The 216,652-nt window shown below is 45.9% G+C and overlaps 59 protein-coding genes across 59 annotated transcripts; 29 read left to right on the forward strand and 30 right to left on the reverse strand.

Annotated features, from left to right (window-relative positions):
* Positions 1-20,294: 20,294 nt before the first annotated feature.
* On the reverse strand, positions 20,295-21,270 carry M406DRAFT_357325 (uncharacterized protein). Its single transcript, XM_040923649.1, has one exon. It carries the CDS (start codon positions 21,162-21,164, stop codon positions 20,433-20,435), a length of 732 nt encoding a protein of 243 aa, XP_040773044.1. The 5' UTR covers positions 21,165-21,270; the 3' UTR covers positions 20,295-20,432.
* Positions 21,271-22,024: 754 nt separating this feature from the next.
* M406DRAFT_263975 (uncharacterized protein) lies at positions 22,025-23,539 on the forward strand (the record flags this gene model as incomplete). Its single annotated transcript, XM_040917626.1, has 2 exons — positions 22,025-23,329; positions 23,387-23,539. 2 exons carry the CDS (start codon positions 22,025-22,027, stop codon positions 23,537-23,539), a joined length of 1,458 nt encoding a protein of 485 aa, XP_040773045.1.
* Positions 23,540-23,894: 355 nt separating this feature from the next.
* Positions 23,895-25,820, reverse strand: M406DRAFT_264767 (MFS general substrate transporter; the record flags this gene model as incomplete). Its single annotated transcript, XM_040917690.1, has 2 exons — positions 23,895-24,843; positions 24,898-25,820. The coding sequence occupies 2 exons, from the start codon at positions 25,818-25,820 to the stop codon at positions 23,895-23,897; spliced, it is 1,872 nt and encodes a 623-aa protein (XP_040773046.1).
* Positions 25,821-27,347: 1,527 nt separating this feature from the next.
* On the reverse strand, positions 27,348-31,964 carry M406DRAFT_96416 (uncharacterized protein; the record flags this gene model as incomplete). Its single annotated transcript, XM_040926326.1, has 3 exons — positions 27,348-29,553; positions 29,923-31,359; positions 31,450-31,964. 3 exons carry the CDS (start codon positions 31,962-31,964, stop codon positions 27,348-27,350), a joined length of 4,158 nt encoding a protein of 1,385 aa, XP_040773047.1.
* Positions 31,965-32,748: 784 nt separating this feature from the next.
* On the reverse strand, positions 32,749-33,473 carry M406DRAFT_53381 (uncharacterized protein; the record flags this gene model as incomplete). The annotated part of the gene is made up of 4 exons (XM_040924520.1): positions 32,749-32,852; positions 32,951-33,235; positions 33,298-33,322; positions 33,411-33,473. 4 exons carry the CDS (start codon positions 33,471-33,473, stop codon positions 32,749-32,751), a joined length of 477 nt encoding a protein of 158 aa, XP_040773048.1.
* A 1,465-nt stretch (positions 33,474-34,938) lies between these two features.
* Positions 34,939-38,826, forward strand: M406DRAFT_332474 (uncharacterized protein; the record flags this gene model as incomplete). The annotated part of the gene is made up of 3 exons (XM_040920745.1): positions 34,939-35,005; positions 35,102-35,477; positions 35,649-38,826. 3 exons carry the CDS (start codon positions 34,939-34,941, stop codon positions 38,824-38,826), a joined length of 3,621 nt encoding a protein of 1,206 aa, XP_040773049.1.
* A 391-nt stretch (positions 38,827-39,217) lies between these two features.
* On the reverse strand, positions 39,218-41,667 carry M406DRAFT_293714 (uncharacterized protein). Its single transcript, XM_040919094.1, has 3 exons — positions 41,353-41,667; positions 39,817-41,291; positions 39,218-39,720 (listed from the first exon to the last, which is right to left on the reverse strand). Exons 2-3 carry the CDS (start codon positions 41,001-41,003, stop codon positions 39,270-39,272), a joined length of 1,638 nt encoding a protein of 545 aa, XP_040773050.1. The 5' UTR covers positions 41,004-41,291; positions 41,353-41,667; the 3' UTR covers positions 39,218-39,269.
* Positions 41,668-42,118: 451 nt separating this feature from the next.
* Positions 42,119-44,249, forward strand: M406DRAFT_76232 (uncharacterized protein; the record flags this gene model as incomplete). Its single annotated transcript, XM_040925945.1, has 2 exons — positions 42,119-42,304; positions 42,468-44,249. 2 exons carry the CDS (start codon positions 42,119-42,121, stop codon positions 44,247-44,249), a joined length of 1,968 nt encoding a protein of 655 aa, XP_040773051.1.
* An 89-nt stretch (positions 44,250-44,338) lies between these two features.
* On the forward strand, positions 44,339-45,223 carry M406DRAFT_58746 (uncharacterized protein). The gene is given in 5 exon segments (XM_040924608.1): positions 44,339-44,421; positions 44,434-44,557; positions 44,678-44,761; positions 44,904-44,981; positions 45,047-45,223. The coding sequence occupies 3 exon segments, from the start codon at positions 44,705-44,707 to the stop codon at positions 45,191-45,193; spliced, it is 282 nt and encodes a 93-aa protein (XP_040773052.1). The 5' UTR covers positions 44,339-44,421; positions 44,434-44,557; positions 44,678-44,704; the 3' UTR covers positions 45,194-45,223.
* Positions 45,224-46,426: 1,203 nt separating this feature from the next.
* On the reverse strand, positions 46,427-47,735 carry M406DRAFT_109532 (uncharacterized protein; the record flags this gene model as incomplete). Its single annotated transcript, XM_040915360.1, has 3 exons — positions 46,427-46,583; positions 46,757-47,562; positions 47,638-47,735. 2 exons carry the CDS (start codon positions 47,733-47,735, stop codon positions 46,899-46,901), a joined length of 762 nt encoding a protein of 253 aa, XP_040773053.1. The 3' UTR covers positions 46,427-46,583; positions 46,757-46,898.
* Positions 47,736-48,404: 669 nt separating this feature from the next.
* On the forward strand, positions 48,405-48,861 carry M406DRAFT_244156 (uncharacterized protein; the record flags this gene model as incomplete). The annotated part of the gene is made up of 3 exons (XM_040916250.1): positions 48,405-48,455; positions 48,553-48,693; positions 48,787-48,861. Coding segments are annotated over 3 exons (267 nt in total), but the record flags the coding sequence as incomplete, so codon positions are not given.
* Positions 48,862-49,197: 336 nt separating this feature from the next.
* M406DRAFT_341383 (uncharacterized protein) lies at positions 49,198-49,694 on the reverse strand (the record flags this gene model as incomplete). The annotated part of the gene is made up of 2 exons (XM_040921656.1): positions 49,198-49,290; positions 49,398-49,694. The coding sequence occupies 2 exons, from the start codon at positions 49,692-49,694 to the stop codon at positions 49,198-49,200; spliced, it is 390 nt and encodes a 129-aa protein (XP_040773055.1).
* Positions 49,695-50,462: 768 nt separating this feature from the next.
* Positions 50,463-51,696, forward strand: M406DRAFT_76229 (uncharacterized protein; the record flags this gene model as incomplete). The annotated part of the gene is made up of 2 exons (XM_040925944.1): positions 50,463-50,659; positions 50,760-51,696. 2 exons carry the CDS (start codon positions 50,463-50,465, stop codon positions 51,694-51,696), a joined length of 1,134 nt encoding a protein of 377 aa, XP_040773056.1.
* Positions 51,697-52,415: 719 nt separating this feature from the next.
* On the forward strand, positions 52,416-53,066 carry M406DRAFT_233995 (uncharacterized protein; the record flags this gene model as incomplete). The annotated part of the gene is made up of 2 exons (XM_040915962.1): positions 52,416-52,485; positions 52,600-53,066. Coding segments are annotated over 2 exons (537 nt in total), but the record flags the coding sequence as incomplete, so codon positions are not given.
* Positions 53,067-53,828: 762 nt separating this feature from the next.
* Positions 53,829-55,422, forward strand: M406DRAFT_357327 (UPF0103-domain-containing protein). The gene is made up of 2 exons (XM_040923650.1): positions 53,829-54,050; positions 54,148-55,422. Exons 1-2 carry the CDS (start codon positions 53,890-53,892, stop codon positions 54,968-54,970), a joined length of 984 nt encoding a protein of 327 aa, XP_040773058.1. The 5' UTR covers positions 53,829-53,889; the 3' UTR covers positions 54,971-55,422.
* Positions 55,423-58,295: 2,873 nt separating this feature from the next.
* M406DRAFT_264161 (t-SNARE) lies at positions 58,296-59,114 on the forward strand (the record flags this gene model as incomplete). Its single annotated transcript, XM_040917642.1, has 1 exon — positions 58,296-59,114. One exon carries the CDS (start codon positions 58,296-58,298, stop codon positions 59,112-59,114), a length of 819 nt encoding a protein of 272 aa, XP_040773059.1.
* A 1,357-nt stretch (positions 59,115-60,471) lies between these two features.
* M406DRAFT_332482 (uncharacterized protein) lies at positions 60,472-61,629 on the reverse strand (the record flags this gene model as incomplete). Its single annotated transcript, XM_040920746.1, has 1 exon — positions 60,472-61,629. The coding sequence occupies one exon, from the start codon at positions 61,627-61,629 to the stop codon at positions 60,472-60,474; it is 1,158 nt and encodes a 385-aa protein (XP_040773060.1).
* A 1,227-nt stretch (positions 61,630-62,856) lies between these two features.
* Positions 62,857-63,177, reverse strand: M406DRAFT_244162 (uncharacterized protein; the record flags this gene model as incomplete). The annotated part of the gene is made up of 2 exons (XM_040916252.1): positions 62,857-62,951; positions 63,036-63,177. Coding segments are annotated over 2 exons (237 nt in total), but the record flags the coding sequence as incomplete, so codon positions are not given.
* Positions 63,178-64,128: 951 nt separating this feature from the next.
* On the forward strand, positions 64,129-66,452 carry M406DRAFT_352597 (uncharacterized protein). Its single transcript, XM_040922701.1, has 3 exons — positions 64,129-65,205; positions 65,324-65,790; positions 65,851-66,452. The coding sequence occupies exons 1-2, from the start codon at positions 64,178-64,180 to the stop codon at positions 65,382-65,384; spliced, it is 1,089 nt and encodes a 362-aa protein (XP_040773062.1). The 5' UTR covers positions 64,129-64,177; the 3' UTR covers positions 65,385-65,790; positions 65,851-66,452.
* On the reverse strand, positions 64,854-67,712 carry M406DRAFT_293731 (uncharacterized protein). The gene is made up of 5 exons (XM_040919096.1): positions 67,652-67,712; positions 67,044-67,568; positions 65,851-66,958; positions 65,324-65,790; positions 64,854-65,205 (listed from the first exon to the last, which is right to left on the reverse strand). Exons 1-3 carry the CDS (start codon positions 67,682-67,684, stop codon positions 66,041-66,043), a joined length of 1,476 nt encoding a protein of 491 aa, XP_040773063.1. The 5' UTR covers positions 67,685-67,712; the 3' UTR covers positions 64,854-65,205; positions 65,324-65,790; positions 65,851-66,040.
* A 1,307-nt stretch (positions 67,713-69,019) lies between these two features.
* M406DRAFT_323424 (uncharacterized protein) lies at positions 69,020-70,230 on the forward strand. The gene is made up of 3 exons (XM_040919767.1): positions 69,020-69,557; positions 69,636-69,691; positions 69,787-70,230. Exons 1-3 carry the CDS (start codon positions 69,431-69,433, stop codon positions 69,958-69,960), a joined length of 357 nt encoding a protein of 118 aa, XP_040773064.1. The 5' UTR covers positions 69,020-69,430; the 3' UTR covers positions 69,961-70,230.
* A 1,341-nt stretch (positions 70,231-71,571) lies between these two features.
* Positions 71,572-72,917, reverse strand: M406DRAFT_104920 (uncharacterized protein). The gene is made up of 2 exons (XM_040915118.1): positions 72,162-72,917; positions 71,572-72,091 (listed from the first exon to the last, which is right to left on the reverse strand). The coding sequence occupies exon 1, from the start codon at positions 72,844-72,846 to the stop codon at positions 72,535-72,537; it is 312 nt and encodes a 103-aa protein (XP_040773065.1). The 5' UTR covers positions 72,847-72,917; the 3' UTR covers positions 71,572-72,091; positions 72,162-72,534.
* A 285-nt stretch (positions 72,918-73,202) lies between these two features.
* M406DRAFT_352600 (uncharacterized protein) lies at positions 73,203-74,416 on the reverse strand (the record flags this gene model as incomplete). Its single annotated transcript, XM_040922702.1, has 2 exons — positions 73,203-73,536; positions 73,642-74,416. The coding sequence occupies 2 exons, from the start codon at positions 74,414-74,416 to the stop codon at positions 73,406-73,408; spliced, it is 906 nt and encodes a 301-aa protein (XP_040773066.1). The 3' UTR covers positions 73,203-73,405.
* A 646-nt stretch (positions 74,417-75,062) lies between these two features.
* Positions 75,063-76,665, forward strand: M406DRAFT_109525 (uncharacterized protein). The gene is made up of 5 exons (XM_040915359.1): positions 75,063-75,406; positions 75,492-75,549; positions 75,641-75,682; positions 75,773-75,846; positions 75,938-76,665. Exons 1-5 carry the CDS (start codon positions 75,223-75,225, stop codon positions 76,150-76,152), a joined length of 573 nt encoding a protein of 190 aa, XP_040773067.1. The 5' UTR covers positions 75,063-75,222; the 3' UTR covers positions 76,153-76,665.
* Positions 76,666-77,085: 420 nt separating this feature from the next.
* M406DRAFT_341392 (uncharacterized protein) lies at positions 77,086-79,280 on the reverse strand (the record flags this gene model as incomplete). Its single annotated transcript, XM_040921657.1, has 2 exons — positions 77,086-78,885; positions 78,990-79,280. 2 exons carry the CDS (start codon positions 79,278-79,280, stop codon positions 77,086-77,088), a joined length of 2,091 nt encoding a protein of 696 aa, XP_040773068.1.
* Positions 79,281-81,681: 2,401 nt separating this feature from the next.
* M406DRAFT_323427 (uncharacterized protein) lies at positions 81,682-82,829 on the reverse strand. The gene is made up of 2 exons (XM_040919768.1): positions 82,093-82,829; positions 81,682-82,025 (listed from the first exon to the last, which is right to left on the reverse strand). Exons 1-2 carry the CDS (start codon positions 82,794-82,796, stop codon positions 81,725-81,727), a joined length of 1,005 nt encoding a protein of 334 aa, XP_040773069.1. The 5' UTR covers positions 82,797-82,829; the 3' UTR covers positions 81,682-81,724.
* A 1,187-nt stretch (positions 82,830-84,016) lies between these two features.
* Positions 84,017-85,363, reverse strand: M406DRAFT_53331 (family 16 glycoside hydrolase; the record flags this gene model as incomplete). The annotated part of the gene is made up of 2 exons (XM_040924516.1): positions 84,017-84,983; positions 85,059-85,363. 2 exons carry the CDS (start codon positions 85,361-85,363, stop codon positions 84,017-84,019), a joined length of 1,272 nt encoding a protein of 423 aa, XP_040773070.1.
* Positions 85,364-89,592: 4,229 nt separating this feature from the next.
* M406DRAFT_352603 (uncharacterized protein) lies at positions 89,593-90,653 on the forward strand (the record flags this gene model as incomplete). Its single annotated transcript, XM_040922703.1, has 1 exon — positions 89,593-90,653. One exon carries the CDS (start codon positions 89,593-89,595, stop codon positions 90,571-90,573), a length of 981 nt encoding a protein of 326 aa, XP_040773071.1. The 3' UTR covers positions 90,574-90,653.
* Positions 90,654-91,189: 536 nt separating this feature from the next.
* M406DRAFT_332492 (HET-domain-containing protein) lies at positions 91,190-93,544 on the reverse strand (the record flags this gene model as incomplete). The annotated part of the gene is made up of 1 exon (XM_040920747.1): positions 91,190-93,544. One exon carries the CDS (start codon positions 93,542-93,544, stop codon positions 91,190-91,192), a length of 2,355 nt encoding a protein of 784 aa, XP_040773072.1.
* Positions 93,545-96,568: 3,024 nt separating this feature from the next.
* Positions 96,569-97,323, reverse strand: M406DRAFT_233351 (concanavalin A-like lectin/glucanase; the record flags this gene model as incomplete). Its single annotated transcript, XM_040915937.1, has 2 exons — positions 96,569-96,910; positions 97,003-97,323. Coding segments are annotated over 2 exons (663 nt in total), but the record flags the coding sequence as incomplete, so codon positions are not given.
* A 29-nt stretch (positions 97,324-97,352) lies between these two features.
* Positions 97,353-97,787, reverse strand: M406DRAFT_323430 (uncharacterized protein; the record flags this gene model as incomplete). The annotated part of the gene is given in 2 exon segments (XM_040919769.1): positions 97,353-97,373; positions 97,393-97,787. A coding segment is annotated over 1 exon segment (188 nt), but the record flags the coding sequence as incomplete, so codon positions are not given.
* Positions 97,788-99,414: 1,627 nt separating this feature from the next.
* M406DRAFT_53338 (uncharacterized protein) lies at positions 99,415-100,464 on the reverse strand (the record flags this gene model as incomplete). Its single annotated transcript, XM_040924518.1, has 1 exon — positions 99,415-100,464. One exon carries the CDS (start codon positions 100,462-100,464, stop codon positions 99,415-99,417), a length of 1,050 nt encoding a protein of 349 aa, XP_040773075.1.
* A 1,144-nt stretch (positions 100,465-101,608) lies between these two features.
* Positions 101,609-106,042, forward strand: M406DRAFT_76212 (uncharacterized protein; the record flags this gene model as incomplete). Its single annotated transcript, XM_040925943.1, has 2 exons — positions 101,609-101,777; positions 101,889-106,042. 2 exons carry the CDS (start codon positions 101,609-101,611, stop codon positions 106,040-106,042), a joined length of 4,323 nt encoding a protein of 1,440 aa, XP_040773076.1.
* A 733-nt stretch (positions 106,043-106,775) lies between these two features.
* M406DRAFT_263696 (FAD/NAD(P)-binding domain-containing protein) lies at positions 106,776-108,077 on the forward strand (the record flags this gene model as incomplete). Its single annotated transcript, XM_040917609.1, has 1 exon — positions 106,776-108,077. One exon carries the CDS (start codon positions 106,776-106,778, stop codon positions 108,075-108,077), a length of 1,302 nt encoding a protein of 433 aa, XP_040773077.1.
* A 36-nt stretch (positions 108,078-108,113) lies between these two features.
* Positions 108,114-110,903, reverse strand: M406DRAFT_357338 (MFS general substrate transporter). Its single transcript, XM_040923651.1, has 7 exons — positions 110,669-110,903; positions 110,284-110,565; positions 110,069-110,222; positions 109,828-110,009; positions 109,545-109,725; positions 109,123-109,474; positions 108,114-108,997 (listed from the first exon to the last, which is right to left on the reverse strand). Exons 1-7 carry the CDS (start codon positions 110,840-110,842, stop codon positions 108,511-108,513), a joined length of 1,812 nt encoding a protein of 603 aa, XP_040773078.1. The 5' UTR covers positions 110,843-110,903; the 3' UTR covers positions 108,114-108,510.
* Positions 110,904-113,541: 2,638 nt separating this feature from the next.
* On the reverse strand, positions 113,542-115,012 carry M406DRAFT_357339 (aldo/keto reductase). Its single transcript, XM_040923652.1, has 4 exons — positions 114,867-115,012; positions 114,439-114,734; positions 114,229-114,342; positions 113,542-114,138 (listed from the first exon to the last, which is right to left on the reverse strand). The coding sequence occupies exons 1-4, from the start codon at positions 114,973-114,975 to the stop codon at positions 113,617-113,619; spliced, it is 1,041 nt and encodes a 346-aa protein (XP_040773079.1). The 5' UTR covers positions 114,976-115,012; the 3' UTR covers positions 113,542-113,616.
* A 2,010-nt stretch (positions 115,013-117,022) lies between these two features.
* Positions 117,023-118,235, forward strand: M406DRAFT_229771 (chondroitin AC/alginate lyase; the record flags this gene model as incomplete). Its single annotated transcript, XM_040915819.1, has 2 exons — positions 117,023-117,882; positions 117,944-118,235. Coding segments are annotated over 2 exons (1,152 nt in total), but the record flags the coding sequence as incomplete, so codon positions are not given.
* A 9,654-nt stretch (positions 118,236-127,889) lies between these two features.
* Positions 127,890-129,224, forward strand: M406DRAFT_53336 (uncharacterized protein; the record flags this gene model as incomplete). The annotated part of the gene is made up of 4 exons (XM_040924517.1): positions 127,890-128,031; positions 128,088-128,202; positions 128,261-128,942; positions 129,018-129,224. Coding segments are annotated over 4 exons (1,146 nt in total), but the record flags the coding sequence as incomplete, so codon positions are not given.
* A 752-nt stretch (positions 129,225-129,976) lies between these two features.
* On the forward strand, positions 129,977-132,006 carry M406DRAFT_76206 (uncharacterized protein; the record flags this gene model as incomplete). The annotated part of the gene is made up of 3 exons (XM_040925942.1): positions 129,977-129,987; positions 130,055-130,115; positions 130,162-132,006. The coding sequence occupies 3 exons, from the start codon at positions 129,977-129,979 to the stop codon at positions 132,004-132,006; spliced, it is 1,917 nt and encodes a 638-aa protein (XP_040773082.1).
* A 4,900-nt stretch (positions 132,007-136,906) lies between these two features.
* On the reverse strand, positions 136,907-139,121 carry M406DRAFT_347373 (P-loop containing nucleoside triphosphate hydrolase protein; the record flags this gene model as incomplete). Its single annotated transcript, XM_040922283.1, has 5 exons — positions 136,907-137,074; positions 137,155-138,079; positions 138,146-138,733; positions 138,786-138,975; positions 139,081-139,121. 5 exons carry the CDS (start codon positions 139,119-139,121, stop codon positions 137,055-137,057), a joined length of 1,764 nt encoding a protein of 587 aa, XP_040773083.1. The 3' UTR covers positions 136,907-137,054.
* Positions 139,122-139,743: 622 nt separating this feature from the next.
* M406DRAFT_76204 (uncharacterized protein) lies at positions 139,744-145,459 on the forward strand (the record flags this gene model as incomplete). The annotated part of the gene is made up of 11 exons (XM_040925941.1): positions 139,744-141,377; positions 141,447-143,278; positions 143,338-143,499; positions 143,548-143,942; positions 144,020-144,065; positions 144,300-144,367; positions 144,411-144,418; positions 144,691-144,786; positions 144,821-145,024; positions 145,101-145,134; positions 145,265-145,459. 11 exons carry the CDS (start codon positions 139,744-139,746, stop codon positions 145,457-145,459), a joined length of 4,674 nt encoding a protein of 1,557 aa, XP_040773084.1.
* Positions 145,460-146,587: 1,128 nt separating this feature from the next.
* Positions 146,588-147,445, forward strand: M406DRAFT_264062 (alpha/beta-hydrolase; the record flags this gene model as incomplete). The annotated part of the gene is made up of 1 exon (XM_040917632.1): positions 146,588-147,445. The coding sequence occupies one exon, from the start codon at positions 146,588-146,590 to the stop codon at positions 147,443-147,445; it is 858 nt and encodes a 285-aa protein (XP_040773085.1).
* Positions 147,446-147,687: 242 nt separating this feature from the next.
* On the reverse strand, positions 147,688-148,961 carry M406DRAFT_332504 (uncharacterized protein; the record flags this gene model as incomplete). Its single annotated transcript, XM_040920748.1, has 5 exons — positions 147,688-147,699; positions 147,816-147,948; positions 148,043-148,123; positions 148,244-148,796; positions 148,928-148,961. 5 exons carry the CDS (start codon positions 148,959-148,961, stop codon positions 147,688-147,690), a joined length of 813 nt encoding a protein of 270 aa, XP_040773086.1.
* Positions 148,962-149,548: 587 nt separating this feature from the next.
* Positions 149,549-151,423, reverse strand: M406DRAFT_263248 (uncharacterized protein; the record flags this gene model as incomplete). Its single annotated transcript, XM_040917575.1, has 2 exons — positions 149,549-151,142; positions 151,212-151,423. 2 exons carry the CDS (start codon positions 151,421-151,423, stop codon positions 149,549-149,551), a joined length of 1,806 nt encoding a protein of 601 aa, XP_040773087.1.
* Positions 151,424-152,076: 653 nt separating this feature from the next.
* Positions 152,077-154,154, forward strand: M406DRAFT_264786 (general substrate transporter; the record flags this gene model as incomplete). The annotated part of the gene is made up of 11 exons (XM_040917693.1): positions 152,077-152,193; positions 152,255-152,357; positions 152,438-152,524; positions 152,586-152,712; positions 152,768-153,113; positions 153,139-153,205; positions 153,259-153,431; positions 153,493-153,563; positions 153,622-153,738; positions 153,803-153,959; positions 154,014-154,154. Coding segments are annotated over 11 exons (1,506 nt in total), but the record flags the coding sequence as incomplete, so codon positions are not given.
* Positions 154,155-154,803: 649 nt separating this feature from the next.
* Positions 154,804-155,675, reverse strand: M406DRAFT_232692 (uncharacterized protein; the record flags this gene model as incomplete). The annotated part of the gene is made up of 2 exons (XM_040915914.1): positions 154,804-155,409; positions 155,472-155,675. Coding segments are annotated over 2 exons (810 nt in total), but the record flags the coding sequence as incomplete, so codon positions are not given.
* A 414-nt stretch (positions 155,676-156,089) lies between these two features.
* On the forward strand, positions 156,090-157,309 carry M406DRAFT_264750 (NAD(P)-binding protein; the record flags this gene model as incomplete). Its single annotated transcript, XM_040917688.1, has 4 exons — positions 156,090-156,135; positions 156,196-156,678; positions 156,739-156,983; positions 157,040-157,309. 4 exons carry the CDS (start codon positions 156,090-156,092, stop codon positions 157,307-157,309), a joined length of 1,044 nt encoding a protein of 347 aa, XP_040773090.1.
* Positions 157,310-157,798: 489 nt separating this feature from the next.
* Positions 157,799-158,367, forward strand: M406DRAFT_332507 (uncharacterized protein; the record flags this gene model as incomplete). The annotated part of the gene is made up of 2 exons (XM_040920749.1): positions 157,799-157,868; positions 157,937-158,367. The coding sequence occupies 2 exons, from the start codon at positions 157,799-157,801 to the stop codon at positions 158,365-158,367; spliced, it is 501 nt and encodes a 166-aa protein (XP_040773091.1).
* A 1,824-nt stretch (positions 158,368-160,191) lies between these two features.
* M406DRAFT_65880 (uncharacterized protein) lies at positions 160,192-161,717 on the reverse strand (the record flags this gene model as incomplete). The annotated part of the gene is made up of 3 exons (XM_040924953.1): positions 160,192-160,479; positions 160,568-161,464; positions 161,526-161,717. The coding sequence occupies 3 exons, from the start codon at positions 161,715-161,717 to the stop codon at positions 160,192-160,194; spliced, it is 1,377 nt and encodes a 458-aa protein (XP_040773092.1).
* An 894-nt stretch (positions 161,718-162,611) lies between these two features.
* On the forward strand, positions 162,612-164,630 carry M406DRAFT_332509 (heme peroxidase; the record flags this gene model as incomplete). The annotated part of the gene is made up of 8 exons (XM_040920750.1): positions 162,612-162,639; positions 162,883-163,151; positions 163,229-163,296; positions 163,345-163,393; positions 163,466-163,574; positions 163,637-163,726; positions 163,827-164,169; positions 164,261-164,630. 8 exons carry the CDS (start codon positions 162,612-162,614, stop codon positions 164,628-164,630), a joined length of 1,326 nt encoding a protein of 441 aa, XP_040773093.1.
* Positions 164,631-166,971: 2,341 nt separating this feature from the next.
* Positions 166,972-167,899, forward strand: M406DRAFT_323436 (uncharacterized protein). The gene has a single exon (XM_040919770.1). It carries the CDS (start codon positions 167,044-167,046, stop codon positions 167,725-167,727), a length of 684 nt encoding a protein of 227 aa, XP_040773094.1. The 5' UTR covers positions 166,972-167,043; the 3' UTR covers positions 167,728-167,899.
* A 1,023-nt stretch (positions 167,900-168,922) lies between these two features.
* Positions 168,923-170,898, forward strand: M406DRAFT_76195 (uncharacterized protein; the record flags this gene model as incomplete). Its single annotated transcript, XM_040925940.1, has 6 exons — positions 168,923-169,253; positions 169,317-169,957; positions 170,119-170,239; positions 170,351-170,488; positions 170,557-170,855; positions 170,890-170,898. The coding sequence occupies 6 exons, from the start codon at positions 168,923-168,925 to the stop codon at positions 170,896-170,898; spliced, it is 1,539 nt and encodes a 512-aa protein (XP_040773095.1).
* An 854-nt stretch (positions 170,899-171,752) lies between these two features.
* M406DRAFT_341409 (pyridoxal-dependent decarboxylase conserved domain protein) lies at positions 171,753-175,359 on the forward strand (the record flags this gene model as incomplete). Its single annotated transcript, XM_040921658.1, has 10 exons — positions 171,753-172,080; positions 172,165-172,316; positions 172,378-172,464; positions 172,530-172,836; positions 172,910-173,324; positions 173,412-173,661; positions 173,750-174,019; positions 174,096-174,389; positions 174,485-175,062; positions 175,239-175,359. 10 exons carry the CDS (start codon positions 171,753-171,755, stop codon positions 175,357-175,359), a joined length of 2,802 nt encoding a protein of 933 aa, XP_040773096.1.
* An 879-nt stretch (positions 175,360-176,238) lies between these two features.
* Positions 176,239-177,423, reverse strand: M406DRAFT_76193 (uncharacterized protein; the record flags this gene model as incomplete). The annotated part of the gene is made up of 1 exon (XM_040925939.1): positions 176,239-177,423. The coding sequence occupies one exon, from the start codon at positions 177,421-177,423 to the stop codon at positions 176,239-176,241; it is 1,185 nt and encodes a 394-aa protein (XP_040773097.1).
* A 3,368-nt stretch (positions 177,424-180,791) lies between these two features.
* Positions 180,792-182,457, reverse strand: M406DRAFT_76192 (uncharacterized protein; the record flags this gene model as incomplete). Its single annotated transcript, XM_040925938.1, has 2 exons — positions 180,792-182,239; positions 182,334-182,457. 2 exons carry the CDS (start codon positions 182,455-182,457, stop codon positions 180,792-180,794), a joined length of 1,572 nt encoding a protein of 523 aa, XP_040773098.1.
* A 2,901-nt stretch (positions 182,458-185,358) lies between these two features.
* Positions 185,359-186,813, forward strand: M406DRAFT_341410 (FAD/NAD(P)-binding domain-containing protein; the record flags this gene model as incomplete). Its single annotated transcript, XM_040921659.1, has 4 exons — positions 185,359-185,477; positions 185,584-185,723; positions 185,757-186,298; positions 186,364-186,813. 4 exons carry the CDS (start codon positions 185,359-185,361, stop codon positions 186,811-186,813), a joined length of 1,251 nt encoding a protein of 416 aa, XP_040773099.1.
* Positions 186,814-187,631: 818 nt separating this feature from the next.
* Positions 187,632-188,310, reverse strand: M406DRAFT_323439 (uncharacterized protein). Its single transcript, XM_040919771.1, has one exon. The coding sequence runs from the start codon at positions 188,084-188,086 to the stop codon at positions 187,763-187,765; it is 324 nt and encodes a 107-aa protein (XP_040773100.1). The 5' UTR covers positions 188,087-188,310; the 3' UTR covers positions 187,632-187,762.
* A 5,770-nt stretch (positions 188,311-194,080) lies between these two features.
* M406DRAFT_53353 (uncharacterized protein) lies at positions 194,081-194,422 on the reverse strand (the record flags this gene model as incomplete). Its single annotated transcript, XM_040924519.1, has 1 exon — positions 194,081-194,422. The coding sequence occupies one exon, from the start codon at positions 194,420-194,422 to the stop codon at positions 194,081-194,083; it is 342 nt and encodes a 113-aa protein (XP_040773101.1).
* Positions 194,423-195,722: 1,300 nt separating this feature from the next.
* Positions 195,723-197,702, forward strand: M406DRAFT_53403 (uncharacterized protein; the record flags this gene model as incomplete). Its single annotated transcript, XM_040924521.1, has 2 exons — positions 195,723-196,739; positions 196,821-197,702. The coding sequence occupies 2 exons, from the start codon at positions 195,723-195,725 to the stop codon at positions 197,700-197,702; spliced, it is 1,899 nt and encodes a 632-aa protein (XP_040773102.1).
* Positions 197,703-216,652: the final 18,950 nt, after the last annotated feature.

Consider the following 216,652-nt stretch of genomic DNA (forward strand, 5'->3'; position numbering starts at 1 on the left):
TTCAAGAGTAAATAAGAATATTATTGAAATATGCAATAATAAACTAATCAAAATACTTATATAAAATATAATTAATCATTTTCTAAAATAAAGCTGAAATATTTATTAAATTAAAAAGTATAATTAAATATTTATAGTATTTATAATATATTCTAAAAGCAGTTTTTCATTCTTCTTCTTTCTTTATTCTAATTAGATTATAAGCTTTCTTAAGATCTAGAGCTATAAATTATTATACTTCTTGCAATTTATTTTATAGTTTCTTAATAAGTAGTAATAAATACTAGTTTTTAATTGTAATATTATTAAATTATTTATAATTAATATATAATCTAAGCTTGCTATTCTTTTTGAATATAAATAGAATAAGATATTCTGCTAATAATTATAATAATTATATATACTTCTTTTTAAGATTCTTATTAAGATATTTCTTAAATACTTTTAATTATACTTTATCTAGCTTATAAATAGAGAAAAACTTGAACTATTTTCCTTCTTATAATAAAATCTTATAATTATAAGAGCTATATTTTAATAATTCTGTATTCAATTCTTCTTGAAATAATTTCTTGAATTTATAATATTCTTATAATATATATTTTAATAATTCTGTATTCAATTCTTCTTGAAATAATTTCTTGAATTTATAATATTCTTATAATATATATTTTAATAATTCTGTATTCAATTCTTCTTGAAATAATTTCTTGAATTTATAATATTCTTATAATATATTTTGCAAGTATTGATTCTGATTTGTATTCTATTTCTATTATCTGAAGAAATAGTAGATATTATTAAGTATTCTTTCTTTCTTGTATTATATAGAAGATTATTGCTTTCTTTCTTTTGCTTAGTTACTATTTATTAGTTTAGATTAGAGCGATTTCTCTAAAGTATGATTTTCATTCTTTATTCTAATTTATAATATACTATTCTGATATAGATTAATTATTTTATATTAATACTTATATTCTTATTTCTGTAATTTATAAGAATTCTAGTATGATAATAATATTTTTTCTGCTAGATTTTTTTTCTTCTGTTAGCAGCTCTGCTAATCTAAAGATATATATAAATCTATTTAAAATTTCTTTTCTTAAATATTCTTTAATAACTAAATTCAATTCTATGCTATTAATTGCAATTATTCTATTAGATATAGCTTATTTCTAAGAAATCTAGCTAATAGTTTAATTGATTCGAGAATTATGCTGTTTAAGCTAAGAAATGCTTAGAATCAATTTGTATTCTGCTATATCTATAATATTAAAAATAATAGATATTATATAATCTTGAATTAAGATTAGTAGATAATTAGTTTTTATATTAATTATATCTTAATTATATGCAATAGTTTGTTTTTTTATAATAAGAGGATTATAAGTTTTTTTCTTCTAATGCTAATTGATATATGCTTTGTTAATAATTCTAAGAAATATAAAGTTTTCTTAAGCGCTACTATTCAATAGAATTCTATATTTATTTTTATAAATATAAGCATTGAGTTTTATATGCGCTTTATTTTTGCTATATACAGCATATAGAAATCTTTGAGCTCTAATTATTTATAGTTCTATTATAAATAATTCTTCTTTTTTAGAATCTGAGCTTATTATGCTGCTCTCTAAGCAAGCTTTCTAGCTTATTGCTGCTTATACTAATATCTCTTTCTAGCTTCTTACTTATTATACTAATTACAAATCTTATTACTTATATAAATAATATAATTAGTTATTTAATATTACTATTATTTCATTCTGCTATTAATATAGTTCTAAAAGCTATTTATTAATAGCTTAATATATACATTATTATGCTTTATTTTAAGAACTTTTCTAAATCTAATGCTAGATTTCTTAATAATTTAAATAATTTATTTCTACTCTTATACTAAGAATCATTCATTTTTAACTTTTTCGAAAAGTATAGCTTATAGCTATAGCTAATATATAAGATCTAATGTAATGAGCACTGCAGCAATCCGAAGACTCCTAAGTACACGAAGGGGTTTATGCTAACAAGAGCGGTATCGAAGTATCGAGTCTCTGAATACGGAACCGAATAAATTCTAAACAAGCAATACAAGTATTTACTGCCTTTGGAGCTACTCAGTATATGAGATTGAATACTTAGATTCACAACTGAAGAGCTATGTATGAGATCTATCTAATGGGAATGAATGTATTCTTATATATTCAGCTCTTTAGTTCTGTTAGTAGTGTTGGTTGTTGGATTACTGGGATTATCTGGATAATTCAACTGATTCGGATTATTATGGATTAGCTACTGATTTATTCTGATCTTATAATTCTAATTCTTGCTTATGTAAGCCTTAGTTCTTAAAATATTAAATTCTTTCCTATCTTTCAGATAGTTATTCCGAGTATTCTAGCTAGTGATTTGTATGTTGGATAGATTATAATATTATCTTTCTTCTATTAATTATTATTTCTAATAATCTTTTATAAGTATTCTAGCAAGTTATTTATATGTATGATTATGCTTTCCTAATTGAGATATTGAATAGAATTAATAAATTGTATTCTAATTGTTTAGTGAAAACTTAAGAGTATTATTATCTTGCTAAGCTTATTTCTGCTTTTAGTATTGAAATATCTGCTTGTGCTTATTATTGAGAGATGGGAGCTTTCTATTGTTTCGCTGAAAACTCTTCTTGTTGTAAGAAGTATGTTTCTCTGGATTAAAGCTGTAATACTAGTGTCAGGTGGAAAGGTTGCAAAGGCAATGTGGCGAGGTCTTTTCTCTCTTTCAGGGGTATACAACCAGAATAACATTGAGGCCTAAGGAGCTAAGTTCTGCTCAGCAGTGCTGACGTGGCTAGAAAGCCGCTTTATAGCCGCATATTGCTTAGTCATCCGTAATCCAGCTGGCTTAGCTAGCCCTGAGCCTTGCTGGCACAATCAGCCCTAACAACTAGTTATTTCTTAGCTTCTGCTAATTGGTTTTTCTGTTTCTTGATATTCTTTATAATTACTGATTTTCTTCTTTAGCAAAGCATTTGATTCATAAAAAATGCAAGATTCTAAGCGAGAAAGCTAAGATAGAATTAGCAAATGCTGCTGCTCTATAAGCCTTGCTGGCATTGCAAGCTTGTCTTGATCATATATAGAAACAGCAAAAGCTATTAGAGGAATAGGCTGCGGAAATGATTCGTTGTAGTTTCAATTTCTTGAAGAGGTTTGCTGATGAGAAGGATTGCAGTCTTTGTAAAGAAGAGATTCGCCTGATGTTTCAGGAATATCTTGAGATTATCAACTGGAGTTCCTTAGCTCTTGATTCTAGCATATCTGATTAGCCTTTTCTTCTGGAAAGCGAAACTGCAGTGCTTGATTCTCATTCTAGAGCGGAGAGATCTTAGATAGTGGTATCTGTTATCATTGTGATGCTAAAATGACTGCTAATAGTATAATAGTAGGATTAAGGCTAGTTTTTGTTTTCTAGTATTTTATTAATTTTTCTATAGCATTTCCAACATTCTTCTGCAGTTCTTATGAGTTCTTGCTTGCTGAGTAATCTTTTTATTTGATGAGATATTCGAGTATGTTATTATTTCCTCTGTGCTTGAGAATTCTTTCTACTTCGTATTCTGATTCATTATCTTTGATTTTCACTGTATTATCCGTTAGTATTTCTTTCGCTGCTAATTCTAGTAATAAGATGTGGAAAACTGAATATATTCTCATTTTATGCAGTAATGCTAACTCGTAGTTAATTAGGAAAACTTATTGCAAGATCTTGAATAATCCCAGTTTCTTATAATTGAATTTGTTGCTAAGTCTGATTGTTTTAATGTTTTTTCGAAGTAAGTAGATCTTATCTCCCTTCTGTAGGATTAGTTCTTTAATTCTTTTGGAGTTTGCATATTATACTATTTGTTTCTGAATGAATTGTAGTTCTAATTAGAATTTCTTCTGAATTTTCTTAATCTTCTTAATTCTTTTATCTGCAGCTTTTATATTCGCTTCTAGCAATGCTTTGTAGTAAGCTATTGGATTGTATTTGTAGAGTATAAAGAATAGTAATCTTTTTATTATGCTTGTATTTATATTATTATAAGCAAATTATGTAAGAAGCAATAGATTAATTCAGTTGTTCTATTCTTAGTTGATATAATATTAAAGATATTATTTAATAATTTAATTCATTCTTTTTATTTATTTATCTGTTTGTAAGTGAAATATTATGAATATTCTATAATGTATTCCAAGTTGTTTTATAAGCAAAGTTTAAAACTTTGAATTAAACTTTCTGTTTCTATTAGAGATTACTTCTTCTAATATGCTATAGTTAGCAATAATCGTTCTGAGAAATATATATGCAAGTTTCTTTACTATACTGCTTTCCTTATAAGGAAGAAAGTAAGCATATTTGCTTAGTTTGCAAACTATTACTAGAATACTATTATATTGCATCTTAATTAAGAGTTCTTATAAAAGAAATAGCTTGATAATAAAGTTTAAACTGATAGATTGCTAAATAGTTATAGATATTGGTAAGGAATGCAGTAGTTTGTAAAGCTTGTATTTTTCCGCTTTATTCTTCTTATAGCTATTATATTATTATAGAATGTTTCTAATTCTTTTTCTAAAGCTTAATAGATTTCAATATCTTTTAATATATTTATAAATTGCTTTAATTCTCTGATATTTATATGCAGATATATTATATATATTCTTAATATAGTTATTTTGTTTATCTGGAATTATTAATTCTAAATTCTTTTCTAAAAGTTTAATTCTAAAAGCAGCATTCAGTTCTTTATATGCATTAATAAGATTTTCTGATTTATCTTGAATAAAGATATTCTGTATATCTGAGGAATCTGCATTTCAATAGTTCAATTATCTGCTAAAAGCATCTGCTTGTTCGTTTTCTAAGCTTTTGTAGTATATAATTTGTCAGGGTAAAAAGGGCACACAAGTGAGGTGAAGGGGTGTGAGCTGCTCCCAAGCCGCTCTGTTGATGCTTCCATTCAAAGGGACTACTGAACCTATCTCCCTCCTCCTCTTTTTCGCTGCTGGACCTGTTGTTCCCCTTTCCCTTATGTACACAATTGGCCTGGACTAGATGGGATGACAATGGCCTGATGGCCACGCGGCATCGTACGAGAGCGCTGCTTCGGAGCGAAGCCCTCGCAGCAGCCCTGGACCGCCACCAGGGGTCGCAAGGGCCACCTATTTCCTTTGTGCGCATACAAGCCCTGACATAATTCTAAAGTTGAATTGTAAGAGAAATTCTGCTTATCTAACTTATTGCTTATTCAAGATCTTAATTGTTATAAATATAGTTAGATTCTTATAATTCGAATGAACTATAATTGAATACTATATGCTAATGAAGTAGTATTGCTATTTCTTAAAAGCTTTTATTATTGCTATGAGTTTCTGATTAGGAATTCTGTAGTTGATTTTTAAGCTATTCAACTTTTTTGAGAAGTTACTTATAATTCTTAGATGCTCTTGATTATCTTGTTAATTAAGCTGTTTTTCAAGTATATACTTTGATATATTAGTTTCAATTTTAAAGAGTTTGTAGGAGTTTGCTTTGTATAGAATTGATTCTGAAATAATGTATTTAATGATTTTGTTAAAAGCTTCTTATACTTTGAAGATTTACTTAAAGAGTTAATTCTTCTTAGTAAGATTTGTAAGAGAGTATATGATTCAGCTGTAGTTCTTAATGAACTGCTTATAAAAGTTAATATATTTGAGGAAAAATCTAATATTCTTAATATTTCTGAAAACTAGCTAATTTCTAACAGCTTTTATCTTATTTTTCTATAGCTTAATGCATTCTAGCTTAATTGTAAATCTGAGATAGTTAACTTTTTGTATATAGAAGTAATTCTTTGCGGATTCTATAAGTAGTTTCGCATCTTAAAGCGTTTTTAATATTGTTTCTATATGCTTTTTGTATTCTTTTAATATTTGAGAAAAAATAAGAATGTTATTAAAGTATATAATAATAAACTGATTCAGATATTTGTATAGAACATGATTGATTATTTCTTGGAATAAAGCTGAAGTATTCGTTAAGCTGAAGAGTATAATTAAATATTTGTAGTATTTGTAATGCGTTCTGAAAGCAGTTTTTCATTCTTTTCCTTTCTTTATTCTAATCAGATTGTAAGCTTCTTTTAGATTTAGAATTATAAATTACTATACTTCTTGCAATCTATTTTGTAATTCTTTGATAAGTAGTAATAAATATTGATTTTTGATTATAATATTATTGAGTTACTTATAATCAATATATAATTTAAGCTTGCTATTCTTCTTAGATATAAATAGGATAAGATATTCTGCTAGTAAGTAGAATAATTATATATATTTCTTTTTAAGATTCTTATTAAGATATTTCTTGAATGCTTCTAATTATATCTTGTTTAATCTGTAAATAGGGAAGAATTTGAGCTGTTTTCCTTCTTATAGCAGGATTTTGTAATTGTATGAGCTGTATTCGGATAATTCTGTATTCAATTCTTTCTGAAATAATTTCTTGAATTTGTAATATTCTTGTAGTATGCTTGCAAGTATTAGTTCTGATTCTTGTGCTGTTTCTGCTATCTGGAGAAATAGTAGGTATTGTTAAGCATGCTTCTTTTCGTTTGTTGTTTTTATAAGCCTTAAGCATTTATTTCGAGCTGAACTGACTGCTTGAAAGCTTGGTTTCGAGATTTTTCCTGTATGGATTTATAACTTACTTTCTAAAGCTTTTTCTTGTTGCTTCAGAGCAAACTAACTTGCTGAAAGCTTTGCTTTTGTTATTTTGTTAACTTGTTAATACTCTAGCACTATTTGAATTTGCTTATTACTAGATTCTTTTTCTTAAATTGCTAGCTCTGCTAGTTTGAAAATACATATAAAGTTGTATAAAGCTTCTTTTCCTGAGTATTCTTCAGATACTAGCTTCTATTCTGCATTATTAATTATAACTATTTCTCTGAATATAGCTTGTTTCTATGAAATCTAGCTAGTAGTTTAATTGATTCGAGAATTATGCTTTTTAAGCTATAGAAGTTCTATAATTAGCTTATAATATGCTATATTCATGATATTAAAAGAAGCTCTGATTATATATTCTTAAATCAAAATAAGTAGATGATTAGTTTTCTTATCAATTATTCCTTAGTTGTATGCAATAGATTGTTCTTCTATAATGCTGAGAGTATATGATTGCTTCTTTTATTTCTATTGTAGTTATGCTTGATTGATAATATATAAGAATATAAAGTTTCTCTGAGTGCTACTATTTAATAATATGCTATATTTATATTCTTGAATGTATATATCAAATTTAATATAAGCATAATCTGTTCTAAAAGCTTCATATAGAAACTATTCCATTCTAATCATCTGCAGTTTCTTTATAAGCAATCTTGTTCTTTTGAAGTTATTAAGAACTATTTGTTCTCCTTCTGAGCTTGCTTTGCTGCTTTCTGAGCAAGCTTTTTAGCTTGCTTTTGCTTATATTATTATTATTCCTAGTTTTTTTTTTGTTAATACTAATTGCAAATTTTATTATTAATATAAATTATACAGAGTATTACCTTATACTGCTACCATTCTATTTTCTTGTTTATATATTGCTTGAAGCAGTTATTTAATAGTTTAATGTATGCATTATAATATTACCTATTAAGAACTTTCCTGAAGCGGAGTTTTTGATTCTCAATAGTCTGAAGAATTTATTCTAGTTCTCTGATAGAGAATTATTCGTATTGTATTTTTTCCGAAAAGTACATTCTACAGCTATAATAGATGCAGGAGATCCATGCTAGTTTGTAGTATAAATTGTGAAATAAGCTGATCTGAGGATTCTCGTTTTCTTATATCTCAATATTTTGCAAGAGAATGCAGATAAAGAGCTTCTCTAGCCCTATTCTATAGATGAGATATTCAATCTATATTGTTTTCTTATTCTATTCAATGCTGAAGAGAAATCTTCCTTTAGGCTTGTTGGGTATATTGTTTATAGGAGATTTCAGTGAATTGCTGAATTGTTTGCTCTAGCTTAATCTCTCTGCTGCCTGGGAAGCATTTTCGGTATTAGCTAGATGTTTGTATTAATAACTGAGAGAGTATTATTCTTTATTCATATCTCTAGTTATAGTATCTGGTTGTTATAACCCATCCAACATGCAGATCACGAAAACAAATCACGAGTAACAAGAACCAGATATTAAGAATCCAACATTCTAATAAAGCATTGATTATATAATCCAGAATTAGAATTGTAAAGGAGAAAGAATCATTAAGCTCGCTAGCAATCCCAACAAGCTTCACACCTTGAATCGCTAAACTCGCTAGCAATCCTAACGAGCTATACTAAAGAGCTGAATATATAAAAACACATTTATTATTACTAGATGAATTCAATATATAGCTCTTCAGTTATTAATCTAAGTATTCAGTTTCATATACTGAGTAGCTTTAAAAGCAATAAATATTTGCATTGCTTACTAAGACTTGTATAGTTCCATATTTAAGAACTTAGCACTTTAATACTGCTCTTATTAGCATAAATCCCTTTATATATTTAGGAATCTTCGGATTGCTGCAGTACTTATTATATTTTAACAATTCTTATTCAAGAATAGTTCAGTATTATCCCTTTAAGCAATACAGAATACAATAGCTTCTTCAGAAATTTCTTTATCTTTGTATGCTTCTATTTAGAAAGAACTGATTAACTAGATATACTAGCTTACTCAGCATATTCAGAATCTGCATGAATAATAGCAGATTCAAAGCGCTATTATCGCTAACTAATAAGCTTAATTAGCTTAGCAAGCTTAGCAGACGCAGTTTATCTCTGCAATCATCAGTAGTACTGGAAAAGTATATAAGATAGATAAGCTTGCTATATATAATAGCAATCAAAAAATGCTGCATGAATTTCTTATCTACTGCAGAGCATACTTTTTGTATTATACAATTCAGTTTATTATAGAATTTAAAAAGATTATTCTTGCAGAAACTCGTTTCGAAAAGAATGCTCTTATTTAATACAAGCTTTCTCTATACAACTATTTAGAGCATTAGAATAATTCCAATATATATATCCAGAATACTAAGAATATATTTAATTTCTTTGAAAGCTTTGAGAAAGCTTTTAAGAAGATCTTTGATAATTCTAATAAAGAATATATTATAGCTTAGCAGCTTATGAATCTCAAGTAGATTAAATTAGCTTCTGCTTATATAATTAGATTTAAGCAGCTTTTAGCAAGATTTCTATAGAAAAACAAGAATCTTATGAAATACTATTATAAGGGATTCAAGAATGATATTAAGAATAAGATCTTTAAGCAGAATTAGTTAGAAAACTTTACAATATTCTTTAATCAAGCAATCTGTATCAATAATTGTTTATATAAGCAATAGATAAAGAAGTTTAAGAAGAAAGAAAGCTAGATTTAAAGATTTCCAGCTAATACAAGCAAGAAATTCCAATATAAGAATAGCAGATAACAGAGCAGCATAGCTTAGAATAGTATTATATATGCAGATTCCATAGAACTTAATGCTGCTAATAAACAGTATAGCAAGAAGAATAGCATTACTTGCTATAATTGCAATAAATAAGAATACATTGCATGCAATTACTATTAATTCCGAAAGAATAAATAGCAATTAATTCAGAAAGAATGCTAGATAAATATTGCTTAATAATAGAAATTCAATTAATTAAGCAAAAATATTCTTTCGGAGCAAATATCGAATTCTATTAATTATAGAAGTCTTAATTGAATATTCTGCTATAATAATAACTGCTTAATACATCTTTTGAGTAAGGAAGATTCAGAATAATTCTCTCAGAAATCTAGGCGCTATAGATAGATAGCAATAGCAGAGCGAGAGTATATATCCAGTATAATTACAAGCAGCAATAATTCAAACTGCTTCAATATTATTGAATGAAGCATTTAAATGCTGAAGAAAGAGCTTAATAACAGTACTCTTCGCTATTTCTCATTATCTGTATCAGATATCATAATCAGAGAAATAAACAAAGAATAATATTCTCTTAATTATTAGTATAAATATTTAAATAATACTAAAAACGCTTCTCAAGCAATAGAAAGATTAAGCTAGAACAAATAATCTAACGATTTATCAGAATCTTCTATGAATAATGAATCCAAGAAGCTTACAGAAAGATTCTCCTTCAGCATTGAATGGAATAAGAAAATAATATGAATTGAATATCTTATTTATAAAATAGAATTAGAAAAGCTCTTTATCTGCATTCTCTTGCAAAGCATTAAAGCATAAGAAGATAAGAACTCTTGAATTAGCTTACTTTACAATCTATACTATAAACTAGCTTAAATCTTCTATATTTATTATAGCTGTAGAATGCATTTCTCAGATAAGATATAATACAAATAGTTCTTTATTAGAAAACTGGAACAAATTCTTTAAGCTATTAAAGAACAAGAATTCCGCTTTAGAAAGATTCTTAACAGATAGCATTACAATGCATATATCGAACTACTAGATAACTGCTTTATACAATATATAAATAAGAAAATAAAATAATAGCAGTATAAAACAATACTCTGTACAATTTATATTAATAACAAGATTTGCAACTAGTATTAACAGAAGAAAGATTAGAAATAATAATAATATAAGCAAAAATAAGCTAAGAAGCTTGCTTAAGAAGTAGCAAAGCAAGCTTAAAAGAATAAATAGTTCTTGATAAATTCAAAAGAATAGAATTGCTTATAAAGAAATTGCAGATAATTAGATTGGAATAATCTTTATATAAAGCTTTTAGAATAAATTATGCTTATATTAAGTTTAATATATATATTCAAGAATACAAATACAGCGCATTATTGAATAGTAGCGCTTAAGGAAACTTTATATTCCTATATATTATTAATTAAGCATAACTATAATGAAGATGAAAGAAATGCTTATATATTCTCAGTACTATAAAAGAATAATCTGTTGTATATAATCAAGAAGTAATTGATAAGAAAACTGATTATCTACTTATCTTAATTCAAGAATGCATAACTAGAGCTTTCTTTGATATTATGAATATAGTACAGTATAAGCTAATTATAAAGCTTCTATAGCTTAAGAAGTATAATTCTTGAATCAATTGAACTACTAGCTAGATCTCATAAGAATAAGCTATATTCAGAGAAATAGTTACAATCAATAGCGCAGAATCAAAGCTAGTAATTGAAGAATACTTAGAAAAAGAAGCTTTATATAACTTTATATATATTTCCAAGTTAGCAGAGCTAGCAGTTTAAGAAGAAGAACTTAGTAATAAGCAAACTTAAATAGTATTAGAATGCTAACAAGTTAGCAAAACAATAGAAGCAAAACTCTCAGCAAATCAATCTGCTTTAGAGCAATAAGAATAAGCTTCAGAATATGAATTGTAAACTTATACAGGAAAAACCTCGAAACTAGGCTTTCAAGCGCTCAATCCAGCTCAGAGCAAACGCTTAAAGCCTTTGAAAACGCCATCAGAAAAGAAGCATGCTCAACAATACCTACTATTCCTTCAGATAGCAGAAACAGTACAGAAACCAGAACCAATACTTGCAAATATGCTACAGAAATACTACAAATTTAAGAAACTATTTCAGAGAGAATTGAATATAGAACTATCGGAATACAGCTTATATAATCACAAGATCCTGCTATAAGAAGAAAAACAGCTCAAATTCTTTCCTATTTATGAATTAAATAAGGCATAGCTAGAAGCACTTAGGAAGTATTTTGATAAGAATCTTAAGAAAGAATATATATAATTATTGCAATTATTAGCAGAATATTTTATTCTATTTATACTTAAGAAAAATAGCAAGCTTAGATTATATATTAATTATAAGCAATTTAATAATATTATAATCAAGAACTAATATTTATTGCTACTTATTAAGAAATTATAAAATAAGCTGTAAGAAGTATAATGATTTATAGTTTTAAATCTAAAAGGAGCTTATAATCTAATCAGAGTAAAAGAAGAAGAAGAATGGAAAACTGCTTTCAGAATACGCTACAGATACTACGAATATTTCAAGAAATAATCAATTATATTTTATACAAGCATCTGAATCAGTTTATTATTGCTTATTTCGATAATATTCTTATTTATTCTCGAATATTGAAAGAATACAAGAAATACATGGAAATAGTATTGCAAATGCTTCAGAATGCAAAGCTTCTTATAAAGCCTGTAAAGAGCTACTTTCACATATAAAAAGTTAATTATTTCAGATTCATGATTGAGCTGAAATGCATCAAGCTATAGAAGGATAAGATAGAAGCTATTAGAAACTAGCTAATTTCCAAGAATGTTAGAAATATTAAATCTTTTCTCGAATATATCAATTTCTACAGATAATTCATTAAGAACTATAGCTGAATTACATATTCTTTTACGAATCTTACCAAAAGAAATCAACTCTTCGAATAAATCTCTAGAGCATAAGAAGCTTTTGATAAGATTATCAAGCACATCACTTCAGAGCTAGTTCTGTATAAAGCAGATCCCTACAAACTCTTTGAAATTGAAACTAATACATTAGAATATGCATTCGGAAAACAATTTAGCTAGCAAGATAATCAAGAGCATCTAAGAATTATAAGCAACTTCTCAAAGAAGTTGAATAGCTTGAAAATCAACTATAGAATTCTTAATTAGAAACTTATAGCAATAATAAAAGCTTTTGAAAAATAGCAATACTATCTTATTAGCATATAATATTTAATTATAGTTTATTCGGATTATAAGAATCTAATTATATTTATAATAATCAAGATTTTGAATAAGCAATAAGTTAGATAAGCAGAATTTCTCTTATAATTCAATTTCAAAATTATATATTACAAAAGCTTAGAAAATGAATAAGCAGATACTTTCAGCAGAAGAATAGATTATCAAGATACAGATTTCTCGGATATATAGAATATCTTTATTCAAGATAAATCAGGAAATCTTATTAATGCATACAGAGAATTGAATGCTATCTTCAGAATTAAATCTTTAGAAAAGAATTCAGAATTAATAATTCCAGATGAATAAAACAACTATATTAAGAATATATATAGTATATTAGCATATGAATATTAGAGAATTAGAGTAATCTATAAATATATTAAAAAATACTAGAATCTATTAAGCTTTAGAAAAAGAATTGAGAATATTCTATAATAATGCAATAGCTATAAAAAGAATAAAGCAGAAAGATATAAGCTTTATAAATTACTATACTTCTTATTAATATTTATAATTATTTAGCAATTTATTAATCTAAACTTTATTATTAAGCTATTTCTCTTATAAGAACTCTTAATTAAGATATAATATAATAGCATTTTAATAATAGTTTGCAAACTGAGCAAATATGCTTATTTTCTCTTTTATAAGAAAAGCAGTATAGCAAAGAAACTTGTATATGCATTTCTCAGAATGATTATTGCTAATCATAGCATGCTAAAGAAAGTAATCTCTAACAGAGATAGAAAGTTTAATTTGAAGTTTTGAACTTCGTTTATAAAACAGCTTGAAATACATTACAGAATATTTATAGCATTTTATTCATAAATAAACAAACAGATAGAAAGAATAAATCAAGTTATTAAACAATACTTATAATACTATATTAATCAGAAATAGAATAACTGAATTAATCTATTACTTCTTGCATAGTTTGCTTATAATAATATAGATATAAATATAATAAAGAAATTATTATTCTTTATACTCTATAAATACAATCCAATAACTTATTACAAAATACTACTAGAAGCAAATGCAGAAGCTGCAAACAAAAGAATTAAGAAGATTAAGAAAGTTCAGAAAGAACTTCAATCAGAATTATAATTCATTCAAAAATGAATAATACAATATGCAAACTTCAAGAGGATTAAGAAACTAATTCTACAGAAGAAAGATAAGATCTATCTACTTTGAAAAAATATTAAAACAATCAAATCTAGCAATAAACTCAATTATAAGAAATTGAAATTCTTCAAAATCTTGCAACAGATTTTCCCAGTTAATTATAAGTTAGTATTATCTTATAGGATAAGAATATATTCAGTTTTCTATATTTTACTGCTGGAATTAGCAATATAAGAAATACTAATAGATAATATAGCAGAAGTAGAAAATAATGAATCAGAGTATAAGATAAAGAAAATTCTTAAATATAGAAGTATAGATAATATAAGGAAATATCTTATTAAATAGAAAGATTATTTAGTAAGCGAAAATTTTTGAGAATTGTAGAAAAACATTAAAAATGCTTAGGAAAAGATAGCTAAATATTGGAAAAGGAAAACTAGTATCTAAGATAATCGTTCCATTCTGAACTGAGATTCAGAGCTCTTAGAGATCTTATTCTCCAGAAAACTTAACTAGTTAATTACAGAATTCCTTAGATTCATAGAATTCTAATCAAAACTTTTAAAAGAAGAATCTTCAGCTATAACAGCAGATTTCTCAGCTACTATAGCCTATACTTTAGCAGCAATACGCACTTTCTTAGCTTTAGCTTTCTCAGCTTTTTCTTTCTTAAGCTTTTCAAAATTCTTAAAATCTCAATAAATAGCTCAAAATATCCTCTTATACTACATCTTCTTTTATTAATACAATTAAAGCAACTTTAATTCCAATTCTTCTATCTTATTCTTTAGCTTTTAATACTAAATAGAAATAAAAAGAAGTTTAGCAGCATTTATTAGCTTTAGAATATTATACTTAATACAATTCTGAAAAACATATTCCAAGCAATAGAATAAATCATAAGAAGAAACAATATACAATTGCAAGCTTCAACTATTGCAATAAGAATAGAGATGCATATCAAAACTGTTTAAAAGAATGGATTAAAGAAGAAGATCTTTCTGCTTCTTTTTATCAGAACGAGAATTCGAGAATTTCAGTTTTGCAACTTTATTAATTCTGTTCAGCATCTTGATTAGAAAAGCAAAATTATAAATACGGAAACTTGCTAGAATACTTACAGAAGATTATTAGAAATAATAACTAATAAAAGGAAAATAATATTATAATCTATCCAATATACAGATTATGAAAACAAGTTACAAATAATAAGAACTAGATATTAAGAATCTAATATTCTAATAAAATATTGATTATATAATTCAGAGTTAGAATTGTAAAGAAAAGAGAATTATTGAGCTTGCTAGCAATCCTAACAAGCTTTATATCTTGGATTGCTAAACTTACTAGCAATTCTAATAAGCTATACTAAAGAGCTGAATATATAAGAATACATTTATTATCATTAGATAAATTCAGTATATAGCTTTTCAGTTATTAATCTAAGTATTCAGTTTTATATACTGAGTAGCTTTAAAGGCAGTGAATACTTGTATTGCTTACTGAGACTTGTACAGTTCCGTATTCAAGAACTTAGCACTTTGATACTGCTCTTGTTAGCATAAATCTCTTCGTATACTTAGGAATCTTCGGATTGCTGCAGTGCTCATTATACTGATGCAGATGATGAGAAATAGCGAAGAGTATTATCATTAAGTTCTTTCTTCAGTATCTGAATGCTCTGTTCAGTAATATCAGAGCAGTTTGAACTATTGCTGCTTATAGTTATATTGGATATATATTCTCGCTCTGCTATTGCTATCTGCCTGTAGCGCTTAGATTTCTAAGAGAATTATTCTAAGCTTTTCTTATTTAAAAGGTATATTAAGCAGCTGTTATTATAGCAGAATGTTCAGCTGAGACTTCTATAATTGATAGAGTTCAATACTTATTCCAAGGAAGTATTTTTGCTTAATTAATTGAGTTTCTGTTGCTAAACGATATTCATCTAGCATTCTTTCTGAATTAGTTGCTACTTATTTTTCCAGGGTTAATAGCAGTTGCATGCTATATATTTCTGTTTATTGCAGTTGTAGCAAGTAATGCTGCTTTTTTTATTATATTGCTTATTAGCAGTATTAAGCTTCATGAAACTAGTATGTATAGTGCTGCTTTGCGCTGTGCTGCTATATCAACTGCTATTCTTATATTGGAATTTCTTGCTTATATTAGCTGGAAATCTTCAGATTTAGCTTCCTCTCTTTCTGAACTTCTCTACTTATTATTTGTATAAATAGTTGTTGATGCAGATAGCTTGATTGAAGAATGTTACAAAATTTTCTAGCTAATTCTATTTGAAGATTTCATTCTTAATATTATTCTTGAATTTCTTATAATAATGCTTTATAAGATTCTTATCTTTCTATAGGAATCTTGCTAAAAGCTGCTTAAATCTAACTGTATAAGCAGAAGCTAACTTGGTTTGCTTGAGATTTATAAGCTGCTGAGCTGTAGTACATTTCTTGTTAGAATTACTAAAGATTTCTTTAAGAGCTTTTTCGAAGCTTTCAAAGGAATTGAATATATTCTTAGTGCTCTGAATGTATATATCGGGATTATTCTGATGCTCTAAATGGTTATATAGAGAAAGCTTATATTAGATAAGAGCATTCTTTTCAAAACGAGTTCTTGCAAGAATAATCTTCTCAGATTCTATAGTAAACTGAGCTATATAGTATAAAAAGTATGCTCTGCAGTAGATGAGGAATTTATATAGCATCTTTTGATTGCTGTTATATATAGCAGGTTTATTTATCTTATATGCTTTTTCAGCATTATTAGTAACTGCAGAGATAGATTGCATCTGCTGAGCTTATTAAGCTAGCTGAGCTTATTAGTTAGTAATAGTAGCGCTCTAAGCTTGCTATTATTCATACAGATTCTGAATATACTAAGTAAGCTAATATACCTAGTTAATCAGTTCTTCCTAAGTAGGAGTATACAAGAATGAAGAAGTTTCTAAAGAAGCTATTATATTCTATATTATTCAAGAAGATAATACTGAACCATTCTTAAACAAGAGTTATAAAAATATAATAAGCATTGCAGCAATCCGAAGATTTCTAAGTATATAAAGAGATTTATGCTAATAAGAGCAGTATTGAAGTATTGAATCTCTGAATACGGAATCGAATAAGTTCTAAACAAGCAATACAAATATTCACTGCCTTTAGAGCTACTCAATATATGAAACTGAATACTTAGATTTACAACTAAAGAGCTATATATAAGATCTATCTAATAGAAATAAACGTATTCTTATATATTCAGCTCTTCAGTTCTGTTAGTAGTATTGGTTGTTGGATCACTAGGATTATCTGAGTGATCTAACTAATCTGGATTACTATAGATCAGCTACTGATCCATCCTGATCCTATAATCCTAACCCTTGCTTATGTAAGCCTTAGTTCTTGAGGTGTTGAATCCTTCCCTGTCTTTCGGATAGTTATTCCGGGTGTTCTGGCTGGTAACCTGCATGTTGGATGAGTCATAACATCTAAGCAGTTTTGTAATAATCTTGATATATATGATTAATTCTAGAATCTTTATACTGAATTAATTCTATATTATAAATAGAAATATAGATAAAGAATTCTTTAAAGCTAAGCTTATATATTATATATTCTGCATTGTATATAAAGATATAGTAATATATGCTAGCAAAATCGAGTATACTGCAGAGTATTACTGAGTTTGCTTTACTGAAGCTGATAATTTTTAATAAATTATTAATAAGCTTTAATAAACTATTTAATTGCTTATTAAAGAATATTTCTTTAAATACTTATAAGAATTATTCTATTTATTATTGCTTATAGTATTCTAAGAAATATCTTTCTTTATTATTTTTTCTAAAAGCTAATTCTTTTTTAAAGATATTAAAATAATCTAAGTTGCTATTATTCAGAATTATATTATAAATTAATCTCTTTCTTTCTATTGCTAATTGCTTAATCTTTCTTTATAATGCTTTCGGAAACTATTCTAAGCTTTTCTTACTTAAGAAGTATATTAAGTAATTATTATTATAGCAGAATATTCAGCTAAAACTTCTATAATTAATGGAATTCAATACTTACTCTAAGGAAATGTTTTTGTTTAGCTGATTAGATTGCTATACTTGCATTATATTAAGCTATTATTCTTTGGAAATGAGTTTCTATTATTAAGGCTTTCTAAGCTAGCAATAATCTTATACAATATAGCTTGATTTATTGCAGTTGTAATAATTCTAGTTATATGTTTTTCTTATGATTGCATCTAATTCCATGAATTCAGTATGAATATTTCTATTCTATATTATATTCTGCTGAAAATCTTTGTTCTAGCTTCGGAATTAGAATTTTTTGCTAGTATTTAGCTGCAATTATTATATAGATTAGCTTTTTCTTTTCTTAAACTTTTCCATTTATTATTTATATAAATAATTATTAATGCAGATTGCTTAGTTTGAGAATATTGCAAAGTTCTCTAGCTAATTCTATTTAGAAATTTCATTCTTAATATTATTCTTAAGTTTCTTATAATAATGCTTTATAAGATTCTTATCTTTCTATAAGAATTATATTAAGAGCTATTTGAATCTAATTATATAAGCAGAAGCTGATTTAATCTACTTAAGATTTATAAGCTGCTAAGCTATAATGCATTTCTTATTGAAATTGCTAAAGATTTTCTTGAGAGCTTTCTTAAAGCTTGCAAAGAAATCGAATATATTCTTAGTATTCTGAGTATGCGCATTGGAATTGTTTTAATGCTTTAAGTAGTTGCATAGAAAAGGTTTGTATTAGATAAGAGCATTCTTTTCGAAATAAATCTCTGCAAGAATAATCTTTTCAGATTCTTTAATAAACTGGATTATATAATATAAGAAGTATGCTCTGCAGTAAATAAGAAATTTATATAGTATTTTCTGATTTTTATTATATATAGCAAGTTTATTTATCTTGTATATTTTTCTAGCATTATTAGTAATTATAAAAGTAAACTGTATCTGCTGAGCTTGTTAAGCTTATTAAGCTAGCTAGGCTTGCTGATTAGCAATGGTGGCGCTCTGAGCTTATTGCTAATTATACAGATTCTGAATATGCTGGATAAGCTAATATATCTGATTAATTAGTTTCTTCTGAGTAGAAGCATGCAAGGATGAGAGGGATTCTTAAGAAGCTATTATATTCCGTATTGCTTAAGAGGATAATACTGAACTATTCTTAAATAAGAGTTATTAAAATGTAATAAGTATTGCAGTATTCCAAAGATTTCAAAGTATACAAAGAGATTTATACTAATAAGAGCGATATCAAGTATAAGCTTTAAATACAGAAATATAACTAAGATAATAATACAAGTATTCACTGCTTTTGGAACTATTAGAGTAGGAGAGTAATCTGATACTTAGATTAATAACTAAAGAGCTATATACTGAATCCATCTAACAGTAATGAATGTATTCTTATATATCCAGCTTTTCAGTTCTGACTATCCTAACTATGTTCCGATTTCTTATAGTTATTCTCTGAATATGTTGACTATATCCATAGCTAACATAGTTGCGCTAGTAACTCTAATCCTGGATTATGTAATCACTGTTAGTTATCCGACGTTGAGTCGTGACTCCTGGTTCCTTGTTTGGTGAGTTCCTTCCGCGACCTGCATGTTGAATGAGTTATAACAATATATAATAAATGAATACTTAGATTAATAACTGAAGAGCTATATTCTGGTAGCTTATCTAGTAGTAATGAATGTATTCTTATATATTCAGCTCTTTAGTATGAAATAGCCTAACTATGTTATGATTCTTTATAGTTGTTCTTTGAATATGTTGACTATGTTCATAGTTAACATAGTTGCGCTAGTAACTCTAATCCTGGGTTGTGTAATCCTTGGTGGTTGTCCGATGCTGGGTTGTAACACCTGGTTTCTTGTTAGTAGGGCTTGTTTTTTGTGACCTGCATGTTGAATGGGTTATAACAATATAATAAATAAATACTTAGATTAACAACTAAAGAGCTATATTCTAGTGATCTATCTAGTGATAATGAATATGTTCTTCTTATATATTCAGCTCTTCAGTGTGGATCGTAGAAGTTGATAAGCGACTATTGCAGTCCCTAGCCTGAATCGTAAGAACTGACAAGCAACTGTTGCAATCCCTTCCTGATTGGTTCTTTCTTCCTGACCCTAACTCTTGATTACCTAATCCTGGTTAGGCGTGGTCGTGCCTTGAACTGTAACCGCTGGTTCTTTGTTGGCGGGGCCTGTCCTGTGACCTGCATGCTGGATGGGTCATAACATCAGCCAATATTCGAACTCTCTGTTCGAATATTCCTTCCAACCGTACATATAGCTGCTACGCCTAGATCACGGGTCGTAACAAAACTGCTTTTTTTTTTAGTGGATTTAGGTACTATTTGGATCTGTCTGCTGATGGTATTTTCTCTGTCGTACCCGATTGATTCCACAGAGCTAGGAGACATGTGATGCGCTTCATGCTGCCTCCTATGAGGCAAGAGTGAGCCCTAGTCGACTTTCTCTATGACTGTCCACGTTCCGCTTGAGGTCTCGACGCGGTCATTCTTTTCGTATGTCTTCCCTAAGCTACAGACGAGATCTCGCAATGTCGGTGTGGAGTGGGTGCCCCAGCGTAATTGCCTCTCCCACTTGGAGTCGGAGCTGTTCCATATCCATCTCTCAGCAGTGAAGATGTGACCCCTACGAATAACGCCCTGCGCATACTGTCCAAGACAGACAAAGAGGCCACGCGTCTCGTTGGCATCGTCGTGTGCGCGCAATACGATGCACTTGGCCAAGCCCGGCACGGGCTGTGGCTGTTCGTCACGCCACAGCTCCTCGTACTCTGTGTCATACCCTGTGGCAGGATTTACCATATGGCCTGTCTCTAAAGTCAAGCCAGATGGCTGTTCAAACATGTCGCCCTCATCGACGACCTCTTCTGGGCTCGTAGTGCGGCTGTCGACCCAGTGGCGGAACGTGGAGTGGGAGACATGGGTGCCGTTTTCGCGGGTGAGCTGGCTGGTTGAGGACGTGCCCCCAAAGGCCCAGTCCAGCTGATTGTCCGTGAGGTCGGAAAGGACCACATGTCTCGCGTCTGTAGGGACTGGTAGAGCTGTCTTCAGGACCCTGATATCCACAAACCAGCGGCTAGGTGATGTGAGGACCAAGGTCGACGTGGGCTCGGAGGGATCATCTGTGCCCCACTTGATATGGTCGCGGACAGAGATGGTGCCCATTTCTGTTTGGTAGATGTTGCTGTGACTCTGGGAGGTTAGAGCGATGGTGTTACCAAGAGAAAGGGAGTGCTTGTGGTGGTCGTGGTGGTTGTTTCTAGGGCCAGGGGGGGAGGAGGGCGTTCAGAAGACGATAGAGAGCTTCATGCTTAGCGACGGGGGTGGATTTGTCTCGTGAACCTCAGGTTTGATTCAGCTTTAGGGTTAGGGCTTAGATAACAAGAACGGCCCATGGTCAGGTCATGTACCAGGAGAAAAATAAGAACAAAAATAAAGAAAAGAGGAGATTTGGGATTGATCATTGCACCTGTGTATTCATGTACAAGGTACATACCATGGTATGAGCTCATGTTGATCTTGGACGTCGAAGCTACCTCTTACGGGTACTCATACGTCACCAGCGTCACCCCAGAAATGGAGAGAGCAGAGCACGGTACGTACTATCTAAGTACTGTACTTCAGGTGTTCCTGCACCAGCGGTCGAATGGCCTGCTCTTGGCTCCTTGCTGCCCTGCCCTCAAAATGTTGAATGAATCTGTAAAATGTTGAACATGGGGCAGTGAAGTTTCATCTATGTAAATTTCAACAAGCGGGGCGGGCGTACTAGGAAATTCAACATAAACAATGATAAGAAGACCAACAACAACAATGGTACACCATTGACTGACAAGGTAAGCACGTTACATTCTGAGCCGCCACTTCCGAAGAGAGAAGAGGAACTGATGATATTTAAGGAGCCTGAGGAAGTTACGACCTGAGGAACTTGTGGAAAGGGAAACGCACTCAAGTGGCCCCAGTCTCGACCTCGTCGTGAAACAAGATTCTCTGTTTGACTGCTTTGTCTCCAGCCTGTTGTCGCGACGATGCTGAACCGCACCACCCACGAGCTCATCTTCATCCGCATCTGTGTCATCTTTCTCAGCTGCGCTCCTCTGTTCTACATCGTCTTCCTGCCGCTGCCGCTGGCTGCCCTCGCCCTATCGCTGGAGCTGGCCTACTACCTGTTCATCCTCCGACGCTTCAAGACCCGCCTCGCAGGACAGGCAGACCACCCCCCAGACACCCGCCAGGAGAGGGAGGCTCTCTTCCAGCGATGCCTCCAGAACATCCCCGACCCAGAGAGATATCTGAGCCTATGGGCCCACGGCGCCGATCCTGCCGAGATCAAGAGGGAAAATCTTCGCGAGTTCTTCCTGTGGGCGTTCTTCGACCGTCAGCATGACTGCCCTGACGACGCGGACATCCAGGACGAGCTGGAGGGCTACATCACTGGGACAGAGGCCCTACTCGGCCGTACGCTCGCCCCTGGCAGGGGTTCCGCTAGATCTCTGCGGCTGACCTTCGACGACATCCCCACCCGGTATCGCTGCCTCCTCTGGTACCTCATCGTTGCCCTTGTGGACTCGGCCACCCACCTCCGCATGTTGCGCCGCGGTTTTCACTTCTACGCTGCCCCTGCGCCTCATGCCAGTGTCTTTCACGTCTTTCCCCCTCGCCCGCTGGTATCGATGAGATGGCCCGACAGGCGCTTCTCGGCCGGCGAGCTCAACTACTGGTATCGACCCGCTGCAACCACGGCCACCACTGGCGGATCTACCACTCGACCCGTCGTCTTCCTCCACGGCATCGGGATCGGCTTGTACCCCTATGTGCCCTTTCTGAACGACCTGCCACCGACGAGCCCCGTACTGGCCGTGGAAATACTGCCCATCTCTATGCGCCTGACCAAGACCAACATCCTGGCCAGGCCAGACTTCGTCCGACAGCTCAAGGCCATCCTGCACCAACACGGGATCGACTGCTTCGTCCTGATCTCACACTCGTATGGTAGCATCCTCACGACGCACGTCTTGCGTGATTCCGAGCTAGGCCCGCAGGTTGAGGGTGTCGTTCTGGTCGACCCGGTGAGCCTGCTGCTCCACCTACCGGATGTGGCATACAACTTCACGAGGAGGATGCCCACGTTCGCCAACGAGTGGCAGCTGTGGTACATGGCAAGCATGGACCCAGGCATCGCCCTGGTCCTGGGGAGGCATTTCTTCTGGAGGGAGAACATCATCTGGAAGGACGAGCTGGTCAGCAGAGGGCCTTTAGGGCAGAGGAGGGCGGCTGTGTGCCTGGCATCACGGGACCTCATCGTTGACACGCTGACCGTGGGCCGGTACCTAGTGCTAAAGGACGGGCTCACGGAGCATGCCCGGCGCCAAGACCCCGCGGGCGACGAGGAGTTGGCTGTGGCTCTTGGGAGCGGTACCGCCAATACCACCACAGCGTCCGGCGTGGAGCTGCTCTGGTTCGACTTGGATCACGCACAGGTGTTCGATAAACGCCAAGACTACGGTCGCATCCTGGATGTCGTGCGGAGGTTCTGTGCCTAAAACTATATCCTAGAGCTGCTAGACTTGCATGTATGTCTTTGCGTGTACCCTTGTAAGATTCCCCCTTGCGGCTCCTCCTCTCGTCTTTTTTTTTTTTTGCTTCTCTACAGGACCACGCACATCATTGCCATGGAATCACCATCGTCTTAGTACTCGCTGCTCCGTAGCCTGTGCTGGACACAAGAATGAGATCCCAAAGGGCGACCCCAACCGCATCTCTAGACGTACTGTCTATAAAAGTCAACAAACTTACTGAACGCCACTGGCTTGAGTATTGAAATTGTTGTGTGTAGAAGAGACTTCACATTTGAGCGACGGGTGGATATGACATCAACGCCGTTGAGAAATTATGAGTCTACGGGCTCGCCTTCTCCAGCTTGACGGCAAATGCACTCCTCGCCCTGATCCGTGGTCCGAAAAAGATCAATACCCAGGGCACAAAGGTCAGCCCCAGCGCGATACCACCGAGAAGGCCACCCGCCCTTGCGATGCCCAAATTCTCGAACAGCGGCAGGGTTACCAGCGGGAAGATGCCGCCTAGCACATTGCGGCAGCATGACTGCGCGGCCAGAGCTGAAGATGCATAGATGTGGTAGACGTCGGCGAAATAGTTGAAGGTGGCCAGATAGATGCTGTAGATCCCCATTGTCGCAAGACAGATGGCGATCGTGGGCGCGATCCAGTGGATGCTCGCCGTGGAGGTGAAACCGAAGAGAAACAGCCCGACCGGTAGCAAGACGGCCGTAATGCAGGTGAAGTAGAGCCGGGACTCGGGAGACTCGACGGGAAAGTGACGGCGGAGCGTCGCGTAGAGCCACCCAGATCGACGAACCCCCTGCTCTTGTCGGCTGTTGTTCTCCTCGTCGGAGGGCGATGCGTCATTGGACCAGTCTTCATCTTGGTCGCCATCATTGTCGTGTCGTCGCCTCCACTCGGGATGTTTGAGCAACTCGTCCTGCCAGATGCCGATAATAGTCGCCAGGACAGACCCGACCATCATGGCCCCGAAGACGTAGCCTGCTCTCTCGATATCCCATCCATACACGGTCTCGAAAACGTACGGGATAGACGCAAAGGTTAGGTACAGGACGGCCCAGGCAAAGGACACCCAGAGCGAAAATGAGAAGACCACGGGCTCGGTCACGAGGAGGTGAAAAGGGCGGTAGACAGAGATGGAGATCATCTTGCCCAGGGACGAGCGCTCCTCATCCGACTTGACCCGCCACCGGAGGCGAACGAGCTGCACACGCGTGGTCGCGCCCAAGACGGAGCGCGGCGAGGAGGCTGGGCCCATCTTCTCCTTCCTCTCGTCATCATCATCTCGCCTCTCATCTTCCAGCCCCGTCATTGTGTCATACCCATCGCTCGAGCTGCCCCCGGCCTCGGGCGCCTCATCAGCAGCGAGAGTGGGGTCCTTCAACCAGACGCCGTAATAGCCAGCCTGCTCTCTCTGCTCGTACCACTTGTTCAGCGCCTTGGCCCTCCGGCTCAACACCACACTGCCCCTGCTCTCCTTGAAAAAAACAGCGATCAGCGCCATCAGGACGCCGCCCATGATGACCTGGTGCCAGAACACCCACTTCCACTTGTCACCGTCGTCTCCAAATCGGTGGGTCATGACGGCAGTCACCAGCGGGCCCACGCCTGTGCCTACCAGAACCGAGCCGCTGAACAGGGCCATGGGTGTGTTTCTTCCCTCCTTTTCCCACAGGTCGGCGATGATGCCGCCTATCATGGTGCTGAAGACGCTCCCGCCGACACCGGTCAAGAAACGTGCCACCAGCATGCCGCCCAAGTTCGGGGCCAAGCCGCACACGAGTTGGAACACGACATATAAAACACCGGACACGGCGAACACCGGATACCGGCCGTTGATCTCGCTAAAGGGCGCGAGGATCATGGGTGCCAGGGCGAACCCCATACAGAAGGTGGTAATACCGGTCGCGACGGCGGTACGAGAGACACGAAAATTAGCCTCCATGAGTGGTTCTGGGGGCGAGTACGACCCGGCAGTGTATGCGGTCAGCAGCGTGGCTAAGCAGCACAGCAGGAGGTGGTATGCCTTGCGGTGGGCAGACCAGAGGATCGGATTTGTATAGGGGCGAAGGTCCAGCTCGGCAGGACATATCGATGCTGCTGCTGCTGCTTCTGTCCTCGTCGAGGAGGCGAGGATGGTTGTGTTTGGAGACGGTAGCGGTGTTTCAAAGGTCAGATACCGATATGTGATGGGCGACTCGGCACCACAACTAGGTCGAGGGCTGCCATCCTCGCTGGATGGCATCTTCCTCTGGTCGACGCTGGGCATGTCCTCGTGCATCTGCATCGCCTCAGGTGTTTGCCCGGTTGTCAGGTCCATCACCAACTCACCTTTTCGGCGTGGTGTATCTTGTTGTCCTTGTTCACCGCTTCGACTGTCTGAACTGTTGATGAGCGCACGAGATATTACCATGGTGAGCCGTGGAAAATAAATAAGTCCTGGTCACCAGAGGGTCACCCAACAACTTCTGTTCACACAAAGAGGGAGAGACAGAGTGTGTGCGTGTGTGCGTATCCGGTGGTAAGTATACCGGTTATTTTCGCGGATCCCGAACTGTTCTCTCAAAGAAAAGGCTAGAGAAAAGCAAGGACGAAGGGGGGAAGAATTTTTTGTCCCCCATTCCTTTCCTTCTTCTCGAGAAGCCAAGGGACAAAAACAAGAGAGGTAAGAGGAGGACGAGGAGGGACGAGGAGAGGGCGGTGGTGCCCCGGGTAGAAGGTGGAAATAACGACCAGGAGTGATCCACCCCCATGTCAAATCTGTGCGTGCATGACACTACATCCGTCTGGTTGCGGTCTTTCCCGCATCGCGGCCATTCTATCCGTTTGGGGGCAAGAAAGAATAGGAAGGGGGCTAACGAGAGGAGAGGGGGGGAGAGATATGGACACCCAAGAAAGAGCTGTGATGCCTCTTCAGCCCCCCATTCGTCTGGTCTCTCTCCTTGTTCGTTCTCACCTCTTGGGGGACCAACATCCATCTTGTGTGTCTTAGTCTCACCAAGGTAGCATCGGCAAGACGGCAGAAGAGAACTCTGCACTGTCTTCACCAGGGGAGTGGATGCATGAGGAGACCAAAGAGGAGAGACGACGATGAGAGTTGCGTTTGGTTGGCGAGGTGCTGTAGTGAGCCATCTGCCACCCCCCCCCCCCCTGTTGAGCTGTGTGTGGAGGGTCTGGGCGATTCAGGTCAGCGGGAATAAATGGAAATACTTGCTGATCAACCTTGTTGTCTTCTTTTCTACAGGCACACAGGCTTCGCTGGGGGAAGCACCCTGGGCCGCGACCCATGCAGCGCACGGCAGAGTAGTGGAGTGCTCCACTCGTTCACTCACTGCTGCATGCAATATGGTACTTCGGACAAGAGCTGAAGGATACATAGCGAGTATATCCGAGGAGGATCCTAGCGTACCGCGGCGGCATTCTATCTCGTTGCTCTGCAAGTTCATTTTTCAACCACAACTTGCAAGAAAAAAAGTACGCTGACATAGACTGTCATAATATCGTAGTCTATATATAATGATACATAGGATAACAAGTTGATAAAAGGCTTCTACCATAGTAAAAGATACGTCAGAAGGAAGGGGGGGGGGGCGATTATCATACGTACTAGTACATACTATTGTGGTATGTACTTGGCACTGCTATTAACCGACTGCAACCACCCCACCCCTTCTCTACCCGAGGCATACACCCACTACTGTTAATTATCCTTGGTCTTTTCTCTGTCGTATTTGCTGCTGCTGCTGACTGCTGCTACTGCTGCTGCACCATTCTAGGCGGACCCTTCAATCTCTGTAGTGCGTCTTGTCGAGCCGTAGAGACAGACGCTTTCAGTACGATCAGCGTCTGCTGAGACGGACGCTGATCTATTGGCGACGTGTCTGGCTTCCTGCCTTTCCATGCCTAGACTTTGTGTGGTGGTGGTGGGTGCGCTGTTGTTGCTCGATGGCATCCAGACACCGCCCCCGACCAGCTCTGCAAACTTGCCCCTGCGAGACATCAGCTCGTCGTATCCGCCTTGCTCGGCCACAAATCCCTGGTCCATAACCACGATGCGCTCCGCCATCTTCATCATCTCCCTGCTGTGTGTCACGACCACAACGGCCATTTTGTCCTGGCCGGCGGTGGTGGCGGCGGCGGCAGCGGCGGCGACCCTGTTGTGCGAGTCCTCAAGCAGGCTTCTAATGGCGAGCCTGACTCCCTCTGCCCCGTCTGCGTCGAGCGCGCTCGTGGGCTCGTCCAGGACCAGCAGCTTGGGACTGCGCACCAGGGCCCTCGCGATGCTGACACGCTGCGCCTGGCCTCCAGACAAACCCACGCCGCCCTCCCCTACGATAGTCGAGTACCCATCGGGCAGGGAGACGATAAAGCCATGGATGCACGCCAGCTTCGCAGCCGCGACGACCGCGGCCGCGTCGCGGTACGGTGAGTCTGGGTGGAGACCGTAGACAATGTTCTCGTGGAGCGTGGTGGGGAACAGGAAGGGGTGCTGAGGCACAGACGCTATCTGGCTGCGCAGGGCCGGCGTCGAGAGGTCGCCGGCCGCGGTGTGCGCGAAGCTCAGAGGCGCATGGGGCCCAGAAGAGCAGAGTGGATCGTACAGCCGCAGGAGCAGGTTGGCGATGGTGCTCTTGCCGCAGCCCGATGCCCCGACGATCGCCACAGACTCGCCTTGATCGATTCGTAGATTGACATTGCGGAGCACCTTCCGACCATCGCCTTCTTCTCCTCCTCCTCCTGCTGGACTGCCCTTGGCAGCAGCTGGATAGGCAAATTGCAGGTCCCTCATCACGATGGGAAAAGGTGTGGGAACCCTCTTCTCACCGCGCTCCTCGTGGCTGTTGCTGTAATGGAGGGATGCGTAGTACAGCACCTGGATCGCCGTGGCTTTTGCCTGCGACAGCTGTGGAATGTTGTTCATCATGGCTGTCGCGGATCCCATGCTGTAGAGGAGGAGGTTGATGACCTGCATGATATCCGTCACGGAGATGGTGGCACTGGGTGCTGTCAGGAGTGTCGCGGCGTACCACAGCACAAGAGCCGTCATCCACCAGGACATGCTCTGGTTCACGCCATAGAACACGCCCGTCAGCACACCTCGCTTGATGCCGGTCTGCAGAGCATACTCGGTAGAGCTGGCATGCCTGCGGCTGAAGTAGCCCTCCAGGGTCAACGCCCTGACAACGCGGATGTTTAGAAAGGTCTCCATGGCGACCGAGCCGGCTGCGTCCGATGCGACGTTTGTCTTGGCCTCCCACTTGGTCGACACCGCAGCATTGGACCTGGTGGCAGCGTACACGGCTGGAGCCGAGGCCAAGGCGACAAGTGTCAGTTTCCAGGACGTGACCAAGGCCCAGACCACAGCGGTGAACATCATGGCGGCGACGATGAGTAGGATGGGCACGAAGCGTCCGACGAGGTTCCGCATCTCCTCGGCGTTCCTGTCCAGCACCTCGACGACCTGTGACGGCGAGTGCTTGGCCTTGTTGAAGAACGCCTTGGGCTGCGACAAGATCTTCTTTAGAGCTTCGACGCGCAGAGATGTCACCCATGACTGTGCCACGCACTGCATGAGATAGTGAGCCGTAAAGAGCGAGACGCCGTCCACAGCGGCGATGATGGTGAGACGGATGGCCCATACCTGACCTCGTGCCGACATCTGCCATGTGGGTGCCCAGAACACGGCGACCAGCTGCGAGAAGACGTACGAGAAGGCAGGGTTGCATGCTGCCGCGACCAGACAGGCCAAAAGGCCTACAATCGTACGTAGGCGGTCGGATCTGCTGAGGAGAGGCCATACGGTGCTTAATATATTGAACAAGGAAACGTTCTTGTGTGGGCCCTCTGGCTTGGCAGCCTTCTTTTCGGTCATGAACTCAACGACTGAACTGTCCGCGAGACCTTTCCTCTCTCCCCCCTCCGAAGACGATGTAAGCTGGCCAGACCTTGACCGTGAAACAATATGGGGCCGGTAAGCTCTACTAGTCTCGCCTCTCTCCTTGACCATGTCCAGACTTGATCTCCTTGCATGGCGTACGGGACTGCTACTTTGCCTGGGTGGCCTGCTGGCTCGATCAGAGCTCACGAGAACACTCCGGCTTCGCTCAGCCTGAAAAGTACCCAACGATGCAGCATCCCAGGTGTCTTGGGCACGTAGCAGGGTGGACCGATAGGAGCCAGCACCAAGTGCCATGCTGAAGATGCCGCTACTTCTAGCTGAGACTGTACCTGTCTGCTGCAAAAGAATTTGAGAGAGGCGAGATTTTGCAACAGGTGGGCCCTCGATAGGAGATTCGCTATCATCACCTGACCACGACGACAACGACGACGACGACGATGACGATGACAACCGGCTCAGCACCGTGGCTGTGGATTCGCCCGTCTCTTCGCCCTGGGTCAGAGCTACCAGGGAAGCGAACATGCCCTCGTCATCCTTTTCGAGATGTTTCCGGAAGCCTTCCTGTACCAGGTAGCTCTGATCCATGACATAGACATAGTCCTCATCCTGAATCTGGGTGACGTCGTGCGTGATGACAATGGTGGTCTTACCGGCGCGCCAGATCCTGATGGCTTCGAGGATCAGGACCTTGCTGATGGGGTCAAGACCGCTGGTGACCTCGTCGAGGATCAACACAGGTGGATCTCGCAGTCTTGCTCGGGCGAGAGCAAGTCGTTGTTTCTGGCCGCCACTGAGGTTGTGGCCTCCCATGCCGACGTTGGTGTCGAGTCCCTCTGGGAGGCCTGCAAGTGTGGACTGGAGCATGGCCATATCACATGCTGCCTGGACCTCTTCTCTCGTGACGCGCGAGGGGTCGAGGCCTCCAAAGGCCACGTTCATGAAGACGCTGTCGTTGAACAGGATGCTAGACTGTTGGATTAACGTGATGTTGCTCCGAACCCATGCATCTGCGAGCGTCGCAACTGGGTGCCCGTCGATCAAGATGCTGCCGGTGCGAGGCTCGTAAAACTTGAGGATCAAGTTGCTGAGCGTACTCTTGCCCGAACCACTTCTGCCGACGAGAAAGGTCATCTCGCCTGCTGCAAAGAAGAACGACGCGGGGTGGAGGACAACCTTGTCCGGGTTCGAGGGGTATGCAAAGCTCACGTTATTGAGCTCGACATCACCGGTACACGTTGCAGGATGGTTTGACCCTGACGCCTTGGCCGTGACGCCGCTCTTTTGTACGCGGCTCGCAGCCATATCCAGAACGACTTGTCGGAGGCTGTGGCCAGCTGTGATCCCCTTGGCCAGGACAAGCCACTGCGGGCCAAATCCCTCGATAGCCTGAAAGGCTGTCAAGGCCGCATAGAACGTGGTCATGGCGTCCCCGGCCGTGGTCGACCCCTTGCTCACCTGCCACACGGCGAACCAGAAACCGACGACAAACAGATTGACCATCCACATTTTGACGTAGCCCATCTGCATCGAGTGCCTGCGTGCTTGCTGTAGGAAATATCTGCTGGCCTTCCTGCTGGTCTGCATGTACTGCCACACCTCGTTATCAAACCCGTTGTACACCTTGACCAGATCAATTGCCGTGACCATCGCGGTGACAAGCTTGGAGCCCTGGGCAAGCTCTCGCTTCTGCGCCTGGATAGCAGTCTCTAGACCCCGGCTAATGAGCCCCAGGGCCACCACAGACACCGGAATGGTGGCCAACAAGACGAGTGTGAGGTCCCAGCTGTAGTAGAATGCAATGGTCATACATCCGATGGCGACAAAGAAGTCGGTGACGAGGAACCCGAGCACCTGCGAGGCTGCGATCTGAAGCTCACGTGTTTGCCTGGGGTTATCCAACCTCAGCAAGAAAGAGAGATATGGAGAAGGGGCTAGAGGGGAGAGTAGATGGCACTGGGGTGGAAACATTACTTACACATGCATGGCCGACAGCGCACTGCTCACGCCCTCCTCCTGGCTGTCGAACCAGGCCATCTCCTTGTTCAGCAGGTTGGAAAAGATCTTGTCTCTGGCCTGCCTCGCTATCAACTCCCCAAAGATCACCCAGGCAGCCATGAAGGCAGAGTTAAAGATCCAGACGGCTGCACCCATAGCCGTGAGTATGATGCACCAGAATGTAACACCTGTCATGGCTGACTCTTTGCTTATGGTCCCGGCGCCGAGAGGTGTGAGGATGTCCATGACCCTGCCCAGAAAGATAGCATATGAGGTTTTGGCTGCCGCGGCGAAGGCGGCTGCAATAATGGCCATGATGAGAGGGCCAAGGTGGCGACGCTCAGTGAAGGCGAAAAGATCCCGCCACGTTGATTTTGAGTTGTCCACCACCTGCGTCTCTGGCTTGCTCTCATGGCTATAAAAATCATGCTCATGTCGGGATGTTGAGTAGCCTTGTCCATCCTCGACACTCTTGTTCGAGGGAAACGACTCCATCATGATGCTGACCCCCTTCCGTCTTGTTGTCCGCTTTTAGTGCTCGCCTAGTTCTCTGCTTAGGATGGAATGGCTTAGTGAATTGAATGGACTAGGCGAAGAGACGATAGTAGAACGAATGCTAATGTTATGTGACTGAGAATGACGGCGGCAAACAAGATCAATCACAATACGATGGTGCACAACTGAAAAGCGAGAGAAGGCTGTCTCACCATCGAGCGTCGAGAGAATCCGTTGTGAGAACAGGTAGAATTTCAAACTTTGGATGCTATATAAGCACGAGCGGGAACAGCAGACCTCTGAATGTGAGTAGAATTGCGGCTAGTTGGTGTCGTGACCCTTTGTCCTGGTTAGATATTTGATATTGTTCTCGACCTTGTACTTCAAGTACAATACCAAGGCCCGCAGCAGGATAACAGGTGCACATGCGCCACCACAGGATGTCCCCGCACGGAAATACTTTCTGGAACGATCGTTTTGGCTCGGAATTGAAATACTGGAGCGTGAACCGCCTTCACTGAAGGATCACCAACCATGATTTTCTCAGCGCAAATCGTAGGATAGCCTTCTTATTGTCGCCCTCAATTCGCCGCCAAGGCACGTCTTGGACAACATAAGCATCCTAGAATTGAGCTAGATCATTTTTGTCGCATCTTATTCTCATCGCTATGTTGGTTCAACGTCGTCCCTTTTTGATTGTGGGCTCAAGCCAATGTTGATTGGGTATCTAGAGGGGTGAAGTTTGCGATGATATTTGTGGCGTGTCTCGTCAGACGGGTATCTCCTACTTCTTTCCAGCCGCCTCGGCCTGTGCCTTTTCGTAGATCCAGTCATTCAGGCCCTTGCGGTTCCGTGCTATCTCGACGGCGTAAAATTGCATCCGAGGTACTGCACGACACGTCAGTGGCTTTAGATCGAACCCTGGACAGAGATGGACAACTGCCCTCATAGTATGCTATGCACGCAGGGGCTGTTGCAGAACTCACCAAATATTGTGCCGTGCTCAGTGTACTCCTCTTTAGGATCCTTGCGCAGGATGGTGCCGAAGCTGTAGTCATCGACCTTGTTCTCGTAGGCCATCATGAAATCCCGCCAGCGCTTTTTCCCCTCGGGGCTCTTCATCTTGTCTTCATTTAGGGGCTCGGCGGGATCGAATTCGGGAAAATCTTTGAGGAGGTGCTCGTAGATATCATTGTCTATCTTGGTCAGGCGTAGGGTGCTGGCCTTGACCTTCTCGAGGATGGCCCAGTACGTCTCGAGATGTTGGACAGCTGCGATCTTGGGCGTCAGTACAAGGATTTCGAGGTATGTCGGATCTCGGTGTTCAGCGCACCTTTGACGGCAAATTGTTTCTCGATCTGGCAGCTTCCTAGTCAGTTCCATGGTGTCTTTGAGAAGGGCAGAATTGGGCACCTGATTTGGGCCTCATGAGAGATGATGGCTCACCTCTTCAAAGTTATCAGTGGCGTCTCCCTGAAAGTTAGCAGGCACACGTTGTGTGCCGGCCATGGAGGCTTGGATCAGATCGTCAGACATCTTGCTTATGGTGGTCTGGGCGAGGGTGTTCATGCGTGGTCTCGCCAGGAGGAAAAACGGGTGTGGATGTTGGAGGTTTAACGGCAATTACTGCAGGAATACAAAGTTTGGAGGGGCAACTTTACAGCCTTGTTGGAAAATTGCGGGGCACTGCAGCAGCATTGGCATGTCATCATGGGCCAGGGGCTTATGAGCTTAAAAGAGCCCAGGACAGGGGTTCCAGGGTTTCAGGGCTCTAGGGTTCTGCTACAACGTAGTGACCCCTGAGTGATATTACCTAAGAAGTGACTACTTACTTAAAGTACTTACCCAAAGATGCCTTCTGCTGTACAGCACCAAACCATGACATGGGGCAACTCCTACATCTCTCTCTCTGTCTCTTTCCATTCTGAAGGTTTAACCAGCTATTCAGCAACTTGAGCTCATAGTTGAATATGTTGCCTCGCCATTCCGTGCCAGCGTCTGGCGCACTTTGCATGGTGTCCAGTGCATTTATTTATCTGCAGCCAACTTCAAGCTAAGGTGCTCAACAACTTGTTCTGATTCTCCTAACTGACTGAGAATGGTGATTGGGCGCCAGGTATTCTAGAATTTTTCTTCGCAGACAGATATCCAATACGAGAAGCAAATCTGCTGATTGCGCATCTTCCCTTTTGCTCCATGTCTGGGCTTGTGGAGCATGTTTGTATATCGAGATGCAAGTATTGAGCAGCAAGGCATGCTCTCAATCGATACCTCTCTTACTACACCAACTCAGTGCAATGACCAGAAGTGGGTTTCAGGCAAAGTCACTTCGTCAAGAAGAAAAGGTTCAGAAAGAAGAACCAGGGGATATATTGAGAGCTGAAAAACATATTCTCACCTCTGGTCCATCTATTTCTCAGAAAGTTCTGCAACACCTGGGCAAATTGAGAGGTCAAACAGAAGCTGCAAGAGAAGATCTTCGGCAGCCGTGGCAACAAGAAGTCCAGGCAGTGATTTGAATGGAGCATAAGATGGAGCAGGGAGAGAGGGATGCCATGGTGGAGAGAGGCGAGGCTGTCTCAACAGACCATGGTGCACAGAAGGTCCCAGTTGCAGGAAGAAAAGCCTGGGCATAGAGAAAGAGAGAGAGAGAGAGAGAGAAAGAAAGAAAATATGTGTTTTTCATCCTATCTCACAGCATCGCCCACAAGAAAGGGACATGGTGTGGGGTCAATTCAGAACGCGTCTTGTGAAAGCAGATCAACTTCAACACCAGTTCTTTGACCGCAGGTCATGCTCTGCAGGGAGTTTCTCGGGACCCAAACGGATTGTTCAGCTTCTTTCACAACCCTTCTTCCACATCACAACATTGCCAACATTGCACCACCTTCTCTTCACAATGGTCTTCCATGACCATCAAAAGGCAACTTGATTAAAAGGCGTTGTGCCATGACATACCTGCAAACGCGTCTCAATGGAAAGGAATGGTCTGCCACAGGTCTCCAAGGCCTCCAAGATCGCTAAGGCATTCAAGTTCATAGGTAAGCCAAACTGTGATAACCTGCCTTCAATCCGATTGTATTCCCAACCAATCAATCAAACGATCAATCAACTCAAGACAGCTCACATGTCCTTAGCAACACCGAAGGGCTCGTTGCAATCACACCACCACAGCGACCAAGACAGTCTACATGGAGATGACAGCCACCAGGATAATATCCATGAGGAAGAATTGGCCTTAGTTGACTATCACAACTTTGTTTATGGTACCAATAGTCTCAAGAGCAAGGAAAACCTCAGCTGTGGCTCCACCACCCAGTCCTCTATGTCGACTTCTCCCTATGGCAGTGCTGCTGATACCATATTAGATGGTCCAGAAACGCATGAGGCTGCTATCAAGTCCAAGTCAAGCAAGCAAACTGGAACCCCAGAAGGTCAAAATGGCAAACACGTGGCTTTGGACTTGAAGGAAGCTCACCCTGTCCTGCCTCACAAAGGCTCCCTCAGGGCTCTGTAAGTTTGTCACTGGCAAATTCTTCAGCGATGACCATCCTTTTGATTCTCGTCTCCCCCCCCCTCCCCCCAACGGTGTTCTGCTCCCAGCCTTCTCATCTCGCCGCCATGCTGCCACACTGCCGCATCCTCTTCAAGCTCAAGTTGCTGACTTGGGTGACATCATTGCAGGAGATCCAAGCAGTCCCAGTTCTTCCGCGAGAAAGGCCACCATCGTCTGGCTGAGCTATTCGAGAAGTCTGGAACCCAAAAGGCAACGTTCAGTCATCAATCACCTGCGGCTGAAGAAATGCCCACAACATCTATCTCGACGCCATTGCCAACATCGGCTCTGGCTGCGACCCCGAGTCTTGTCACTTCAAGCCTATCGGGCACGTCTGTGCTCTCTGGCCGTTCAACTTCCCAATCAAGTCTGGCGAACACTGTGCAAAGTACAGATGTTATCATGGCTCATGAGCCACTTTCCTGTCCGGTCTCACCGCAACAGCAGCCACCTCCTGACAGGCCTCTGCCGTATACAGCCTCCGATGCCTCGGTCCCGTCATCGACGATCACACAATTTCCTCAGACAAGGAGCATGATAAAGTGTGATATAATTGACAATGAGACCGAAATGGATGAGACCGATGGCTCCTCTACGGCCTCCCTGCATAAGGCCTCCCCAGAGGCTATCACTCCTGACAAACAGCGCTTACCAAGCATGATTTCACAGGAAAATAGCATGGACGTGATGGAGGGCAGGCGTGGCTCCAAGTCTGTCAAGTCAATCAAGGCCAAGCGTCGATCACTGCGCAACAAGGTCTCTACTCTGTTTGGCGAGCAGCCTGCTGCTTCTCAGGCCTCTGATTACAGCAATGCGTCAACGTCCATCTTGACCTACCGTCCCATATCTCTCAAATCACACGAGTCGGAGGCCATCTCCTTTTCTGACATGTTTGACAATATCTGCAGTGCCTCTCGCACTTCAGGCGCTTCTTCTTCTTCTCACTCGGCACTGCCTTCCATGTCGTCCATGCCGCGAAGGACGACGAGTGCTGAAACATGTGTTGATGGCTCGCGCAACTCAGCCGACGCGTCTCTCATCCCAGCGCGCTCTTCGACGACTGTTTCATCTCATGGGATTGCTGATCGTCGGTCTAACGGCGTCTCTCAGAATTCTATGACTGATCCCAGCGATATCAGACGAGCATCCGCATCTACAGAGCCTGGTGCGCGAGCCGTCGGCCGCTCCTCATACCAGTGTAGTGGAAGGGGGACGCACTCTACCCAACAGCAGTCGCGGGAGGACGCAGCTAACCGTCTAGCTTCTCGACTAGGTGTCACAGACCAGGCCTCTCGAGAGGCCATATTGACAGCCTTGACCATTATTCCTGTACCTCCTCTTGCTGATCACCCAGCCCTTCGAGGCGAGGGTGCTGCTCTGCAGGCTCGATCGGGCGTGCCCAATAACGTCCATGTTCCTTCGTCGGCTGAGGATCCCGTGACCCTCAACGTCCGCCGCCAGCGACCTACACAGGTCGCAGTCGCCACTCGGCGCGCGTCTCGTTGGACTACGGTATCTACTGATCTTCAAAGGGGGTACACATCGCAAAATCCAGTGACGGTCCCCGATGCGACCCAGGCCAAGATTGCCGAGGGCGACGTAGATCCGGAACCTGCCTTCGACCGCACCGTCGACCTGGTCTGGTATCGCTACGCCAAACAGACGAGAGAGCATGTTCATACGGGGACTGTTCCATTTCTTCCCGACATCTTCCAGTACGTCCGCACGGCCTTTTTGGTCCAGCACTCTCGTGGACGGCAGACAACCAGATTCGATGGTCTGAAGCGGTTCCGGTACTTTGACCTGCCTGCCAGGATCCGCTTCAAGATTATGGAGATGCTTCTCGAGGACCATCTCCCTGGCAAGCCAGTTCTGCTCAATGCCAAGTCCCAAGCATCGCCCGCATGGCCTCAGGACTCGTTCGCCTCGCTCTGGGATGTCCTGGGACTCCTTCAGAACTACATCTGGGCCTGTCCTCATCTACGAGCAGACGTCATGGCCGCTGTGTTCATAACGCAGCCCTTTCACGTCATCTTCAGCCCCTATGTGAAGGCCTTGACGCAGCCACTGCCGACCAAGTGGCTGTTTGAGTATGCTTCGTTCCTGCAGGATGTCCGTGTCGAGCTGGACATGACCAAACTCGGGTTTGGTCTCGAGTGGGAGGCCACGGGCCTAGGCCTCCAGCTTTCGTCCATCAGGCACCTCGTGCAGCACTTTGTGGCAAAGATGCGCACGCGCTGTCCAAGGCGCAATCCCATCGGCTTCCTCACCATCCATTGCCGTCGTTATTTCGGCTACCGCCAGGGCAAATACCCTTTGACTGGTGACAAACAGCTGGGATGGGAGCCTGCCAGCCTCCCACCATCGGCAAACAACCCGCACTCGGGTCATCGTCGTCACCATGAATTCGCACCAAACCGCGTGCCTTTTGTGGAAGAGGGACACATGGCCGTGGCCGACCCGTTTGTGCAGCTTGCTGGCCGTGTCTGGTCAGTTCGCATGGTCGGTCTGAGCGAGAACTGGGTTCGCGACAACCATTACAAGTTCTGGCTCCAGGCCGAGTACGATGCCCTCCCGGCCATGAACAAGAAGAGTCACATTGATCGATACACGCCCTCGCGCCATGCCTATGCTGCCCCTGGCTATGCAGTGTACATGGATTATGGCCTTCGAAGCGGCATTCACAGGTTTCCCCCGCTGCCCGACAGCAAGCAGATGGTCTGCACCGAGTACGACATGCAGAATGATGTATTTGTCGAGATCGGATCTGGTAATGTGTTGACCGTGTTTGAGAATGGGGTCGAGGTCATTACCCGTGCCAGCCATCCGCCGGTTCCCAGGGTTGACCTCCCAATTCCCGGCGGTCCTCCCGTTCCGCTGAGTTCCTTTTATGATTCCTTCAATATGTGCCCGTCCAGGATTCCCGGTCCTGCGAGTGGTCCCATTAGCCCAACTATGAAGGCCATGAGGAACGATACTCCTAGTAAGGCACTCAAGCTGTTGGGCCTGCGGTGTGTGAGCGATGGCGCCTCAGCGGCTCACCACACTGGTTCCTCACAGAGTGGAGCGAGTGAGGACGAGGACCCTGTGACGCCCACGAGGCACCAGGTCTCACGCGCATTGGGTCGTGCTCCTCCCCAGACCCAAGGCTCTCGCCTTGTCACTGCCGACAGTGACCGGGTGGGAGAGTCGGCGTCTGCGAAGAGCCAGTCGAGTGCTCCAGACACTGCAAGCTGCCGGAAGCTGTCGACCAAGGAGTCCTTCCTCAGCCTGATAGGCAGCGGCCGCCGCAAGCCCACAGTATGAAGGGCTCTTTGGGCAAACCATTTGGCTGTATTTGTAAGAGGGGATTGATCAAGGCAATACAATGAGAGAATGACTTGTCGGACACGAGACCGAAGAGAGCACAGGATGCACTGAGCGATGGCAACGATGCAGACGGATGAGCATATCAAAAGAACTTTTTTCCTAGCAGAAGTCTCTGCTTTTTCCCTTCAGGAACAGGTTAGGGAGACAGAAAGTGGAGATAAAAGTAAAGGCTAAGCATCACATATGCATCTTGACTTGTACTCGTCGCATGTGTTACCAAGTACTTGAATAGCCGAATATAAAAGATACTCTACCAGAGGGACATGAAGGTAGGCGGTGGGAATATGCAACTCACTGAACCAACGCAGATGGAATGTAATTCAACGAGCATGAGCAGCAATATGGTAGGATTTTCTGTGGTAGTTTATCTGGGGATACTACTACGCCGCCGTACAGTTCCAGGTGTCTGCACTATTGACGTCCCCAGAACCTTGATACATGGCCCTTTGAGGCCACGGGCACAATGGACGCTGCCTTAGCACACCAGAGCTGGGGTCCGTCGAGGTGGTCCATGTCGTGGCGATAATCTGGTCCGGGGCCTTGCCGTCTTCCACCCAGTGCATCAAGGCCATGAGGGCGTCGTGCTGGGCATCCTCAAAGCCAGGCGTCGAGAACACATCGGTGCCCAACACAGCAGCTCCGTTGGGCTGCGCAAAATACCAAGGGGCATCCACGGCCGTACCGGTGACATGTTGCATTCCAGGCACCATGAACAGCCTGAACCAGCTGTTCAGCTTGTCATATCCGCCCGTGGCGTTGGCAATAGTGCTGTAGAAAACATTGGAGCTCCTCGTCGCGATCAGGCCGTCAGACAAGCCGTGGAACATGAAGCTATGGCAGGCCATGTCGGTCAGTCCTCTTTTCCGTCTGTTTTCTCTCTATCCACACACAAAGCCAGCCAAAGGCTAAGATAAAGGGGCTACTCACATCTTGGTGCCTTTCGCCATGACGGAAGCCATCGCCTCGTAGTGATCTGCGGTGCAATTCCCAGGGTCCACGGCGTCAGCCTGCCAGAGAAGACTGTCGTTGTACTCTGTCCAGGACCAGGACGGGTCATTCAGGAGGAAGTCCTGAATGTAATTATCCCCAAGGTTGTTGGGTTCGTCGCCTCCCAGCAGGACAGACCATTGCGCCTCGGAGCCCAGCTCCAGGCCGGGAAAGGCAAACCTGCCGTCTGCGTAATAGTCGGCGTAGATGCTCTGGAGGGTGTTGATCTGTGATTGCGTCAGGCAGGTCGACGTCGCGTTGGCCCCACCGCCTGTCGATCCACAGAGCAGCGCAGCTGGGTTGAATTGACAGCTCTCTGGACAGCTGACAATGCCATCGACAACACCGTCTACAGCGTCACATTGGCTGATGACCTCGGCGCCAATGGTGCCGAAGAGATCGGTGGAGATATGGCCCGACGAGTTGGCTGGGAGGTTGAGGCTGCCCAGCTTGGTGGTCCAGGGCTGCAGGTGACTGGTCCACCAGGCCGGCGCCCCTATCAACAAGCCATCGAAGGCGCCGGGATCGTACTGGGCCTCCCGAAGGCCCTGTCTCCCGCCTGTGGATGCGCCAGAGTAGTAGGACCAAGAGATGGGCTGGCCGTAGTAGGCCTCGGTTAAGTTCTTGCCGAGCACCGTGGTGCCGTGGATGGAGCGGTAGCCAAAGTCGAGGGTCTTCTCTGGAGCGTCCAGGGCCCATGTCCCGTCAGTCGAGGTGGAGTTGTGTCCGGTGTCTGTGGACACGACGGCGAAGCCATAACGGACGCCAGCTCCCATGTCCAGCCAATTGATGCCGCCAGCGAAGCCGCCATTCCCGACTGTCAGAAACCTGCCGTTCCACTGGGCCGGCAGGAAGATGCCGAAGCGGAAGCTGGACGTCGACGAGGTAGTCACGTTGACGGTGAGGGCGCAAGACGCCGGTAGGTTGGTGGGATTAGTCGGGTAGGCGATGTCTGCTGCGCCCTGGCCGTATGTGCTCCCATCTGCGACAGCCACTGCGGATAGAATGGTGGCATACGACGGCAGCGCATCCTGGAATGACTCGACTGAGCATGAGGGGAGCGTCGAGGCCAGGCCTTGGCCGAGGGCCGTGATCACGGCAAGAGATGATGATGCCACTTTCCTCATGATGTTGAGTCGGTCGATGAAGGGAGGAAGAGAGATACAGAACCCTTCACAGCCTCATTGCTTTTTCACTCTTTTTCTTCTTTGATACAAAGCAGTACCCATGCTAGTACCTCGATCGGCATCACAATTAGCAGAGCGCCCCCTCGCTCCCCCTTCCCCAAATAAGACTGCATTACCCCATCTCTCCGCCGTCCAACTGTGGGGGGTTGCCTTGATTTTCCTTTTGATGGTGGGCAAGGAGGGATCCCCTACCACGATAACAGCACCGATGGCAACAAGGAACGGGTTCTAAGTAGAATGGTGGTTAGCATGGTAGTATACGAAGTGGAAACTCGTGAAAGTACTTTACCCTTTACCAAGTCATGCCCAGTACTTTGGACAGGTCAAGGATGACGGATCTTATGCACTCGAGTGTGTGCCATGGTATAGAATACGTCCTATGACTCCCAGTATATTTTTCTTGAAATTATAGAAGCTGTACTGTCCAAGTAGGCACGTAGTTGGTCACTCCGATCCTACCCTCCGCAAAATGTTTCTTTCTCCATGTTAACGAACCAAACAAACGTCATGAACGTTGCATTGAGGTGGAGATTTTGTGGGCAAGCGAGGGGCCCCATCCTGGCAGCATATCTCGGTAATTTGCATGTCAAAGTTGTTGTTTCCCCCGTTCAAAGGAGGAGGTTATTTCTTGGAAGGGAGGCAAGGGGGCTACTACGTAGATTATTAGTATTAATGTTTTGGGGAGGGGGCGGAAGGAGGGGGTTTTGGCCTAGGGGGGGCCCGGGGGCGGGCGCGCCGGGGGGGGGGGGCTGGTCTGGCTGGTACTGAGCGGGAGCAGATACTATTCTTGATGATATAAGCAACAAAGGTCATGTGATGGCGCGGTCGCCTGGCGACAGGAGCAACTGGGTCTTCTCCGCCCTTCTGCTCTTCCCGTGTGTAATCACAGCAGGACGCGCTCCCCTCACAGCAACACCCACGATAACTACCATCACCAGCCAGCTGACCAGTATTCATGGCCAGGAGAATAAACATCAAGATATGGTTCTCGCCATCATCATCGTCAAGCTGAGCCGTTGCTGCTGTTGTACTTTACAGGCCCGCTGTCGCACGACATGACGATCGACGAGACAATACCAGATTCGCTGCACGAGAGGAGCGTTTCCGTACCCTCAGAACAAGATGCTGCTGATGTTGATGATGCACCAGAGGCTGCAGGACCGTCTCATTCAGATCAAGACCATGCCACCCTGAAGTACTCCTTGCTCGGCCCATCCTTGACCAAGGCAGGCCAGGACTCGGTCGATCAGTCAAAAGCAAGCACGCACACACAATCCAATCACCATCTCGCATGGCTGAAGCCCACACTCTAAGCACACACCCATTATACACCCCCCCACCCCCCTACCCTTCTCGTCGATCCTATCCCATCTCCTTCCTAGCTGACCGGCGGGCCGTCTTCAGGTTTCCGAGATCATTTATAATGCCTCCAAGGGGTCCAAGTTTTTCAACCGCGAGGAGGACAGGGACAAGACACTGACCGTCAAGATCGACCGCATCCTCCGCAAGAAACGCGACCTCGAGAGGCTGGACCTCTCTCCTCACCTGCGCAGGGCCGACGCCCTCATCGCCGAGCTCGAGCTGTCCCGGGACCTCACACAACATATTGTCCACCTCGACTGCGATGCCTTTTATGCCGCTGTAGAACAGCTCGACCGTCCCGAGCTTAACGACCTTCCCTTTGCTGTAGGCGGCGGCGTCCTGACCACGTGCAACTACATCGCGAGGAAGTTTGGTTGTCGCTCTGGCATGGCCGGGTTTGTCGCCAAGAAGCTGTGCCCTGATCTCATCTTCATCCCTCTCAACTTTGACAAGTATACCGCAAAGGCAGCCGAGGTACGCGAGGTCATAGCAGAGTACGACCCTCGTTTTGAGAGCGCTAGTATCGACGAGGCATACCTGAATATCACAGCCTACTGCCAGGAGCACAATATGCAACCCGAGGAAGCCGTGGCCCAGATGAGGAGGCAGGTCCACGAGAGGACCAGCATCACGGTATCAGCAGGGATCGCGGCCAATGCCAAGCTGGCCAAGATCTGCTCCAACATGAACAAACCCAACGGACAGTTCCTGCTGCCCAACGATCGGACTGCCATTATGAGTTTCATGCGGGATCTGCCCTGTCGCAAGGTCAACGGGATCGGCCGGGTCTGGGAGAGAGAGCTTGCTGCGGTCGGTATCAAGACCTGTGGGGATATTTACACCCAAAGAGAGTTCCTCAACCCGCTCTTCGGCGAGAAGGCTTACGAGTTCCTCCTACACTGCCACTTGGGCCTTGGACGTACCAACGTTCAGCCGGCCGAGGAATACGAGAGGAAGAGCGTCGGTACCGAAAGCACTTTTGGTGATCTGGCCGACCCCAAGAAGTTGCGCGAAAAGCTGCGGTGGACCGCCGAAGAGCTGGAGAAAGACATGCGCCGGGCACAGTGCAAGGGCAGAACCCTGGTGCTTAAGGTCAAGCTGCACACATTCGAGGTCTATACTAGGCAGGCCGTAATGCCCAAGGCCATTTGCCTCGCAGACGACCTATACAACTATGCCCTCCCCATCCTGACCAAGTTGGAACAAGAGATGCCCGGTATGAGGATTAGACTGATGGGTTTACGCTGCACCCATCTCGTCAGCACCAAAAAACCCGACACGCGTGTCTTTTTTGGCCTGAAGCCGAGAAGTGGGACGATGCCCAGTGCGCCTGGGAAAGTGCTGCGGGCGATAGCACAAGACGTTGACGACGATGGCTGGGAAAAATGGCCAGAGGAGGAAATATTTATTGACTCAGGATATGAGCCAGAGCCAGAGCCAGCTCCAGGCCCAGACCCGGACGGAGAGGCTGTTCCAATAGGGCAGAACGGCACTTCTCCATACCGGAGGCACGGGAAAGAGATCGTGCCCAACCCTACACCCAGGAAAGAATCGTCGCCGGCACAGGAAGCATGGTGGGAATGCCCCATCTGCAGTCGGCCCCAGGCTGCGAACGAGAAGCTGTTCAATGACCATATCGATGCTTGCCTATCCAGGCAAGCAATTCGAGAAGCTGTTCAGAAAGATTCGACGATGAATGTTCAAAGCCCTCCGACCCGAAGGGATACACCAGAGCCTAAGCACGCCAAGCTCTCGTCCGAGAAGAAAAGAGGCCGGCCGCCCACGGGCGCCGATCCAAAACAGAAGAAGATCTGCTTTGGCTGATGGTCAACGAAGAGAATGCATTGCGGATAGACGTTGCTCATTTGAGCTGCAAAAGAACTCGGACTCTAGGCTCTCGCCTCCCAAAGCTATGTATCTTCATACCATTACTGACAGCGTATCTTGGGTAGGCTCTCATGTCATATCCTAAAATTCATTATGTTTCCCCCCAGAAGTCCATGTGTAGGCCGAGAGCCACCGTATTCCGTCATATGCTTCCTTCACGCAGAGTTGTGCATACCCAGATCTCCTCAATACTTGCCCGCTGGTGGCGGCTGCATTGGCATTTGTGCGCCGGGCTGATCCATGACCTGAATATTCGAACTTGATCAGTCTTCTGTCATTCTACTCACTGACCAAGTGCGGAAATAAACCCCGCTAATGGGCAGGACGAGAGACGAGAGACGGTTCGGCCACCGGGATGCACTCACCACATTAGCTATCGGTCGCTTTTGCTGATGTCTCGCCGCGCTTTCTCTCTCTTGCTGGACCAAGGCGCAGAAGGAGCAGCAGCACTTTTACCAAGTTACAGTCAGCCAAATCTACACTGACTTCGCAAATTTATCCTGCACGGCGCATCCAAGTTCTCTGATTTCTTGCGAGGGAAATGAGGAGAAGAATGGAGTTTTGGCCGTGGCAAAGCAAACAGCGACTCACCGATGCCAAACAATCATTGCACCCGCTTCCCTTGATGGCGTACCGCTCACGAACATCTCCACGACGGCATGTGTTATACCTGCAATGGTAAGCATATGCGTAAAAGGTTGCCGTTAAGGAGAAGTGGGAAAACCACCACACTTACGCCCAGCCAAAGATGTGCCATCCCAAACCAGCACCTAAAGAGTGCAGTACGCAAACCACTGCACAATCTGCATTGCAAGGGTTTCTCTCTAGTTGACTACGATCCATCTCGGGGTGTTGCACCCTATACATGGTTCTCCCCATGATGAAGCATGGACAGCAGGTTCCCATGAGGCTATCGGACCGTCAGACAAATAACCCTGAAGGTGTTCTCGCGAGGGTGGTTGGTATTAGAATCACGAGAGATCCCAGCCACGTCTCCCTTGGAACCTGCATCATAAGGAGAGCACCTACCACAAAACACAACCGCTGCCCTCTTCATAGCTACCGCAGCAGCCACACAGGCTCTTTGACCACCCTTCTGAAGACATCTTGCTTGAGAATCACCGCTGAGTGACCGGCACTTGGGAGGGTAGAGTAGTGGGAGGCGTGATTCGACAAGACGTCAGAAATAAGTACGCGAGGTGAGGTGAGGTGATGGGAACGAGAATGAACAAGAGCCAAGCTTCTTACGGGCTTACATGGCCACAGGCGGACAGACAGCATATTTAAACCAGTCCCCCCCCCCCCCCCCACACCCCTTCTGTTTACTTGCCCACACGATGGAGGGTCGGAATGTGTGGCTTGAGTTTGAGAGCATCTAAGCCTTGCCTGGAGGAGCCTGGAGCTGGAGTAGTGCACGGCTACTCGTTGAGGAGTGAGGGCGCCCCCAGCTGCGGCCGCCAGTTGGAAGAAAATGTCAGCTTACGCCCTCGGGCACGTTGCACCGCAATCCGCCTGGATCAGCCCTGTGGCCTCTGCTGGGACCAACGAAGGAGTGGCAGGATCGTTCACATACGGAGCGGGTAAGTTTCATATTTGGCGCACTTCTGGCCGACCATGTGTGTCGCCTGCGCTTCTGCCTTGCGACGGTCAAAGGTCAACCAACCAACCCTTCGGATCGAAATATGGACCACCCACATACATTTTGCCGTACTGCCGTACGGCCTTTTGAGCACCACTACAGTAGCACAACATTGCTTTTTGTGAAGTCATGCCGTGGAACTTTGGCAGGGCCTTCGTTTCCTCAACCGTACTTGAATACCTGATAAGGGGCTTCGGCAGAATTTTGGACGGGGCGGGGGACCCAGATTATGTGGACTGATTGGGCGCACGAGCCGAATGGCAACACGCGTTATACTCATGCAAGGTACCAAGTTCATAGATAATTTGCGCTCAGCCCTTGTGAATCCAATAGGTTGGGAGGATGTGTTACTATAGACAGACGATGGGAAAATCTGAGGAGGCTGTGCCTGTGCCACATGGATACCGAGTTACAAGCATCATCTGAAGGGTTGTGCACATCGGCAGAGCAGTTGACGACCCTGGAACATCATAATAGGGCTGCGTATCTTCTCAATTGGGTATGTGAATTATCAAGACCCGGTATCGGTGACGGCCGGTGAGGCTATTCCTTAGGAGGACCAGAAAACTGGTACGAGAGCAATGGAAGGGATTCAACAGCGCGTCAAGATCTTCGAATACATGAAACTGCACCTGCCCCCAAAGTGTCAGCATACTTCTCGTGTGCAGGATTTATTTCATGCCTTATCATCGTGCCACACTTGTGGAAAAGCCCGCGCACATGATGCGACTTCTCGATCTGGCCGGCCCTTCGCCTTCAGCTGATTGTGGACAGTCTTCTTTGACCGCTTACCTTGGAGACTTACACGACAAATAGTCCTTAAGGAATATGCGCCGATTAAAAATGTCTGCGTAATCACATGGTCAGAACCGAGAGAGTCTTGTGTCTGGTTTTATTGAACTCGATTTCCGACATTGTCGCTCTCATTACTTTCCTGTCGTGCGTAGTTACACCTTGGCCACCTTGGCAGGCCGAGCCATCGAGCTCTCGTCACTGTCAGCAGTACCGCCGTGGCCAATCTCTCTGCGTAGATTCCGTCGGCGGTCCACCGGCTTGCTCATGATCACATAGTCAGGTTCCTTTACAACCCCGTTCCTCAGCGTCCTGGGTCTTGGTGATATGTCGTCCATCTCGAACCCATATCGCCGGTAAAAGGCCAGGGCTGTGGCGTTGCAGGTGAAGACAGTCAACATGACCTTTTCCATGATCTCGATGTTGTTGGCCACCGTCTGCAGGAAGCTCATCAGCAGGGCAGCCAAGCCCGTGCGCCGGAGCTCAGGCCTGAGGTGTATCTCGTAGCAGTAGACGACGGCCTCGCCCTCCTCCATGGTCGGCATCAGAGACGTGAAGCCGCCGAGATTGCCAGCAGGATCCTTGACGAGGATGTAGCGCAAGTCAGGCTCACGCATTTCCTTGCGCTTGTTCTTGGGATTCCAGCCGCGGGACGAGGCCTCATAGTCCTGCCTGCTGGTCTCCTCGACAAGGGCGAAGCACGCATCCAGGTCACAATCGCTGGTATTGCAAGACTGGGTGAGGCTGAGGCCATAGACAGTCCCGGTGTTAGGATGGCTCCATGATGTGGTCCACGGACTTGGTCCACCGCCTGGGACACTGATTACAGCCTCGTCAGACAAAAAGAACAACAACAGTACTCGAGCAGAGCGGTGTGGGTTGCCATGATTCTACCTCTTTAAATAGTCCCTGACAAAGTCGTCATCTGGTTTGCTCGCGGCTATCTTCACGGCATTTTCTATCTCCTTGCGCTGGCTCCTCCTCTTGAGCATGAGGCTGGTAGGTCAGACTGTAAACTCGTGCAGAGAACAAGTCTATGATGGCAGTAATGAAGCGATTGGTCTTTTGTGTGTGTGCGCGTGCGCGCGCGTGTTTATTTGAGAGAGAGAGAAAGGGAGAGAGAGCAAGGAAAGCGATAACGGATACAGGAATTGAGAAGCAGACAGACAGACGAAGATGATGTTATGGAGTGAAGTTATGGAGGAGAGCAAGGTCAGAACAGGAGGTCGTTAAAAGCAGAGGGTTAGGACAGGCCCTTTCCAACGCAGGAGTTAACAGTAACAGTAGGGCTGTACATACTACAGTAGCAAGGGTGCCCAGGTTTAGAAGAGCTCAGCGGACCGGTTTGAGTGGCTGCTAGTGAACAGTACAAGACTGCACCCACCTAAAAATTCTAGCTCTTAGGCGGTATCTCACTGAGGAGCGGCGCTCAAGTAAGTGGTACTTGCTGTATTTATATTTCGCAAAAGCGACCTCAAAAGTCTGCACCAAAGCCACTGCCATTAATTATCTCATCACATTCAATGAGCACGTCAGTATGTAATGTGTGAACTGGGACAGTGGCATCTCGGGACTAGATCGGATCAATGAAGGCGAACGTGCTCTGGCTGCAGCGGCATCTGCGCGTGCGAGGCTTTGCCACTGGCACTGGCACTGGTAGAGGACCGCGTTCTCCACGTCGTGGCCTCGGAAATACACTGAGTCTGGATCACGTATGATTTGTTATACCATTACCACCCTTGATCTACCTTTGGCACCGCTGGTCGAGACTGACCATATGTATCAATCCCCTTCCTCCGCCCCCTCCAGTTTCTCCAGAGAGCTCGAGTCTTGTCCTTTTACCGGACCATCCTGCGCGGAACCCGCAAGATCAGTGATCCAACCGTACGAGACGAGACGAGACTATTTGCGCGACACGAAATCGAGAGACACCGCAACGTGCAAGACATTGTGAGTCTTCTACCTCGCAGCCTCCTGTTTTCTTGCAGCTGCCTTGGTTTTATGCGCTCTTGGGTTCTGACGCGGCCTCACCTCCAACTCTAGCAACACATTCGGTACCTTTTGTCGACGGGGAAGACGCAGTGGGATAGCATGGAGCGGTATATTGGTGGCATGTGACCGGCCCTGGTGAGGCAGATAGACTCGCGTGGTAATTGCAGAGTCTGTGTGTAGATAGAATATACATTGCGCTGTATTGCGCTGCATTGTCTTCTCCTGGCATCGCCCTCTGCCACCGCGCTGAGATAGAAGCAAGCTCTACCGTCGCCCTTGCGTGATAGCTTGCTAGTGTGTGGTGTATCACCTCGCATGTCTCGTGCGAAAGCTGATACGATACCACCCTGCTTTTCGTCCTCGCCCCAAACCCTTCTTGTTCCCAAGCCGTGGTCGGCTTATCCAGGGACGCTACCGCTCATCACCCCTAAGTCTCCTCCTGGCTCTCTACTGCATGAAATTTTACGAGCCTTGACGCTGCTTGTGTCGAGGATTTGCACTGCAAATGATATACCGGTAGCCATTTGATCTCTTGCTCTTCTTCCGTCGCACCACCTATATTTTGCCAACAGCCAATTAGCCACCTGGCCTCCCCTTTTGGACAAGTAGACGACGAAGAAGAAAAGAATTCTTCTAGAATAAGGAGTCCACTGCACGCTTACCTTGCAATGCTCGCACCGCTTCTTAATTGAGCTGTACACCTTCATCCCTCTAACCTGGTACCGCATCGCCTGGAGACCACCAGCCAGGCGCTGCACAGCGGGCGTAAGCGCTCGTGCTGGAAACCTCACGATAGGGCTGGAGCTCGGAGTCCGTAATATGGTCGAGGATAGGGAACGCATTTGGGTGGTTGGTCGGACGACAGTCGCGGTAGTCTGTGAGGAGGAGGCGGAGGAGGAGGAGAGGGACAGCATTCGCAGGCTGCCGCTGAGCCCGGAGAGGGAGGTGGTGGCGCGCATGCATCGTGCGGTGCACATACGGCTGGCCATCTTGAGGACAGGGCTGATGTTGAGCCTGGAGTCTTCCAAGGTTCGTGGTTTGGTGGTGGTCGTGGTCGTTGGCTGGTTGGAGTCGTCTGAGTGATGTTTGGGGCGGGTTTCTGCAAATCTGCCTGCCGGCCCGCTACTGTAGCGCCTACCGGCGAACCCGGCCAAAGTGGATCCACCGGCCTTCATCAGGCCTTCTCGCACCACGTGACACCCTTCATCAGTGACAAGAGTATTAAGCCTGTGTGCAATATTCAGACATCCAGACAGTAGATGGCGGGTATGCATACCTGCGCTGTGACTCTCCAGGAGAGTTCCCGGGATTTCTACTGCTTCTTCTATTTCCTTGCCTCAATGCATGACCCATACACGTAAAGTCTGATACCAGGAGGGTTTGGTATTGGATTTGAGGCAGGCTTGTCAAGGTCACCAGAACAAGTATGGGCGAGCATCATCCTCCTAGCAGATAACCAAGCCTGCTACTGTAGGATTCATTGTGTCATGCTCCGGGCGGAATGTGTACTTCGGATCACGTTTGGTCATCAAATGTTCGGCGGGTCCGCCGAAAGCATTCGGCGTCGGCGCCGAATCGACGTCATGAAGTCTCTGCGTGTTGAGCCGCCGGGCAGGAGGGCAGAAAAATGTTATAAGGCCGTCCGTCTAGGATGCAGAAACTATTCGTCGCTCTGTGCTCATATCATCCACTATCGAGCCAGGCCATCACTTTAAAGGTCATAAAGCATGGAGCCCATCCCCAAGACGATGCGCGCCCTTGGAGCGCGCAAGTATTGCAAGCCAGACGAATACGAGATTATGGAGGTTCCAGTACCCAAAATCAAGGCCCCAGATGATGTCTTGATTCAAATTCACGCCGTAGGAATCACCGTGGGCGATGCCCTGGTCGCGGCAGGAACCGCCAGGATGGTCTTCCCTTCGACGTGAGTCTTCTGAGCACTGCTGATGCTCCTCCTTCTGAATTCTCGGTCATAGCCGCTCTCAAAGAGGTGGGCAAAGCGCTGACATGTACGCCTGACACAGTTTTCCCATCATACTTGGGCGGCAAGGATCCGGCGTCGTCGTTGCCGTGGGCAGCGGTGTCAAATCTCTCAGGATCGGCGATGCGGTGTACGGCGTCGGGCTCAAGCACCCCCTCCGCAAGGTCTACGGCAATGGCAGCGGCGGGTGGTGTGCAGAATACGCGCTGACCACCGAGGACCTGCTCCTCCCTAAGCCGCCGCAGGTCTCATTCGAGGACGCGGCGGCAGTGCTGCCCAACCTGGTCACGGCGATCCAGAACCTGCGGGCGAGCCTGAACATGAACCCAAAGGCCTTCCCGGGTGGCTCGCTGGAGGGCAAGACGGTGCTTGTTGAGGCGGGCCTCGGGGCATCGACGGCGATCGGGGCGCAGTACATAAAGAACGTGCTGGGAGCTAAGGAGGTCATCGCGACGGTGTCGACGGCCAAGGTGCCGCTGGTGCATGAGTACATGCCTGGCGTCGTGGATCGGGTGCTGGACTACCAGACACAAGACATCGTGGCCGAGATTGGGCGAGGCAGGGTCGACGTGCTGTACTCTGCACAACGGCACGTGATGAGCCTGCTCCCAGTGATGAACCCAGAACACGGCATCATGTCAGCCATCGGCTTGCCATCCTCGAGCGAGCTGAAGAAAATCCTCGCGGGCGATGGAGAGCGGCTCGCGTGGTGGATGAGGCTACTGGTGGGGATGGTGGGCCTGCTTGACCTCTGGTACAGGTGGAAGCTGCGCGGCACCAATGTCCAGCTAAAGTTCGTGTCAGGAGCACTCGGCATGAGAGAGGACGTCGAGAAGGCGGGCGAGATCATCGCTACCGGAAAAGTGAGGGCGGTCAAGACGCTTGTGTCTTTTGATGATCTCGAGGCTATCAGGAAGGGATGTGACCAGGCGAGGACCCTCAAGGGCAAGACTGGATCTCTGGTCGTGAAGATTGCGTGACCTAATAAGAAAGAGATGAGAGAAAGAGAGAGAGAGAGAGATGAGGGAATCTTCATCCTTCATCCCTCACTTATTTGTTGCTTGTTTGTTGTGTTGGAGGACACTTTGTGTTTCATAATTCCCTATATCTTCTTCCTTTGACTAGAGTACTTCGCCATTACCATCCAGTAGTTCTTATGTGGACGCAGCGACGGCTCAACCCGGGCGTTCCCCACAGCGGGTCCCCCCTCCCCCTCCCCCAGCGCGCCCCCTGTAGAACGCGAGGTGGACCACTGTAAATTGAGTTTCGCGCGCGTCGAGGCATCGAGACGGCCTGAAGAGGCTCACGCGTTTAGCAACAGTGATGTTCTTCCTTCTCCTCATCTTCCCTCGGTTCACCCCCTCCCAGCCACGACCTGCTCAGGACGTCACTACCTCTCCTCTCTCCCTTCCAACTTTGATATCCGTCTTTCCCCCTTACTTATTCTTCCTATTTTAATTTCCCTCCAACCGTGTGCCCATTGGTATCAGTCAATTCATTACCTACCAAAATGCTTCTCAAGCGCAAGCGGTCCGAGGGCGAGCTTTCTCTCGTCAGCAGCTGCGGCTTAGGCATGAGCTGTTCGTCTCCAGTGCGGTCTGACAATGGCGACGTGGTCATGATGGATATTGCCTACCCGAACTCTCCACACAATGCTATTCTCTCCCCGAACGGCCAGAACCGGAGCCGCTCCTGCACACCTTCTCACCTCCCCAGCCGCACGTTCAAGCGCCTTCGAAACGGCCGTCCAACGGATCAAGAAGTCCACCGTACGTACCTTACCGCATCTATCACTCTTCCACACCCCTACATATGCGCAAAGGCTCGCACACGCACAGACCACGGCTACTCTTGTTGACCAAGGCTTACACACTCCTCGACAGAGAATACTCTCCAGATCCTCTACCAGGCCCAGCAGCAGCAGCAGCAGCAGCAGCCACATCACGTCTTCTCCCCCCCTTCTACGACCGTACCCATACCCTCTATGCCCTCTACGCCGACCTCCCAGTCGTCGCCAGCTCAGAAACAGCCATCGCTTCACAGTTTCTGGCGGATCTCTACTCCACAGCCGTCCCAGTCTCCATCACCTTGCTGCGCTCCGTCCACCGCCTCGTGTCCGTCGGTAGACGCAGCCGCCCGCCCGATGGCCTGCGAAGACTGTGGGGTGGGCCTGGGCGAGGAGGATCCCATGATGGACGATGGCTACGGTTTCGAGACATACATCAACACCTGCAGTGCGTGCTCGAGGGCTGTGTGCTTCTCCTGTTCCGTCAGTAACCTGGGCGAGCAGCGGCGCTGTCTGTTGTGTGCAGGCAGGGAGGGTGTGGCTACGCAGAAGAACAAGAAGTGGGTGGGAGGCCTGGGCTGGACATCCGGAGGAGGCGTAACTGTCTGCTGATCACCAGGCCGGGGTTTGGGCTGTGACCGTTTTCAATAGGAGAATCCTGCTTTCAGGCAAGAACAGAGGTTCTTTGGCCCTGGATGTTGTAATACGTTTCGCTCCTCTGGAAGAGGGCGTGCCCTTCTTTATTGGTGTATTGAATTGGCGTCTCATGGCTGGCTTATCTATGTATTGGGTCTCGTATTGTCTGTATTCTGCATCATCTCAGGCTAGCGACATTTCACAAGCAGGAGTCTGGATACTGAATTCTAAACATAAAATGCTCAGACTGGGTGTGCTCGCTCAGGGTGTCCTTGCATTTGGCTACCACTGTAGCTGGGAACAGAGCGATATGGTATTAATGACAGCAGATAGGGCATTGACCACCTTTGTGGTATCTGGGCGTCTCTGCACCCAGTAGTATGCCCAGTATGCCAGGCACACATCCCTGAGCATGCACCCCCTGGTCAGTGGGGCTAATGTCATCATTCAGCAGTTGCAGTGCAGCCCATATGGGTGCAAAAGAGCTGCTGCCAGGGGAGCTGCTCCTGTTAAATAGTGGCCTGCTACAGCCTACAGTGTGCCAGGGGGTTTGGTGGGGTGTAAATGGTGCTACCCCACCCCCGCTGCCCCTCCCTTTCTGCTATCCTCCCATATATGCTGCTCCCCTCCCATCCCGCACTTTCCGCTCAACTCTTATGTGATGACTTGTTTTTCTCATTTCAATCTCTTGATGACCAAAGAACGGCTGTGAATAGCCTTCCCTTCAGTCATACAATCGACGGCCGCCATCATGTCGCAGTCATCAACCCGCGAAGCAACTCACGCGGGCAGCTGGTACGAGCGAAGGGCAGATGTCCTCTCACGCCAGCTCGACGAGTACCTGGACAGGGTACCTGCGGCCACAGACGGGAGGGATTTGCCTATTCCAAAAGCCAGAGTCATCATCGCACCGTACATCCCCCTCCTCCCTCCTCCTTCCCACCCCTCTATCATCCAGCTTGGCTCTGCTCTAGGTATAATGCCGGCTAACCCTGGTGGCCTCGTCTAGGCACGCTGGCTACTCGTACTCTGGCCCCTGCGCTGCGTGGGCCTACAAGTCGCTTGACCTCAGATCTGCGAAGCGCATTTTCGTTCTGGGCCCCTCACACACCTACTATCTTAAAGGTAGTGCGCTGACCACCTTCACCGCCTACGAGACCCCCTTTGGGAGCCTGCATGTCGACCAAGAGACCATCCAGGCTCTGCACAGCACGGGAAAGTTCTCATATATCCCGCCTCACAGCGACGAGGACGAGCACTCGCTCGAGATGCATCTTCCTTACATATGGAAGAGGCTGGAACAGACACACGGAGATGAGAGTGCTGCATGGCCGAGCATCGTGCCGATCCTCATCGGTGATAATAACGCGGCCAAGGAGAAGGAATTTGGTGCCTTGCTGGCTCCGTACCTCCAAGATCCCGAGAACGCCTTCGTGGTGTCGTCCGACTTTTGCCACTGGGGCACGCGCTTCAACTACACTAAGTACGTCCCGGGTGCAGACCGGATGGGCGAGCTCAAGTCCCTGTCCAGGAGGGATGCGCGCACAGAGACACCCATCCACGAGGGCATCAGAATCCTGGACCAGCTGGCCATGGACGCGGTGGCCTCTGGAGAGCATGACAAATTTGTCAACAACCTATCCCAGACCCAGAACACTGTCTGCGGTCGACATCCCATCGGGGTGACAATGGCGGCGCTCGAGGTGGCGGCGGGCGGCGCTGTCACCGAGGAGAAGGGCAAGTTTACATTCCTACGGTATGAGCGGAGCAGCCTCGTCGAGAGTGTGGGTGATTCAAGCGTAAGCTACGCTGCGGCATATGCTGTTATCTAAGGCTCGAGTGAACGAGGAATTCCCGCTCAGTATGATGATTCTGTGATGGCGTTCTGAGTCGGCACCAATCGTAGGCAGGGAGTTGATTGGCTCGTTTCATGGTTTCGAGAAGGAACAAAGACCTCGTCGTTGTAGACTTGAGCATACGTGCCAGGTCTGTCTGTTATGAGTGAGCGCTTTCGGCTGCTAAGCTAGACGTAGACCCCAATGCAGACGACTCGCAGAACAGGCCCCCCGGTCGGCCTCCAGGGTCCACGGCCGTCTCTCACACCTGAGACGGACGCATTGACCGACCAGAGACATCGACACATTTTACAGATGATGGTCTATGCAACATCGACGACGTTTTTCTCATGAGCTGACCGCATGGATTCCGTGAACGAGTATAGACCCTGTCTATGCATCTCCGTATACACATGATCACGGGCCAATCGCACATTATATTGTACTAGTTACCTACTAAGTTAGGTCTCGCTCGATCCCATGTCCGGCCAATGTGAGAAATGGCGCCCTCTATATTTCTTAATACTGAATATACGAGATGTTTTGTGAGTGAATAAAAGGTATGGCGCGGGGAGCGTTGGTCCGCAGTGCGGGTCGAGAAGAGAGAGGAGGACCCTCTGTTGGCTATAAATAGCGAGAGGCGACGCTTGCCCGGATGGATAACTGTTGGGTCCGCCAGCGGTGAGGGTGTGCAGCGAATGAAAGAGGGGCCTTGGCAGATGATGGCAATGGTGTTACAGTGAGCGGGTTGATGGCGTCTCAGAATCTTGTGGCATCCCAAATTCTTCCGTTCTGCTCCTACTCAGCATGTAACTATGGGAGTCAAGGACCCTTGTACCATGGTTCGATGCAGTGAAAAGAAGAAGAAACAGACAGGACCAGGCGCAATTCGCATCGGAAATCACCAGGTGGGTGCGCTCAAGGTTGTCAGTAGAAAAGGGTCTGAGTAGCTGAATTGAACTTATTTAGCCACGCGCTTGGAGACCTGAAAGGGGATCGCATGTCATCTCGCCTCCCAACAGGCACATGGCTCGTGATGAACGGGGCGAGGGTAGCCAACAGATCGACGGTTGACCAAAGGTGGAGCGGAAGAGAAGACAGAGGGGAAGAAATTGCGGCGTGTATGTGTGTGGAGGCTTCTACTTTGTATGTGTTATCATAGTATGTTATACATGATTTCAGAATCGAGGATGGAGACGTCTGAAGTTGATGATAGTGAAATGTGAAACTGGGTCCAAAGGTGCGACACAAACAGACGCACACAAATGCTCCGACCCTGACACTCGAGTCCGAGGGTCTCTTACTCATTCATGGGTGTAAGATCATAATGCCGTAGTATGAGTTTCGTGCCTTTTAGTAATCCCTGGCAGTCTGGTGTCCCTGGTACTTTTCTTCAGCTTCTTTTCTTATTTTCTTATTTTCTCGTTTACAGTTATTACTGTGGTAAGCAATTGCTCAAGAGCGACGGTGACCATACTTAGCAAAACGGTTGAGATGAGTTAACCGAGAACAAAGAAGAAGGAAAAAAAAAACACCTTTAGTATAGCAAAATTGCCATCATCTCCCGGAATCTCGCTTCCAAATCTTGTTCTAGATTGTCTAATGGGAATCCCGACAGTCGAGGTATCAGATGTGGGTACCAGACCCTGCAGCGGCTGTTCTATGTATGTACTCCAATATTGTCTGGCGAAGCTCTGGAGGGGGGACTCACTGACTGGGTTCAGACACAGGGGGGGGGATACCCACCAGCACTACCAAATCACCCTACACACCTACACCCTGATCGGTAAAGTCCTGTGTTAGGCCAAACGGTTGTCGGGGCTGCCCACAGGCCCAGGTACTACAATAGGAACAGGTACCGTGCCAGGCGTGCTGGACAGAACCAGCTGAACCTTGGGCCCTGACCTTATCCTTATTTGACCTGACCCGACCCGCCGACATGACAGCACCTGCTGTAGGGCCTTGCTAGGGGCCCCGGGGAGAGTAGGAGGGGGGGCGGTCGCCCACCACCTAAGCCACACATCGGATTGATCCTCCCGCTCTCACTCGTAGTCGCTGCAGCCAATTGCTTTGGTCATACCAAGTTCCAACTCTGGCACCCAGCCCAGCCGCGCCGCATCCTTGGAGGCAAGGCCCTTGCTTGCCCTGGAGCCAACTACCCTGGCCTGACCAGACCTGACCGTAGAGTACATCCCTAACATCCCAGTTGCGGCTCCTGTACACCAATAATTCTCCTTTTCCCTTCTTTTCTTCAGACACTTTTCCTTCTCCTCCAACTACAACCATTTTCTTGTTCACCCCTTCATCGCCCTACCCTTCCTACCGTCGACTTCCTGTTTTCGAGTCTCTGCCCATCGACGAGAAAATATCGATTCGGTCCAGCCTCAGACACAGCGTCGAACGAATCTTGACGGCCGCCTCAATAGTAACGGCACGGTCTGGCACAGTATAGCATTCAACCTGCGTGCAGTTGCATCATCATCATCAGCAGCAGTAGCAGCAGCCAGCCAGCCCAGCCCGGCACGTTACCCTAACCGGCGCCCTTCGAACCCTGCCAACGACTCTGGAGGACCTTCCACATACACACCATTTGGCACCACCTGGCCTAGAAGAAACGCGACCGACCGTCTCCCTTTAATTTCTCTCCTCCCTCTGCATTCTCTCGAAGCACGCACCCTCAATTGCCATCGCAAGGGCAACGCATTTGCAGAATCGTCTAACTATTCACCATGAGTGTATGTGTTTCCATCTTCCAATGCCTCGATGCCGTTTCGCCTCCGTGAATACCATCATTTGTCCCAATTACATGCGTTGCGACACATTTCTCCCCCTGACTGGCTGGTTGAGTCGAACCTTGTTTCTTGGTTTTTGACAGCCTCCTTCCCACCAACCCCTTCCTCTTGTTCGAGCGCGCATTTGCTATCAAAGGTCCGTAGACCAGTCTAGCTGATAGTATAAATCAATTAGTACGGGTCAGTTCTATCCTCTTCCGAGCCACCTCGAAAATCCTGGAGGATGATCTCTACCCCGCGAGATCGCTGCCCACGCAAAGAGATCGCCTGACACATTGATGAACTATCTCGTCATTACTGACTGTATCCATTTTCTCTCTTTTAGATACGGAGGACAGCCTAACCCCTACGCCCAGCAAAACGCTCCGGCTGGCGCGTACGGAGCACCACAACAGAACTACGGCTATGGCGGAGGATACAGTGAGTTCCCTTTGATGAAGCAAGGCTCTTTCCTCTAGATTTGGAGTGCTGCAGGGTGGACAAAGCAAGGCTGACTGTGCAACCCCCCCCCGTCAGGTGACAATGTCGAGATGGCCCCGTTGGCGCAGGGCGCCGCCTCCCCTGGAGGCAGCCCGGTCAACGTCCTGAACGAGATTAGCGATATCAACAAGGGCCTGGAGAGGATCAAGCAGAACCTTCAGCAGCTGCGGATGCTCCAGGATCGCTCTCTCAACGAGACTGACTCAAGCTCTGGCACCTCCCGCCAGGTCGATGACCTCTCCGCCACCACCATGTCCGACTACAGAGGACTCGTCCAGCGCGTGCGCGAGCTGAAGAGCAACAGGGATGCCCAGACATACAAGGGCCAGGTCGATCGTGTTGACCGTGCCCTCAAGGATACGATCCAGCAGTACCAGCAGGTCGAGGCCGACTTCCGTCGCAAGATGCAGGGTCAGATGGAGCGACAGTACCGTATCGTGCGACCGGACGCCGACGCCAACGAGGTCCGCGCCGCCGTTGAGGACATGTCGGCGGGTGGCCAGCAGGTCTTCCAGCAGGCCATGATGCAGAGCAACCGCCAGGGCCAGGCCCGTGCCGTGCTGAACGAGGTGCAGAACCGACACCAGGAGCTGCTCAAGATTGAGCAGCAGATGACCGAGCTGGTGCAGCTCATCCAGGATCTCGACACCTTGATCATCCAGCAGGAGCCCATGGTGCAGCAGATTGATGAGCACGTCGAGAAGACCCAGGAGGACCTGAAGGAGGCCAACGTGCAGCTCGATGTCGCCGTCGACACTGCCAGGAAGACGCGCAGGAAGAAGTGGATCTGCTGTGGTATTGTTGGTAAGTTGCTGCTGCCCCCCGGAGACATTTGCCTTGAGGCCACTCCCCCCTTTTCTGAAACTTAAAGCTAACTGCTCTCTTCCGCGACAGTCCTTATCATCGTCATTATCGTCGCTGCCATTGTCATTTGGTACTTCGTTGCCGGGCCCGGAGCCAATAAGAGCAGCAGCAGCACCAACACCAACAAGCGCGCTCTGGATTTGTCCTTTGCATCAATTGAGAGGGCGACAGGTGCCATCACCCGTAGGACGATCGCTGGGCGCTACGTGATTCCCGCCCAGGCTTTTGAGGAGACTGGGGCAGCGGCAAAGACTGCGACCCTGCCCGTGGCCTTGGGTTATGATATCCCCAATTAAGTGGGCGAGAACAGTTCAGGAGGGCTTTGAGAGCTTACTCTTAATGTGTGCATTCAAGTCAATTTTCCTGTACAGGAACAGAATCCTGGGTTCCTGAAACAACATCCCTGCCACATCGCCGTGGTGAAGGGGGGGGGGGGATTGCGGTGGTGTTGCGGATTGGCGGACTTGTTACATGTTGCATATGCGGGGCGCCACGCAAGTCGGAGCAAGAGAGAGAGAGAGAGAGAGAGGAAGAGGAACAGTGAAAGTACGAAGACGGCGCAGATTTGTGAAGTGCGCTCAGGGAATCGGCTTGACGCTATTCTCTAGCCGGGTTTTCGTGGGATAGTGGCAACTGTCTCTCCTCACGGGTCCCGGGCCCCCCCGATGCTGTCACTATCGTCTCTCGAGAGCAAAGTTGCGGAATACCTTGGTCGGTCCTTATGTATATGCATATATATGTTGTGGGAGGCTTCCTGATGATGCGGGGAAACACTCTCACCCCCTGTAGAGGGCGGTTCCCTCACAGATTACATTACTGGCGTTTAATTGACCCTTTCCTCATATACATCCTTATCAATCATTCATTCAGTTTCATAGATTCGATGTTCCAGGAGCATGCCTACTAAAGCACAGACTAGGAAGTATAGCTTTCTTGGGCATGGCTGATCACTAGTCGCTTTGCCGAATTGGCAGAGATCTGAGGATTAGTTAGGCTTCATCCATTCATATGGCATAATAATCGTCATAGTATCCGTTGATCCTGGTTCTGTAACTCTGTCTGATGTTTTGTTTCCCCTTGGCTCCTTAGTAGCCGCGCTGAGAGTCGAAGCAGCGGTTTCCTTACAGAGCAGAGCCAGAACGGCTTTTTTCCTACATCAGATTGCTTGCGCCATATACATACGGCCTGCTTAAATAAACCAACTAGTCGTCAATCAGATGATTACCCTACGAAAAGGACCGCTGGGGAAACACTAGGAACACCAAAGCAGAGAGAAGAAATAGAAGAGGAATGACCTCGACTGGGACGAGGCCGTGGTAATCATGCAGGAAAAGGGGCAGCATCACGCCATGGTTTTGCATCTCATTCCGCTACCCCGCCGGTCTCATGTGCCCTGCTTGAGGCAACATGCTGTGCAGGAGGCTGGGCAGCCTCTCCTGGTCCTAGATCTTCTTCTTGTTGTTCCTGGACTTGTTCCCCGGCCCAGTCGTGGGTGCCAACCCCTCCAGCATCGTGATGATGACCGGTGACCTCTTGTTCCGCTTCCGCGGCGGCGGCGGCAGCGGCAATCTTGTGCTGCCTCTCCATACCGGCGTCGACCACCTTGCGCAGCACGACCATTCTTTTCTCGAACTCCTCGAGGATGGCGCCATAGTCCTCGTGATCCTGCATGTCAATCCCGGCAGGCGAAGGAACCTGCTTCGCACCGCTGCCAGACATGTGCAGATCCCGCTCCTCAGGTGAGGACTTTCTGGCGGCGGCTGCGGCGGCGGGCATGGATGTAGACGACTTGCGGGCGCGCGTGGAGGAGTTTTGTGGCGGGAAGGCGGGGCCGGCAATGTCCACGCCCTCAATGCGCAGCATCATCAGCCTCTGTTGTGCGCCTTCGTACGATTCCGAAGAGTGCGCCCCGTCCTCGGGCACGGCGGTTGCTGCGTCGTCGGCCATGGGGCTGACTTTGGTAGACACGACGGCCCAGTCACTGCTGAGAGAGGAGGCCCATGCCACCTCATAATCGACAGCCGCTGAGGAGGATGTTGGGTCATCATGATGGGAAGGATTCGTCGTTGTCTTCTTCGGTACGAGGTCGAGAATGATGGCGCGCTCGGTGGAGACGGGCGGTGGCAGTGGTGGATGATTTAGCGAAGGCCTGCTGCTGCTGCTGCTGCCACCGCCAGAGACGCTAGGACTTGGCTCGAGGTTGGTGGATGGTGAGGCCAGGGCATGCTGCTGGTAGCCGTGGTCTGCCAGGGCATCGGTCAGGAGCTGTGGGTCGTCGTCGGAGAAGATGTAGTGCACACGGGGGTGGTAGGCTGCATGGGTGATGCTGTCCGTGACGAGCGTAAAGAGAGGTTGGAAGGGGGCCGGTGGGGGCCCTGGCTGCTGCTCATCGAGCATCTGGTCCGGGCCTTGCTGCTGCTGCTCTAGGCTGGTGTCTTGAGCGGCTTCGAGGCCAGCTGGGAGGGGAGACTGCGTCCCGAGCGAAGGAGGTCGGTCGGGACTGGGGTCTGGACTGGTCATGATGGCTGGTAGTGGGGGTAGATGTGGTGCGAGGATGGTATTGATAATGACGATAGTAGTGGTGGCGGTGGTGTGATAGTGATGGCAGAGGCAGTGGAGGTGATGATAACGACGGAGGGTGGTGATGGTGTCTGCTGGGAAAGAGGCGGGCACGCGGGCATGTTGAGACTTCTTGAAAGAGAGACCTCAAAAGAGGTGGAAGGGGAGGAACAAAACAACAAGAAAATAAAAGAGGTCCAGCCTAGAAGAGGGACTGTCCAGGCAGTGGTGGAGGAAGAGGAAGAGGAGGAGGAGGAGGAGGACGGGGACAGCAAGGCTGCAGGGGTGTCAAGTATGTAGTGGGAAAGTATGGTGAGCCTAGTGTCCATTTAACGTGTCCATGTCACGGCAGCCGTCAGAGGCTGGGTTACCAGGGTATTAAGTACTACGTGCGGTACCGCCATGGTAGTACGTACTAAGTAAATAGTGACGCGCTGCGACAGGGCTTCCCTTTTTCCTCTTTTCCTTTGATTTTTTTTTTATCTTATCGGCCTGCAGTGCCAGCCAGGGGTGGATGGTTTCTTGGAGTTGGCATGTGATTGTGATTTTAATTGCATACTTCTCAAGTACCGTGTAGACCACTTCTTAGACAAACGTACGGTGTGATACAGCGACATGCAGGCTGTATGTCTCACCCATGTGCAGCTACTTGTTCGAAATAAATAGGACACCCGTTTTCTATGTATGTATATAGAATTGTAAGTGTGAGACGACGGTACAGGATAGGCCAGGCCAGCTTTGCACTGTCGTGACGGTGGCCTCAACTGGCGTAATGATGGCACATGGCGTTAGCCTGGCAAATTTCAACGCCCTAACACCCCCAACGCCCACATCACTCATGTTCTGTCAAGCACAATGCTTCTCCTACATGGCAGTCATACCAGGTATAAATAGGTATGACCAAAAGAGTCCTGCCCGCCCCACTCCAGACAGCCCCTCTACCGCACGTGCGCATAACCACAGGCCGCCTTGAAGTTTTCGCGACATACTCTCATATCGAGGGAGCTCTATCGCCTTCCTGTAAACTGAAACACTCGAGGCCTGTCACCGCGTCCCTAACGCGGCGGGGTGTCCTCGGGTGGGGTGGGACGAAGCCACTCAAACTCTGAAGGGCCGGTTGTGTCAGTGACGGAAGCAAGGTGGAAAGGAAGAGGAGAGGAGACCGTGAGCAAAAAAGGAAATCGTACTCTGGCGGCACATGGGACACTGGCCCCTCGCAGAGTCCTGCTTGATCCACTGGACGATGCAGTGCTGGTGGAAGTTGTGACCACACTTTCCAGACACTAAGCAGTAGAGGCATGTTAGTGAAGCACGCACATGGATGGCATGGTATAAATGTCAATTAGAAGTGGGGAGACAGTGCTCACATAGGGGACAGTCGTCTCCTGGAAACCTGCACGAAGGACAACACCCGTCAAAGTGTATCTGGCAGATACCACAGACATCGTCATCGGGAATGTCCCATCGCCACGTCGCGACGGCAGCCCACTTTTTGATTTTGACCTTCATGATGACGACAGGCCGAAGGGGATGTTGCGTGGTTGAGAAAGTAGATAGATGTCACATAAGGAACGGTGCAGATGCTATGTTTGTTGACATTTGGCGCGCTTTCAAGCCCGGCCCCAGAGACCCTATCGCGGCTGGTTGGGGGTTTGGTTTGTTGATATGCAGGCTTGTAAGCCACTTGACTTTACTGCATAGGAGCAGTTGGCCCAAGCTCCAAGCTCTATGGCAGTTGCAGGTAGAAACTAGCTGTGGCAGCCTGAAACAACCCTGCAAGCGGCACTTATCGCAGTTGCGATCGCTATAGTACTGTGCCCTACTTGACCGTCCACCGCCGCTAACGGCCTGTAGATACTGTGCATGCTACAGCAGTTATTACATGCGCCGACAAGAGGTCCTCAGTACTGTTGCACATGCATTATGTACGTACTGCATAGGAGCTGGTAGCTGGTAGCTAGTAGCTAGTAAGCTCATGCACAAGCCAGGCTCGTCCAATCGAGAGACTGCCCACCCAGAAGCAGCATCATTACCCCGCTCTCTTCCTTGTCCATGGTGATCATCCAAGAGTTCTGCTTAGACATTTTGCGAAGGCGATGTGGAACGAGACAGATAGAAAAAGAGAGCGAGAGAGAGAGGGAGTAAAGAAATCTTGAGAGTTTCTACAGACAGATTGAGTGTAGAAGAGGCATGATAGGGTGGAGAAGTTTTATCTCCGATCCTTTTTTTATTATTTTATTTTTTTAATTCCCTAGGCCTTATCAGACTTTGTATCTGAACTAAAGCTAACCCACCCCCCCCCCCCAAACCCAACCACCAACGGAGACCTACCCCAGCAGCTAATCACGACATCATCTCGACCACACGCTTCTTCCTCCAACTCCTCACCACCATCCTCCTGTCCTCGATATCACATTTTCCAGCCGCAAGTCACGCTTCCACACATTTGATAAGGCTCGTTAATTTTGTTCTTTCCTTCCCCTATCGCACTGATCTGGCAACCCTCAAAATGGCCACCACGGCCATCCTTCGGCCGGTCGGTGCCAGGGCTGCAGCTTCAGGCCTGTCTCGATGTTACGCTCGACGACCACGAGCTACCACGCCGCTCTCGCCTCTCTCCTCCTCTGCCTCCTCTCGCCTCGCTATATTCTCCTCCTCGCGTACCTTCTCCTCCAACTACCTCGTCACCCCAGCCGAGCTGAACGATGCCCTCAAGAAAAACCCCCCCTCCCCCATCAGCACCGACCCCCGCGTCATTCCTCTCTGCGCGGCGTGGTTCATGCCAAACGATCCTGAGGGCCGTACCGGCATCCAGGTCTTCCGCCAGCAACGCGTCCCCAAGGCCCGCTTCTTCGACCTCGACAAGGCCATCGACAAGCACTCCGAGTACCCCCACATGCTCCCCGGTCCCAAGACCTTTGCCGCCGCCATGAGCGAGCTGGGCATCCGCCGTGAGGACACCGTTGTTGTCTACGACACAAAGGAGCTGGGCATCTTTAGCGCCCCCAGGGTCGCCTGGACCCTCAGGGTCTTTGGCCACCCCAAGGTCCATCTGCTCAACAACTTCCGCCTCTGGGTCGACCAGGGCCTTCCCACCGAGGCTGGCGAGCTGTACAACGTCGAGTGCCACCCCTACCCGATCCCCGAGATGGACGCCGACAAGGTCGCCAGCTTCGAGGACGTCAGGGAGGTCGCCCTCGACCATAACAAGGAGGGCGCTGAGGGCGTGCAGATCATCGACGCCAGGAGCCACGGCCGCTGGACCGGTGCCGACCCGGAGCCCCGGCCCGGTCTGTCCTCCGGTCACATGCCCGGCTCCATCAACATCCCCTTCAACGAGGTGCTCGACCCGGAGACTAGGGCCTTTCTGCCCAAAGACCAGCTGAGGAAGCTCTTTGAGGATAAGGGTGTCGACCCCAACAAGCCCGTCATTTCTAGCTGCGGTACGGGTGTCACTGCCGTTGTCATCGAGACGGCACTCACCGAGGCAGGATATGGAAACCCGGAGACGCGCAGGGTTTACGACGGTAGCTGGACGTAAGTGTCTCTTCTTCCTCCTGGGAATATCCTATCTGCCCCAATACCAAGACCTGGGGTTTCTCATTCCTTCTTAATTTATTCTTGCCCAATGACGCATAACTGACATCTTCTTCAGGGAGTGGGCTCAGAGGGTTCGACCATCCGACTCACTTATACGGAAATCATCCGAGCCTTGAAGAAGAAACAAATAAAAACACTGGCCACCACCAGAGATCGGAATCACTGCTAGTTCTGGGCTGAGCTGCGTTTTGGGCTACGTTCAGTGGTAAGACCGGGAAGGGCTGGGAGCGAGGGGGGTTTCGAGTAAGGGTTGTTGTGTGCGGTCATGGAAGGCGTTAGGATACCCTCCATTTGCTTCATTCGTCGTCATTTCGACTGGCCCTTAGACGCTGCCACAAGATAAGCAGGGTGGGAAAGTTCTTCTCTTTTTTCTTCCTACATGTGTACCAGACAGGGCCGCATTACAGCAGCGGTCCCTTTCCGCAAATTTTGATTGCGCTGGTTTTATTCCCTTCAAAAAAAGCTTCTCTGCTCGCCATCTACCACATACACACCATCACTGCGCCTCTCCCTAATTGGTACCTGTGATGATCGTCAAAAGGTGTTGCCTATAGGACATGCATAAGACGTAGGTGATCTGACAAGTGCGCATCTGACAAGGCGAGGCGAGGGGAGAGTGGAGAGTGAATGAAGGACAGAGAGAGATGAGTTATCTTCTCTTCCAGGAGAGGAGGAGGGTGAGGTCGAGGTCGAGGGGCCATTGCCCAGACAATTATATCTACCTCTTGAGCGCCAACAGTCCACAAGAAGAAATATCTAGCTCTTTCTCTTGCTACTGCTCCTTCCAGACATTGGCGTGGATATGTTCCGGCTGCACAGAGACGTATTCCGAGGCCGGGCCGTCCCCATTCTCGCTATCAGACCTCGGGCTCGGCTGGTAGCTGCTGGACTGCCAGGCCGAGAGCTCATCCACACGGCGCATGCCCATCATCCAGCCCACCAGAGACCGCGGGACAAACCTGCCCACAAAACCGTACAGGTCCGCGCCCAGTCCGACCCTCACGACGCTGCTGGTGTTGGACCCGTCGATGACATCAAAGACGGTGTGATGCAGGTCCCGCAGCGAGCTTCCTCGCAGGCCACGGACCCGACCAGCCGAGATGGCCGAGGACGAGGTGCTCACAAAGTTGCGCCCGTAGGTGTGGCGTGCGGCCTCGGGCCATGCGAGCGTCTCGGCAGAGCTCGGTGCGGGGAGCAGGCCCTGCTGCACCGCCGACGAATACCTCAGCGCTGCGGGCGTGAAGCCGGCAAAGTCAAACGTCCCCAGCTGGACGTGGGTGACGGGGATCGAGAGGGGCCGCAGCTCGCCGGCCAACACGTCTGTAAAGGCCGCCAGGGCCGAGCACACGGTAGCCTCGGGAGCGTGGAACGGCGGGTTGATGGAGGAGATGATGGACGGGGTAAACACCAGCACCCTGGGCGGGGCCCTGTCGCCGGTCGAGGCCAGCCTTGCCGTCAGGAGGGGCAGGAAGGCTTGTATGGTCAGGATGGGCCGCAGGAGGTGTGTGTTGAAGAGGTCGGCAAAGCTCGACGGCGGGATGGTGGCGATCGGCGAGGTCTGATAGCTGAGGGAGGGGATAAGTATAACGGACCGCAAGGTGAGATAGTTGGGCTTTGCGCCAGGCACGGCGGCGTGCGGCGTCTGCAGGTACTGGGCGAACCGCTCGATAGAGGCGCCTGCGCTTGGAGGCTGTTGGTGGGGTCAGTGAGTGTCGCCGTCGCCATCGTCGTCAGCAAAGCCAACGAGTTAAGGGAAACAACAAAAGGAGACGTACGTCGGTGATATCAATGCCCAGAGGCCGAATGTCCGGCCTCGTGATGTTCTGCATGTTCTGCACCGTGGTCTCGTCGTCCAGGGTGTTGCACGCGATGAAGACGATGAAGCCCCGCCTCTCCAGATCCAGCGCAAGAGAGCGCGTCAGCGGCAGGTTCGGCGACCCTGCGATCACCACCACCTCGAGCCGGGCCCCGTTCCGCGCCCGCCTCGCCCTCCTCGCCTTCCTGGCAGACCTGCTCTTTTTGTACCCACGATAGATCACAACGCCGGCAACGAGGACCACAATGCCGGTCAGGACCTTGTGTCTCGAAACCCAGGCCTGACCTTTTTCGTAGAGCGAGGCAGGGCATGCGAGGGCTGCTGGTGGTGGTGTTGGTCTGCTGCGCGGGCGGATGGCATCTGGTAGCCAGTCTTGTGCCGACAGGGCCTCTCTCACCTGGTCTGCAATCTTGTCGACATGGCGATCGATGGCATCGGCAACCTCGCCGGAGTAGCGCCTGACCTCGTTAGGTATGGACGACAACTGGTACCGCAGCCCTCGCAGGTCAGTGTGGTGCCCCCATTTTTGTGTAGGGTGGGGGTTTTAAGGTAGGAATGATGCCTTACCACGTCGAGGAACTGCTGGTCATCTGCAGACATGCTTGCAAAGAGTCCAGGTCCAGATTATGTGGTGTTTGGATTGTGAATGGATTTATCGTTGATGGGAGGAGGATATACATATGTAGAATTCCCTGTCAGGAGATGGCAATGGCGGGGGTGACGACATTCTCTTGCGCCTATCGGTGTTATCGCAGCGGCTACTTACCCGCGGAATACTTCTATGCTGTACCACACTAAACACCTCCCCTCCTACAAGGTCTCCATAAATAACATGCTTTGGATGAAATTGTAAATATTTAACTATGCAATGTCAGGATGTCCTATATGATGGCTTTCCCTTGCCCTTTTTCTTTGCTGCTTTTTTAAGGGCCCTTTTAGTAGTCTTTCCACTCTTCACTATCAACTCATTGAAGAGACAGATAGAACAAACATGCACCTAGGCAGTTGTAATCACTGGGCAGGCCAATTGCTATGGGGTTCCTGAGTTGGCCCTAAAGCATTGCACATGTGATATTCCACCACCATTGAGATTGTGAGGACACAACAAAACCACAAGTTTTGGGCAGATATCTTGTGATTATAATTACTAAAATCATCAAGAGACTTACATTTATGCCTGACTATCACAAGATAGATTTCTTGAAGGTTGGAAGTATAAGATGATGATTCTGTTGACTCACACACTGGGAACAGACACAGCTCAGAGTAACCCTGCACAAGAATTCTTGTGAAAGAGAAGTGGCTATGGCAACACTTAGAGATAAAATGAGATTTGACTGATTTCTTTTCAAGATCCATTCCTGAAGGCCCCTCTAGAAGAGCCATGCATTCGAAGATGATGTGCTCCGATACCGCCCAGTTGGGCTTCATACCTAAGTACTGTGGCATGCAGGTTCTGCTGAGGAATTCATTGGTCAAGGACCCGTTAGACGAAAATTGATGGGTGACAAGTGGCCAACCATGTACAATGGATGTGACTTCCACAATGTGTGAAGTGACAAGTGGTACATTTATCTTGGTTGGTTGGGAGCGTCTGATTAGCCATGTATGTTTGGCAAATAGGTAGGCTCTTGAACCCTCTTATTGCTCCAGGCTCTACAACCCCTGAGAGCAGCACCACGACGCAGCAGCAGTGATGCAGCTGCTAGCTGAAAGGCAGGGGTTGTCCTGGGTCTGGAATGCGGGGCTAGGTAGGTTGGCTTGCCAGGTGCTTGTCAAGGGTGGGGCTCACGGCCTAGAGTACCAATGCACAGCTCTGACATCATGCCATGACGGGAAGGGAGCTGTTACTTTAGTAGCTACCTCTGTGTACTGTCGTACTACCTACTGCCTTCTACAACCTATGGTGTATGCTATATCCAGTTCAGTTAAAGGGGAGCTTCAGAAATACCAAGATGGGGTTCATTCGTTGTCTCTAGGAGATATTGCTTGCTGTGGCGTACAAAGTAGTGCAGGTGGAGGAGCTGGTGGGACCAGTAAGAAAACACACCCATCGTCATTGCTGCTCGGCCCCCCCGCATTCTGCCTCCTTTTCCCCTTGTCCACTTCCCTCCCCATCTCCAACTCCATGTCCATTGCCATCCCCACTCCCCCCTTCCAATAGTCTCTATTTCTCTCTCATTGTCTGCCCAATCCCCAACAAACGTCCAAAATCAGATCATCGACCGTCCCTGACTTGCAACGCTCGCCTGCTCCCGATCTGGAACGATCAACATCGTAATCGTGAAGCAGGTTCACAACCCCCAATTAAACAACCAGAGACAGTTGTAACAAATCATTCTCAAGATGGCCGACGAGAATACAGCCCCCGTTGTCGACGAGTCTTCCATTAGCCAGGCTAATGCTGGCGCTCGCCGCAACTCCCTCGAGAAGCACCTCGCTCAGCGCCCTGAACGTGCAGAGCTTATCGAGAGTGAGAAGACCACTTCTTGATCCCAGCCCTCCCTCCTTCGCCAACATCTTGGGCTGACAAAATAATCTCATTGCATAGAGAATATTCTCCCAGCCTCTACTGCTGCCCCTGGACTTCAGGCTCAGCAGAAGGAGGTTCGTTCTCCCCGACCTCACTCTACCCTCGTTGCGCATCGTGCATGCGCTCAGTTTTCCGTGCTGACTCCTCGGTGGTTCTCCTCCAATCACAGCTCGAGAAACACATGCGGGCCGACTCCCTGAACGACAAGCTTGCCAACCGCCCATCGCCGGACGACCTCATCAAGAAGGGTGTCCTCGCCGCTGACGAAGACCCAAGATCGCCCGATGAGAAGTACCGGGGGGCCATCGAGGAGGAGTACGCCAAGCGTGAGGGTGGTGCTTAACCGCCCCCCACCCCCCCCCCCCCCGACCCCCCAAAAAAACCACTAGAAAAACACAATAATCTGGGTATGAGAAGGGCGGTACTGCAACCGCGCATGGGGTATCGTCTCAGTGCATTCTGTGGTACGCAAGAAGAGGCTTAAAGCGAGAATGGCAGGAAGGCATTTCTATGACTTCTGTCCATTCGCATGGCTCTTCAAAGCATAATCTATGTATGTAGAACCCAATTATCAGTCATATCCTTTACCATTTTTGGAATCATGAGACGGAAAAGAATTATACTCGAGCATAACCCGTACTTCATTCATGTTCCCCTTTCAGGGAAAACAAAAGGGGGAGGGGCTGGTAGGGTTGAAGAACGCCACAATATCATAGCGGTAGAATGGTCGACCGTCAGCTGTGAACAGACAAAGACATCCTGATAGGTTCTGAAGTAAGTATCACACTTGTACGCTGGAAGCTGTCGAAACCAGTCAACTGAACACTTAAATCTGTCTCGAGCAATCATGGTGAACATGACTGGCCATACTTGTCATCTGATTCTGAGTCGAGAGCAAGTATCCACCACCGACATGATTCATGATTGTTCAACATGCGTGGACTTGTTGCCCGAATACACCTTGTGATCTCTTTTGCTGCTATGGAACAGTTAATCAAGTGTTCCTCTCTTTCGTATGAGGTCTTCTTTCGTACTGGCTGGGTGAATAGTTGAACAGACAATAGGAGCGGTAGAGAAGAGGACTGACATCGCAGCGTGATGCCGCGAAATCGGATTTCGAGTCGTATTATCGCCCGTGCAAAGACAGAAAATGTTTCCCGGGGGTTGTCACGCTGGCCTCTGCGATCCCTCCACCTGCTGTCGGCACATCCACTTCTGCTCCTCTCCAAGGTAGGAAGCGTGAAAGCGTAAGGCAAGGATAGATAACAAGGTTCAGATCTATCGACTAGTGAGGGTGCCGTTTTTTATGCTCAAAAGAGGTTAAGTATGCAGGCAAACTATGCCATTTGATATTAATTACTCTTCTACGCTTTCTCGGATCTCTTGAAAGAATTTATGCTGCCTTTGGGTACGAGGAATCATCTCTACATAGCACAGCAAGCGTCTTCTATTTTTCTATCTCTATCCTGTTGCCTTGTAATAGAACCAAGTCTTTAAAGCTTTCTCCCCGCTAGGCTTCATCCCGGGGCAGCTCTTCCGAAAGGAGGACTCTCAGCCTAGCTCCCATTGGTCTTGTCCGTATTGAAGGTATGTTGCGAGACCGTGACAATCTGACCTGTACGAGAATTTACACTATTCTTTGCGTTGTCAAAGTGAGCGGCTCAATACAGCCTCAGGCGTTAGCAGCATGTCCTGAACGCTGTATAGAAAGTTTCACTTCGAAGCCTTGGGACGTACCGACTGCACTGTCTTCCAGTAACATTAAAGACTCACTTGGCTTCTCTGACTCACTGCAGGTCTCAGAGTCCTGCAAAGACTTGATAGAAGAGGGAGTGGCTGTTGAACTAATCGACGCCGTGTTCGTGGTCCCTGAAGCCTGGTGGATTACAACCGGATATGGATTGCCACGGGACATTTTATCGTTGATCAAGACAGATATGCGTGAAGGAGAATAAGAGGGATAGAGAGAGAATTATGGTAGAAAAGTACGAATAGTTGAAGGCTCGATGGTACTGATCACTTTCTTGGACACAATCTGCAAACCGAAGAAAGGGTGGAAGGAGACACATGCCGGGATTTTATAGCCACCTGAGAACATTTTGATTTGATGCTCTCGACCAAAGGAGGCGTGTACCAGTCAGATGAGTCAATGTGTTCCATACTGGCTCCAGAAACGGACGAGGCTCTTTTAGAACGAGGAGTCTCCCATACCACCGCTCCTTTTACAGCCCTGTCGGCCTTGCCATGTCCAGGGAGACCACGCACCAGCTGCGCCCCTCCCAAACAGGCCTGGTGGAGGGTCATCCCGTGGGCCAGCGTCCCCCAAGTAGAAAATTCCACTTCGACTCAGGAGTGATTTAGTGCTAGAGTGAGCACCGAAGCAAGCTGGCTCATTGGGGGTCATGCTGGTGACCAAGGCCCAGACTCGTTCTTCCACTCGCAGGACAGTGGGACAAACAAGGCAGAGGATCCTTCTATCTGAAAAGTTAGTTCTAGTCTGCAGAGTCATACTGATCATATGTTAATCTTTATGGGGAACCGTACTCATCTCGTATATGCTGTATCATGGTAGGACCAAGCAGTCCTTTCAAGCCTGCTGGGGTATCTGCTGTTAGCACTTGGACATGGAACCCTACAACAATGGAGCAATCAGCCTCAGCTCCTGGTGCCGTAAATGTCTTGCTGTCAAGTTAAATCTGATTTCTATTTTTGTTGAGGCAAAGGCAAATGGAATGTCACCGAAATGGGGTGAGCACATGCCCTTTGTATCCCCTGATTGCACACAGACTGGACATGGTGGAAGCCTTCCTGTTTTTTTCTACTTTGGATCGAATTTTGACAAGGACAGGATCAGAAGAGATGTCTGGATCGCAGAGATGGGCGCCAACCTCGCAGCTGGCGTAAGGGGACTGTCACATCAACATGACGACATGGGGGCCCTAAAAATCTCGAAGAGGCCGGCGTCTGATCGAAAGAAGGGAAGAAAACAAAAAAAAAAAACCCTCACCGTTATCTCAGCCGCATGGTTGGCCTCTTTTTTTTCCCCATCATCGGTGTCAGGGAGCTGGGCATGGGGGCCACTGCAGGAACAGCTGGGCTCGTGAGGCGGAATCCCTCCGGCTCTTGGGGTGGAAGGGGGGTTGTGGGCTAAGTTCAGTAAGCAACGACTCAGCTGAGACGTCCTGAACTCTCGAAATGGAACCCTTGAAAGCAGGAGTTGAATACTCATCCAAGCATACCAAGTCCTCGGGAGATGCAGCAGCACTCTTGGTCGAAGTATCAAGACTGTGCAACTCTTCTTTTTCCTTGTGTTAACGATGGAGATCCGCAGTGATTTAAAATAATAGGCAATATAAAGAGTCTCCTAGAGGAGGCTAAGAGGGAGCATGCTAGGGTGCAAGTAGGGATGAGTGAATTTTTACTCGGCAATTACGTCATAAAAACGATTTGTAAATGTTCACTGAGTCCATGATGCTAATCGTGTATCGAAATCGTGGGGGGGGGGGGGTAAAAAAATCCTGCATTGCAGACTCGTGGTGTTGTGTTACCCCAGACGTGATGATGACAGCCGCCGGAGGAGCGCTTAGGATTCTGGTCCGCCATGCCCTGCTGATGAGCTGAACCCCCCACCCCCCCAGAAACTCAGCTATGAAATCCATACTATATTTTGTTTGTTCTCAAAGGTACTCAAGGAGCATGTATCAGTGTTAATCAGTTGGCTGAATCACGTTGCTTGCACAGGCCATGTGTGCGAGATCTGGCCTCGTTCTAGAAGCGTCAAGGACTCATTAATCTTGACGGACAGATCGCTTCTCGGTGCTCGTTTTCTCCCAGAGTAGCTTTTCCCGGAGCACATCGACCGTCTCTACGAAGCCGACTAACATGATCCTCTGACCGCTGATAACCTCGGCACCGGCGTCTGAAATGTACATAAAATACTCAGTTAGTTGTGGACGCATGCAAACCCTATTGATGAGATAATTGATGAGATAATCGTTGCCCATTCTCTTTGGTGTAGACTCACGTTCCAAACCTGCGTCATGCATCAAAAGGTCACCCTGCTGGACTCGGAAGGTCTCGCCAGACCCCTGGAAAAAGGTGCCGCCGCCCTCAAATGCATCGTGGTGGTTGAGCAGAAGCGAGAAGCTCAGTAGACACCCGTCGCTGTGGATGGCAAGCGAAGCCTGCTTGGAGGGTATGGGATAATATGGGACCATGTGATCTTGCCTTGCTGCGGATTGCCCTCCACAGTAGCACACAACGAACAGGTCTTTGAGCCCCAGGTCCTGTGGTCGAAAGCCAGTCATCCTGGCTAGGGGTTGTAGAACACGGTCCGAGACCCATGTCAAGACAAGATTGCCAACAGTTTCGCCCGTGGTGGTGTCACGCGGGAGACCAAGGTCAGAGACTGGCACGTCGGTAGTGGCAAACTTCTCGTGCCGGTCCCTCTGCAGCCCACCCCGCCTCTGAGCATAATCGACGACTGCAGAGATGAGCAGCTCGCATTCCTCGAGGCTGAACACGCGCGAGAGGCGTGTAGGCTGGAGGCGCTGGCCAGAGAGGACATATGCGATCCGGTTCTGCGCACATGTCCGCTGGGACGGCGGTGGAAGCCGAGCAAGTTTTTTCCGGCGTGCCAGCTCGGCGCGCTGCTGAAGAGATGACTTCACATCGCTGGAGGGATCGTCGACCTGGTCGCTGAAGAGATCAAAATCCTCGTCCAACTCCTCTTCCTTTCCGTCCTCCTCCTCCTTCTCGAGGTGATTAGGATGATCTGCCCTTGGAGGAGGTGTTGTCATCCTCTGGAACGCGCGAGATGGTGGCAATAATGATAGGTATAGGTGTATGTGCAAAGATCGAACCGATTTTGGCTGGGCAGCTCAGAGCTAGTAATTGATTAATTACTAGCAGAACTTGCATCTGAACATTTTAACCAGGACTCGGAAATGTTTTCCCAAGCAATCAATTCTTTACAATCCATCCAGTACCCAATTGCCATGCTCATCCTACTGTGAAACGATGATGGATTATGGTACCTAGTGTTGCATAAATGTATTGATGACACAAGTTGATTGCTCCTCTTTTTCTTCTTCTTTGCTTCTACCCGTTTTTTTCTTACACCAATTTACTTGAGGCGCATGTTTCATCAAACCCGACATGCTAGAGGTGCTGGGTCTTTACAGCATTGTGATGACTAAAGGTGCTGTAGGTGCCTGATTGGGCTCCTGTAGAGGAGCCCCCTTTCGGCATGGAGCTGCTAATGTACCTGCTAATGTACCTGCTAATGTACCCCACCGTACCGGGCAGCTCTGGAGAACTACCCTGCATAATTGGTCAATGGGAACATGCACCAACCTATCTCTAGACCCTTGACAGGACAACGTCGCTTCTACTGTAGTGGAGCTTGCCATTATCCATCTTGACCACTACTACAGTACATCACCACCACATTTCCCAACTCTTCAGCACCCGCCCCGTCTCGACCTTCCCTTCTTGCACGGCATAACCAAAGCTGCAGACAAACGTTTGCGTTTCCCCCGACCAAGAACCACTCGACACAGCAACCATTTCAATCAACCGCTCACCGACAGTTATAACCAACAAGATGCAGCGAATCCTGGTGACACTCTCGCTCCTGGCCTCGGCCGCTGTGGGCGTCCTCGCCTCTGGCGACGAGCTCAAGATCGATGTCACGCTCCCCGTCGAGTGCGAGCGCAAGACGCAATCCGGCGACAAGGTCTCCATGCACTACAGGGGCACCCTCGAGAACGGCAACAAGTTCGATGCCAGTACGTCGTACCCTACTCTGCTGCGAACTCTGCCTGCATGCTGTTGGAAGACAACTGCTAATGCATGTCCCACCTCTTTTTCTAGGCTACGATCGGGGGACTCCCTTCACCTTCAAGCTCGGAAGCGGACAGGTTATCAAGGGGTTCGTACATCAACAGGATCTGCTCTGAGAGAAAGAAGAAGAAATACCCCAGAAAACCATGTCGGACTCTAACACTTTGGTGGTGGGACAGCTGGGATGAGGGCCTGCTGGATATGTGCATTGGAGAGAAAAGGTTCGTTCCCTTGGCGCGTGATTTATATCGACAGGATCTGTCCCCGTGCTGCATTAGGCTACAGACTGACTCCTTCTTTTCCTCTACCAGGACTCTGACCATCCCTCCGAGCAAGGGATATGGCCAGCGAGCCATGGGACCAATTCCTGCCGGATCGACTCTGAGTATGTCTTGTTTTATCGACCCCCCCCCCCCGGGGATATTTGCATGTGCTTTACATGCTCGTGTCCTTGTTCTGACCAATCGCGCTGCTAGTCTTCGAGACGGAGCTGATCGGCATTGACGGCGTCCCCAAGCCGGAGTCAATCGTGACCAAGGAGACACCAGCGGCCACAACGGAGACCCCTGCGGAGGAGGCCACGCAGAACAACATTGTCGGCAAGATCACCGAGAAGTTGGGCGAGGCGGTCAACGTTGTCAAGAGTATGCTGAAGGACGTCGACGACGTCGAGGAGAAGGCTGAGCTGTAGAAGGCATTGACTGGAACCCTGCTACTGGCTGTTGCTGGTTGGCAGTGTCACCTGCCAATCTCTTGATTTGATATAGACTCCCTGCTGAGAGAGAGGCGCCTGGGTCTCAATCGATGGGGGTATCAAAAAAGAATTCATGCGTTTGGTGTGACGCGAGAGGTCCTCCTCCGTCGACTCGTTGGGTTTGCCCGAAGGAGGAGAAGGAGGGGCCCCGGGAGGGGGGATGCGGAAGGCGGTGTTTGACAAGCACGCTCGTGGCTTGAAGTAGCCTCTCTGCTTGCGCTTGAGTAGTATATTTGGTACTGCAACTATGCTTGTCAGGTTAAGGTTGCCTCCAAGTCGGTGAGGAGCTGGGCTGGCCTTTTGACACGAATATGTCCCTCCTGTGCATGTGATTCTTCATTTGTCATATCAGAGTATTTCACAAGATCTCTGCAAATTGATGAGATGAGACTTCGTTATACAACCGTGCGTCTTCGTGGTCTATACTCAATACAGGCCGGTATTGATGAGATTACCCTTGAGTGATAATTATTTCATTTCGACTGAAAACAAGTAGAGATAGGATCGCTTTCCCATTACACCCATTACCATGGCCATTTGACAGAGACTGACAAGGTAAACCTACTTCACGAGTACTTGGAGTCCCTTTTAGATCTGGAATCAGAAGTATTGAGACTGCACGAGATGAATCGCATCTAGAATGCCAACTCGATCTTTTTTTTTCTTTTTTTTTCTTTCCTTTTGAATGGGTCACAGCAAGTACATATGTATGTAAGGATATATGTATGGTCAACGTAGAAACATTTTCACTAGGACATGTTTTCTCATTTCAACGATCGCATTATTGTTGATTGATTTTCTATCTGTACGGTCAACGTCGATTGATCTGTCTAAGATTAGAGTCTATACTATAATAAATGAGAGAACCTTTTACCAGGTAAACTTCATCAATGCTGGGTTCAACAACACTGGCAACAGGAAATGACTGAAAATAATGCATGCCAGCGGGAAAATAGCAATGAGCTGGTCGATTCTCCAGAGATAGGGAAAGACGTAGACGCCGCAGAGGATCAAAGCGGTCATGGCGATGCAAAAGATGAAGACAAATTTGAAGCGACGGGCGATGATGGGCATCTCAATGAAAAAAGAGGTGTCAGTGACCTCTTTGGCGGTGGCGCCCCAGCTCATATCGATGGAGAACATGTGGCATAGGATAGCCTGGCAGACGTGCATAGAGATGCCGCCGAGAAAGATGAAGAGAAGCGGCACCCAGCGAAAGCAGATCCAGATCTGATGAATCAGGCTGCATTGTTCACCGCGATAGCGAACTATGGCAAGAGCGAGGTTTCCAGCGCCAGAGAAGACAACAATCAAGGCGACCCAGACGCGCCAGCTGTTCATGTAGTAGTGGTCGAGGTGGCCATTGAGCCAGCCGATGAGAAAGTAGTTGAGAAGCGTGCCGATCCATGCGTAGCCGATGGCGTAGTAGGTTCCGATATAAGCGAGGATGGTGATCTTGGAGCCCAGAGGCATATTGGAGAAGATGAAGCGCAGAAAGAGGGGCGTAAAAGGCCCGCGTTTCCACCAGAACTTGATGGGGTGGAAGAGAAGCTCGTTACAGCCGTAGGCATATTTCTCCCAGCGGGCGAGTTCGTCGTAGACGGTCAGAGACACGCCTTCCTTGAACCCATCCCCGCAGTAGGCACCTAGGCGGATGTGGTAGCCCATGGTCTGGAGACGGAGAGAAATATCAAAGTCTTCCGAGACATGCGACTCGGACCAGAACTTTTCATACGGCGTGGTGGAGTTGGGATCTTTCTCGTCGGGTGACAGGCTCCCCTCATCGTCGTGTGCGTTGTCTTCTTCCTTGAAACTGACTTCTTGTAACGCGGACCAGCGGAGAAAAGCATTGTGGCCGACAAAGGGAGAGACGTCACCATTGGCGACGGCGTAGCGGATAGCAGTATAGATGAGATTGGTGAAGAAAGTGATACCAGTTTCAAAGTAACTGGTCGTCACGTTCATGACGCCCGAGGAGAACTGGATGATGGCGACTTGAGGGGATTCTTCGAGCTCGCTGACCGCATCGATCATGCATTCCTCAGGGATACGCGTGTCTGAGTCGACAATCAGGATGTAATCACCAACGCGAATATCTCCTTCTGCCCAGGCCCGGCCCAGTTCTTCATCGAGCACCCCGGAGAGGCATTTCTGGTACGCTTCCTCTTCCTCGGTCTGTGTCCAAGCTACACTGCGATCAACCTTGACCAGCTTGTCTTCCACCTTCAGACTGATGCCGAGAGCATAGTTCATGTTGGACGCCTTCTTGAACTTGCCCCGCCGGATGAACCTTTGCAGTCCCTCACCGCTGGGATTGTGTTTTGGCCGAGCCACCCAGCCGATCTTGTGGGCCACGTAGTATGCGCGTCGTTCTGCAGCCTCTTCCGGTGAAAGTAACTGCATGCCGTCGTCGTTCATGAAAATGTTGGCAGTACCGCCATGAGACTCATAGTTGCGGATTGCTGCTTCGAGTGACTCTACGGTTGGTTCAATGACGGCTTTGAGGCCTTCTTTGTAGACAGGACACTGAATGGTGACATGCGGCAGTGGTCCGTTCTTGATATGGAGGCGCTTTACAGGATTCGCCGAGTAGAATTTTGAGTTGACCTTCAACTGACTGACGGGACCGAGGAGTTGAAAGATGGTGTTGATGAGAGATTGGCAAAAGAACTATTATTATGCAAGAGAGTCAGCTCAGGAATTATGACATGTCCACAATTGGCAACACAGAAGAAGGGACCACCACCCATTAGGATTTCTAGAGACGAACTTACCAAACTGACAAAGATTTGCGGCAGCGCAGTCAGTAGCAAGAAGATACGAGACCAGCTGCCGTCAGTGGCAATCTCTTGTGCCAGTGCCTGACAGCCTAGTCCGACCAGGGTCAGGACAAGGGCTACCGTCAAGGCTACGGTAACAGCGTTGATGAGGTATGTCGGTCGTTTCTTGATCGAACCCTCCTCTAGATCTAGGTTCTCCTGGCTACTGTTTGTCTCGTCCACCTCGGAAATGGGCTCAGACACCGAGTGGAATCGATCATAGCTGTATCGATTCTCTTCCGTCATTGCCTTTGTATGATCGATGCTGTCCGTAAAGTGCAAGCCCACAGGTGGTTCTATCATGCTCTGGATCTTCTGCACCAAGATGTCAATGTTGTCTTGCAGCATGTTGTTGGTGATGTCCCCAATACATTCTCTGAGTGGAGCAATCCCAGCCTGGCTTTGGCTGAGCTTGTTCCAAGGGTCACACGAGAAGAAGGCATTCTCGGTTGCGTTTCGCTGAGCAAGGTCACGCCCATCACGCCGTTCTTGCAGAGACCGGTTCTTGACAGCGAGCCACCCTTGCTGTAGATAGTGCTCCTTGTTTTGCAGAATCCTCAGAACCTGCAAGGGAATTGTCTACAGTTAGCTGAAATCAAACATAAAGACGACGACAATAACCACTACTAGGACGATTGGGCTCACTCTTTTCTCATCACCTTGCTGGATCGCGTCACATTTGGTCAGGACCCCGACTGTCCGATGGCCTTTTGGATCAACGGCTTGCGTGAATTCCAGAACCTCTTGGTTTCCTATTTGGTTTGTAGCATCTATCACAGCTCTGAGTAATGTCATTGTCAGCATATTTCACGTCGGTCCGTACTGCTTGTGTGCCATCGGAAACGGACTCACAATATGATCGAGTGCGGTTCATTGATGTACTCCATCACCAGACTTTTGATAGCGTTGATCTCAAGCATGTTATGAGTTGAGGAACCTGGAGACGGCGTGTCAGAGTCGCCTCGGCCAGTTTGGGATCAAGAGCAAGCGTAGCGGCACATACTGCGCATGAGTCCAGGGAAGTCAATAACGCTGAAATTGTGAACTTGAGGTCCCGAAATCTCGAGAACGAGGACATTGTCGGAGAATTGTCGGTCATTATCAAGTCCTGCATCATCTCCAGTGCCACTGGAGTCGTCTATCATGATGTCCATATGGTCGGCAGCCTACAGTATCATTAGCAAAAGGGGAGGATGCAACGTAGTTGATAAGCTTCATGAACGAGTAAATTACCTGGTGCAAAATTCCGATGAGATCATCTCCTGTGAAGGGTCCATCGTGAAACACCTCGAAACTCTCCAGGTGTTTAATGGCCGCCTCATATTGACTATCGAGTGGCCCAGGGAGAATATGTGCCTTCACAATGGGCTTCTCGCCTATCGTGCGCTTGAACTGTGTGTGAATGGCGAAATTGGACCATGGTAGTTTTGATGCTGGAAAGGACAGTCCAGTCAAAGCTTCGAACACTGATGTTTTGCCACTGGCCTTGTCCCCGATGATGGCAATCTAGAGACGATTTCTTCAGCATTAAATCATATTTATGCCATCAGCACTTGGGACGTACCTTGGGTAGAAATGTCGCATCCTTCAGTGTCATCCCATGCAACCTATCAAAGAGCTCACCGACGTTCAGCTCCTCGTGGTAGCCGCCGCCGCTGACGGCCATCGTCGGCGTCCTTGAACCTGACATGCTCACGCCTAAGTTCTTCACACTGGGAGCCTTGCTGTGCATTGTGCTGATGGCAGAGGAGAAAGATGGAACCTCCAGAGGCTACGGCTTGAAGTCATGGCATTTACGCTTCCATTCAAGTCGGCTATCGCTGCTCATGAATGGGTTGTGCAGAGAATTTGAGACACAACTACAAGCTTGTACAATCAGTTTTCCACGATGATAGTTCTCGAGTCATCATTCCTCGTGGCAATTTTTTGGGACAATCGCCAACTTTCATTTACCCGACATGAACTTATGACAGGGTCGCTATCCGACTTGGATTCTTCTTGGGATTCGCTATACAAGCATGAAGAATTGTCCGGAACAGGAAAGGCTTGCCGCCCAGAACTTTTGAGATTGTCCGCAAACGTCGTGAAAATAGCAACAGTCGATTTGGCACCCGTGACGCTAGCAAAAGAAACTCCGATGACAGTAGTCTAGTCTATCTTTGATTTTGGGTCAGATCCACTTGGGCAACAGTTGAGTGAGGTCGCGTCACTGAAGAAATAGTGTAAACGGTGGGGCGATAGAGACGACCGCATCGGCTTCTTCGTAGGACTTCAACATATGTGAATGGATTCTGTTCTCGAAAAGTTGATAATTTCACGACGGCCGTCTTACAAATACATGAGGAGACTCGGTCAACATGAGCTCTCGAGTGAACACGTAATCAGATAATAGACAATAAACTCCCGAGCAATTTTTCTTGCAAAGTGCCTGAAAGCCAACAGTAAATGCTTAGTATGTATGTATGTCGCGCCTCTGCGGAGGATTCAGTGAACGGCTTTCTGAAGACCATGTTTTGCAGCTCAATGCAAAGTCTACATAGTCATCTAAATATCCGTATTGTTCGCGAGTCTGTGGTCATCAATCCATGATTCAATCCTCGGCCACCGTCTTCAGACGCCAGAATGCAAACGTTTCAATCAAGTCTTTGCATGAAAAGTTGATATTTTTTTCCTGTTTCATCTTACGAAGCTTATAAAATTATTGCCAAAACGCCAATCCCCACAAAAGAAAGGAAATTCGGTGCTGCGATGGACTTCGCACCGGACATTGTTGTCACCAACGCTGGTACAGTGTACGTTGGTGTAGGGGCAGTCATGGTGGTGTTGGAGGCGACAGTGACATTGTCCGGCTTGACCCCTGTGGCATTGCCTCCCAGGTACCAACTCCCTATATCTGTCAAATTCCCGTAAGAATTCAACATGGCGACATTCAAGCCGACATTGGATGTGGATGACCTAAAAGAGCCAAAGTAGGAATAATGAGTGACGTTTCTGGTCAGAGCCTGGGTTAGTATCGATGTTGGTCGTTAATAGTGTGGGCAGAAAGGGGTGAACGTACTCATTCGTGTCCAGGTAATTCAGGGTTGTTTGGAAGAAGTCTTGCGTTTCGTTTAGACTCGCGTTGTCCAATGCGAATTCGGTTACCCATATCTTCTTGTCTGGATAGATGGTCAAGACGTCCGCGATATGGCTGGTCAACCCATCGAAGCTGCCATACCAATGTATAGGGATGAAGTCGAAGGTGCAGCCACCGTCACAAGCCTCTGTGAAGTTGGACAACCAAGTGAATCCAGAGGAACCACCAGTTACAGCTGGGGCCCCGAGAGAGATGCCCAACTTCGCCAGGGGTTCCATCTGCTTCTTCCAGTACTTTGCGGCATCAGACGGGTCGATGTCGCTGCCTCCAGTGTCTGCTGTATTATCCGGTTCGTTGAAGCCCATAGCATAGGTGATGTTTCTTCCTTGGACGACCTGCGCCGTCACGTTTTCGAGGAAGGTTGTGTCGCTGAAACTCGAGGGGGCACCCCATAACATGGGCACAAACTCTAGTGATGAATGGTTCACATATTCTGGATTCGGGTACATCTTGTAGTTGTAGTACCACGTCAGATCGTTTCCTGGTCGAATCCATATCTGGTTATCCTCTGGGTAGTTGGAATTGGGTATATAGATCAAACCACGCTTGGTAGAGGTGTGGAACTGCGATGTTATGGCGGCAGCAAGCATGGGCAGCAGGCCCAGAAACAACGATATGCACAGCATTGCTAAAACAACTCCTCTTTAAGACAACAGGATGGTGTGGAAGGACATGACTGTCAGAATATGTTCATGAGCGCAAGACGGGGTACGGCTAGTATAATTAGGTGGAGGGTTAATAATCGGAATGACATTTTGAGATAGGGTCTGAGTGGCAAAGGCATAGTATACACATCCGACCTAGACCTTTTGATGACCTCGTCAAGTGTCTGCAACAAGTTCTCGGACCGACACAGCATGGTGGGCCCGAGTCAAAGGGTCTTTCTCGATAGCAGCTTGGGCAGAGAGCACGGCGTACAGAAGTGATGGGGCGCGGGTATCGAATTCTGCCCAGCATATCCGAATCTGACTCGTTGACTAGTTGCATAGTAGTAGTCGAAGCTGGTCATTCGTCGTCAGAGACAAAATAGGTAGTTTTGCGACAAGAGACAAAAAAAAAAAAAAAAAAAAACTATAGCGGGAAAAACCGTAAGATACATATTAGCCCGCGAATCCACACCATAAGGTTGTTTTTCAAAAGAAGAGTATGATCATTATCTGCAAACGGAACCGGGAAGTGGGACAAGTCAAGTGGTGATATCCCGGACCGAGTCATTTCTCCTTCTCTCTCACTCTCACCAAAGACACCAAAGACAAGATGTCTGCCACCTTTTAATAGTCTGCAAACGGAATACAATGTGAAAAACTATCGGTTCAAAACTGGAGCCGCTCTTGCATTGCTTGTCCCGACATTATGGGACTGGAGGAAAATCCCGTCATCGGGCACTAATTTGGTGAGATCCGACCCGCTCATTTTTGACCGGATGATAACAGATGTGAAAAGATACTATAATAGTCTGACATACTGAAAGTGACAATCAGTAGCCTCGAATGCTAAATTAATTAGACTGGGCTTTTTTAACTATTATGTGGCGTGGAATTCAAGCCCGGGTTATGCCCGGCTACGTAGGCACAATAAGGCTTAACTCTTTGGTCAGAGGCTTAAAATTTGATGGAAGGGACTGGGGGAAAAATGAGGAAAGGGGGGGGGGGAGAGAGAGAGAGAGAGAGATGAAGAAAAGAGGAATTGACGATGGCCGCGTTGGAACAAGTCATCTATGAAGAGTAACTTATACGTGTATAATGTGCAACAATTGTATGAAAGAGTTACAGCAATTGACATTTGGGCTGCTTGAATCAAGATCGAAAGCAACGCTCTAATTATTCAAGAACAAAAATATTCATCTCTATCGAGTGAATCCTGATAGGTCAGTGGCCGCAGCATCGCATTGCTGCCACATGGCGACCTTTTTCACAACCATTTCACCATGGCCCTCCTTTTTCCAGGTCGGTTCCCATTGGGCCCTGGCTTCCCAGAAGTCCTTTTTTGCTGTGGTAGATGCGTCCACCCACGGCTTGCCTCCTACGCCGTCCGCAAAGGCGCCAGAAGTCCCTCCCACGCCCAAAGACATAATTAGATAGAATGGGCGGTCGAAGGGGGTGGCGTGACTTGTCCCGGGTCCATCCCATGGATCTACAATTCTTGTTCCATTCTCGAATGTCGTGCCGAAGCCTCCAAGGTTGAAAAAGTCGGTGGCGAACTTGAGGTATGTGACCTGAGCCAGACGGCTGTCGACCCATGTAAAGAGGTAGTTTGGTGTCCACTCAAGGCCGAAGGTGTGGAAGTCGTCGTTATATGTTGCGTGCAAGGCTTCTCGAGAACCAGTAGTGTGCTGCCAACGGTCCGTGCTAGGATCCGGGCCCCAGTGTAGAGAGCTCTGGAGCAACTGGTTCCCCAGGCCGTCGCCGTAGGAGTAATTGTTGCCCCTCACTACCCCAACGTCGACTTGACCGGACGCGGGCCAAGTACCATAGTAGTCTTCTGCTGGGTACATGAAAAACTGCGAAAGGAGCCAGTCGCCGGCGGCGAGTTTGGCAGTGATCTCGACCCGACCATATCTGATGACGGCGAAGTTCTTGGTGCTGATCCGGCCAGACTTGACAGGCTGGACAATCTCTCCTGCTGTAAGATTGGCAGATAAGACACAGGCGTCCGATAACGGTGTTTCAGTGCAGGTGCCATCTGCAGTCAAGTTGGTGATGCTGGTGGTCTCAAGGTAACTTTCGTTTTGCAGAGTCGGCGTGAAAACGAGCTGTCCGTCGCGGACAAACACGTTTTCATCACCACCGGTTGTCAACTCAAACTCGCCATTGCTGTGGTTAGCTAATGTGTTAGCACAATGAAAAAGGGCGTGCGAACAGGACAACCATCTGTTTGGATTATCTTACCCAAAGCCACCTGTTTCGACATCCTTGGTCCATATCGTTGAATTGAAACCATTCGAGAAATCATCCACAAAAACTTGGCAATATTGGTAGTTGCTGACCGAGGCATAACCAGACCAGGATAACAGTGCAATAGCCGCCAGACCAACGAGGAGGCCAAAGATTGGGATCAGCGTGATCCAGATCCCTCGAGGGTCTTTTTCTCTCAGTTCTGGTCGGTCAATGGTACCCTTTCTGATCCTCCGCGAGCGAAAATAGGGACGAGGATGGTAGGTCTCTGCACTGCGAACAGAATGGCCTACTGACATGAACTTGAACTGTCTCGCTCGTGGGGTGCCGATTGTGAAACGCTCATTGTATGAAGGTAGATGTTGGACACTGAAGGACCTCTTGAATACAGGAGCTTGTGTCAGCACAGCACCACTTGCAGTACTGTTGATACTTCCGCTCCTCGGTGAAGCCATGATGAATGAATAAATTATTAAACAGATGTCCAAACGAGTTTTGATGAGCTTAGATTTGCGGGTCAGAAGAAGAGGGAGGAGCAGATGGAGGAATTAGTCCGTAATATTAATCTATCACTACAAGCTTATGAGGAAAGCCAATTATAATCTTTTGTTCTTCCCTCGATGAGGCGACTTTCCCATGTAGTCATGTTAATGGAAGGATGCTCCCCGGTACGTACATTATCAACAAAAGGCGAGTCAGGATACTGATCAGGACACGATCCGTGTCCTGACGAATAAAGCCGAGGAAGAGGCTGCTTTGGCAGTAATGACAGTGTCAGTAGAAGACGCGACGCGATGCGACGGCCCTCTGAAAATGCTCCGGGATGCGAGACAAGTTCCATCTTGCGGCTTGCCTGGTCTTCAGAGCAAGACAGCGCTATACAATGTTCAATCAAGGACAGACGATGCAAATGGTTCAAAGAGACAAGGCAGCTTGTCTTGGCGCTGGCTGATAAGATTCGAAGATGCTAAAACAAAAGTTCTTGACTCGAGCGATGACAAAGTGATATTGTCCTGTTCAGTTCAATAAATATAATACCGAAAAAAGACATACTTCGAAGGCGTAGGCAAAGAAAGGGCACTAAAGGGCTCTAGTCCGCACGTCGCTTGGTAGACAACCGCCACCTTTATGGTTATCTAGCGGCAAGGCTGAACTTCGGGTCGGGTAAGAAAAAAGAAGAGAGATCCAGACACTAAAGGATCGCGTGCTCGTTTTTAGCGGCAACTATTCTTGATGCGCGCCTGCACTGGGTTTGTGTTTACCCGGCTAGCTGCAACGGTTGTCCCCTCTCTACAGCAGTCACCCGTGGTCGCCAAGAATACGCTTGTTCTTATGTATTCACAGCTTTGGTCCAGACCGTTGCACCCTTTGCACACCTCAATGAGGCCGACATCCGGTTGCTTAGCTCGTAGTGCCCGTCTCTAATGGGCGAGGGCCGAGATTGTCCTCAATTAATAATATCACGTCTATCGATGATGCGCACAATAATTTTCTATTGTGCTGTGAAAATTAATTCAAGACTCTGATGCCCAATACCTTTCAGGATGATCAAGACCAAGGTGTTGTTTGCGAGGGCTTGTTGTGCGAGGGCCGTGCACGGCCCGCCAGCCAGCCAACAGCTAGACCTGTTGATAGCCTCAGTTAGCTGCCCTCGGGGCCTTTCCTCTTTTTTTCTCTTCCCTCCTCAGCGCACAGCAATATGAGCCCTCTAGCCCTCGCGTACTTTGTAACTTCTTCCAATGCACTCTTGCATGTTGTGTACTAAATGCTCATAGAGCGTGTTGTTCTCATACGGCCTCTGTCTTGAGCAGATGTGCCAGGGCAATGCCATTTCGGTCGTTGTAATTATGCTTATTTGCTGATGTTGCTCAATGGGGTCCATCGAGGCTATGCTATCCTTGTTGAAGAAGATCAAAAAGTGACCAAGATCTTTGCAATGAGCGCTGTGTGTTTTTGAGGAAGGTTTCCCAGACCTCATTGTTGATATTGCATGGTCAAGGTGTTGGTGCCGATAGGGTGAAGTCCATGGATTCCAATCCCATAATTAGATATTGAGAAGGTGCATACCACATTCTTGGATGCAAAAGCTCACATGTCTTATTCTATTTCAACTTTGCTTCGGCCGTCTTGCACAAAGCTGCCAACACGGACTTCTCTGTCAGGGCATTGATGCTGCTGGCGATCAAGACGCACAAGTCTTTTGCAACAATGTCAGGCACTCCATGTTAGACTGTCTCTAGTCGGGAGTCTGACCATGAAATCTGGCTCTAACAGCACAAAAAAAAGGGGATTAATGAAACCAGGTGTCATCATCTCGGAAAATACTGGGCATATATGCCAAGATCCGCGAGATCCTGGTTTGAAGTACCTCTAATGCTGCTCCCTATGTTGATTAGAGTTCAATAAAAAGCTAATTCAAGGCCCTGTTATCCTCCAACGGTCAATACGCAAAGTATGCATGACTAGATCCCAGAGGCTTGTGACATAATTACCGTCTTCGACATCTTGAAACAGCCATAAGACGATGGCCCACCTGGAGCAATGGTGGCCAAGTACCTATCAGCAAGCACCAGGCAATGTTGAGACAGATGATGCCTGTGCGTAGGCGTCAGTGAATATTCGGGTGCATACAACTCTCAGGGTATAATTTTCACACTTCGCCACCCAGGCAGTACATACTCGCCAAGTGAACTTATTATTACTTCTCCTATATTTACGCATTTTTTTATTAAAAAGATATATTTATTACAGACAGGTCTGGCTCACTTTCTGGTATCTATTCACTAGATTGGCATTTATTTATCAAAAAGAGTCTGATTTCAGCCTGGATTCTGTATGGTATAGCATGTATAGCCTAGGTGGCGAAGTGTGAGAATTATACCCTGGGAGTTGTAGGTGGAAATGCACCCCAGGCCCGAAAAGATGGCGGGCGACTCTGTTATTGGTCGCATTAGAAGTGCTGAATGTGCGAGGGCCAGCGGTTTCTTTTTACACCGAATGTCGCGATCAGATTACCTTTCCACCTTGAACGCTGCTCCAATTGTACCCCGTGAACCCTGTGCTTGCCGAGCCAATAGCAGAGTTTCAGATTTCTCGTACTTCCATCTGGCGCATCTCATCACATTGTCTTTTGAAGTACCATGGCGGCAGTGTGTTTCCGCTACTAATATACTACTGGACATGATTACGACTGCCAGCTGCTATGCTATTCGGGATGGCTGTCCCTCTGGCAATGGCGAAATTGTCAGCAACGTAAGTTCAAGAAAGACGTACCACATCACTTGACCAGTTTTTAACAAGCCGGTTGGTCGAGGCTGGTCTCTCTGTTATTGGGAAGACAACCATGACAGTGAGTCCAGAGCTGTAGTCGAGGATAGACCTGCTGTTGTGAGTTTGTTTACCGAGCCCACCTGTACCCGAGAGTTTTTGGGCAATAGATTTGTCAAGCCCATATACATAGCGTGATTAACGGTAACAGAATGTATTTCAGTTGATATGGAGCAGCGGCTGTGCAGGATGATCAACCAATGAGAGCATGGGGCTAACCAGCGTACATTCTCAGCGGTTAACTACAAGCCCGGCGACAGAGGCGAGGGCGAGACGACAAGTATCCCATCATGCCGCTAGAACGCAGAAGCCAGTGGTCAGGTTTTGTGTTGATTACTGCAATCTCTAACTTGAGTGAGATGGTGATCGGGCTCTCTCGATATTGAGCAATGGTAAGTGCCTAGGTACCGAAGCACAGAATGCTGACCCCAGTATTACGAAAATATACTATAGTAGAGGCTGAGCTTGCATGGTCCTCTGTGTCCTCGTGGCCATGAAAGCCAGGGCAGCGCTAGTAGGGACCTATGCTTTCCTGTATATAGCAAACATCTGCAGCTTAGCAAGCCCCAATGCAACACCACCCCGCCTCACTGTTACAATAAAGCAGTGTAATGGGGGAGTTACTTTTCGTAGGATACACACCTGCTTCACTATGGCTAGTTCCATTCCGAAACATAGTTCAAAGCCGCCACGATGGGACGTAAAATAGCTTTAGTCTGCAAGACCGGCACGGCTAAGCCGCACTGTATCGGCGTGTATTAATATGCTTCAGAAGTACGTAAAGTAATCAGGTGGAAGACTCAGGGGCTATTGCGGGTTCAGGCTCCTGACCAGGGACAGAATTGCGTGGAGCTTGGGATGTAAAAGTGTAAAAGCAATCGAAGTATGACGCGTTCCAATCTCCGCGGCATTGACATGACTAGACTAATTCCGAGGCCAGATGTGCGAATTGTGCGAGTTGTGTAAAGAAACAGATGGATTCACAAGATAATCACCATGTATATATTGAATTGGACGTCCGATTCAACACAATGCTCCCTCCATGACCAGACTTTTCTTATTACAATAGTTGGCAGCAGCAGCGCAGTGCAGCAGAACCCTTTTCGTCACTCGCCCAACCTCTCGGCACTGCCTATATTAAGAAGTTTTATTGCGGCAACCAACCAAGCCACTGCAGTGCACGCCAACGACACGATTCAAAATGCATTCCAATTCTGTTTTGTTTGGCCTTTCTGCCGTTGCCAACCTCGCCTCGGCGACTGCGACTGTACGAACTCTGTATCAGGGCAACGGCAGTACGACCTGGGTGGAGAACTTGCGGGTTAGGTCCAATGGCAATGTCCTTGCAACCCAGATCGGCCCCCCCGCCAACCTCCTCTCCTTCGACCCAAGCCAGGAAGACCCAGAAGCTGTCCTCATCAGCACGTTCCCCTCTATCCTGGGCCTGAGCGGGATTACCGAGGTCAGCCACGATGTATTTTATATCACAGGCGCCAACACTACAGGCTCGAACATCTCCGACCCCCCCAAAAACGCCACCAAAGTCTGGAAGGTAGACTTTAACCAGGGGGACGGCAACAACCCGGCTATCGAGCTTATCGCCGAGCCTGTCCTCCCGCTCGTGACCGACTTCAACGGCCTGACCACGTTCAATGAGACCATCATTCTGGCCTCCGCCACCTTCCAGGACACGGTCGTCGCCATGAACGTTGACACCGGCGACTACTGGACCGCCTTCGAGGACTCCCTCATGTCTTCGATTAACGGTATCAAGGCTGCCGCCGACGGCTACCTGTACTGGACCGGATCGAGCGGTCTGGCACGTGCGCCTCTGTACGACAACCTGACCCTCGGCACTGCTGAGCTGATATACGATGGCTCCTATGATGATTTCGCCATCTCGTACAATGGGTTTGCTCTTGCACAGAACGGCACGAGGTATGCGTACATGGCATCCAACGAGGACACTATTCAGCAGCTCGTCTTTAACGACGTCACTGGAAACGTCAGCTCCGCCTCTGATGTCGCGGGTACAACTAATGCGACGGAGTGGGGCAAGTCAACTGGGTGCGATTTTGGCCGTACCACTTGGCAGAAGAACAAGGTCTACTGCACAACGGGCGGCGTTTTGACCACTGGGTCGACCGTCGGCGGTCAAGTTTTCGAGATAACCGTCTATTAAATAGCAAGGTAGAAGCGTTCAATGCATGATAGCGGGTTTGTCCTTGTCATGAAGGGGATATTAAATATAAATCCTTTCCATTCAACACGAGAGGAAAAGACAATGATCATTTGAAGTCAGGCTTTGATATTGTCGTGATGAGTGTCATACCTTGTGAAATGATTTTAGACTCCTGCATGTCCTTGCCAGGCATACCTGAAAACAGATGAGTGTTTAGATACCTACTTGGATATTCGGGTCCTACAGCATTACTTGGACACCTTTATGTGTCTCTCTCTTCTTGCTTCTCACCTCTTACACAAGCTCTGTGTAATTGTTTGTAACTCCCCTCCCCCGTAGTAAAAAAAGAAAAAAGAAAAAAAAAGAGGAAGAATGAGTGAATTAGATGACCAGAATCATCATCATCGCGTGAGATTGGACTATAGCTCTTAATATACTGTATTCTTCTGCATAAATATCACGGAACATGTGCGAGTTGGAATGCAGCTTTGGTAATTCTGGACACCACCTTCCTCCCATGACTGCCACTTCTTGGGATGTTTCTTCCCACTGATCAATTCTAGAGCGATTACTTGGAAGAGAAGACTCTAGCTTGTCTTGTCGGGACCATCTTCATTCAGACGAGTCGGATACTCTCCGCTGGACCACCCACCGTCAGCTCTCCCGAGATTAATCCGTAGTGGTATGCTTCACCAATAAGAATGTAGCTCCTCAGCTCCACGGCCCCTTCGCCGGGCTGCTGCTCTTGAGCCTCGGGCTCGGCCGATCTCACCACAAATGGCGTCCTGAAGCCGGAGAAGATACACACCTGGTCGCCTTGCCGGGTGCCTGGCGGCGCCAGGCCGAAGTGACCGTCTGATGATATGAAAAAGCGCCGTTCCTTTGTCGCAGTATGGCAGAGACTTGCGTACTCTAGCCCTATATGATGGTCTTCCAGTGATATCATCCAGCTCGCAGGCAACCCAGAGCGCATTACCCTCGAGAGCAGCAGGAACGCCTCGAAACTCTTGTGGAGGGCGGCACTAGGCGCACCGAAGCTGGCGGCGAGCGTATGCGCCAAACGTGTCCTCCATGGCTCAGGCCTGCTGTCTGTCTGTTCTGCGGCGGCTTTGGCGGCTTTGGTTGTCTGGCTTTCGTCTTGCTGCTCTTTTTGAGATGCCCTGGAGAGCTCCAGCACCTCATCAGGCCAGGCTTCCTGCTCCGGGTCGTACCCCAAAAAATTGACGTCTCCCGAGAGAATTGGGCTACTTAGCACCGACACGTTGTCCACAAAATGACCCTCGAGTGAAAGGGCCCCTTGGCAGCCTTGGTCCCAACTGACCGTGACTTGTGTTCCCCTGATCGTGTAGTAGTCGGCCTCTCGAGCGTCATACCAGAAGCTGCCGAACGCCGCAGGAAGACAAGTCCAGTCTGGGACCCACGAGGGGAGGTTTAAAGATCGGCGGTACCCCATGCCGGCAAAGGCGAGGGTGGGCATCGCCTCGCCTTGGAGGATGGCTCCTTTCGCGGCCCGAACATACAGGTCCTCGACTTTGATGGTATAGTCAGGCTTCAAGGCTGCAGTGTTCATACCTGCTACGTGAGGCAGCCCCAGAATAGCAAAGATGCGATCTCGAGGGTCCGTAGTCCGACAGGTATCAAATGACCGCAGAATCCACGTGAAAGCTGCGGACGTATCGTGGCCATAAGTGCGTAAGTTTTCCAGGCGACAGACGTGAGCCCCACGATCCGACGCAGCCAGGAGCCGCTGTTTCTCGACACGACTGATTCCAGCCTGGTGCAGCTGCGTACCGATATTAACCGACGACTTGTTGGCCCATTGGCACGTCTGGACCATGTCACTCCACGACGCAGCATGTCGGCCGCAGATCATGACAGGATTCGTGCCGAGCACGACCTCCTGGATGACCCAATAGCGGTAGAACCAGGGTCGCAGGAAGAGGCGAAGCAGGTAGAGCCAGACCTGCCTGTCAAGGCCTGCTCGCAGACACGCCGCTGCGAGCTCGTCTTGTCCCGAAAAGTTGAGATGATCGCCGACGATACTACGGAACCGGTTGAAATCGCCCGCGAGATCTAGCGCCCTGGCCGCATCGTCGTCTGCCTCGCCGACAAAGACGACGACCTGACGGGCCCGTGAATAGACCTGTCCCATCAGCGTGACTTGGTTGGCCCGCTCGTCGAGGTCATTCTGGTTGATGCATACGGCGTCGATCCACAGGTAGAGTGTGGCACCTGGCTGGACGAGCGTACTGACTATGGCCAATACTGCCTTGTTGTATTCGATAGTGTTGCCCTCGTATCTCTCGGCTTCATTCTCGGCTTCATTCCAGCAACCGTCTGGATGGCGCTCGAAGCGACCGATAGGCGAAGGATCTCCCCACGCATAGGAAATAGCGAGATACTGCGGATCTTCATCTGCCAGTGATACGGGGATCAGGCTGGCTCGGAAGCTCTGGCCGTGGCCATCATCTCGACGAGTACATGTGATCTTCAGCACTCGGATCTCTTTCTTGGTGACATCGAGAGGCGCATAAAGCGGTCTATTGCCCACTGGCGGCTCGCGTGCGTCCCGACACCAGAATGACGAGCGGTCTCCAGCAAGGTAGCTCCAGAGAAATGCCTGCTTGAGGAAGGCAGCGTGGGATGTCCTGTTGCGAGCGTACTCGCAGGCGGTTGGTACGCTGTCCTCAGGCGATAGACCAGACAGGTGGGCTGGCACTGTCCAGAGCTGGAGTTCTTGCTGCTCTGGGATGCGCTGCTCTTCGCGGATGAATAACGCTTCTAGGATCTCTGCATCGCTTTCGAACTGCAGAGAACCTAATGTCTTGCCCTCGCGGCCTTGACCAGGCTGGGACTGCTGGGATGAGGCTGCTGTGCTGGGGTCTTTTGTGTCTAGCACGTGTTCGCTAGGTCGACTTGCATTGTCATTCATAGTCTCGGAGTTGCAACAGCTCTTAGAAGAGTGAGACATTCTACTCGAGAGACCATTGAGCAGGTGATTTGAAGAATAGATTCAGTCGTGTTCTATCTCTTGTCGCTTTGTCGGGCTCCGAGCACTGGCGAGCATTCTTTAAGGGCAAATCTTCGTATACTAGGACACCCTAATGGATGAAAAGAGGGGAAGCAAGAAAGGAAGGGCAGTACGTAGTGATAAGAAGGCCTGCTAGTTGATTGAACAGGGCGGAGGGCGTAATCTTTGCACCAAATTGTTAGCAGCTCTCGTCAACCGGGGTTTGTGGCGTTTTAGCCGAGCGCTAAATGTTCAGCTCAAGAGCATCTGCCTCGTAACTCGTTGGGGGTTCCAATCCTGCACCAGATCCACCAACCTAAGTTTTGTTTGACCGCAGAACCGAAAGAGATAACACTGCACACGTAGGGCCTCGCATGGGTTGACATTGTGCCTGCTCGAGGAGGCCCAGGCATTCCCATATATTTGGAGAACTTGGTGCACGTGTGCGTGACAGCGTTCATGACGGTATCCGAAGTAGTCTGGTCTGCGGCAAAAGCAATATTGTGAGCAATGCGACGTTCGAGCGCAAGAGTTTGGATCTGCACGAGAACTTCCCCTGAGATGGTCGTGTTCAAGTGTAGGAACCCAAACGAGAGACGTCCTGAAGTCCAGTATGAATGAGAGTCACATCCTTGGTCTTGATCACGAACAAGGTGGACGAATGTCACGAAAACTACATCATGGTTGTGAAACCGAGGTTGCCTGTCATGATGGTGTCCCTCACGGCAAGAGGGGCATCTCAGCATGATGATAGCCATAAGCTCTCTGCTCCGATAACCTGGTGACCCTAGCACAGCTTGTAACTCCGCCTCGGGGCTGAGTTTATCGAGTTGAAGGCTGTGGGCGGGCAGTGCCGCCTGTGGGCCATTGACATGTGACTCAGCCCTCATCGCCCTCATGATGCTATATGTGGCCATGACCCTCACCAGCCCGCCACACTTGAGTCCCCTGCTTGTGAGGCCTTCCCGTTCATGATCACTGACCTGTCTGGGAGCCTGGGCTCCACGCTTGTTGCCCCTGGACGTTGATCTTGGGACACTTAACAAACCGCGATGTTTGCAAATTCAGGGCTATATACCTCAATAAAGGACAAGAACGGCCTCTTCTCCGCCTCTTTAGCGGAATGAGCTGGTGCCAGAGTCCTGACTGATGCAGAACTGGGGGCAATGGTGATGATGTCACGTATCTGTCTGCTCATCTAGATTAATGTTCTTGATGACGCGGCTTCTTCTTCTATTTCAAGCCTTGTTGAACCCTTTGTTGAGAGCGTGAATGGTGATCTGAGCATATGACTAGAGTGGTCCGTAACCGTTTGAGGGATAAGAGAAAAGAGAAGCTGGGTGAAGTCGAAGTCTAGGCTAACTTGTACGGCCAGCTACAGAATTGGACGCTTCCGCCACGGACTACTGGCATCCTTCGAGGTTATGAAAGGATGGAAAGCTATTGGGCGTGACGTTGCAAAAGTGCTATGACGATATGTGCGATAGCGAACAGGCGAAGCTTGCTCATGTCTTGCGTGATTGATGTCAGACACAAAATATGTGGCAACCGTAACTAAGTACTTTAGAAGAGCAAAGCCAACCCCCCCCCCCCCCTCCTCGGCCCAAATCACACTAAGAGTACACGGACATGTCATAAGGGTTGTTTGCTTCTCTCATAATGACAGGCTTCTTCTTGTTTCAGCATCGTACGATAGGATATCCGGACTTTGGCAAGCGCCGTTATGAGATGTGGATGAACAGGAACCCTGCAGCTAGTCCTCGGCAACGGGCATTTAGGAAGACTGGTGAGTCCGTCATTCTCGCCAAGAACAATACCACCTCACGTCTTGCTCGGTTGGAGGGACCATCCGTATCCGAGACTACGCTGAGGAGCATATGACAGGTCATTACGCTGTTACTGAAACCGGCAGGAGTGCGGATCACCATTGACCGTGCAGCTGCATACACACAGACGATGTGACTTGGTTCACAGTGTCCGCGACAGCTAATCAATAGCTTCTGACACTAAGAGACGACTTGGTCTGCCTATGGAACAGCAACACGTGCTGTTTCCAACGCATACTGGTCGGCCACGCAGGCACGGTCGGAACCGTTCTGTTTTCACACGACGGCAAGAGCTTAGCTTCGGGCATCTTTTGACTTCGAGTGGTCCTTGAACACCGAGACAGAGCAGCGGGAGCTTGATAGCTATCATGACCGGGTCTCACATGCAATATTTCCCTCAGATACTCGTTCGATCTCTCCAGAATCTGACGAAACGACTGTCTGTGTAATTAGGGACTTGATTTATGATGAAGCAAGTAGAAGACGAAGAAAGGAGAAGGCATACAAGCCTGGTCAGAACGAAGAGACAGAAATACAGCACAGTTGCACTACAGTTTGTGTGGAACATGGAAAAGAGCATCCAAGTGCTCCGAGATCACAGAAATATGTAGAGTCTATCACCTTTTCCAGCGATGGGCTCTATTACTAACTTGGCGGCGGGCGGCGATGACAGGGGGCTTATAATCTGGAAGCTGAGGAAGAATCAGGAGGTCGGCCTGTTAATTACAACCACATATCCAAGTCCACGAGGCAATTATCTCCGACAATATCAAGAACACAACCAACTACGAACAAACTTGTAGCCTGGGGCCGAGAAAGGTGGGCCAAGGAGGATGTCAAATCCCGGGCTTAATCAGTCGACGGGTCAGGTTTGCTCATGCGGTAGACGTTGTACCCCAAGGATTACAGCCTGAGCAACCACGCCCGCAGTAAGATTTATTCTTGGCTCTCCTGAGTAAACTCGGAAGATGAGTGACGTTTAGTACAAAGGATGATCAGACATGCGCAAAGCTTGCGCTATATAGTATGGAATTGGTATGTATAGAAGTAAATATGTACACCAGAATACCCAAGCACACACTCATCTCATCCTCTCAGAAGCGTAGAGTCTCGGCCTCAAAGAAAACATGGCTTCGACACCTCACTTTGAGCCATCTTTTTACACGTACTTAACAGTGACAGTGTTGCCTGAGGCGGAAGACGAGGTCAGGATGTTGCCATCGCTATCCTCCACGTCCATGTAGATGGGGTCATCCCCAGGCGACAGGGTTCCGGTCTTGGTGGTAGCGATGGCGTCCTCGAAGGTGACACTGCCAAAGTTGGCGAGACCCTCATTCACAGCATCGTCGACGACAAGATCCTCCTCGATCCACTCGGCGTCCGCGAGGCAAAGCTCGTACGTGGACGTCACAGTCTTGCTGTAGGACTTGCCACTTGCAGCATTAGACATGGTGACAACGCCCTCAGTAGTAGAGCTGGCCGTAACGTTGACAGTGATGACCTGTACAAGTTGTGATTGGTTCATGATTAGTCTGGGATGATTCCAGGTTTTAGGAGAGGGCAGGGGATGTGGCAGCAGGTATCGTAACTTACATCACCCGTAGCAAGGTCACCAATGTCAATCTCAACCGTATCACCGGGGTACCACTCATACCAGGCGTACCAGGAGACAGTTCCGGACTCGTCGATCGTTCCATCTACACCTGCCTGCCACAGACCAGTACCGCAGCTGTAGCCGTCGATGCCAATCCAGGTGGAGGCAGTGTGGTCTGTAGCATTGACCTGGTCACCGTCGGTCGGCTTCTTGACGGTGGGCAGGGTGAACGAAGCCGACACCCCAGTGATGGAGCCCTCGTCGGTCTGAGCGACCACACCAGCCCAGTTCGCGTTGTACTCGTCATCGGTGCTCGCAGAAACGGCGGTCGAAGTCGAAGTCGAAGTGGCGGTGGCGGAGGGGGCGGAGGTGCTGAAGGTGGTAGCACTGGCCGCCTTGGCCGTTGCAGAGGCCTGGCCGCCCCCGTAACCACCACCGAAACCTCCGTAACCGCCGAAACCACCCTGGCCCCCACCAGAGCTGAAGCCTTTGCTGTGGCCCTTGTGCATAAGACGCGCATGACGGTTCAGGCGCGCCTCGCGGGCAAGATTGGACACCTTGTGAACATTCGACGCCGGGGCCGGGGCGGCGATGGCAGTGGCGGCGAGCGCGCTGAGAACGGCGGCAGATAGTCTCATTGTGAAAACAAAAATCGAGGTGATATATAAAAAGATGAAGTGAACGGGGATACAAGAAGGGATAGTGGTGGCTACTATCTTCAAAATGATAATATACTCGATCTGGCCGAGGGACAAGAGAAAAGAACGATAGGATGCGACTTGTGCTTGCAAACCTGTGCAGATGCTGAGCCCCGAAATAATTCTATGTACAACACTCACAGGCACTCAGCTTGGTTTTATAAGAGAGGGATGTTGGGCCATTTCGGATCATTCTGAATAAGGGTTGATAGGAGGATTCCCACAGGATGCCCACTTTCGGCCAATTAATCCATCAATCCTCTTCGTCGCTGTGCAGGAATCACGACATCTAGAGATTGCCAGGGCCATGATCGGGGCTTACGGCTCCTAATCCCTCCCGTTTCGCACTCGAGGGGGCGCTGCCAAAGGACTAAGCCCCCAAGCAATATTCATGATATATGGGAGGGAAGGGGAGGGGGGGGACGCGGCGGGGTTGCAACGAGATGAAGGGTTCCCACCTCCAACACGCGAATGCTTAGACTTTGCCTCCGTGTAGACGAACGATATTAAGCCTCGAAAAGTGGACATTCTTCTTGAAAGAGCATTCGCCATGAGATCCACCAATGAAATACGGTAGACCCGGTGCATGATGGACCCGCAGCCGCATGATGGACCCGCAGACGCATGAAGGAGCAATGCTCCTCGCCGTCTGGTGTTTATGAGGGTGTCGTCGTCCACATTGCTGTCCACCTCTAAGGATGACAGCAGAATCGGAGCGCGATATGCTGTGCGATATCACATAGAGCTCAATGGCCAATTCTCCACGCCCTTGTAGTTCTCCTGCCCAGATGAATACGGAGGAATGACGCCGAAACACACTTGCTTAATACGGCGGCAAAACAAAAGTGACAAGACTGACATCCCTGAATGTTTCAATCCCTGAGCTACTCCCTACAATGTTTCAAAGAAAAGTGGGGGCGCTTTCTAAACTTTGTTTTCCTGCTGGCGTGCTTTCCAGGCTACCCTTGACTTATCCAAAGCTAAGCACTTCACTAGCGGCTTTCCCAAAGCTTCACCATCGTATTTTTCCTTTCCGAGCAAGCTATGGAGAAATTTGATGCTAACATTCCGGAACATCATGTTGATTTCCTAATTTAAAAAAAAAAGAAAAAGCAGCAGAAGATGTCATAGTTATTATTGACTCGTTGGAGTATGGGAAGTAGCGAAAGAAACTGACCTTGATCATCGACACATGATTGAAGGTCGATAAATTCGATTTCCGACCCTAGCCATGGACAGATAACTCAGTAATCCAGGCTTGGGTTAACCAGTGCAGTGTTTCTATATGATTTATCGCATTGCATTTCGGACAGCAAATATTGCGAACCTACGATTCCAGAACATCATCTCAAGCTAGTACTTATTCTACAGAATCTGAGTATAAATAAAGAATCTGGTGTTGTAGGAGTCATAATGATAAACATTCAGGACAGGCATGCAAAGAAGTTCTGGGTCATTGTACATGGAAAGGAAGGTTAATTTTTTCAACTTTTCTTTGGACAGACAATAATTACAATAAGATTATCAATAAGAGCAACGCCCCGTCTGAGCATAATTCACTCTCCCCGCCAACACCTTGTTCCCCTTTTCAAAGAGATAAACAATTTCCAAGTCATGCTACTCTATCCTCCACGTAAGACAAGATTGAAACGTAACCATACCTCCCGCCAGGAATGTTTGGCAGCGGTGGCAGCGGCAGCAGCAGCACTATTCTTAATAAGTATAATCGATAACATCACTCCAGTCCACCTCTTGCTCAATGTTGAAGCCCAGCTTACGAATCTTTACATTCTCCACAACAACTATCAGCCGACAGACGAGTGTACAAGCGACATACCGTGCGACGACAAATGCTGCATCCTGCATGCTGATGAATAACATACCAGCCAAGACCACCAGCCCGAACAAGACATGAAGCGATGCACCAACATACAACGCCCAGACCAGCAACTGAAACCAATCGTCTTTCCCAGGCAGTCCTTCCCTAACATGCGCGACGAGTGGCGTCAACTCATCCATCTCCATCTGAAGTTTCCATAGGAGCCACTGCATCGGCGTGTCTGCCTGCGTTGAAGGTCCGCCAGAGACAGTGACGAGACGCCACATTGTCATCACTGAGACGATATGCACCACAAGCGCGAGGTACATCCACAGGGAAGGTAGCCATGAGGCAGGAGGCGAAAAACTGCAAATACACCAGCAGCCGAGCTGATAGGCAAGGTAGGCGTTGTTAGCCATACACCCCATGACAACAAGATAGACACCGAGGGGCCAAATAGTCCAGAAGATCTTGACGAAGCCAAGACAGATGCCGGAGATGAAGTTTTTATGTTTAGGATTGGAGATGTCATCATCGTATGATGCAATTGTTGACGGTATCGGAAAGGGTTTACCCATGCGCTTTACGGCCATGACGAAATCCCTTCCACGTTGCGGGCCCACTGCCGGTGTTCCTAGCGCAACCATCAACGCCAGGATAGGCTTACGAAGGCCCAGCATACTCGTTTGCACGGTTGTAGGGCCTATCAACCCAATGGCGGTAGGCGTGAGACCAAGCATCACAGAAACCGCATTCATCTCAGATTGACGGAACGATGGTGTGCTGTCGAGGAGACAGCCGGCTAGCGCATAGGCTGAATGAGGATGCGTACGGTAGAGATCCAGGGTGCTATTGCATTCATTGACCATCAAATCGATAAGTGTTTTGTTCCATGCGGGAAAGAACTGCTTGAATGAACACTGGGACCAGTCTGCGTCAAACATAGCGTTCTTGTCTCTTCAGGAAATTCGGGATGTGCTGTAATGTTACGCTTGCCGTCTGTTGTGGCCTCAATGTAACAAGTTCAGCTATGCGAGCGAGCGCCTTTTAAACAAGTTCAGGTATGCGGGCAAAAATCCATTCGGCCCCTGTACCACCACGGGGGGTTGCGGTTGCCATAGCTGCATCATCAACAGCATCTACCGCTGATACAGTGATTGTTACTGGCGCGGGGCCAAATGGCCCCGTACTCAGCTTTGAGGAGCGACCCGATACGAGGTCAGTAAGTGTGCCGCCGCCAACAGCACCCATTTTTTGTAAGCGCGCCACATTAATTACTGTATTTAAACCGGATTTGGGGCTGAAGCATTTTGCTGACTGCGCGGTCAGTAGAACCACCTTGTGTTTCCCCGCTGGTCGAACCAAATCTCGTCCAGTTTTTGCAATAACGGCAAAAAAAAAAAAAAAAAAAAAAAAAAAAAAGAATACAAGAAACAGAACTCTTTGTATGATGTTCTATATTAGAAGAATGGTCGATAGGTTTGAGAATGTTTTGGGTATATCCAGACGTCGTTGCTATGTTAAAATCATTTTCTTCCATAGTCTTTCACTGGCAAACTAACCGCAAATTCGAAATGGCATGTGGTAGAGGAGGAGCCCTCCAATATAACAATATCAAGGTTTTAGTAAAAATGGTTATTTCAATGCAACTGACAGGTTTAATCGGCAGCCCACTTGAAAGAGTGAAGAGCAGGTAATTGGTCTAGCAACACAAATTGACAGCACTCAACATGTTCTGCGTTCTTAGCTTCCGAATCAACAAAATCAATCTCAACTTCATTTTTGCAACATATAATGCATGTTATGCTATAGGCTACACCTTTCCATTTCGTAGATCAAGACAAGATATGACTTTTAGATGCGAGAGTGTAGGGAAAGGCTACTGTAATGACCAGATGCAAAGGAATTCTATTGTAATACAGATGTCCCTCTAAAATCTGAACGCACAATCACGATGGGCACAGAGAGCCGACTCGCCATGGACCTCAATAAGAACTCTCTAGTAGTTAAGGTGGGCGAAAGAGGCTAAAGGAAGAAAAGCCTTGAGGGTCCAACCATGTGGCGATTCAGCTATACTGGCGCTGCGAAATGACGCCCCGTCTCCTAGGGGGCGGACACAGCATGCCACAAAAGCAGTCCAATACCTCTCAGTCGTGTAGCCAATCATATTCTGAAACGCTGCTCTCAGCTGTTGGTGGCGAGACATATGATGGGTGCCAGTTGCACCCGATGATTTGGCCTCGTTGGGGTCCGCGTAGTGAGTATTGTCATGGTAGAAATGACTGAAAAAGGTAAATCCCCGTGTCTAGTGAGCTTAAGTCGTTATAATGGCCCACTAATACCTGCAACGTTTGCAACCTGGTAAAAGATATCCGCTACGCGGTGAGTCTTTCGCAACAGTCAATACAAAGACACAACCAAGCACCCATGATGCCAGAGTCTCCTCATGATTCCGATACCTCGCACGGCATCTGTAGTCTTGCTGGGGCAGTCTGCGATCATCGCCCGAGATTAGAGGACGAAAGATCTCTCATGAATGATGTCACTCAACTATTTCCAAGGACTTTCAGTCGGTCTGATGATGAGCGACCAAGCAACTCATATTCGGGCCATCGGACCATCGACGGCGAGGATCTTGCGGTTATTTGCGGCAGAGGGTCCCCATACATGCCCAGAATCGAACAAGACCGAGACGGTTATGCTGCAGTGGAAGTAGATGAGGACTGCAATATCACAGGACCGACCATGCTACGAACTGTTGACTCCATCGAACCCATTCAGGCCTGGGCTGAACATGAGCAGCATGTACTCCCCCAAACATGTCCCAAGAGCGACAAGTCGATAAAAGCCGAGAAACTGCAATACTGGAACCCATCCTGGTTATCAACTTCCGCCCTTCTCTCGTTCTGCATATCACAAGCAATTTTCGCTACCATAACAATCATTTTACGACAATGGTCCATCAGAGACCATGGCTTTCCCGTCTTAACCACGAACCACTATGCCTGGACATACGGACCTACAGTTATTTTGACGATTGTTGGAAGTATATGGACGCAAATCGAATACTGGTGCAAGGTGCTCCAGCCATGGCGCGAGTTGAAGAATCGACCAGGACCTGCCCAACGAACATTGCTTCTCGATTACGTATCACCTATCCTCCCGAATAATCTTTGCAAAGCGGTGCGCTTCAGGCACTTACCCGTTTTTCTCTCCCTGTTGGGTGGCTTAACACTGAAAATTGTCACGGTAGCTTCCACTGGTCTTTTGGCGTCTGGCCCTTCGCAAACAGTGTACAACAACATCGCCCTTGAGCTTGACTCAGAGTTTGTTGTCGATGAATATTTGAGGACTGGCGACCAAAATTCTGTATTGGAGTCTGTGATTGACTTTGAAGCGTACGCGCTTCTTACGGAGGGTCTACCATTCCCAGATGGCATCCAGTGGAATTTGGCCTTTCAACGGTTCAAGCTTCCTGCCGACGCAACTTTGAACGGCATATTGTCATCCATCGAAGCTACCGTGGACACCTTTCAACCCCTCAATCAATGCGAGGAAGCAAATGTAACCTTTGGTAACATAAGTACCCTGATTGGCGATGGCCTCCCGATCAGTCCCAACGTTTCGTGGCATTCCTGTCCTTCTATGCAGCCAGCAGACCTCAGCTTTGTCCCATATGCCAATTCCAGCCGCAAACTATACGGTAGTCCGGGTATCGTTCAATGCCCCCCTATGAGCGCATCACCATGGGGGCTCGTTACGTTATACGACCTACGATACAATCAGTCGTACATTCCCTCAGCTGCCTATAGATACGAAAAGAACAGTACAACAGGAAATTGGGCTCTCCAGATCATGCCGCCTACCGCAGTTGTATGCAATATCTCCTACCTCATGGTAAGGGCGAACGTGACATACGACCTTTCACAAACACCCGCTGCAGTTACTGTGGATTCTATCAACAGCCAGAGTAGCAATAACAGACTGCTCGAGAATCTTACACAAAGCATTTACGCCCAGCGTGTGCTTTACGACGCCGATGATATCGCTGACTTATTTGGCGATGTTGAGTCGGCTGGAATCGACGAACCTGATACTTTCTTCAATATATTGGCAATGTTGGCCAACGCTTCAACTTTTGAAGACCTCTTGGGCAACCACTCCAAAATGGCAGCAGCAGCAGCAGACACCTTCACTTACATAGGGGTACAAGTGGCCAACACATTCCTCATCACAAACACCTCGGGCCCTTTGGTGGGAAGGGCTAGTTCAATCTCAGCGAGACTTCTGGTGTCGTCCCTTGCGTCATGGACAATGTTCGCCGGGTTTTTACTCCTCGCAGCAGCAGGGATAAGCCTGGTGTTTGTTCGGCCAAAGGATGTCTCTCCATGTAGACTGGGGACCATCGGAGGAACTGCATTTATCCTATCCCAAAGTCCTGAGGTTCAGGGTTTACTTGGTCACTGCGGCCACGCAGAAGCGGATGACATCGCTGAGTCCATCGCTCTCTACAATTTCCAAAGCGAAGCTAGATGCTCCTGGAATGATAGATTCTGCATCACACCAAGCAGCAATGTTTTACGTGAAGCTGTCCGGAAAAGTCCGACGGCCGGAGATATCACGTGGTGGACACCGATACCGTTACGTCTCTGGCTTGCCATTATCAGTTTTACTTTACCAATAGTGATCATTACGGTTTTAGAAGCTCTGCAGCGTCTTTCAAGTCGCCCAGAGGGTATCATAATCCTAGACTCTCCGCATAGTCTTTTGGCAACATTTGGAACGAGAATTGTTCCATCGGCGGTGTTTATATGCGTTGCGCTTCTATACGACGCCTTCAAGTTCAACCTGGTCCTCTTGACCCCGTTTGCAAGACTGAAAAAGGGCAAGGCCAAGGCAAGCGAAAGTATTGATGAGAACCTGCTCGGACAAGTAGCAGTCGTGTCTCTGCTTTCGGCTCTGCGGCATCATCACTGGCCGGCAGCACTGGCAATGTTTGCCTCAATTATTGGGAGCTTCCTCACCATCGCAGCATCGGGTCTCTTCGTTGTCGACAGCAGCCCCGGGCCTGTGTCACTATCTGTCTTGCAGGTCGACCGCTTTGATCCTTCGTGGCCAAATAGTTTGACCGAAGACGGGGGCGCCGCCGCTCTTCTGCCCAGCTTCGCGATGCTAAACCTCTCATATCCGGCTTGGACTACGTTAGAGCTAACTATCCCGATGTTGAATCTGTCCTCAAGCACTACAGAGCGAATATCGTCGTCGTCACAGAGATCTATCAATCTTATCTTGCCTGCTCTAAGAGCTGAGCTAGAGTGCGAACTTGTTCAGGCAAACACGACAAGCGTCGGCTTCGACGCGTTAAGGAGTACGATTTTCATCGATAGCTCGACACAGACGCCAGCCACCTGCAACGTCAGTACGTCGAGCATCGAGTGGTCTGTGGCAGTATGGCTGCAAGGTGGTAATAATTGGATCGGACAGATGTTAGATTTGCACCCTGGAGAAACACCTAGCTTCGGAGAGTTTGAGTACCCCGGGCAGGAGAATAGCCCTCCTGGTTGCCCGTCGCTGGCGTTCACCTTCGGCAACTACTCGGGCGTTGACGACTCTCCACTATCACCACCTGATTTTCCATCACCAACACCACCCGACTTCTCATCATCACGGACCAACTTTTCATCATCACCAACAGACTTCTCGATCATGTCCTGTTATCAGCTTATGGCGCAAGTGCAGACCAACGTCAGCCTGAGCGTCCCAGACTTCGCAGTCATATCAGCTGTTCCGGACGAGTCCTCGGTCGAGTATCTCTCAAGCGGGCCAGACGGCCAGACTGCATTTTCCTGGCGCCCCCAAGCGGAGCTGAACATGAAGGTGGCTATTTGGAACGGGAATTTCGACTTTGGAGGGGTAGACGCTGCAGCTATGGCAGAGTATCCAAACGATCAATACTCCATTGACGCTTTCTATGCTCTGCTTTTGAGCAGAGGGACGCCCCCCGAGGACTTATGGGGACCACAGAACCGCGAGAGATACCTAGATGCTGTCCAGACGGTATACCGACAATACATGGCGCAGGTTGCTTCATTGATGATGCGAGTACCTCTCAACGTCACCGAGCAGGCTAGCGCTGTGAAGTACGAGGCGACTTGGATCGACCCAGACCGGGCAGTGCTCCGGCAGAACACACCATCCAAGCTGTTGCTGCAGATTATACTTGGTACAATGTCAGCATGTGGCCTGGCGGCGTATCTGATCATGGACACCAAGAAAGTGTTGCCGCACAACCCTTGCAGCATTGCAGGTATGGCGGCGCTGCTCGCTGGTAGCACGATGTGCGGCGAGGCCTTGGCAGATACAAGGACTTGCAACAATCGGTCTCGTCAGAGGTATTTATGGGGCTCTTGGCTGTTCAGTTTGGGTTGGTGGGATAAGGATGACGGGGCACCGCAGGCCTCCCAAAGGTTCGGCATTGACATTGGGGAGGCTCGAAGGGAATCACTAATGAAAGCAGACTGAGATGAGGGTTAAGGGATGATTGATGGTAGTATCATAGACGCGAAGTAATGATAGAAACGAAACCTCGAGAGGGTCTTGGAATAATGTGTATGGAAGACAGCCCGAGACCGTTAGAGCACATGAATAGAGGATTTGTCTCTGCGTTCTGCGTAACAATTACCTGGAGGTTCGTAGTTATGGCGGCACGAAATGTCCAAAACTCAATGATAGCGAGCTGGTTGTCTTCCCAACGGACGAAATTTAAGGTCGCCAGTGTACCGCGAAGAGAGCTCGTCCGCTGTACAACACCGCTACTACAGCAGCACATAGGCCATGCTTCTGCATCATCCGGATCAAAAGGAATACTGCAGATCCTATGACGCCGCTATGATGGTTTGTGTCACTCCCAGATGGGAGAGAACATTATGTAATTGTGTCTTACCTCTTCCAATGTTGGCCTGTGCGACGGCAGCTCGGCTTCGATAGGCTTTCACTGGCCAGCTGGCGTTTCAAGCTGGATGCAGAGGGTTGGTAATAATATTGGCCAGTCATTCAAAAAACCAAAACCAAAAACAAAACCCTGCCGTCTGATACTCACGGAGCAACGCAAGAATTATCTCTTGACCTTGCCTGCCTGTGCACTGACAGCAATCGAAATCTCGCAGGAAAACATCCCAGCGTCATAGATAGGCCGACAAAGTTTCCAGACGTCTTCAACAGTTGAGCGAACACAAGAGCCGAACCAGTCGTACCTATGGCTTTCAAGATCCTTATCAATGGAGCGGGCGTCGCAGGCACGGCTTTGGCTGCCATGCTCCTCTCCTCGCCTGTACGCGCCGCCGCCTACGCCATCACAGTGGTCGAGCGTGCCCCAGCACTGCGCACTGGCGGGCAGCAAGTCGACCTGCGAGCGCAGGGAATCCCAATTATGCAGCGTATCGGCCTGCTGCCGGCCATCAGGGCACGGTGCGCAGTGGAGGAAGGGCTCGCGCTCGTCGACACCCACGGTAGCTTCAGGGCGCTGCTGGGAAAGAACAAGACGGGCAGAGGCCGTCAGGCTCTGACAAGCGAGCTCGAGATTATGCGTGGTGAGCTGGTGGATGTGCTGTACCAGAAGAGCCTCGAGCTGGCTGCCAAGGGGCGGAAGCCGCAGGAGGCGTTACAATACGGATTCGGCAAATTCGCGACGGAGATGCACCAGCACAGGGACGGTGTCGATGTTGTATTTTCGGATGGCTCGAGAAGCAAGTTCGATTTGGTTGTTGGGGCCGACGGCCTGCGTTCTAGCACGCGTAGGATGGCTTTTGGTGCTCAGGAGGACCAGAGCACGTTTGCCTCTCTGGGTGTATACATGGCCTTGTTCAACATCCCGAGAGATGCCGCAGAGAACCAGCCCGAGATCGCCAAGATGTACAATGCCCCCGGCAGACGGTCCATCGCTACTCGTACTGGAGACCAGCCTCTCACACAGGTAGTCTTGAGCATCATGCATCCTAGTCGGAACTTGATCGGGTCCATGACAAAGGGCATTGACGAGCAGAAGGCGGCGTGGGCTGAGGCTTTTAGAGGGGCCGGGTGGAAGACGGATCAGCTATTGGACAACATGCTCAACAATGCCGACTTCTTTTACGCGTACGAGTCGGCCCAGATCAAGTTGGATCACTGGCACGATGGCCGCATAGCGCTTCTGGGAGATGCCGGGTACTGCCCTAGCCCAAACTCAGGACTAGGCACGACAGGTGCCCTTGTCGGAGCCTTCGTCCTAGCAGGAGAGCTGGCTAAGCAGCGCGAAGGCGATGTAGGCGCTGCGCTCCGGGGCTACGAGACTGTGTTGAAGCCTTTCGTTACCGAAATGCAGAAGCTACCCCCTGGTATACCGAGACTGTTCTACTACGAGACGCAGGCCGGGATCTGGCTCATGCATAGGATCATGGGAGCGCTCGTCGGATTGAAGATCGACAAGCTGCTCTACAGGTCTTTGCCTGAAGCGCAGGGGGACTGGGAGGTGCCAGATTATCCGCAGCTAGAGGTCGAAGGCGGAAGACAGTGCATCTGACGTGTCTAAAGCGAGAGGCTGCGTGGGCTCTAGACTCGTTCGTCTCTGCCTGAGATAATATGAATAAACAGCTCGCTGGAGCTCGATGAAACACCTAACTATTCTAAATTGGACGCTGAGTGGCGTTGGTCAAATCTATAATACACAAATCCGGCTCTCTAAGTGTCCGGTAGGACCCTAATTATGTGATGTCGCATGGCCATAACTCCTATCTCGCCGCGCTGACGCATGCACCATTCTTCTTAGCACCTAACATTAGGATTAATTAAGTCTTGAGCCTGCCACTTTCTCCACCACCTCCAGTATTAGCAGGCACTGCTCTCAACATACTATCCGCCAAGAGCCTGCTCGGCCATCGCCGCAAAAACCTCACCTTGGTCGCAACCCTCGCGCCTAGAAATCTCCTCTTGAGGTGCAGGCATCGCAACACGGTCTATTCCTCGCCCTTGGGAGCAGTATGCACGGTGGCAGAGCCTCCTGTTGAGGCCGTCACGGATGTTTTCCTGCCTTCCTGTACCACCGCCTCCTCCTCGTCGGCGGTCTTGACAGGAGTTGATTCTGGGTTGCCGGCTTCTCCTGGGGCCTTCAACATCTCCTGGCCGTTCGCCTGGGTTCCTTCCTTCCCAGCAGGGGATGGACCACCCTTCTTCTTGACAGTACGCCATTCCATAGCAAGGGCGCCCGGGATAGCGAGGCAGGCCATACACATGGCGACCACGAAGACGGTACGCAATGATCCATTATATGCCTCGAGTGCCGCAGAGCGGTTCTGGTTGTTCAGGCTGTCGAGGAAGTCCGTGGCACCGGTGTCTTGAACGGGGACGGAACCAAGGCCCGGGACCTTGGCGAGCCGGGTTCGCAGTTGGTTGTCAAAAACGTTCTGTCCGACCGAGACGAAGACTGCGCTGAATAGTGTTTGCCTGAGACGAGAAAGCGGAAGGGTGGCGTGTCAACACGAAGCAGCCAATATCTCATCTTACGACAGGTAGCACTGTCTTCTACATAGAGAGAGAGGGGGAGGAGGGGATATGTATGGATGACTCACCCGAAGAACATGAGCGATGCACCAATAGCCACGTCCTGCTTCGGCAGCACCGTCTGTGCCGCCATATTAGGAGCCTGTGAGACGAAGCCGAGGCCAAATCCGTACAGGACCTGATATCCGACCCATTGACCCTCCGAGGCATGAACCCCGAGGGTACACAGCAGACCAGCACCAACAGCAGCAACGCAACAGCCGAATATAAAGGATGGCGTGTAGTATCCGGTATAGGAAACCAGCTGACCGTTTGCAAGCGCCATAGCAGCAATGGGTAGTACCATGGCCAAGAGGTCTATACCGCTGGTGTTGGCAGACTTGCCCTGGATGGCCTGGAACCAGATTGGGAGGTAGTACACTGGAATATTTTTTCCCCTAGCATCAGAACGAGAACATTACTGCTACCAAATGTTGAGTAGGGCACTGACAGAATATGGTTTGGTGTGCTCCGCAGCATAAGCTTGACCAGAAGCCTGCGGCGATGCTGCGCTGCACAAAGACGCGCGGCGGCATGATGGCCTGGTCTGGGAGCCATACCTGGACCAAGATGAAGCCGATCAAGAGCAGAAAGGCGACGACGAATAGGCCAATAATACGTCCATCACCCCACTGCCACCCCGAACCAGTCAGCTTCAGCAGGCACCGAGTATATAGAATGCGCATGTATACATGTGTGTATGCATCTGCAGAATCGTTCAATCACAGACTTACAGAATACGTAGTGCCACCCCATTGTAGGACGAGACAGAGACAAATGATGCCGGGAACGAGGCAGACGAAGCCCAGGGCGTTGACCTGTCGTATCCTCTCCTTGAAAGGCACGTTGGAGCCCGGGTGATCGGGCAGGTGGAGGAAGAAAAACAACAACACCATGATCACACCTCCAATTGGAACTGATACGGACGCGTCAGTCAAGACTGAGCCGTCTAGGCTGCCAACATTCAAGACTTACGGTTGATATAAAAGCACCATCTCCAGGTAACGTACGTTGTAAAAGCACCGCCGACAGTCGGCCCAAGTACTGAAGCGATGCCGAATATAGCACCGAAAACACCTTGATACTTGGGCCTTTTGTGAAGAGGGACTGCATAGACAATAATAACCATCTGCAAGGTAGCAAGGTGTTAAGCCAGGTGACGGGGCAGCAGAGGGAGGACATTGACCTACAACCCCGGGGAGGATGCCGCCGGCTCCCAGGCCAGAGATAGCTCTCCCCCAGATGAAGGCAACCGAGTTGGGAGCTGCACCACAGAGGGCAGAGCCGGCCTCAAATACCAACAGAGACGACAAGAAGGTCACTTTGACGGGGAGGAACTTGTAGAGCTTGCCAAACACAAGTTGAAAGGCACAATTCGTAAGCAGGTAGGCAGTTCCATACCAACCAATATCGTCCTCGGAGTGGAAGTCATTGGTGATCTGAGGAATGGCGGTCGAGATGATGAGTTTATCCTGCCATGTTTACCTGTTAGTCAGGATCCCCAGTGAAGAGTAGGGGTGACGGGTGTGCTTGGAGTTTGTGGTCTGCCTGCACCACAGCGCTTCTGTGACGTACCAAGGATACTAAAAACATTGCTGAGAATGCGGACAGCATGAGCAATACGAATTTGAGCCCCGTGGGCGCGTTGGTCTCGCCATCATTACCCTTTGCGTCTTGCTTCTCGTCCGTTTGTGGTTGTGCTGATAGTGGTGGAGGAGGTGTGGGCTGTTTGTCCTGCGGGGAGGCCATCTTGATACAGAGGGCACGCACGATACAGGACTGAACAAGGTGGCGTGAAAGGCAGGCTTCGATGGCGGCGAAAAGATGGAAAGAAGCCTGAGGAAGACTCAGAAAGTGCGAAGTGTAAAGAAAGGGCGTTTGGTGTGTTGTGAATTCCCTGAAATAAAGGATAAGGCTCGGATGGATTTTGAGGTTCGGGCCTTTGATTGTCCCGTAATGAGGTTACACAAAAGAAAAGAAAAAATGAGAAATGAAAGTGCAAGACCCGAGTGGCTTTAACAGGCGGGAAACGCTCTAGTTGCAGACCGCGCATGTCTTACCTTTGTTCTCAGAGGCTTCGCCGCATAGCTACTGTCATAAGTGACGTCGCCTGTACTTAGATTCCAGTCTCAGCTGGCCTCCCGATTCGAAAGTGCGTTTTGGGACTTTTTCATTCTTCCATTTTCCCCACCGAGCTCTTTGTCTCACATGTGTGTGTTAAACAGTCCGGCTTCCGGGATTTGCCCAGATTGACACTAACGCAAAAAGGGCATAACAAGGGATAAAATTAGCTGGCGATGTAAATGACAGAGAACTTTGGTTCTTTCAGTATTCACTTATCAGACTATTAGAGCTGATCAACAAGTGTTCTGCATCCCTGATATTCTCTGGAACCTTGATCAAATGACCTTGAGAATGTAATTTCTGAGGAAATTTCGAGGATGAACATGAATCTGTCAAGTTCTTTAGTCTCACTCGTCATACTTTCTGCCTCTGGACGAGCTCGACCTGCAGTGTGCTGCAGTAACCTGGGTGCACGATCATTGCTACGTATATATGGGTTGCTTATCCTGGAACACAGGCTCGCTATTATCGTCATATTCTTTGCAAACTCATAGAGTGCCAATGCATAAGCCGTGATGATATCCTGCTGAAGTTTGACTCAGCGCATGCTGATGGATGAGTGACAATTAATCTGCGCCGCCCCAATCCACCACTATTTCCCGCAGTTTCAGCCCAGAGACCTGAGTACTGAACGGAACCAACATTTGTTTTTATAACTATGACAATCTTGGTAATGCTGATCGTGATCCTCATTTACTGCTATAAGCCTCATTCTCGAACTCCTTCAAGCTTTGACGCAAGCGTTCGTGATCCCACTTCATAGAATCTAGGTATAGCTTTTTGTTGTATCAATGAATGTCAATGGTATCTTAGTCGGTGAAGTTGCTCGATGGGATGATCTTGTAAGTTCTCAGATCATCAGCCAGAGTGAGGTTCTTGTTGCTCTTGTGTTAAGCGATGACCTCTCTTGATTTGAGTATATAGTCTATCTTTCGAGTCCCTGTATCGGGCGGTGATAGTCAAAATAGAACCGGGGGTCTCAATTGTTGGATCCTTAGAATGTAACTATGAAATGTACGGCCAAACGCTGAAAGAAATGGCCGACAGGGGGTCGTTTACGAAGGGGCCTGTTACTATTCTCGTGAAGGAGAACAAACAGTGACAGGGAAGGACGACGATGATGGTATTATTGACAGCAAAGAATGCAAAGATCTCATACACACACACATATGGCTTAGGCAGGGAAATGTGGAAAAGAGCAAGGCATCACCGTATGTAGAGCCAGCGTCTCTCCAGTAGTCAGCGGCAAGGCTGGTATCTCGAGCCATTGTGCGTCTTGGACAGAGCTGTGCTCATACCAGGGCGATGAGTATCGTCTCCCCACCTTAAAACTTTGCACCGATGATATCAGGGCGACTTCAGACTGGTTGCGCGAGCGGGGATTTGAGGGAGGGGAATGTGGCAGCATGAGGATTGCGATGATATGGCAGGCTCCCTGTAGAAGGTGACAATCGGTGGAAGGAGGACAAAAGGGCCGATTCAACCATCTTGTACCACCCCAGTCTGATTCATTGATTCTTTATGGAAGATTATGGTTGTTTCAGACTTGGTGCGGGAGATTACCCCGAAGCACCTTGTTCAGTTGAGCATGGGATGACAATAGACCGATATACCTTGCTGACTGAACCTTCCTGGAAGATACTGTTCTGAGTGGGAGCATTTCTTTACCTAAGATTAGCTCTCGTCAGAAGCCTTGCAGCGCCACAGATCATAGCAATCGACTCCCGCAAGTATTAATGAATGACTATGGGCAGAGTTCGTACTCAGATACTCCAGCTGAGCTTACCGTAGAGTGGAATCTTGCATCGGTTGCTTTCAAGTATTTCAATTTCTGTTATAAAGCGTAGTGGCTTTGACTGAGTGATATTTCCTGTCAGTAGGCCAGAACTATCGTCTGTTAGATAGGTTTATTATGGGCAGTACGACTGGTTGTAACTGGTCAAGTCTTTTCGTGATCTCTCATCATAAATGAGAGTAATTCTGCCGGTAAGAGAAACAAAGCCTATATTTTTTACGGCGAAATCTTCAGTCATGAAACTTTTTTGGCGATACTGTTCTGTCTTGACAGCCCTCTCGTCATCTCATCGGGTGGGCTTTTTGTACAACATGGGTTGTCTACTATTATACACCTGAATAAACTTCTTTGAAACTCTCCTGCATCGCTAAATCACTGAAGAAGATGCGAAATATGTACCAGATACTATGCCCGTAGATGTTTTTGAAGCTTACACCGCTATAATAATCAACCCGGCGACGTGGAAGCCACTTAGATGCAGTTTGTGGCCTATGTTTTCGCCTCGAAGTAATTTATGTCATACTAATTTCAGTAAAAGAGTCGATATTCCGTCCTGTAGGTACAGATACGATCCTAGTTGTATTTCAGTATTTATAGGCAATGTTCATCTATGATACGGGCCACATGTTCCCTTCACGACCATCCATGCTTCGTCAAAGGCTTTCACTAATTCGTCCGGCAATGCACCGTTCTCTAGACTTGTCAGGTTCGTTTCCAGCTGTTTTGCACTGCTTGCGCCAACGATGATCGCATCAAGGCCGTCATCCTTCAACGAGCTGTGGTGGCTTAGCCATCTGAGTGCCGCCTCGGAAGTTGTCAGGCCTAGCTTTTGTGCTACCGGTCTTACTATGTCCAGAGCAGCAAAACAAGATTCATTCCAATACATTCCACGAAAGCCCCGCCCTTGCGCCTTGGCTGGATCGAACCGGCTGCCCGGCTCGTGTTGAGTGGTATCACGCTCGTACTTGTCCGTCAGCATCCCACCAGCCAGGGGACTGAAGGCATAGAAGGCGATCCCATAGGCTCGGAGGCAAGGGAATAGTTCCGGCTCAGCCGAGCGTTGAAGTGCGTTGTAGGACCCCTGGTAGACATCCGGCATCTTCCAGCCATTTTGGATACACAATTCCTAGCAGTCACACAAGGAGAGTCAGCTCTTAGCCCATTTCATCTAATGCTGATGATCATCAAGGACTATTTGTTCACTAGAGCAGCTTACGCAGATCTGAGCAACTTCCCATGCAGCATAGCTGCTGATCCCAAACCGCTTGAACAAGCCTGCCTTGTAGAGGTCGTTGACGGCCTGAAGAGTCTCTTTGTACGGCGTATCATGCTACAATCATACTAGAGAGTGAGCAGGTACCTCAAAAAATTCCGACAGAGAGAGTGGGGGATCTTTTCCGCCGGGGGGAGGGGGGGGGCCTCATACGTCTGGCATGTGCAGATACCACAAGTCGACCGTATCGGTCTGCAGCGCCTGAAGGCTGTCTGTGAGGCCTCGCTGAAGGTCTTTTGTCTTGTGCGAGTATGGGTTGGGTCCGGACCGGCGGGGGCTGAGCTTCGTGCCCATTACTATGTCACGTCCTTTCCAGTCTAGTTGGCCGAGAAGCTCCTCAGAGGCTCCGTAGATCCGTGCAGTGTCAACCTCGTTATACCCAGATTTCTGCAGCATGTCCAACATAATTGTGAAGTCTCTCAGGTCGTGCACACGGGCTACTTCAGTGCCTATAAAATGTATTTATCACAAATGAGTGTACTTTTTTCAACGCAGAGAGGAAAAGAGGAGGGGGTAGGAGTTTGAAAGTGGTGATTGGCAAAGGGAGGAAGCGTTGATGTAATGTGCTGAGGGCCGGCTACCTTTCTTGCCCAGCGTCATGGCGCCGAGTACTATCTTGACTGTGGTCTTGCTTCCAAGGTCAGTGTTGGCGATATGAGCCACCCCACTGGAATTGGTACTGGAAGCCATAGTATTGAATGCAATTGATATTGGATGAATATTCTGGTTGTTATGGTTCTGCTCACGCAGCTCTGCTTCCGAGGCTAGACCAGCCAGACTCTGGTCAGGTCTAAATAGTCCCGCTTTACAAGAAGCTCCGGGTTCCATATCCCGAGCATGTACATTTGAGCAGGTTATCGAACTCGAGTAAAGCCCGAAAATGTCATCAGCAAGTGTTGTTATCAACGAGATCCACTCTTGACTTGTGTTACAATAGCTGCTCATTCATACTTTGGATCTCCGGGCCTTTATAAGCAGCCAAGATTACTGTTTGGGGCAATTCAGTAAAGACTTTTTCTTTATTTATTCCGGCATGTTTCTATGCGAAACATCATATTATCAGCCGAGTAATTTGAGCTGGTATTAAACAAACAACTAAGTGCGTTTCGGGACATACTCAAGCGTATTATAATACTGTCATTTTGCTGTGTGGCTCTTTTCAGAAGCGCAGTGCTTTGGAACGAGGACCAAAAAACTTTCGCAGAACATAGAAGCAGATGCATTCTGTATCATTGGAATATAAAGAGTTACTTAAGTAAATCCCTAAGTATTGTTCAAGCTGTTTACAAGCTGTTAACTGGAATACGCTTCGGGATCTTTCCAATAACGCAACAACTAAGCCTACTAAATCGTCTGATATGTAAGTTTGTTAGAGTGTTTTTCGAGCATTTTCGGTATTATTCAGACTCAACGGTGAAAAGATCTTCTCGCCTTGCTACCAGAGCTCTCAATTCCACGAGGATATGCAGAGCAGGGGTTGGTCTACAAGTCCTTGGTTCGGTTGAAAGCGTTTCTCGGTGTCATGTTGGATGTATATTCCCCCCCCCCCCCAACCCAACGGGAGAATAAAAACTCCGCGGGAGAATTTTGGCTCGAACAATTGTAATCATTCCTCGGTCTTCTGGGCAGCTGAGAATTCACCCGACGTCGACGCCGCAGAGTAGCGGTCCAGTACCATTTAGACCCAAAGGGGGCAGCATATGAAGCAGCTGCGCACTATTGCATCTCGCTAGAACCTGACTAAATGATTGCATTTGCGAGAACACTCATAGAAACGAGGGCAGTGACAAACACATTGCTGCCTGCTGTTTAGTAAATATTCACCTATCTAGACTCGTGGCTAGGACTAAGCTGGGCTATGAAGCTGCAGCTGCGCGCCGGAGTCTCGTTCACACAACAGCCCGAGATCTCCACGGCTTTTGTCCATCTCCCACAGTGTGGATAGTACGTACTACTATGGTTTCATACTGAAAGAAAAGTCACCCTGGTCGCGTACTTTGTGGCCCGTGCGTCTTGTGTGCTGCTGTACCCTCTTGATGGTATCCCGCCATTCAACTACATAGTACTGTACCTGGGGGCCGCAGCGAATAAAGCTCCACAGAACCTGGCCAGGGTACCCAATATTACCCATCATACCATAGTAATTAACACCAGACGTCAGCCCACATTGACTATTAAATACTGGGGATCGTCTGCTCCTGTAATTGCTAGAATGGATAGTTATGAAGTTTAGCATGGTGTGGTGCTACTAGACTTAATTTCCTTGCAATCTCGGCTCGGCATTTACTGTTTCAGATTGGATTCGATGCTGCCTACAGCACGTACTAAACCAACGGCTGCTGCCGATAGGGGAGCGACACGATCCTCCCAGTCGCTCAGGAGGCCAATATGTCGTATTGAATTGCTCTCACGCATCCCAGTAGCATCTCCATAAAGCCCTGCTTAGAACTAGCAGAATCCCTCGTCGACACGCTGTGGGCATGGCTGACTATGTACGACCATATGGTAGGTTATGTTCATACATAAGCAAAGAACTCGTGCTCGCGCCGAAGGGCACGATGTGAACAAAGCACATTCCAATTATTGAGTATATCATGGCGCACGGGTGCAGACCTTCCCGTTGAAGCATGAGAGCATCAGTTTACCGTTCTTTACTATCTTCTTTATTTTTACTATTCAGTGTCTGTCTTTCAAGATGGCAAGCCGATCCTTCAACATGCCTCGTTCGTGTGTTTTCCTACTTCCTTTCTTTCAGTCTGTCGTATCATTCAACCACCCAGGTCTGCTGGTCACAGACTCAGAATTAGCCCGTGCGAAGATTAACATTGCTGCTGGTCTGGACCCCTGGCTGAGCTCATGGAACGAACTCACCAGCATTTCCTTCGCGGATGCTTCGTACCAAAGTAATGCTGTCAGCGCCATCTACCGGAGCGCGGACGGTGTTAATGCCGAAAACGGAGAGCTGTTGTGGCATGACATTGCTGCCGCTTTTGCCCTGGGCCTGCGCTGGAAGATCTCAGGGAACGACTCCTATGCTGACACTGCCGGCTGGATTCTGACCTCGTGGGGGCAGACACTCACGACGCTTGGCGGTGGCGGATCGGACAAATACCTCACCTCTGGTCTGCAAGGATACGAGCTGGCCAATGCTGCTGAGTTGCTGCGCGACTACGAACCCTTCGCTGCAAACTTGTCCATCGTTACCGACATGCTGCACGATGTCTTCCTTCCACTCAACGAGTTGTTCCTCCGGCACGAGGATCCAGCTGAACACAATGTACTCCACTTCTTTGCCAACTGGGAACTTGCCAACATTGCATCCATGATGGCCTTTGGCGTTCTCACGGACAACACTACAGCATGGGACTTCGCCGTGAACTATCTCAAAAACGGGACGGGAAATGGCGCGATCAATCATGCGGTCACGAATCTTGTCGTGGAACCAGAAACGGGCAATCTCCTCGGCCAGGGTCAGGAGGAGGGTCGTGATCAAGGCCACTCCGTGCTTGACTTCCAACTCCTTGCAGCTATCGCTCAGCAGGCGTGGAACCAAGGCGAGGACCTCTTTGCCTTCAACAACAGCCGTATTCTCCAAGGGTGAGTGTTGAAACGAGCTCTGGAGTGAGCCGCGTACTAGACTAATCGGGAGATGATACAGTGCCGAATACTTTGCCCGGTACAACCTGGGTTACGACGTCCCCTTCGAGAACTACACCAACGGTATAGTGAGCTATTCGACAATCAGCAACGCCTCCCGGGGAGCGACACGCCCAACATGGGAGCTGTTGTACAGCCATTATACTGGAGTCAAGGGGCTAGACGCGCCCTGGACAGCGGAGTACTTGAACTATACCCTCAACGCCTATGGAGGTTTTGAGGGAGGAGCAGGCTCATTGGGCGAGGGCTCGGGAAACTACGACGGATTAGGATGGGGCTCGTTACTGTACCGTGGCGACACCGCTGCCACGCTCGCAAATAATACTGCCGCGTCTGCCTCCGCCCCGCTCACCAACACTGCCACCACCCAGTCTTTGTCCGCCGCATCGACGAGGCAGGCTGTCCAGTCCGAGGCTACCAACCTATTGAGCGCCACCATACCAGCGTCCTCCGCCTCACTTTCAGCCACGACATCACATACATCTGTCGTCACTCTGTCCACTTCAATGTTGATTGCAGCTTCGTCGTCTGGAAAGGAGACCATTGCGGCTTCTACAGCTACGGCCAAACACAACGGTGGCCACTGTCGCAGACAGAGACTCGAGTAGGTCTGCCGGCACAGTGCTAGATGACCACTTACAGAGGAGTCCATGAAAATGTTGCGGGGAAAGATGACTGGAAGGCCATCGGTCAGATGAGACTGCCGGCTGTGAGGGCATAAAAAGGGGTATTCTGTGCTTGAGGACTGGTCAAATTCCTGTTCATTTCCTTTTTTGATAGGTAGCTACACCTGGCCAACAATGCGAACAAGACATTTCCCCCCACAAACGTTTCCTATTGGTGAATGTCCAATGCTCTTAAGGTTCGTCTCGGAAATCCTATTTGTGGTGGGAAGGAAGAGCCATTTGATGTACTGCTCGTCAAGATCTATCCTGTATTAAGAACCAAGAAATTTGTGCAGAGCTATGCCCAACTACTCACACTGCTTAATTATAACGACTGAATATGTGTGTTACTGGCAGTTTGCAGAAACAGCTTCAGTAATAAGGAGAAACGTATGAGCTGAGCACGTGGAAGTGGCTGAATGAGTATTGAGATTGAATCTATCTAATACAAAAGGAAGATCTTCTAAGTAACTAAACCAGGCTCTGAGATGGTTTATGAGGAGACCAAAACAGAGGGTTAGGGTTAAATATGCCCCATTTTTCACACACCCCCCATCTGACTGGTTAGATATGCCAGAAAAGTGAGTTTTTTGTAGAGTTTCTGCAAATGCATTTAAGCTTATATAAGCGCGTTTTACAGTCGCCTTGCCTTCTTCCAGTTCTCTTTCTTTTTCAATTAGCTCTTTTTCTATCTGTTTTTAAGGTTTTTGAAAGCCTTTGCGTATTAATATGCTTCTTCTAGTTACTTCAGATTTCTCGTTAGGCGAGTCTAATGTTTCTATTCCTCTTAGCGAGCTTAGTATAGCTGTTTCCGATAATAGCAACTCTGCTAAGAGCAAGATCTATATAGCCTCTTCTAATTCTTCTTCCGATATGAAGACTGATGAGGATCTCTTAGATGCAAATCTTAGCTTTCCTGCTAGCATATCTGAGTTGCATAATGATTTCTTGATAGCTACAGAGAAGAGTGCAAGCTCTGTTTAGCTTGTCTTGATTCTAACTGCTGATTAGCATTCTCTTCCTAATATAAGTATAGAAAGAGCTATTTGGAGATTGGTATAAGCTGAACTAATTGTTCTTGTTTCCAGGAATAGCAGTCTAGCCTGCCTGCTTCAAGTTCTCAAGCTTCAGTTGAGTTATTTGCTGCTTATGCTAATACTCTGATTTTGCATTCTTTGGTTGATAGTGCCTCCGATTCAGTTGGTATTGGTTTTTCTAAGCGCTTTAATGCTGGTTCTATAGAGATTTCTAGCTTGTTTATTGATGATGATGATAATAATAATGAAAATAGCTCTATGCTTCTTCAGAAGGCGCTTAAGACTGTAGATTTGTACTGCTTTTTCTTCCAATGTTTATCTAGCTAACTCTTTTTTAAGCTTTTAGTAGCTTTTCAAGTTTTAGACTAGTTGTAACAAGGCTTGTTACTGAGCAGGATATAGCTTGTTTGAGATTCCAGGATGCATTGATGCAGAAGCTTTAGCAGAAGCGCCTCGATATAGCTGCTGAAAATGCTGCTAAGTTAAGAATTCCTCAGTTGCAAGCTAAAAAGACTTTTCCAGTAGCTATCTCTTCCAATACTCCTGCTGCAGATTTCTCGAAAAGCTAAGACGATGCTTTCTGGGGTGCTGTTTGCAATGTTTCATATATTAGCTGTATTAAGAATCTGGCTGCAAGCAGCTCTGATGGTTTCTATTATAATCAGAAGAATTTATCTGCTGCTTGCTATGCTTAGTATTCGAAGAATTACAAGTATATTCCAATCTCTTTCTATCTTATGCTTTTTATAGATAAGCTTTATATAGCTAAGCATATGCTTGCTTCTGCTAAGAAGATGAATGCTTCTATGCTCTTGAAGAAAAGGATACATACTGGAGTAGAGAAGGAAAACTTTATTCTCAACCTTGCTTCTCTGGGAATCCGATCCAAGCATGCTGTATAGGCTTAGAAAGCTGCTTTTGAGCATTTTGAAGCAGGCAAGTTTTCGAAGGTTGATAAGCTGCAGAAGCAGATTGAAGTGCTTATGGAAGAGCATAATATGCTTCTTGCTAAGCAGGAAGCTAATTATAAGAAGGCAGTTTTATGCTCTGCTAAGAAGAAGAAGGCTGTAGTTTCAGCTAAGAAGAAGGGAAAATAAGCTGCTGTTCAGTCTATCTTGCATTCTGTTGATAATCATTCTGTTAAGTCTTACTGTAAATAGTATCTGAAGTATAAGAAAGCTAAAGCTGATATTGAAGCAGTATTAGCTACTCTTTATTCTCTATCTAAGAAGTAAGCTCTATTTAAGCTTAGATATGCTTTAGGCTTTGATAGATAATTGAGTTTTTTTTGTAATTAAATTCTTTAGTTCGTTGTTTGATAAAAGCTGCATGCTTGATTTGTATGTTTCTGAATGATACTCCTGAGCTATAAGCTTTTGTTTTTGATTTTGATAAATAAAATTTAGTAATTAAGAGTATTTAAAAGAAGCTAATGTAAGATTGAGTTGCTTATTTATATCTCTTTAGATTTCTTCTTAGTTCTCTAATTTAAAATATAGCTAATATTCTAAAGATTGAAGAGCGCTCTGAAGTATTCGAACTGCGCTCGATTGAGATTCTTGGTTAGTTTATTAGCTAGTATGCTTTGTATTAGTATATATAAGATCTGAAATTTGCTCTTTTAAAATTTCTGCTTAAGCTACATTTAGTATATATTCATATAGCAGAGCTTTATATTTATCCTTTCATACTCTGTAACTATTAGCTGTATAGCTTATTGATTATTACAGAAGATATTTTAGAGCTTACTAAGATTTAAAATAAGATTTCGAAAGAAGCATTGTAAGGCGATTGTTTTCTTAGCTATAGCTAAAAGAGCATATAGTTCAGCTTTTATAGTTAAGATGATTACTAAGCTTTGCTTTGTTGCTTTCTATTATATAGGATTTCCAAATAAGCTAAAGATATATCCTTGTAAGGATTTTCGGTTCTTTGCATTATTAGCAAAGAAAGCATCTTCAGCGATTAGCAGAGCTTAAGCTTTAGAATAGCTTCCTCTATACTGGATTGCTAGAAATCTTGTCTTGTACAGATAATAGATTACTCTGTTTGCTTATTCCAGATGCTTTAGCTCTAGATTTATTAAAAATCTGGAGAGAAGAATGCATACAAAAGCTATATCTAGTTTTATTATAATAGCAGTATACAGAATTGATCCAATCTTCTTCTAATACTTCTTAATTTGGTTTTTTAATACTTTCTCTTTTCATTTAATAAGCTTCTTAAGATTCAGAAGCATTGGAAATATTAAAGCTGTATTAGCTATAAGACTAAACTTATTAGCTATTTTCTCAATATATGCATTGTAGATCAGGCTAATCATATAATTAGCTCTGTTTCTAATAATTCGAACTTCCAAGAACCATTCCGCTGCTCTCTAATCCTTTATCTCATATACCTCGAAGATTTCTTTCTTCACTCTGCATGCTTTTAATGCCTAGTTCTGCAAATAGAATAGCAGAATATTGTTTATATAGAATAGAATAATTAGCTTGTTTGCTTTATTAGTAAATATGCAGAGCTCTTCAGTTAAAGGCGTAAAGCTGAGATTTTGCAGAATTAAGCAGAAGTGCTTGTATCAGAATGCTAGCGAGTTTCTCAAGCTATACAATACCTTTTCCAGAAGCACAATTTTCCCTTTCTTCTTGAATCTATTAAGCAGCTTATAGAAAACGCTTTCCTAGCTTTCCCTGCTAGCATTCAGGAATACTTCAGTAATATTTATCTAGTTGATTTCTAGATTGAAATATACTGCTACAGTTATAAGTATGCAAAAGGAGTATGCAGCTAGCATTGCTGCATACATATTTTAAAGATTGCTTGCTTTTTGCAGATCTTCTTGTATACAAATTCAAGCTTTAAATAAGATTAAGTAACTATTCTTATTAAGTTTGTATCTATATACTTATTTAAGTAGTAATAGCTTCTTTTTAGCTTTTCTATACTCGAGAGTCTGCTATATTCTTTTGTTAACTAGTTCCTGGATTTCTAATTACATTGCTTTTTACTATTCAGTATAGAAAGAACTGTTTTGTACTTCTTTCCAGATTTCAGATTCGGGTAGTAGTTGTTTATGATGCTTCTTTTTAGCTATTGCTAGCTCTGTAACTTGCTGAGGAGCATTAAAGTACTTTCGCTGCAAGTATAAGGCTTCTCTGCATATAGAGTTTGCTTCAAGTATAGCAGCTGCAATCATACTATATATGGTTTGAAAATATTTATCTCATATTCTGATTGCTTTCTTTAGCTGATCAGGCAAAAAGATAGTTATGAGATTTATTAGAGCTGTTTAGCTTGTTACAAAGGCTATAGCAAATAACTCTTAGTATTAACAAGCTTTATTGATTAATTTCTGTACTCTGTTTGAATGCTGTATGAATTGAGATTTATAGATTTCATTCCTTATTCAATAATATCTGATTAAAGCTTAATCAGGCTTGTATTCTTACGCTGCAGGCTAGCTTATATTCTAAGCAATAGATATGCTAGTAGCTTATTATTTAGTATTTGAAAATACTTATTCAATTGCTGAAATATTCTTGCTACTTGTAGCAGCGCTCCTTTCTAGCTAATCTGTTTATTCCGATGCTTCGGAAGATTTTTCAGGAGTTGGAAGTTCTTATATCTTATTCTCTAAGCTTCTTCTCTGGAATGGATTGCTTTGCAAGAGCATTCTATTGCTAGTCTCAGATGCTCTTATTTCCGAGTTCCAACTCGGAATGCTTTCTAAGAGAAACTCTGAGAATGGGCTATTATTCTCATTGAATAGCAAATGAGATTCTTAGTTTCGATTTGTAGTATTAGGCTAGAGAACTGGATTCTATATATTTCTAATAATAATTATATTTATAATTTCCTCATTATTTTTAATTTCTGGAATAATTAATGCTAGCTAAGTATAAGATAATGCTTCTAATGCCTTATTGCTATTTAGATTATAGAATTAGCTCTTATTGAATAGAATATTATATATAATTGCAATTCTTGCAAGTATTAGAAGCTATATGCAATATAAATTGCTTGCAATATATTTTATAAGATAGCTCTTATGTATTCTTAGTTCTGTTTTTATATTCTGTTTATGAGAACTAAGTTTGCATTTTTCTTGCAGAATATATGCTTAGCATTTATATATGTAGATTCTAGCTCAGTTGGGCTGTAGATCTGAGACTGCTGTTCTAACTATTTCCAGCGTATATTAACGAAAGTACTGCTTGAACTAGCTATTCAGAAGTGAATTTGGTATTTCGGAGTGCTTAAGCATGAATAGAGAGATATTGAATAGCTAAGTAGCTGCTTTTATATACTCTAGCTATAGATCTTTCAGTAGTTTGGCTGATAATAGAAGAATTAGCGTATGCTTCTGAATTTCATGCTCAGCTTGCTTAGCAGCGCTATTTAACTCTTTCATGCGTAGTGAAGTAATCTTCAGATTAATGCTGTTATTAGCGCACTATTATATATATATTGTTTCATATAGCTTCTTTATAATTGAAAAGTCTGTATTCTATCTGATTTTGCAAATAAAGAAGCGATATTAGCATTATATTTAGGTTTCGAATAACTTGAGCATATCGAATATTATAAATTGTGCCTTATTAGATATCGGAAAGGCAAATAACTTGCTACTATACTTGTTTTTGAATATAAGAGCCTATTTTGAGCTATTCTGCGCTTTGTTATAATTAAGGAAATCCTAATTAATGCACTAGAATGATTGAAAGCTATAGTATTTAAATCTTATATATTGAATGATCTTTGTAATGCGCTCTAGAGCACAGTATTTACAGTTAATTCGTCTGGTTCTGTTGATTCTAATATTACGAACTGAATAAACGAGCTTCTTCAGAGCATTAGTATTCAGATATTTCAATCTTAGATGCTAAAGATACTCTGAATTACTTCTTTCAAATGTTTTATTATATAAAGAATAAGAATGCTTGTTTCTTTTTAGAATTGAGAATACAAGAATGCTAGCTCAGCTGTATAGCAGTATAGCTAGAGCTTGAGAATAGGAAGAGTTTGCAAAAGAAATATATTTGAAAAAGATTAAGTTGAACTCTCTGTATAGATTTGCAATTACTGCGCTTTATTTAAGCATTTCTGAGCGCAGTATGCTATCTTTGCTATAATATCAGATTCCTTTCTTATATAAGAAAGCTTTAGCGATTATGTTGATATGAAAGCTATTTATAACTGCTATATAGTTAAGAACTAGATTCTTAGTACGTTTCTCTCGCCTTCTATTCAGTACATTTTTGAAGCATTATTTTCCGAATTCTCATATTAGTAATAATAAGCTCCCTGCTTTTACAACTTCTATATTTCTTGAGAAAGAAAAGATATTTAGCTTTAGAAGATTAATGCTATTAACGAAGTATACAGCTCTATAGTTATTCAGAACTATGCTTTGGGAAAGGATATAAGGTATTTGAAATAGTATTAAGAAGATTGCTATACTTGCTTATAGCAATACTGCTTAGTTGAAGAATTGAGAGTTGAAGATAGTATTTATTTAGAGGAACTAAGAGTGCTTTATTTCAGGCTTGAGAGGTATTGAATCTGATATTTTAATGTTATAGTTAAGAGATTCTAGCACTTAATAATGCTTGGATAGAGATTTCTATTATTTTCTATTCTTTATAAGATTCTTTCTATTCAGCTTTGAAGAAGCTATTTAGTTCTAATAAGGTTTGAATAAAGCTTCTAATAGTTTTTGCTAGCTAGCTTAGAGAGAATCTTCTTTCTTTGCTTATTAAATAGAGCTTTGAAGATTGAATCTAGCTTAATTCTAATATAAGCATACTTCAGCTTTCTGCAGCTTATAGAGCTCTATTTATGCTTTTTTTAATATAACTTGCAGAGATATTTATAATCTCTCTTTTTGCTTTAGCTGGAAGATTTATCTTATTTCTTCTCAGATTTTGTATCTGAGTTGCTAGATTATAAGTTCTTTCTGCTTATAATAGCGAATATTATTAAGCCTTTTTTCTGCTCAGGCTGAAGTTAGTAGATTAAAGCGAGATTTCGTTAAAGCTATTTGATAGTTTTGATAGGCAGACTATTATCAGATGCTGTAGCGAGAAGATGTTGTTGCATTTTAGCTTACTCTGTCTGGAAGCGAACTTTAATAGCAGCAAGGAAGTTATTAAAGCTCTGAAGTTCTTCAACTTCGTTAATGCTGTAAATCCGAGCTAGATTCAGGAGATCCTAGTGCTGCTAGCACCAGTTTTGAAAATCGGTGCCTTGCCTGGTAGCTAGCTCAAGATAATAGTGATACTGAAAGCAAACAACTTGTTTTATGCTCTTCTTGAATGAATAAAAGTCTTTCTTCAGATTTCTAAGCACTTATTAAATTGAAAGAAACTTCTTTTCTGAATAGATATGCATATAAGAAATAAGAACTGATAAAGATACTATTTTCTGAATCCAGTTCCATATTCTCTATATATTCTAATAAGCATGCAACTGCTTATTTTAATAAAGCTAAAAGTATTTTATCTCCTAATTATAGAGAATAGCTTATTTCTGGATAAAAAGTAGCTTATAGTTCTTCATTATAGTATTTTTATACTTCTTCTTAAGATTCTGAGTAAACTTGGAGAACTTAAGATTGAAATCTTTAGATTCGAGAAAGAATGCATCTGAGCTATCTAGATCTAAATACTTTCAAATACTCTTTCCCTTGCTCTGGAATTGCAAAATGCTATACTAGAATAGAAAGAAGTAGATATTAATGCACTTTACCGAGAGCGTAAGATCGTTAGATTTGCACTCTATTATAGGCTTTGATGGAATATAAGTATAACTATTTGGAACAAAAGATGTATTCTGAAAGAATAAGAAGTGAATAGCTTAGTCTGTTTCGATAGATAAGAGGAAGATTAAACCTGATTCTTGCAAACCGAGCTTATAACTAAGGAGAAATGTATGAGCTGAGCACGTGAAAGTAGCTGAATGAGTATTGAGATTGAATCTATCTAATACAAAAGGAAGATCTTCTAAGTAACTAAACTAGGCTCTGAGATGGTTTATGAGGAGACTAAAACAGAGGGTTAGGGTTAAATATGCCCCATTTTTCACAAGTAACAAGTCAATAATGAAGCTGAATCAAAGGAAGAGAGTGGGTGCTTGAAATTTCGATGTTGCTTCAGGGGAGTATCATACACTCTATCAATCTCACTGGTTGCTCTTTTTTTTCCTTTTCTTTTCTTTTTCTTCTTTTTTTTTTGATAATCAAGGGACAACGTGTAATGCGTTTTTTTCTGGAAATGGTGCGAGCGAGTCGTCAATCTCTGGCTTCAGTCTTGTTCTTAGCCCAATCCTTTCCACGGTAATCATTACCAAATCTAGTTAAGGTACTGGACTTGAGACCATCAGCTGAATGTAGGATTCTGCCTTTCCGTTCCTTTTGGTCGCCACTTTGTGAGAAAGTACTGCAGTACTTCTTATTTCCTATTCAAGTAAAGGTTCAAATGAGATGAGCCATCACATAGCTCACAGTCAATCGAAAAGAGACGTAGATAAATTAACAAGCTCCCACCATATAAATGAACGTACAATTTCATTCAAGCAGGAAAGAAAACCCTTCACGACTTTGATATCTCGTATATGATATTGTCAATCCCCAACTTCTGCTTTAGATGGACGTGTTGAAATCCATGTTGGCAGCTCTTGCGCTGCTCGGCACCGCCGACGCCCGCGTTTATAGGTCCAATGGCATTCAATGGAAGTCTTGCAACCGCGCGGATTTCAGCAACACTGATGTTAGCAATTTGGAATGCGGCACCCTCATGGTCCCCCTCGACTACACAGCGCTCAACAGCTCCGAGCAGCTCCAGTTGCAGCTCATCAGAACGCCAGCCGTGGCGCAGTCCAGAAAAGGTAGCATTCTGTTCAACTTTGGTGGTCCCGGCGAGCCAGGACGGTCGAATTTTGCTGCACTCGTTGCAGACATACTTCCGTAAGTTTCTCGCGTGAAGGATCACTTTGCACAATGTAAACTGACATTGATATAAAGAATGACGGGAGGCGAATATGATTTGGTCTCTTTTGACGTGCGGTTTGTGGTCGACCTTGATGAAATCGTGGGCCATTGCATCAATGCTAACTCGCACTATATTCAATCAGTGGAACTGAGAACACTCTCAACCTCAACTGCTTCTCCAACGAAGTTGAAGTTGTCCGATTCATCTCCGATTGGAGTCGGACCAGCAATTCCTCGGACAACTCTGCAGCGTTTCTCTGGGCACGAGCTGGGGTAGACGCCAGCCATTGCTACCAAAACGCGCAAGTGAATGGTAGCCTGGTGAGCACCGCTTTCACGGCGCGGGACCTTATCAATATAGCGGAAGCTTTGGATGATGATGGCATGTTACGTTATTGGGGTAAGACTGACACCCGTTACGCAAGGTCTGTATATGTGATACTAAAGCACGAATAGGATTTTCGTATGGTACTACGCTGGGTGCTACTGTAGCCGCTATGTTTCCAGACAAAATTGACAAGATGATTCTGGATGGCGTTCAAAACCCCTGGGAGTATCATGGTGCACTAGCGTAAGATCTCACTCTCTCTGGTCCAGATATTCATACTTATGCCTTTTAATGGTTCCAGCGACTACCAAGAGTGGACCGCATCAGATGATACTTTCTCCCAAATCTTTCAGACCTGTGTTAGGGCCGGCGAGAACTGCTCTCTCAACGCGCTTAACATGACGGCCGACCAGATGGAACAGGCCACTTGGAACCTCCTCGAATATTTCAAGGCCAACCCGCTGCCGTATGGCGACATCGTGTACGATTACTGGACAGCCAAAGCCCAGATCTGGACAGCTCTCTTCGTACCACAAGACTGGGCCAGCTTGGCCGATCTCCTTACGATCTTCTTCACCGCTAACACCACAGAGCTCACCGCCCTGAGCGCTTCTGTGGCGAATATTACCTCCGATACCGAGGCTACAATTGCGCCCGCCCTCTCTGAACGCCTAGCGCTCGTCGCCATCCACTGCTCCGACCGGCGACCACGCGCCGCTACTCTAGCCGAGTTCCAACCAGTGATTGATGAGTTATACGGTATCAGCGCCATTTTTGGCGATGGCAGCGATCAAATTAATATGCCCTGCGCGCAGTGGCTGATCGAACCCAAGGAGCGGTACAACGGCGGGTTTGACGTGGATACGGCGAACCCGGTGCTCATCCTGGGCAACACTTGGGACCCCGCGACGCCGCTCGCCTCCGCGCGCAACGTGAGCTCTGGTTTCAATGGGAGTGTTGTGCTAGAAATACATGGCTACGGTGTAAGTTGTTGGCTCTGCTTGCTAAAATGTGTTTTGATTGTTTCATCAGCTGACTTTGGTTACCTGGAATAATAGCATACCTCTCTCGCTGCGCCGTCAAGGTGCACGGTCGAGCACACTGTGGCATACTGGTCGAATCTGACGATGCCCGAGAACGGGACTGTTTGCGAATTGGATGCTAAGCCGTATACCAACGCAACTTGGACAGATATCTTTATGGATTTAGGTTGGAACTATACTGTTGGTTTTGCGGATTCATTTACTATGGAGGCGATGCATTAGGAACAAATGTAAAAATGAAGCTTTGATTTTCAAGTTTCTCGGAATTCCTTCTTATGATTGGAACAATGTACAGGATTGTTTATGAAAGTAATCCAATTTTGCAGTTCCGAGATGTCAATTTCTTGCTGTGATAATATCAGAACTTAGACAAAGAAAGCTTTGACATTTGGATGTTGTACAAGTGCTTGAGCACACGATTGCTGATTTTTGAATCTCACACTTCTCTATGTGCCACTGTATATATATAGGCATTTGTTCACATGTAATCTTAGGTTATTATTATCAAGTCCGCATCTGAATGATGTTGGACCATATCATTTAATTGGTGTAGATATGCTATTTCTTGACATAGTCATTACTAATTAGCTTCAGAATTTTGAGATTATATGAGGTGGTTAATGTATATGACAATTCTGAACTGAGGAACCAAGAAAGTAGCTTTTAGATGTGAGGATTAGGGGTCCAACAAGCCCTGCTTCTCAGGGACTTCTGTTAATCCGAGACAGATCCGAATGCAACCCGAACCGTCCCAAGGTTCAGCGCACCAAGCGGCTAGGCAGAAAACGTAGCATCCCCACTGCTCGTTTTCCTTATTTATACAGAGAGCTACACCGGTCTCCTGCATGCATATGCAGCAGATTGGTCACGAACTCTGTCTATCCGACCGTATTCGGATGGTGGTTGGGCAGACCCTGTAATGGCGCAATATGAGGTCGAACCCCACATATCATGCTTGGTTATCTGCTGGCAAAATGGCTGCTGTGTTAGTCGAGCTGCAATAAAGTGTTGTTTCCAACCTGACAGCCTTCTCATGGATATTTTGAACATAGCACTTTGGAGCTAGGCCTCTCCCTATGCCCACAGAGCCAGGATGCCGGAGCAATTGAAAAGGTAAGCTACAGCTTTGTTTCCAGCACCAGCTGTGTTGTACAACCAGGGATCATTGAAGCTAACCCAGGACATGGGAGCAAGGACAAGAGCAGTTACCACACGTGAGGACAAAACGCATCCATCGAGAGGTACCCGACAGAGCATAGCCAGCCAAGCTTTGGTGAAGGACAAGAAGCGCCCAGGCTCCGTTGCACTGGCTACAGGTCGCCGCAAGACCAGAGCGGCTTCGGGCGAGGTGGTGGATGGAGAGTTTGATCCTGAGAAAATTCTCCGCAAAAGTGGACAAGCAGGAACACAACGGACCAGAAAAGGACCTCAAGTCATCTACCCACTGGTTCTAGTAGAGACTGGGCAAGTAGCGGAGACAAGTCCGCAGACTCGCTCAGGCACCAACAGTGTCGAAGACGCTGCTGAGAACACTATTGAGAATACCATCGAAAACACCATCGAGGGCAGCGTTGGGCAAAGCACATCAGAAGATTCTAGCTCTCGATACCAAGATCCCCTGGATATCTTTTACAGACGTGTTGGGTACCTGCCCCCACTGAGTGACGAGACACTCGATCTTCTAGAGGTTATTCTGCTGGATCCTGGGCTCATTGCCAGAATGGCTCGCTTCTCCGCTTCTAAGAACATCAAAGAGTTCCAGCGAGGACTAGACTATCGCAATGTTGCCTTGTCTCCCTCACAGAGTGAGGATGCACGCGTCGAGGAGATCAAGTCGCTGCCGCTCGAGATCGACGAGGAAGACCCGGCTGAAAAGGCCTACAACGACAGGCTCTGGAACCTGGACGGGAAGAAATGCACACACCAGTCTCACGAACCTACCTTTCAGCGAACAGTGCTGATCTCCATGATCGACAGGTACCGGCTGATATATGGAAAGGGAGAACCCGGCATGACAAAGCTTGATTTTGCTGTCGAAGGCACCTGGGAATGCCCACCCATGCCTACAATGGCTGCACGAAAATTGGAAAACTTCCTCACACAACCGAAACCTGACCTCGCCGTGGCTTTCCGACGGGAGAGCCTATTCCCTGCAGGCACGAACTGGAAGATGTTCCCCAACGCAACGCAGAGGCTGGTGTGCTATGAGGCAATCAATCCGCCCCATTGTGACCGGGCTTTCCACTTTCTGACATTCGAGGCAAAAAAGAGCAGTACAAGTGTCTTCGATATCGTTGGCTGCGCTCAGAGCCTCAACAATGCGAGCCAGGCTCTGCATAATATGTATGAGTTCTTCAGAGAAGCTGACGATGGAAAGGAGGAAAACTTTGTGAATCTCTTCTTCGACAAAGTCAGAGTCTTCTCTGTGGTCGCGACATCGGTGGGCATTAAGATTCGAATTCATCGAGCTTGTCGCATTAGCTCCGATCCAGCTTTCAGAGAGGCAGATGAGAGTACAGATAATTATGACCAACAAAGCCTGGATAACCCCATCCGCAAAGATTATCCCCTGAAATTTACATACAACGACTACTGGACGGCTTATAGCCCACTCAAGCGGCAAGAAGTCGTAGCCGTATTCACACAGATTCTGTATGGCTACGGAGTTGGAGAGCTTGCTGGACACTTGCGGGAAGCAATTCGGAAAGTTGACCAAAAGTTCAAGAAGCACGAAAAAGATACGGGTTTTTGCATCCAGAGAGATGAAGCCTATTACTCCCATGGCCAGATGCCGCCAAACTCGCGCGCAGCTAGCCAGCAGCATCGGACTCAATCTCAAGCAACAAGCATCAATGCAAGTTTCAGCCAGTTCAACAACAATTGGTCAGAAACATCCAGCTTTCCTTACCAAGCAGTGTCACAGCAGCCGGAGAGTCAATTGCATGCTCAGCTGTCGGCGCTCCAGCAAGCAGGTCGTAGCAGAAAGAGGGCACGGAAAGATTGAGGTTAGGATACTTGATATTGGAGCTCTAAAGTCTGATTTATAGAAATGATATAGTGAATGGAGCAGCAATTACACTGGCTCTGACCCTGACACTAGAAGTTTCTTGATTTAGTAATCCATCGGACTCCTCTTCTGTGAAACATTACAGCAGCCGCTCATTTGACTTTAGCTGCTCCGAAAGATGTTTTTGCTCTCGCCTCGCGACCCAGCCTATCAGCATGCTAGGCAGCTGTTCTCAGAATTATTACTTACAGTTCGACAGAACACTAAAGCCCCAACGTGTTACCTGACCTATTTCCTGGACAAGAAGCACGTGTATTTGTATAAGTCGGAGGGGGTATCCTCCGGCCACCGTAACTTCCGGCCACCCCGGCCCGCCACACCAACCACCCATATATATATTGTTTTATATACATTCCTCTTCTTATACACCCACCACGATGCATTCCTCCTCATCAGTAGGTAAGTCGATGCTGCTCTCTTCATCTAGACTGTCGCCATCTCTATTGGCCGCATTTCGAGCCCTCTGTATATCCTCAATGTTTGCGAGCCTCGAGTTTGGGCTCAAATCCACCTTCCTCCTTTTAGTAGGCCTTTTAGCTTCCATTTGCCTTTCCAGAATCTCGTTTCTCTCCAGAGCCTTTGCAAACTCGAGGTCTCGCTCGTCAAATGCATTTTTTATCTTCCTGAAGAGTATACGTTGCACTGGCTGAGACGAAAGTCGGTGCTGATTCTCCTGTAGCTGATGGTATAGCTGTTTAGCCTTGCGAGGAGTTGAAAAGATAGCCGGCTGGCTTGAGGAGGCTTTCGGGGTATGCTGGGCTGCTGTTAATGCTGTTGAGCTTGAATTTGGCTGGCTCTGAATGTGTTGAGAAGTATTCTTGAGGAGGAGAGGGCTCAAGAGTGGCTTGAAGGATCTAACAGGCTATAAGCCAGTAGCACTCCATCCAGACTTGATATTCTGGCTAGAAAGACCCTCTGTACGAGCCTTGTAATAGTTCTCGAGGAATAAACGCTTGCTAAAGACTGTTGAATCCCCCCATTGGCTGATATAACTGACTTTTCGTCTGTATGCCTTCTAAGAGACGAGAAGATCCCTAGATCGAGGGGTTGAAGTACGTGAGAGGTATGAGGAGGCAAGTAAATCAACAGAATGTTGTTTTGATAGCATTGCCACATAAACTCATCAGTTGTATAGCTGCCGTGGCCATCCAGAACTAATAGTCTGGTCTCTGAGGGGTTTGCTGGCTGGCTGCCTGGGATGAAGATCTTTTCCAGCCATTCAAGTGCTACAGTATTATCAGTTCATCCGTTTGTTGTTGCTGTAAACTGCCAGCTATCGAAATACTCCAAGAGGAGAGGAAACCACTGTTGTTGTACTGTTTGCCCCTTGAAGATCACTAGAGGGAAGAGGCAGGCACCTGTAGCGGAAATACACTCGAGGAAAGAAGTCCAGGACCTTGACCCAGGCTCTTTTCGATGAATCGCATGCGAAGAAGAGCCACCGAGGACTAATCCATTCCCTCCTTGGCCCTCAGCTATTCCAGCCTCGTCCATATTCCATCTATTAGCTGGCTTGATAGCTTGAACTTGAGGAAGATCGAAAAGACGAAACCAAGGCTGTATTATCTCTGTTGTGGCTCCGTTAGTTCGAACTGAGGCAATCTTTTGACTCTTGCGGACCTGAATATCTGGATTTCTCTTCAAGAAAGCCTGTGGCCACTTTCTTCCTAGAGCCTGAGGGTCTTCCTTGATCTCGAGGATTCGTTGAGCAAAGTGCCTAAGCTCTGAGTGGCTTGGTGGAAGCCCTAGGGCCTCCTGAACGCGGATCCATTCAGCCATCTTCCTTTCCTGGCTGATAGAAAGCCTTTGCTTATGTTCATATGCTGTTGAATGCGATTCTCCTCCTGCCAGGCGATCCTGAAGAGTAGCTCTTGGTATGCCCCAATTTTTCGAGGCCTGTTGCTGAGACATACCCCTTCTGATAGCCTCGAGGGCCTGGGCTAGCTCAAATTCGGTATAGGGCTTCATAATGACTGTATAAAGGCTTGATGAAGATATGAAGTTGATTAGAATAGAATCGATTGAGAAAAGATAATACAAAAAGAGGGGGGTTGAAGGTGGCTGGGAGCGGACCGGGGTGGCCGGAGGTTACCCCCTCCGACTTAAGATTGTGAGACACTTCGTTGCATGAAATGGCAGCATTTGGTATTATCTTCCACCGCATCCTGCCATTTTCCAAAAATTCGAACCCTTCCTTCAGGCTCACCTGATCTTACAAACATGAGTTGGCGTCCTAGTCTCTATTCTTATGCATCCAGCTGCCTGGGGCCACTCCCATGAAGCTTCTGCCATGTTTTACTAAGCGGCCAAATTTCGATGCTCAATTCCCGTACCCACCAGCACTAACTCAGCCCCGATGCTTGTTGCAGGCGTGCGATTGACCTTAGATACCGCCTGATGCGGGTTTTATGTCCTTTGGATGACGAAGTTAGTGAAGGATTGCCTTAAGTTTGTAACCGCAAGTGAGAGCTTATTCGCTGACATCATGACCGGCTGGACTGTGTCGGCCTAGCCGCTAGACATCACGTGGTCCTTGAGGCTGTCAATGAAGGTGGTTATGAGGTTCATCGCATGGATCATCATCTTCGGGGACGGCGCAAGGCTCAAATGTTGCCATAAACAAAGGGTCCGCCATAGCGTTCCGGCAGGAAATACACCCCCTTTTTTATTCTTTTTGTTCTTGGCTGGTCGGGGGGGAGAGGGCGCTTCCTTTTCTTTCGTGCCGTGATACTATTGGAGAAACCCAAGAGGTCTATAGAGAGTAATTACACATTATCACTTTGTATATATATGCTAAATACTGCATTTCAACGGAGATGTATCTCTGTCTTTAAACTTTTCTTTTTCTTTTTGATATGTTAAGAGTTCAGCTATATGTCTTCAGACATTCCTCCCTCCGGACGTCCTAAGCTCTCTCAGAGCTATCACTGGTCAGCTTTCTGGCTGATGGCGATGATGATGCGATATGTTTCACCCTGCTTGGTGAGCTCCTCTGCTGCTCTCTCTGGGAGCTTATCCAACACTGGCTCGGCAACGCCGGCGTTCATCACTGGCGGCAAAGAAAGCAGTTAGCAGTGCGCAATCCAGCAAGTGGCAAAGCAGGCGGTTGTCAGATAAGCTAACTCTTGCATCCGCCGGTTACGCCCGTGGATGCAGCTGGCAAAACCTGAGCACTTCGGGCGTCCCACTCGGCGTCCTTGCAACTCGGCCTCACGTCAACGTCGATGTGCACCTCCTTGGTTTTCTCAAATCCCTCTTCCTTCAACCAGCCAGTCATTTTGTTGGCGAACGTGGCTCCAGGGCCGGCGCCGGCGTGACGACTATCCAAGCGCGGATCGCCGCGATGATGTCGTGTAGAGCGGGACCGCCACCCAATGGGGCGTCAGGCCATTTTCGCACAGCTGAATCCAGCCGCCAGGCTTGACCTGCATAGCGCCTGGTCAGTAAAGATTGTCTCCGGCCTGAGGGCGGCAAAACCCTGCCCTACAAGATGTGGCGGGTGAGAACCAGGGCTCTGTTCGGAGTGCTTGACTTACTCTTTACGCCTCCCACAAATGCAAAGCGTTGATGCACAAAGACGCATTTGCCATGCAGCTCGGCTGGCAGGGGCTCAAAAATATCGTGAAGGGCCAACGTCGTGTGCGGTGGTATTGATGGTGGGTGGAAAGAAGCTATGCATACTTGCTCAGTCAAACGCGCTACCTCCTTCTCTGGGTCCGTCAGGAGATACTGGGTGGGGCTTCCTTCAGGCATCGTTGCAAATTCTTGCTATGAATGGCATGACAAGAGAACTGGAAGCTGTAGTGAGATGAAATGGTAATGCAGAAAGATGAAGAGTACGAAACGATAAGCAAAGAAACCTGGGTCGATCAGGCAAGCTGCCATGTGTCAAGCTCAGGTAGGCAAACGAAGAAGATGGGCGGGTCGCAGAGCCAACACGTCTTTCGACAAGGCCTGTTAGCTAATAATGTTCCTGGTAGTTCAAGGGTATCACCATGCATAATTTCAGGAACAAATGCAACAGGCGGCCGACCTGTGGGCCAAAGTCAGCAGAATGGGAAGCTCCATGCAGCACACCGACCGGCGACTGATACGTTTTTCCTATCCGAGATCATAACTCCCCTTTTCTCTTTTTGTTCCCTTTTTGTTTTCTTTTTTCTCTTCCCTTAAACCCCTTGAACACCGAGAGCACGAAAAGCATAGCTAATCGTTCTGAAGACTTTCTCAGAAGTCCAGAGCGCACTAAGCTAGATTCATACCGTATTTGTTCTTCTACTCATCCAGCAACTCAGAACCCCTTTAAATAAGTAACGGCACGATTTTGCCTAGTCTGTTCCTCCCGCACCTGTATATGTAAACTAAACTGGTATAATAAAAATAACAGATTTCCCTGCGTGGTAAGAAAGCTTCGGGTGAACTGGCTCAGTTCCACTCTAATGTATTGCAAAGTTTTCCAAGCATGGCTCGAGTGATAAGGGTTGAAAGTGAACGAACGAAAACCTCTACAAAATATTAATCGAAGGTCAACTGCTTGTTCTTTCCATACCCACCCTTTGTTGCGTATCATGAGATCATACCTTTGGACTCCTGTATAAAAACAACTAAGGTTTCAAGACTAACATTGAATGATAATACTTGTTTTCGTATAAAAGAAAACATAGTAAATCAAGCGAAATGAAACAGTTTTTATCGATAAACTAGCATATTAGCTAATATCAGACCGCATATGCTGTAAAATGTTCTGAATAGCCCCCACATATGGCAAACTCTTGGTGGAACTTGTCTACATCTTTGCTCACAAAATAGATTGCATTCAAATGTGAGGAACCACATATATGATCAATGTTATCAAAGGCTCAAAGACCTTTAAGATCTATACATCAAGATAAGAAGCTATCGACTCAGGAGACATGATGTGAAACGACGTAAAGAAAACCAAGAAAGCTGTAGAAAGATGTATTAAGCTCCACATCCTTCAAGTAGACTCAAACGCAATGATAGAGTCCTGCCTTCGGAAACCTTCAGCAACACTGCTGCTCAGTCCTGTGGCTGTTGAGCTCATACTTTGGGCCTGGGTTTGCAGACTTCTCTCAAAGTCATTTCTCACTCGAATCACTCTTTCAATGTGTTCCAGATTCAGCCTTTTGTTTTGTGACCTAGCTATTGTTCGCGCGGTGCTGAATGTGTTCGAGATCTCTCTGCCGTTCAACTTTTCCACAAGTAGATTTACCACTGCGTCGTCGATATCCTCGATGTCGATGCCTTCTGTAGGCATGCTGGACAGAAGGTTCATCCAAATCTGCCTCCGTGTTTCGACATTTGGTAGCGAATACTCGAGTGCTAAGTGAATCCGAGATTTCATAGCTGCGTCAAAAGTCGTGAGGCGATTCGTGGTTAGAAATATGATACCGGAGAAGTATTCCAGCTCCCTGAGGAACACGGCGACAAGAGCGTTGCGAGTGGTGCTGTCGCCAAGTGAGTGACGCGCTTCGAGGAAGACGTCGGCTTCGTCTAGCAAAACTACAGCTCTCCATATCGTTGCGTAGCTTAAGACCTCTTTTAGTCGTATCTCAAATGCCCGGGGCGAATCATAGCGATTCAGATCTCCTAGAGATGACGAGACCAATGCTTTTCTTGTTCCCTCAGCCGCTGTCTCGGCTGTCAGCGTTTTACCCGAGCCAGGCGATCCGTGTAACAGAAAGATGAGCCCCTTGCCCTTGAGCTCAGGTTGGTCCCTTGCATCATCAGGATATTGGTGAGAAGTCACCAGAGCTTGCAAAACAAGCTTATGTTCAGTGGGCAATACCAACGACTCCCATACACCTTCTTTCCACTCAACGTCACGCATATTGTCGACAAGAAAGCGACACCAGTCTTTCCGGCTCAGGGAATAGCCGTATTCGTATGGAGGGCAGAGAAGTGGGTCTGGAGTCATGGCTTTGATGGAAACCTGATTTGAATACTGATCCTCGTGAAACGTCTTGCGGTCTAGTATGATTCTTCCCGACTCCTATTTCAAAAGTCAGCTTCATACAGCTTTGAGAGCTAAGATACAGGACGTCTCTACGATACTCACGGTGAAGGGGAGCCACACTCCATCAAATTCTGCCATTTCAGGGTTGTAGAACAACTCTGGAGGCTCCTTCAGGTACTGAGCAATTCCGTTATACGCTTGAACGCACACAGTCCTTCTAGCAAGAAAGTTTCGACCTCTCTCTTCCAACCTGGCTTCAAGGGTCCCAGCCTCGCCGGCAAAACGCCTCGGGTAGACGGGAAGGTCAGTGATGAAAGCCGGGTTTTCGGCCCCAAAGTGTTCCTTTTGGAAAATGGTGAATTTATGCACCGCCGCGCCTTCCAACGCTCCATCATGGTCGGTGTAGGTGCAAGTGACAACGATATATGGCCCTTTTATGGTGCTCTCTTCATACGCAGTTTTTTGACACTGTAAAAGCCAGGGGTGTCCCATTACTGAGGCATAAACAAGACCTCCAGGTCTGAATAGTACCCAGGAATGGGTGTAGTTAATTCGCCCGTTGAGTACCATACCCGTCACACTTTTCCGGTCAGGACCCAGTTCATGATCCATGAAATCGAACAACAGCTTCAAATGCTGACGGACGTGATTGTCCTCTGTCTCGTCGCGATACTGTTCCAACTCATCCCACTACAACGGTGTTAAAAGTTATGATTACGATACCAGCGCCAAACTGACTCACATAGTGCATAAGCATTTGAAATGGGCTAGTCATTTCGAAAGGAGATCTGAAATCTGAGGCGACTGTAGTGTACGTCGAACCCACAACCTCACGGAATACACCGAGTAGGTGCGGCGAGTTGATTCTAAGAGTCGTAGAATCTAGCTCGTGCTTGTCGGTAAATCTCCGCTGGATGACGAGTGCGTAAGAACTATCACCATCACGTAGGTGAAGTCTGCCAAAAGGCTCGAGTACCGTCTCTGTTACAAGCTGTCCACCCTTTTTGGGCGTCGTGTGGTACGTTTTGAATTCGCACCTTCGGCCAATCTCGGGCAACGAAACCGAGCTTTGAGGCATGTCGTAGTCAACAGACATCAGGGCTTGTTGCACAGGAGATAACAGAGTGATACTCGAGATGAAAAGCAGCAGCTGTCGCTTTGTTAATACAACAAAATCCTGCATGCAAGTTGGAATTAGCATACCTTGGAGAGTTCGAACTTTGCTATCTCTAGCCCAAGGGCTCATGATGAAATGTATCTGGATGCTGCAACCTCAAAGAGGAAAGTGGTGGTCAGCAATTTGCCACAAAACATGAAGCTTTGCGTCTCCATATCAACCGCTGTAACATACCCCTCTTTGCTTTCGCATTTGAATGCAATTCCAGACGCTTGTCAGCTGAGTAAGAGCTGATCATGTGGCTGGGGGTTTGTCCGCAGCGGAACGTCTCTTTTTGCACTTTAAATTCTGCCTTGTCATGCTTCATGCGCAGCCACACTTGCCGCCAGCTCGGAAAACCCAGTTGGCGCCCTCGATATTGAATGGGAAGAATCCCACTTCTGCCATTCTTTGAGGAGGGTATCAATATATGCTTCAAATCCATGAAATAAACACCGGCCTACGCGTAGCCGGTCAATTATCCTTTTGTTTCTAAAGTCCACTCTGTCGAGAACTCGACCTACATTGTGGGTCCGAGAAGAAGATGGCGCCTTTTGTGACGACTATAGAGCAGACCCCCATGAGCCACAAACAAGCTGAGACACCGTTTTCTCGAGCTGTTAATGATTTTCTAAGCGATCTGAAAAAGAATGACAACACCAAGAACCCATTTTTGAAAGAGCTCATAGCCAGACATCAGCCAGTTGCGGTGGTTACCGGGGCTAGGACGCAGACCGAGGCTTCAGCGGATGGCCTGAGAGAATTCGTGGAGAACCTTCAAACACAAAAGCGCTCTGCGCGTACCTACAGGATACTCGAACGGCTCAATCCCTTCATTAACAGTCTTGCCAAGCTCATGGGGGTATGCGAGAACCTGTTGGACACTGCCCCACTGGGAGTCAGTATCGCATTCGCAGGCGCTCGAATCGTATTAGAGCTTGCATTGCAAGTGCAAAGCTGTCTTGATGAAGTTGTCGATACCATGGAACAGATTGGTGTCAGCTTGAAATGCTACGAGAAGTTCGGTGACGCATTTCCGACATCGGATGACGTGCAAGACTTGCTCGCCAGCTCTTACAAACACATCGTTCGATTCTGGTTCAGCGTGTCTCGAATTTTATCTCAGAACTTCTTGAAGTCAACTTTCGGGAGAATATCAAACGCGGTGAACAAGGAGATAAGCAAAGCACTTGACGGGTTGAATCGTGATCGGGACAACATCATCGCACTAGCTCATGCAACATCGGCTCAACGATCAAAGGAAGAAAAGATTACGGAATTGAGGAGAGGCATTATCGAGTGGATCAAGAGCGATGCATACGTCGACGTCAGGACGAATGCCGATGAACAATTTGCCTTTCGCCACAAGGGAACCTGCCAGTGGATGTTCCAAGACGAACGCTTCAGGCACTGGTGTGAGAGCACAAAAAACGCAGTCCTCTGGTATAATGCGAAACCTGGTTCTGGAAAGAGCGTGTATGCAGCAACGATTATCGATCATCTGCAGAAGCAGGGAAAGAAAACCGCGTATTTCTTCTACTCGTTCAACAGCCCCGAGCGGAACCGTGGTGTCAGCGGCTTACGATCTCTAGCTCTCCAGTTATTGAGATATGTAGAGAGCCCACCAGACAGACTGGTTGACCGATACAAGAATGAAATCGATAATCATGCCACCAAGATCGATCGCCTCGACATTGCTTGCAAAGCGGTTCAGGATCTGTTGCCACAGTGTGAGGAGGTCTACTTGATCATCGATGGTCTAGATGAGTGCCAGGACGATGCACTGACTATCGAGAACTTCCAAAGACTCTTGAAGATGTCTACTTATGGACTCGCCAAGTGGTTCTTCTCCAGCCGCGAGCACGAAAACATCAAAACAGCCATGCAGAACTGCAAAGCAGTAGAGCTCAAGGCTGAGACCACTCTGGTCACTCAGGATATCCGCTCTTATCTTAGCGCGTATATTTCCTGCGAAGGCTGCCTAGGGAACTTCACCGAGGGTGAAGACAATTTTCTCTACTCGAGGCTGATCTGTGATGCTTTCCGCGGAGAAGGACTCACGTCTGAATCAGAGATTCGAAAAGCTTTAGTGAGATGCCCAAAGGATTTGAACAGCTACTATATCCGTGTACTGGACAAGCTAGCTGGGAAAAGTCATGAAGAACAGAGACGAGCCAGGTGGGTCTGTTCTGACTTAAAGTCTGATATCCATTGCGAGAATTTGTTAAACAGAAAACTAACGCACAGAGGAAGGCGGACATTTGCAATCCTCATCACAGTAGTCCAATCCATCTCTCTCTACGAACTCTTGAACTTGCTCGCTGTCTATGATGGCGCCGAAGATCACGACATCATGAACGTTCCTACCAGACAGACGATACAGACTCTGTGCAGCCCCTTCATCATTTTTGGGAAGGCAAGAGAAGGTGACGTTCCTGAGAATCCGCTGGTGAAGCTTGGTCACAAAACCTTCGAGGAGTTCTTTAAACAGAACCCAGACGACCTAGACATATGCCCCACATCACGATTGCGGAAGTTCTTTCTGATCTCCGAGGAAGCTCACGAGAGGATGGGTCTGGATTGTTTAACATACTTGCAATACAAGCGGTATGCAAGCCCCGGCCTTGACCTCAGGGCCATCCTTAGCAGGCCAGCCGATAAGGAGCACGCTTTTCTTCCTTACGCAGCAACTTTCTGGGCACAGCACTTGATGCAATTGTGTCCAACTAAAGAAATCGACCAAGTAGTGAGGAGATTCCTTCAAAGTCGTACCTTTTGGACGTGTCTGGCTGTGCAAGCACATGTCAGTCCCTACTTATTCAGTCGATATGTTCGTGGAGAAGACCAGATGTCGTATACGCCGAATATAAAGAAGTCCCGGCTCCGCGACAATGATTGGTTCGGCCTGCCTTTGCCCGACTGGCTCGATACCTTCTCCAAGGAGGGTAGGATACTGGACCGGTCATTGGATGACTTCGTCGATGAGTGGCGCGAGGTCATGACAACATACCCTAACGGTCTAATAGCATGTGTACCCTTGAAGGATTTCAAGCCGACGTGTAGTGTCACACCGCTCGAAAAGTCAAGGAACTTGAAGGTGGCCAATATTGAACAGCTATGCCATAGTTTAGGCTCACCAAGTAGCTCTAAACTCCACGGTACCAGACTCCTGGGTGCGACATTTGACAAGAAGACATTATGGATGAATCTGTTGTGTTATGGGAGTGGCGGCCATTTTCAACGATTGCAGATCCCACTCTTTGCAACAAGGAAGGGTATCAAGAAAAGCGAGCATGAATTCTCTTGCTTAGAGAACGTTCTCCACTGGAAGATGGTTATCATAATGAGTGCGAAAGGTGGAGAGATGCTCGAAGCTTGGCAATTGGAGCCATACACTTTGACCTTGAGGCGCTGCTCTCAAAATAACAATATGCAGCGGGAAGTTCCACTTGCCTTCGCCAGAGACAGGAACATGCCGACAAAAGGGATGTGGGAGATCAGGTCATCACACACCATCGATTCTGCTTCAGCGAGGAACAGCACCATGCAAGCCGTACATGTGACGCGGACATCTACCAGCAACTTGCCTGGAACGGACTCAAACTCTTGTATCAAAAACACAGAGAAGAAAGCATATCATTCAGACAAATCTTGGCTGGAGAGTGCCAACATATCGGCCATGACCAGTACAACAGCCGTGTCTGACGGCGACTCAAACGACGATTCAGACGACGACTCAGATGATGCATCAGATGACATTGACGCGAATTCGGGTTCCCAAGAGGCCGAAAGTCCTCATGAGCTCTTCGACAAATACGAGTTCGAAAAGGAGGAAAATATGTTCACAGATTGCTTGATATTTTTGCGTATCGATGGTCATGCTTCGTGGCATCCGTGGTCAAATCCACACCTGCTCTGGTCGCAAATTGGTTGCGCTGCACACCCGACACTACCTCTTCTAGCATTTACACATACTGCTTGTCAACTAGAGCTGGTTGATATGGTCACGGGAATTCAAAAGACAGAGTACCTCTCCGAGCTCTCTGGTCTTCAAGACTTTCCGAGAGCAAGTCTGCGAGGTGAGTTACTCAAAGAGCTTATGGATGAGTAAGTCAGCTTTTAACAAACTCATTTGCAGAACTACGTTTCTCGATTTGTGGCAAATATCTTCATTTCTTATATATCGCCTTTTCCCATGCTACAGCTGGGACCCAGGCCTGCGTAACAGCACTTACTTTCTCCTTTGAATATACGGAGAATAAGTGCAGCAAAATTTTACGAGCATCACCGCCTCGGACGTGTGAGTATGTTTTCAGTGAGAACTTGGTAGACGTGTCATTTCCATTAGCTCTCACGCATTGGAATGAAAACAGCATCATCGTTGCACTGCCGCCGCTCACATGCGACCCCAAGATTCTGAAGATCAACCTCCCAGAATTTCATCATACAGCTGAGGAGAATGAAGAAAGCTCAGATGAAAATGAGATTTTTACTTTGCGAGAGGCGATCTACTTTCCAACAACGACAACCAGTCGCTGTCCTCTTCTAATGTACCGAAGCAACAAGCTGGTTATCGAAGACAGCAGCTATTTATATCTCGTGCTGGATCAACCACGTCGCCCCTCTGCAAAAGTCCCAAACGAATTGAACATTCCAGAATATAATACTGAGTCTGGTTCTGGACGTTCCATACCCGTCGGTGATGATCAGCACGATGTGTCTTGCGATTCTCAGCAGAGCACAGTAAGTCCACCGGTGGTTTTGCGGTGGAAGATTACTTCGGGCACTGGTTGGCGAGCTTGGGACCCACACCTTGACAGCACATCTGCGGATATGAAGAAGGAAGGATCTTTGTGGAGGAGATTGGTAGGAGAATTTGTGGATAGCGAGAAGTCCTTTGGTGTACCTATTCGTAGCGGTTTGGATTGGAAGAGAAAGGGGTTTTTAAGCTGCCACTAATCCGGACTTGAAAAGTTGAGGGTTGATGTTCGCTAGTTTGAGATCAGGTTTGGAGTCTGCGGATCAGTTCGCAATGTGTAGCTTTGCTCCATAAGAATAGAACAGATTTGTATTATCTTCAGTTATGGTGATACCACATAGACGGCGATCGCGAGGTTCGCTGGGAAAAATATCGCAGCAATAAGTTCCCATGGGCACTGATTGGCTATGTGCGTTAGCCGCTTTTCCATTCTATGCTTATTGCGGAATTAGTCTCCATTGTACGTACAAACTCGAGAATTTACCTTTAGTGACTTTGAAGCTAAGATGTTCATCAAGTTATCCTAACTGTGTCAGTGAACGGATCTTTCGATATTAGTATAATACACAGTGTAGCTGAGCTGTAGAATATCTTGAAAGTATTACACTTCTTCCACTGAGCTTAGGTTTACCAGAATACTGATATCTCTATTAAGGCAGCTGTACGGTGGAGATCCTTTTTTTTTAGAGGGGGGGAGGGGGAAAGAAAAGTCATAACATCTGTTAAATTTAGCATTCTTTGGTTTGATTACCAGGTCTTCGTTGAAAACAGCGACAACGAACTGATTAAGCTCGCTATTCAAGCTGTCAATAATGCTTGTGTCGGTTGGTTCGTCACTATCACTTGTATTCTCATCTTCTAGTGCAACCCCCATACACGCGTATTGGGATAACCTCGCTCAACAACCCCATTGCCTGGACACTCCGCGACTACTTCTCGGGTACGAGATCACGAACCTTTTCCTCGACTTCTCAATTCTCCGAATCCCACTGCCAATCGTCTGGCATCTGCAACTCCACGTATCAAGGAAATTAGGCCTTGCGGGCATGTTTTTGTTAGGTATTTTGTGAGTCATTATACTTTGCATCCCTTCTTTGACCTTTCATACCTCATTATATTATTATCACTAACTGATTATTTAGTGCCTGTGTAACCAGTATCTTGCGCTTAACAATAGTATGGAATATCACTAGACATCAATCAAAATTGTGAGTCTGCTTCCAGCAGCACACATATTCTCAAGCTAACGTACAGAAGTCACTTTCGCTAAAGCATTTATATAGTCCACACTATAAATGGGAACAAGGTCTCGGGTGAATACGAGCTGACGCATGTGAATATGCGCAGCGTTCGGACAGGTCACGATGGTCAGAATGGAGCCCTGTATAGCCCTTTTCAAAGCTGGGTTCGATGTAATGATGAGCGACTAACCCAATATCATGCCCTTAGAGCTCTACCTTCCAGGGCTATCATGGTCAACCAGGAAGTGGAAGTAGTTTGAGCTGTTGTAATTCAACCACGCAATGACTGGTGCATGGTGACCATGCCCCACCCCTGGGGGGCCTTGCTTAAATATACAACGAAAAGGTGTATATGATAGATAGTATTGTTAGCTCGAAGGTTCTGGATTGGCAATACTTAGTTAGATGCTTCAACCTTTGGCAAGCGAATCATTGCTAAAGCTTATAAAGCTCTGCCAATCAGTTCCAGCATTCTTGAATACATGCTGATTATTCAGATGAAAAGCATCATTTGCTAAGACAATACGTTGCAGTTAAAATATGGAGCGCTATAACAATAGTGTTGGGGCTAAGCTGATAATGAAAAGTGGGGGAACCCAAGTTTGCATGAAAATAGGAGCAAAGGCTAACCTACAATCAGCCTCAACTTTAACATAAAGTTAGGAAGTAAAAAGGACTATGCATATTATGTGGACCTATTACATCAGGATTGCAACTCAAAAATCATGTTGTGACTGATAAATTTGAGATGATATTAGCATGGAGTGTAACATGTTGGGAGCGCATATGGACAGGCCGAGGCAACAACAGGCTTCCTCCCCTCATTTTACATACACTGTGGCGTTCGGTGAAACTGCTATGGTGCATGGCAAGTATGTGTGTCTTTAACAGCCTCTCACTAATCCCGATATTTGGGACAGTTTTGCAAATGAGTACATAAGCATCCCTTTAGCTGCTTTTTGCATCACTTCCTTCCCATTTATCAATATCACTTGTTTCAGCAGCAACTCAAAACAATAACGCTTCAAAAAAACAACAACATGGCCTCATTATGGGCATCACAACCTCTGAAAACCATATACACGATTTTGATTCTTCTCATAATTCTACCACAAGCAATTATGCTCTTCACCTTCATCTCATAAAACCTCTCTACCCTGAATGTAAGCAGCTCTCTGATAGACTTCTCGCATTTACTCTGAAATATATCTGTCCCCCCCCCCCCCCTTTTCTCCCCAGGAGTCACTTCAGGACTACAAATCTGACAAGTCTTAGGGAGCGCCAAGATGAGCCCTGCTAGCACCTTGCTGAACGTTTTCTTTCAATACTCTGTGGTGACGCAGTCCCGACATGTTCTTGACGACAAGCTTGAAAAGGCTAAGGAGAGGATGGTCGAGATCAAGCCACCAGCTATGGAGTTGTTCTACAATGCATTAGCTCCTACAACTCTTGTCAAGCCAGCTCCTGTCAAAGGAGTCTGGCTGCCCAGCTCGCCTCCCAACATCACGAGCGAGTTGGAAAAAGCGAAAGTCATTCTTCACTTCCCCGGTGGCGCCTTTGTTATAGCGTTCGGCCATGAGACCTCAGGACGACCAGCAACAGAGATATTGACCAAATATTTGCAGGCGAACAGAGTTCTTTGGGCTCAATATCGCCTTGCATCCAACAATCAGACTTGCTTTCCAGCTGCACTACAGGATGCCCTCACCTACTATCACCACCTTTTGTCTTTGGGCATAAACTCCAAGAACATTGTTCTATCTGGCGACTCAGCTGGTGGTAACATTGTTCTTGCACTCATGCGATACCCCGAGTCTGCACAAGCATCAGAGCTGCCTCTACCTGGCAGCGCTATTGTTTTCTCGCCTTGGGTTCACGTTACTTCACATGCTGCTAAAGATTATGAAGCATGCAGTAATATCAAGGCTGATATTTTGAGTGGGTCATTGTTGCAATGGGGTGCTGCATCATATTTACCATCTGAGCAACTTTCAAGAGAAACGGAAGCTTACATCTCACCACTACACCATCCTTTCAGAACATCGGCTGGGGAGGCTGAATCCTTCTTTGAGCATATCAAAAGCTTTTCTGCCGGTATGAAAGAGATGAATGGTGACAGAGTGCGTTTCCACGCAGCACCAAAAGCACCGCATGACTTTCTGCTATATTATGATGCATTTGGCATGAAGGATGAGCTTGTCACTGCAGTTGACAAAGCTTGTGAGTTCTTTGATGAAAGAAAATGAACTGAACATGTACACTCTACAGCTGGATTTTTACCTAGTTTTCTTACTTATGAAAAGTAATCAGGAAGTGCGAGCATACATGACTTATGGACTACTTGCGAGCTACTTTGATTTTGTCTAGGAATGATAATAAAGAATTCAATGCACTGCTAGAATATTCAATACATTTCTATAGTTTGCGAAAAGCTATAAGAGAAGGACATTGAATAACACAATTTCATCAATTTCGGCAAGTGGTTGCATTACATCATAAACTTGTAGTAAACATAAAATTTCAGCTTCAGCTCAGCTCGCAAAAATCTTTTGTGTATTTTAGGAATTCTCAAACTCCTACAGTGCTTAGTACACTGGGCTGTATCTTGACACCCACGAGTCGTAAGTCGGTGAGCATGAGTTGCTGCAGCTGGCGCTTTCTGATACCCTCATTGCCTAGGTCCACAATAGGAAGCACTATAGCATTATTGAAAAAGTTTTCGAAAGGTTGATCGGCATCGTACGCTGTGCTATTAGGCATCCAAGGAAATTAGCTAGTCAGCAAGTGTTCGAGATTATCTGTCCTCACTGGAGCAAGTGCAGAAATAGAAAGCCAATACTTACATTCCTACTGTTTGGCTGGCATCCGTAGCTGTCTGTACCACAGCTTCACTGGAATAGACCTTGACGCCAACAGCCATCTCCCTGTGTGTGTCGTAACACCCTGGCCCATTTTCTAGCTCGTGAGCAGCTTCCTTCCAGATCATAGCACGACAGGCTTCAGTCTGTATCTTGAAACCGGGAAGCGGGTCAGCGAACGCCTACCGCTCGAAGAGCTGCACGACACCACAGCGGTCATCACACTTCGCAAAAGCCAAAGCTGCGTTGAAGGCCGTCCGCAACAAATCGGGCCTCATCACGGTAACGGGGACAGCGCTGGCATCAAAAGTGGCTATGGCGACGTCAGCACCTTGGCCCGGCGGGCAGAGCACATTTCTGGCGGGCACGCAGACGTTGTTGTAGCGGATATGTGGGCTTGAGATAGACGGGAGGCCGACTGTGGTGATGTGCCGGATCGTCTCGAATGCCCCTAGCGCGCTAGCATCGATATCTGCGCGCGTCACTAGGAGAATGATGATCGCGTCCTTCGGGTCGTTCTCATCCCTTGAGGAGGGCGGGTTGATGATGTCCCGACACACGACGCATGACGGGTCGGTGCCTTTGAAATCCCCCCTGGCCGAGTTGGTCGCCCAGAGCTTCTTCCCCTTGAGCTCCCAGTACTTGCCATCATTGACGAGCCGAGCGGTGGTTCTGAGCCCCAGGGCACTCTTTTCGAGGAAGTTGGCGACGCCGCCCGGCTCGCTGAGAACGAAAGAGGCTTACGGGGCGCCTTCGCCGCTCGTGAAAGTCTCGAGAAAGCGCCGTGTTGCAGGGTTCTGACCTATATTCAGTAGCGTAACGCCCAAGCCCGTCGTGAGAATGGTAAGTGCCGCCAATAGCTCTACTAACAAACACTCCTATGCGAGATTCTCGCCTCATTCATGTCAATCAACAGCTAGCTTTTATTTCTCAATCTGCCCATCTTACCTCGATTATAATCACGGCCTCCGTCAACGATTCGCCGGTTCCCACAAGCAACGGCGCAATCTAGCCCTTGACGAGGCCGTTATTTATAATCGCCCGGTAGAGCTCCTGCTGGGACTTGGACCGCTGTTACTGGTCCGCGTGCTTGAGGTATTCGGAGCGTGCAGGCAGGAGCTCGTTCTGGGCAAATCAGGCGGCAACGGCTCTTGCGGAACCCTCGGACGGATGTTGTTCAGCCCTCGGAGTTCGCTCTTGTCCTTCGCCTTTGTGTCTTCTTGGTAGACTGAGATGAATAAGACAGCAGCCAGGTTATCATTCTGATGGAGAACCTATATTCTAAACCTCACGACCTTGAGTTACCATTCATTAGTATCGGCCGCTGCTAACAACAGTAAAAGTCTGGTTCTCGTCCGTAGACTCAATACAGAATTCCATTGACAAGAAGCTTCCTCGTATCAAACATGCTTTCATTAGGATGATATAGCAGCTCATATTGAAAGAGCGAAAGTAATTTGTGTTGCCTTTTCTTGTTCACTCATATGCTATCTAACGTGAAGGTTCTATACACCGCTGATGTAACAGACTTTCCACCATACAAACCTTATACGCGATGCTTGAGTTTTCCTCCCAGACTTTAAGATATTTCAGACCTAACCAGATAGCGTTCTGACCTTTGGGATGCTGCGCTGCGGCTAACTCAGGAACTTGAAATGTAGCAGCCAGCATCATAGTTAGATAGAAGACACCAGTCATGGTTTCCAGAAGCATCAAGTGTCGATTGTGCATTAGAGGTTCGGCAGAATAGATACTCAAGACAGCATAGTGGATCGACTTCATTGCTCCGCGAACTGTGCTTGCGTATTCACTCTCCGAGGGATGCCAATCTACCAGATCGCGGCTTGTGAGTAGCCGCAAAACATACGGCCAATGCAGAATTGTCTGCAAAGCGTAGAATTGTGTCCGGAGGAAGGCTTTATGTGGGTCAAGATGTGGGAGTAAGCGGATTTCCTCTAGATTTTGGGACTCGTGGCCCGGAAGGTGAAGCGGAAATGCAACAGGAGCGGCCAGGGTGGCATGCCACCCCAAGATCTGGTTCGATATCTCGTCGACAACCAACGGTGCGAAAACCGTAAAAGTGTTGTTGGAATTGATGCCATTCCGCGGGTTGGAATAGATGCGTCGGAGCGCAATTTCGGACAGGAACCAAAACATGCCGGGCTCGTCGTAATTACTGAGCGGTAGCGGGACATCGTCCACCCAGTTCTGCAAAAGGTGTCCACTTCGTGATACGTAAGGTTGCAGCTCGAGCTCAATCAAGTAGCAGGCCCAAAGCGCGCGATGGCATTGCTCACGAGCCGGACTGTTCTCTGGAAACAGCTTTGGAAGTGAAAGCAAAATAGTGACCTTGGACGAGGCTGCTTGAATGGCCTTATGAGCTTGTAGCGGTCTCAGCCAATGGAGCCAGCAGAATGCTTCGAAGATGTGACATTGGACCAAGAGAAGGGTATTGGCTGAGCGTTGTTCAGCGTCGAGAAGGCGACATCCAGCTTGGAAATAATCAGAACCAGGCAAATTTTCGTCATTGGTATAATGGCTCTGCCTGGAGATCTCGCCTAAAGCTAGCATGAAAAGCGCCAGCGATGCTTCAAGGCCGTTATCTTCAAACTTTTTTTCGACGTTACGTTCAATAATTGCAGCGCAGTCGTGTTGTTCGATTATGGGACAAAATGGCAGCGCTTCTGTGATGAAGGAACGCTGCAGCTGCCAACATTTCCAAGAACTTAGGTCAAGTTCGTGGATGTCCTTGCAAGGGTTTGAGAATAGGCTGTCTCCTTGTTGCATTAGCATCTCAAGCTGCTCCTCGGTGTTATCGAGACACAGAGGCTCCAGAGCCGCAGGACAAGCCTGCCCTGCAAGCCGAGCAAGATTGTTGAGATGAATGCCATACTCGAACTGGACAACCGGAGTTGGATGTTGGGAAAGAGTTGCGTCCGGTGTCTCGTGACGAATAGGAGGTCTAGGAGCGTGATAAGGACTTGATCGGTCCCGAAGGTCCCGCGATAATAATTGCTCGATGCGTTGTAGTCGGCACACGATGTCTTCGTTATAGTCTACTTTATCTTTGTCTTCATGTGTGCGCCTTATAACATAGATTCAGTTGATATGTCAAGACCAGGAATGCCTATTCATTTGAAGCAAAATCACTCACACATCTGCCGGCTGTCTTCTATAGACACATTCGATGCCGAGCTGAGAGCAAAAAGAACACGCTGGACGAGCTGCATCGCATCTCGTGCGTCTGGATCGGCACACTTCGCAAGCAACCGCAACCCGCTTCTTGGGGTATCTAATCTTGTTTCGCCGCTTTGGTGGTGGAGACCGTTCGTCTTGAACATCTTCAGAGGTATTGTCGCCTTCCATGAGGGAGTTGTGTTACTGGATTATGAAGTTCAATAAACACTGTAAAGTGAGCAAGTATGTCCAGCGGAGTCTCGGTTTGTAAACCGAGGAAAGAGCGGAGAGCGTTCCATTCGAATTATGATAGCCATGAAATCTTTCCGGCCTAGTAATGTACCTATTCCACGTGCCTGCCTTGGACCCGTGCTTAGAAGTATGGGGATGTACCGCGGAGTCTCGGTTCACCAACCGAGGAGAAAGCGGAGAGAGTTGCATTCGGGACAGTGATAGCCACATAACCTTCCCCGCGAACTAATGCACCCCAGAGTAGGGCTGCCGCCTACAGTCCAGATTTGTGGGGCTTGTTGAGAAGGAACGGATTTTCCAGATAAGGTACAGCAGGCTTTGAGATGAGATCTTGCATCCTCTATAGTTTTTGCTATCAGGAGCTTCATCGCACCACAACTTCCAATCTTCCAAAATTCTTTCAGAACAGCCGTGCCCTTGATAGCAGAACAAAATGCAACACAATGTTAATTGGAACGAAATTCAACCTTCAAACAAGTGGCTGATACTCTCAAAGCAAAAGAGGTTTGCGCTATGGGCACTCTACACATCAATCGGCTCCATGATGCTGGGTAAGTCCCCTAAGTCTCCTCCTTTGATCAAAGCTCACAGTTGCAAAAGGCTTTGATTTTGGAATAGCCGGGACAGCGACCGCAATGCCTGCCTTTCAACGGGTCATGGGTAGACCTTGGCCGTCTGAAGCCTCGGGCTATTTGATTCCGGCAACTGTATTCAAATTCTCCATTCTTGTATAGTTTATATGGAAGAACTGATGATGTATTTCTTCAGATTCAGTCTGCATGGACAGCTTGTTCAACCGCTGGCGAGATTCTCGGCGTGCTCGTCTCAGGACATATCATGGATCGGATCGGGAGAAAGCACACAATTCTGAGTATTCAATACTCCCCCACCCCCTCCCTCGGGACCCCTCGCCCCCAAAGTTCCCGGAGACTTAGATCTGACTTACAATAGTTGGGTCCTTATTCACTGCCATCGGAGTCGCTATGCAAGTTGCAAGCCACGAGTGGAAGCTTTTCCTGGGTGGTAGGCTGGTCAATGGTATGTGTAATAGCTGTCTAAACTACTGATGCTTTTTCCCGAGATCTCACAGCGTACACAGGGGTCGGTTTCGGCATCGTCTATGTCATTGCTCCCGTATGGATCGGAGAGAACGTACGCCCTGAACTTCGCGGTCTTTTCCTATGCATTATGAACGGCTCTATTGTCTTTGCTCAATTTGTGCTGGCGTAAGTCTATACTGGGATGGATGAGGGTTTCTTTGAACATGACTGATCGAATCAGACTCATCGCATACGGAACAGATAAGCTTCAAGGAACATGGTCGTATCAAACCCTCGTTGTCCTCCAATTCGCCTTTGTGGCTGCTCTTCTCTTGGGATACCCATTCTTCCCCGAGTCGCCGTATCTCTTATTGAAGAAGTGTCAAGAAGAAAGGGCCCGAAAATCATTGACACGTATACACGGTAGCAAAGACCAAGCGCTGATCGATGCGGAGTTGTCGCGTATGAAGGAATCGATTGAAGTAAGCGCAGGTCTCGAGGCTGTCGCTGGAATGGATGGGCCACCAATTATCCAAGTATGGAAGAAGTCCAATTTGGTATGCCTTCCCCCACGTTTGATGAATACTGTCCAGGCTCTAATATGCCTCACAGAAACGCACACTCATCTCTCTCTTGCCACCTATGGCTCAACAATTCATTGGAGCTGCTTTCGTCATCAGTAAGGTTTGCCGACATGTCGTTCATCCGCAGAGCAACTAATCGTAAACCTAGCCTATGTTACATATTTTTTGAGTCTCCTGGGCGTTAAAGATTACTTTACGGTCTCCGTTGCACTCTACGTGATTATGCTAGTCAGCAATCTGAGCGCCTTCCCTCTCATTGAGGTAGCTGGGAGGCGTCCGTTGCTATTGTATGGGATGATAGCTTTGACAGTAATCGAACTAGTACGTCTTTCCTCTATGTCAGCCCGCAAAGCGCTGATCATGCTGATCATAATTGTTTTAGATTATGGGGATAATGGGCTGCATATCCAGCTCAGCAGCTCTTTGGGTTATTCTTGTTTGTATCTTTCTCTGGTAATGTCGATTCCTCCCGTGTCGTTGAGTGAAGTTCAGAGAATTGACATCACTGCAGGGCACTTGTCTACCAAGTCAGTATCGGAGCTGTGGGTTTCGCTTTAGCTTCGGAGGTTGCTTCGCCTCCTCTAAGACCCGTAACGTTATCATTGGTGGGCATTACTCAAGGTCTGAGGTACGTTTAAAGAACATTAGTCCCAACACACTTCTGATGTACATTGACTTCTCATACCTCACAGTGGTTGGATTATCGGCTTTGTCACTCCGTACATGATTAACCCGGACGCCGGGAACCTCGGCGCAAAAGTGGGGTTCGTTTTTGCTGGGTTAGGGATTCCTCTGTGTATCACCTTCTATTTCGCCATCCCGGAAACACTCGGTCTAAGCTTTGCTGATGTGAGTTGTTATGATAAAAGCCTGATATCGCATTGAAGCTTACTATTTCCGTAGATGGATTATCTCTTTGCTGAGAAGGTCAGCCCAAGACACTTTCAGAAAGCCATTAGTGAACACCGTCGACTCATTGATCATCTAGAGCTGGTTGATCAAGACTCAAAGGCTCATGAGGCAACAGTTATTCACCTTAATTAGCCTGGACGTTTTTGTAAATTGCCCCCAAATACTTAGCTAGTTACATTCTGGTACACGAGTGAAGTTCTTTGAAACATCAGGATGCATTTTCTAAAGGTTTCACAAGAGGCTTCATATTGGTAAACGAGGAGGGTGCAACAGACGTATCTTCATTCGCAACAGCTCAGGCTCTGATTTTGGGCTTCGCTATGTTAAGACGTGTCATTCAGCAGCAAGGAAATATTGACATAGCTTCTTAGTCCCGGTGTCCTATACTTGTTAAATAAATTAAAAAAAACCAAACCAACTCTGGTTCGATCTTTATGTTAACTCCTTGTTGCTCCTACACTTCGAATGAAAATAATACAAGTGAGAAATGAGCACAAAGACCTATAGGTAACTCGTACACTTAGAATGATTATAGGAGTTTACAAGAAGCATCTCATGGCTTTATTACTATCAATACTTAGGTGTTCTCTTGACCTGACGTATCCGCCTCGAAAACGTAACCCATTCCAATCCCTTTAGGCAGCATGCTCAAATATCCCTTGTTAGAACTACTAAAGTTGGGATTGAACTTGACCTCCTTGTGATCGAGGTCTTCAGCCACAAAATGTGCATTGTACACGACCGGGCTATTTTCTCGGGCAGCCCAGGTTCTCATAAGCTCCTCAGCAGAAGCAGGAACAACCACCTTGGCTGGGCATTGGTACCACCAAGGTGTGTGAACAAAAGCCAGCATAATCCGAGCCTCGGTGGCAGGATTCGCCAGGCCGGCATGCCACAGTCGCAGGTCGCGTATGACCACTGATCCTTTCTCGACAGTGGGCTGAATAGGTGGAGCCCATGCCCGTCGTTCTTCGAGCAGCCTGTCACGGATGCCGAAATCCAACTCCAATGTTTTGTCATACTCAGCCCCGTTCTCAGTCTGGCGGCAGTTGCGGTGATCGCGGAACGAAGTGTCGCGGTGAGAACCAAGCCAGAGCTCCGTTGACCCATTGGCCGGAGAGACATTGCAGAGATAGTAGTTTGTCACGATGGCGAAGGGAAACATAGCATGGTTGAAGGTTAAATCCGCGTGAACACGCTGGCGCGCACCGCTGAAGCCTCCCAGGGCAGTGTTCCCGTTGACATAGTTCACCCGTGGACTGGGACCCATGACAGCAGAGATAACAGTACAGGCGGGCTCGTTAGCCCAGATGTCGGTATACATCAGGTCGGACTTTAGGGGCGGGCCCTGGGACATGTTGCCTGTGGGTTTGCCATCGCTCGAGTTCTAGAACAGATTAAGTTTTCATTCCTAACTGCTAGTACGTTCATGGCCGTCTGAGAACTCACATCGTTAAAATGCGTCGTTGGAAGCTTGGCCATGGCCTCAGCTTCGCTGCTGAGGATCGAGTTCAGCTTATCAATATGTTCGACATCCACAGCATTCTCTAGGACCACTAGACCGTCGCGATGCATTGCAGACACTGCTGCGCCGACATGCTCCTCGGTAATTCTGCCCGAGGTGCGCTCTCCATCACTGAGTTTGATAATGACTGGTTTCTGAAATTCGTAATGAGTCTTTGCAGGAGACATATTGCACTATTGGTGCATAGAGTGATCTTAGGTTTCGTCACCTCCGTTTTCAATTATTAGCTAACTCGCAAAGCGGCAGGTCTTTATAGGGAATGAATACTTTGCTTGAAAGGAGTTCTCGGTTGCCGAGCGACTTTTGGCCTCGCTTGATCGCCTATGTGAGTATTATCGGTTGCTCAACCGAGCTTCCGATCCGCACCTTGCGGCAATAATTAAATCCGTGTCACACCGCCAGAAGTATAAATCCCGATGCGGTTCTCAAATGTATCTTGTTATTCAAGCCAACGAATTCCACATTTTGAGACGTTATTTGCTTCTCACTAAGAACAGCTGTCCTCGTATTTGTTGAGCAGAAGATCCCACAAGATGTCCACCATGATCAGAATTGCACTCCTCGGTGCAGGCAACTTTGTACGCGATGGTGAGGACAGAAAAGAATCCAATAGTAATTAATCGCAAGTCTGCTAACAGGATCTATCAGAGCATTTGCCAGCTATCCAAGCTTGCGACGTATTTGACCTCAAGGCCGTCTACTCACGCTCACAAGCCTCCGCTCAAGCTGTAGCGTCCGAAGCAAAGTCTCCGGTAGATATATACTATGACAGCCCAGAAATGCAGGGTGTTTCTCTAGAAGACTTGCTACAAAGGAAAGACATATCGGCTGTCATCGTCTGTCTGCCGATCATTATCCAGCCAGATGTTATCCGGAAAGCGATTGAGGCAGGCAAACACGTTCTCAGCGAGAAACCCATCGCTAAGGATCTCGCAACTGGTGTTTCTCTGCTGGATTGGTACAGATCACAAAGCAATCCACCTATCTGGAGCGTCGCGGAGAACTTTCGATTTATCAAGCCTCTGGAGTATGGCGCGGAGAAGCTGAGAGAGATTGGAGGGCAGGTGGTGACATTCCGCTCCAACTTCTATACATTAATTAAGGATGATGATAAGTATTTCAATACGGAATGTAAGCAGACTTTGAAGTTTATACATTGGGTTGCTGGAAAAACTTGCTGATATCTACTAGGGCGCAAGGTTCCTCAATACCAAGGTGGCTTCCTCCTTGACGGCGGCGTGCACTTCGTGGCGGGGCTGAGATATATGCTAGCGGCTGTGGGCGAAGATATCAAATACTTAGCTGCGTTTACCAGTCTGCAGAAGAAAAAACTTCCGCCAGTTGACACTCTGCACGGAGTAGCGAAGACACAAAACGGCGCCGGAATCCTCTGCCTCTCCTATGGAACCGAGTACAAGTCTGGAGTCGAGCTCGAGGTAGGCTGACATTTCCAATTTGTGAGAGGCAAGATATTGCGATTAACTATATATAGGTCGTTACCGACAACGGTTCCGTGACGTGGAACGGGCCGACAGTGACCATTACGATGAAGTCTAGCAGTGGAGAAAAGGCGGAGCAGTCGAAGGATTTCTCGTACGACTCGGGTGTCACAGCTGAGGTTGCGGCTTTTGGACACAGTATAAACGCTGGTAAAGCTGATCCACGACAGACGCCTATAGAAGCGCTGAAGGACTTGGAAGCACTTCAAAAACTTCTTCTATCAGGAGAATCTAATGGACATGTACAAAGTGTCGAGCTCTAGATTTCTTTGTTTCTCCTTTGCGACTTCTCGCTACGTACTAGAATCCTGGCAATAAATAATCAGCACTGCTAGAATACAATAGTGCAGAAGCAAAGCGTACCGTACCAGTACTAAAGTACTGGAAATCTTGACTGCTCGGATACTGTACAAACTTCTATGCTCTGCACTAGTAAGTTGATGACTCCAACTCTCATCGAAGGTTTTGCTCCTATTTATTTTATCCCGCACTCCCCCAGGGCTTCACCCTCGCGAAATCAGTCTGCTGTAATTGTACTTACTCCCATTATTCAAATTAGTGTACTGTCCACCTTCAACGTGCTCAACGATCTGATGTTAATCGTCTTTCCTATCCCAATCTTGATCAAATCCCAAATGCCACTGCGGATCAGATTGATTCTGGTAGCCACTTTCACTACCGCAGTATTGTAAGTATTACACCCTGCGTGAAAACATACTACTTGTGATGCCTTACTCACCGTGATTACCGCAATGGTCGTCTACATGATGCATTTCAACGCTCCGGCCATCAACGCATCAGGTGCGCTATCAACGGAGGCAAGTAAGCAATTTTATTGCAAAGTGTCCTAATTTTTGCTCATCGGCACCTCCTAATTTGCTTGGTGACAGTACTGGGTGTGCAGATAGTCATCTGGTCAGGCCTAGAGATGAACATTGCCTTCGCATGTGGGTCTGTGCCGGCCGTCAAACCGTTGTTGTCCTTGCTCTTTCCCTCGCTCAACTTCAAGACCCGCCATTACGCGAAGCAGAGAGCGCAAAAGCTCGTTAGGGACAGCCAAAATCAAGATTCGCCTTCGCACCCCAGCTCCGCCAAGTCCTTGTACCCCCTCAACTCCTTGCGAAAGTACGGGCAAAGCCTGGACGATAGCCTTTCGAGAACAACGCGCAACGACATGGAACTCGAGCTGATCCAAGCCCAGAATGCCATTATCGTGGAGCGGTCAGTCGAACAAGGCACGGAACTAGGAACAGTAGAAGACTACAACAGGAGGTTTCCTGGCCTGCCAGCCTGGGATACCGAATGTGGGCGGACGCTGTGAGTTATGCCAGCGGGGGGGGGGGGTATCATGCCACTGACTGGGTTTCACCACTCTGAATGGCAACCCCCCCGCCCTTCCCGCCCCCATAAGAATGAACTTCACATCTCCAAAAGCGCCCCAGGGTGGTATTTCATGTTTTTGGTAAATGTAAGTCCAATGATGTGGTGTTGTGCATCCTGATAACCAAAGCCCGATGGAGCATACGTTCGGGCAAGCTTAGACTGTTAAGTATTTTTCATACATACATACATACATACATACATACATATGCCACACTCAAGATCGACTTCGCTGGACACAGTCATCGCGCCGCCTCTGTCCTCAGTGTGACTCTAACAGACATCCATGCAGCATTAAATTTTGTATGTCAAGTGTACGTGCTTGTATTTTTGGATTTCTTCAAGCCAATATGGCGCTTCCTGTAAAGGGGAATTTTCTATTTGAGCGAATTCAAAATGAGCCTTCCTGGAGACTGCTCGGGTGATATCCCTTTCGTTCACAGAGAAAACCTCTTGCAGCTTCTCGAGCTTTGCTCTCAGGCCATGACAGAGATCTGGGCCCAAGATCGGTCTAGTCTCAGACCAGTGAACATTGTTCCGGAAACACAAATAGAAGCGCCTTCAAATGCCCATGGCTCCTGTCAATCAAGCAATCTCGCTGTTCTTAGAATTGCGCCGGCACCTGGACTGCCGATGAGGAGCGAGAAGGAAATCATGCCAACCAAGGAACGCAATAATCATGATCGTTGCTTTGCTCTGAGCGGAGATGAAGCAGAACAATATAAGGCTAGTGGTAAATGCACAGGGGGTGACGGTATTGAACGAACCGATTCTATCAGAGCGTTGGGAATGACTTGGCCACAGCAAGAGCCGACGTTGAGGATGGGCACGAAGTAGAACGACAGTTCGGTGTCTAGTATGTTTTGATCTTCGGCGTAGAAGGATACAAAGATGATGAAGATAGTGGTGCCTATCATACCAAGGAAAATTGTAGCAACGAAATTCATGTAGGGTATGTCAGTGAAAGCGGTCGAATCAATGAAACCGCGTGGCTTCTGCGGCTTGACGCGGATTCGCATCATCATCAAAGGGATCGTGGCCAAGTGTTGAATTGCTGGCGCCGCGGGTTCCCTTCCGGGTAGCTTCTGTGCCACTGTTTCGTGTTGGATGGGTCATAACACGGCTATACCCGCATCTCAGACAGAGAGCGGGCCCGACAGCGTGCTTGAACGAGCATGAGACGAAGTAATCATGGCTCCCCCGACCCCCACGGGCACGCACAGAGCGAGTCAGAAAGGAGATTCCGATTCGCCGCGCGATAGTTACAAATTGTTGAGTACTCAATTCTGTGCTGGTGTCCAAGCACCTCGGTCGTTCAACCTTTGTTGTCGGCCACAATCTCCACAGTTCGTGTTAGATGACGGTACTCCCGATTACGGGCCCGGGGCACATGCTACCATTTGGGACAGAGCACGTGTCAAGCATTTTGTGCATAGGCATATGCATAGTTGTGGGCACTTGCGAGCTATGGTCTCCGATTGCAGATTGGCATAGTCCAATACAGGATATTGATGAACAGACTATAACGCTATCATATTTCAATCTCACAAGTCACATGCCAGGCCACAATGTATGACTTGTAGTGATGAAAGTTTATCTAGGTTTGTAAATCTTCAACTGTCATAACCCTTGGAGCCGCGCTCAACCAAATCTTCAATCAGGTTTAATACTTCGTTTCCGACAATCGGATCAGACTTATGCTTGCCTTCCTTGGAGGCTCTCGAACGCCTTAAAGCGTTGGTTTTTCTGCACTTTGGCCTTTCTTCTAGGCCTCGCGCTGCCGAAGCATTTTCCCTTGATGCCTTATACTAGCAACGTTAGGCAGGTGAGGATTGTCGCCTCCCTTGTCTGGAATGGAAGCTTTGTCTAATATTCCGGCTTGTATCATCTCATATACGCTCGGGTGGATTTCTGCATCTAGAGGCAAGTCACGGGGCGCTCCTAGATTGGGTGGATACCTAACAGGTATCCAGCGGCCTCTGATTAGCTCAAGGCGCGTGAAAAGTGGCAGAAGCTCTGCAGAAGAACATAAATTATATGTAATAATCATTAGCTAGCCGCTATAATATATTTACTTCAGAATGTTTCAATCTATGATAGCATAATGACGACAACTTACCGATAATCCACCACAGAAACACGTAGAGGAGCCCCACGCCGCCTCCGCGTCTCAGCATATCATGTGGCTGGTTTGTACGCCGGCGAACCTCAAAAGCCGTGGTCTCTGCCTCCTCCTTTCCTGGGAATTTGTTCTCCGATTCGACAATGTTAACCACGTAAGGAGAGTTGAATGAGAGTTTGCGGGTCGAACCCGGCAGATTTAGCACTTCTTGGATCATCCAGAAGAGAGGCGTGTCGGATAGGAGGTGTCTTTGCCCGTGTTGAAGGTCCCATCCTCCTCCCACATCGGCATGATTGCCAGCGAACCAGACTTCCTTAAGGTCAACAGGCGGGCCATCTTTGTCGACATGGAACAGTGCCGGTTTGAACTTGAGGCGCCGCTCATGGATGGAGACAGCATGCCGAATGTGTCGAGCTGCTGGGCTGGCCATGTATCGGTACGACTTTCGATGGCGGGGAATCTCAAACTGGCCCACGCTGTTGACACAGTCGAAGAGTCCGAGAAAGTGGACGGCAGCTCCTGGACGGCAGAAGGCTGCCTTGAACTTGACCATGTAGCTCCTCAGAGCCTTGTCTTTGTCGGCCTGTGGCTCGTTCCCACGTGAATTCTGGAAGTTGCTGAACGTTTCCCATGCGAACGGGACCATCTCTTCGTTGCCCTTGGACAAGAGGCCGATCTCGTGCACCATCTCTGCCAGGAAGCGAGCTGTGTAGGCTCCGCGCGAGAAGCCGAAGATGTAAATATGATCGTCCTTCTCGTAGTGACGCATGATAAACTTATAGCCTGCCAGAACATGGTCTTCGAAGGATACCCCGATAGCTTGGTCCAATGTAGTGATGAAGAAAGGCTTGGCAGCTGACCAGAACCGCAAGAGAGCTTTGGTAGGTGATTCGTCTAACATATGTCCCAATGCCAGCTGGTTGATAACGCAGTCGTCAATACAGATGGTCCGCGCGGTCAAGATTGAAAGGTGTCACCTGAGTCTCATGAGACTTACGCTGGTAGTAGTGGTATTGCCCCGGAGTATCTCTGAGGAGCATCTGGTAGAGCTTCACAATGTTCGTGTCCTTCTCGGCTCCTTCGAAGCGATTGCCAGTCCCATCAAAACATAGCACAATGCGCCGAGGGCTCGCGAAGAACTCCACGTTAGAAATCACGGATGGAGTCATGGTGGCAACAATGTATGAACTCGTGCAAGAGAGGATAAGTCTAGAGTAGCAAGAACAAAGTTTTGTTTACAGCTCATATGATTAGCAAGACCGGTTGATTTTTACAGCCATATCTCAAGCTCCATGCGTCTCCAATGTCTGACTGGAACTGATCCGCATGTTAGAATCTCAGCTGTAGCCACACTGCCCCATCTCAACAAATTTTGTTGAGATGTTCACCCGTTGATCCAGTCGGCTCCAGTATTTCCTGCGAACCGTATGATCACTGTACGCGCCGATGCGCATATGCTACCACCTGCCACATCTGCAATAAATAGTTCAGAACGATAATGAAGAATTAAACCTCATCCAATAAACGACAACACATCGTGCATACATGTTTAGAGCTAATCAATAATCGAGTAACTTATCTATTAGTAAGAATAATCGTGGAGAATAAGCTCAGCAGCAAGGAGCAGAATACGAGCTGGCTAACTCGGCCCCATCAGAACGAATTGATGTGGCAGGAGCTTGTCATTTTCATGCATACAGACTATCTCATGTTGACATTCTCAGCTGGAATTTGTTCGGTTAAAATTCATAGAACAAGCATGGCGGCAGGGAGCAGAATATGAGCTGGCTAACTCGGCTCTATCGAAATTGACTCTTACACTTCATAGTGATCTGAGCATCTCAACAGATTTTCTGCAGTAACAACAAAAGCATTCGAACCTAAGTGGTTGATGCATTTGAACAGTGTATATCGGTTGCGCAAGACCTGGGAGGCAGCTTTCACATGCGAGCTTCTAAGTTCCCTAGACTGATTATATATAACACATCTTAACCTGAAATATCAGTAAAAGAAATTTCTGTTGCATAATCGTCTACATTCTGATTACCAACAAGCACTTCACCATGGCAAGCTGGTTCAAGCCCCCATCTTGTCAGTTCGTCGTCAATCCCAAGACCAAGTCTCGCACTTTCACGTGTTCCTGGGACCCTCTCATCTTTCGTTCAAGGCAGAAAGGATGGACGTACATCAACGTTCAGTGGTTTTCGTCCAGCACGATCATCATCATCATGCTGGTTTTCTTGTTGTGTTCTGTTTTATACATGCTGATCACCGGGATTATTGAAAGATGCCGTGCAGCAAAAAATAAAAGTTGCACTAAGAGGCCATGCAAAGCCACACTGGCGGCCCTGGAGAGCATCCGTGACACTACGCCTGGCATTTTCGCTCGGCTGAGTCACTATTTTGATCGCAGAGCCATTGCCCAGCGTGAGGATGACGAGAAGTTCCAGGCGGGAGAGCCGTATGGCGATCCTCAGGTGGTTTCCACGAGCCTAGCAGAGAACCTTCGCGCGGTTGGTCTCAAGGCCCATCCTAAAGACCTCCAGACCATGATAGAGAGGTTCAGGCACAGAGGAAAACCCGTCAACGACCGACAGATGGAGGTAAGTTGGGCCAGCAACTGATGGTCATTTAAGGTTTCTCTCAAACCACATTGCTAATAGCGCAATGATCCTTCCAGATGGAGAAGATGATCGCCATCACATCTTCGTTGCCGCGCCACTCAACGACGCGCAAGAAGTTGACTGGGTTTATCGTCGATACCCTATAGTCCAGCCTACAACACCCGCCTTTAAGTTACCTGGGGAATAATTTCCAGTATCGAACAGCAGATGGGAGCTACAACGTACGTACAGCTTGATGGAGAGTCAGGCAGATCTTACCTGCGAAGAAAGTGCTGACAGTCATCATACTGTAGAATCCTCTTGTGCCAGACTTAGGAAGAGCCGGAAGCCACTATGCCAGAACAGTGCCAAAGATCAAGTCGATCCACGGGGTGCCTCCAGATCCTGGGCTCCTCTTTGATCGTGCGTTTCTACTCACTCACATAAACCTGCCTACGCCGTGCTAATATACACGTCCACACCAGTACTTATGGCCCGGACGGACACCTCGTTTAAAGAGAATCCTGCTGGCATTTCATCTGTTCTCTTCTATCATGCTTCTATCATCATACACGGTATGCACTAAACCCTTCCCCCCTCAAGAAAAGAATACACCCCCATTTTTCAGATAGGAGATCGTACATAACTACTTTACTGATATTGTCTCACATCCAGACGTATTTCGGTCGAACAGGTTCGACAGTGACATCTCCGACACATCTTCCTACCTTGACCTGGCACCCTTATATGGATCAAGCCGTGAGGACCAATTGAGGGTCCGAACGATGGAGTGTGGTCTACTGAAGCCTGACACGTTCCACGAGCGTAGGCTCCTAGGCCAGCCACCCGGCATCAACGTCATTCTTATCATGTATAACCGCTTCCACAACTACGTGGCAGACATTTTGCTCAAGATCAACGAAGGGAATCGCTTTAGCCTGCCTCCAACAAGAACAGAGGAAGAGCGGATAGAAGCGCTAGCAAAACAAGATGAGAACCTCTTCCAGACTGCGAGGCTGTAAGTAGGACACCGTCCTTGATTTTTGGCGTACCTGGCACGACAACAATTATATCAACCTCTCTGATAATGAAGCCAATTCTATCTGTAGGATCGTCGGCGGTCTTTACATCAACATCTGCCTCCATGACTATCTCCGAGGGCTCACAAATACCCTCCACTCAACAAGCGATTGGACCCTCGACCCACGCGTTGCCGTGAACAGACATTTTGATGCTGAAGGAGTTCCTCGGGGCGTGGGAAATCAAGTCTCGGCCGAGTTCAACCTGCTCTACCGATTTCACTCCACAATTTCTAAGCGAGACGAGCGGTGGCTGAACGAATTCCTACGGAGCCTATTCCCTGAGACGGACAAGCCTCTGGACCAGCTCGCACCCAACGATAACCCTAGCCCTAGCCCTAGCCCTAGCTCTAGCCCTAGGCGGAAGCTCAGCCTATCTCACGATTTCCAGGGATTTTAAAGTACTGAAAGAATTTCCCTAGTGTGCTATTCCACTTGCAAACACTGTATTCCTCGGGCAGACTATCCAGAATCAAGACTCCATCTTCTTCCCAGTAATGTGGCAGGTTAATGATGGGAACTTGGATGTCGGACGCTGGGTCATGGTCCAACTGTCCATGTTCAGCTGGCTCAGTAACCCGCGGGGCATTGCTCGACTCTGGTAGGTTTGCATTCGACATTATTAACGTGTCTCAAATGAAAGATGATCGGAAAATCTCAATGTTGTGTCAAAACTGGGTGGAGTAGGGGTGGCTTGCTAAAGATGCAGGTCATGAGAATAGGCTCATCAGGGACTATAGCGAAGTGACAATGTCGATGAAGAACTCTTGCCTCAATATATAGTAGATATCAAATCACAACAATACCTTTCATAGCCCAGGCTGGAGTCTTTCTAACCCCTGAACTGGATCCTATGATGACCACACTTCTCTAAGTAAAGTAGCAAGTACTATAGTTAAAGAGTGTAGCTGATTCTAGCAGAAGCACACATTGGGCAGCATTGACTTGTGGATTATCACAAAAGGCCTTGTCAAATAGCAATAGACAACTTGACCCCTGCCTAAGACCCAAATCAAACTAGCTTCGATAAGGTTTAGCAAACGTTTCAACAAACAACTCCAAAAACAAACTTGATTCCGCCAGAGCCTTATTCAGCTTTTATGAAAAGACAGCTATCTGGGGCCCTGATGCTGTAGGTGAAGGTTGTGTGAGTCCGACCGTTACGCAGCTATATAGGCCACAGCCGTTTCCAGTCAGCTGGAAGTAATCACTCCTTTTAGCTGTCGCATAGGTTATAAGTCCTTTCGCTTGTTCCCTGATATATAAGCTGTGCGAGGGCCAGTGAGTCACTGGCCCAGGGCCGTGCACGGCCCCTCCAGTCAGCCAACAGCCAGACCTGTTAATAGCCTCAGATAGCTGGCCTCGTGGCGTTTTTCTCTTCCTTTCTCTTTCTTCTTCAGCGCTCGGCAATACAATCTTTTTGCCCTCACACATAAGCAACTCCATAGCAAGTTCCTACTTCAGTAGGGAACAATCCAGCCCTACTTAGGAAAAAGAAAATCGTTCGAACTACCATCTGATCACATTACAAACCTGGGTATGGTCACTAAAAGGCTCACTTTCAGAAGCTCCTGCATGCCTCGCCTTGAGCCCCGGGTATGGCCAATTGAGAAAAGACTCATCTTAGAGACTGATTAATAGTCTCGCACTATATTCAGTTCAGCCTTCCTAGTCTACTCTACAGCTTGATCATCTCTAGAGTAGAGGGGGGGTGTGTAAGTCCGACCGTTATGCAGCTATATAGGCTACAGCCGTTTCCAGTCAGCTGGGAGTGGTCACTCCTTTTAGCTGTCGCATAAAGGTCACCTGCATCACCCGCGTCACCCGCGTCACCTGCTGCTGTGGGTAAAGGTCAGCTGTGGATAAAAGTCACCTGCGTCACCCGCTGCCTACCAAAATATCATCAATACATATTTCAGCTTGTTGCATTATGTTGATCATTTCCCAGATATACTATTCACCTTACAAGACTTGCACGTACTATCTTCGCTTGCTGCAGAGATGCTTGACAATTGAATGCCGCAAACCCGATCCTCCTGCACCCAGCAGCAACAGCCAGCTTCACATGTGAAAACAATAAGGCATCAATAGTAGCAGAGGCTAGGCTTTTATGTTACAGTACATATCTAGTGCAGCCGGTAGAAAAGATAATGTATTTCAGCTTCTTCCTGTGTTAATCATTTCCCAGATGTACTATTCATCTTACGAGACTTGCATACACTGTCTTCCCTTACTGCAGAGATGATTGACAACTGGATGCCGCAGACCCGATCCTCCTGCACCCAGCAGCAACAGCCAGCTTCACATGTGAGAACAATAAGACATCAATAGTAGCAGAGGCTAGGCTTTTATGTTACAGTACATATCTAGTGCAGCCGGCAAGAAAAGAAAATGTATTTCAGCTTCTTCCTGTGTTGATCATTTCCCAGATATACTAACTATTAGTCTTACACAGACTTGCATATGCTGTCTTCGCTTGCTGCGGAGATGCTTGTAAATTGAATACTGCAACCCGATTCGGTGAGAGGGTGCTTACTTCCTCGAGATACCTGATTCAGTCAATAACGATGCTCTGGTCACTTCTCTCGGAAAGCTTCTCTATGCAGGACTGAAAAGAAAATTCCTTCTTCGCAAGCTGAATTGGGTTGGCTGAACTAAAGTATTTATATCTCGAATTGCTCCTGCGAATCTTGCTCTTTCTTCCGTCCCTTTCTATCTTCTCTCTCCAACCTTTACTCTTTCATCACCGTTGAAAGTCTCTCTCACACCTACATTAGCTTTCATACATTAGCACTCACTGCTATAACGCGAAGATGGAGTACACCATCACCATCCAGAACAACACGGGTAATCCCAACGACGCGTTCCGCTACATCGCTTTCGGCTTTCCTCACGTCACGAACGCTACCCGGGGTGGTACCAGCCTACCTGTTGTCTTCTACCAGTCCCGCCCTCTCCACGACGGCGAGCCTGTGACCTTCAAAATCTCGTCGGACATCTTCGGCTTTCTCGGTAATGCCAGCCAGAGCAACGTGAGCCTGACCGCGGGTGCCAATATCTCCCTGACCACGCCGATCGCCGTCACTCTAGGAGGGCGAGCTGGCGACGGCACCGAGCTAGAAGCTCAACCGAATTCTCTGGGTGCTGGCGTCAGCTTCAAGAAAGCGGCGACCGCGCTGTCCCCGCCCGGGACCTTCTCTATCATTGTCAGCAATGCCATCAAGGACAACAACCAGCACGTGGTCGGTTTGGCCAGGAAGATCGACGGTGACTACGCACCCCTCACGGTCTTCGGGCTAAACCCCGGCCAGACGTTTGATATCACGCCCGTAGAATCTATCTACATCGCGCGCAGCAACACTACCGCCACGAACACGGTGGTCAACGAAACTGCCTTCGCTCTCAAGGCTCAGGTGGACCTGCTGTCTGACCAGCCGGCAGTCACTGTGGCAGATGATGGCAGTGGTAAAAGCTTCAACGTGCGATACCGCAACTAGGTACTCCTAACCCGGCAGATTCGGTCCGTTTCGACGAAGGGTGAGGGGTTACCTCAACATGTGAGAGGTGGCAAGTGATATCTGCTCGGGGGTGACTCTCGTTCCGCTGGCTGGGTAGATATTGTTAAGAAGAAAATTGATCCAATCAAATTCGAAGTGTTTTTTTCCAAGGATCCATGCCATTTCCACTTTCAGCTGTGACGAGTATGCATCGTAGTCAGCTATGACGAATATGTATTACCTTTTTTTTTTGCAGACTGCCAGCTTCTAGAACAATGCTCACTCGAGCCGCTATTGAATATCAAAACGATTTACTTAGTTGCAGTATGCTATGCTACGTAGCTTCGAGTATGTACCTAGTTAGGGCTAGTAGCAATCTAATTAGGGAGATGAATGTGAAATATTGACTCTTCAGCTGTGACAACTATATATCACACTGCAGACTGCCAGCCTCTTAATGTAATGCCCGCTCGAGCCGCTGTTGAATACGAGAGCAGATCATCTGGTTCAGCATGCCATGCTACGTAGCCTCGGATGCCTAACTATCCGAGCCTGGCAGTGACCTAATCAGGTGTGAAATATTGACTCTTCAGCTGCTGTTGAATACGAGAGCAGATCACCTGGTTCAGCATGCTATGCTACGTAGCTTCGGATGCCTAACTATTCGAGACTGGGAGTGATCTAATCAGGAAGATGAATGTGAAATATTGACTCTTCAGCTATAGTTAATACATATCACATTGCAGACTGCCAGCCTCTTAATGTAATGCCCGCTCGAGCCGCCGTTGAATGCGAGAGTAGATCACCTGGTTCAGCATGCTATGCTACATAGCCTCAGATGCTTTACTATCCGAGACTAACAGTGATCTAATCAGGAGAGTGAATACGAAAGTTCCCCCTCGCTTACTGGTATCTATAGGCTTACCGGATCTTGTCATGAGACTGCTGATAGACAAACACCGAGCGCGAATAAAGCGCTGTCCCTTTATCGTCCAATTCAACCCATTATCGAAACACGTAGAAGAGGGTGTGAGTTGCATAGACGAGTATTCCTCATTACCCAAGCCCCAAGAAACCGGAAAAGAGATTAACAAACTTCATGGTGATCTCGAAACCATAAGCTTTTTGCCATCAAGCGAATTGGTAAAAGTATAGTAGGCGAAGCTGATCGTCATCCAACTCCGCGCATCCAACGATGGATTCCTACACGATACGCGTAAAGAACCAATCGTCGAAAGCCCGGACATACACTGTATGCTCCGAAGAGGTTTACATTTTAGAGTCTGCCAAGAACATGCTGGTCAGCCCCATAGTTAATCCAGGAATGTCCTGTGATATTATTATCAATGACAAGTTCTATGTCTGGGCCAAGTTGACTGGTACTTCCTCTCAAAAAGTGTTCCCAGAGGCGAACATCGGAACAGCGCTCCTTCTAAGGCGGTATGGACGACAACTAGCCGTTCAGAAGATCGGACATGTCCCCGAACCCGGATGCTTCTCTATTTCTATCGATCCCAACTTTCTAGGTACGGCCCGCTCATAACAGCCTTTTACCTCCCGTCTCTCCGCCTCACTAACAAGGAAATCAGAACATGGTGTGTTTGGCCTCGGCCTCCAGGTATCGCCATCTACCGCATTCCGTCCCCTCACCACAGCCGAAGCGACCGAGGTCGAGACTTACAACATCCAGCCGAGCCGGGTCTTCGAAGTAGCCGTAAACGAGCGCTACAAAGATGGCGATGAGCTGCTTAACAGCGTACCTCCGACTTTGTCGGTTACTGTTAACTTGGATGTCGGTGCCCGATTTGTCACGGTAGTTCACAGCACTAACGACACCGCTGAGGATCTGTCCATTGAAGACCCGATAGTGATGAAGGAATTGCAGGAGGAGATGGACCGGCTGAGCAAGGAGGCAGAGGAAGAGACGAAGAGGCAGGCTGCGGCGGTGGCCGAGCAAAAAAGAAAAACTGATGAGAAGACTGCTGCCGAGAGGGCTGCTGCTGAGAGGGCCCGCCATTTTCAGAACCAAAGCTTCGTTTCGGGCCATTCCATCGCCGCTATCACATGGTCCGCATGGCATATTCGTGTGTACTTTCAAGATGGCCGAGGAGGAGTCCGTGAGTCCAGACACGATGACGGAGTCTGGATAGGTGGAGATTCGGGGAGTGTCCTGTTCACGGCCAAGATGGGGACCCCTCTATCTGTGATCAGCTGGGACAATGGCCAACAGGTAAGATTCTCAGCCTTAACGGACCCCCACGAATCTATACCCAATACATTTAGCTTATAAAGAATCTCCCAGATTCGCATTTACTATCTCTCATCCCAGGACATTCTCCAAGAATTTCGCTACTCGATAGGCTACGGCTGGTATCACGGAAAGCTGAATAGTCAAGGGATTCGAGTCGCGCCCTGTTCGAAGCTGTCAGCGATTTGCTGGCCTGTGGGCACGTCGATTCGTGTTTATTTCCAAGGGAAGTTGTTGTCCTCACACAGCGAAATTACTGTATGAGTAAGTTAGGCTAACTAAAACTAGGCCCCACGTGTTGGGCCATTCAGAAATACTGCTATTGCCGCCAAAGTGGTTGGTGTCGCGGATCATCACTGTGGAATGCCCGACCAGGCTCGGGCATTGCCGCAACGAGATGGTTCCGTGGCGCACTTGACAATATTCACAGGAATCTACATATCCGCATATACTACCAAGACGAGCAGTCATATATCAGGGAGCTGTATTGGCAGGTCGGCGGCTGGTCCATGGGTAAGCAGGACCGAAAATCCTTATAAGTGTCTGCTTCAGCTTGCTGAGATTTTGTTTAATCTATAAAGGCGGATTCAGCCAGCAGGCGCTTGACCTCACTCCTATCGCGGCATTCGCTTGGTACGATCAACAAATCAACATACGCGTGTTCTGGCAGGACAGTTGCAAGGCACTGCTCGAGTCGAAAAATGCTAATGGTTGGGCTGGTCCGTCGAATGTTGCGAACGACATCGATGAGCACTGTCCTCTCACAGCCGTGGAGCTGCAGAATGGGCAACACCATAGAATATACCTGCGAGATCAAATGGCTTTGGTGGAGAAATGTAATGGAAAGTACGGGTATCATTGGTTCAATGGGGCTTTTTTTGTAAGGTGACATTCGTGTATAATATCAGGTACAGATGACTTAGAGCAAGGTCTTATCAAATTCCAGTCTGAGTTCCGGTAATCATCTTTCCATTTCCAACCATGTTACTGAAAGAGCAATTTGGCAGATAATTACAGTCCAGCCATTTTTGCTTAATTATCACAATCCATTCACTATATAGCAGCATCCACTGCTAGCAGAGTGCTCATCTTTCTGCAACGATTTTTAACTTTTATCTTAGTAGTGTCCTTGCTTAAGTGGGCTTAGCGCATTATCTCAAGCTTTGGAGGTTCCATTGAGAACAATAGTCCAGCAATAGTGGGATGTGAATAATGCAACGGATGCCTATCCTATTCGTTCATGCTAGCAGCTGTACTCCACACCATCTCCACACAGCTCTCTACCTCTCAGCAGCAGCTACTGATGAAACTCTCAATGTGGATATTGAACTAATCTTTATATGCAGCAAGATTGCTATAGCCAATGATGATAATGTGTTCTACATATGGCCTGGAAATCTAGAGCTCAGCTCCTCACACATTGGTCTCCGCTCTGTTCTTGCAGCTAATAAAGAGATAGAAAGGGCTGACTGTGGCGATGGTTAATAGCTGCGATGAGAGCTGAAAAAGAAAAGCTTGCATGCTAGGGGATATAATGTGATCAGTGATCAGGAGATAGCTTCCCGTAAGCTGGAGTGTTTACAAGCGCATAGAAGTGGTCTATTTATATGTATAAATGGAGCTTCTTATATATACCGAGCAGGCAGGTCTCATATCCTCTTTAGATCAAGAGACATCAGACCCAAGCACCTGTCAGTCCAATTTTCATAGCATTATTAAAACCAATGCGCTCCCTCCATAGTTACCCCTCCACCCCTCAATTCAACTGTCAACAACCATGGCCAACACGGATCATACACTCGAGCACGCTAAGGTCAGCTCCTGGTTCCTGGGCCCGCGGGCCGAGAACTTCGATATCCTCAAAGAGTTCTTCGCCTGTATCCTAGACGACCAGAGAGTAGCACGCGAGTCCATCTACAAGGACGACCCCGCCTTTATCACAGCTGAGGTCAAAGCTACCGAGAGCTTTACAGAGAGCATTGCCACATTGCGGGAGGATGTCAAGAATCTATCCAAGGGTCTAGCTACCCATTCTATCCCGTTCTGGTCGCCCCGGTACAATGCCCACATGAACATGGACACTGCCATGTCGAGCATCATTGGATGTGAGTTTTCTTCCCAAGTGCCTCTAGCATTGTGCCTTGGCGTGTGAGTTATTCAGTTGACTGATCTCTCGCTGTGCGATGCAGACATGGCATCGATGATGTATAACCCCAACAACGTTGCTACTGAGGCTAGCCCCTTCACCACTGCTCTGGAGAAGAATGTCGGGATGCAGCTCTGCGGTATGCTGGGTTATAGGACCTCCGGTGACTTCCCTGGATGGGGCCACATTACATGCGTGAGTGATAGCAAGAGTGGAACGCTCGCCACACTCAAATCGCACTGACTCCCGGTATCAGGACGGCTCTGTGGCCAACCTCGAAGCTATCTGGGCTAGTAAGTCGTCCTCGCCGTCTCCCACCGGCCTGCCGAGTTGCAGCTCATCCGCGTGTGCACAGCCCGAAACCTCAAGTACTATCCACTGTCCCTCAAGCTGGCCATGGGCGACAAGGGCCCTCTCCGGTTTCTCGCCGATGCCAGGCCGCCCTTCCTCGTCGAGAACTGCCAGGGCACCAAGAAGCCATTTGGCGAGCTGTCCACCTGGGAGCTGCTTAATCTAACGCCGTCCACCATTCTCGACCTCCCGACCCGCCTTGCCACCGAGCACAGCATCTCGGCGGCATTCCTGCAGACCGCGCTCAACGACTTCCTCATCCAGACCCTCGGCAAGGACCAGCTGGAGAAGAAGTTTGGCATCAAGAAGTCGCCCAAGTTCCTCATCAGCACTACCAAGCATTACTCGTGGCCGAAAGGCGGAGGTGAGTGCTTCTCCACCCTGGCGTTTCTCTGGGAAACCCTCCCCGTGTCCTGACGCCGAGAACGCCTGTCCAGCTATCGCCGGCCTCGGCTCCGACTGCTTCATCGACATCCAGGTCGACGACGACGCGCGCATGGACGTGGCCGACCTCAGACGACAACTTGACTCCTGCATCCACCACAAGGACGACGAGGACGAGCACACTCCTGTGTTTGGCTGCGTAGCCATCATCGGGTCGACCGAGCACGGCGCCTGCGACCCCCTGGCCGAGCTTGTCCGCGTGCGCAGCGAGTACGAGGAACAAGGCCTCTCATTCGCCATCCACGCAGATGCTGCCTGGGGTGGCTATTTTGCGTCCATGGTTCCCAGCGATGGTCCCCTGCTGCTCCCCAACCTGCCTTACGTCCCGACCCTGGCCCTGCAGCCGTATACCATAGAGCAGCTCAAGGCTCTGGCTAACGCCGACAGCATCACCATTGACCCGCACAAGTAAGGCCTCGAGAACCATGGAGAGACGCTGAGAGCCCAAGATTGCTCGACCATGATGCATATGTACTTACTCACTCCTACCACTAGATCAGGTTACATCAACTACCCTGCCGGTGGCCTCTGCTACCGCGACGCACGCATGAGATACCTCATCACCTGGACGAGTCCCATCGTGTACCACGCCGGCGATGACACCGGGAGCATGGGCGTCTATGGCGTCGAGGGCAGCAAGCCTGGAGCGTCGGCGGTGGCCACTTGGCTGACGCACAAGACGCTGGGGCTGCACGAAAGCGGATACGGAAGACTACTCGGAGAAGCCGTCTTTACGTGCACTAAGGTCAGTCAACAACACCAAGCACAGCTCAGACAGACAGAACCCTGGGTGCAGGGTGATGACCGCTGACGCTCAGGTCGACGCATCGTAGCTGTATTGCTACTGGGCCACCCTAACAGAGCCCACTTCGGACCTTATCGTCGTCCCTCTCATCCGCCTCCCTGCTGAAAAGGAAGGGGGCGACCAGCAGAAAATTGAGGAGCAGAAGGACTACATCCGGAAGAGGATTCTAGGAGTGAGCAACGAGAACCTCATCAAGGACAAGGAGGCCGTCAAACTCCTAAAGAAGTTGGGCGGTGATCTCATGATCAACGCCTTTGCCTGCAACTTCAAGATCGATGGCAAGCCGAACCGCAACGTGGTAAGTGCAGGTGACGGCAGAGGATGAAGAATAATATGAGGGTGCACTCACCTTTACTGACACAAGCCGTCCCCAGGTTGAGGCAAACTACCTCAACGAGCGCATCTTCAAGCGCCTCTCGGTCACGTCCATGGACGATATCGTCGCGGAGAGGCCCCTGTTCCTGACGCAGTCCAAGTTCGGCGACAAGAAATACGGCTCCTGTCTGCGGCACTACAAGCGCCGCCTCCAGCTGAACGACGGGAGAGGCGGTGCGCAAGGCGACCTGACATTTCTCGTGAATGTGACCATGAGTCCGTGGCCCACCGACTCTTCCTTCCTTAGCGAGCTCACCGAGTCGTTTAGGAAGATTGCCGAGGAGGAAGTCGAGGTATGATGCAGTCAAGTTTTTTGTTTGCTCCTCGGTTTCCCAGCTGCCCCGACCACGCAGCCAAGGGCTGACGCATTTTTGAATGAGTATGACAGCGCTGCATTCTACGCAACAAGATCACCAAGTCCATCCACGGCTTTGTGATGCAGGGCCTCGAGCAGGTCTTTCTCGTCCACCTCCCCATGTTTAACATGGCCAACCACCGCTGGCAGCTCATCCTCGCGGCGGACCTGCCCGCCGCCGCCAAGGAACAGTACCAAAACCTGCGGAAGGACAACCCAGAGAAGTTCTACACTGTGGCCAACACCGAGTCCGAGATCCTCGAGACCATGCTCGAGCCAGGCGCGTCAGTGCACGTGCGCATGGATGAGGGCATTCCCGCGCCAGACGCGCCGCCGCTGGCCGAGTTCGAGCTTACAAACATACGCGTCGTCGTGCGCGAGTCCATGTCGTTCGATACTCTCGACGCGACGTACCCGGATAAGATGCCGTTTTATCTCTATGGCAGTGCAGGCGAGCGTCACGTCGACCACGTGCTCAAGACGTCGCCCAATGCCCAGCTCAATGCTGACTGTGTATCCGTCGCTGTGCAGCCCGAGCTCACTGAGGAGCAGCTCTCTAAGGGCGTGGTAGCTGTGTTTGAGACCGTGTTCGAGAAGGCTATGCAGCCCTTGTGAGTATCTCTGTGCAACCCCCACGCGCCGCATCGAAGGGAGGGGCTCTGTTTTTCTAACGAGGGACGACGTGGCGACTCAGGCCCACCAACAGCCAAGGACAGCTAGACATGGCGCAGATCCCCGGCCTATCTTTCGAGCCGTCCGCCACGCACAAGGTATCAGTATACAATAGCCTCGACGACTCGAGGAGTGAGAACCCCAAGCCCATCGCTAGTGGAGAGATAACCTTGGGTAAAACAGTGTACGTGGACTGGAAGGAAGTCAACATGGACCCCGCCAGCGAGCATCACTAGCAGTATGTGACGGGACTGTCCAAGAAGAGCTGATGTCTGTTGTATCGAGGCGGAAGAGAGGAGAGAGCAACAGGTCCGATGTTGCATCACGTTTCTGCATAAGCAGAACCAACAAGTCTCAGCTCTAACGGAGCTTCCATTCGCCCCACTTGCTGCATCTACATTAGCATGAGTAACAAGCAGATATTTAAGTAGTTACACGCCCATTATAACATCAAACAATCAGTCTTTCTGTCAGTCGCTCTGACTAGCTACTCAAATCGTAACGCTGGTGCTGAAGAACAATACCAGGCCTGCACTATATCACCAGAGCCTTTGCTTTGCTTTCATAATCCATAGCGTAGCCCACGTTCCCTCCGGGTCAATCAGGCTGTGGGACCTAGTGCCCATTGGCGTAGGAGATTTCTTGACGCTGCCTCTATTGCGTCCAGCCATGGCATGATCTTCTCGTCTTGGAGAAGTCCTCGCTTATAGTCCAACGCTTCCGCCAGGCCATGCGTTCTATCCTTCATGCGCTTCTGCATCCATCTCCTCCCTGCACACCTTTCATGTCGGAGTGCGACTAGCCTTTATACATATCAACAGCATCTAATGGAGTCGTTGGCTCTGCTGGTTTGGGCTGCAGTTGGTGACTTGTTCTCCAAGAGAGTAAAAAGAGCCCAAACATATGACGTGTTGCTTGGTGTGATTGTAAGCGTTGATTTCTGCTGCCAAGAACCGTTTGCGACACCAGAGAGGGACTCCCTTTGTATGATCACTGCAGAACTCAGGGGACGATGAGCAAGAATGCATCCTTTAGAAACGCGGCATATTCTAGTCTCGCAACTTATATGTATTACTCGAAAGTTCCAATGTAGGAACATAACCCTTAGCAACTCGTCATACTCTATGCTGAATAGTATGTACTCCATGTTTGTCTCGTCCGTACTTCTTGTCTAAAAAGGTCTTCAGTCTATCCATGCGACAGGTAACTTCATCATCGTCGGAATGCTCATCACTACGATGCAAAGAAGACTGCTGTTCTGCAGAAGTTTTGCCTTTCGACTTCTTGCTCTGCGATAAAGACCTCGTAGTCTTTTGGGGAAAGCAGCCAGCAACAGCAGAATCTCCCGGCTGCATCGAGATCCTGCCTGCCTGTCGTCTGATTCGAGCCCTTTCCGCGGGTGTAGGTGCGGGTCTCAGAATGGGCACTGATACAAATCGAGGCTTGCGTGATTCCTGGGCCCGGCTGGGAACAGTCGTGGATAGGAGGCGAGTGGCTTCTGACGGACGAGATGCGTCGTGATTGAAAGCCAAAGCATCAATAGCGTCATCCCCCTCTTCTTCATCTTGGTCCAGATTGCTCTCGTCGCCATATGCAGAGCTCACGACCGAGTCTGAATCCACTTCTGTTGGTGACGGTGGCATATGTGGACGGCGTTGCTGGCGCGTGGCCGAATACGCGCGAGCCCTTCTGGGGTGGTAGGCTTCCTTTCCAGCCTCCTCTTCTTTCTCGGCCTTCCGAAGCTTTGCCAGTTGGAGTCGTGCGGACTCGAGGGCCCCCTCCAGCCTGGAAACCTCTTTCTGCGCGCCCTCGACGGTGGTCAGCTTGCTGCCAGACTTCTGAAGCCCAGCACGAGCTCGGATTTTTGTTGTCCACGTTTCGGGCGTGTAAATCTCTTTGGGCCTAGCTAACTTGGTCGGAGGCACTTCACCATCCCGAATGGCTTGGGCACGTGCGGCCTGGAGACGTGTCTTCTCGGGTATGGCATCGGTTGACAGAGCAAGATCAGACCATACGCTCTGCAATTTCCGTCGCACCTTGACCTCGAGAATCGGGCCGAGTTCATCGCCGTCAACATTGTGTAGCGCAGAGAATCGATCCAAGCCCAGTTCCTGAAGCAGCGGTGTAATGTCTGTAGACGGTAACCATGGCTTTCCGTCGCCCTCCTGTCGATGTTTAGTCGCGAAGGACTGGAAAGCAGCAGCCTCTTCACTGGCCCATTTGGCTCGAGTATTGGAGCGGACTTGAAGGGCATCGGTACCAAAGAGCTGGAGTGAACCTGATGTTCCATCTGGGGCCATGACAAATAACAGTTATGATGGACAGGAAATTTTGCGAGAAACAATTAATTAGGGTGTATTGCTGAACGAGCTTCATAACAAGGAATACGTGAAGGGCAATGAATTCAGAATTGTATCTAGGACTATGTCTGATTAAATACTTTCGAGCTCAGGAGCGTCATCGCAACAGCCAAAACTGCTGAAACTCATCTCTGAGATCTTTTCCATAGGCAAAGTTAAGAAATTCTAACCATACCAGATCAGCTAACCGAAGCCTGAACAAAGAAGCTCAGAGCTCTATTAGAACCTGAAACACTAGCATTGTCATGAGACTGCCTGCTCCATGATGCTGTAATTCACGTCTTTGTTTCAATTCTCACTCGCATTCAAAATGAGCAGTATTATTGTGAGACTGTCATATCGGGTTTCACCGTCTGCGGTATTAGTCTAGTGGAGACGGATACGTCGGCCAGGGATAAATTCTGCGTAGGACCATATGCTAGATCTGAAAGGAGAGAACCCAGCAGAGACTGCTTTATATATGCAGTCAGTATAGCAGACACAACAATATGGCAAAACGGACTCAAAAAAACATGACCAGAGTTCTCTTGAAACCATCAGTCACTGGACCCCTATCTGTCAAGAGCCAGCGATTTTGAACCACACCGTTAGAGGCCATCATTAGTCAGGAAGAATGGTTTGCCCTAATACCAGCTAAAGGTCGACAGGAGTAGATTTCGGTGAGTTCTAATAGTAGAGATGACTAGGCTGTATTACTTTTCTATAAGTTGGATGTAGAGATAGGCTATAGTATCCTCAGAGGCCGATCGAAGGACCAGCAGCTTGATTCTGGCCTTGTCCCAGATGTTGTTTGTCTCCTTATCTAAAGTAACTAGCTGTTTGGCCAGAACCATCTTCTGCCTCGCCTCCCTCTGTTTGCACATGTATATGGATGCTTACTTGCCAATGCTGCAGTACCAAGCGTGGCACCGTGTGCTCAGAGCCCATGTGCAGACTGCCCACTGAATACTGTAGAGCCTAGGCCGCGGAGAAATATTACGGGCCATGAGAATAATAAAATATTTTCTTCCTCACCCTGCCCAGATGCCTCGACTCGTGACCTCCAGAATGGAAGGCCTCGAGCCAAACGCAGACTTTGGTGCTTGGTTCGTTGCTTGTGCGGCGCTCTGGCGAGGCAGCCAACCTTTCGAGACATTTGCCCTTGACAGCTTCCACATATCAACCGCCAAGTTAGGCCAGAAATGTCTTTTTTCAATTTCCCACTCACAGCTTCCTTCCTGTCGGCACCACATGAAGACCATCATGGGCGGGCTTGAAGTCCCACATTGCCAGGATAGCAGACCATCGAGCCGCTGCATCGTTCTATAACCATGACCTCGTACGGATACTGCCAGCCTGCAAGATGGATGAGATGGCAGAGGGGTCGAAGTTGACAGCAGTGATGGACTGGCGCAGACGACGTGTCTTCCCGAGGTCTCGAGGTGTTTCGACGGATGTTGCCGCGTAAAGACGGTAATATAAACTTGCTCGAGGTCCACTTGCGACAATATGGTCTTAGCAAGCGACATGATGTAATCAGATTTAGGGGGCTTATCACGACAAGTCATTGAGTACATGGCACTGAAGAGTATATGCTATGTAGTGTGAGATGTATCTGTTGTTGTCGGAAACGATCAAGCAGGCGGAATCCGAAGGTATTGATTGGTCAGCTGACGTGCTGAGCAAGAAAATAGAGAGCGCAGACTAATCATATACCAGAGAGTCTTGAGTTTTATAACATCTCTTGTGGATTCCACCCGCCTCCGCAACATCTGTGCAAGCACGATGAGCGCTACTACCATGAACAGGTCGCGCTCAGGATGAGCCAGCCGGCTTTCGCCTCCGCCTCAGGCGCCAAGCTTGTTCAGTCAGGAACAGGGTCGAAACCAGCACAGTAGAGGTCGATAGTTGTTCTGTCGAAAAAGGCGATAATGGGGAGCCGCCGTTGCTGCCCGTTGCTGGCCGCGGCCGTGTCTGTGTCCGTCGCGCCACAGCGGTCATGCAGCCGTAGTATGGCCGTTGTCAGGCTCCAGTATCGGGGCGAGTATGGAATCGACAATGCGTTGTGCGAATCAAAATTGAAGCTTCTTTCGACAGCTGGGCAGTGGAGATGGGTTCAGCAGTAAAAAAGGAAATAGAAAAAGTTTTTGTGCTTGGGAAACTGAAAAAACATTTTTATCTGTTGGTCCTTGTCCTGATCCTGCCAGTGGAATTTCAAAGCAGCAACAGCAGCATGATGATGATGATGATGATGATGATGATGATGATGATGATGATGATGATGATGATGATGACGATTAGATAGCCTGCATAAACATGAGGCCCATCAGCAGCGATGCTATCACCATCTTCTACCTCTATCGACCTCTCCAGCTGGTCCTGTCCTACCACGCTAAGTCTGCAGTTGGACAAGAGCATGGACAGCCATAGTAGAAAGGAGTTGGTGGACTGGATGCAGAAGTGGCTGCAGCAGCAGTATCTGTTCCTCTGAGGCCACTCATGCCACTTTTTTTTATCCTCGTGAATATGCATACAGCTGTGGCTGGGCAGCGAGATGACACTGCATGCTGAACTACAGGTGGAGGGGAATGTTCTGGCGACATAATTCTGTTGAGTTGTGGTGGTGCGTTGAGAGCTCAACTGATAATTTCTATTGATTTGCAAACAAAACAAACAGCGCTATATATCATTGTGCTGACCTTTTCTACTTCCATTTTATCTTGTCTTGCATTTAATCTTGCGGTTGAAGGATAAGGCATATGGCAGGTAGCAGCAAGATACTTAAAGCCAGCCATTGATATTATATGCTCACAGTCAAGAGCGAACTGCTGCAGAACACCAAAGGGTACACCTGACTTCGACAAAAAAAGCCTCCTCCTGCTTATTTGTAGGGACTACTTAAAAAATTTTCCGGGACTACGCTATTATCAGGGTCTGTGGCAAGATTGATGAATAAGTACTGCCAGATCAACTTTCCTCCCCTCCCCGCCCCCCCTCCTGAAATGCAACCATGACCCATCCTCATTCCGTCACATCTCTCAATCTCATCCCTTGACCTTCATCTTGCATTTTCCTCTGGATGATCTTCGGGTCATGCTAGACGCTATGTGGAGTCGAGCCTGGCAGGTCTTGATGTCATGATGAGTGCCTCAAGGTGGTTGGCTTTGCCACAGCGCGAGACGATGTCATGTACCCATGATGCCATTGCTTGCAGCACTCGTGCATTGCTTTCAGTTCAGGCATACCTGACATGGCATCATTCAGCAGCATTTACCTCTATCAGCCTGTCTAATTAATAGATCGCAAGAGTATAAAGGCCAAGAGACTTGTTAACTTTCTTTATCTTTAGCTGGCACTCTCTTGAACATTCCAAAGCTTCCTTGTACCCTCTTTGGATACTGGGGCTCGGGCAGTCCTAGTCTCCTTGCCCGATATTGTTCTGCATCGCGAATCCATCCTGGGACAGGGTTGTCGTCGTCAGGGTGTCTGACCACGCCTAGCCACCCAGAGTACCGCTGAGCCTCGGCGAGTAAGTTCTCATTACAAACACCGTCCACGCTTATTCCTGCCAGGGCCTCGCGCTGCTCCTGAGGCGTGAGATTGCTGAAATTAATCGCGACTAGAACCCGTCTGCGTTTTTCCCAGAACCGTTCGATATAGGCATACCGGTAGCCTTCGCTGCCGTCGGCGGCCGACGTCAATAAGAAACCGACACGACGATCCCTGGTATCTGATCTCGGTCCCTTGGGCTCAAAGTAATCGGGCTGCCATGTAGCTCGATGCTGCGACTGGGGCTCAAGACTCCAACGCTCGGGACTATGCTGTCCTAGGTCGTTCTGCTGAGGTTCAGAAGGATTTCCTGAATGTGGGCCAAGTTGAACGCGTTTCTCCTTGGTTTCGCTGTTCGCCATGTCCTTGCTCTTGGCGCTTCCCTGGTCGATGTCGCTCTCAAGCTGTTCTCGGACCGAGTCGGCGAACGGTCTCACCGGGAGTGCCTTCAGCTGTTGCATGTGGACAGATGTAGAGGCAGGGAGTGTGAAAATGGCTGTCTTGGCCGCGCCCACCTGCTCCTCTCCCAAAGTCAAGTCGGCCTTCGACTGGCTATAGTGAGTAGCCAAGTTATTGTCAGCCTCAGTGTCCAATCTGCCTGTGAACATGGTTGTTGCTGTCACTTTAGGCGCAGCCACTACCGGTCGTTGCGCCTGTGTCTCCTGAGCAGAAATAGTTCGACAAGAGATCGGGCTTGTCTCCTCTCCCTTCTTCCCGCCCATCTCATCAGCCACCCTCTCCTCGTCCCAAATAATCTCTCTTAGCCACTTTTGCATGTACCGTGTCATCCACATAGCGCACTTGGCCTCGGTCCACTGTTCAAAAAATCGTGGCCAAGGTCGATGCGTTGCCTTTCCTTCCGACCGGCTCTGTATTACCAGATCATGGGCTTGTTGGGCTTCGCTATCGTAAGAGGTTGCATCTTGGGCGAGATTCTTGCCCGCAAGCGCTTTGATCCTCTGAAGGTCTGGACCCCCACCACCAATCCTCTCGAGGGCCTGGCGGACAAGATTACGCAGCTCCCTGTTCTCTGGCTGGGCATCAGCGAGCAGTCGTAGGAGCTGCCGTGCACGGAGTGGACCTGGAGACACCGCGGCTGCCTCCTGCTCCATCCTGTGCTGAGCAAAGTCGAAGACGGAGGCTGTCAGGACGACATGGTCAGTTCCGGTCGTCAAATATTCCCGTGACCCGATGGACTTCATATTTGCGAAAATGAACAGATAAGTTACTGTGAGGATGAAGGATAATCTCCTTGCTAGCTTTGTCGAAAGGCTCCTTGTGGGCTCTCTTGCGAGTGGCCTTGTGACCTCCACTATTAGTACTGTCGCCGCTGTTCTCCGCTGAAGATGTCGTCTGTGGTGCTTGTTGACCACGAGTTTGTGATCTAGTCTGCATACGGTGCTCGGATGCCAACAGCGCATCTGTTGGTTTCGCCGCGGACTCCATCTTGTTGTTTTCCCGGAGCCCTTCTGTGATCAGGCTGTGATTGGGGGTGCTTGCACGTCCTGAAGGAGAATTTACATGCGCGTTTACGGAATCTGGTCGTAGCTGAGAATCTAGGATCCCATACTTTGACGCTATACACGATGTCAGTTTTGCTTCTTGACTGTCTTTGTTGAAACATAACAAAGAATGCTGGGTTTCGAAATACCTGTCTTTTCAAGAAGAGATCATGAGTTCGGACTTGACGGTGCACCATGAACTTTCAGGCTACGATCCTTGGTCTTTCAAGTTTTCATCCAAAGACTGTAAGCCCCTGTCTTGTCTCCCAGGTTCTAACTATACCTAAACTTTGCAACAGTCATGGATGCCAGAATCGGTGAGGCTCATGGACTCATGGAGATGTGCCATGGACAACAGCCAGAAAACACTGCTCAGCCTAAAAGGTGGGCAGTGTCTCTCTCCCAACCAGACTTCCCAGTCAATGTGATAGCTTGGCGCCAATGATAGGAACACCAAACATGGAGATGGATAAGATTTGTTGAAACACGCAATGAACCATGGCTGGAAGGTGGCGCTCGACCCGCGGGTTTACCGTCTACCACATCTGCTCCTTCACGGTTCTTGCTATTTGGGTGCCTTGGGCCAGCTCTCTTTGGAGACAACGGGCCGCCATGTTTCCAGGATATGAAAGGTCCACTGGTGCGTCTCGACTCTCTTGAGGAGGCTTTTGAGGATAGCTTAGGTGCTATTGATTGTACTGAGCCTGAATTTGACTGCTTCTGAAGGTGTGGTTGACTGTTCTCGAGGAGAAGAGAGCTCAGGAGCGGTTTGGATAGCCTGAGAGGCTATAGACCAGTGGCTTGAAAGATCTTCTATATGAGCCTGGTGATAGTACTCGAGGAAAGCTTGCTTGCTAAAGATTATTGAATCCTTTTATTGATTCTCAAGGCTGACTTTCGCTCTATAAGCTTGTTTGAGGAATGAGAAGATTCCGAGATCAAGGGATTGAAGTATGTAAGAGATATAAGAAGGCAAATAGATCAACAGGATATTGTATTAATAGTATTGCTATATGAATTCCTTAGTTGTATAGCTATTATAGCTATCTAAGATTAATAGTTTAGCTTTCAAAGGATCTGCTGGCTGGCTGCCTGGGATGAAGATCTTTTCTAGCTACTTAAGAGCTATTGCATTGTTTGTTTATCCGTTTTGAGTAGCTGTAAACTTTCAGCTATTAAAAAGCTGTAAAAGAAAAGGAAACTATTGCTATTAGACTGTTTTTCTCTTGAAGATAATCAAAGGGAAGAGGTCGGCATCTATAGCTGAAATATACTCGAGGAAAGAGGTTTAAGCTCTTGATCTAGGCTCTTTCTTTTGGATTGAATATAAGGAAGAGCTATTAAGAACTAATCCATTTGCTTCTTAGCTCTCTAATATCCCAGCCTTATCCATATTCCATTAATTAGCTAGCTTAATAGCTTGGATCTGAGAAAGATTGAAGAAACGAAACCAAGGCTGTATTACCTCTATTATTATGCTATTAGTTCGAGCTGAGGCAATCCTCCTCGTTCTCCGGACCCTTATCTCTGGATTTCTCTTCAAAAAGGCGCTAATCCACTTAGTACCGAGAGCTTGATTATCGCTATGGATATGAAGAATCTTCTGAGCAAAGTATCTTAGCTCTAAATAGCTTGGTAGGAGTCTGAGGCTTTCCTAGACGAGAATCCATTCAACTAGCTTCCTTTCTTGAGGAATTGAAAGCCTTTGCTAGTTCTCATAAGCTGTTTTATGTAGTGTTGCTTCTTCTAAACGATCTCGGAGTGTGATTCTTGGGATGCACTATTGCCTCGAGGCTTTTCGTTGAGACAGGCCGTTTCTGACAGCCTTGACAGCCTGATCTAGCTCAAATTCAGAGTATGGCTTCATGATGATTATATGAGGATTTGCTGAAAAGATGAAGTTGTTTGGAAGATAATTGAATGAAAAACACTATCAAACTAAAGGGGGTTGAAGAAGCGGTGTGGCTGACCAGGGTGGGCGGAAACTACGGATGGGCGGAAACCCTCCCCTTTGACTTACCTCACCGTTTTGCTCGGCTAATTTCAACACAGAATCTAGGGGCTGAATCGCGATGCTCTGCAGCCTCCCTGCCCTGACCGGTCGAATAGCTGCTTGGTACTTTCTAGCGTTGCAATTACTATATGATAAACAAAATGCTCTTTGCAGATACGAGATTGGATAAGGATGTACTCCCTTCCAGAGCCATACTCCTAGGTCATTATGGTGGCCATCATAGTTTGTTCATTGGCACAAAATCGATGGGACCCACAGCACCCTCGGCGCATTCTGTCGCATAGTAGCCTAACATAACATTTCAGCCCCCAACGGCCCGAACATTTCAGCTCCCAACGGCCCGTAACATTTCAGCCCCCAATGGCCTGTAACACAACCTTTCAGTCCCAACGATCCAAATGTAATGAGCGGATGGCTGCCAGGGCTGAGCACGCGCAGATCATCACCAACTCTCTTTGTAAGGTGCTAATCTGCGAGTGTCAGCCGCCTGACGAGGCACTGCAAGGCCATATCAATTACGGCCCTAGATACCTGCTTGGATACCTGCTGAAAGCTCAGCCTGTCGGTTACAGCACTGCTGGCTGTTCTTTCCTGTTGGGTCTATGATGCAACGTGTATCATCGGTGCACAATCTTCCACCGGGTTTAAACAGACACGCGCTTTGGCTTGCCAAGCTCAAGTGGGATGTATTCCCAGTCTATACAGCTACTTTGGACTGCTTCCCCCATCCGACAAGCCTCGGGGTTTTTTCTTTCTTCAAAGCGAATTACTGTCATTACAAGTGGGAAGTCCGATCAATTAGGTTTTGAGTGAATATACACCTCCTTCATCATGTCTTCCATCAGAATTGCTGTCTCAGGGGGTGGTCTTGCGGGGGCAACTCTGCTCCATGGACGTCTTAACTACCCGCAGCTGGATGTTCATATCTTTGAGTCCGCTGAATCATTCAAGTACGTCACTGTCTTCCATTGATTTCGTGTGGCATTTCAATGAAGGTTTTCAGTGTTCCAAAGCATAGTCGATGCACAGATAAGTGCTGACAATCGACACTCATAGTGAAGCTGGTGCGGCGATCGGCGTGGCACGCAACGCGCTCACTGCTCTGGATCTAATCGGTTCCTCTGCACCAAAATGTCTGGAACGTGCTGGAGCCATGCCGATGAACGGAGTCCGCTTCATGCTCGGACAGGGCGAGGGTCAATGAAGGCTGATCGCTGAAGAGGATCGAGCGACCCATGGGAAGCGTGTCGTCAGCATTGTTCATCGAGCTGCTTTCCTTCGAGAGCTCTTGGCAGAAATTTCTCCGGAACGCCTGCATTCTTCCAAGAAGCTTAAAACGATCGAGAAGAAAGGCAGTGAAGAATCTATCCTGCTTCACTTCACGGATGGAACCACTCATGAGTGTGATGTTTTGGTTGGTGCTGACAGCATTCACAGCACTGTTCGGAAGTTCATTTTGGGGGAAAATGATCCGGCAGCATCGCCAAGGAATACGGGTACGTGGACCATTATGGCTCTCAAACCTGCTGCACAGGCAAAGCCTAGCTTCGGTGATGGACCCATCGACGAAGCTCGCGAGTACTCATGGCTTGGGGACGGTGAGTTCTTGATGCACAATATGTTCAACCAAGGCCAGATGATCCAGCTTATTGTTGCCGCTCACGAGGCAGGCGCTGAGGATTCAGACCGTTGGCAACGCACCGTCAGTGTTGACGAGCTCAAGGATCTGTACAAAGGCTTTCCTGGACACCTGAAGAAGGTCGTCGATGAGGTCAGCAAGATGCAATAAAGAGACGAGCAATGTAGCTTTGCTTTATATGCTCACAGGGAGCACAGCTTCTTTGCGATCAGCCCGAACAACCAGCGATCTACCTTTGGGAACACCCCCCGGCTCGTACATATCTGTCTGGGCCAGTCTGCATCATGGGCGATGCCGCTCATGCCACGTCTCCGTGGCAAGGATCAGGCGGTGGAATGACGATTGAGGATGCTCTGATCCTCGCTACCGTCCTTGGCCGTGCGACATCGCAGAGAGAGGCCTGCGCGGCCCTAGAGATATACGACGAGGTCCGCCGCCCTCGGACGCAGCGGATCGTGGAATCGAGCCGACGCACCGGGCTCATACTGGCTGGCCGTGACGAGGCGATAGGTCTAGACTTGGACCGGCTGAGAGGTAATGTCCTGTCGAGATGGGACTTCATTGTCGACTTCGACATTGAGAAGCATCGCGATAACGCAGTGGACAAGTCGAACAAAAAGCTGGAACAAATTGCTAGCAGCGGCTAAGAATTTAGTATGTGAACTGTATCTTCGACATGGGCTTTCAGGCTATTTTATACCTAGATAGTCCTTTTCTATTCCGAGTTTATTGCGTCTCAAGTTTTGCTCTGCATACTAACTCTTTCCGATTGTTGGAGTTCTAAAGACATTTTTTTGTTAAAAACCCTTATATGTATTTTCCAGCCTTGTCTTTCTAAAAGAAGTAGTGTATAATAAGCAGGGTGCGAGTTCAGGGAGTCGGAAAACGTGGCCATGCCACCGCTTTCTGGAACGGACATATGTGCTGGCCTACGACATGTTTTTGCATAATTACTCAATCAAGATCTTCCTCAAGGCTGGGTCCGCTTCTCTGTAAAGGGCGCTTATACGGATACGGTGGCTTCCAAGTGTAGATGGCGACTTCGATGCGGAGGAGTCCGTGTTCGAGTTAGTCTGCCACCGAGTGAACAAGTCAGGTCGGAAGCTGCGAAGCCCGCTGGATAAGAGGTAGCTGTTGAGGATGGCGACGAACCCGGGGACGTGTCATTTGGGCCACTGGCTACCAGTGCAAATGCCTGCATAGGCCCCGCCGTCAGTATCTGTGAGGATTATCGCAGCGCTGGACGCACGGAGACCAGCTATGATCACGAGCATACCTGGACATGTGTGGCTCCTATAGCTAGTAAGGAGGAGCTGAGTAACTCTTTGTTCCAGGAGGAAGACAGCACAATGATCAGCGCATCGATGGGCGGAGCAGAGATCACTCCTACCTGGACGGAGGAAGAGCAAGCCAGTCAGGACGACGCTCGCTATAGTTCTTGACCCTGTAAGAGGAAGCGGAAGATATAGCAACCAGATGAGCACTTGAAAATAAAATGATAAATCGGCAGGATAGTTTTGTCTGAATTAATCAGTGCAAGCATGCACTGCATACTCAATTATCCTAGTCCCAGGTCAACGCTCTTACGAGCATGATTTATTCTGTAGCGCGTGACCTCGACCGCGTTCGTCTTGGTGTAGCATCCTCGGCGCGTGACATCGATCGTGTCCGTCTTCTCTGCGGCAAGACGTGCGCTTCGTCGGTCGTGCCTTGATGAGTCTTCCGCCTCTTAGACAACGGCTTCTCGTCGTATGAGCCGTCACTGTTGCCGTGGCTACTGCTTTCGTTGCTGCCCAGTACAGCACCCTCGTCCTCATCCTCATCCACATTGCCCGAATCCCAGTGCACCCGCTTCTTGGATGATTGTGCTTGGGTCGCCGGCATGATGTCGACCTGTGCCTTCCTCTCTCTTGCCTCCATCTCTTCACCTGTTGCCAGGTACTTGCAAAGCAGATGATTCGGGATATTGATAGTACTCTGTTTGACCTGGTTGCGGACCTGAGGGCTTAGTCGTCGGAGTGTCTTGTCAGGGACGAAGTCGGATAGGAAGAGTTGTAGCGATCCGTGTGCTATATCGCCTTGCGCATCACGGAATGGCCGGTTGTGAATGATGCGTCTGGGGCCGCGGTAGACGCAGAACGCTGCGGTTGTAGAGCTTTGGTAAGGGATGTCGATCGTAACAACGGTTTTGATCCCATCGCTGCACTCGTAATAGTCTTTGGCGAGATCTTGTAGGGAGTTGGCTTTCTGACTATAGCCAACCTCGATGATGAGTTGTGGTGTGGTTGTTCCATCGTACCTGAACTGGGCGTCCGGCGATTTCTTGCCCTTGCCCGCGCCCTCCCTGTATCTCGGCAGCCGGACAAACGAGTGAGCATAGGGCTCAATGCGTGCTGCAATCTTCGAAAGTTCCGAGTCGGTCTCGGCGATGTCATCGATCTGACGCTGGATTTGATAGCCAAGTTTTTGCAAGATGTGTTCGTGGATGGGAGTGGCCATCAGTCGAAGTACGAGGACACCACTGTCAGGGTTCCAATCGTAGCGGATCTTGTCCTCGAAGTAGTCTATGAGTCCGTCGCACCGTAGCCGCTCGTGTAGATTCGCGTATTGCTGTGGGGTGATATGGAGGAGCGTCCACTCCGGGAACTTCAGTGTGCTTGGGAGCACCCCTTGTTTTGACGCTCTGATGAGGGAAATAGCTGTTTCGAAGTCGCTTATATGGGGCTCCTCCTCTTGCCGAGCCTCCTTCGGGGGGCAGTCTGATGTGAAGCTGGATACGACAGACTGCCCCTGGCCGCGTGTGAAGCTCGATGAGGTGGACGAGGCGGGCGACGAGTCTGTTCTCGCTGGACGTTGTCGCGATCGCGCAGGTGTGTCGAGTTCGCAGTCGAACTCGTCGCGGCAGGAGCTGGCACTGAGAGGCGGAGATGGAGCGAATGCAGGCGCTGGCCTTGGTGCATCCATGGTCGCATGCTTCTTGAAGGACAACGGGGTGGTGAGAATGTTGACGGAGGAGGGGTGGAGTTGATGTTGGAGAGACGATCACAGCCCGCTCAGGTGTCTAGTGCATATGATGTAGCGGGTCTGCCGGCCGGGGCCGTTACTTAGCGTTGCCTGCCGCCGGGTGCCAGGTATTGATCGAGCCCGGCCCCTGTCGCCCCGTGGCCCCGTGGCTCAGCGCCTAGCACTTTGTTTAGCGGGTGCAGGTGCAACACTGTTCTAACTGACAACATTATGGGGTAATAATTGCTACATTTGCTTGCTGACAACGTCATATACCACGGTTATACACCACTTCGAGAGCACTGCGTTCATATTGGTACAGTATCTATACTTCATCCGAAGGAGCTCACGACTGTATGCTAGCATATGTACATGGTCGATCGCTGAACGGATATCACCTTCAGCAAGGTTAGGAAAGATTGCATCCACTCTATCCAGACTTTTTTTTTTTTTTTTCATCTTCACAACAGCCTTCCTCAGGGATGCCGAGTACTTTGATATATGACCAACCTGCACGAAGAAGCCCAGCCTTGTGGGCCTTTTGGCCAAATTCCCGACCAAGAGGTGCTCGACAGAAGGCCGTAAAGGCATCTTGTCCTGCGAGTCGTATGGGTTTGGTCTGCAGATCGCGAATTCTTTCGAAGACTTGGTTCGTTTCCTGCTTGACCACGTCCTGTACACTGGCCCTCGACTTTGTCGTCACCATCAGATCGTTCATTATGCGTCTTGATCATGTCAGCGATTCCCAGCTTTGACTTGTTGATGATTCTTGTCAAGCTGTCGGTCGCATCGTCTTTTTGCCTCTTGAGTCTCTCCCTGCCCAATTGCCTTTGTCGATGGATGACTCTGCCTTGGCTTTCGCCAAAGCGTCTTGCCAGGTCTTATATTTGACTATCCACGCCTCGAGGCCCTTGAACGTCATATCGGCATGTTTCGTGATCTTGTGTCGAGATACGGAGCTCTCGGGTGGGTGCGACAGCAGCTGGTCCATTACATCGTTGCTGCGACTGTGTTGATAGCGCTCGTTCAAGCTGCCGGGGATGCATTTGCGGAGGAGAGGTAGAACTTGGCGACTATCTTGCTTTGCACAGCGTCTTTGGCTTCCAAGTAAACTGATCTCTCCTGGTATTGGGTCTGCTTTTGCGTGTTTCTTACGAGCTAAATCATTCTTCAACACTGGCAGTCCAATCATATTTCTGACAGCAAGTGATGCATTTCCACTTGCATAATGGACTGAATTATGCTGCAGCGGGGAACATCGACTTCGGCAGGGGTTGTTCTAAGGTTTCTCCATGAGGTTATGGCCCCCCTTTTGCGTGATGGCAGCGTTTTCATCTTGACCCTTCTTATCATCTCCACTAGTTTCTGTTTCACTATCTGGGTCCTCCTCGATGACCTCCAAGTTTGTTCCCATGCAAATATGGAGAAGGGTATTTCCGCACTCTCCCTGCTCACTAACTAGCAATTTGTCAGGAACTGAGCATCTTTCGATCATCTGTTGATCAAATCGATGGGAAGGTCATGTATGACAGCAGAATGAAGAGCATTGCCAAGTGGACATGACTCAAGCAAGATTCCATCAAGAAACTGTGGGACTAGCTTCTTACAGTCATTTGCATTGCTAGAGGCCAGTTGATGAAGTATTTTGCATGCCTTCCTCGCCAATGTGGCCTTGTACAGAGCGTCGAATTCTTCGAGCTAATTCTTCTTGTCGAAGTCGATCTAACCTTTTGGAAAACTCAGCCCTAGCGTTTTGCTCTCCTTCTCTCTTTATCCCTGACAACATGCTGCTCTTGTTAGCATAAACCCCTTTGTGTACTTGGGAATCTCAGGATTGCTGCAGTGCTCATTACAGATTCATTTAATATGCAGATTACAAGATGAGCTATAAGAACAAGCGAATCCGGAAAGCTAGTTTTCAAGTTCAATATTGGAACTATGGAAAGCTTTACATAATCAAGGGTTAGGATTTGAACAGAACTGGATTGATAGAATCAATATTGATTCAGTATGAGAAGGAATGAATCGATAAGATTAATATCGATTTAATACGAGAAATAACAAATTGATAAGCTCGATATTGATTCAGAATAACTCAAAGCTGAAGAACTAGATATATAATCTTACGTTTATTACTAGTAGATAGATCATTGTACATAGCTCTTTGATTATCAATCTAAGTATCAGATTATATCTACTCTGATAGCTCCAAAAGCAGTGAACACTTGTATTCAAATTTCAGTTATGTTCCAGTATTCCAAGCCTGTACTCAGCACCGCTCTTATTAGCATAAATTCCTTCAGTACTTAAGGAATCTTTGGATTACTGCAATGCTCATTACATATAGCTTAGCAGCTATACTGCTAAGAGAAAAGAGGAGTATTGTCAGGGTAAAAAGGGCATGCAAGTGAGGTGAAGGGGTGTGAGCTTCTCCCAAGCCGCTCTGTTGGCTCTTCTATTCGAGAGAACTACTGAACCTGCCTCCTTTTTCCTTTTTCCTCCTCGACCGCTTCTTCAACCCCTTTTAGTTTGATAGCTTTTATTCAGTCAATTATCTTCCAAACAACTTCATCTTTTCAGCAAATCTTTATATGATAATTATGAAGCCATACTCTGAATTTGAGCTAGATCAGGCTGTCAAGGCTGTCAGAAATGGCCTCTCTCAACGAAAAGCCTCGAGGCAATGGAGCATCTCAAGAACCACACTCCGAGATCGTCTAGAAGAAGCAACACCGCATAAAACAGCCTACGAAAACCAGCAAAGGCTTTCTATTCCTTAAGAAAGGAAGTTGGCTGAGTGGATCCTTGTTCAGGAAAGCTTAGGATTTCTACCAAGCTATTCAGAGCTGAAGTACTTTGCTTAGAAGATTCTTTATATCCATAGCGATGATCAAGCCCTCGGAATCAAGTGGACTAGCGCTTTTTTGAAGAGAAATCCAGAGATAAGAGTTCGAAGGACTAGGAGGATTGCTTCAGCTCGAACTAATGATGCAATAACAGAGGTAATATAGCTTTAGTTTTATCTCTTCGATCTTTCTCAAGTTCAAGCTATTAAGCTAGCTAATCAATAGAATATAGATGAGGCTGGAATATTAAAGAGCTAAGGAGAGAATGGATTAGTTCTTAGTAGCTCTTTCTTACATTCAATTCAATTTAAAGATTCTGGATTAAGAGCCTGGATTTCGTTTCTCGAATATATCTTAGCTACAGATATATACCTTTTTCCTCTGATTATCTTTAAGAGAAAAACAGTATAATAGCAGTAGTTTCTTCTTCTCTTATAGCCTTTTGATAGCTGGAAGTTTACAGCTATTCAAAACGGATAAACAAATAATGCAATAGCTCTTAAATAGCTGAAAAAGATCTTCATTCCAGACAGCCAGCTAGCAAACTCCTTGAAAGCCAAACTATTAATCCTGAATAGCTACAACAGCTATACAACTAAGGAGTTTATATAGCAATGCTATCAAAACAATATCCTGTTGATCTATTTGCTTCCTTATACTTCTCACGTGCTTCAATCTCTTGATCTTGGAATCTTTTCGTCTCTCAAAAGAGCTTATAGAAAGAAAGTCAGTCTTGAGAGCTAACAGGGGGACTTGACAGCTTTTAGCAAGCAAGCTTTCCTCGAGTATTATTGCTAAGCTTGTATAGAAGAGCTTTCGAGCCAGAATATCAGATCTGAGTAGAAAGCAACTGGTTTATAGCCTCTCAGGCTATCCAAACTACTCCTCAGCTCTCTTCTCCTCGAGAACAGTTAACTACACATTCAGAAGCAGTCAAATTCAGGCTCAGTACAATCAACAGTACCTCAGCTATTCCCCAAAGCCTCCTCAAGCCAGCAAGCTTTCTTTTCAACTCCTCGAAAGGCTAAACAGCTATATCAACAGCTACAAGAGAATCGGAACCGTCTTTCATCAGTACCAGAGCAACGCCTACTATTCAGAAAGATACAGAAGGCTTATAATGAGAGAGATATAGAGTTTGCTAAAGCCTTGGAAAGAAATAAGGCATTGGAAATCTAAGCTAAGAATAGAAGGCTTACTAAAAGAAGAAAGGCTGATATGAGCTCAAATTCGAAGTTTGCAAATATTGAGGCTATACAGAGAGCTCAAATAGCAGCTAATCAAGATGAGGATAGTTAGAATGAAGAGAACGATGTCGAATTAGTTACTGATGAAGAGGAATGTATCGTGGTGAGTGAATAGTATGTGGAAATAATCAATATATATATATATGTATATGTGTGGTGTGGCTGGCCGGGGTGGGCGGAAACTACGGATGGGCGGAAACTACCCCCGTTAACTTAGTATTTTCTCGTTAATTCCTTGCAGTAACATTCTATTTATAGTATATGCTATGGTAGAGAAGGCAGCTGATATCATCAAGAGTGCTTGATAGGAGCATATACGCAGAATCAGAATAGGAAGATAGCTACAATATACATATATTAAAAGCGGGATTATTATTATAACTCATCTAATATACAGGTTACGAAACAAGCTCCGCCAACAAGGGACCGAGTATTACAATCTAATACCAGATAACTAATAAGGATTATATAACCAAAGGTTCGAGTTACTAGCTCAGCTAATCAGAAAACAATTACAACAATTACAGAGCAGTTCTCACAGTCTAAGCTATAGATTATAGCAGTAACTTTTCAACTCTTATAGTCTAAGACTAAAGAGCTAGATATATAATCTTATATTTATACTCTAATAGCTAAAGAGAGTCATACGGCTTGGATGTTGAAGTCAACCTCTGTACTGGTAGCCAGATCTCGTGAGCACTCACGTCTTTACTGGATAATATATATGGATAAAGTGAGACTCGTAGCATGTTTGTATTTTCTTCCATTCCATATCGCTCAATGCTCTACCGAAATACACCCAAAGACACCCCACTGAGCTAGTCTGTTTCGCGGACCTGAGCGATGTCAAGAGCGAGGTCGATCGCAGCAACCAACCCAGCCATATTATCGTGAGTAGAGAGTTTGTCTAGAAGAACTTTGTCCCCCGACTTCACGCTGATGTAGCGTGTGTGACCTTCAACTGTGTGGTCCTTCTTGTCAAAGGACATCTTAAAGCGGCTGTCGGCATTATGGATGGCGTCTCCCAGAGCAACCGTATTGTCGTGGCATGAGATGGGCCCATAGATAACTCTGTCATCAAATTTGAGAGTGCATTGGAAAATATGGCCTTCTATGGAATGCTGCTTGTTCTCAAGCCAAACATTGAGTTGCTGATTCATGGTGCAATAGTTCTTCCCCTAATTGAAATCAACATTTGGATAGGATCCTTTATTTGTGAGTCCTAAGGGGCTTGTCATACCTGTCCAGGTACTTCGGGTGATGGATAGTGCAGCCAGTGAAGAGGCCAATCGGTTAGGCAGCTCTGTGCGGGTAAACAGAGGGAGATAGATAATGGTTCCAATTCCTCTTTTGTAACTTAAGGATGCGAAGTCATTTATATATTTGACCTTAGAGGAGTGTCAAGTGCTTTAGTGATATCCTTCCTAAGTATGTACAATGCGTATGAATCATTTTACTCCTTCATTCGGCTCCAATATACTCGAGTTATATTCCAGTTCAACCGATATAACCTGAGGATAGAGGGCAATCCCGACTGTACGAAGTCGGTAACCCCCTTGCTCGTTACCAAAATTGTTGATTCCGGTGCTACAATGCAGTTGCAGGTATCCTCGTTTGGAAATGGGATCAGCATCGGGTACAACAAAGTAGCAGCGGTGTTGTTACACGTAGCCGCTTATTCAACCTATTATCTATGCCTCACTGGTGTAAAAAAGGTGACGTGGTTGGAATTGACGTAGTTGGCATGCTGTGATCGTGGTTGCATGACGTGGTTGAAATTGACGCAGTTGCAATTGCCGTGTTTGCAATTGCCGTGTATTCAATTCCCGTGTTTGAAATTCCCGTGGTTGCACGTGTTGTGCGCGTGAAGGCTGTCTTGAGAAATGCCGACTCGACAGGGCGTAGAGCCAGTTGCACTGCAAGTTACCTAGGTATCTAATATCCAAAGTAATCATGTACCAAAACCCAATCAAGTTGAAATCCAGCCGAGATAACCTACCACACGTTAAGTTTTGTAAGTGGTGAATTTGACCGGTCCTATTACTGGGCGGCAATCTGCCACTTTGTGGCAGGCCACAAGTGTGGAGAGCTGTCTTGATCTACAATATATATTGATGACTCTATGCATCTATTTCTATCCAACATATTCCATCTTGTCAAGCACTTGGATCAGTTTCGGTTTTGTTTGTTCGAATCCCCCGTGTTGTAGCTTGTACCGTTGTCGCTGTGATTCAGACACCCCTTTTCTGAGTGCTTTCCCCTGGATCAGAACCCATCAACAATTTTCCTCACACGCTTTCGTTGTCTGCGCCTTTGCCGGACTACCTCCTACTAGTTCTGTTCTCAGACACAAACATCAACTGTTTTCCCAGTTCCCAATACCAACACACAACACATTTCCCATCGCTTCCCGAGAAGCGAGAGAAGATATTTCAACATCAAACTCAACCTCTCCTAACGATGGAGAACACCCATATCGCCATAGTCGGAGCTGGACCGCGCGGAATAGGTTGCTTGGAACGTCTCTGCTCCTCTGCAAAGGATATCCTGAAGAACGAAGGGAAAGTCACGATCCACGTCATCGACCCATACCCACCGGGCCCGGGCAAGGTATGGCGAACAAATCAACCACCACGGCTCCTGATGAACACGGTCGCGTCCCAGATCACGCTGTTCACAGATGAAAGTGTGAACTGCAAGGGGCCCAAACGCCCTGGCCCCACCCTGCACGAATGGGCAGCCGGGGAGAGCTGGCTCCAGTTGGGTCCAAACGACTACGCGACCCGCTTCGCGTATGGCTGTTACCTAGATTGGGCCTATCATGAGATCTGCAAGAGGGCCACGAAGGAGAATGCGATTAAAGAGATTGTGGAACACCGCGCCAGTGCTATACGGCTCCAAGAACCTACCAGAGGTGGCAGACAGAGACTCACGTTGTCTACCAATGCAACCTTACCCAAGCTTTCAGCCGTTATCCTAGCCCAAGGCCATGTTTCCCGGCTTCCCAGCAAGACACAAACTTTGTTTTTCGATGATGTCGCCGAACATAACAATTTACGGTACTTCCCGCCCGGCAACCCGGCCGACACTAACCTCGGCGCCATTGCCCCCAATGAATCCGTGCTTCTGCGCGGTCTCGGACTCGTCTTCTTCGACTACATGATTCTGCTCAGCTCTCGACGAGGCGGACGGTTCGAACCATCTGCTAAGGGTCTCACTTACCATCCATCGGGCAAAGAGCCGAAGATATACGCCTGCTCCACCCGCGGTATCCCCCACCACGCCCGCGGCGATAACGAGAAGGGCGCGTATGGACGTCACACGCCAGTCTTTCTGACCAAACAAAAAATTGATGAATTCAACCAAAAAGCTATAGCTGGGGGTGACAATGCTCCGAGGTTCAAGAAGGACATCTGGCCGCTCATTGCCAAGGAGATCAAGTCCATCTACTATAAGGCTTTGTTCAAGAAGAAAAAGGTGGAAGACGAGAGGAAATTCTGGAAATCCTTCAAGGACTTCATGAAAGACGGTCAGAAATTCATTGACGACCGCCAAAAGTTCGACGAAGAATCGGCTAAGTTCATCAATAGACTTAGTGAGAATGACTCGAGCGAAGCTGACTCGAGCGAAGCCGATGACTTGAAAAGACTCGGGGTTGCCCAGCCTGCGTGGTCTTGGGAGCGCCTCCGAAAGCCCCAAGGCAAGACCACCTTCTCCACAGCGAAGGAGTGGAACGATTGGCTGCTTAAATACCTGAAGCAAGATATTGAGGAAGCAAAGCAAGGGAACATTAGAGGACCCCTGAAGGCGGCTCTTGATGCTCTACGTGACATCCGCAACCAAGTGAGCCTTATTGTGGATCACCACGGTGTGAACGGGGCGTCGTACAGGGATGACATAGTTAAGGATTTCTCGCCGCTCAACGCATTCCTGTCAATCGGACCCCCTCGTCGGCGTGTCGAGGAGATGGTCGCCCTCATCGAAGCCGGAGTCTTACAGGTTCTTGGCCCAGAACCAACCCTAACACTTGTGAGAGATGCCTGGCTTGCTAAGTCAATTATCCCCTGCCAGAGCGTGGAGGTCAAGAATATCATTGAAGCCTACATTCCGCCGCCAAACCTCACTCATACCGAGGATCCTCTGCTCAGATATATGCTTGACAACGGGCAATGCAGGCCTCATACAATTGATGGCTTCGAAACCGGTGCTATCGATATCACTCGCAGCCCATATCAGATTATCGACAAGGAGGGTTCTGCTCATACGAGACGCTTCGCGATTGGCGTCCCTACGGAGGGTGTGCACTGGGTTACCACGGCTGGGGCTCGCCCTTGCGTTAATTCTGTCAATCTGGTTGATAACGATGCTGTAGCTCAAGCTGCTCTGCATAAAGCTTATGCAGATCTAATTTCTGAGAGTGAGCGAGGTACCAGAGAGTGAAGCGGATCAGAGTGCCTAGGATTAGAACATATTATTGCTAGATTGGTTAAGATAAGATTGCTTAGTTATACAAATATTGAACTACTGTTGTGGTGGCCAGTGTGGTGGTTCGTGGGACATTGAGTGCGAGAGTTCTTATACATATAAAGAATACCACTCACTTAACATATGAAAGTCTTGGGAGAGCCCGTACTCATACAATCATAGCGTCCGTAGTCAGCAAAAGCGGGCTGCTGACTCCTACACCAGCTCACACAACCTACTTAGCTGACTTACACGCAGTAGCCCGTGCGCTTCTTAAACCAGCTGGATTAAGAGCGCTTAGAAGGATAAGTATAGCTATCAAATATTTCAGCTTTACTATATCCTTCCAGCTTAACTATATTCATATCTTCAGATCTCTTTTTCAATTCTATCCTAAAGTCAAAGTATTCTTAAGATAGAGAATAGTTTTTTTGAATAAAAGAATTTTCAATGCTAGCAAATGCAGAGAATAGCAGATTGTTTTCTTTTCTACAAACTGTTCTCAACTCAAATTTTAAGCTTTCCAACTCTTTTCAATTTGAAGTCTGATTGCTTTTCTTATAATTTTATTATTTCTGAATTTAATATTCTTATTATTTCTTTTTCTATTTTAATTGTAGAATTTGCATTTCTAGAGTAAAGATTGAAGAGATTAGATTTATATTTCTATTTATATTGAAAATAACTAATTATTTAGTATTATTTTTAAAGCTTATTTTAATCTGTATTTCTAATTTATTATTCTAATTAGAATTTAGCTATAGCTAAGTTTATCTATTCTTTATTTTTCTATTCTTTATTATATATTATAATATATAGAGAATATTAGTTTAGTATTATAGCTAATAAGATAGCAGTATATCTAGCTGTTAAAACATCTGATGTTATAACTCATTCAACATGCAGGTTACAGAACAGGCCTGACAAACAAGGGATCAGGTATCACAACCCAACGTCGGATAATCAATAGTGATTATGTAATTCAGAGCAAGGATTACAATAGGGATGGATCATTGGATTATTAAGTAATCCAATAAGCTTGGATTACTTGGATCGCTGGTAATCCAAGATAAGCTATGATGAAGAGCTGGATATATAAGAGCATACTTATTATCATCAGGTAGACTACCAGGATATAGCTCTCCAGTGATCAATCTAAGTATTCATTTGTTATACACTTGAATAGCTCCAAAAGCGAATGATCAGCATTGCACGGATTACAGTACTCGTTCTGTATTCCAGTGGTTGTCATCTTGATGCTGCTCTTGTTAGCATAAACCTCTTGTGTACATCAGGATCTTCGGATACTGCAGTGCATCATTACATCTGATATAAAAGCTAAGCGAAATCACAATAACATAATGTTATAACTTATTCAACATACAGATTACAAAGCAAGCTCTGCTGAACAAGGAATCAGAAATCAGGATTCAACAGCAGACAACCATTGGGGTTAGATAAGCAAGGTATTATAACTCATCCAGCATGCATGTCAGGAGTAGTGTCAGGATAAAAAGAGCACACAAGTGAGGTGAAGGGGTGTGAGCTGCTTTCAAGCTGCTCTGTTAATGCTTCCATTCAAAGGGACTACTGAATCTATCTCTCTCCTTCTTTTTTCGCTGCTGAATCTGTTATTCCCCTTTCTCTTATGTATACAATTAGCTTGGACTAGATAGAATAACAATAGCCTGATAGCTATGCAGTATCGTATAAGAGCACTGCTTCGAAGCAAAGCTCTTGTAGCAGCTCTGAACTGCTATTAGAAGTTGCAAGGATTATTTATTTCCTTTATATGCATACAAGCTCTAACAGAATCCTCTCTCTTCTAGATTCCTATTCTCAGAAACTATGCATCCGAGCTGCTTTTGCGCAGATTCATAGATCTCTTCATACTTATTAATAGTTCTCTTGTTAGTTAGTTCTTATTATTGAAATGCCTTGCTCTAAAGAGCTAAGTTTTCCTTTGCTAGTAAGTTATATAATATTATAAAGATTGCTTCAGCACTAGTACAGTACAGATGCAGTATGATTACAAAGACTGCATAGCTTAATATAGTTATTCATGCTACTGCAATCTCAGAATAGCTTCTAGAGTTAGATAATAGGTGTTATAACTCATTCAACATGCAGATTACAAAACAGATCACGAGCAACAAGGACCAGGTATCAAGAACCCAACGTTCTAACAAATCACTGACTACATAACTCAGAGTTAGAGTTATAAGCACAACCAATCAGAAAGGATAGCTTTGGATATATGCTATCCAGAGCTAGCAGAATAACTTGGATATATTGCTATTCAATATATTCACACTAAAAAGCTGAATATATAAGAACACATTCATTATCATTAGATAGATTTAGTATATAGCTCTTCAGTTATCAATCTAAGTATCAGATTACTCTCTTACTCTAATAGCTTCAAAAGCAGTAAATACTTGCACAATTACTCAGTTGTATTTCCATATTCAAGGCTTATACTTAGCATCGCTCTTATTAGCATAAATCTCCTTATATACTTTGGAATCTTCGAATTGCTATAATGCTTATTACATTTTAATAATTCTTATTCAAGAATAGTTTAGTATTACTTCTTGAGCAATATGAAATATAATAGTGTTGTGGTGGCCAGGGTGGTAGTCCGTGGGACGTGGAGTACAGTGGGTCAAGGGTCCTCATACATATAAAGGATACCACCCACTTTTCAAATTCTTTAGCTATAAGCAACAATGAAGCATCCTTTCTCTTCTTTTCAATTTTGAACCCTTTAGACAGGTCTAAGACAGGTTTTTCACTCTGTTCTTGTGCTCGTGTGGCCTTAGTTTGCTGTTCTCATCTGTACAGGCATGCTTGGGTTGTACGAGCTCTTGCTTATTGCTTCAGCAGCTGTTTGTTCCTTTTTCTTTCGAGAGCGATAGCGCTCTAGTTCTGGTTCAATAGTGCGATGAGTGTGGATTTAGCTGTTCAGGCTGGTAGCTTAGGGCTGTTTGTATTATAGTTTGTAAGGATTAGTAAGAGCAGCAAGTTTATTCTATGAATGGATGTACTCTTTTTTCTCTGCTGAGCTTTTTTATTTCCTTTATTTATTATGCTTATACAACAGGCTGTATATTATATCTGGATTCTGAGTTATATCTGAGACTTCTTATAGAGGGAAGATAGATGAATAGAGGAGGAGTGGTATGAGTTCTGGTTGTAGGCTGGTAAATAATGCGTTAAGCTTGCAAGCTAATATTACAAAGAAATGAATTCCTTTTTCCAATATTTCTCATATTAATTAATAATTCTATATAGAAGCTGATATAGCTTAGACTTGTATAAGCTATAGCAGAAGGTTTAATTATATTGGATATAGATTTATAATTAAATTACAGAATAGAATGCTTTTAATGAATAGTATTCTGCAGAAAAAAGTAGTATAATTAACAAGATCTATGCTCTTTGCAATAGTTTAATTAGTATGCTTTATCTGAATATATTTAGCTATATTAATCCTTTGAATTAAAAGCTTGCTAATTGCATTATCTCAAAAGCAAAGAATATAGAGAAATGAAGATAAGAAATTGTTAATACATATAAGAAATAGAGATTGAGAATTACAATAATATTATCCAATATTGAATTTTAATTAATACTTTATATCTAGTTAGAAATACTTCTATTAATTAGCAGAACTATTAATAAAGAAAATCTTAGTATAGTATAGAATAGCTAATTTAATCTCTTATTATTTATTACAAAACAGATCTTATATATACTCTACTTATAGACTAAATCTCTCTTAAGCATCTGAATTCTCTTAATCTCTATAGTATTGTTTTCTGCAGGATACGGAAGGCATTCTGGCTGTAGCGCTCTCAATTCAAGAATCTTGAACTAGGAAAGCAAAGAAATATTAGAGGAAGTAATAATCAAGAGAGAAGATAGCTTCTATATCTGAGAGCTTTTCTAATTAAATACTCAGTTCAGCTAACTATCTAGCTAATAATCACTATAATCAGAACTTCAGATTTCCTTTCTATAGTGAGCTTGCTAGTAGTAAATTAATATTGTTTGCTTATATGAAAGTTTTCTTATAGCTGAAGCGATTCGATTAGTAGCATTAGATTAAAGGGATTGATAATACTTAAGTATTCAATTTTATGAAAAGCTTCTATATAGATATAATCATTGCTGAAGAAGTAGAGAGATTTATTATAAATGCTAAAATTTGAAATGAATAAAAGAAGCAATTATTAGTTGCTTATCACTCTTGGAACTATCTTTAAGCATATACTCTCAAGTAGAAGCATCTGAATATTATTAATAATTATTTTATTATTAATGCTACTAGCTTCTAATTGTTTATTATAAACTATAATAATGCTCTTACTTATCTTAAGATTAAAGATAATCAATCTATAGCAGAAGCATGAATGAAGCTCTTTTCAATCTGGATTAAGCATTTCTGAGCTGATCATAGTATTATTGCTGAAAGCATTAGCAACAAGAAGTAGCCTTATCTTATGGAAAAGCTGTTGAAGATTCATTGTAAAGCACTTCAGAAGGAGACTCAAGACTAACTTGCTTTCAATGCTACCAACCTTCAACTTTATTAACAAGCTTAATTCCAAGATTCTTCTATACTTCTATCTTAGCTAGTTCTTAATCAGATACAGCTTATTCCTATTCTATATTCAATGTATAATACTTCTAGTTAATTAATAAATCTATTGAAATAAGCAGTAGAGCTATTATACTATTAACCGTCTTAATAATTAACTTGTAATTAGCAAGCTTAGCTTGAATTAACTAAGCAAATCTTAAAAGCTGAATCTGCTTAGAAGAGCAACTAAGAATATAATTAGTTAATTTTAATAATAAAGCAACTCTATATTAATCAAATTGCAATAGCAAAATCCTTAAAGCTGCAAACTAATGCTCTTAAACAGATGCAGAATATCTTGTATAATCAAATCAAAGCTTTACAGAAGATCTTATAACTAATCAAGTATTCCTAAACTATTTCTGCAAAGAATTCTTTCCAGGGAAATGCAAATTTCTTGCAGATAAGTATTACTTATACAAATTCGAAGAATAAGAGAAAGCAGTACTCTGAAGCATAGCAAGCAGAGATTAATAAAATCCTGAAGAAGAATGAAACTTTGTACAAATGCTATAGCTGTAGATTGAAGTTTCATAAAGCTTATAAGTACATGAAACTCTATACTATTATGAATTATAGCATTTGCTATGCTTCAGCATTAGCAAAGCTAGAGTAGCATTTTAGTAATTGCTTGGAATTTCTGAATTCTAAATCAAAATCAGTATTATATAGCTAGATTATATCTGCTCGAGATAATTCTAAAGGCAGTATAATCCATCTGATTCTCAGTTTTTGTAAGAATTAGCAGCTAAAGGGTATTAAGAATTCTTGAATCTCTTGATATATTAGTTTAGTTTAAGAGAATAAGAAATAGTATGGAAATTCTGAAATAGCTAAGAATAAGATATTATGAAAAGAGATTAATTCTATTCTCAGATGCAATAATTAGTATAGAATTAATAATATTAAGATTTTTAGCAATACTAGTAAGATTTAAGTAAGAAAGTTATATCTTATTTCAGCTTAAGCTAAACTGTATCTATTAAAGCTTTCTAGTATTAATGCTATAAATATTGAATCTATTCAAGCTTAGATAAATGCAGATAAAGCAAAGAAGCGCTGTATTAGGAAGATTAAGTATAATAATAGTAAGATTGAAGGAGATATAAGTATAAGAACTGTTGAGATTTCTATATATTTCGAGAATATTGAATCAGAGGAATTCAACAAGCAATCTAATAATCTGAATAGAGAGCTAATAGTTCAAGCTATTAGTAATAAGCTTCTGAATTAGTTTCTAAATCATCTATTGAAGATCTTAGGCTGGAAGATAATAGTTATATTACTAGAATGAAAAGCTTATCTAATTCACAGTTTTCAAGAAGTTAGCTCTAAAGCTTGAAAAGTTATTAATCTTAATAATCAAACTAGCTTGGATCTGCATAAGATAGATACTGCTAAATCAGCTAATTCATTGCAGCATAAATCCGGAATCTCGATGCTTTCCTAGCTTGAAGAGCTTATTAATAATTAGATTATCAATACTCAAGATATTACTGAGTATCTTTCGAGATTAGCTTAACTATCCGCAGTTCAAGCTTTATTTCTTGTTGCTGAATCTAGCTATATTAAGCTTATTATTAATATAATTCAAGCTTTCAACAAATTCTCATTTCCTTCTATAATAGCTTTTATAACTGCTCTTAGCAGCATTCGAGATAGAAGCATTGCTTCAGTAGCATATATCCCTCTGCAGCTAAGAAATAAAGAGAATGAATTTGTATAAGCAATGCTAGATATAGATGCTGAAATAAGCTTAGTAGCTCTCTCTCTATATTCAAGTATACGCTTATCTTATATGCTAATATCAAATATTATCTTATATATATACAATAGATTAGATATAGTACTTATTAGAATTTTTGAAATCAATATTTTCTATAATAGCTTTTCTAAATAAATAATATTCTATATTATTAACAATAGATTAATATTATCAAATCATTCTATGCTATTAGAAATGCTATTTATAATACAGATTAAGCTTTTCTTTAATTACTCCATTTCCGGATTTCTTCATACAAGCTTCGCCTTTAGAGAAGTATAACTAATCATTACAATTAGCAATCAGAAACTTCTTAAAGAGAAGAGTTTATACAGAACTATATCAAAAAACTGAGTGCTAGCAGCTACTCTGAGAAATGCAGAGCTATCAGCAGAGAAATTATCCCAGAATAAGTATTGTTAAAGAAGGGAGATATAGCTGTAATATTCATATCTGAATGAGATATTGCAGCTATTGTAAATGAGTTAATAGTGAAACTAATGAGAAGGAAGTTGAAGAAGAGTTGCTTTATAGTAAATAAGGAAGAAGCAATTCGAGAATCTTGCTTGTATGAAATATATAGCAGCTAGCGCTATTCATACTAGTTATATTGTATAAAGAAGGAAAGAAAAGATATCTTAAGCCTGATTAATACTCTTTACAAGCTCAAAAATAAGAAGATTAAGCTAATTAATAATTCTTAGTCTAATGATTCAGTATTAGAAGAAATGATTAAATAGAAGCTTGCTAAGATTGAAAAGATGAAACAAGCTTAGCAATCTACAAAGCTTATTAAGTATAATAAGTAAATTGAATTTAAATTCAGCAATCTGAATTCTGATTAGCATCTGAGATCTGATCAGTAAGCTGCTATACAAAAGAAAAACTATAAAAGATTTTCTGAAGCTGAAAAGGAAATATTCAAATACATATTAAGAAATAGAATCAAAGCTCTTGCATAGAATTTTACTAAGATTAAAAAGATTATTAAGAAAGTAGTTTCTTTGCAAGAAATTAGAATTATACTCTACAAGATCTTTCAAGCAAGATATATTCCAATCTCTAATACTCTTAAACTAAAGCTAATAAAGCTTTTAAAATAATATATCAAGCAGAAGATTATTAAGAAAAGCTATATATTATACAGAAATAATTAGTTTCTTATTATCAAAAAGAATAATAGCTTATATCTGATTAATAATGCTTAAAAGTATAATAAGTATAGCTTTAAGAATGCTTTCATGCTGCCTGCCTCAGATGAATTCTTGGAAGAGTTTGCTATATACAAGATTCTTTTACTGCTCAACTTCTTTTCTGGATATAACTAAGTACAACTGCATTCTAATAGCAGAAATATAATAATCTTCTTAATACTCTTAAGCTTATTCAGAATATATACTCTATTCTAGAATGCTACTAACTTTATTGCTTAGTTTATAAGAATAATAATCAGATTTCTGTATAATCTTATTCCTTATATATACTAGCCTTTTCTTAATAATATTCCTATTTATAATTCTATAATAATCTATAGAAATAAAGAAATTCCAAGCCTTTTCAGAGTGCATAGATATATTGCTAAGCATATTGGAAATCTTAATAAGATTCTTATAAATACAGAGCTAGCTAAAGCTATAATCTCAGCATTCAAATTAGAATAATACTGAGTAAAAGTTGATATAATTGATTATATTATTAGTTTCAGCAAATAATAATCTCAGAATAAGAAGATGGAAAAGCTTTTAGCTTGAATAGAATGCAAGAATATTAAAGATATTCGCTCTTTCATTAGATTAGTTATTTATTATACAGCTTGAATTTAGAACTTCATAATCATTGCTTAATCATTCTACAATCTTCTCAAGAAAGGTATTGCATAAAGATAGAAGAAGGAATAGAAAGAAGCTATTGCTATACTTATTCGAATACTCACATCTTATTCAGTTATTATTTTAATTAATTATAGCACTAATACTGAGAAGATTATTCTTATGATGAATATAAGCTTATTAAACTAGAGCGCTATACTAATACAGATAATAGAGAATAAACAAAAGCTAGCATATTTCGTTAATAGAACTTGGATAGTTGCAGTACAGAAGTATAATGCTACCAAGAGAAAGTATTGCGCTATTCTTTATACTTTATAATCTCTTTAGCAGTATTTCTATAGTTGCTATTTCATTCTGAAAACTAATGCTTGCATTCTAGTAAACTAATTCAATAGAGAAATAAATAATATATCTAGTACTCTTCTGAATAAATGAATAGCAGTAATTAAGATATTTAACTTTACTATTAAATATATTTCTAAATTAAAGAATTCTATAGCTAATGCTTTTTCTTAATCTCTATACTCAATACTACTTAAGAAAGATAAAGATAGCAATATTAAGAACTAGTATAATGCTTAGCTTAATAGTATAAACTTAGATAGAGCTAATCTAGTATTACTGCTAAATTTAACTCTTTAGTAAATAGAATAATTGAAACAGTATATAGAGTTTTTATATTATAGGATTATTCTACTAAAACTTTTCAAGAGGGATTATAAGAACTTCATAGTAGAAGCATTAAAATATCAAGTACTTGATTAAGCTCTATAGCGCTATGCTAATACGAAATTTCTATACTAATAAGTAGTAGATAATTCTGATTTTCATTGCTGAATTATTAGAAAATATTATGCTAAGTTTGAATATTGAGATTGAAACTCTATAGTAGCTTATATTAAGCAATTCTACTACTGAAGAGATTTCTGAATAGATATAGCTAATGCTATTTCGGATTGCAAGAAGTATATAAAGTTTGATTCAAAGATATAAAAGAAAGAAGTAATCTCAACTCTTCTAAGTTAATTCTTTACAAGAATTAGCATTAATATTCAATATATAGCTGAGAATAGCAGTTATAAATATCTTGTAGAAGCTTGCTGTAATCTGATTAGCTATATGCTTGCAAGATCTTTTAAGAAAGCTATAGCTGCGGAAATAAGAAAGTTCATTTTGAAAGAGATTATTCTTGTATTCGGGTGCTCTTTCAAAATTACTATTAATAAAGAATTAGAAAATAAAGCTGAAATAGCTAAGATTATTAAAGCTCTTGAAATTCTGCTTATTCAGATCTTTAGTTATAATCTCTATACTTAAGAATAAGTAGAAGCTAGTTATTTTTTCTTAGCAAGTATTCTTGCTAAGCTAGCTAATACTTAATTCTGGAAATGGAAGCAGTACTTGAGATTTGCACTTTTTGCTGAAAGGATTACAATCTGCTAGTTATATGAATATAGCTTCTTCTATTTGATTTTCAGTTGAAAGCTGCTTATTCTAATTGAAACTGAAATTCTAATATAAAGAGTTTTTATATAAACTAAAGACTAATTCTCTCAGAAAGTATTTGAAATGCAGTTAAGAATGATTGCAGCTAAGGAAGATGATATGCAGAAGGCAATTGAAGCTGTTTAGGCATACTATTAAAAGATTGCAGCTAAAAATCAAATATAGAATCTAATATGAAAATCTTGATTGAATATTAGAAATCTTATGCTTGTTTATAATTATATTTGGAAAATAAGCTACTTATGCAATGCTAAGATTTCTTATAAGTAGAAGAGTTTATATCTAATTGCTTAGATTCTAGATAAATATGCTTATAAGCTCAAGACTATAGATGAAGTTCTGCTAAAAAGCATATATTTAGCTATTAATTTCAAAAAGTTTGTATGGAATATAAATAGCATTTAGAAATCTAAAGTGCTTATACTTTGAAAAGAAGATATTAAGCTTTAATCTAGCTAATTATTAGCAGAAAAGCTGGATTCAATAAAAGCTCTCTAGCAAGAGAAATTAAATAATAATATCCTTAAAGTTCAGAAAGTAGATTCAAGCGATAATGCTACATTCTAAGTTTCAAACATTATTAAGTATAACTTTATATCTAGCTAAACTAGTTCTGATTCAGAGATTATTAATCTAGTAATTAAAGCAGATAATAATGCTAAGAATAGAAATGGAGTTAGTAATAATAAACATTTTATACAAGCAGCAGAGAAGAAAAGACAAGAATAGAAGAAAGCAGATAGAAGTAGAATATTTATATCAATTCCAACTAAATTAGCATTCCTAGCTTATAAGGAAGGTTAATTTCTTTCTGTTTATATTTCCTTTTTGTTTGCAAAATACGTTTTCTTTTCATCTTTCCTATTTCATCTTATATATTTTGCTAAGAAAGAAGGGATAAAGTATTATCTGCTACTACTTGCTACAGAATACTGTAAACCCATCTAAAAAATTTCAAAGTATCTAGTACAAAGCATATTGCTTAGCTCTGAAGCTATTTTTATTATTCAAAAATTGCAGTATATTGAAATGCAATATATGAAAAATGTAGAGTATTAAAGAAATACTGCAATCTATAAAAACTTCTTACTTTTATATATTATTCTCATTACTGAAATATTCATAAATATTATTCAATAGCTCTCTTCTTATTTTATTCAGATTCATATTATCCGTATCATCTGCTGAAGAATTGTTATTAAAAATAGAGAAAGAATCTTGAGATTAAACGGATTTAGCTTATTTCTCAATACAAGATCTTACTACAGCTTTGCTCTTGCTTTTATCCTTGCTGCAAGATACAGATTATGAAGCTGCTTGCTTAGATTCAGATACTCTCTTCTTGGAAACAGAAGAAGCAGTATTCTTCTTGCTAATCTATGCAAATAAAGTTAGCAATAATCTTCTTGAGTATTGCAATCATAATTAGTTATAAAACTTACAATATTCTATAAGTATTATTTCCTTAGCACAAAAGAAACTTATTTAATCTGATTATATGCAATACTTTTATTCTGTATAAGCTTATATTAAGCTTTGATAATATGCTTAATATTAGCATTGGAATTAATTTGAGAATCTATTTTAATTATATATTAAGAGCTGAGTTAGTAAAATGAGTATTAATATTATAAGAAGAATAATGATTAATATATATTCAAATCTAATTAAGAATATTAGAATAGAAATCTTACTTATATACTATGCTTTTTAATACAAAAGAAGTTTTTAGTATAGTTATACTCAGATTCTATATAATAAATGCAGTTGCTATACTTTCTATTGAAGAAGCTCTTTATTGAAATGTATTCTAGAAAAAGCTAGTTGATATTAATCTACTGTTTCTGAATAAGCATACAAGCAGTAACATATTGATAGGAGCAGTAATTACAAGAAACTAGATTATACTGATTATAGAACTGAATAAGAAGGGAATTTACTTGCTTAGATTGGAAGAAGATGCAGATAAGATACTTGCTAAAGAGCTTTCAATCAGCTTTATATATTATAATAGAATTCAGTTTAATAGAATTCTTATTATTTAGCTTTGCAAAATAAGCAGCAAAGCTAGAGCTTAGTAGTAAGTTATTTCAAAATATAATATCGCTTTAAATATCTTAAGAAATATATATTAAGCTAAGATTTCTCTTGATAGTATTGAAGTTTGTAATATTAAAGAAGTTAATATGAATATTCTTGAGCTAGTAGTAGTTGCTGCTTTGAGAAGAAGGAACTAAAGAAGAAAATTAGATTTAGATCTTATTAACTTCTTGAGAAGCAGTATTTATATATAAAGAGAAAATAGTATTGATAATAATTCGAAATATCTTGAGCGTATTGTAGAGCTAAGCAAGAGAAGATTAATAGAAGGAGAAGTTGTTATGCAAAGAATGAATTGAAAGGCAAGATGAACTGAGAGAGAGATTGTTGAATAGATTGCTGAAGGTTAATGAGATAGTAATAAATAACAAATATATTCAACTGAGTTATTATGCTTTCTATCTAGTTTGTTGCTAAACAGCTTTTATCTAGCTAAGAGTAAAGCTGTTTGCTTTATAATAAACGGAAAGCAGTGAATTATTTAAATAATTGCTAAATAAGATAAATTAGCTATTTTATCTATACTTATAGCTAGCTATTCTTCTTTCTTCTTCAATCTCTTTATAACTACCTTTCTCAAGCATATATACATTCTTTTTCTTTCTTATTAACGCTACTCCAGATCTATATACTAATATTAGAGCAAATTGTTAACTGCTCTGCTTATATAACATTATCTTTCTTAATAGATTCTCAAGCTGAAGCTATATTCTTCTCTATCTTTCTTTCTCAGTTAATATTCTCTTGATTTCTTAACTTTATATCTTTGCAAACTCTTCTTGCAATTATTCATCTTTCAATAAAGCTATTCTTTTCTTTTCACTTTCCTTTTAACTTAGCAGCAATAGCCGAATTCAAGTACTCTCTATTCCTATCTGTTCAGCATAGCTAAAGGAATTGAATGATTAAGGCTTACTGCTTTCAAACTATTTTTCTCAGAGCGCTGTATTCAACTGAAGTAATCAAGAGTTATCCGCTTTACTTTAGTCTAAGGGATGAAGAAAATTATTTAGCAGCAGGATTTATTGAGAAATACTTTCTAGAGTTATTTTCTTGCAAGTTGTACTTGCTTATAATCTTTAGCGCTAATTCTTCTAAATATCTTCTCAATATCTATAATCTGGTTGGATTCTTAGATATAGAAATCTCTCAAGATATTAGTTTGCAGTATGCTATAGCTGCTTTTTGTTATTATGCTCAGTATAACTAATAAGATATATTCTTGATAGAATGCTTTTATATTTCATTAATAGCTTATTCATTTAGCTCTTTTGATATTCTTAATAAGCAGAATCTGCTTAAATATAAAGCTAGATAAAAGCGCTTATAAGTTCTCCTCTTAGTTAATATAGCAACTTCAGCTTATACTTTATCTTAGCTTAATATAAAGATTGAAAAAGGATTTTATATTGCTGTATATAAATCCAGCGATATTCTATTAGCTTATACAAGCAAGCATTATCTGAATAATTAGCTCAGAAATGCTGGAGCTAATTGGGATTAGGATTTCGAGAATATTCTAATTATGCTGCTAGATAACAATTCAAATGCAGCTCTGCTCTATACAATCGAACTATTTCGCTTTCAAATTCTGAAATCTACTGATTTCTATTAATCATCTAGTAGCTATTCAGACTGGAAGCAAGCTTTCTATCTTAATTATAGAGAGATTATACAAAATATGAAAGAATGGGATATAGAGATAGCTATAATAAGCTTGCACTGCTAAGCCTTCTTCTATAAGCTGAAATACAGCAACTATATACAATATCCTAATTAGCTATTAAGAAGAAATACTTTATTTTAAGAATACAAAGCTATATAAGTAAAAGCTGATAAGATACTAAATATAACTTATAAGCTAAATATTATCTTCTTTGTAAAAGGAATTGCAAACTTGCTTGAATTATCTATTGAAAGCAATCTTAATAAAATAAGAAGGAATATATCAGCTTTTGCCTTAGAGGATTTCAGAGCGAGTAGAGCATTCAGCCTAGTTTCATCAAAACAATAATTCCGAGAAAGTATAGCTTTAGCTAGCTTAATCTTGCATTTATCAAGAGAATGTAGTATCAGCTCAGAGTTAAGTTGACTCTCATCCGGAACTCTTACTAATCCTTACTCCTCTTCATCTTAAGAAATGCTTGTTAATTCAGAACTAATAATCAATCTATCAATGCAGCAAATAGCTAGATCTGAACATGCTACTAAAGCTTCATTATATCAGAAACTAAGAAGCAGTAATATCATATCTCTCAGTTTTCCTAATAGATCTCAGAAGCTTCATATACTTCTATGAAATAAGCTTTATAGCCTTAACCTTATTAAGCTCTCAGTAGATTCTCTGAACTGAATAGAGTTTAATCATGCTATTAAGATGAATATATATAAAGCGAATTGCAAAAAGATCCGTTGAATAAGAATGCAGAATTAGGAGAGAACTACTGCTGCTGCTACTACTTAAGCAGAGTTTGAAAGCAGATGAGAATAGAGAAGAAATTAGTATTAGAATCTATCCAGATTATATCTATATTACGAATAAACTGAAGATAAATACTAATATTTCTATATTGATTTGAATAATAGCTTAAGCAATAGGAAGAAATATAAGAATTGAATTGAAAGGATAGTTTGGTTTGCAGTATTTCCTTTAGCAGTTTATAATGAATTCTTTATTTCTTTACTTCATCTCCTTCTAATCAGATCTAGCATATCATTGAACTTATTGCAACTTTGGAAGAAAGTTGCTGGGAGAGAACTGTTATAGTAGCCAGAGTAGTAATCCGTAGAACGTGGAATACAGTGGATTAAGGGTTCTTATACATATAAAGGATACTACCTACTTTTCAAATTCTTTAGCTATAAGCAACAATGAAGTATTCTTTCTCTTCTTTTCAATTTTGAACTCTTTGGACAGGTCTAAAACAGGTTTTTCACCCTGTTCTTGTGCTCGTATGGCCTTAGTTTGCTGTTCTTATCTGCACAGGCACGCTTGGGTTGCACGAGCCCTTGCTTATTGCTTTGGCAGCTGTTTGTTTCTTTTTCTTTCGAGGGCGACGGCGCCCTAGTTCTGGTTCAATAGCTTCTTAGAGAACTTCTTTATTCTTATATGCTCCTACTTAGGAAGAACTAATCAACTAGATATACTAGCTTACTTAGCATATTCAGAATCTGTATAACTAATAGCAAGCTTAGAGCGCTATTATTGCTAACTAGCAAGCTTAGCTAGCTTAATAAGCTTAGCAGATATAATTTACTTCTATAATTACTAGTAATGCTAGAAAAGTATATAAGATGAATAAGCTTGCTATATATAATAGCAATTAAAAGATATTGTATGAATTTCTTATTTATTGCAAAGCATACTTTTTGTATTATATAACTTAGTTTACTAAGGAATTTAAGAAGATTATTCTTGCAGAAATTTATTTCAAAAAAGATACTCTTATTTAATATAAACCTTCTTTATATAATTACTTGGAGTATTAGAATAATTCTAATATATATATTTAGAATACTAAGAATATATTTAATTTCTTTGCAAGCTTTAAAAAAGCTTTTAAGAAAATCTTTAGCAATTCTAATAAAGAATATATTATAGCTTAGCAATTTATAAATCTCAAATAAACTAAATTAGCTTTTGCTTATATAATTAGATTTAAATAATTCTTAGCAAAACTTCTATAGAAAAATAAGAATCTTATGAAATATTATTATAAGAGATTTAAGAATAATATTAAGAATGAAATCTCTAAGCAGAATTAGCTAAAGAACTTTATAATATTCTCTAATCAAGCAATCTATATTAATAATTATTTATATAAATAATAAGTAGAGAAGTTTAAGAAGAAAGAAAGCTAGATTTAGAAATTTTCAGCTAATATAAGCAAGAAATTTTAATATAAAAATAGCAGTTGATATAGCAGTATAGCTTAAAGTAGCACTATGTATACTAGTTTCATAAAACTCAATATTGCTAATAAGCAATATAGCAGAAAGAATAGCATTATTTACTATAATTATAATAAATAAAAATATATATTATACAACTGCTATTAACTCTGAAAGAATAAATAGCAATTAATTTAGAAAGAATGCTAAATAAGTATTGCTTAACAACAGAAATCTAATCAATTAAACAAAAATATTCTCTTAAAGCAAATATCGAACTCTATTAATTACAGAAGTTTCAGCTGAATATTCTATTATAATAATAACTGCTTAATATATCTCTCGAATAAGAAAAGCTTAGAATAGTTTTCCTAGAAATCCAAGCGCTATAAGCAAATAATAACAGCAGAGCAAGAGTATATACTCAGTACAACTACAAGTAATAACAATTCAAACTGCTTTAATATTACTAAATAAAGCATTCAGGCGCTCAAGAAAGAATTTAGTAACAATACTCTTCATTATTTCTTATTATCTATACTAAGTATTATAATCAGAGATATAAATAAGAAATGATATCCTCTTAGCTATTAGTATAAATACTTAAATAATACTGAAAATACTTCTCAGATAACAGAAGAATCAAGCTAGACTGAATAATCTCGCAATTCACTAAAATCTTCCGTAAATAGCAGATTTAATAACTTTATAAAAGCTTGGAAAGAAAGGTTTTTCTTTAGTATTAAATAGAATAAGAAAATAATATAGATTAAATATCTTATCTATAGGATAAAGCTAAAGAAGCTCTTTATCTGCATTTCTTTGCAAAATATTGAAATATAGCAAAACAAAGATTCTTGAATTAGCTTATTTTACAATCTATATTACAAGCTAGCATAAATCTTCTATACTTATTATAGCTGCAGAATATATTTTTTAAAAAAAGTATAGCATAAATAGTTTTCTATTAGAAAACTAGAATAAATTCTTTAAGCTATTAAGAAACAAGAACTTTGCTTTAGAGAAGTTCTTAATAAATAGTATAATAATACATATATTAAGCTACTGAATAACTGCTTTAAGTAATATATAAATAAGAAAATAGAATAGTAATAATATAGAATAATACTTTATATAATTCATATTAATAATAAGATTTGCAACTAGTATTAATAAAAAAGAGATTAGAAATAATAATAATATAAGCAAAAGCAAGCTAAAAAGCTTGCTTAAAAAGCAGCGAAGTAAGCTTAGAGAAAGAATAAGCAGCTTTTAATAACTCTAAAAGGCTAGAATTGCTTGTAAAAGAACTGCAGATGATTAAACTAGAATAGTTCTTATATAAAGCTTTTAAAGCAGATTATACTTATATCAAGCTCAATATATATATTCAAGGATATAAATACAGCGTATTATTAAATAATAGCGCTTAGGAAAACTTTATATTCTTATATATTATTAATTAAGCATAGCTATAATAAAAATGAAAGAAGCAGCTATATATTCTCAGCACTATAAAAGAATAACTTATTACATATAATTAAGAAGTAATTAATAAGAAAACTAATTATCTATTTATCTTAATCTAAGAATATATAATCAAGATTTTCTTTGATATTACAGATATAATACAGCATAAGCTAATTATAAAGCTTCTATAGCTTAAGAAGCACAATTCTCAAATTAATTGAACTACTAACTAGATCTTATGAAAATAAGCTATATCTAGAGAAATAATTGCAATTAGCAGTATAGAATAAAAATTAGTTATTGAAGAATACTTAAGGAAAGAAGCTTCAAACAACTTTATATATATTTTTAAGCTAGCAGAGCTAGTAATTTAAGAAGAAGAATCTAGCAATAAGCAAATCTAAATAGTGCTAGAGTATTAACAGATTAGCAAAACAATAGAAGCAAGACTTTCAGCAAGTTAGTTCGCTCTGAAGCAATAAGAAAAAGCTTCAGAATGTGAATTGTAAGTTTATACAAGAAAAACCTCGAAACTAAGCTCTCGAGTATTCGATTTAGCTTGGAGCAAACGCTTAAAGCTCTCAAAAACACTATTAAAAACAACAAATAAAAAGAAATATGCTTAACAGTATTTACTATTCCTTTAGATAGCAGAAATAGTATAGAAATTAGAATTAATACTTATAAGCATATTACAGAAATATTATAAATTCAAGAAATTATTTCAGAAAGAATTAAATATAGAATTGCTAGAATATAGCTTATATAATTATGAAATCCTGCTATAAGAAGAAAAATAGCTTAAATTCTTTCTTATTTATAAACTAAATAAAGCATAACTAGAAATACTTAAGAAATATTTTAATAAGAATTTTAAAAAAAATATATATATAATTATTGCAATTACTAGCAGAATATCTTATTTTATTTATATTTAAGAAAAATAATAAACTTAAGCTATATATTAATTATAAGCAATTTAATAATATTATAATTAAGAATTAATATTTATTATTACTTATTAAAGAATTGCAAAATAGATTACAAAAAGTATAGTAATTTATAGCTTTAAATCTGAAAAAAGCTTATAATTTAATTAGAATAAAGAAAAAAAAAGAATAAAAAACTGCTTTCAGAATATACTATAAATACTATAAATATTTAATTATATTCTTTAATTTAATAAATATTCTAGCTTTATTTTAAGAAATAATTAATTATATTTTATATAAATATTTAAATTAGTTTATTATTATATATTTTAATAATATTCTTATTTATTTTTAAATATTAAAGAAATATAAGAAATATATAAAAATAGTATTATAAATGCTTTAAAATATAAAACTTTTTATAAAATCTGCAAAGAATTATTTTTATATATAAAAAATTAATTATTTTAGATTTATAATTAAATTAGAATATATTAAGCTATAAAAAAATAAAATAAAAGTTATTAGAAATTAATTAATTCTTAGAAATATTAGAAATATTAAATCTTTTTTTAAATATATTAATTTTTATAAGTAATTTATTAAGAATTATAATTAAATTATATATTTTCTTATAAATCTTATTAAAAAAAAGCAGTTTTTTAAATAAATCTTTAAAATATAAGAAGCTTTTAATAAGATTATTAGATATATTATTTTAAAGCTAATTCTATATAAAGTAGATTCTTATAAATCTTTTGAAATTAAAACTAATATATTAGAAT

The sequence above is a fragment of the Cryphonectria parasitica genome (assembly GCF_011745365.1).
Source record: "Cryphonectria parasitica EP155 unplaced genomic scaffold M406scaffold_7, whole genome shotgun sequence".
In the NCBI taxonomy this organism is placed as follows: Eukaryota; Fungi; Ascomycota; class Sordariomycetes; order Diaporthales; family Cryphonectriaceae; genus Cryphonectria; species Cryphonectria parasitica.

Excerpts from the sequence above, each read along its gene's own strand:
- M406DRAFT_293731 (XM_040919096.1), bottom strand. The coding sequence starts at position 67,684 with ATGTCTGCAGATGACCAGCAGTTCCTCGACGTG. Across the intron at positions 67,569-67,651 it reads ACCAGCAGTTCCTCGACGTG|TTGTCGTCCATACCTAACGA; the intron begins GTAAGGCATCAT and ends CTGCGGTACCAG. Across the intron at positions 66,959-67,043 it reads TGGGCATTGATATCACCGAC|CCTCCAAGCGCAGGCGCCTC; the intron begins GTACGTCTCCTT and ends CCCCACCAACAG.
- M406DRAFT_352597 (XM_040922701.1), top strand. The coding sequence starts at position 64,178 with ATGGCCACCACGGCCATCCTTCGGCCGGTCGGTGCCAGGGCTGCAGCT. Across the intron at positions 65,206-65,323 it reads GTTTACGACGGTAGCTGGAC|GGAGTGGGCTCAGAGGGTTC; the intron begins GTAAGTGTCTCT and ends CATCTTCTTCAG.
- M406DRAFT_357339 (XM_040923652.1), bottom strand. The coding sequence starts at position 114,975 with ATGGCTTCCAGTACCAATTCCAGTGGGGTGGCTCATATCGCCAACACT. Across the intron at positions 114,735-114,866 it reads CATGACGCTGGGCAAGAAAG|GCACTGAAGTAGCCCGTGTG; the intron begins GTAGCCGGCCCT and ends TACATTTTATAG. Across the intron at positions 114,343-114,438 it reads GGTATCTGCACATGCCAGAC|CATGATACGCCGTACAAAGA; the intron begins GTATGAGGCCCC and ends GTATGATTGTAG.
- M406DRAFT_293714 (XM_040919094.1), bottom strand. The coding sequence starts at position 41,003 with ATGAGGAAAGTGGCATCATCATCTCTTGCCGTGATCACGGCCCTCGGC. Across the intron at positions 39,721-39,816 it reads ATGGCGAAAGGCACCAAGAT|CTTCATGTTCCACGGCTTGT; the intron begins GTGAGTAGCCCC and ends GGCCTGCCATAG.
- M406DRAFT_323424 (XM_040919767.1), top strand. The coding sequence starts at position 69,431 with ATGGCCGACGAGAATACAGCCCCCGTTGTCGACGAGTCTTCCATTAGC. Across the intron at positions 69,558-69,635 it reads ACGTGCAGAGCTTATCGAGA|AGAATATTCTCCCAGCCTCT; the intron begins GTGAGAAGACCA and ends CTCATTGCATAG. Across the intron at positions 69,692-69,786 it reads TTCAGGCTCAGCAGAAGGAG|CTCGAGAAACACATGCGGGC; the intron begins GTTCGTTCTCCC and ends CTCCAATCACAG.
- M406DRAFT_323436 (XM_040919770.1), top strand. The coding sequence starts at position 167,044 with ATGGAGTACACCATCACCATCCAGAACAACACGGGTAATCCCAACGAC.
- M406DRAFT_357325 (XM_040923649.1), bottom strand. The coding sequence starts at position 21,164 with ATGGGCACCATCTCTGTCCGCGACCATATCAAGTGGGGCACAGATGAT.
- M406DRAFT_104920 (XM_040915118.1), bottom strand. The coding sequence starts at position 72,846 with ATGAGTATTCAACTCCTGCTTTCAAGGGTTCCATTTCGAGAGTTCAGG.
- M406DRAFT_357327 (XM_040923650.1), top strand. The coding sequence starts at position 53,890 with ATGTCGCAGTCATCAACCCGCGAAGCAACTCACGCGGGCAGCTGGTAC. Across the intron at positions 54,051-54,147 it reads GCCAGAGTCATCATCGCACC|GCACGCTGGCTACTCGTACT; the intron begins GTACATCCCCCT and ends GGCCTCGTCTAG.
- M406DRAFT_357338 (XM_040923651.1), bottom strand. The coding sequence starts at position 110,842 with ATGGCCTCCCCGCAGGACAAACAGCCCACACCTCCTCCACCACTATCA. Across the intron at positions 110,223-110,283 it reads GCGGCATCCTCCCCGGGGTT|ATGGTTATTATTGTCTATGC; the intron begins GTAGGTCAATGT and ends GCTACCTTGCAG. Across the intron at positions 108,998-109,122 it reads GCATCGCTCATGTTCTTCGG|GCAAACACTATTCAGCGCAG; the intron begins GTGAGTCATCCA and ends TTCTCGTCTCAG.
- M406DRAFT_323427 (XM_040919768.1), bottom strand. The coding sequence starts at position 82,796 with ATGCTGTGCATATCGTTGTTTCTGGGCCTGCTGCCCATGCTTGCTGCC. Across the intron at positions 82,026-82,092 it reads AATTACCTGGACACGAATGA|AAACGTCACTCATTATTCCT; the intron begins GTACGTTCACCC and ends GGCTCTGACCAG.
- M406DRAFT_323439 (XM_040919771.1), bottom strand. The coding sequence starts at position 188,086 with ATGGAGGCAAGAGAGAGGAAGGCACAGGTCGACATCATGCCGGCGACC.
- M406DRAFT_58746 (XM_040924608.1), top strand. The coding sequence starts at position 44,705 with ATGTCTCGCCGCGCTTTCTCTCTCTTGCTGGACCAAGGCGCAGAAGGA. Across the intron at positions 44,762-44,903 it reads GCGCAGAAGGAGCAGCAGCA|CGATGCCAAACAATCATTGC; the intron begins CTTTTACCAAGT and ends ACAGCGACTCAC. Across the intron at positions 44,982-45,046 it reads CCACGACGGCATGTGTTATA|ACGCCCAGCCAAAGATGTGC; the intron begins CCTGCAATGGTA and ends ACCACCACACTT.
- M406DRAFT_109525 (XM_040915359.1), top strand. The coding sequence starts at position 75,223 with ATGCAGCGAATCCTGGTGACACTCTCGCTCCTGGCCTCGGCCGCTGTG. Across the intron at positions 75,683-75,772 it reads ATGTGCATTGGAGAGAAAAG|GACTCTGACCATCCCTCCGA; the intron begins GTTCGTTCCCTT and ends TTCCTCTACCAG. Across the intron at positions 75,847-75,937 it reads TCCTGCCGGATCGACTCTGA|TCTTCGAGACGGAGCTGATC; the intron begins GTATGTCTTGTT and ends TCGCGCTGCTAG.